At 38.3% G+C, this 218,967-nt stretch overlaps 1 protein-coding gene and 1 long non-coding RNA gene across 7 annotated transcripts; one reads left to right on the top strand and one right to left on the bottom strand.

The window, feature by feature from the left end:
* The first annotated feature begins 21,252 nt into the window (after window positions 1–21,252).
* Window positions 21,253–216,022, top strand: CCDC141 (coiled-coil domain containing 141). 6 transcript variants are annotated; one of them, XM_038584981.1, is made up of 24 exons: window positions 21,253–21,602; window positions 24,013–24,135; window positions 73,720–73,911; window positions 77,655–77,763; window positions 82,523–82,776; window positions 97,003–97,119; window positions 124,799–124,993; window positions 138,194–138,366; window positions 151,459–151,600; window positions 153,333–153,452; window positions 155,116–155,307; window positions 161,680–161,859; window positions 166,926–167,105; window positions 167,701–167,826; window positions 169,880–170,068; window positions 170,960–171,139; window positions 173,237–173,386; window positions 181,892–182,032; window positions 182,800–182,994; window positions 184,397–184,580; window positions 187,301–187,413; window positions 191,237–191,350; window positions 206,880–206,964; window positions 207,672–216,022. In XM_038584981.1, the coding sequence occupies exons 1-24, from the start codon at window positions 21,501–21,503 to the stop codon at window positions 207,713–207,715; spliced, it is 3,600 nt and encodes a 1,199-aa protein (XP_038440909.1). In that variant the 5' UTR covers window positions 21,253–21,500; the 3' UTR covers window positions 207,716–216,022. The 6 variants fall into 6 exon arrangements, with proteins under 6 accessions (XP_038440909.1, XP_038440908.1, XP_038440912.1 ...); XM_038584980.1 differs by having other exon boundaries at window positions 191,234–191,350; XM_038584985.1 differs by lacking the exon at window positions 21,253–21,602 and adding an exon at window positions 64,271–64,363 and having other exon boundaries at window positions 24,036–24,135; window positions 191,234–191,350.
* On the bottom strand, window positions 177,500–189,276 carry LOC119867847. Its single transcript, XR_005384795.1, has 3 exons — window positions 189,157–189,276; window positions 179,180–179,239; window positions 177,500–177,977 (listed from the first exon to the last, which is right to left on the bottom strand). It is a non-coding gene; the product is annotated as an uncharacterized LOC119867847 (long non-coding RNA).
* Window positions 216,023–218,967: the final 2,945 nt, after the last annotated feature.

Raw genomic sequence — 218,967 nt, 5'->3', positions numbered from 1 at the left:
ACTTGGTATATCTACAGAGCTGTTCTACCTAATGTGTAAAATCTACCCAAAAGTAGTCTGATAATCATTCTTATGTGAAAGTCAAAATGGGTGCAAGAAATACCCAGTTTTTGCCGTGTCCAGAAGAGAATTACAGTTAATACAGAAGTCAAAAGTACTTAACAAAAAAATGGAAAAGCTGGAAAAGAAGTGAACAATAAGCATAAAAGCTCATTTGTGACCATGATTAAGTAAAACGTAATGGTTGACAAACCATACTCACTTATTAAATATTAATATTAAATATTAATTATTAAGTAGCCTTGCATTACAACAGACCATAACTTAGCTATCTTTGGAAGCTTACCTTCCACTTTAATTACTTTGATTATTTAACAAAAAGGATCTAGTCTTGAAAAGATTTGGTTATCAATGATTATAAGAACAAAAAGTTGAAAGCAACCCAAATGTTTTAATAAAGGTATCCTGTAAGAATATTATACCATTGAAAATGTTATAAAACTTTATTGAAATTGATAGAAGTCCATTAAAAAGATACTCATGATATATTGTTGAGTGAAAAAAGGCAGTTTCCAAAACTATAGGAATATTAGGATCCATTTTTAAAGATAAAAAATAGCTACTTGCAGAACTTTAGTAAGTTACTTTGAGATGTGGAATTAATAGATCATTATCAATTTCTTTGTTTTATTTTCTAATTGTTTTATTAAAATGGGTTTCTAAAAGCACTTCTAAGTATAAAATGCCTACTACATACATTCTTATATCCCAAAATATCTGTTGCAATAAGAATTCTCAAGAATATATAAGAAAATCTGGGGGGAGCATAGTTTTAAAATGTAAATCACTGTACCTTTTTTATTTTCAAAATGTTATAGAAAGTAAATCTCAATGAAGCCTTTATGTGAAATATGGATAACATAACATCATGTGTTTAAATACCTTGAGAAAACTGTGTGCATTGAAATTTGCTTACATCTCTACAAGTCTATTTCACATTATTTTGTGCAGGACAAAACTGCATTTTAAGAATGGACAAAGAAAGAAAATACTCTTAATGGAGAGTATAACTATAACTTCTAGTAAGCTATAACTTCTAGGTTGATACTAATGAAGCCATGCCTGTTTTGAAAAGGTTAAAATCCCTCAATCCTACAATGAGGGTTCTTTCAAACCCTTGAAGGTAAGTAATCTTGCCAGTGTGTATTCTTAGTAAAAATGGAGACTGGGAAACAAATGAGTCAATATCAACCCTTGGCATTCCTGTCTTTCTATCCATTTTATTCTTTTATCTACAACACACTCAGAATTGGATGATTAGCTCTACCAGTTGTCTACACAGTTGCATCTATGGGGAAGTGCTGTAATGCTGTCAGGACCAGGTTTTCCCAGACTTTTAGGACCGGGAAAAATTTTCCCATCAAAAACTGATTAAAATGCAATTTGGCTCACTTTAGCTAAATTATGGATTAACCAAGCTTCTCTGTATGGTGACCTAGAAATTCAGTTAGTATTAATAATATTACTGTAAGTTGTGAACAATTTACTTACCTACCAATAGATTTTTAGAACATATCCCATTCAGTAGTTGGAAACTACTTTTGTTCTTTTTCAATTTTTTGTTTTTAAGATTTTTTTTTTTTAATTAGAGAAAGGGTCAAGAGGACTCTACACCGATCACAGAGCCCAATGCGGGTCTCAACCTCACGACCCTGAGATCAGGACCTGAGCTTAACTGAGCTACCCAGGCACCCCAAGACTTGGTTTTGTTCTAAGAAAATGTTGAGCTTATAGACCACAGAGATCTCTTTGGTACTTAGGGCATGAACATAGATTTAGTTTCAAGGGAAAAACATAGTTACATCGCAGACATGTAGTTTGGAGTAGAATATTTGTTCTAAATCAGTAATTATCAAACCTGACTATGCCTGTAAATTAACTGGAGATGTTATTAAAATGCAGATTCTGATTCAGTAAGTTGGGTGGAACCTGAGGATCCGCATTTCCAACAAGTTTCCAGCTATTGATGATACCACCAGTCTGCAGACGACTTTGGATTGCAAAATTCTAGAATATCTTTTTTTTTAAATTGTATTTATTTATTAATGATAAGCACAGAGAGGGAGAGAGAGGCAGAGACACAGGCAGAAGGAGAAACAGGCTCCATGAAGGGAGCCCGACGTGGGACTCGATCCTGGGCCTCCAGGATCACGCCCTGGGCTGAAGGCAGCACTAAGCCGCTGAGCCACCCAGGCTGCCCTAGAATATCTTTTATGAAAAAAATTTAGTATATGAATCTTTTGAAGACACTGATCATCTTTCAAATTATCTGATTTCTGTAATTTGAATAAAAGAATGCAGAGGTGCATTTTGGGAAGTATGTTACATACTTCTAGGGACCATAGAAATCAAATATATTTATAATCAATAGGTTCAGGAAAATAAGGTCATCCCATATGTGGTGAATTTTAGCAAACTCAAAACAGTGAAGCCTGAACTGAAATTTCTATTATCTCATGACTGACTGATAATTATAGTCCACTGTGCCTTTTTGCTTTATTTTTTTAAATTCTGTTTTGGGGCACCTGGGAAGCTCAGTCAGTTAAGCATCTGACTCTTGATTTGGACTCAAGTCATGATCTCAGGGTCAGGAGATAAGAGTCCCACATCAGGCTCTGTACTAGACGAGGAGCCTGCTTAAGATTCTCTCTCTTCCCTGCCTGCTCTCTCTCCCCTTCCCTCTCTCCCTCCTTCAAAAGAAAATTCTGTTTAAACTTAAGAAATAAATAAATAAATAGAATAAACTTAAGAAAGTATAGCTATTGTTTTTAAAAAGTACCTTAGGAACTAGAGAAAAATATAAAAAGCAAAAACTGTCCATAATTCATCAATGCAGAAAATACAGTTAATATTTGATGCATTTCATTTGTGCCTTCTCTGATTTTCTCTGGTGCCTAAATCAATACCTGGAACATCAGAAATCCTCAATAAGTATCTGTTGAAAAAAATATTTGAATAGAATCTAATATGCCATCAAGTTTCTGCTCTGTTTTGTTTTTAACCTATTTGATCTGTTTGGGCTTTTCCTTAAGAGTTACTAGTATGATGAGGAGATGAGAGAGTAGACAAGACCTCAAGTTTGTTTTTTGAAGTTCCATTCTCCAAATGTAAAAATGTCTTCTCTTGTCAAGAGCCCTTCTAAATGTAGTGTCATCTAGAATGGGCTACACTTTAAGTCATTATCATCAACTAAAATGTTAGGTAAGAGGCAGCTCCCTGGTAGGGACCGATTAACAACCAGGTAAGGACAAGAGTGGATGGCACTGAGGCAAGAGGCTCATGGCAGATGATGTGCACCCTGGCAGAGGAGACCAGGAGATAACAGAGCATGGGGAGAGCGCAAAAATAGACCTCTACCTTGTAATTCTCCATGAGCTGGTCTATTTGCTTTATTCTGCAAATTTTGCAAATCTAGGTGTAGTTAGAATTCTGTACAGAGATTCTAAATGAAATGGACACTATTCATTATTCTGGAGCGTGCATTCTAAACCAAAGAGCTGCCTTTCAGTTCCTTGGTTCCTTGGTCCTGGGGTTTTGCTTTTAAAGAAATGAATTTGAATTTATTCTTGGATTTGACTGAAATGTACCTTCGCTTCAGCCACAGTACTTACCCCAGCCTCTTGACAGTCATGAAGAAGAAAATAAACAAATATTTTACAACCCAGATGTCCTCAAGCCTAACCAGTCTGTGGAGAGGGAGTATCACATTACAGTGGTAACTCAGATTTTCTGTTTAACCATATTATTTGTTTACATTTTCTACCACCTGTTTGACCTGGAGTGTTTGGACCACTCAACCAAGTCTACCTGTGATCCATTGGTTACTGATGCCAAATCACTCTCCTATTCTGTCCGGGTACCTATCAACCAAGGTAGACAAAAGTGATTTTAAAAGTAAAAACAAGAATCTCCTGAACAACCAATGAGTCAAAGAAGAAATCAAAAGGGAAATGATAAACCCTGAAGCAAAGATAAATGGAAACACAACATACCCAAATCTATAGAATGCTGCAAAAGCAGTTCTAAGAGGGACATTTATAGTGATAAATGCCTAGATTAAGAGAAAAGAAAGATCTTGAACAACCTAGTTTTATACCTTAAGGAACTAAAAAAGAACAAACTAAACCCAAAGTTAAGAGAAGGAAGAAAATAGCAAAGATCAGAACAGAAATAGGAGCTGGAAAACAATAGAAAAGACCAACGAAACTAAGAGCTCTTTTTAAAAAAAGATAAAAACTGGCAAATCTTTGGCTAGACTAAGGAAAAAAGACTCAAATCAAATCAGAAGTGAAAGAAGAGACCTTACTACTGATACCACAATACACAAAAGATCAGAGGCTACTCTGAGGAACTATATACAACAAACTAGATAATCTAGAAGCAATGGATAAATTTCTGGAAATACAGAACATAGCAAGATTAAATCATGAAGACAGAAAATCTGAACAGTCCATAACAAGTAAACAGAATCAGTAATCAAAAACCTCCAAAAAGGAAAAGGCCAGGAGGAAATGGCTTCACTGGTAAATCCTATCAATTTTAAAGAAAAATTAACATCAATCCTCCTTAAACTCTTTTAAAATATCGAGGGTGAAAGAATAGTTTCAAATTCATTCTGCAAGGTTAGCATCACTCTGATACCCCAACCCAGACACATAAGATTATAAAACTATAGGCCAGTATCCTCGATGAATACTGATGCAAAAATTCTCAATATTTGCAAACTGAATACACTAACAATGAGACTGAAGAAAGAGAAATTAAGGAGTCAATCCCATTTACAGTTGCACCCAAAAGCATAAGATACCTGGGAATAAACCTAATCAAAGAAATAAAGGATCTATACCCTAAAAACTATAGAACACTTCTGAAAGAAATTGAGGAAGACATAAAGAGATGGAAAAATATTCCATGCTCATGGATTGGCAGAATTAATATTGTGAAAATGTCAATGTTACCCAGGGCAATTTACACGTTTAATGCAATCCCTATCAAAATACCATGGACTTTCTTCAGAGAGTTGGAACAAATTATTTTAAGATTTGTGTGGAATGAGAAAAGACTCCAAATAGCCAGGGGAATTTTAAAAAAGAAAACCATAGCTGGGGGCATCACAATGCCAGATTTCAGGTTGTACTACAAAGCTGTGGTCATCAAGACAGTGTGGTACTGGCACAAAAACAGACACATAGATCAGTGGAACAGAATAGAGAATCCAGAAGTGGACCCTCAACTTTATGGTCAACTAATATTCAACAAAGGAGGAAAGACTATCCACTGGAAAAAAGAGTCTCTTCAATAAATTGTGCTGGGAAAATTGGACAGCCACGTGCTGAAGAATGAAACTGGACCACTCTCTTGCACCATACACAAAGATAAACTCAAAATGGATGAAAGATCCAAATGTGAGAGAAGAGTCCATCAAAATCCTAGAGGAGAATACAGGCAACACCCTGTTTGAACTCGGCCACAGTAACTTCTTGCAAGATAGATCCACGAAGGCAAAAGAAACAAAAGCAAAAATGAGCTATTGGGATTTCATCGAGATAAGAAGCTTTTGCATAGCAAAAGGTACAGTCAACAAAACTAAAAGACAACCTACAGAATGGGAGAAGATATTTGCAAATGACGTATCAGATAAAGGGCTAGTTTCCAAGATCTAAAAGAACTTATTAAACTCAACAGTAAAGAAACAAACAACCCAATCATGAAATGGGCAAAAGACATGAACAGATATCTCAGAGGAAGACATACACATGGCCAACAATCACATGAGAAAATGCTCCACATCACTGGCCATCAGGGAAATACAAATCAAAACCACAGATACCACCTCACACCAGTGAGAATGGGGAAAATTAACAAGGCAGGAAACCACAAACGTTGGAGAGGATGTGGAGAAAGGGGAACCCTCTTGCACTGTTGGTGGGAATGTGAACTGGTGCAGCCACTCTGGAAAACTGTGTGGAGTTTCCTCAAAGAGTTAAAAATAGACCTACCCTACGACCCAGCAATTGCACTGCTGGGGATTTACCCCAAAGATGCAGATGCAATGAAACGCCAGGACACCTGCACCCCAATGTTTCTAGCAGCAATGTCCACAATAGCCAAACTGTGGAAGGAGCCTCGGTGTCCATCGAAAGATGATGGATAAAGAAGATGTGGTTTACGTATTCAATGGGATATTACTCAGCCATTAGAAACAACAAATACCCACCATTTGCTTCGACGTGGATGGAACTGGTGGGTATTATGCTGAGTGAAATAAGTCAATCGGAGAAGGACAAACATTATATGGTCTCATTCAATTGGGGAATATAAAAAATAGTGAAAGGGAATAAAGGGGAAAGGAGAAAAAATGGGAAATATCAGGGAGGGAGACAGAACATGATAGACTCCTAACTCTGGGAAATGAACTAGGTGTGGTGGAAGGGGAGGTGGGCGGGGGGTGGGGGTGACTGGGTGACAGGCGCTGAGGGGGGCACTTGATGGGATGGGCACTGGGTGTTATTCTATATGTTGGCAAATTGAACACCAATAAAAAATAAATTTATAAAAAATATATATTAGCAAACTGAATTCTATAGCACATTAGAAGGATCATATATTGGGACAAGTGAGATTTATCTCTTGGGAATCGAGGACTGTTCAACATATCAAATCAATACATGTGATACACTGCATTAATAGAATGAAAGAAAAATGATATGATCATTCAGTAGGTGTAGCAAAGGCAATTAGCAAATACAATCCTTTTTATGATAATAACTCTCAACTAATTGGGTATAGAAGGAAAATACCTTAATATAATAAAGGCCATATATGACAAACCCACTGCTAACATCATATTCAATAATGAAAGGTTAAAAGCTTTTCCTTTAGGATCAGGAACAAGACAAGAGTTCCCACTCTCAACTACTCTTACTCAACATAGTACTAGAGCATTCAGGCAAGATAAATAAAAGGTATCCAAATTGGAAAGGAAGATGTAAAATTGTCTATGTAGATGATATGCTCTTGTATAAAGAAAAAACCCTTAAAGACTCTACCAAAAACCTATTATAACTAATCAATGAATTCAGTTGCAATATATAAGTTGCAGTATATAAGCTCAACTACAGAAATCAGTTATATTTCTCAACACTAACACAAACTATCTGAAAAAGAAATTTATATAAATAAATTTATATAAAGAAATTTATATAAATAAATTTATAAATAAATTTATAAAAGTTATTCATAATAACATCAAAAACAATAAAACAGGAATAATTTTAATCAAGAAAGATGAAAGAGCTGTACTCTCAAAACTATAAGATTTTGATGAAAGACATTGAAGAAGACACAAACAAGTGGAGAGAGATCCCATGTTCATGGATTAGAAAACTATTGTTAAAATGTTCATACTATACAAAGTCATCTATAGATTCAATACAATCCCTATCAAAATTCCAATGGCATTTCTCACAAAAATACAAAATCTTAAAATTTATATAACCCCCAAAGACCCCAAATACCCAAAACAATCCTGAGGAAGAAAGGCATTACATTTCCTGATTTCAAACTGTATTACAAAGCTATAGAAATTATTTTGTAAATTTTTATTTAAATTTGATTAACATGTATTCTTGGTTTCAGAGGTAGAAGCCAGTGATTCACCAGTTATATAATACCCAATACTCATTCCATTATGTGCCCTTCGTAATGTCCATCATCCAGGTACCCCATCCTCCCACCCCTCTTCCCTCAGCAACCCTTTGTTTCCTATGATTAAGAGTCTCTTACAGTTTGTCTCCATCTCTGATTTCATCTTGCTTTAATTTTTCTGCCCTTTCCCTATGATCCTCTGCTTTGTTTCTTAAATTCCACATGTGAGTGAGATCATACGATAATTGTCTTTCTCTGATTGACTTACTTCACAAAGCTATAGTAATTAAAACAATATGATGCATAGACCAATGAAACAGATTTAAGATCCAGAAGTAAATCACCATCTACATGGTCAACTAATATTAACAAGGAAGCTAAAAAGTCTCAACAGGGGAAGAATAATCTTTCAATAAATAGTGTTGGGAAAACTGGAAAACCACATGCAGGAAAATGAAATTGGACCCTTATCTTACACCACTCACAAAAATTAACACACAATTGACTGAGACTTAAACATAAGATCTGAAACCATAAAACTCCTAGAAGAAAGCATAATGAAAAAGCTCCTTGACAATGGTCTTTGCAATGATTTTTGGATATGGTAGGAAAGCACAAGCAACAAAAGCAAAAATCATTAAGTGGAACTACATCAAATCTTTTAAAAGCCTCTGCACAGCTAAAGGAAAAACAACCCTCACAAAAAAACAACAAAATGAAAAGACAATATACAGAATAGAAGAAAATATTTGTAAAGCATAAGTCTGAGAAGTGGTTAATATCCAAAGTATATAGCCAAAACAAATGAAAAACAAACAAAAAACAACCCACAATCATACAACTCGATAGCAAAAAATAACCCACTTAAAAATAACCCACTTAAAAAATAGGCAGAGGAACTGAACAGACATTTTTCCAAAGAAGAGATACAGATAGAAAATGGGTACCTGAAGAGATGTTCGATACCACTAATTGTAAGGGAAATGCAAATTAAACCCAATGAAATGTCACCTCACACCTATTAGAAAGAATGGCTGTCATCAAAAAGACAGAAGAGAGCAAGAGTTGGTGAGGATGTTGAGAAAAGGGAATGCTTATTCACTGTTGGTGGGAATGCAAATTGGTGCAGCCACTACAGAAAACAAGATGGATGTTTCTTTAAAAATTAAAAGTAGAGGTACCAATTGATCCAGCAATCCCACTTCTGGGTATATATCCAAAGGAAATGAAAGCAGAATCTTGAAGAGATGTCAGCACTCCCATGTTTATTTGCAGCATTATTCACAATAGCCAAGCTATGAAAACAACCAAAATGTCTGTCAATGGATGAAAGTATAAAGAAATGGATAAAGAAAAATATATATACATCTTATGCGTATATATACATACACACATACATACATTACATATATATATAATATATATACACATTGTGTGTATGTGTGTATATATATATACGCATAAGATGTATATACACACACACACACATACACACACACAATGGAATGTCATTTAGCCAAGGAAAGAAGAAAATCCTACCATTTGTGAGAACATGGTTGGACCTTTAGGACATTCTGCTAAGTGAAAAGTGAAATAAGTCAGAACAAGAAAAATATTGTATGATCTCACATGTGGAATCTAAAAAAAGTTAAACCCATAGGAACAGAATAGAATGGTGGTTACCAGGGACTGGGAGATCAGAGTAATGGAGAGACGTTGGTCCAAGAGTACAAACTTCCGAATAGAAGATTAAATTCTTGGGATTTAATGCACAGCATGGTAATTGTAGTTAACAATACTGTATTATATACTTGAAAGTTGCTAAGAGTACATCTTTAGTCTCACTGCAAGGGTGCCTGGTTGCTCATTTGTTTAAGTGTCCAGCTCTCAATTTTGCCTCAGGTCATAGTCTCACGGTTGTGATATCAGGCCCTGCCTTGGGCTCTGAACGTGGAACCTACTTGGGTCTCTCTCTCCCTCTTCCTCTGCCCCTCACCCACCCCTCCCTCCCTATCTATCTATCTATCTATCTATCTATCTATCTATCTATCCTGTACGTATATATATATTCTCACTGCAAAAAAGGTATGATATATGATGTGATGGAGGAGCTGGCTGATGCTATTGTGTTAATTATTTTGCAATCAACACATTGTACAACCTTAGCTTATACAATGTCATGTCAATTATATCTCAATAAGGCTGAAAAAATAAATAATTAGGATGCTAATATTTCTAAGTCTAAAGTTTCTGATAGCTCAAAGTATCTTTAAATGTCTCCACAAGAATTTAAATATTTTTAAAAACACCTTTATTTTTTAAAAGATTTTATTTATTCATGAGAGACACAGAGAGAGAGGCAGAGACATAGACAGAGGGAGAAGCAGACTCCATGCAGGGAGCCTGATGTAGGACTCTATCCCAGAATTCTGGGATCACGACCTGAGCTGAAGGCAGACACTCAACCACTGAGCAACCCAGGTGCCCCTTTAAAACACCTTTAAAAACCTAATTAATATTAAAACACTGTTTGGTATGTGATATACTATTGGCAAGAAGGAAGAAGTAATGGATTAGTAATTTCACAGATTAACCACAGAGTGTGTATCTTAAAAAAGATTGGAAATATTACATTAAAATATGAATTGAAAAAGTGGAAAAGTGAAGGTTAGTGGATTCAGATATTCAGGGAGTCACTCAATGTTTAAACATGGTCCTATATGCCTTTACATTTTATCTATATTAAATATACCTATGTCGAGATATATCAATATAACTAAATATAAAATATATAAATGAAATAGTTATATGTGACATACAAATTTGTCCATAAATATATATTTATTAAAAATTATATATAAGTAATAGCAATCCAATAAAATGACAAGACAGATATAGATTGAATATTCAACATAGCAAATTTCAAAATTAATACTAAATAAAGTATTTCTACATGGATTTTTTTCTTAAATACCAGTGAAGTACATGGAAAAAATGAAAATCCAAGGAAGTCATGTATCTTGTTTTGATTATTTATATTTAAACATACTTGTGTAAAGTATGGGGAAATTAGGAAAATAGAATTAGGATCCTGAGAAGTTAAAAGTCCATGAAATAGATTGTGAAATAGATTGTATAGCAGATGCTTTTGTTTCAGGTTTGAAGTATAGGAAAAATGAACATCAATGCATAATTTATACAAATACCTATAAAATTAAACAATCCTATAGGGAATGTTACAGAAGAATTGATTTCCATTCTTCTATGTGTAAATTCCTTAATAATGTAATTTCATTTTAACAACCAAAAAAAAAAAAAAAGTAGGAAGAACTATGACACAAACCCAAAACAGTTTTATTATGATGCTGTTAATTTATATCCATGTATAAAACTATTCTGTATTGTGATGGCTCACATTGATTTGGGCTTTTTTTCTTTTTCTTTTTTCTTTTTTTTTTTTAGAGATAGGGGAGAGGGGCAGAGTGAAAGAGAGAGAGAGAGAATCCCAAACAGGCTTACCTGGCTTGATCTCACAATCCTAAGATCATGTTTTGAGCTGAAATAAAGAGTTGGATGCTTAACTGACTGAACCACGTAGGGGCCCCTGATTTGGGAATCCTTTAAGAGAGTTCTTGTCATCTCCAGGACTTTAGGCTTGATATACTTTCTATGCGATAAAAGCCTTCTTGTCGAAGTACCTCATGTGTGTATTTTATCTTTGAGTTTTCTAATGGGGAAAACAGAACAGAGATGGAGTTTTGTACAACAGATTCGTAAGAGGGCTTGATGTAAGGTTCTGACTTGGGGCTCTGTAGAAGAAGTGCTGAACCATGTGAACTAGCCGAGTCAAGGGTGTGTATGGACATCTGAATAATTTTTGACTTCACATAATTAGGATAGAACTTTGTTTCTGTGGTATTGGAGCAAGAGACGAAGAGGGAAGTGTCTGGGCTATAGACTGACTTACTCAGAGACTTGAATAAGCCACTGAATTTCTTTTGCCTTGGTTCTCCAACCCCTATGACAGAAGTACAGGGTTGCTGAGGGTCCCAGCCAGATTCAGCCTTACAAGTTATACAAATCTAAAGGAATTTGATGAAGATGGTGCTAATAAAGGAAATTAGGGCTTATGCACAGCAGGTGCTCAGCAAACTTTTGTGGTGAGGCCATCCACTCACCCTGGATGCAGGGACGAGCCAGAAGCAGAATCTAAACTCCACATAAAGTGAGTTGACTTTGCTTTTGAAGTCCTTCCTTTGTGAGTCTGGAATTTGTGATAGGAAACTGGTTTGCTTAGGGTGGTGTGAGTTTTGTGGGGTGTGGCAGAAATGCCACTTTTGTTTCCATTTTTGATTTCCAGGTTTCTGTGAGTTTCTCTCATCTTGTTTCCTGTTTTTCCTAAAAGCTGGAGTATATGAATATCTTTTTTCCTGCAGGTGTTAGTAACCTCTTTATCCTTCCGGACATTCTCAGCAATCATTGCCTTTCATGTTGGGTTCGATGACTTGGGTGAGTAGTGCATTAACAAAAATGAAGATTCTCATAGCAAGGGACTTCTGCATGAACACTGATGGGAGGCATTCTCACTTTGGAGCGAGGACGCAGATCTTAAAGTCCATACGATAGATTTTTAGAAACTCAGTTAAGTTGTAAAAAATATGACCTGCATGTTGGCAAATCGAATTCCAATAAAAAATATACCAATAGACCTGCCCTACGACCCAGCAATTGCACTGTTGGGGATTTACCCCAAAGATACAGATGCAATGAAACGCCGGGACACCTGCACCCCGATGTTTATAGCAGCAATGGCCACAATAGCCAAACTGTGGAAGGAGCCTCGGTGTCCATCGAAAGATGAGTGGATAAAGAAGATGTGGTTTATGTATACAATGGAATATTACTCAGCTATTAGAAATGACAAATACCCATCATTTGCTTCAACGTGGATGGAACTGGAGGGTATTATGCTGAGTGAAGTAAGTCAGTCGGAGAAGGACAAACATTTTATGTTCTCATTCATGTGGGGAATATAAATAAGAGTGAAAGGGAATATAAGGGAAGGGAGAAGAAATGTGTGGGAAATATCAGAAAGGGAGACAGAACGTGAAGACTGCTAACTCTGGGAAACGAACTAGGGGTGGTAGAAGGGGAGGAGGGCGGGGGGTGGGAGTGATTGGGTGACGGGCACTGGGGGTTATTCTGTATGTGGGAAACGAACTAGGGGTGGTAGAAGGGGAGGAGGGCGGGGGGTGGGAGTGATTGGGTGACGGGCACTGGGGGTTATTCTGTATGTGGGAAACGAACTAGGGGTGGTAGGAGGGGAGGAGGGCGGGGGGTGGGAGTGATTGGGTGACGGGCACTGGGGGTTATTCTGTATGTTGGTAAATTGAACACCAATAAACAATAAAAAAAAATACCAAAAGAATATGATCTACAGTAGAATTTTGTTAAAACTGACTTGGTCATTAAACCAATGCCAACAAACTGTCAATAGATTATGAAATATCACCCCATAAAACTGAGAAAGCCCATAGTAACACTACTTAAGAGGGTCTTATTGTATGTAATGTACATATCTGCATGTTATTATATGTGTAATAGACACATACTTGCATTCATTTCTTTATGTCTTTCTGTTTCTTACTAAAAACCTTGTATTTTAAAAAGAAACTTTTTCTCCTTTTAACTATTTCCATGGATAATACCAGCCTGTGTAAGGTATTTGATTTTTATGTCCTTGGGTTTTACATTCTATTATTTTTCCTTCCTTGGAAAAAATTCTTACTGCTTGGAGAAGAGACAGCTCACCCTCAGTGTCATTGCTTGGCTTCCCAAGCAGCTGGAAGGACTTTTGCTTTTCAAGCCTCCCTGGGGATTATTCTGGGCTGGAAATTCTCAGCCTCAACTGGAGTTTAGCATCAGTTAAGAAAAACAAAAGAAATCTAATTTTCCCAAAATCAAGTTGTCTAAGATTCCTATCTTCTCATATAACCACCCACTGTTCTGAAAGGTAACTCTTAGGACACTTGATTATATGTTAAAAGGAACTATATCAGAGAAAGGACCTCACTACATTGAGAGCTTAAGAGCATAGCTCAACACCGGTAGGGAGTCGTGTGACTTAAAATTTAAAAAATAAATATTGTACATGAAAGATTTTTGGTGATTTTTTTTAACCTTTTCTGGCTTGAAATATCATATACAGCTCTCTTATTCAGAAAGAGTTTTCCCAAATCAATGATAGCTACATGTTGACTGTTCATCAAATATATGTCTACACCTATATTTGACTGTTTTGCAGGTCATACTCTAAATAATTTTCAAGAAAAGATGTATGTAAGTATTGATATTTTGCACGTCATTCTTTATATACTATTGCTTAAAATTATCATAATATAGTCACCTTTGATCTTCTGACCAAGTTAAGTATTCTTTGAACTTACCTGAGTTTTATTTTCCTTATCATTTATAGAAAGGAAATTTGCTGGATTATAGTAGTTGCTTGTTTATAATTATTCTCCCAGGTCTTACAGAAAAGCTAGGGATTTATATGTCATTAAACATATTTAATTTGTAAGGAAATCTATGGAAGTCCATATGCAGATAGAGTAAAACTGTCAGAAGGAGGCATGATATTTTGGATATGCTATTCTTCTTAAGGGAAACTTAAATGACCATACTGAAGCATCCCAAAGACTCACACTGTTGGCATTTGTGGGTTGAGTACTATGAAGTTCATCCTACCTCTTGCTTTCACTTTGACTCCTACGGCCTCTTTTCTACAAAGGGCTTTTTAAAAATAATGTTAAGTCAAACGATGTCTTACCCCGGATGAAACTTGTAATAATGTTCCATCTCACTGAGAATGAAAGAAAGCCAAAGTCCTTACTTTGGCTTGCTAGCAGAGTAGCCACATAATTTATCATCCAAATGGGATTCTTGAGAGTGAAAGGCTCCTTAAGAGAAATTATGCCAGGGCAACAGAAGTAAACCATGACTGCCCCAAGCAAACCAGGAGATAGAGGCACTTACCTACAAAGCCCTGTGTGAATGAGTCACCACTACCTCTCAGGCTCATGTTCCATCAGAGTCCTTTTCTTTCAAGTCTCACTTAGCTCCAGCTATACTGACCTACTTGGTGCTTTCCAAATATAACATGCACATGCCCCAGATGGATGGAATGTTTTTCCCTGAGATATTGTCCTGCTCTTTTCAATTTAATTCTGATCTGTAACCAAATCTCATCTAAGAGACATCTTTTCTGACTCCCTCCTAAAATAGTATCACTCCTCCTGTTCACACTCTCCGCCTTACCTTGCCTTATTTTTTTTTTCATAACGTGTTACATTCTGACATAATTGTATTTGTACTTTTTGTTTTTTATATTTGGTTATGTCCCCTCTACCAGAAGGCAAGCTCGATCAGTGAAAGAGCTTTGTTTTGTGTATTTCTGTGTGCCTGGCATCAGAATAGTGTCTGACATTTAGTAGGTATTTAAACATACTTGATGAATGAACAAGTGAATACATGCTTTGAAAAATGAGCTGATGGCTAGAACGGAGGCTGTTTTAAGAGGAAAGGGCAATTTCTATTTACATATGGATTGCAATTCAGTGAGAATGCTTATAATCCAAAATAAACTAGAAGTACCAGGAGGAGTGTCAAATAATATGAAGATTGACTTAGGAAAAATTTTGGCTAAAGTGAGTGGTAAAAATGGTAATCTCTAGAAATGACGACTCACTGAAATGTTTTGATCATCTGATTATAGTAAAATAATTTCCTCCCTGGCAATGCATATTTTATGTCTTTCTAATATATTGAATCCATTTGGGTTGCTAAGCATGTGTTTTAATTCAACTTAATTTTTAAAATTTGTTTAAAAAATGTTGGTAGTTACTAGAGTTAGGATATCCCTTACCAGATATTGTTGCCATCTTAGAAACAATATGTGACTATCAGAATACCACCCAGGTACCAGACATTGTTCTAAGTGTCTTACAAATATTATCTTATTTAATTCCCCCCAAAACATATATGATGTAGGTATTTCCATTATCCCCAATATGCAATGAGGAAACTGAGGCACAGAGAGATTAAGGTAGTGGGACTTCAGAACTTATGTTCCTGACCCATTGCCTTTCCTATATTGTGTGATTTATTTTGTTGTTGTTTCCTAATCACTATCAGTTTATTCTTCTTCTTAATCTCTGTATTCCAATAGAAATACCCTGAAGGTATCCCCTGATTTCTCTGGCACATTCTAAATATGTGATTCAGTCTATTTAAACTACCAATGGTTATTGTTTGCCTATATCATAGTGTATTTTTAGGTTGGCTGCTTATTTTGTTGCTTATAATATGGCTTTTCTTATTGGAATGTTACCTTTTCAAGGGTAGAGACCTGTTTCACTCACTGCATGAGTGCCTGGTGTATAGCAAATGCTCAATAACTATTGGTTGTATGAATAAATACTGGCTGAATGAACTGTATTAAAAGTATCTTTTTCCTATATATAACGTGATTCAGTTGTGTCAGCCAATATTTATAAGCACCAATTCTGTGCCTAGTGTTGTGTTCTGTCTATAGCACTTGCTAAATACCAGGTCCTCTTCCAAGTACTTTATGTAAGCAACTCTTTCAGTCTTTATCATCTTCCTATGAGGTGGTCTGAAAAGATCCCCTAAAAATGTTAAGACATGGCTCCTTTCGATATGGAGCTTCAAATCTAGTTGAGAAATAATACTAATGGAAATGAAATAGAAAACAAAGCAAGTTTGTAATATAAACATGTAATTATTAAATTTTTAGAACAGTCAAATTTTAGAAAAAAGGAATATAGGCAGGTATTTCAACTTTTATTTTATTTACTTATTTTTAAAGATTTTATTTATTTATTTGACAGAGAAAGAGAGAGGATACAAGCACGGGGAGCAGGAATAGGAGGAAGAGAGGGAGAAGTAGACTCCCTGGTGAGCAAGGAGCCTGATGCGGGTCTCTATTTCAAGTTTTAAAACGACATCCCTATTTCAAGTTTTAAAAGGAGTTGGCGATTCATCTTGGTCTTGAGTGATGGGAGGACTTCAGAGAGATGAAGGGAAGAAGGGGATGATATTCCTACATAGAACAACTAAATTAGGGATCCCTGGGTGGCGCAGCGGTTTGGCGCCTGCCTTTGGCCCAGGGCGCAATCCTGGGGACCCGGGATCAAATCCCATGTTGGGCTCCCAGTGCATGGAGCCTGCTTCTCCCTCTGCCTATGTCTCTGCCTCTCTCTCACTGTGTGCCTATCATAAATTAAAAAAAAAAAAAAAGAACAACTAAATTAAGGTAGAGACCAAGGATGATCCTTGAGGCCTGGTAATAAAGGTATATGTCATTGAGCAGGTAGGAGGGGCCAGGCCATAGATAGCTTTGAAGCCCAAGCAGAAAAGTTTGGATAGGAGGTGGCAGGTATTAGTAAATCACTGTGCCTGTGTGATCTATAAAGTTAGGAAAATATGTCTTCCAGCCTTATGTAGATTAAATGGAATAGAATATAAAGCCCTTGTCCCAGTTCTTGGCATGAAATTAACTATCACTAAATGGTCTACTATTATTACCGCTAGTAATAATAATAGCAGAGAAGATTTTGCCTTGAATTTTTAACCTGGATAAATAGTCTTGTTCTGCTTTATTTATGTCAGGTCTATCCAATTTGTCTTTAAAGAGTTTAGTGATAATATTGACTAAGACAAACACTTGGGATTTTCTATGAAGAAATGAGCAGAGCCCACATGTACTCCAGTAAAGAAAATGTGTTGTTTTAATGTCATACCCATAGACAGAGCTAAAAAATAATCACATGAGGGACACCTGGATGGCTCAGTAGGTTAAGCGTCCGACTCTTGATTTTGGCTCGGGTCATGATCTTGGGATTCTGGGATGGAGCCCTGCATAGGGATCAATGCTCAGTGGAGAGTCCGCTTATCCTTCTGCCTCTCCTTTTCCCCCCTCCTCCTTCCCCTGCTCACGCACTCTCTCTCTCTCTCTCTCCAATAAATAAAATCATAAAAAAAAATCGCATGATGAAGTTTTCAAACTACTAGCTACCTATATTTTATTAAATAGTGTTATTTGCCACTGTGGAAAACAGTGTAGTGTTTCCTTTCCTCAAAAAATTAAAAATGGAATTACCATATGATACAGGGATTCCATTTCTGGGTATATACACAAAAGAATTGAAAGCGGAACCTCAGATAATTTGTACAGCTGTGTTCATAGCAGCATTACTCATAATAGGTAAAATATGGGAGCAGCACGAGTGTCCATAGATGGAGGGATGTGGTGTATATATACACATACACTACGGAATATTAGTCAACCTTGAAAAGGAAAGAAATTCTGACAGATGCTGCATCATGGATGAACCTCAAAGACATTATGCTAAGTGCAATGAGCCAGTCACAAAAAGATAAACACTGTATGATTCCATTTATATGAAGTACTTAGGATAGTCAAAAGCACAGAGACAGAAAGCAGAATGGTGGCTGCCAGGGGTTTGAGGAAGGAGAGAATGGAGAATTATTGTTTAATGGGTAATAGAGTTTCAGTTTTACAAGGTTAAAAGAGTTATGGAGATAGGTGGGTATAATGGTTGCACAACATAATTAATGTTTTTAATATTCCTGAACTGTACACTTAAAAATAGTGAAGATGGTAAATTTCATGTTATGTGTATTTTACCATAATAAAAAAAAATTGGAGGAAAAGAAGTGCTATTTTGCAACTCTACAGAATCCAGTTATAGCTTTTTGATATATCCCCATGAAAGACGCTTCACTAAAATTCAGCTGGTATAAAAACAGGCATTTCCCAGAGGGATAAACAGAGAAGGCATAATAACCTCTGCAAGATCCTCCATAAACTTCAAAGGATATGAGAATGCCTGTAAGGTTTTTTGTTTTGTTTTGTTTTGGTTTGGTTGTTGTTTTTTTTTTGTTTTTTGTTTTTTTTTTTTAGGTTTTTTTTTTTTTGTGATGATAGAAGAGGTAGAGTATAAACAAACTATCTCAAAAAGCTTTTTTTAATCCATCTAATTATAGTGTACCAGTTTCTTTAATATACTATATTTTATACTAACTATCCTCCAAACCATTTCCCAGAGTTAATAGTGCAACTTATAATTAAATATTATGCTAGATGCAGAAACATAGGCCAAAGTTCAAAATGAGCTAGATACGAATAGAGAAGTCTGAACAAAAGAGCTTCTGTAGGGAAAGGACTAAAAAGTTGAAAAGAAAGCAAGGGATGGGGAGAAAAAAGTGAATCAAGCCTTTTTAAGGTTTTTAAAGCCAAGAATTTGAATTCAAAAATATTAGTCAGAAATCACTTAAATTCACGTTTGCCGTTTGCATTATGGTTCATGTCTCCCAATGTAGAAAACAATTTCTTTCTTTTTTTTTTGTAAACAATTTCTTTATGCAACACCAGAGGCCTGCTCCAACTAATTAGCAAAGAAAGGTCATCTACACACAAAAAGGCAATACCTTTGCTGCTGACGAGCTGGATTAATCTTTTAACAAAGTCTTAAATATTTCTAATTCCTTTTGCCCTTAAACCTTGGAATTAATCAGACTTTCAGCCATATTTTCTGTCCTCTTCATCTCTCTTCTCCTTTTTCCTTGGTGTGGACCTGCAGTGCCACACATTCCACCCTGCCCTCCGCACTCTTTTGGACAATCATCCATCCTAAGTGGAGCTTTATGACTATGCAGCCTGCTGACAAAGGTCCCTTTGCCTCTTGAGGGTCTACCTGCAACTATGACATATACCGACATATACCGTCATAGTTTTTTTTTTCTTTCCTTTTCTCTCTCTCTCTCTCTCTCTCTTTTTGGAGTTGAAGGGGACACACTGAGTTTCTACCTGATTAACTTGAAGTAAAAGTGCACTGTGTATTTTGGGTGCAGGTCACTGTTTGCTGTTCCGGTTGGCAATGTACACAATGATTTAAGCAATGCTCCTTTGGGCATTTTAGTGTAGGGTGTGGATATTATGTGACACAGTTGTCGACTCTTGGTTTTTCTTGAGGGCAATTAGCAGAAAACTGGTTTTTCTGTTTGTTTTGGTTTGTTTGGACTAACCACTTGCTGGAGCAGAAGGAGCCTGCCTTCAACACTGAGGCAGACTTGACAAAGAGGTCAGGTTGATTCTCCATCTCTGCCAAGAAATGAAACCACTTACAATATTTTCTATATCCTGGCATCTCTTGGTATCCACTCTCTTGAGCTTGCTCCAGCCTCTCCCTTCATGGTATCAGATAAGGTTTATAGAATCCCAGGAACTGGGATCCAGGCCTGGTTTCCATCTTGCTGGTCAGCAATCAGATGCTGAGACCAGAGACCTGGGTCCTGGCTACATAATTTCAGAGCAGCCATGACATGTTCTGGGAAACTAATTGCTGAACCCTAAAGTGCATGTGAAAGCACTTTTCCCTCTTTGACTCAAGAATATTATCACGAACTTTAGGAAAACAAAGCAATGGTGCTGACTCAGTCTTCTGAACATTAGCCTCGAACCTAAACATGTTTTTGAAATGAGCTAAGGGTTTAAACAGTAAGTGGACTAGTTTAACTCTGTTTATTGCTACATCCTCCATTCTGGCTCTGTCCCAGAGAGATTTCCAATGGCTCTAGCAGCTTTGGAGTTAGTATCTCTGATGTATTCACATCTGACCTCTGACCTAAACTTCAGTGTTCTTTTCAGCTGTTCTTTGACAGGGAATCCAACAGCTGCTGTTTAATACCACAGACAACTTGTGACACACGCTGGGTTTCTAGCAAGAGGATTAATCTGCTGATCTTTGGCTCTGATTTGAAGCTGTCTATAATTTTCCTGCATGCGGGTGGAGGACAATAAAAAAACCAAACCTGAAGTAAAATGTTATCCTTTTTAAAAAAATTGTAGTAAAATATATAGTGTTAACCTTAAATTAAACAAAAATTTTTTTTCTTGCTGCAATGAAAAGGTAATAGCAAGGTATATTACTTCCTGGTCATCGTGATAATTGAATTTGAAAATGCTGGTGAGTGAAATAAAGCGGTCATAAAGACATCCTGAAATGGTAGAGATCTACTGATAATTGCTCACTGAAATATTTTTAAAATGTCCCTAACAAATCCAAGACTCTGAGAAAATGTGGCCATTCCATACAAGCTTCATTTGACAAAAGGCAATAATTTTTAGAAAGCAAATTAACCTAAAATTAGAAGCAATCTGTGGCTTAATCCCAAAATACATATTAGCACTTATTTTTAAGGTACATTTTGGGGGGCTTTCTTTGCATAAGGGTGACTTGAAAATCTTGCAAAGATATCCATCTTTGCAGGTCTAAGACTAGCTGGTTTCAAAGTCCACCCTAACTATATAGATTCAATGGCAAAACTAATTTGGGTTGTCAGGATGTAATTTTTTTCCATTTGCTATTAAACATCAGCTGATAGGCAGAAAGCTTGAAACTGCCCTCCCCGTTTAAGATAATGGCAAAAATATCAGGCACTTAGTGTTACCATACCAGGGGTGTGGCGATTCTTTCCCATTCTCTTCTCTCTCTCCCCTCTCTTGATAAACTCAATGGGGTTGTCTATTTTTAACCTCCTGTTCTTTCCTTTTGGCAGAGTCATCAGTGTGAGCTGAGCGCTTTCCCTGAATGAATCCAAGTAACCCCAGTGATTGCCTTCTGAAATGACCAGCAGACACACATCTGTCCAGAGGCCGTCCAGAGTATAAATTCTGGTTCTGAAGTACCATGTCCAGCCAAGGAAGTCCTGGTGTGGGGTTTTCTACGACAACAGTCAGTTCAGTAGCTGTTCAGGCTGGGGACTCCAAAATTGTGATAGCTGTCATAAAGGTAAGACAACTTTCTTTTTTTTCTCTGCGGCTGTTGGCTTTTTGCAGGGTGTTGATAATCCTAAAGAACATTCCCACACAGTCAGCAGCACTCACCATATAGAAGATAGCGCACGTACATCTTACTGCTTTCTTAAATTGGCAGCTAAGAGAAACCTCTAAGTTTCAGCTACTTACTACAGTTTCTCTTTCAGTTAGTCAGAAAACATCTATAGCAGCTTAATTAAAACAAAAACAAAAAAACGTTACCATGTACTTTCGATTTGATTTTTAAAGGCAAAGTACTCAAGTGCTCATGACCACAAGTTCGTGGGTTACCAGGCTGGATAGTCAATTGGACCTGTGAAATGTTCGTGATTTTTGAGAGTGGATATGATGGAGGAAGGAAGAGGACAGTCGCAGTAGATATGAGGTGGCACTGTTTCCAGCATGATGGAGAACAGACAGGAGACACCTAGTAGGAGGCTCTGATATATGCCCTCTGCGGCCTTACTTTTGATGTGGTAAAGGCACTGGTAAATCGTTATCACATTTTGGGGGGAATGAAGACTCTGCCAGCGAAAGTGCAGAGGCATGCGTCAAATTTGCCCTTAACAGCAGGAAGTTGAAGCCACTTGCAGCTTAAGCTATTGCATATTTTACATCAAGTAATTCGCTGATTTGCAAAGAAAGCCACATACTTTAGGTTGAAGAAGACATCCATGATTTTATTTCCTATGAAAGTGTCTTGCAAAAACCCCTGAAGCATTATGCTCGGATTTAGACAAGTCACCACCTCAGGAATGCAGTGTTTAATGAGGGAACAAGGCAAACAAGCTCGTGCTCACCAGCCAGTTACTTTCAGGACCTCACCAATCTGAGTTGAATGATTTCTCTGGCTTAGAAGCCTAGACTGAGACCTGTTTAATTTAACTTAATTGCTGCAAATTTTATGTTAATATGAAAATTTGTAACAGGAAAGCAGCACTTGATACCGAGCAAAATGATTTACTCTAGAAGCACTGAATGTAAAGTGTTCCTAGCAATGTGATTCCTAGTGCTCCTGAGCCTTAGCCCCATGTAAACAGCACCTCTACTGATTCCCTTACCCTTGAGTCCTTTCAAAGGCAATAGGTAGACGTGGAAAGAAACCTGGCGCAGAAATAGCAAAAATTGATAATTTGCATGTAATTTTATGATGCTTTGAGTCACTAGAAATTTCAGCCATGAGAGAAAAGGGGCAAACTCCTTGTTTTCAAAAAGTTAACTTTTCTTTCCCTCAAATAAGAAATATTTCTGAGAGCAGGAAGAGGAATAATATGTATGGGATAAATTATAGGATAATCAGAGGTCAACGGATAGTGCAGGAAAAAAAAACCCTAAAATTACACTGGAAGTACTTATTTTAACTTGACTGAACGTTCCCTCTGACTACCCTCCATAGCTTCTTTAACTCACTACTGTTCCAAATAAAATAAGCCTCAAGCTTCTAAAAGAATAGAAGTGTCTGTGTCTGATCCGTATGGATTTGTTTCCAAACCATCTTAGGGCACTAATGATCTGGACTAGCCACATGTTTTTGTTTGTTTGTTTGTTTCATTTCTCTTCAACAATTTGCTTATCCATGTGCACGTGCCTCTTAGTGGTTCCTCTTGCTTAATCAGTTGTTGCTTCTTAGAAAAGCAATTCCCCAGGAAATGCAATAGTGAGTTATATCTTGGAGCAGTGAAAGTGTCCTACGTGAGGAAAACAATCTGGCTGCATTCATACGGCTGTTGTCACATGCATCAATTTTATTGACATTCTCATACATACTTTATTGATTACTCAACAACAAAAGTTGGAAAATGTTATGTTTTTACTTTACTACTCTAAGATAAAAATCTGTTGCTTCATCTGCTGTTTATTCTTCCCAGTTGGACCAGCAAGGTCAATGTAAAAACACTAATCAGACTAAATAGCATTTACAAAACCTTTCCTCTTTGGTGAAGTTTGCATCCTATTTATGCAGGTGCAGTTTCACTATTTTTATGGAATTCTGTGAGAGAGAATATACAGTTGTGCAACATGTTCTGTAATTTTGTCATATTCAATAATAATACTCTCTTGTATGTGTTCTTCCTTTGGGAATTTTTAACTTAAATAGAGTATGCCAAAAATAAATAAATAAATACAGTATTCCAAGAGAAAATAATTTACACTAAGAGTGGAAAAAAAAAGCCAATAAGGCATGGATTTATATTAAAACTGTTATATTTCAATTTAAGTAAGCCCTATCTCTATAGAAAAAATAAATTGTTCACAGTATAACTGAAACAAAAAGAAAGGAAGGAAGGAAACGAGGAAAAAGAAACAAAGAAGGAAAAGGAGAAGGGTAAAGAGGAAGAAACAAGAGGAACTGAAAGTGCATTTTATTTCATTTTTATTTATAGTGTGGCAAGTGGGTACAACTTCAATTGGCCGAATCACAACCCAATCTTCTAGAAATTGGTAGCAGTCAAGATGAAACCAAAAAACTTCTTCATGATCATGAACTTCTTTTGGCCAAGCTCAAGGTAAGATATTAAAATGTGAAGCAGATACAAATTAAAAAAAAAAATGAGAAGCTATTTCTTATACTTCCTCTTGATTTCTCTGACATCACTGGCCTATGGCCATTGTAACATAGTGCCATATAGATAATGGAAAACCTCTATCCATAGTTATTTATGAGCAAATCCCAGCATTAGAGAGAAGTAACAAGATTTTTAAAAAACTTTCCCTAATGTGATAGAAAATATGGAGTGATAATATTTTCACTGTGGAAATATAACTAATTTTTTTTCCTGGCTGCCTCAGTGAAAAAAAAAATTCCATCATTTTTCCATTTCATCTATTATACTGTCAAACTCTCTGTTGTTAACGATACCTGCTGGCAAGAATAATACAGAAGCTTATTTTCCCTCTGTTGAGCTGTTGAAAATATCTGATTTTGTATTTAATATTAAGAGTTTTTGAAACCAAATAATAATTTTAGTAAAATCAGAGTTATTATTCCATATATGTGCGGTTCCTTAGTTCAGAATCTAAAAATAATATTAGCTTGAGATTACCAGATAAGGTATCGAGTCAGGACCTGCTACATAATTTGTGGGGCTCAGTGCAAAATAAAAAGGTAGGCCCCCTGTTCAAAAAGCAAGAAAAAGGTTTTTCTTGACCTGTCACATTGCATTTCATCTGCTATTTAATGTCTGTCTCCTTCATGCATGGGGTACGTGCTGGGCCAGTGCGCACCCTCACAAACTCTGAGCCCCCGGCCATAGCTCAGTGCACAGGGTGTGGCCTGGCTCCAACCTTTTCCTAGCTGTGACCTGGCCCCCCCTCCCCGCACTCCAGGGCAGATGGCAGAGGTCACTGAACAAGGGTGGGGACGCAGACAGGATACCAGAGACTCTCCCTGGGAGGCAGGACCCCATGTGAGATAGGGCACCAGTCCCTCAGCACTTCCTCTGTTGTCCCAAGGGACTTTACTTACAAAACACCAATTTCTAAATCAAATTATTAAAAATTTCAAAACAGTGACAGGCAGAGTCACTTTAGACTCCAAGTGGTGTGTCCCCTTCTAAGAAAGGAGCCCAGGGATGCAGCCAGCCCTTATAGGTAGCCTTTTAGGTAAGTGAATGTCTTCACTAAGATCAAAGAGGTTTGATTGGGCAACCGGTAATGACTATTTTTAGTGCTTCAACATTACTGGCTTCTGTGAACATCTAGCTGGATTTTACACTTGCTTCCTGGATTTAGAAGCAGATCTAAACTGCATCTGATATATACAGACCATGTTTTTCTGACTGCACAGTAGTAAAAGCAATTGGGTATATCAGGCTCGAAAGTTGAAGAAAACTTAGTACTGAAAGAGAGAGCCATTAGAATCCAAAATTTAGTCTCCTGTTTAGGCAGCTCCTTGCTCTGGGCTCTGGGCTGTCTTTCAAAGAAGAAATCCTTGGCTACCAGGAAGTCCTTTGTATATAAGAAAAAAACAAATCATGATGTGAAAGAGCATTGAACCAGGAATCAACAGATCTGTGTTGATTATACCACTAACTCATGTAACTCAGCTAAAAATTCAAAGTCTTGCTGCTGCTGCTACACAAATAAACTGAATTCCATGAATTGTGGAAACCCAAGACTTCCTCGAATTTTCTGCTCATCCTCAGAGGTTTACTTTCTCATGGTCTCCTTTGTCCCCAGCATCTTCTTAGATACCTGCCAACTGTTTGTGCTGAAGTTAACTTGGACTTGAAACCACATCCCTTCCCCTGTTGCCACTAATAATTCATGCCCAGCCTGCATTGCAGGTCTATTAATGAAATTCGGGGAAGCTCATGGAAGTCTGGGTCTTACAGACTCCCTCTCTTTTCTCCCAACCCTATTTCTGTCCAGGACCACACAACTCCAGGGAGAATGCTGTCTTAGGCAAAGCAGTACAGCTCCACAGCAACTATCACTAAATTTGCATACCTAAATCCATCCGGGAGCTGAGGGTGGGGTTGGATGGGAAAGGCTTCCCATTTAACAGGATCCATCCTCAGAAGATGCTTGTGGTTCTAGATTCCAAAGTCCTGTTGTCCTTTTATGCCAGTCTTCTGGATGGACTAGCCTTCTGGATTTCAGGCTCTTTAACTCTAAAATGAAGGGAGAGGATAGATCAAACAAAGCTTCATCTCTATTGTGGATCTTTCCATAAGGTGCCATGGGATCATGGGGCCATTCTCTTTCTGTGTGTGTGTGTGTGTGTGTGTGTGTGTGTGTGTGTGTGTATCTAAGAACATAAGGTCCCAGGTAAAAAGGCCTTTTGGCTTCATGTAGGCCCCTAGCCATTACCTCTTTATGTCCCTCTCCCATACCCTCCCTGACCCCCCCATCACTATCTACTAGGCACCCAGCCCCAAAAGAAATTTTAAGTAGTAGCATCATCCTCCAATGCTATTGATTTTAAAGAAGAAATCAAGAAGTCTGAAGTTCTGGATTTGTTGAGAAAAGACTTCTTAAAATAACGAAAAGGTAAATTCCATATTGTAGATATATAAATCAGGAATTTAACCAGTTTATTAGCTATTATGCTGTCAATGTTGGCATAGCTTAACCTGTAGCACAAAATTATTGGATCCAAGTTGGTTTTAATATGAGCTTTTTGAATGGTAAGAACATTAATAGTTCAATAAGCCAATAAATATTTAATATTTAAGTTCATTCCTGTCCTTTTCCAATACACAGAGCCCTGCAATTCATTCTAATTATAAAGAAGAATGCTGTTTAAGGGGTATTTAAAGGGTGTAGGGTTCAGTGCTGAGTCTACTCTAATTTGGGCGCTGCAGTTAGCCTCTCTGGTCTCAGGTTCTTCATTTGAAAAACTATGATAAAAGCAGTTACCTTCCAACACCTAAAAAGGGAAATTTGGGGGGAGAAATGCAATGATATATATATTATACCTGCTGCTTTTAAAAGAAAAAGTGGCATAATTGTTCTTTAATAATTAATATATCAGAGTAATTTGGATTCAATATTTGATAAATTAAATTAATTTAATTAATTTGATAGAAAAGCAACGTTCTGCCTCCATTGAAAATTGTCTAAAATTATAGTAATTTAGATTAAAAGGAACATTTCTGGAAATGCAGAATTTTTATGAGTTTTCTAATATTGTTAAATGTCTATACCCTGAAGATGTTATTTTCCTTTCAACAGTATAGGACTTAATTCCAGTGGAATGTCTAGAAAAAAAATATTTCCCTATTTTCAGTAGTGAAAACATAATTGTGTGGAAAAAACATTAACTCCCAAAAGACATCTAGATTCCCAAACCATACTCAAATTATCTCTAATGAGAAAGAAGAAATTCGAGAAAGGGGAGAGATTTGTCAGGTAAAGATTTGCTTATGGCTGCTCTCGACGTTACATTTCTTCTTTTTTTTTTTTTTTTTGACGTTACATTTCTAAGTGGTCCAGGAAGAAAGAGGAATTGGGAGTACATTAGGGATGTTTCTGAGAATGTTCTCTTCAGCATCTATCTTGCAACTAACAACATTGCTATTGTCCAAAGGAATGATACAAACCAAATAAACTTCCAGCCACTGGCTTCTGTATTTGTACATATACAATATTAGCATTCAGTGAAAAATGACCTTTTAGAGTATAAAATACTAAATTTCACCTCTGATTTGACTCATAAATCTATTAGTTCCGTGATTCTGACTAAATTTCTGACCCAGTGAGTACTTATTTTTGTCCTATTTCCATTTACTTAGCTAGAAATGAATTCATGAGAAATAGTCAAAATATATTAGTAGTAAAGCTAAAAGTCTTATTAAAATTTGCCTTACATAAGGAATAGCATGATTTTCTGCTGTGAACTTGAATACTTACTAAGAATGTAGTATTTAAAAATTTTTTTTATTGTACTAAAATATTTTAACGTAAAATTTGCCACTTCATCCATTTTTAAGTGTACATTTCCATGGCATTAATTACACTCAAAAGTGTACAACCATCAACACCATTTCCCAAACTTTTTCTTCACCTCAAATATAAATTCTGTACCTATTAAGCAACGACTCCTATTCTTGACTTCTCTGGCAACCTCAAATCTACTTTCTGCCTCTACAGATTTGTCAATTTTAGGTGCCTCTTATAAACGGACTAACTCTATAATATTTGTCCTTTGTGGTAGGCTTTATTTCACTTAGCATATAATGTTCTCAAGGTTCATCCACATTATAGCATGTATCAGAACTTCATTCCTTTTTATGAATGAATAATATTTCATTGTACGGATATACCACATTTTATTTATCCATTCATACTTTGATGAACCCTTGAGTTGTTTCCACTTTTTAACTATTATGAGAAATTCTATGGTGAAAGTTGGCGTACAAATATCTGAGGACCTGTTTTCAGTTATTTTGGGTATATTTAACTTTTTAAAGAAACATCAAAATGTCTTCATAGCAGTTGCATTGTACTACATTCCTACTAGCAACAACCATGTGTTCCAGTTTTTCTACATCCTTGCCCAAAGTGCTTTTTTTTGTTTTAGGTTATAGCCATTTTACCATGTGTGAAGTGGTACCTCATGGTGGTTTTGATTTGTATTTCCCTAATGACTAATAATGTTAATCCCCTTTTTATGTGTTTAGACAATCGTGTATCTTCCTTGGAGAAATGTCTAGTCAAGTCTTTTGCCCATTTTAAAATCAGGCTGTTTATTTTTTGTGGTTGAGTTATCAGAGTTCTTTATATATTTTGAATGTTAATCCTTTATATGTTTTAGATATTAATCCCTTATCAGATGTGATTTGCTGACATTTTCTCTCATTCTGTGGGTTGTTTTTTCACTTTCCTGATAAGGTCCTTTAAGATTGAAGAATAAAGTAAATCCATGTGACTTAATTATATATGTTTACACACTAGAGAAAATTTTACAGCATGTATGTTGAGAATGTGATGGAACCCTTTAGGAGGGTATTGGAAGAGGAATAATTTGTGTTATATTATCTGCGTCATAGCAGTGTTTTACTCAAAATGTTTATGTCATATAGGAAATCCACGTTCTCCCTTGCCTGATTTTCCTAGAGACCCAGACCCACAAGTTAGAAAATTCTACTCTCTCAGAAATTCTAGTCTCCCAGATGCTTTCACCCATCTCTCCAGATTCCCTACAGAAGCAAGGGGGGCTATGTTACCTGACTGGTGAGACTAGAGAAAGAAGTGGCTGCCATGGGGAAGCCAACCTCAAGGTCTCTCACTGCAGACCCTGTCTACCCATGGGCTACTTGCTCCTTACTCTGCTGCTGCTGGGCTGGTTGGAAATCCCTGCCTGGCAGAGGCTGGGTCACAATCTCACCCTCTAGGGCAACTAAATGTGTGTCTCTGCCTCAGACTCAACTCTCTTCAGAGGCAGGTCCCAATAACTAGATTTTAGGGAGAATAAATGGAAAACAAAATCAGCCTATCCTCTGGTCCAGTTTTACTGGTAATGAGGGCAGATACTTTGATCCATATCTCGCCTTGATGTCAGTTTTTCAATTGATTTGTAATTTTGAGGGAGAGAGGTAAGATTAATTTGTACCTTCCAAATTCCAGTATTAATTTTTTTTTTTAAAATTTAATCCTAGTGTAGTTAACATCAGTGTTATATTAGTTTCTGGCATACAATATGGTGATTCAACAATTCCATATGTTACCCAGTACCCATCAAAATAAGTGTATTCTCAGTCCCCATCACCTATTTCAACCTATTCCACCATCAGCCTTTCCTCTACCAGCTGTTTGTTTCCTATAGTTGAGTCTGGTTTTGGTCTTTTGGTCTCTCTCTCTCTCTCTCTCTTTTCCCCCATTGTTTGTTTTGTTTCTTAAATTCCACATGTGAGTGAAATCATATGGCATTTGTCTTTCTCTGATTGGCTTATTTCGCTTAGCTTTGTACTCTCTAGCTCCATCTATGTTATTGCAAATGGCAAGACTTCATTCTTTTAATGGCTGATTAATATCCTATTTTATATATACATACCACATCCTCTTTATCCATTCACCAGTTGATGGACATTTGGGCTCTTTCCATAATTCAACTATTTTTAAAAATTTATTAATTTTTTAAAGTAGACTCCATGCCCAGTGTGGAGCCCAGGGTGGGGGCTTGAACTCACAACCCTGAGATCAAGACCTGAGCAGAGGTCAAGAGTTGGACACTGAACTGATTGAACTACCCAGGTGTTCCCATAATTTGGCTATTGTAAATAATGCTGCTATAAACAAAGGGGTGCATATATCCCTTTGAATTAGTGTTTTTGTATTCTTTGGGTAAATACCCAGTTGTACAGATTACTGGATGTAGGGTAGTTCTATTTTTAACTTTATGAGGAAACCCCATATTGCCTTCCACAGTGGCTGCACCAGTTTGCTTTCCCACCATAGTATATGAGAGTTTCTTTTTTTCTATGGTTCAAGGGAGCTGTGTCTTAGAGTTGTATACATATAAAGTACCTGTCATATTTTTCACTGATCATTTTGAAGAAAATCTCTAAAATTAGGTAGGAACTATTCCTGGGAGAATAAGAGCTAGTAGGCAGTTTAGTTTTTCTCTTATACTTTTGAAAATGGAGAACTTTTTCCATTAAAAAACAAACAAACAAAAAGGACCCTTACAGTAAATGAAACAGTAAAACTTCCTAGTGATTTTCTCTACCTCACTTGGCTCTTTTCTAGTCTACAGGGTATTTCTTTTCTGAGATGTTCAGCTCCAGTAAGTACTATGGAGGAATGGAGTGAAATGAAATTCAAATAGCATCCTTTAGATTGGAGAATGCCATGGATAATCTGATAAAATATTGTTTATATAACAGAAGTTGGTTTAAGAGACAGTCTATGAGAGTAAGCTTCTCAGACATGGAGTTAAGGCACATTAATATTGCGAAAATCACAAATAATTTGTTAGTAGTTCAGGCTAAGCAGTTCAGAGTGTGATTATATATAATGAAGTGTTGATGGGAGTTGATTTACTAGAGGGGAAGGAATTCAATAAATGGAACTTTTTTAAAAAAATAAATGGAACATTTTGTGGGCACAGAGACTGTAGAGTAAAAAATTAGGGGAGGGCAATATCTTATCCCTGGTCTTGGTTTAGCAGTTAAGGTTGGACTTGACCCCTTGACAGAAGCTCAAGAACCTGTGGGAAACATGAGGCACTCACCATATTGCTTTGTGGCTGAGACACCAAGTGACAAAGAGTTGGCAAGAAAGAGAGGCATCTTCCATATTTCTGTAGGAAACAGCGCATGGCTTGGTTATAGCAAATACTGATAACTTTTTGACAACTTTAGAAGGACCCAGTACCCAGGAAGATTATGGCAGATTAAAGATGGCCATAAATTCTTTGGCACTCCTCCCATTGAGAAGTGGGGTCTGTGTTCATTTTCTTTACACTGGACTGACTCTTGTACTTCTTTGACCCAAATATTACAGCATAGATAATGCTGTACCAGTTTCCAGACCTAGCATCAAAAGACTGGCTGCATTTACTTTCTGTAATTTCAAATAGTCACTCTTGGAACTGAACCGACTTGTGAGGAAGTCAAGTAGCACTTTTGAGAGGCCCATGTGGAGAACTGAGGCTCCCAGCAACAGCTCTGGCTGAGATCTTGGGTAACAGCCAACCAACTTGCGAGTTATGTGAGTGAGCCATCTGAGCCGTCTTGGAAGTAGATTCTCCAGGCTTGGTAAAGCTGCCCAGCTGAACTGTGTGGAGCAGAGCAAAGCTTCCCCACTGAGCCCTGCCCAAGTTGAGAATTGTGACCAAAGTAAATAATTTTTTTAGGCTACTAAAATTCGCAGCAGTTTGTCACACAGCAAGAGGTAACTAGAACAGAGTGACAGCAAGAGTGGCATTCTCTGGGGATGTTGAAGTCAGCACTCATGAAAAAAAGGTACAGAAAGAAGAAAACAAGAATTTTCATGGAGAGACAGTTGAGAAATGGACCTGAAATTCTCTAAATGAAAGATGATGTGATTGTATTAATGATAAGCAAAGAGAAAATTCTGAAGTTTGTGAATGATTTAGTTTTGGAAAATTGAAAGCGGATTCAGAAATCTATCTATTGTAATGTTAGTCTGTTTAGCCTTCATTTTGGTATAGTTTCTTGAACAGGAGGAAAAGGTTTGTAGTTATAATTTAGCACACAGGGATATGCGCAACACATTATGGGTATAGTGTGGAAAGAATGACTAACTGCCAGAGGATCCAGGGGAAGCTTGACAGAGAAAATGATATTTGGCTGTCCTGGAGATGAATATGAGTTTTCCAGATACCGTAGACCAAATATAGAGGACAAACAATAGACTAGGAGAACTTTATTTGCAGTTTATATGAAAGGCAAAGGGTTACAATCCTTCATATTGATAAGAGAATCAAATAATCCAATAAATCAATAAAAACATCTGATTCACAGCAGAGAGGCAAATCACCAATAAACATTTAAAGGGATGTTCAACATCAGTAAGATGAGAAGCAAAGTGAAATAATAATAAAAAATAAACCATGATTCACCCTTAAAAATTCAAGATATTTATAATACCCAATGACAGTGAGAATACAAGGAAAGGGACATGCTACCATACTGTTGGTAGGAATTTGGACTGACACAATCATTTCAGAAACTAGCAAGCATTCAAATGTAAAATGCTTACATTCTGTGACTCAGCAACCTCGCTTCCCGGAATCTCTCCTTGGAAATGAGGGCACTCGGAAGAATATAGATATGAAAATGCTTTTGCTATGATATCGAGCATCTTTCCACATGTTCTTAATGGAATAATTTAACTGGAAACAAAACAATGACCCAACAATTGGGGAATATGTTTATAAATTAACCATTTATACTGATCATTTATAGTTTCTTTCATACTGTGAAGATTATGCTGAGTCCCAGACTTCTTGTTGTGACGTCGGTAAACTCTTAGATGTTTAACCCAATGTTGGTTGGGCTTTATGTTATTTGTCACCAAATACATTCCTATTTGAAATCTGAGTCAAAAGTCAGGATTACAACTAGTATTTTTTTAAGATCATAGGCCTATAGTCTCCAAGTTGTTTATTTAGAAAACAGTGCTTCTTTAAAATATAAACCTACAAACAACATTTTTCATTGAAAGTAGAACCCATAGTCCTTACTAGTTATCACAAAAAGGGTCTTGGTCTGAGATTTGGACTGACAGGACAAAACTCTGATGGTTTAAGAAATACAAATGAGGGATAGCATAGATAAAATAGTAGTGCTGGACTCATTCACCCCTACTCTCAATCTTCAGTACTGCTGAGTTAGCTTCAATGTTAGGATAAAAATATCCCTTCTGCATTCTATCCAGATGGCAACAGATCCTTCTACTTTAGAAAAGACCGAAGTATTTATTGTACTTAATCAAGAATGCATCTTTTCTAAATATAGATTTTTGTCTTAGATATATTACACCATATAAATGTGTAAAACTCAAGAATTTTTCAAACGGCATAGCTATATCATTCTCATGACAAGTTCATCAAGCTTTTAGTCCTCAGGAGAATAAGGCAAATTTCTGATTCTTTGGTTAGCCCAGTCTTCCAAATTACCTGTATCCTCTGTCTCCCTCCTACCATATATTTGATGTTTAGGGATTTGAGTGAGATTAGAATTTTTGTCTTAAAAAAATGGTATGAAAATGGAATAATGGTTCCAGTTCCAGGCAAAATGGAATAAACACCCTCCACCTTATCTCCCTTAAATGCAGGTATAAACGCTGGCAGATTGTGTGTATACAGAGGATGCTGAAAAGTAAGGACTAGCAGGTAGATTAGGGAAAGAGATGGGAATCCCCAGAACCGCCAAATAGTAGTGTTGTTGTTTTCTCCCTCCAGTGTTGCCCAGCTTCCATTCACAGGCAAGTTGACACCCTGAAGTATGCCCAGAAGTGGATGGCAAGAGCTCCAGAAGAGTCTTCTCTTTCACATCTACGCAGTAGAAAGAGGGCTTCCATGGGTCAGACAGAAAGAGAGGAAATACCAGGCTTTCATTTTTGTTTTTCTTTTCTTTTTTTTTTTTTTAGGTTTTATTTATTGATTTATTTGAGAGAGAAAGAAAGGGAGAAAGCACACCAGCAGGGGGAGAGCGGAAGGAGAGGGGTGGAGGGAGAGAGAGAGAATCCTCTAGCAGACTCCCCGCTGAGTAAGGACCCTGAGGTGGGGCTTGTTCCCAGGACCCTGCGATCAGTTTCTGAGCAGATGCTTAACTGACTGAGCCACCCAGGTGCCCCTGCTTTTTGCTTTTCTATTCTGTCTTCCCCAGCCCAGGCAATCCCCCAGAAGCAGCTGTGATGGAGAAGGTGGAGGCAACCACGCAGGTGCCTAAACTGCTGAGTGGAGGAAGCCCTCTCTGACCAGAGGAATTATGGCTCAGAGTTTGCAGTGAATTTGCATTGCTTTTTTTCCCCCCTCTGTTCTCCCCAATGTTTGGTCTTGCAGATACAGTGATGGGTACTGCATGGCTGGGTGAGTAAACCAAAACTCCAGGTTTCCAGCCAGAGGACTAGTAAGGGGGCTTCCAAGACACAAATTTCAGGCCCTGAGTCAAGCCAGTGAAATTAAAGGAAGCAATCTCATCTTTCAACTCCATAACCCATATTTCCATAGATGGCTCTCTGATTTTCATTTTAAAAAGCTCACTCTGTCAGTAGACAGGGAGCTCTGAAGAACCAAAAACTCTTAAATTCAGTTTCATGGGATACTTTTTTAAACTTTAATTTTCAACTCAAAACATATCCCAAGTTTTTACATTATTGAATTTGGAGAAACCCAAACCACCCAAGGCTGTTGCTCACTACTTTCTGAGAGCCTGAGGTTCTTTGGTTCAGTGATCCCATAGGCAATTAAACTTTTATTAATGTAGTGGGGAAAAAAAACCCATTTTGCTAGTATGTTATACTTAGTAGAGGAGCAATAAATACCAATATATAATGCAAACCACACATGTAGCTTTAAATTTTCTAATTGCCACATATAAATTGTAGAGCATAAAATACTTACAGTAGAAAAGGATAAATATCTCAAATCAACAAAATTCCCACCTTATGAAATTAAAAAAATAAGAGCAAATTAAAATCAAAGCAGTCAGAATGAGGGAAAAAGTAAAGAGCGGAAATCAATGAAATTGTAAACAGGAAAACAATAGAGAAATAAATGGCTCTTTGAAAAGCTCAATGAAATCGATAAGCTTCTAGCCTGGCTACAAAAGGAAAAAAGAGAGAAGATGCCTAAATGTTAGGCGGGAGGGATGAGGCAGCAAGGTAAACCCCACAGACATTAAAAGGATAATATGGGAATACAATTAACAACTCTATGCATATAAATTCAACAACTTAGATGAAATGAACCAATTATTTTAGGACCCCAAATTGCCAAAACTCACCCAATAAGCAAAGTAAAAAGAAACAAGTGAAATTAATTTAATAATATGCTTGGTTCACCCCAATATATCACAAATTTTATCAAATAGCATGTAATCATTATAAAAATTATTTATGAGATATTGTATTTTTTTGTATTAACGTCTTCAAAATCCAGTATATACTTCTTACTTATAACACATAACAATTTGATGTAGCCACACTTCAATTAGCTAGTGGTTATCATATTGTACAAGGCAGATTTAGAGAATACAGAATAAACCCTCTGGGAATCAAATATTTTATTATTATTATTATTATTATTTTATTATTATTTTTTTTTTGCTCAGGAGAAGTCTGCTTATAACGAAGCCAACATATGTAGGGCCTGAAAAGGAAAATTATGAGATGAGATTTCTTTCAGGGACAAGAAGTGATCGAAAACCAGGCCAATTTATTTCCAATAGCAAATATTTGAAAGCAGTTAATAAAGTTATTAGACACTTTCATAGGAGGGACTAGAAATATTTTTCCTCGTGTAACATTTTTAAAACTATATACATGTATAAATGTATTTGTGCATGTATTCAGTCACTATTGCAATTAATTTTACTGGAGAAAGTAATTTTTTCAAACGAATTACATAAGCATATTTAAACAATGAAAAGAAAACCTTGTATTAATACAGTTTGAAAGACTGACCATAGAAGGCAGTAATTAAACTGTGAATTGTTTGGAAGCATTATTGCATTTCAGTAATAATTTTATGTGTAATTAATTTGTTCATTGTTTTTCCATTGCTCAAATATTGCTCAGTGGACTTCTTATGGTTTTGTTGCTTAATGGTGATAATAATGTGGGAGACAAATGCAATCCAAAATCTAAAATTACCCGAAGGGATTCTGTGGTAGGATTAATATTTAAAATACAGCCATTGCCAGATAATATATGGAAAACCTTTACCAAGTGCTGACAAATAGCTCATGCAAGAGTTCTATCAGCCCAATAGGAAAGAAAATTTATTTGGATCTCAAAGGAAGTGATGGGTAAAAATTGAGAGTTAAAATGACAGATCAGTGAAAGGTATTAACAAAGCTGTTGAGACAAGTATAAGAAAGATACGCATGGTATGTGAACAACCCTGCCAGGAAATGTCAACAGATGAGACTAAATTGGCCTAGTGGCTGAAGATTGGGCTAGATGGCAATACATGTTGGGCTACACAGATTTGACTGTGGCCAAACAAGAGTTCTTAAAGCAAGGAAAGATTTGATAAAAATTCAGTTTGAGAAAGGTCATCTTTATAATAGTTTACAGGGTGGGCTTCAATAGAAAATCACAGGAGTTAAAAGATGTATATGGAAGCTTTTAATAGACATTGGAACTTAGAATAGAGTTCTGAGTGTAAGAATAAAGAGAACTAAATTTGAAAATTTGGTTGTAATAGTATCAGATATATATATAGTAGAAATCATCATCATATATAGTAGAAATATACTTTGATGAATTCATAAATTATAAAATATTACTGAATCAAATAATTTATTTTTTACTTAAAGAGCAAGGGAAGAGTCAGTGATAATCCCAAACCTTAAAGCTGGTAGGATAAGAGAAATAGATGTCCCAATGATATTATTACCTAATTGCCAAAGAGGTGCCATTTTGAATGGAAATGTTCTTTATATTTGACAGACTGGAGATTAGTTATATCATTTGCTATAGTAGTTTTATGGAATAGTAATGCTGGATACCAAATTGCAGTTGTTTAGTGAACAAATGTGAAAGGAAGAATCAAAAATAGCAAAAATAGGCCATTTCTCCAATTAATTTGACTGAGGCAAAAAAGGTGATGCTGATTGGGAGAGACCAGTTAGGAGAAATGGGCAACTTTCGCTTGAGTAATGGAGTGTGAGAATTAGTGAAAAGTTTGTTTACTATGAATCTGAATTTCCATGAGATAAAATTGTGATGTTTGGAAGAATAGGGGCACAGTAAGAGAAAGTTTACAAAGAGGATAGATGAAAAGAAGTTCTTATACAAATGACCAAAGATAAGAGGAGTATGAGGCAGTTTTGAGATTCCAAATGGTCATGGTGGATTTGATCGTACAGTATCCTGGATGGAGAAGACTGGGATGGCCCCTTCCTATTCCGGTTGTTCTCAGTCTGATGACTGTTTCCAGACCCAGAACTCTAGACAGTTCAGGAAGCCAATGAAAGAAAATGATGAAAATAAACAATCTCCATATGGAATAGTAAGAGGAAGGAAGGCATCATTAGTTGGTTCTATTCTGGCTAGAATCTCCTAGGATCTTAAAAGGAAAACACAGGACACACATATCTAAGTCCCAAAGCTGAAAAATCAAAGGAAGCCTGGGACACCTGTATGTTTTTGAGTTTTTTTGCAGTAATTCTGATGCACAATGAGGAATAAAAGGCTCTGGCTCAAATCAGAAGAGGCAACTACCATCAAACAACCACATTAAAGTCTTTGAACAGAGGTACTGTCAATGGAATTGGCAAAAGGGGCCATGGAAAGTTAGAGGCAAAAATATTCAGGGTCATATCTCTAAACTTTGGGGAAAATGAAATTTCAAGGCAGAAGTATTGAATAATGCTTAGAAGAAGCATCATGTTCAAGGAATTTGCCATTAGGTTTGACTGTGAGGAGATTATTATTACTCTGAAAGCTTTCTGGAGTGCTCCCCATTTATGCTGTTGACCACATCCTCCTCTGAATCCCTTCTGTAATTTGTAGCCTATCTAACTCTACTTTGGATCCATTTCATGGAAAACCCTTATATGTTTCATTTTTGTTTTCTTCATTAGACTTTGATCATATTTATTTCCCTAGGGCCTAGCACTGTGCTTGGATTATATATCCAATAAATTTTTATAGAATGAACGAATAAACTAGACAAGGAAGGAATGAGTGCATTTATCTATTACGTATCTTCAGGAACCATTGATTTCTTTGTACTAACAAAAGAAACATGCATAAAAGGACTGTAGGTAACAGAAATGAAGTAGTGGTTATTTAAATGGTATTTACATTCCCTGCTCTTCTTGCTCACAATGGTTCTGAAGATTTTAAGGAGACTCAATTATTAATGTACAGAACATTTGGGATCCTTAGAGAACATAGTGGAACTGATAAAATATTAATACTATTAGTTTTTTTTTTTTTTTGATTTGTGTCATTATTCTTCTTCTAACTGAGCTGGAGGATGAGTTTCTGAGTAAATTATTGATATCCTCATTTTGGAATGCTAGGTCCCCCTCCTCTGAGAAGTGTTCCCTAAGCTCCAGTCCCATCTTAGGCCCATCTCTCTCCATGTGTTTCTACTGTGCTTTTCATGCAGCACCTCTGTACTTATAAGTTCAGTTTCATACCCTAATGTGGTATGTGTTCAAGTACAGACTATAAAATGAATGTTTAAAGTGTAGTTTATGAATAATTTATATCAGAGTCATCTTGGATACCTGTTAAAAGGAGCTATGAAGACCTCTATGAGATAAGACTCTGTGGATAGGGCAGCTTGCTATCTGCAGTTCTTCTGGGATCTTCCTATCATTTCGTGTCACTTTTAACTTTGGTTTGCTTAATTTTCTTTGCATATGTATGCAGTTCTCATAAGAGGATAAGCTTCCCTCTGGGCATAGATTGTGTTGGCACATACTAAGTTATTGTATGGATAATTTTTGTCTAAATTCACGTAAGAGTTTTGGAGCCTTGGGGTACCTAGGTGGCTCAGTTGGTTAAATGTCCAACTCTTTGGTTTTGGTTCAGGTCATGATTTCAGGGTCGTGGATCAAACCCCACACTGGGCTTCACACTAGATGTGGAGTGTGCTTAAGATTCTCTCTCCCCTTTTCCCTGTATCCCTCCCCTCTCTTTCTCTCTTGCTCTCCCCATCTCAAAAACAACAACAAAAAAAGAGTTTGGGATCCTAAATTGTAACCTAAATATAAACATAATACAGTGGACTTTTATTTTGTATGTGCTATGTGCCAAACACTTTTTAAAATCAGTATTTAATAAATTAAAAATATTAAATGATTTAGGTATATTAATTGGTTTAATTGTTTACATAACCATATGATATAAATTTAATGAGAGGCAATGCACCTTAGCAGTTGAGTGTGTAAGCTCAACCTACCTGAATATGAATCCCCATGTTCCTGCTTAGTTTTGTAATTCTGGGAAAGTTACTTATTCTCTCTCTGTCAATATCTTCATCTATAAAATGGGGATAATAATAGTGCCTACATGATGGATTAAAACACTGAAAGAATTTAGAACAGGGCCTCACACATTCTGTTGAATGATTGTTAACTATTATTATTTTTACAGATGAGGAAACTAATGCACACACAAGTCATTTGCTATAAAGCTAGAAAGTGATGGAGGGGACTCGAACTCCAGCAGTGTGCTTCTGTGCCATACCTATACTGGGTGTGCTGCATGACCATCAGCCATTAACTGGACTGTAAAATCACACTCATTCAAGAGGGTCATAAGGATGGTATGAGTAGCTTCTCAGCTGAATGAGAAGAACCACTCAATAATCTCTTATCAAGATTATGACCGTGAATTATAGAGAATTTGCAGTAACCAAGTCTCATAGCATCAAGATGGTTCTGCTCCACCAGACTAGATTCCCTATCTACTGTATTCATAAATCTATGCTTAGCTTTGGGGAGTAGAGAGACACAAAAGTAATGTGAGAGACATTCTTGGCCTCCAGCAGTTTATAGTGTGTAACAGCATAGGGAAAATGACCCTGGTAGCCCCATGAAGCAATTAAATAACAGTGAAATCACAACATCAAGGTGCTGGATGATTAATGAGGTCCCTAGATGAAAAGTGTTGATAGTCAAATTCAGGGGAAAAGAGAAATTAATCTAGCTGGAGTGCTTTCTTCGTGAAGGTGGAACTTAAGATCAACCTTGAAATATGGGGCTGTGGGAATAAGCAGTGCGGAGAAGAGTTTCTGGGAGAGGGCAGAGGGCTGACTCTTCATGCCAGAAGTAGCTATGTCTCTCCTCTACTTTGGCTTCATCCTGTGTACAAATGCTAGCTTAATACTAGGATTTATTTATCCTCCTGTTTGGTACAAAAACTTCCCAATGTTCTAGCTTTCATCAAGTTTTAGGGAATGTGTCATTCTCTTTGTTATTGTTTTTGTTTTTTACTGAAGCATGCTGGAGTTCAAGTTCTTCAGGAAAATGCACAATGGCATTCTTGATAAGCCTTCAGAACTCTGTTTTTTTGTTTTTTGTTTTGTTTTGTTTTTCAGTAACATAAAAGGGCACAGAACCCTTAGGGAAAGGTAGCAAATCTAAACAAATCCAAGGGTACAGACAATTTCCTCAAAAAACAGAAGCCACCATTAGTAGTCTAATCCATGCACCTGTGTATTATTTCTAATTACATTATTTACTTCATTTCACAGAACTGGCATGGAAGAGTCATTTATATGCAAAATACCCAAGAAGGAAAAAATTAAGAAAAGGCAGTTATGAAAGATAATGTGATAGAACTGTTTGGGTGCACTTAAACATCTGTTTGAAAATGCCATCTTTTATCAAGTCTGTGAGAAAGAAATATTTTTTTGAACAATTGTTTGGCAGTAAATTAAGGGAAAGAAAATATCTGCTCCCAGGGCATCCGGGTGGCTCGGTTGAGCTTCTGACTTAATTTCGGCTCTGGTCATGATCTCAGGGTTGTGGGATTGAGCCCTGGCACCATGCTGTGTGCTCAGTGTGGAGCCTGCGTAAGCTTCTCTCCCCCCCAGCCCCCTGCCTCTCGACCCATGCTTGCTTGTGCTCTCTCGCTATCTAGAAAAAGAAAGAAATATCTGGTCCCATTTACATTTAATTGTAAAGAGCCTAAGTTGTAACTTTGAAAGGTAAAGTTTGTTCTGGCATTTTTATTGTGAATGGATTTTTATGGTGCCTTAGTAAATGGCTCTGGTTTGAAAAGTGACCCCCTCGCCCCCTGTAAAAGCTTACTTTTTAAAATCCCAATTGGCTGATTCAGTACAATGTCAGAATTTTCCAAGTTGGTTTTCTTAATCTTGCCTCTTTGTCATTGCTTGTGTCACTGACATTTCCTAGTGACAACAGAATCATCCGATATTTTCCTGCCTGGGATTTAGCATAGAAACCCCTGGAAGTTAAGAGTTGTCACAAGAATTCTTCATTAAATGAGGGCTGTGGTCTAGCTTTCAGTTACAGGCTATTTCCACCCAGGACAGCTATGGCCCACAAGGGCTTTCAGCAGCCTGTTAGCTGCCACTTCGATCTCAAACTGGAAGCCAACCAGAAATCTAGTTCTGCCATTTGTGTGTGGATTTGGATTACCAGCCACCCAAACAAATACAGCACGGCGGTCACGCCATCGAACAGGCAAGTGCAGGACGGCTTTTGCAGCCAGAATTAGTTGGTGACATGTTCATTTCTCTTGCATCAGAAAAATATTTTAAGCCAGAAATCCAGTTTGCTTCTATACCGTATGTATAAACTAAAATTTAGAGTATGATTTATAGAAGAGGGTATAACCCATCCTGATAGTGAGACAAAAGCCCTAAAATTTTGGAAAGGAAGTTCGTACTTTCCAAAGTATATATTATCTCACATATTAGTTATCATTAGGAATGATGATGATGATGCTAATAGTTTTTGACTTTTATGGAAGACAGAATAATGGCCAGGCTCTTTAGATACATCGTCTCATTTTGTCCTTATCACACTATTATGAGGAAGGCATTCTTATCATGCCAATTTTCTGGATGTGAAAACTGAGACTCCTCAGAGTAGTCAACTGAGGTCACAAAGTCAGCAAGTGACCCACTCATGGTACAATTTCAGGGGGCACTTAGAGGGTACTTTTGCCCTCACATATCCATGCCCTTCTTCCAACCAGGCAGTTTCTGCTGCCAAAAATTCCACCAACAGAGGATTGTTCTTTCAAATAATCAATAGCCTGTTCTTCACTCAAATGCAAGTAGCGAAGCAAGCACCTTTCCATCCTGGTACATTTTGCGAATTGCTTCCTCTCTCTTTGTACTCTATCTCCTTTGGTTCCTTTGGTTGACACTTAGGATACTCTTTAAAAGTGTAGGGGGGAAAAGATGTAAGGGAGTAGGGGGGGAAATAATAGGAATCTTTTTACAGAAATAAAAGTCTTAAGTTAAAATAAATATTCTCTGCTAATAGATTTGTTGGGATTGGCGAGCATGTGAAAAAAGATTCATCATGAATATCAGGATTTCTTCCTACCTTCAAAATCACATATTTGCTTATTTAGTCCACCAACATTTATGGCTAATCTGTCTGACATCAGGAAACATTGGAGTCCATAGAAATATAACAAGTATTGCATATAACTGGGCTATACTGCTGATGTATTTCCATAAAATACTACTACCACAACTAGGTCAGAATAATTATGTGGCATACATATTTACTTTAGAAACTGCTTTCATATACATTGTCTCATTTTTGGTGACATATTAAGGACCAATGTGGTATGGACTCCCTTTTACAGGCAAGGAAACTGAGTCAGAGATTTGATGACTTGTTCATAGCTGGTAACTGCCGAACATCTAAAATCCAGAGTTTGTCATGATCTTTCCACTATGCTTTATAGTGAGGGCTTGTGGCACTTGCTGAGCATCCAAGACTCATTCTGTCTAGGAGTATATACCTGATTCCACAAAAACTGCTCTCACCTCATAGCCAATGATGGGGATGCCTTGGTCCCAAGTGAGGAACTGTGACCTACATCTAGTCCAGTGACAATGTGGAGTTTTCTAGTGTGGTGATCCTTAAGCGCCCTGGTGATGGTGATGTGCATGAGCCTAGAGGAGCACTGTGGCACCTGGTGGGGGATGTCACATAACTGACGTAAAGGGCTAAGGACAAAATTAAGTAAAATTATGGATTTTATATGAAACTTTTGGATTTTATTTTATTTTATTTTATTTAAGATTTTACTTATTCATGAGAGAGAGAGACGGAGGCACAGGCAGAGGGAGAAGCAGGGTCCTCATGGGGAGCCTGATGCAGGACTTCATCCCAGGGCCCCAGGATCATGACCTGAGCCAAAGGCAGACACTCAACCCCTGAGCCACCCAGGTGCCACATATACTCTTGGATTCTAACTGTAAAACTCCTTATATAATTGAATAGGAGAACTAAAAACACAATTGCTTTGACACATATAAATGTTTTTTATGGAACTCTTTGGATTATAAGTTATAGTAATAACAAGAAAGTCATTATTGCTAATGGATGTAAGGCTATTTTCTCATGTCTTACCTATTTAAATGATCTTCCCATCACTGTGAAATAGATTAAGAGCTATATAGTGATATATCTGAACTATATTGTTTCCACTTTTTAAAATAAATATTGGGATCCCTGGGTGGCACAGCGGTTTGGTGCCTGCCTTTGGCCCAGGGCACGATCCTGGAGACCCAGGATCGAGTCCCACGTCGGGCTCCCGGTGCATAGAGCCTGCTTCTCCCTCTGCCTGTGTCTCTGCCTCTCTCTCTCTCTCTCTCTGTGACTATCATAAATAAATAAAAATTTAAAAAATTAAAATAAGTATTATTATTCTTTAAATACAATAGAACTTTTTATTTTAAAAATTATTTTTGTGCTTTACATTATTGTTATAAATTTCGATTCTAACAAAGCATTTTTTTGCTTACTTAGAACTTATAAAAACAAAGCATTTTTGCTTACTTAGAACTTAGAAAAACAACAGAGTAACTGTATGCCTGCTATTATTTGAGTAAATTAAACACAAAGTCAAATGGAAAGGTTGCAGGTAAAAAAGTGTTTTGGTATGATTATCACAATTCTCATAATCAAGATCTGAGACTATGAGCATCATTTCATCTATCACCATAAGTTATTGCCTATACATGCTAAAGCAATGGATCTACTTGTCTCATTCAACAGGATTTGCCTGAATACATTTCATATGCAAGCACTGATCTAAGCTGGTAGGATTCAACAGTGAGCAAAACAGATAAAAGTCAATGCCCTCCTGAAATTTTATAATCTAGGAAAGGAAGACAAATAATGTGCAACTTACATGAAAAATAAATACGGGTGATGATATAAACCCAGATGCCAAGACAGTCGTCGTCTATGCTTATTGTCATTGAGTTCCATCCAGTCTAACATGTTTGTAAGATTTCATTTTATTTTTTAGATTTTTATGTATTTTTTATTTTTAAACTATTTTAGAAAATAATTTTAGATTCACAGGAGGTTACAAAGTTAGTTCAGAAAGGACTTGAGTACCCCTCCCTTGGTTTCCTCCAATGTTTACAACATATGCCGTTAGAATATAATATCAAAATGAGGAATCTTATACTGGGACAATGTATGTGCATATAAGTCATTTTATTACATGTGGAGAGTAGTGTGAACACCTCTGCAGCCAACACAGAGAGGATTCTCTTACCACAAAGATCTCCCTTTGCTACCCCTTTATATTCTCTTCCACATAGTCCCTGACTCCTGGCAGCCACGAATATGTTTCCCATTACCATTTCATCATTCAAGAATTTTATATAAATGGAGGCATACAATTTTGACTTTTTGAAATCGACTTTTATTTTTCACTCGGCAGCAGAATGCCCTGGAGATCTATCCAAGTTATGTGTATCAATAGTTCATTTCTTTTTTATTGCCAAGTAGCATTCAATGATATGAATCTATGAGTTGGTTTAACTGTTCACCCACTTAGGCTCATCTTACTTATTTCCAGGTTTTGGCTATTACAGATAAAGCTGCTCTGAACATTCGTGTATGGACTTTTCTGTGCGACTAAGTTTTCAATTCTCTGGGATAAATACAATGGCTGAGTCTTATGGTAGTTCCATGTTTATTTTTATAAGGAGGTGCCAGAATGTTTTCCAGAATGGCCATTCCATTTGCATTCCTATCAACATTGCTGACAGATTCAGTTTCTCCACGTCCTCATCAGCATTTAGTCTTGTCATGATTTTTTTTTCTTATTTTAGCACTTCTTTTGGGTGTGTGCTACATTAATTATTAAAGTGTAGTGTCCTACTGTAGAATATCATTTCACTTTTGATTTGAAGCAAGGTGTGAAGTAAAGAGAATAGAGAGTGAAAGAGAAGATATAATAGTTTATGAGTAGCTTTGCCTCCCTGAACAGTGCTAAAAGCTTTTCTATCTGAAATAAGTATGTAGTCAAACCGACATAAGAATTACTGGCACAAGAAAAAGAAATTTGTGGTATTGAGTAATTTAAGTATACAATAGTGAGGCCTTCATGTTGATGGGTCATTAGGATGAATGCATCTCTGTCACGATTAATGTTCTGTGTATATGAAGTCAAGGCTATAGGAAGTATTTATTATTTTTTTAAAATACGAAGGTACTTCACTTATCAATAATACAGCCATAAATAAATTTTATTGGTTCCAGGCAGCCCGGGTGGCTCAGAGGTTTAGCGCTGCCTTCAGCCCAGGCTGTGATCCTGGAGACCCGGCATCGAGTCCCACGTCGGGCTCCCTGCATGGAGCCTGTTTCTCCCTTTGCCTGTGTCTCTGCCTCTCTCTCTCTCTTTCTCGCTCTCTCTGTATCTCTCATGAATAAATAAATAAAATCTTAAAAAAAATTTTTTTTTATTGGTTCCCAGAGTCCCATCAAGATTGATAGGAATATTTGAGACATGTTTTAAGTATTTGGATTTGAATTAAGTATTGGGATCCAAAGAGACCTTTGTTTTATAATAGTAAGTAAACAGAACCACTAACCTATGTAACAAGAGCTCAGTGGACACAATTATATTTTTGAACCACCAAATAATAATTAACACTGACTTGGTGCTGTGTGAAGCCAAAGGAAGAAGGGCATACTCTGGCTTCGGGGACTTTATAATCTACTGGAAACTGGATTTTTGTTTTCTAAAATTTGCTTTTAAGGAATTATTATCCAAAAAAACTGTAATGGCCCATCTTCTCAGAATATGAATTTTAAAGCCCCTATTTCCTTTCTTTGCCATTTACCTTTTGCAGCGACTTCATCTTAAAGAATTTTTTTTAAAGATTTATTTCTTCATGAGACAGAGAGAGAGAGAGAGAGAGAGAGGCAGAGACACAGGCAGAGGGAGAAGCAGGCTCCATGCAGGGAGCCCGACGCGGGACTCGATCCCAGGACTCTGGGATCGTGCCCTGGGCCGAAGGCAGGCGCTAAACCACTGAGCCACCCAGGCGTCCAAGAATTTTTTTTTTTTAAATATATAATCCTGTAGGAGATGCAAGAATGGATAAATAGTTCTTACTCTCACCTAATTTATAATCTACAGAATTTAAGACTTTCCTATTTACAATTGTACTATACAATGAAATGTAACATGAAATCAGAAAGGTAGAAATAAAATGAGGAAGGAGTCCAGAGGAAGGAGGAATGCTTATGGCTGGGACAAATAGAAGGATTTGACACAGGAGGCAGCAATGGAACTAAGACTTGAAGCCTAACAGGTTTTGGATAGGCAGATGTGAAAATGTAGAATATTCTAGTTCAAAAGAACAGCAAACACAGAAACAAATATGTGATGTTACCTACAAGAGAATGACCAGATAATAGAACTCAACTATCTCTTTTTCTCAAAAGTTTCCAAACTTTCCATTCTTTGCTTTCAGGTATCCCAAGCTAATTGTCTCCAGTTTAGTGGTCACAAATATTATTTCTATGCATTAGAGACTCTACCTGTACTCCACGGTCTATTTTACACATAGACTCTGGCGCGTCAGGAAAACATATGCCGGATATGCCACATATATTTGCTCTTTTAGAAAATTGCTATTCAGGGGACCATTTAATGCTCCACTGAAGAGAAAATCCATAATCCTTTTTGTGCTCTGCATGGCAGTTGAGGTGGCATAATGTCCATAAAATATGCTATACTTAAAACCAGTGATTTCAAAGCTACACTTAAAAAGACAGAGTGCATTTTTTCAAGTATCATAGAATAGCCTCAGTTCCCTATTCTTTTGGAACCCAAAGGGAAAGTAGTGTCTTTTAGCATCTCTTTAAATAACCGGTTTTATGACGTTGGCCAGAGTGACTTTTTCTCAGATCCAATTCCAAAATACTTTCCTGAGTTTAATGACTAACCAAGTGGGAGAGGAAAAACTTAAATTAAACTGGCCTTGACCGAATCCTGAGGCAAGCCATTTTTCATGGATTGCTCATCTTAGAAGCTCCATATCTCATTGTCAACAAAGTCTGCTTACACTGTAAACTGGGCATTCCATTTTGTTCTAACAACTAGCTATTTTTTACAGAACAAAACAAAACAGAACAAAACCTAAACATGTTATTACTGTTACTGTTAATTAATCTAAGTGTTTATTTGGTGACTGCCCTGAGGATTCTTCAATTGGAGAATGGATTTTTTTAGTCTGAAAAAAATATATATTTTTTTACTAAGTAAAGAAGAAATTGATTTTTTAGACTCTGAAAATAGACTGAAGTATACATATATATTTTCATACCTCTGACAGTATCTAATTTTTCTTTGTGATTTTTTTTGTGTAGCCCAACTGCTATTTTCTTCAGACTTAAGGATGGCACCAAGGAGAAGGGAGGGTTTTATTTTGGTCTAAAGCAGGTGACAGGGAATGAAGGTCTAAAGAAGAGCATAGGGAAGACTTGAGAGGTAGGAATACAGTGTGTTTTACTTCCAGGAGATAGAAAGGAGGGATAACCACCCACTTCCCAGCCTTATAAAGCACCTTTCTCCCAAATTAAGATATAAGTAGAAAGTAGAAGCTCATTTGTAAAATGGGTTTCTCCAGTTTACAATGGAATGATGTGGCTCTTTAGCACAGCCAACACTGTTAAAAGATAGAAGTAGAGGTTTATATTTTTTTCCCCTCCAAAGGTCAACTATTATTTAGACACAAGTCAAGAAAGTAAGATGTGGTGAAAGTTGGACTAATAGGCCACTGGTAGGCACTTTACTTTCGTTGCAAATAATTGTTAAAAAGTTCAAAATTTCTAGATAACAATGAAAGCTTGATCATTTTAACTTACAGATATTTCTGCTATGTGAAAATTGAAATTCCAAATAAATAAACAGATGCATTTTTATGCATATGCAAAATCTACACTATCCCTCACTTAAAAAAAAAAAAAAAGAGTTCTTGAAGCATGGGGGCTGATATAAATTTTGCCTGGGAGCCAGTTCACTCAAACTTTACCATTTCTATCACCTTTTCCTCTCTAGAAACATTCTCAGCAGCTTGTAAAGTCCAGCCTACTCTAGTCCTGAATCTCCACCACAGTGTCACCCCCCTCACCCTTCCACCTCATCCAGAATGCAACCTATATTCCATTAGGTTTAAGTTAACTCATACATCAAAAGGTAGCAAGATATTAATATGCCTATTCTAAATCTAACCCTAACTCTAACCCTAGATTTGAGAAAGTGGCTTACTGAACACATGATAAGAAAAGCTGAGAAGCAGCCTAGTTATCCTAGAGAAGACCCCAAATATTTAAGAACTGGTAGTATTTCTGAAAATAGGTGTGAAGGTAGAGATTTTACAAAAAGATGCTAATGCGTCACTCCTCTCCTTCACTGATTCATTCAGTAGGTAATGAAAGTGGGTACTGCATTATATGTGGGCAATATAAAGGTGGACACAACACACATCTTGTACTTAGGGAGCATACATGAAGGTAGGCTTTTTTTTTTTTTTTTTTGCAACTTTGCATTTTGGAACATTTCAAACCTATAAAAGTCCTTTACCTAGATTTACTAATTGTTAACATTGCACTACACTTGCTTTCTTTTTCTCACTATATTGTGAGAAATGTATGTATATATATATATACATACATACATACACTTTTTGGAGTAGGGAGAGCAGTATTTATTTTTTACTTTTTAAATTTTTAAAATTTTTATTTACTTATTTTATTTCAATTCAATCTGCCAAAATATAGCTTAACACCCAGGAGAGCACTATTTAAAAGTGAGTTTCAGACATCAAATGTTGGGCATTTAAATAAGCAAGCCCAGTAAGTTTGGAGCAGCTTCAGCAGAAATCCATATAAAATTTAGTTACAGAGAGAAAGGGTAGTATAAGAGGAAATCAGAATTTTCTTCATAAGATTATTTTCCAGATATATAAGAGGTGGGTAGATAGCCTGAACAATGGGAAAAGCATACATATACCAGGGTCCCAGGACCAATCCAGTGTGAAGTGTTAGGATAGCAGTAAATAGTTTTGCATGGCTGGACCATGGGCTAGGGAGAAGGTATTTGGTAAAAGGGTCATGGGAAAGATAGGATGGATGGGTAGACAATGACCAGTTCAAGCAGGGCCAGATATGCCATAGAAAGCAGGTTTCTCTTTTTCTTATGGTTGATGAATAATCTCTGACAAGTGTTAGGCAGGGGGAGACCTGATTTGTGTATTATTACCAGAACTTTATGGAGAAAATATCTTAAGTTAGAAAAACTACTGTAAGGGAGGTCTTTTAAAAGCCATAATACTCACCCATGAATAGATGTCCTATTTTCCATCCCCAGAAGCATGGATGTGCGGAAATGTGCTTCAAAAACATGGTTGTACATCAGAATCAGGTGTGGAGATTTTAAGAAACAGAGATTTCCAGGTTGTTTTGTTTTTGTTTTTATTCTGATGTGTTTCGTTTTTTTTTTTTTTTTTTTTTTTTTTTTTTTTTTTATTGGTGTTCAATTTACTAACATACAGAATAACACCCAGTGCCCGTCACCCATTCACTCCCACCCCCCGCCCTCCTCCCCTTCTACCACCCCTAGTTCGTTTCCCAGAGTTAGCAGTCTTTATGTTCTGTCTCCCTTTCTGATATTTCCCACACATTTCTTCTCCCTTCCCTTATTTTCCCTTTCACTATTATTTATATTCCCCAAATGAATGAGAACATATAATGTTTGTCCTTCTCTGACTGACTTACTTCACTCAGCATAATACCCTCCAGTTCCATCCACGTTGAAGCAAATGGTGGGTATTTGTCATTTCTAATAGCTGAGTAATATTCCATTGTATACATAAACCACATCTTCTTTATCCATTCATCTTTCGTTGGACACCGAGGCTCCTTCCACAGTTTGGCTATCGTGGCCATTGCTGCTAGAAACATCGGGGTGTAGGTGTCCCAGCGTTTCATTGCATTTGTATCTTTGGGGTAAATCCCCAACAGTGCAATTGCTGGGTCGTAGGGCAGGTCTATTTTTAACTGTTTGAGGAACCTCCACACAGTTTTCCACAGTGGCTGCACCAGTTCACATTCCCACCAACAGTGTAGGAGGGTTCCCTTTTCTCCACATCCTCTCCAACATTTGTTGTTTCCTGCCTTGTTAATTTTTCCCATTCTCACTGGTGTGAGGTGGTATCTCATTGTGGTTTTGATTTGTATTTCCCTGATGGCAAGTGATGCAGAGCATTTTCTCATGTGCATGTTGGCCATGTCTATGTCTTCTTCTGTGAGATTTCTGTTCATGTCTTTTGCCCATTTCATGATTGGATTGTTTGTTTCTTTGGTGTTGAGTTTAAAAAGTTCTTTATAGATCTTGGAAACTAGCCCTTTATCTGATATGTCATTTGCAAATATCTTCTCCCATTCTGTAGGTTGTCTTTGAGTTTTGTTGACTGTATCCTTTGCTGTGCAAAAGCTTCTTATCTTGATGAAGTCCCAATAGTTCATTTTTGCTTTTGTTTCTTTTGCCTTCGTGGATGTATCTTGCAAGAAGTTACTATGGCCGAGTTCAAAAAGGGTGTTGCCTGTGTTCTTCTCTAGGATTTTGATGGAATCTTGTCTCACATTTAGATCTTTCATCCATTTTGAGTTTATCTTTGTGTATGGTGAAAGAGAGTGGTCTAGTTTCATTCTTCTGCATGTGGATGTCCAATTTTCCCAGCACCATTTATTGAAGAGACTGTCTTTCTTCCAATGGATAGTCTTTCCTCCTTTATCGAATATTAGTTGCCCATAAAGTTCAGGGTCCACTTCTGGATTCTCTATTCTGTTCCACTGATCTATGCGTCTGTTTTTGTGCCAGTACCACACTGTCTTGATGACCACAGCTTTGTAGTACAACCTGAAATCTGGCATTGTGATGCCCCCAGATATGGTTTTCTTTTTTAAAATTCCCCTGGCTATTCGGGGTCTTTTCTGATTCCACACAAATCTTAAAATAATTTGTTCTAACTCTCTGAAGAAAGTCCATGGTATTTTGATAGGGATTGCATTAAACGTGTATATTGCCCTGGGTAACATTGACATTTTCACAATATTAATTCTGCCAATCCATGAGCATGGAATATTTTTCCATCTCTTTGTGTCTTCCTCAATTTCTTTCAGAAGTGTTCTATAGTTTTGAGGGTATAGATCCTTTACATCTTTGGTGAGGTTTATTCCTAGGTATCTTATGCTTTTGGGTGCAATTGTAAATGGGATTGACTCCTTAATTTCTCTTTCTTCAGTCTCATTGTTAGTGTATAGAAATGCCACTGACTTCTGGGCATTGATTTTGTATCCTGCCACGCTACCGAATTGCTGTATGAGTTCTAGCAATCTTGGGGTGGAGACTTTTGGGTTTTCTATGTAGAGTATCATGTCATCGGCGAAGAGGGAGAGTTTGACTTCTTCTTTGCCAATTTGAATGCCTTTAATGTCTTTTTGTTGTCTGATTGCTGAGGCTAGGACTTCCAGTACTATGTTGAATAGCAGTGGTGAGAGTGGACATCCCTGTCTTGTTCCTGATCTTAGGGGAAAGGCTCCCAGTGCTTCCCCATTGAGAATGATATTTGCTGTGGGCTTTTCATAGATGGCTTTTAAGATGTCGAGGAATGTTCCCTCTATCCCTACACTCTGAAGAGTTTTGATCAGGAATGGATGCTGTATTTTGTCAAATGCTTTCTCTGCATCTATTGAGAGGATCATATGGTTCTTGGTTTTTCTCTTGCTGATATGATGAATCACATTGATTGTTTTACGGGTGTTGAACCAGCCTTGTGTCCCAGGGATAAATCCTACTTGGTCATGGTGAATAATTTTCTTAATGTACTGTTGGATCCTATTGGCCAGTATCTTGTTGAGAATTTTTGCATCCATGTTCATCAGGGATATTGGTCTGTAATTCTCCTTTTTGGCGGGGTCTTTGTCTGGCTTTGGAATTAAGGTGATGCTGGCTTCATAGAACGAATTTGGAAGTACTCCATCTCTTTCTATCTTTCCAAACAGCTTTAGGAGAATAGGTATGATTTCTTCTTTAAACGTTTGATAAAATTCTCCTGGGAAGCCATCTGGCCCTGGACTCTTGTGTCTTGGGAGGTTTTTGATGACTGCTTCAATTTCCTCCCTGGTTATTGGCCTGTTCAGGTTTTCTATTTCTTCCTGTTCCAGTTTTGGTAGTTTGTGGCTTTCCAGGAATGCGTCCATTTCTTCTAGATTGCCTAATTTATTGGCGTAGAGCTGTTCATAATATGTTTTTAAAATCGTTTGTATTTCCTTGGTGTTGGTAGTGATCTCTCCTTTCTCATTCATGATTTTATTAATTTGAGTCTTCTCTCTCTTCTTTTTAATAAGGCTGGCTAATGGTTTATCTATCTTATTAATTCTTTCAAAGAACCAACTCCTGGTTCTGTTGATCTGTTCCACAGTTCTTCTGGTCTCGATTTCGTTGAGTTCTGCTCGAATCTTTATTAGCTCCCTTCTTCTCTTGGGTGTAGGATCTATTTGCTGTTTTTTCTCTAGCTCCTTTATGTGTAAGGTTAGCTTTTGTATTTGAGTTCTTTCCAGTTTTTGAATGGATGCTTGTATTGCGATGTATTTCCCCCTTAGGACTGCTTTTGCTGCATCCCAAAGATTTTGAACGGTTGTATCTTCATTCTCATTAGTTTCCATGAATCTTTTTAATTCTTCCTTAATTTCCTGGTTGACCCTTTTATCTTTTAGCAGGATGGTCCTTAACCTCCATGTGTTTGAGGTCCTTCCAAACTTCTTGTTGTGATTTAGTTCTAATTTCAAGGCATTATGGTCCGAGAATATGCAGGGGACAATCCCAATCTTTTGGTATCGGTTCAGACCCGATTTGTGACCCAATATGTGGTCTATTCTGGAGAAAGTTCCATGTGCGCTTGAGAAGAATGTGTATTCAGTTGAGTTTGGATGTAAAGTTCTGTAGATATCTGTGAAATCCATCTGGTCCAGTGTATCATTTAAAGCTCTCGTTTCTTTGGAGATGTTTTGCTTAGAAGACCTATCAAGTATAGAAAGAGCTAGATTGAAGTCACCAAGTATAAGTGTATTATTATCTAAGTATTTCTTCACTTTGGTTAATAATTGATTTATATATTTGGCAGCTCCCACATTCGGAGCATATATATTGAGGATTGTTAAGTCCTCTTGTTGAATAGATCCTTTAAGTATGATATAGTGTCCCTCTTCATCTCTCACTACAGTCTTTGGGGTAAATTTTAGTTTATCTGATATAAGGATGGCTACCCCTGCTTTCTTTTGAGGACCATTCGAATGGTAAATGGTTCTCCAACCTTTTATTTTCAGGCTGTAGGTGTCCTTCTGTCTAAAATGAGTCTCTTGTAGACAGCAAATAGATGGGTCCTGCTTTTTTATCCAGTCTGAAACCCTGCGCCTTTTGATGGGGTCATTAAGCCCGTTCACATTCAGAGTTACTATTGAGAGATATGAGTTTAGTGTCATCATGATATCTATTCAGTCTTTGTTTTTGTGGACTGTTCCACTGAACTTCTTCTTAAAGGGGAATTTTAAGAGGCCCCCTTAAAATTTCTTGCAGAGCTGGTTTGGAGGTCACATATTCTTTTAGTTGCTGCCTGTCTTGGAAGCTCTTTATCTCTCCTTCCATTTTGAATGAGAGCCTTGCTGGATAAAGTATTCTTGGTTGCATGTTCTTTTCATTTAGGACCCTGAATATATCCTGCCAGCCCTTTCTGGCCTGCCAGGTCTCTGTGGAGAGGTCTGCTGTTACCCTAATACTCCTCCCCATAAAAGTCAGGGATTTCTTGTCTCTTGCTGCTTTAAGGATCTTCTCCTTATCTTTGGAATTTGCAAGCTTCACAATTAAATGTCGAGGTGTTGAACGGTTTTTATTGATTTTAGGGGGGGATCTCTCTATTTCCTGGATCTGAATGCCTGTTTCCCTTCCCAGATTAGGAAAGTTTTCAGCTAGAATTTGTTCAAATACATATTCTGGCCCTCTGTCCCTTTCGGCGCCCTCGGGAACCCCAATTAAACGTAGGTTTTTCTTCCTCAGGCTGTCGTTTATTTCCCTTAATCTATCTTCATGGTCTTTTAATTGTTTGTCTCTTTTTTCCTCAGTTTCCCTCTTTGCTGTCAACTTGTCTTCTAGGTCACTCACTCGTTCTTCCACCTCGTTAACCCTCGTCGTTAGGACTTCTAGTTTGGATTGCATCTCATTCAATTGGTTTTTAATTTCTGCCTGATTAGCTCTAAATTCTGCAGTCATGAAGTCTCTTGAGTCCTTTATACTTTTTTCTAGAGCCACCAGTAGCTGTATAATAGTGCTTCTGAATTGGCTTTCTGACATTGAATTGTAATCCAGATTTTGTAACTCTGTGGGAGAGAGGACTGTTTCTGATTCTTTCTTTTGAGGTGAGGTTTTCCTTCTAGTCATTTTGCTCAGTGCAGAGTGGCCAAAAGCAAGTTGTATTGGGAAAAAGAGAAAAAGAGAGGAGAGAAAGAAGGAAAGAAAAGAGAAAGAGAAAAAAAAAAGGGAAGAAAAAGAAAAAAAAAACGAAAAAAAAAAAAAAAAAAGAAGAAAAAGAGAAAGAAAAAGAAAGGAGAAAAAAAGGGGGTGGGGGAAGGAAACAAATCAAAAAGCAAAACAAAACAAAAACAAAAACAAAAACAAAAACAAAAACAAACAAACAAAAAAAGAACCACCGGGGAGTATCTTCTGATTCTGTGTACTTTAAGTCCCTTGGCTTCTCCTGGAAGTTGTCAGTCAGTCTAGCTGGTGTTCTGGGGGAGGGGCCTGTTGTGCTGATTTTCAGGTGTGAGCAGTTGGGGGAGCTGCTCCGCCCCTGCCTGGTGCAGGGCTCAGTGGGGGTTGTTTACCCCGTGAGGCCGCAGGAGGAACAGCCCCAGTGGCGGGGCAGCTCTGGAAACCTGGATTCAGCTCCGGCAGGAACTCCGTCTGCAGGGCCTGGAGGCTCCGGGGCGGGGCCGCTGATGTGCTCAGCTGGGGCAGGAGCGTCCTTGCTGTCCTGGGCCCTCCCGGCCTCTGCCTGTCCCGGGGGAGGCGGGATCCTGGGCTGTGTCCCGGCGCCCTGTGCTCCGGAGCCTGCGCTGTTGGATTCGCGCTCCCGGGCCGCGCAACCCCCTCCGCGGAGCTGCCGCCCGAGCCCCTCCGAGCTGCTCCTGGAACCGCGCAGCCCCCACCGCACGGAGCCTCTTCTTCTGCCCGAGCCCCTCCGAGCTGCTCCTGGAACCGCGCAGCCCCCTCCGCACGGAGCCTCTTCCTCTGCCCGAGCCCCTCCGAGCTGCTCCCGGGGCCGCGCAGCCCCCTCCGCGGAGCCGCCGCCCGAGCCCCTTCAGCTGCTCCGGGTCCCGCCGGGTCCCGCCGTGCGCGCTGCAGCCCTTAGGGAGCTCGGCGCACTCTCCTGGGCGCGCAGTTGCTGTTACTGTCCCCGGGAGCCCGAGGGCATCCTCGCCCTCCCGGGTCCTGCTCCAACTCCCCGCGAGCCCCTTTCCCCCGGGAAGGTCGGTGCAGCTCCTGCGTCTCCGGGACGGGGCTCTCCTGTCCTGGGGACACTCGCCCCGGCCTCAGCCCGGCTCCTCGCGGGGCCCCTCCCCCTTGGAGGCCTTTGTTTCTTTACTTCTTTTTCCCCGTCTTCCTACCTTGATAGAAGCGCGAACTCTTCTCACTGTAGCATTCCAGCTGGTCTCTCTTTGAATCTCAGGCCGAATTCATAGATTTTCAGGATAATTTGAAGGTTTTCTAGGTAGTTTGGTGGAGACAGGTGATTTGGAGACCCTACTCCTCCGCCATCTTGCTCCTCCCCCCGTGTTTCGTTTTTTTAATTCCAAATCTATTGAATCAGAATCCTCTGAAGTGGGGCCTGGGAATCTGTATTTTAAAAATCTCCCCCAGATGGTGCTGGTGCTACCTGGATTTGGGATCACTGACCTGTAGAGAGAGGACAGAGATAATCAGTAGCAGGGGTCTTTACAAAGGGCTGGTCAGTGCCCAGAACAACTCTACCAAATGGTAGGGGAATACAGTTTTGCATAAAGCCTGCATTGTTCAAGTCACCATGTCATTCATCCTTTTGTGTCCTTGGAAAATATCACAAAGTCAGGTCCAAGGAAGGGCTTCACAGATATCTGACAAACGAATGAGCACTGCTTGGCCTTAATGGTAGTAAAGGAGCTGGCTAGGACTGTGGTTGTATATCTATCAGTTTATTAAAATAAATGATATAGGTAGCCTGAAGCCAAGATATTTAATCAGATTTTTCAGCAATTCTATTTTTTTTTAAAATCAAGACTCAGCCATTAAAAAAAAGGACTCAGTCATCTTGATAAAATATCTGCTTTAAAGAAAATAACAGAATATAGGCTATGACATCAGTCACCTTGTGAACACTGTCACACTAAGATTTTATGGGCTAAACTAAGAAAATGTATTCCCTGGTACTCCTTCTGAATCAATTATCATCACTGTGTGATTGTAACAGATAATCTAAGTGATGACAGGTAGAGATAATAATGGGAGTTAATTCAGACATATATTAAGTAATGGAGGTAGGCAAAATCATTTAAAACTAAACTTGACAGTCATCCCATGTTTATTTCAAATGCTTTGAAATAAGTGTTATGAAACATGTTATCTTACTTGGCAAAAGCAGAGATAGTATTACCATATAATCATTAGCTGACATACAGATGTCAAAACCAAGATTCTTGTTAGATAACAAAAAAAAAATTTTTAAGTCTGTCATTTCTAACCCTCTAGTACTTAAACAGTCTTATTTAGGCATTGTGAATATGGAGAGGGGCTGAATGGGTAGACTGAAATTGGGTGTTGTGGAACAGAACTGATCTTCAGGAATTAATACTTCACTCTGTTCAAAATCCATATTACAGAGTAGCATGCATTTTACTTATTTTTATTTTTAAGATTTTATTTATTTATTCATGAGAGACACAGAGAGAGAGGCAGAGACACAGGCAGAGGGAGAAAGAGGCTCCTCATGGGGTCCCTGATGTGGGACTTGATCCCAGGACCCTTGGGATCACAACCTGAGCTGAAGGCAGAGATGCTCAACCCCTGAGCCACCCAGGTACCCCATTAACATGCATTTTAAAGTATCTAAATAATGATATTGATTAGGTGCAGTTCTTTTGCTAACTCTCAATTCAAGAACGGAAGTGATTTTAAGATTTTGATTTGGTGCATATGCTGATTAAGTAATTTTGGTTTGGAGAAGCCATGAAAAATGTGAACTAAATCTCTAAACATGTTTATTTGTGTAAGGAGGAGAATTAGGCATGGCCAGAATCAGGAACATAGTAATGCTGTAAAGCTGTCTCTCCATCTTTTGGACAAGCTGTCTATATATGGCTGATAGGATGGCCAGACAAGTACATCAGTCTCATGTTCTGTCAACTTAGTAATTCAGGTGAAAAGCCTTTCCAGAACATTCCAGCAGAAACTCTGGAGGAATTGGATATTCTAGCTTGGATCATCTTCCATCCCTGATCAATCACATTTTGATCCTTGAGCCAACCAACCAATCCACAGCTGGGATAGATAACTCCTATGGGCTAGGCTAGCCTTATGTCATTGCCTTTACTTGTTAATGGCTGAGGAGCAGGGTTGGTTCTTGCCAAAGTCATATGTCATGAATTTTCACATGAAAGAAGGGTTCTATTAAGGGAAGAAAAGGGCTATTCACAAAAAGGAAAGAATAAGTTTGTCACAGTGGCTGAACTTTCACATTAGTGTTTGTGTGTCTAGGAAAGGAAGAGAAAGTACCATATTCAATGGCAAAAACAAATTTTGCTCTATCAAGTGAGAAAAAAATGCATTTCTTCAATAGTATAAACAATTGTTTTCTCTATTTTAATAAGGTCTTAAATATTATAAGCCTCTCACCAACCCCAAATTTAATATTAAATCCTTATATGAAATGTGGTAGAAAATAAAGTGAAACATTTTACGTACAAAGTGTCTAGATTTCAGCTACTTCTTATGCGTTGGATGTGGTAGAGACTCAATAAATGTTGAGCAAATTAATGAATTATTGTACTGGAATTCATTGGGACGATAGAAATCATCCAGTTAATCTCTTAGATGGATGTGAACTTCCCCTACAGTATCCTCAGAGTGGTTATTCAACTACTATTTGAACACTTGCTTATGAAAATCCCCACCGTTTTCCTCTCAAGGGACTTTGTTTGCCATATGCTCACATTGTATAAAATGACTAGAAGCTGGTAACATTGAGCAAAGGAGCATTCACATTGTTTAATTTCTTTTCTCTCTCTCTCTCCTCACTCCCCTGAATGTAAGAAGCAAATAACAAGTTACTATTGAATGATGACTCAAGTACTATTACTTGCTAATGATATTCAAATGAACAAGCTGGCCTTTGTTCAGGGAAATTTGGGGGAAATTTTGGCCAAGGAATTGATGGAGGGGAGACAGAGAAAGAAGTCATGGTGCCTTCTTTCAGGTCCAAATCCCTCCAGGGCGCGTTGGAGCTGCTGGAGTGGAAGGCTGTGGTAATGGTGGTACTGGGTGATTGACACCTATGCCAATAGCTATTGTGCCTTCCTTGTGGCTGATAGAGGTGTGTCTTCCACCGGATTACAGAGAAGAAGGACATGAGCTGCTGCCTCATCTGAAAGGTAGAAATATACAGAGTACCTCAGAGAGGTAGTTTATCTTAAAAAACATACACAGTATTGAAGCAGAGGTAGGGATAGTAAGCACATATCCCACACCTATTACATTATGATCTGTTACCTCTAGTAACAAAGATCATTAGAATACAATGTGTTGGTCATTGCAATATGACTTCTGTTGTTATTTTCCCATAGATACATCATATATGAATCTCTTTTTTTTTTATTTATTTATGATAGTCACAGAGAGAGAGAGAGAGAGAGAGGCAGAGACATAGGCAGAGGGAGAAGCAGGCTCCATGCACCGGGAGCCTGATGTGGGATTCGATCCCGGGTCTCCAGGATCGTGCCCTGGGCCAAAGGCAGGCGCCAAACCGCTGCGCCACCCAGGAATCCCAATATATGAATCTCTAAATACATCCCACTTTTGGATTAACCTGCTTTTTGTTCTATTCTTGGCTTGAATAGAACATCCTAAAATCCTCTCTGAATTTTGGTAAGTTTGGTAATTTCAAAACTCTCAAGAAACCAAAGGAAGTTTTGTGGCCCTTAACACTAAATATACTCTGGCTTTGAAACCAATTTGATAGGACAATTATTAGCATTAGAAGAAATAGTAGAACATGACTATAAACACTGATTTAGAATACATTTCGTATCAGCATTAGCAATGTGGTTTGCAATAAAGACAGTACACGTTCGCTTTCATGTATGTTTACTTTGTTTTAGTGAGGGATGCCTCAGAGATGCATAAAAAGGAGTATGTTGACGTCTTCCTAGTCACCAGTACAATTCTTTGCTCAGGGGAACTACAAATCCCAGAATACAACATTTTATTCTTACTTCAACATGGGTTTCAGAAATTAATGGAGTTAATTTGATGAGGTAGTTGGATTCACTATGAAACCCAAAATGTTAAGACTTGAACTTCATGTAACATAGACTTGTCAAGTTTCCTACATTCATTTGAAGTAGTGAATGTTTGTATTATCTATCTCATGTGATACAGCTAATCATTTGCATACATAAAAGGAAGTATTTCGTCATAAGGAATTCATGTAAAATTTAAGGACAAATGAGTGATAGAGAATTTTTCAGAAAAAATATATTTATAAAATATATCCTAACATATATGTGTCTTTGAAGTGCATTACTGTTATTTGGGCTCAGAGTAAAATATTTCATGTTTTGAACTTTTACCAATCCCGAAATTATTATTGCAGGTTGTAGTGTTGTCATGTCCCTCTTCAAATCAGAAATAGCTTTTTGTTTCCTATTTGGGAAATGGAGTCATTTTGTTTATTACTGCTAGGACCTCAGTATGTTCTTTGTCCAATGGTTTTAAGTACATAAAAACAATCCCAGCAAGAAGATACATGTAAACATAATTAAAGTAACATTTATTGAATGATTGCTGTATACCAGATACTGTGCTAAGGGCTTCCATGGATTATTTCCTTTGATCTTCACAAAACCTTATAAGGTAGCTATTACTATTGTGTCCATTTTATAATAGGCTAAGACTTGAGAAAAAGTAATTTGTAAAACGTTCAGAGCTACCAAGTGCAGTCGGAATTTGGGCCTCAGATTTGTGTTTAAATCACTATTATACTGTATATGGTAGATCACAAAGGAAACGTTACTATTTTGTAATGTCGCCATTTGAGGCAAATTCATCTCCACCACTGGAAAAACACCTCCATGTACATGATTTTCATTGGTCTTAAAATATTGTCTTTATACAAGAAAGAGTAGACATAATTTTATTTTTTTTCATGAATAAATTTGTTTCCTCTTTGTGAGAAGACAAATTTTGAATTTCATCAAGAAATGTTAAAATATACAGACAAAAAATATCAGGATGTTTCAATCCAGAAACAAGTACTGAACAAAAAAGATTCCTATGCCACTTTCCAGATTGGCTTACTGCATAAATCAAATTATCTGAGTAATTGCTCAACTGCTCACTCATGTTTATTGGCAACCTGTACTTCATAGACATTGTGATTCCACTAGAAGCATATCAAGTACTCTGTGTGTTTGTAAGATGTATCATTTTGATTAGTCTGTGATGCTTCCTCATCCATTAAACTGTCCTTCCTGGTCTCCGTCTTCCTGCATCAAATTGGGGCAAGACTGGCATCTTCTTGGCTCTGTTAATCTTCCTGTTTCTGCCTCTGTTTCCTGAGGCTTCTGATTTACAGGTATTTTGCAATTCAGCATATCTCTTGTCACCTCCTTCTGCAGCCTTCTCTGTTCAACCCTGTGATTTTTGTCAGCCAAGGCAGAGGGAGAAGCAGACTCCCCACTGGGCAAGGAGCCTGATGTGGGGCTCCCTGGACCCTGGGATCATGACCGGAGCCAAAGGCAGGCACTTAACTGACTGAGCCACCCAGGTGCCCCCGATTTCAAATTTTTGATAAGGATTTTAAAACATTTAATGTAAACTGCCAAATTTCAATGCTTACACTTGTATTTGTGTTTTTCATTTCATTGGTTCCGACAGAGCAGCAGTTTGACTTTTCTGGTGTTTTCTCAAAATTGGGAATCCACGGACTTTTTCACTGAGTTCCTGAATTCTTGAGATTGAAAAACACTGCTCTACTGTGCTGAAATGGGCTTGGACAAATGAGCAGCCGCTCAAGCCTAGCTACTCATTCCTCATGCATCTATTGTGTGTATAATCCCTGTGAGCCTCATGCTCTGAGAATGTAAAAAAGTCCCTGTCTTCAAGGGTTACTGGGGAAGTCAGATACATAAAAAGACAATTTTAGTATATTGTGATAGTGCTAGTCAACTGGTACAAACTTTCAGGAGAACAATTTAGCTGTTGCATCAAGAGCCTTGAAAATGTGGGATAATACTTGACCTAGTCATTCCACTCTTAGGAATTTGTTTTATGGAGAAAACCACAAAGATTTATATGAAAAGATCAGGAAGTCAAATGAAATGAGAATTGTTGGAATTAGCTCAGCCCAATATTATTTATAATAGTTAAAAATGGAGACCAGAATTAATATCTGTAAGAGGGGAATACTTCAATAAATTATAGCCTTATTGATGGGATAATAAACATCCACCGCAAATAACATTTCTACAAAATATTGAAAAAGAAAGTATTCATAATATGATATTAAGCAGAAAAAAATATATATAGCTGCAGTACCAGAGATCAGCAAGCTTTCTGGTAAAGGGTCAGACCGTAAATATTTTAAGCTTTGTGGGTCATATTACTTTGTGAGTTGCAACTATTCAGACTCTGCTATTGTAGTGTGAAAGCAGCCATAGACAATCCATAAACAAATGGATTTTGTTCCAATAAATATGGTTGTGTCCCAATAAAAATTTATGGAAGCTGAAATTTAAAAATTTTGTATAATTTCCATATATCATGACATGGTATTTTTGATATTTTGTTTTGAAACCACTTAACATAGATGTAAAATGTAAAACAATGTAAAAACAATTATTAGCTTGTAGATCATACAAAAATAGATTTCAGCCTGGGTTTGGACTGCGGGCCACAGTTTGCTGATTTATACCATATGATTATAATAATGTGTGTGTGTGTGTGTGTGTGTGTGTGTGTGTGTGTAAAGCCATATGAATATTAATGGTAGTTCTCTCTGGAGTAAGATTATAAGTAATTTATGTTTTTTATTTTTTGTATTTTTCCCATTTTAGTATGAAAAGATTTTCATAATCAGAAATAAAAAATAATTTGCTATAATAATTGTTATAATAGTGGAAAGCACTTTCTTTAAAAACACTTTATTCATTCATTCATTCATTCATTTATTTATTTTAGAGACAGTGAGAGCAGGAGTGGGGGGAAGGGCAGAAGGAGAGAGTTAGAGAGGGAGAAGCAGACTCTGGGTTGAGCACAAGCTCAATTTCACAACCCTGAAATCATGACCAGAACCAAGACCAAGAATCAGATGCTTAACTAACTGAGCCACCCAGGTGTTCCAGTGGGAAGCACTTTAAAGGGGCAAATACAAGGTGCCTGGATGGCTCACTTGGTTGAGCAACCAACTCTTGATTTCAGCTGGGGTCATGGGATCGAACCCAGGATCTGCTTATCCTTCTCCCTCTGCTCCTCCCCCTACTTACTCTCTGTTTCAAATAAATAAATAAAATATTTAAAAATACATACATACATACATTCATACCCATGGAGGTTGGAGGTGAGGGAAAGCTTTCTGAAAAGAGTCAACCCCCAACATCTATCATGTCTTGAAGGATGATGAAGAACTACTCAGGCATAGTTGAATCACAGGAGGGGCGGAAAAAGTGGAGGCAGGAAGGAAGAGCATTCTAGGGTGAAACATGAAGGTTAGTCCATGTGAGAATGGAGAATCCATTGGAGAATCAGGGAGCCACAGAAAGTTTACATTTAAAATTAGACAAAGAAGGTAGACTTTTAAAAGAGAGACAAAGCATGGAGGGAAAATCTGAGTGCAGTAGTAACCAATGGAAGAAAAAAAGATTTAGGAATTGTGTAACAGCATTAATCATAAAAAAGTAAACAAGGATTGTTGACATTGACAAATGTGAGGTCATTGTGGAACTATACAAGAATATTTCAGTAAGGTATTAGGGATGGAAGTCATTCAGAGGGCTGGAGAGCAGTGTGGGAGAATGAGCAGAAACAAGATTAAACAGAGAATCAAGTACTGAAGGTCTTACATACCATGCTTACACTTTGAATTTTATCTTAAAATCAATTGGAAGCCACTGAAAACTTCATGAGTTGCTGAGTGACATGATCATATTTCTGATATAGAAAAATCTGCATGGTCTCGGAACAGAGAATGGATTGGCTAAGAGTGAACCTGGAGACAGAAGGACAAGCTGAGAGGCTATTGTACAAACTCAGGTGAGAAGTGATGAGAGGCCGAGCAGAGGTGAGGGATAGAAGTAGAGGGAGGGGAAGATTGAATGATTTGTAGGAGGTTGACTCAATAGGCCTTTGGAACTGAAGGACATATGGGGGAGAGAAGAGTAAGTAACAGATGTCTTCCTATTTTCTGCTCCTGAAAGCCAGGTGAGTAGGAGATTTGGTGGAGAAAATGACATGATCAGTTTCATATTTTTTTTAAAGTGCCCCTGGCTGACACGATGTGGACAAAATTGATTTGTTACTCATTTTTTTCAATTAAGATATAGTTGACATATAATATTACATTAGTTTCAGGTGTATAATATAGTGATTTGCCAATTATATACATTATGAAATGCTCACCGTGAGAAGTATAGTTACCATGTGTCACCACATAAAGTTATTACAATATTATTGACTATATTCTCTATCCTGTACTTTGCATCCCTGTGGCTTATTCATTTTATGGCCGGAAGTTTGTACCTCTTAATTCTTATCATTTATTTTGCCCATCCCTCCACCTGTTTCCCCTCTGGCAACCACTAATTTGTTCTCTGTATTTATGAGTCTGTTTCTCTTTTGTTTTTAACTCATTTGTTTTGTTTTTCTTTTTAGATTCTACATATAAGTGAAATCATATGGTATTGTCTTTCTCTATCTGACTTACTTCACTTAGCATAATACCGTCTAAGTCCATCCATGTATCCATGTTGCTGTGAATGATGAGATTTCATTCATTTTTTTTCTGAGTAATATTCCATTGTGTATATATACCACATCTTTATCTATTCATCTATCTGTGGACATTTAGGTTGCTTCCATATCTTAGCTATTGTAAATAAGGCTGCAGTAAACATAGGGGTGCATATATCTTTTCAAATTAGTGTTTTAATTTTTCTCAGGTAAATACCAAGAAGTAGAATTACTAGATCATATGGTATTTCCATTTTTAGTTTCTTGAGGAACCTCCATACTGTTTTCCATAGTGGCTACACCAATTTACATTCTCACCAGTAGTGCATGAGAGTTCCCTTTCCTCTGTATCCTCACCAACACGTTGTTTCTTGTCTTCTTGATAGTAGCCATTCTGACTGCTGTGAGGTGATATCTTACTGTGGTGTTGATTCGCATTTCTCTGATGAAAGATGATGTTGAGCATATTTTCACATGTCTGTTGGCCATCTGTATGTCTTCTTTGGAAAAATGTCGAAGAAGGACAAACATTATATGGTCTCATTCATTTGGGGAATATAAATAATAGTGAAAGGGAATAGAGGGGAAGGGAGAAGAAATGGGTAGGAAATATCAGAAAGGGAGACAGAACATGAAGACTCCTAACTCTGGGAAACGAACTAGGGGTGGTGGAAGGGGGTGGGGGTGAATGGGTGACAGGCACTGAGGGGGGCACTTGATGGGATGAGCACTGGGTGTTATTCTGTATGTTGGCAAATTGAACACCAATAAAAAATAAATTTATTATTAAAAAAATGCAAAAAAATAAAAATAAAATAAAATAAATAGATAAGTCATAAAAAAAGAAAAATATCTATTCGAGTCCTCTGCCCATTTTTTAATTGGATTATTTATATTTTTGGTATTGAGTTGTTTGAACCCTTTCTATATTTTGGATATTAACCTCAGATATATCATTTGTAAATATTTTCTCTATTCAGTAGGTTGCCTTTTCACTCATTTTTCAGTTGTAGATGTTTTGAGTCTGAGGTAGTTGTTGGTATTTGGGTGAAGATTTTCAGTACAGTTGAAAAATCAGGGACAATAAATTATATAAACAGTGGTTGTATTTATAAGAGCTTATGCATTCATTTGCTCAAAGGTATTTTTTTTTAAAGATTTTATTTATTCATGACAGGCAGAGAGAGAGAGAGAGAGAGAGAGAGGCAGAGACACAGGCAGAGGGAGAAGCAGGCTCCATGTACCGGGAGCCCGACGTGGGATTCGATCCCGGGTCTCCAGGATCGCGCCCTGGGCCAAAGGCAGGCGCCAAACCGTTGCGCCACCCAGGGATCCCTATTTGCTCAAAGGTATTGAGCAACAATTCTTACTCTTTCTTTTCTACCTTGCACCCAAGGATTATATGGAGACACAATCTAATCAAAGCTTGTGGCTCATTGTGATAGTCCATCCAAACTTTGGGATCACTTTCCTTTTGCCCACAGGATTGCATCTAAATTTCTGGAAGAAGTTAAGTATAATTTGAAAAAGTTACACAAATGATTGATATAATCTCCCCAGCTCAGTCCTGATATCTACTTGTTGACTGAAAAGAAAAGAGTAAAAACCATGGTCTCCTGAAACACCTAGACATTTAAAATTAGACAAAGAAGGTACACTTTTAAAAGAGAGACAAAGCATGGAGGGAAAATCTGAGTGCAGTAGTAACCAATGGAAGAAAAAAAGATTTAGGAATTGTGTAACAGCATTAATCACAAAAAAGTAAACAAGGATTGTTGACATTGACAAATGTGAGGTCATTGTGGAACTATACAAGAATATTTCAGTAAGGTATTAGGGATGGAAGTCATTCAGAGGTGAGTTGAGAAGTGGATGGGTATTAAGAAAAAGCTGGAGTATCAAAGAAAAGAAAACACAATCATAACTAGATGTCCTCTCCCCAATCTTTCATATCTGTTACCACAGTTTGTATGACTTGATTAAGAGATACTTGGAAAATTCTTGCTGAATGGCTGAGAGCATGGGTAAGTGAATACATTCTTGAATAACTTCAGGTTCCATTAGGTATTATCTTCTCTGAACCATAAGAGTCATTGAGAGTATTATTGTATTGTAGTTGAACAAGTGACAGTTTGGTTTTAGCTTTAATGGAGAATAAAGAGCACTCTTTCCAGTCAAGTGAAATACTTTCTACAGCTGTCTGTTGACTAAGGATGTTATAAGTGCTTTAGGGATAATGTATAAATCTTTAAACTATAAAGCACTATATAAATATAATTATTTATATTGCAATACTATTACTGCATTGATAAAAAAAAAAAGGGCATGCCAAAATGAGTTTTCTCCCATTTATTTTAGGTGCATTATCAGATACTGATTTATCTTTTTACCTCACAGTTTTTGATAGTGTTCAACATTTCTCTCTTTAGACAAGAAGTCCATCTATAGCCAGTAGCAACTGAGGGAGGCATTGTGAAGAGATGGTGTGAAGGTGGGAGCAGCACTGGGCTTACTTAGAGTTCAAAATTATATCCTGAAGGTGCTTGGGTTTAACTTCTACAGTATATATAAATCCTATGTAATTTTTGCAGGTCTAAAGAAGAAGTGAGAGATGTAGAAGACCTGCAGGATGTTGACAGGGGTTTTTCCACAGTTGGAAAGCTGGGAGTTGTGCATTCTAGGGAATCAGGAGACAAATCAATTTTGGTCCAGTCTAAGAAGACTTATTAATATAACGATGCAAGGGTTTGCTCCAAAAGTAACAGAGAACTGCTGCCCTAGCATGGTTGCTGTGTTGCAATTTTGCTAGAGGGGCTTCCTAATCTTGGTATTAGATTGGAACAACTGGCCTCTGAACTCTCCTCTAACAGCCTGTGAAATAAGGTGAATCATTTTCAGGAGAAAGTGATCTCTCCTACACATTCCACCACAACATTTATTGGGCTCCCACTATGTGTAGGGCGTTCAGTGTTTCCTGGCATGGTTTCTATTTGGTGGAACAATACTTCATCAAACTGCTCCCCACGATACAAACACATTGTGACAACTAAAGATGCTTCAACATATTTTTAAACACTCCTTTGGGGCATTTTGGTTGGAAACCAATAATAGGTGCTGGAGTTTTATTTTTTTTATTTATAAATTTATTTTTATTGGTGTTCAATTTGCTAGGTGCTGGAGTTTTCAATATGACCACACGTAGTTCTCTTGTATCTCCTTTACAGACTTGAAATCATTCTGATTAGCATGCACAGTTTATTAGTTCTCTCCATTAGCATATTACTTGGATTTGTGTTTCAGGCTACCTAACTGATATGCTGCTTTTCTTATGGAGAAGAGAGATGAAAGAGGTAGTCTCTGTAGAGGCTCAGCAACCCATGTAAAATATAGAACAGTATTTCCTGAGTGCTGGTAGCAAATGAGATAGCACCAGATTCAGAAGGGAGGGCTGGCTAATAGGATGTCATGTACATGGGCAACCGTGGAAAGCTGGAGAACACTAAAAGAATCATGTGGCCTTCCTGGCCTTCCTAACACCTTCAGTGCAGAAGAAGACAGAGACCTAAGTGCTAAACATCAAACACCTAGATAGTGGATTTTTGGCTTTGGATTCAGATCATTCCCCATTTCAGGAATCTCACAGAAATATGCTTCAACCCATCTTTTTCTTGATATTTTAAGTTGGTTGAGAAATATCCCTGTTCCATAAATCCTGCCTATTCCATTCTGTCCGGGTCCCTCTCTCTTCTCCAGTATTTCGGATGGTGTTTGGTTGTCCGTGGGGAGCATTGAACTATACCTGGCCTCTGATCCCAGCACCCTAAAAGCATTCTAAATTCCAAGGGAATTTGGAGCAGATAGTTTTCTGTCAATCCTTAAAGCAGAAAGTCTATGGGCTTTTTTGGAGAAAATCCCAAGTATGACTTGGGACCAAATTAAACCCAGAGGGTTCTGCAGGAATGTTCTGGCCTTGGGATTGCAATGAATAGAACATTTTTGTGGTTCACACTGGAGGTCATGGGAGAGTCTAAAGGAAATATTGGAAGCCAGAATTGTAGTCCTTCAAACTGCTTGTCCCCAAAACCTCTGTATCACTGATTTATGAAGTATCACTTCAGTGGGAAAAGAATGGTATTGAGAAACTATTCTTTATGTGATTAACAAGGCTAATCACAACAAACCACCTCTGAAGACAACCCTTTTAGACATAGAGATAGCCAACTTTCAGATTTAGCTTATCACCTTTCTGTCAAACTTGAGAAATATCCCTGAAAGGTTGTGTTCTCTTGCTTTGCTCTAGAATGAATTCATTGCACATTTCTTATTCTCCCCTAAATCTCTGCCTTGGAATAATCAAGTTTTCCTACTTTCAGTTCTTAGTACAGTCTCTCATCCGATGAAGTATCTTAGAATTTAAAATTCCTAATATATCTTTCTTCTCCTTAGATACTCTTGAGCTAACACCCATTATAAGTAGAAATTAAGACCAAGTCATTCCATTGTAATGACAAAAAGTATAAAATGAAAAAATATGCACAATACAAAACTAACTGGCCTGCAAGATAATCTAAGACTTGTCACACAAGAGGAAAATGCCCAGATACTGTGCTTTCCAATAGCTAGATAAGAATGTATACACAGTTGATCTAATTCTTCTGACAATTTAGAAAAGCCTTTATCTGGTTTAGCCTAAACACCAAAGAGATCAGAGCTGGCACATATTCAGTGCATGCCTCTGAAAAGTTCATTGGCACGTTCATCCCAATCTGCCTGAGACTTTGAGGTAACTATGACATTATCAGGCACTGGGCTAGATTTTTTCCTTTTTTGCATAATGAATTCTATTTTCCTTCTTCATTAAGCATGAGGAAACGTTGGATGTATAATGTAAGATTTTACGTTTGTAAAATACAAAGAGTTTACCTTTGTGACTGTATCTGGCAATACTAGGGTACAAACAACCTCCCAGTAGCAGTGGCTCAGAGTAACACATTTTATTTTTATTCATATTACATTTTGCCTAAGTGGTAATTACAGTTCAGTTTTGCATGTCTTCTTTATTTTAAGGTCCAGGGTGTAGGAACATTCCCATCTATGAAAAGAGAAATGATGGAGTCACTCGGTTCTAAAACTTCTGCTTGGGAGTGGAACACAAAACTCCTGTTCACATTTCATTAGTCTAAGCAAATCACATGAACAAGTCTGATGTTAGGAGGCATGAGAATATAATCCTTACAGGGAGAAACAGCAAGTAACTGGGAACAATAATACAATTAAAGTATATAATGTGTCTTAGGGTATAATTTGAAAGAGTAGAAAAGGGAAGAGCTACTCTAGAATTCTAACTGGAGATAATTCAAGTCCCCTATTCCCAGTAAAACAATGGCATGGCTTTTCTTCTTTTCTTTTTTTTTTCAGAATAGTTCTATTTTATGTAATTGCAAAAATGAACACCTCATTTCTCCAATGACAAAAATAACATTCTCATAAAAATTTAAAAACTCACAAGATGGCATAAATAAGAAAGCAAAATTCATTAGAAAACATCTGGGTAAATACCTAGCAAAATGAAAAAATATATTGAAACAAAAACTTACACATAAATATATATAAATATTCATAATAGAACTATGCATTGTAGCTTAAAATTGGAAACATCTAAATGTCAGCAGGCAACTAGATAAATTATGGTATATTCATTCATTGGGATACTACTCCATACTGAAAAGAATATATGCAAGAGCATGAATGAATCTCAAAAACCTTATAGTGACTGAAAGAAGCCAGATAGGAAAACCACATGCTGTGTGGTTTCATTTATATGAAACTCCAGAAAAGGCAAATCTAATCTAAGGCAGTAAGTCTATCAGTGGCATCCTGAGACATGAAGTCAGCAGGGTTGATTAATAATGTTGAGGTATTTTTCATTAATTGTTAAGTTAGAAGAGTCCTTTATATATTCTGCATAATTGACCCTTTTAGAGAAATTATTTTCAAATGTTTTCTGCCATTCTATAAGTTTTCTTTCCACTTCTTTGATAATGTCCTTGATACTTAAAAGTTCTTAATTTTGAAGCAGTCCAATTTCTCTGTTTTTTTTTTTGTTGTTGTTGTCGCTTTTGCTTCCAGTGTCATAACTAACAAAGCATTGCTAAATTCAAGATGATGAAGATTTACCTGTTTTTTTCTCAGAATTTTAGAGGTTTAGCTTTTACATTTAAATCATTGATCCACTTTTAGATGGTGTAGTTAAGGGTTCAATTTCATTCTTATAATTGTGGATATCTGGTAGTTCTAGTACTATTTTGTATGTGTGTACCAGTACTATTTGTTGAAGAAACTGTTTTTATTTCATTGAATGGTCTTGGCACCACTGTTGAACATCAATTGGCCATAAATGTATGGGTGTATTTCTGAATTCTCAAGTCTAATCCATTTATTTATATGTACATCCTATGACAGTACAACAGTGTTTTGATTACTGTCACTTTGTAGTAAGTTTTGAATTTGAAAATGTGAGTCCTTCAACTTTGTTCTCCTTTTTAAAGATTGTTTTGGTTATTGGGATCCCCTTACAATTCCATATGAATTTGGATTTCTGAAAAAAAAAAAAGGCTGTTGAATTTTTGATAGTGATTACACTGAATCTATAGATAGCTTTGAGTAGTATTGCCATTTTAATAACATTAAGTCTTCTAATCCATGAATGTATCTTAGGTTATTAAACATAATAGCCTCATTATTATTTTTTCTCAAAACAACCTATAATAGTAGGTTTTTAAAAAAATTTTTTTAATTTTATTTTTTGTATATTTTTTATTGGAGTTCGATTTGCCAACATATAGTATAATACCCAGTGCTCATCCCATCAAGTGTGCCCCTCAGTGCCCGTCACCTAGTCACCCCATCCTCCCACACACCTCCCTTCCACTACCCCTTGTTCTTTCCCCAGAGTTAGGAGTCTCTTGTGGTTTGTCACCCTCTCTGATATTTCCCACTCATTTTCTCTCCTTTCCCCTATAGTCCCTTTCACTATTTATTATATTCCCTGAATGAATGAAACCATATAATGTTTGTCCTTCTCTGATTGATTTACTTCACTCAGTATAATGCCCTCCAGTTCTATCCACGTCGAAGTGAATGGCGGTATTTGTTGTTTCTAATGGCTGAGGAATATTCCATTGTATATATAGACCACAGCTTCTTTATCCATTCATAATAGTAGTTTTTATTCTCCATTTGATCTAAGAATTATTCTTTAAAGTGTTATCTTAAGATTTCTAAGAGATTTATTGCTTGGACTTTTTTTTACCTATTCCATTGGGACTAGGTATATCTACTTTAAATATTTTGATGCCATAAATATAAAGATTTGTGAGTACCTTTAGATTGTACTATTTATAAAAATAAAATGCCATTTAAAATCTCCATTTCTTGTTTACACTTCTAATTTATCTGTCATTAATGTTGTCAGTCCTTTTATTTTGTCTGTCTTTGCCTGATATATCTCATCTTTTTATTTTCAAATGTTATATCTTTAGATATGTCTCTAGCAAACATAAATTAATTGACTTTTGGGGATCCCTGGGTGGCGCAGCAGTTTGGCGCCTGCCTTTGGCCCAGGGCATGATCCTGGATCGAATCCCACGTCGGGCTCTCGGTGCATGGGGCCTGCTTCTCCCTCTGCCTATGTCTCTACCTCCCTCTCTCTCTCTGTGTGACTATCATAAATAAATTAAAAAAAAATTAAAAACAATTAATTGACTTTTTTTTTAAACCTAACCTGTTAATGTTTTTTCTTTTAATTAAGAAAGATAATGCATCCACTTTCTTGGTGTTAATTGATATTTAATCATATTCCTATCATTATGTTTTGTTTCTTTTGTTTGTATCCTGAGAAATATTCTTTTTATATCTTTTGTTTTCTTTATTTTTGTTTGCAAAAACAAGAGATTTTACTTCCCTTTTCTGCTGATATTCTAGAATTTATTCATATTATTTTTAGTCTATTATATTTTTAAAACCTTTCCCATTATTTTGGTGCCAACTTTAAGAATGAAACAGAATCTATGAGATTCTCCTCTTATCCCTAAATGAAACAATGATGTAAGCACAATTATCTTCCATATTTCGTTCAATCTGTATTACCAGTTATAGACATTCTAATTTTTACATTATAAACATCCTCTTTCAAGAACCTATTTTTAACATTTACATTAAGCTCCACAAGCATATTAACAATAATAATTATTTAGAATAAACTAAGTTTTACTGGGTTCATTTCTCATATTTTTTTTTCTTTATCACTCTCTTTGGGATGTGTCCCAGTTAGTTTTCTTTTTCTTTATTTTTTTTTTTCAAATGTGAGGTCAACATAATATTCTGGACCTCTGGGAATGTAAATGTGTGCCTTTGATAAGTTTCTACAATGTTTGAACAATGTTTAAATATGAATGCCTTAAGCCTGGCCATGCTTTCTAGCTTATCACAATTTCCATTGCTCCCTTCGGTCTGCTTGATTTATCTGCCTGCATTGCAGTTTTTGTTTATAAATTCTTTCTAAACCTTCTTAGACCACATACAGTTTAAAATATCCAAATGTTTAAAATATGATTCCAGGTTCTTACATTGAGTGACACTCTTTTCTTTCCTGCACTTAGGCTTTGGAAGATCAGGTATGGGAACTCTTGCAGGAAGCAGACAAGACAGCTGAAGAGAACAAGGATCAGAGTCAGGTCTATGATGCCATGGCCAACACTTTGGGTGAAGCATGGGCAGCCCTTGTCTCCATGCTTGAAAGAAGAAGGGAGCTCCTCAGGTTGACCTCTGAATTTTTTGAAAATGCGTTGGAGGTTTGTGTTTTAAAAAACTACCTTCACATCAGAGAAAATAGCACTCCTGAAAATGTTTTATTTCCACAAATTGACATTGCAATCAGTTTTAAAAATGGCAGAGCGACCAAGTTATATACAATACATTTAATTTTTGATTGCCAAAACATAAAACGGTTAATGCTTTAAATGTAGCCCTTCAAAAAAAAAAACAAAAACCCTAAAGGGGCACCTGTGTGGCTCAGTTGGTTAAGCATCTGCCTTTCACTCAAGTCATGATCCTGGGTTCCTGGGATCAAACCTGGCGTTGGTGTCAGGCTCCCAGATCAGTGGGGAGTCTTCTTCTCCCTATGCCCTCTCTTTCCTTGTGCTTTCTCTCAAATAAATAAATAAATAAATAAATAAATAAATAAATAAATAAAATCTTTAAAAAAACCCCTCAGTACAGCTAGTTAAAATTAAGTAAAATATTAAGTAAAAATAGAAACTTATCCCTAAGTCACTATGATTTATTACTTTCTTTAGAAGATGGTAATACAATTACTAAATCAAATAATTACCCCCGATTTTAGTATAATTAGGAAATGTTGGTCTAAAGCGTTCTTGTTGACTAAAAGATGGAGGATAGAATTTCTTCTGCTATTTATGAAAAGGCAATTGCAGAATATTCCATAGAATATTTGACTTATAAGCATAGCACTTTACAGAATACTTTGCTAAGGCATTAACTGGATTCATGGTTTGAACTCATTAAAAATTTAAGGAAAGGAAAGTCCTGGACCTAAGAAGGTCATTTCTTCCTGTGACTTTTCCTGAATTCTGAGATTTTTTTTTTTTTTTTTTTTGCAGTTCCCAATTTCAAAATGCAAGACTCAGAGAACATTATCAAAAGAGCTGTTGTATTTGGTGTAAGACAGTTATTGGAAATTTCACTTTTAACTTCTGTCAAGTGGCAGTACATTCATTTTGATGTCAGAGCACTGCTTCATTATGATAAAGCACTAGCTTTGAAAAATATGACATTTCCAAACTCAAAATTCAGGTCTTAAATCCAAAATAACAAAGGAAGGAAGATTAGTAATAGAACATAAAAATTGGGGTAGACAATCTCATGCATCATGAACTCCTTTAAAAGTAAAAAGAAGTAGCAAAAATCGTGTTGTAGCTTTTAAGTTTTGTTTTCCACAGTTTGAATACAGAAGTTCAGTTACAATTCATTTTACAGATCATCTTGGGAAAAAGCTTCACGCGTAGTTTTCTTTCCTGAACACAAACTAGGTGAAATGTACCTACAGGGTCATATTGTAGATACATCTGATTCATTCCATCTTAGTACGTTGGTTACAGATGTCAACTGCCCTTGAAATTCAACTCATTTGAGCACAGGAAATTATCTTTCTTAAAACATTAGGCCCAACATTTGTTTCCCATGGCATAGTAACATTAATGCTAGCTGATGGGAAGTTATTTCCAGATATTACATGAAGAAAAAGGGAATACTAAGTCTAATAATAATAATAATAATAACAACAATAATAATAGTATTGTATGAATAATAATACTAATAATACTAATTATACATAATACTAATCATACTAATAATCCAGCCTCTGATTTTTAGTGAAAAGATACTGTTTCTTATATTATCCTCCTTCCAATATTGTGGGTCACTTAGTACTAACCTGAAGGCAAACTCCTACATAATCTTTCCTGCCTCTTGTATTGCCAAAACTTGTATTGCTGATTTTAAAAAAATATATGAGAATAGGGTCTTTACAGAGTATCCCACTATTACTACTCCTATCCTGTGCAAGGTGCAAAAAGAAAAGTGAGCAAAAGGATATATCCATAAAGTAAAAGTTAACAGAAGTTTAAGGAAAACTTTTGAGGAAAAGCATTATTTGCTTATTTAATTTCAAATAACATTTGAAATATAGGTATAAGTTACACAGTGACTCTAAAACATTTTGTAATGTTCTACAGAGAAAAACCAAATTACCCTCTAGGGTTGGTTTTATATGTTTGTTTGTCTTGAAACTTCTCTTTAAAAAACATCCTTAAAATAAGCTATTAGAAATGGAATGAATTAGAGATGTAAATGATGTGTGGGAAGGATCCCCTTATTGAACTATGATGCATGCAGTTCCATTAAAATGTGAAATGACTTCTTATTGCATGGTTAATAATTATTACAGGACTGTTTCAGATTCACACACTTAACCATCAGATTATTCAAACACCATGCTGTCAGTAACTGGTATCCACCAGATTGTTCTAACATGATGGTGAAGCCTCCTCCAAGTTTCCAAAGGCGACATGCTCATTAGTCTCTCTTTCACCATTCCATGCCATCTATAACTGGATTTTATGAGGCTATTGAAATAATCAAAGTATAGTAGATCTTATTAATTGAATAGTTACATAAAAATATTAAAGATCATTAAATTCATAGACGGTAGTTTGGAAAAAACTTGAAAAAAAGACAAGCATGTGATAAGCTTTTGTGTCTTTCTCATCAATACTTTACCTTTTTGAGTTTATTAAATACCTGATACAAAGGTAAACATATTGATTAAACTATTCCTATAAACTATAATAATTCCTTTTGAATCTGAATGCTAGAACAAAGCTGCCATTGTCTAGCTACACTACTACTATGCCATTATCATCAATGTACTGTACTGGTAGAACCAAATATTATACCCTTTTCTAAAATTTGTTTCTAAATTTCCCAGAGAATTTTAATATCACTTCAAATGCCTCCCTCCCCTTCATATTTCCTCCAAGGAGAAACAGAGAAATGGGTCATACTCCTCACCACTTAGAATGTTATTGCTTCTTCTGCTTCTTCTTCTTCTTTCTTTTTTTTTTTTTGAAGCAGAGAAATTTTCCATTTTTCATTCTTGCTTTATCTAATCTCACTTTTATTTATATAAAGAATGCATAAGATCATTGATAAAAATGCAAACAAAATTACAAATGGTAGATTCAAAAGGTAAAAGTTCACTGGCCCCTATTCTTAATCTCATTTCTTCTCATAAGGTAATCCTTTGGTGTTATCTCTTCAGATCACTTTCTGTACAAAAATATATTTTTTTGTTTTGTATAAGAAAGGGGATTAAACATTACTTCTTAGCCTTTTTGTTAAGATCAAGTGTAGAAATGGGGTTAGACTTGTGTTATTTTAGAAGTTATATTTTTTGGTTCTAAGTCTAATCACAGAGGAAAATGTTAACTGTATTTCAACTTTCCTTCTAAGTGGGTTCTTAAGTAATATTTACTTATAATTACATAGGTTACTGGTTAACCAAACTTTTATTATTATTATTTTATTATTATTTATTGTTGTTTTTTGTGAACTTTTTGGTTATTCTTTGACAAACTGCTTTACATGTTGGAAGTGGCTGCTTTATTCCATAGACACAATAATTTTAGTTGAAGATTTCAATAGACACTTACCAATAAACAAGTTAAATTATTTCAGCATATATGACATATTTCCAAGTATAAAAAAGAAATACAAAGGAAGGAAAAGAAAGTTCTTTGGCACTTTGTAAATTGACTACATGTGAACACATAACTTCATACAAACACCCTAAATCCACACACATGCACACAAACACATACATCATCATTCAAACACACAAACACAGAAACACATATACAGTCAACTAGGATATGAATTCATGAAAAACATCTACAAATAACCCAAAGTGGCACATTGCTTTTTTTTCAAATGTCTTTCCCTTGTATTTGTGTTGTAGTTTGCTATTAAAATAGACCAAGCTGAAGATTTCCTCCAGAACACCCAGGAGTTTGAGAGTGCTGAGTCCTTAAAGGCACTTCTTCAGCTTCATGAACATCATACCAAAGGCAAGAAATAACGTTTATTCCTTACATAAGCGTTTAGAGGCTTTATAATATGTTCATGTGACAATGCTCATGTGTGATAGTGTATTTTAAATTTATATGTTTATACCTCAAATTGTTCCAAGAAAGTTTAAGTAAAGCTTTATTTTTGGTCATCTACTCCAAAAAAAGACATAGTTGTAAATGGTTTTAAGGGGATGTTAGAGGAACAACCACCAGAGATTCAGTTACTCAGTCTGCTAGATTTTAGCTCCTGAGGTCATGGGTCATGTCCACCTTGTTCTTCCTTGTATACTCAGCACCCAGCATGGTGCCCACACATGGTAGGTTCCTGGGGAAGATTTCTTGGTTAGATAAATGGTTGAATTTGGTTGAATTCAGTGAATTTCCCTTCTCAAGGTCAGGAAATGAAAATTAGCCTTTAAATAACAGCACTAGTTAAGGAAAATCCCTTTCACTATTAAGTTATTTTTTTAAAAAGTGGGTAGTGGGCTTTTTTCTCAGGAAGCCTACAATTTGGTTAGGGCATGTCCACATTTATTGGCAAGTTACCTCTCTGTTTCCTGTAGGTTGCTGTTATACCACCCAGCATACTATGTAGTAACAATTCATTTCCATATTTGTCTTTATCACCAGATTGTGGGACTCTAGAGGGCAGGCATTAGTACATATCTGAATCACCATGATGTAGAATAGTATCCAACCCAAAGTATGTTTATTGAGTGTCATTTGTATTTAATTCCAATGTAAGACACAGTACGATGATACAAACTGGAGCAATGAACAAGGCATTTCAGGGACATTAAGGAGGAAAAAAATGGATTCTAAGCTCTGAAGGTTCACAACTGAACCGTCCAGTTTTCCAATGTCTTCTTAAAATGAACATAATACTGGAGAAGCTTCCCTGCAGGAACAATCATATTGTTACTTCCTTGTTCTTAAATGTTCATAAATATATATATTTAAATGTGGCTGAGATATAGGCTCATTGGAGTCTATTATACTATTTTTTCTACTTTTGTGTATATTTGAAAGTGCCTGTTGAATGAGTTTAGGAAACAACATCCCACTGAGGAACACTTGGAATATTTAAAAATGTTTTAGGAAGAAATATCACCCCTCATCTCATTCCCAAGACTTTGATAGTTTTTAGAAATTAGTCTTTTGGAAATATTGCTTAGTAAGTTATAAATTCACTTAAGTTATGTACATCCCTCATTTATCCATCTTGAATTTGTTATTTGTACTTAATATGGCAATCTGTATAAATGTTAGTATAAAATCTGCCTTAATACAAACTTTCTTAGATATAATCAAAATCAAAACAAATAATAAAAATTTATTAACTATCTACTTGCCTCATATCACAAGGCATTATGTCAGAAAGTAGGGTTTTATGTATGCAAAAATATGATTTTTAAAATAAATACACCACAGAGATTTTGCATTTCTTGAAGTTCACGATATTCTATCTAGACAGTTTACCCTTGAGGAAAAATGCATCATTTTGTACAATCAGCTCGTGGAATAAATAGCTAGGAAAGTATAAACAATAAAAAAAGGTTAAGATATGAGAAACCAACAGAGGAAGAGCCAAAGGACCAACAGAGGAAACTGAGGGAAAAATTTGTCCACTTTAATGGCTATTATGGTAGCAGTACTGGACTGATTTTAGCCTGGTTACAGTTTACAAGTAACTTTGGCCAGAGACTCCATTCCTAATGGTACTTGGTAGTAGTCATACTATTTTGTCAGATATGAAACAGAAAATCACAAAAAGACTGCAAATAGAAATTTGGGCTAATTGTAAGTATCCTGGAAGAATCAGAACAGGCACTGTCAGTCTGCAATGTCCTAATACTTAGAGCTATGCTTTCCTCTCTCTTTTGAAATGTCTAGCGTGTATGAACTAGTTATGGAAAGGTAGGAAAGAAATACTACATAGAAACCCTGCCACTTGCCCACATTTCCTCCGTGTGTGTGTGTGTGTGTGTGTGTGTGTGTAACTTTTCACAATATCATAACAAACTCTTTGATGCAAGGAAATATGTAGCCATAAATATGGAGAATCAATCATACTGATTATCACATAGGTTATACAAATTAAAACTCTTCAGTTTATCACACAAGGCTCTCCATAACCTGTCTTCATCTCATTTTCAAGCTCTTTCTTTCTACATAAGAATTTTCTCTGGAGAGGTAGGTTTTTTTTTTTTTTTTTCCTGTCCTTGCCTCTGCCATCTTGTTCATGTTTGCTTCCATGTCTTTGAGAGATTTATTCTAATGTTCTCCCTGTCTTTTCTTACTGTGTTTGAATGATCTCATTCCCTTTTTGGCTCAGGTTGTTTTTGTCATTTGTTGCTTTGCATCATTAGCTCCCCATCAGATTGCCCAGTGCACATAAGCACGCCTTCCTTACTCTGAGCGGATAACACCATCTAATACTTGGACAGATCTAGGTCATGTGACATAAACTACTTCAAATTCTTTCCTTTTCATGTCAAAGTCTCTCTTCACAATATCTTCACTTATCTCATTCTCTCTTTCAGCTCTTCAAAAAAAAAAAAAAAAAAAGTATTAAAGAGAAACCTGGCCCAACTACCACAGCCTCGTTATTGCTGTGCAGTTAACTGCCGAAGGTTAGAGTGCTAATGTAGAGTGCCATGGGAGATTGGAAAGAACATTGAGCTTCTAATAAGAATAGGTGGCTTTTAGTGAACCCTGGGTGGCGCAGCGGTTTAGTGCCTGCCTTTGGCCCAGGGCGCGTTCCTGGAGACCTGGGATCGAATCCCACGTCGGGCTCCCGGTGCATGGAGCCTGCTTCTCCCTCTGCCTATGTCTCTGCCTCTCTCTCTCTCTCTGTGACTATCATAAATAAATAAATAATTAAAAAAAAAGAATAGGTGGCTTTTAGCACAGCTTAGTCCACTTCTAGTTGTGTTGCTTGTGAGGTACTTAGTCTCTGGGTGTTTTCCATAGTTCTCCCTGTCCTAAAAAATAAAAAGCAGTATATTCAATCTTGCTGAGATTCTCTTCTTTTTTTCTCCCCTCTAACAACAAATGCCTCAAAGATTGCCCTGTCTTGTTGACTTCAGTTCATCACTATGTCCCCACTTCTCAACCTGGTAACTTGGCTTCTGTTTCCATCACTTTCCCATCACAAAACCCCATGCCTTCTCAAAGTCTTTTTTACATCTATAGAGAACTGCTGATCTCTAGCACCTGTAGTTCTCTTAATTCTTCCCCCTATCTTAATACATTTGATCTCATTCAAGCATTCTGCAAAAATTGTTGAACATCTCACCTATGGCAATCACTATGCTAAGTGCTGGGGATAGTGTCATGGCCACTGTCCTCATATTGCCTTGGAGCCTGGTGGCAAAGGGAGATATTAATCAACTAACTCAACACGTAGGTATAAAACTATAGTTGTGATAAGAACTATTAATAAGAACAATTAATAGTATTTGATTTGGTATAGGATTGGATATAGGATTTTTTTTAAAAGATTTTATTTATTTATTCATGAGACACACAGAGAGAGGCAGAAACACAGGCAGAGGGAGAATAAGGCTCCCTGCAGGGAGCCTGATGCAGGACTCGATCCCAGGACCCCGAGATCATGACCTGAGCTAAAAGTAGATGCTCAAGCACTAAGCCACCCAGGTGCCCCTGATATAGGATTTTGATTCAGTCTGGTTTATTTCTTGAGGAATTGGCAGTTGAGTAAGACATGAAGTTTGAGTAGAATAAGGGTGGAGAAGAAAGGGCTTGAGAAGGATAGTGTCCCTGTAGAGGACTGAGAAGTTCTGGGGCAGAAGGGAATGTCAGATTTGTGATGTACTTAAAAGAGAAGGATGAAGAGTAGAGAGATTGAGATAATCTGAAAGGGATGATAGGAACCAGATCTGCCAGACCTAAAATCATGTCAAGGGGTCTGTCCTTAATTCTAAGGTAATGGGAAACCATTGTTGTGTGTGTGTGCACGTGTGTGATATAGTTTGTTCAGAAAAGATCTGTCTGGCTAACATATGGAGAATGGATGAATGGATTGGAGAAGGATACAATAAAGAGGTGGCTGCCCAGGTCACCTCGGTGGCTCAGTTTTTGAGCGTCTGCCTTAAGCTCATGGTATGACCCCAGGGTCCTGGGATCGAGTCCCGCATCGGGCTCCCTGCATGGAGCCTGCTTCTCCCTCTGCCTATGTCTCTGCTTCTCTCTGTGTCTCTCATGAATACATAAATAAATCTTCAAAAAAAAAAAGAGGTGGCTGCCCAAAAAATATTTTCTGTAATAGGGATGGAGAGCAGTAGACACATGCAGAAGATAGAGGGGAGAATTGACAGCTGTTGATAATGAAGGAGAGGAATGTGTCATGGATTGACTCCTGGGTCATAACCTTTAAATCTCAGAATTAGTCCATTCACTTCAGACTGTAGAACATGTCAAGGGGTGCAAGCAGCTTAACCACATCATTAAAAACCAACTGAAACAGTGCCAGAGTCCCTCGATCTTTCCCCTGTACTGATTTACCTTATCACTGAACTGCAGCATCCTATTGTTTGGCAGTTAGTGCTACAGAAATTGTTAAGTCATGGTATCTGACCAGTTGTATTTCTATTTATGCATTTGGATTCCTTACAGTACAATTTATTGTTAACATAAAGGTTACATAAATTTTAAATTATACCAAGAGTTTGAATATTACTATAGAAAAGCTCACTCATATTGCTATTCTTTTTTCCTTCTAATTCTCTTCTAGAACTCTTAGAACGATCTCTAGCCCTATTAAACAAAAGCCAACAGCTCACTGACTTCATAGAAAAATTCAAGTGTGATGGACCTAATGTGAATCCTGAGTTGATTCAGGGAGCTCATAACAGCTGCCTGAAGATTGACAGCCTTCTTGAGCTTCTACAAGATAGGAGACGGCAACTTGACAAGGACTTGAAGCACCAGCAGCAAGAACTGGGTCAGGTTCTGCAGTTATGTCAGTGGGACCAGCAAGAAAATGAGGTAACCCAAAGGGGAGTTGACTATGTCCTGACCTCACCTAATTAAGTTTGATTATTATGTGGACTAGCTGTTTCCTGGGATAGTTCCTCAGTTATTTTGGTCAAATTCTTTGGTCTTTGGCCCAAACTAACATGTTGTTTTCCCACACAAAGATTTTTATTTCCTCTCATCATAATATTGCTTTTATAAACGGGAAAATACCTGTGGGTAGTTTTGGAAATGACTGCGTTATATTTTTGGATTCTCTTTCTCACTTCCCTCCAGGTTACTACTTTTAAACATAATTCTTTGAAATTCTGAACTATAGATTGTAGCTTTCTTGAAAGTTGGGAGGCATGGTGGCGTTGAACTGTACCACATTGCTGCTAATGCCAGTGAAAAAGTCTGTCAGTCCCAAAGAGTGTTCTTAGAATGGTCTGGTGACAAGGAAGAAATATGACGTTGGCCTGTGGCTGGATGCTCAATGGTTAGAGGGCTTTGGGGCAAGAGGTCCAGGCTTGTTAGAGCTCATTACCCCAACTGCAAACACAGCTTTGATCAGTTGTCAACATGCTTGCCACGCACTCCTTTTGTCCCAATTCCTTAATGGTGAGCATGGATAGAACTCTTTGCAAACCTGCAACTTAAATAGGTGGAATGGTTACTGCAGTATTTCTTACTGTCCCAGTCCCACGCTTAAATCTATACAGAGCAAATGGAGGGAATTTTCAGGGAGAAATACGTAGAGGGGGTCTCCTGGTCTGGATGCATGGGGAAAGGGTCTATTCACAGGTTTTATATTGGTACTCTGATGTAGATTGGAGAGACAGACCTGTAGCTGGGAGCATATATGAGGCCAGGAGAAACTGGTTCTTATTTTAAGCTGGAAAAATGAAGACATCAATGATGATCAACCCTTCAGTGTGTATTTATCAAGTACCTACCACATGCCAGGTGCTATTATAGGTACTGGGAATAACAACACACGAGACGAAATCCTTTTCTTCCAGGAATTTTTCTAATTTTTCTAATGCTGGATGATTTTGGGGGGGGGGGGGCTGTCCCGTGCACTCTAGAATGTTGAGCAGCATCTCTGACCTTTACTCACTAGATGCCCAAAGAATATCCTTCAGTTGTGACAACAAAAAATGTCTCCCGGCACTGCCAAATGTCCCTGGGGGCAAAATTACCCCCAGATGAGAACCACTACGCTAGTGTAATTAGAAAGACATACATAAACAAATGAACAATGATAAGTGCTATAAAGAAAACCAAATAGGGCAATGAATTTGTCTTGTGTTGGTCTACTTTTAATCAGAGAAGGCCTCTCTGAGGAGGTGGCATAGAGCAAAGACCCAAATGCAGAGGCCTCCAGTCATACATTCTGCTTAAATTTTATCGCCGCCCCCTCAAGTCACCATATACTTTCCAACCCACCTCCACGCTCAGCCCTTTTGCCTGGTCTACTGCCAACCGCGGTGTTGCCTCTGCTGTGTTTTACCTGCCAACCCTCATCCACTCCTCAGTTTAGATCTTTGCCCATCCCACCTTTACATGTTCATTACCCAGAATCCTATTAACCCAGTGTAATAGTCTTTTAGTGATGATTCTGACAGAACAAAGGAAAATTAATGCTTAGGAGAAGAATCAACTTAAAATTGTTTATCAGACAAGCATTTCCAAAGTTCCCTGTTTTCCCTATCATAAGTGAGTCCATTATAATACTCTTTCTCTCCCCCTGTCCTTCCCTTCTCTCTCCTAATCCTAACCTGACAACGTGTTCTGAGAGCTACTGTGCCCTTCAAGAAATCTTTCTCTTGTCTCTTTGCATTGAGTTCCTAATCCCAAACCCCTACCTCTAGGGCTTCCAAGTTTCAAAATGAATATTTTAACCCAGTCACATACTTAAGGGAAATCCAGGTACTTTGTCATCCCTAGAAATCAGAAAAACATCGTGAAAATAACTAAAGTAAGGTATTGCAGAAGGTTTCTGACTTGCTGAATCCTCTAACTTATGGGGTCTCATCTTTCTTAGAGTATGTGTTTTGGTATGAGTATGTGGAAGAGTATGTGTTTTGACTGAGGAGGTGCTTTTTTAAAGTAGACTTCATTCTTTAGAGCAGCATTAGACTCCTGGTAAAACTGAGTGGAAAGCACAGAGTACCCTCTCTTGCCACACAGACACAGTCTCTCCCACTGGAGAGTCTCTCCCAGGATCACCATCCTGCACCAGAGTTGTACATTTGTTACAATCAGTGAACCTGCACTAATACATCATTATCACCCCAAATCCATAGTATATATTAGGGTTCACTCTTGGTGCAATATGTTCTCTGGGTTTAGTCAAATGTATGACCTGTATCCATCATTGCAGCATACATAATAATTTCACTGCCCTAAGCATCCTTTGTGTTTTGTCTATGCATCCCTCCTTCATCCTCATCCTTGGCAGCCACAGAACTCTTTACTGTCTCCATAGTTTTGCTTTTCCAAAATGTCATATAGTTGGAAGCAGGTTGGATTGGTTGCTTTCACTTAGTAATTCACATTTAGGATACCACCATGTCTTTTCATGGCTTGATACCTCATTTCCTTTTAGTGCTGAATAACATTCTGTTGTCCGTATTTGCCACAGTTTATTTATCTACTCACCTACTGAAGGAGATCTTGGTTGCTTGCAAGTTTTGGCAATTATGACTAATGCTGCTTATGGATTCATGTACAGATCTTAGTGTGGACATAAATTTTAATTTCATTTGAATAAATACCAAGGGATGTACTGCTGGTTCATATATAGTAAGAGTATGTTTATAAGAAACTGCCAAACCATCTTCTAGACTGACTGTATCACTTTGCATGCCCACCAGCAATGAAAATTCCTGTTGCTTCACAGTCAAGCATTATCAGTATTATCAGTCTTGGACTTTGGCCATTCTGATAAGTGTATAGTGGTATCTCAGTGTTTTAATGAGTCTCATCCTTAAATTGGGAATAATAATTCTTAATTCACAGAGTTGTTCTAAGGATTAAATGAAATAACACGTATAAAACACGTAGCAAAATGCCTAGCATTCTAAGAGGTACTTAAAAAATACTAGTTTTCTTGTCCTCCCTTGCTTTGGTTAAGCTTACAACCTATGAATTCTTTCTCATCTGGTCCATAATCTTTCGCCTGGGCTTGGCATTACTGTTGGTAAAATTGTCAACGTCTCTTAATGCCATTTAGTTCTCAGTGGCTGCTCTAGGTAAAGTAAAGCTTTAAAAATGAATATTTGTGGTTAAGAGAATTGGGCTTTCAATTAGACTCCATTACTAAGTGTCCCAAACCAAAATCAATTTTTAAAATAATAATACAGATAAATGTTATTTTTATTAAAATTGTCCAATAAAGAAGATAGTCATTTCTTTAAATATAAAATTAACCTCTTAAAAACACCCCATGTTATGTTTTCTCTTGTTAACACTAGTGATGAAAGCTGGAGTAATTAATAAAGTAACTGTTGCTTCTGTGTGCTAGATTGTAAGAGCAAATATACTGGGTCCAGACTGTTGGCTGAGTTAAAGTCCCAGTGCCACTACTTTACTAGCTTAGTAACGGCAATTATTTAACCTCCCTCAAAATCAGGTTTCTATATATGATTACCTACATCAAAGCATTGTTAGGATTATCAAACAAGTTATTATATGCCAAGTGCTTAGAAGAGTACCTGGTACTTGGTAATTGCTATGGTATGCTATATTGGTATTAGCATTTTTTGTTATCCTGTCTGAAAAGGATAGTGAAGACCCCAACACATTGCCTGCTCCCATACTCCTGCCCCCCTCTACCACCATGCTCAAGGAAAAACTATTCTTGCATTAAAGGCTGATCTCATTGTTTGTCTTGAGTTTAAAAGGTATGATTAAATAAAACTTTGAGGATCTCAATAGCCATACTTGTTTGATGGACATTCAATTGGTAGTTTAAAACAAAGAGAGGGGTCCCTGGGTGGCTCAGTTGGTTAAGTGTCTAACTCTTGATTTCAGCTTAGGTCATGATCTCAGGGTTGTGAGGCTGAGCCCCATATCAGGCTCTGTGCTGGGCATGGAGTTTGCGTAAGATTCTCTCTCTGTCCCTCTCTCCCTCTGCCCACCACCCGCACCTCTCTCTCCCTCCTTCTTTCTCTCTCTCTCCATCTCTTAAAAAAATTCATATTTTTTTCTGCTTGTCACTTAATAATGCTCATTTGTTACAAATGTCGATCAGACCACCATTCATATAGATAATTGCTGTTGGCATTTGGCTTACTGCCGCCTTCTAGACCTTTATATAAGCATGAGCACAGCCACAGGCACACACACATTTGTTAAAGAAACACCTAACCAAACAAATAAACATTAATGGAATTAACTTATACATGCTATATTATTACTTGATTAATTAATTGAACAAATCATAGGTACGTTCTTGGTCAAAAGTACAATAAATAATTTTAATATAATATTTCACTATTTGAACATGCATAGTTTTTTTCATAAAATATGGTCAGTATACAATGTTTTATTAGATTCAGGTGTACTACAATGTTTTGACAGTTCTATATATTATGTGATGCTCATGCTCATTAGGATAAGTGTAGTTACCATCTGTTACGATATAAAACCATTATACAATTTAAACAAAATCTTATTGATGAGAAAGTAGAGTCTCCCCAGTTTCTCAATATTATAAACAATAATTAATGCTTATTGTATTGATTATTGTGTGAACAAGGAAGTATTTTAAAATTCAGGTAGATACAAGCATAATTATCTTTCCTAAGTTTTTAAGACTTTTTGGAATGTTCTATTTTAAAGTTTTTTGATGCAATGGTGAAGGGTGGCAGGAGCAGCAACACTGAGTCAGATGGGAGCCTGTGAAATAGTAATTTGGGCCCCATGACTATCATGTTCCTGAATGATCTACCTGATAATCCTAGAACATTGTGGAACCACGAGTTCATACAAAGGCACATGTTTCATTGGAAGGCAAAGACTTTTTTGTCAGTTCTGTACTTATTTTAAAGGAACGTAAGAGCTGTCAAATCTTACATTGATAAAATGCCAGCTTTGTCGATCATTATAACCACTTAAGAAAAGGGAAAATTAAGTAGAGAATTAGAGCAAAGATTACTGATGAATAATAATGTGGATGTCTGAATATCTGACGCATCTTCTCATACGAGGGCCATTTAAAAGATGCATTTAGTGCTTCTCTGTTTCTAAGTGCTTATGGCCTAATGCTTTGAACTATACAGTTCAGCTAATTTTCCTTTGGAAAAGAAATCAACTGACCAGAATGATGGTGATGTAGGATTTATATCAATCACAGGGGGGAAAAAAGCCCCAAATGAAAAACCACATACTTTTCTATCTTAATAAGGATGAGATAGTCTGATAAACATTATCATAGCATGTTCTCTCGTTATCATTGTTTTTCAGATGTAAAAATGTGCACTTACTTTACACTTAAAGATGAGCGGCTGGCTGACCTTTCTTCTCAACTCCAGCAGCATTTTGTTTTGCAGATAATCTGCTTCATTAATGAAAATCAGAAGCAGCTTGGAATATTTCGTGCATAATTAATTATCTTGGCAAGAAGATTTATGAATGTAATTTTTCTCAATTGCTCCAATCAGGCATAAGTGAGACAAACAAATAAATTAAAACTAAGTTATTCATAGTCTCTTTGTACAAGACAGTGTCAAGGACATCTAAGAGAATGAAGTAAGACATAAGGGCAGATAATTTCTTTTCACTACCCAGATCACAAATAGTTTTAAGATACAAATCTTTGCAGCGGGGGGGAAAGGGGAATAGAATTCACATTTGGAAGGTTTTATAATTTGAGTGCCATGTATATCATAATCGTGTAACTGCACATAATCATATTCCTTATCTATAGGCAACTAAAATGACATCAAAGATGGAATATATAAGCACAGCCTCAGGACACCAGTCTTGTACGTGGTGGGCAGCTATAAAACTGTATGTGTGTGCATGCATGTGCCATATACACATGTGCAAGTGTAGTCTCCTTTCTTTGGTGCTGTTTTCTAAATAGGACTTAGAGCTGAACGGTTGACCAGCTTAAATTAATATGAGATAATATAAAAGTGCCTAGTTGAGTGGTAAGTGCTTTTAAATAATAGTCTCTCTTGGGCGTCTGTGTGGTGCAATCAGTTAGCCTTCCGAATCTTGGTTTTGGCTCAAGTCGTGATCTCAGGGTTGTGAGATTGAGCCCCATGTCATGCTCCGTGCTCAGCATGGAGTCTACTTAAGTTTCTTTCTCCCTCTGCCCTTTCCCCCTCACTTGCTCTCTCTCTCAAAAATAAAGAAATAAATCTTTTTTAAAAAAATCTGTTTGAATGCAGCTTTCTAACATTGACTGGAATAAACTCAAAATAAGGGTTGAATTATCTTGGAGATACTGGTATCCAGTAGCTCAGCCCAGTAACACACACATAACTTTCCAGCCACTTGTAAATTAAAATTTATGGCAAGTTTTATTTTAACACATAGGCTATCTCTAGAATTTACTCTAAGACATGCCAACAGTGAATCCAAAGTATCTGAAAGTACAGGAGAAGCATGTAATTTTGAAAACAGTAGAAACCCCTCTTAAATAGGATGCATGCTAATCGCTATTGCTTTCAAAGATACTGATGTCAAAGGTCCTGATAGAGGGACTCCGGTGCAGATAGTGTGGATATCAATTCTAGCTTTTACATTTACTAGTTACCTCTATGCTTCAGTTTCCTTTTCTGTAAAATGGGAATAGTAATAATATCTAGAGATTTTTATAGATGTCCTATAAAAATAAACAATGTTATATATGTAAAAATGCTTAGAGTACAGCTTGAATACAGTGAGTGCTCAATAAATGTCCAGATGTTCACCATATCACTATATACATTGGTGGGTACTTTCTGAGCTTTACTGGATAATCATTGGCTCATGAAATCCTACATTTTGGCCAGATCCCACACAAGTTCTTTAAATCACTAGGTAATCTTAGCTTTCTAAAATGCTATGATGTTGAGGGGAAATAAATGCCATTTCATGGCTTGGTAGTCAGCCTAGTTTTTTTTCAGAAAGTCAACTTTATTTGTAAGATAAAGTTTAAAGATAATTTTTTTCCTCTTTCTTCACTCTTTAGCTGTTTATTAAAGCTCATTTATACGTCTTATGGTTGATTATGTAATCATGAAGCTTAGTCATTTCTCTATACTGTTCAATTGGCTTACCAACATTTTAATTTGATATAATGATTTAAGCCCTTTAATCAGTTGTGAGAGGACTGGGTGACTCACGCTGTGACTGAATGACTCTCTCTGCAGTAATAGGACTGATGACAAAGCTGTCTGATGTCCCAAAGCCCTGGGAAGGGCTCCACATTGATCCCTGATCCTCAGACCCCTCCATCGTACCGCAGAGTTAGCTGCTGCTACTTGAGCGATCCGCTAAGCCCCAGACTGCCTGTGGATCTCCTTCCACTACTCCAAGCTCTTTTTCTTCCCTGTCCCTGCTGCTGGAGATTGTTGGGTTTTCTTTCCTCCTCAACACTACAAATACCCCAAACTTGCTGGGAAGTGGGACTCATTCTCTCCTCCACCTTAATTCTCATGCTCCCCAAAGACAACCAAAGGGGTATGATTAATTTTAATGCTTTTTTAATAGGGAGATTTATAAGCAAACAAAGTAAATAGCACACTTTCAAAAAATGACAATATCCCTTAAAATTTAACAGTTATTTATCCTGTCGATATAATAGGCCTGACTGATTTTTTCCAACAACCAGGCGTCTAAGCCAAAGCTGCAGCATGAAATCTACTTGGCTGCATGGCTTAGGAACTGGGATGGTAATGTGACAATGTCAAACTTTAGTCCCACTCCTAAGTAGCTCTGTAATGTCTGTTCTCTGTCTCTCTCTGCCTCTGTCTCTCTCTCTCTTTCTTATACACACACACATACACACACACACACAGTAAATATAATTAGCTCCAGATTCCACTTATGGTGGAACCCCAGGTTATATTGGGAAAACCATGCCTTAGATATTTTTGGCAGAAATGCACATTGCTAGGACACTGGGCTAGTCTCTTTCCTTTCTTGAAATAAAGGCTTTCTCCCACTGCTGGGAGGATTTGCCCCAGTGAGTCAGAGGTAATGCTAGAAATAAAATTTAGGCCCAGAGACATCCACTGTACTGATTTTATCCATTGGACTAAACAGCTTTCTTCCATTAAGTGGTTGAAAGTAAAGAGCCTACATAAGCAAGAGTTGAGGCCAGTCTTGGGAAGGGAGGAAGTCCTTAGTGCCATTTTTCTTGCTCTATAAATGTGAAAAGAAAAATGATATGTCAACACAAATCAGAATAATTAAATACATAAAATTGTGATTCTAGACAGGGAGATAGATTATCTGTGAAGCTGTTTATAAAGTAAAAAATTTACTTCATGACAAACAACATATTTTTGCTTTCCTACTACCCATCAACAGAGAATACTGAGATCCTATAATTTGTTGAGGAGATATTAATACCTTCCAATTGTCTTCCATAATATATGGAGAGCTTCCAAATTCCACAAAAGAAATATGGTGAACATTATTCTCTTAGAATCAATGAAATGAAGTCCAAATATTCATGAGCCAATAATTAGTCCCAGAATGCGTCTAAAAAGAATCCCAATCCACGTTTTTGGCAGTAATGCTTCTTTCCTCCTCTGCTCTCAAGTCCTCAGGTACAAAGATTAGTGACATGCTTTAGTGTCTCTTTCCCTAATATACATGATCTCCTGATGGAGCAAATGGATATTTGAAGTTTTGTTATCATCTAATTAAATACAGAGCACATTTGACCGTATTGCCTAATATGAAATAATTTCTCTACTATAAAAAAGAAAAAAAAGTTGTTACAATAGTAACATGCCTTCAAAAACAAAGTAGAAAAAAAAAAAACAAAGTAGATGTTAGAAGTGTCACCTGTGGCCATCTACTGTGATTGAAAACACCTTTGTATATGTGTGCATTTTTGATACGTGGAAGAGAGACTATCAAAAAGTCTTGGGTTAAAGAATATAAATACCTGATGCCTTTTCTTCTGCTTTATCAGTTTTTGTCTCTAGTAGTAACTGGCTATTTGTCAAGAATTGTTCTGCACATGGAAAAGAAAATGAAAGTAATTTGAAGAGATTTTCATCTTCCCTTAAGCATTTCTGTTAAGGTGGTTTGAATAGCTTATTGCTGGCTCACCTCCTGCAGCACACTTTTAAACAAAGATAAAAAAAAAATAAGATCTGTTCTCGGATGGTGGAACAAATTGCACAAAAAGAGACTGGTTGTGTTTGGCAGTCTGATGCGTCACTTTGGGCTGCAGCAGGAGTTCACCTTGTTGCCACGTGAGGTTTTTCTTCCGGACTGTCGGAGAGCATTTTCTATCACTTGTGTTCCCATGTGTCAGTCCTGGAATAGTCTTTGGAATTCTCAGCTTGCCTTAGCTGTCACCTGTGCCCACAGCCAGCCTCTTGCTCTCAGCCCCTGTTCCTGATGGGCCTGCTGCACGCATCTGTTCTCTCAAATGCAGTAGTTCCACTGAACCCCCAACGTGGTACACGGAACCCATTTCCCTGTTAGATTCTCTAACTGGGGTGTTGTGTTTTGTTTTTTTTAATCTTTTTTCTTAAAAAAAAAAAAAGATGGTATTTATTTATTCATAAGGGAGAGAGAGAGGCAAAGACAGGCAGAGGGAGGAGCAGGCTCCCTGCGGGGATTGGATCCCAGGAGGTTTTGATCCTAAGAATGTTTGTAAACCTAGCCTGAGAAGAGCCATTTCTTCCCTCTGGAATCCTTTGGTTCTGCAGATGGTGGTGATGAAAAGAAAAACGTGGGATGAGAAAGTGTGAGTTCTGACCATGACATTTCTGCCTGCGGGACTTGCTCTTGTTGGTTGTATGACCTTAGGCAAGTTGCTCCACTCCTAACACACCTGCTGGGTATGTTTTCCTCATCTGCTGAAAAAGAAAATCTCTCCATAGAGGAGGGATGTAAAGATGGCATGAGGTTACTTGTAACCTGCTTAGAGTTGTCCTTGACCCCTTTCTGCAAAGAGGGGTTTTATTTATTTCTCTTGCTTTCTTAACTCTTACCTCCCAGCAGGGTGTTAAGGGGATGGGTTGTCCAAGAAGTAAGAGCTAGCCCTTCCTTGCCCAGTTAGTGCTCTCCTCCAACCTTTCCCCACTTCCTGGTATGTGCCTGCATCCACTCTCCTTCATGTATCTTCAGACACTGCGCCTGCACATAATGCTGAAGTCTCACCTAATCAAAGAAAAAAAGCTGTGGAGAAACCCCATTGTTACCTCTGCTTCCTGAAAGCTGCCATCAAGATCTCTCCTTTACTGAACCAATAAGCTTCTCTGGAAGTATCATTAGTTCGACTTCTTTATTCTCCACTCAGTGGTCTGTAAATGCTTGCCAACCGAGATCTCATTTCACCATTCTCTTGACCCTGCTATTTTAAATTGCCCTTAATTAAAACCCAGTCCTTAGATCTATATTTAACCAACATGGATAGTCTGAATATCCTAAGATGGTCGAACCATTTCAATAAAGATATAATTCAAGTCATAGGTGATTTTAAATTTTCTAGTAGCCACATTAAAAACGTAAAAAGTTACAAGAAAAGTGAAAAGCGATAATATATTTTGTTTAACCTAATGTATCTAAAATGGTACCACAATATTTAATCAACACTAATATTCTTAACAAGATATTTGTGTTATTTTTTTCTTCTTTTACAAAGTCTATGAAATTTGCTATGTACTTTATACTTGGAGTCCATCTTAGTTTGGACTTGACAGAATCCAAGCACTCAATAGCCATAGAGGATAGTGTGGGTCTACATACAGCATTGGAGGGGATTGTCCTGGAACTCCTCTTTTAAAAAAAAAAAAAAAAAAAGATTTTTTTTTATTATTCATGAGAGACACACACCCACACACACAGAGGCAGAGACACAGGCAGAGGGAGAAGCAGGCTCCATGCAGGAAGCCCGACATGGGACTGATCCCAGTTCTCCAGGATCAGGCCCTGGGCCGAAGGTGGCACTAACCTGCTGAGCCACCCGGGCTGCCCCTAGAACTCCTCTTTAATTTCCATGGCAGCTCTCGGTTTTCATTGAACATTCCCGAAAGCTCCCGCTTTGAATTTTTGCTGACTTCTTTCTCTATCTCCCTTCACTCTAATAGGTGCTCCCCTTCCCCACCCAACCACCCCCCCCCCAACAAAAAAAGATCTTCATTCCTTCTCTTAGTTCTACCTCCCCTGGGCACTGAGTACCTAGAATGTTATGTCAAACTGGTAGGATGATCATGAACACATTGCTTAGTTCAAGCAGAAAGGTGGGAACTAAGAAGAGAGAGGATAAATGTTCTAATTTTCCCCTTACTTCATCATTGCCAGGAACTGATTTCTGGTGTATACTCTGAATGTGTTTTTTTTTTTTTCCCTTCCTCCCTTTCTGCATCCTCTGAACCCTTGGCTCATTTCATCCTTTTGCAAGGACCATATTCTACAGAATGTCCTGATGCCTCATTTACTGTACTTATTACTCAAGCTTTTGGACCGCAGCTGATATAATTTAAGTGCTTAGAAAAAGTGCTTTTGGAACATCTATGCAGCTGTCTGCAGTAGCTACTTGTGGGATGCAAGGACTGATTTATTGGGTGGCCCAATGTTATGGTTGACTAACGCTCAGTAATCTAGGGTGTCCTGCCTTTACCTCAGAAGGATTCTGAGAGCCTGTTCTGTGTGCATCCCACAGCACCACCTAGTAAATCTGATCCAAGAGGCTGCTCACGTGTGTGATGGATGCCTCATGATGAGATCGCCTACTTAGGATCAACTACTTACTTCTGAGTTTTATGCCAACTTGTTTTTTATGTTTCCTCCCAGGGTGCATTTGGTAGTAAAAATGTGTAGACCTAGAGAGTCAGGATGCTTATCAGGAAAGCATATACGGAATAGCAACATAGATCTTTAACACATTCACTTATAGGAAATGGCATTGCCACACAGGAATAGTATCCTCTGGGGGTTAAAATAGTATTTGCCAAATCTAGGGGATGAGGTCAGTAGATACCTTTTAAAAATCAAAACACTCCCTCCTTTCCGGCTTTCATCACTGCTGGCATGTGCTACATGACAAGTCTTTGACTCATAAAGTTGAATAGGATTATCTGAGGGTTCAGGGTCCTCACCTGTTTTTAGAGATTAGCAAACACCTGTTTGTACTCATTTTTTTTATTCACTCAGATCCTATATTAAAGCTTTCCCTATTAAAACATTCTTGAGATTTCTGAGTTCTTCCCATGTTAGCTAATAATAAATGAAACTTACTCCCAGTACTTAATAAATGCTCTCTTAAATTTATATTCATGATCCATTTTTCTTTGATGAAAACTTTAAATTAGCCCTACTTGTGGTTTTATACGGGTTCACTGTATCTTTTGTGAGAAATTGTTTTTGTAAAAATTAAACAAATTAGTGAATAAACTTTATAGCTCTTACTAAAATACTCTCTGTGGGTTCTAATATGCATATTATATATATATATATCATCTAGTTCTAATTGAGATAATAAAGACATCTTCAAATAATGGTAAATACATCAATACAATACTTCAGATATTGGTAATGTGTATATAGCACACAAATTACCAAATATTCTGGAAAAAAATGAGTTGCTTCATATCAAAACTGCTACAGGTTTGCCATTATTTTTTAATTGCTAAATGCTGGTTAGCAAAGATTTACAATTAGCAGGAAGCTGGAGAAACCCTCTTACCCCAAGCTGTGCTGTTTATTTCATCCTGAAAAATGCTAAGTGTTGATATAGACCATTCAATCTCATAATCAGCTTTGTGCTATCAGCCCTATAATAGTAATACCTCTTCTAGGTAACTCCTAACTTGACTTTTGTGTAGTGGCGGGGAGGGGGTGTACATTTATTGTGTGGAGCTTTAAGACTGACCTAGCTTTCTCTTTGACCACCTACTTCACACATATCTCTATGTATTAGGAGTTCAGAGAAATCCTGAGGTTGTTGCAGGCAGGACAACATAGGCGGGGAAAAAAGTATAATATAATGTTTGGGCATTGCCCACCATTTTAAATGGGATGCCAGGATTCATTTTTCAGGCTTGAAGTAATTCCACCCAATGACCAGGGCTGTAAGACTTTAGATTACCTAAGAAGGCAGCAGGGCACAGTGAAAAGAGCATGTACTTTGGAATAATGTAGGTTTGGAGACTATACCTGGCCCACCACTTACTATATGGCCCTGGATATGCTGCTTCACCTCTCTTCATCTCTACAATGATGATGTCATGCTTGTTAGAGAGCTGTTGAGAGAAATAGAGATGATGCCCAAAAAGCAAGTAGCGAACCGTCTATCCTGTTGTGGGCTCTTAAGGACCAGTAGCTGTGATGTGATCATGGAGATAACACTGTATAGGATTTGGGAGTAAAAATCTCTTTGCTTGAGCTGGAATAAGGAATCTGCATCCATGTCATTGGCCCCATGTCCACTTATGTAATCATTTAAAAATGTACAGCTTCTTTCAAGTCGTTTGCTATTTGTTGTTTCAACACTGTGTAAAGCACGTATTGTAAATCAAGTCTAAATGAATGTGAGTCATGCCCTTTAGCTATTTATAATACCAACAGAATTTTAATAACTTGTCTATTTACTTTCTGAAGACAGATTTTCAGCAATTGCAGCAATTGCATGGCTGAAATATTTTTGCATTGTCTTTGTAGAGTGGAAATATAATTCTACATAGCTATTTAATATCTTCATGTAGGTTTATATAACAATATTCACCTTCATCTTTTTATCCAGGGAAGATTTATATTCTAAAAGAATGCATGATTTATAGACTGTGGGAATCTATTCTGGTTCTTCATTTTTAGGAAATTTTGAACTATTTTCTTCATTCCATGTAGCCAACTGAACTGATATATCATTTTCATGCATTTGGGGGATTATTTTTTTCTCTTATATACAGATTGAAATGAAGAAAAATAAACCTGATCGTATTAATTTAATGTGTGAGATAAATTTATGTAGAAAGAAACCGAAGTAGCTTAGGTTTTGAAAATATTTCTGAATTTCGACTTACTTATCCTAATCATTTAAAATTTCATCTCTCTTTGTTGCTTCTTACCTAGGTTACTTGTTGGTTTCAGAAAACAATAAGAGATTTACAGGAACAAAGTCTAGGTTCGTCGCTGTCAGACAATGAGGAACTAATCTGTAAGCATGAGGAATTGATAATAAAAGCAAAGGTAAGAAACATATTAAAAATAATTTTTAAATGCATGGTCTTCTTTTGAATATGCTTCTGTAGGTAATGTAGAGAAGTACTAAAACTCTCTCTCTGAATAATCCACTATTTACAGAGAAAGGATTCTGATAGCCTTAGCTAATACCACTACCTATTGACTGGGCTTTTAGAATAATAGAGAACAAAGCAGCCTCTACAACAATAACTATCATCTTTTGAATAGTTACCATGTATCAGCAGTTATATTAAGTATAAGAGATGTATTGTCTAAATTATCACCAAATCCCTAAGGGGTAGGTATTATTTTACTGATCAAAACAAACTAAACACAAAGGCTTGGAGATGCAAAGTAACTTGACCAATGTAATATATCTTGTCAGCGGCAGAGTTGGAATTCTTTTTTTTTTTTTTAAGATTTTATTTATTCATTTATGATAGACATAGAAAGAGAGAGAGGGGCAGAGACACAGGCGGAAGGAGAAGCAGGCTCCACACCAGGAGCCTGATGTGGGACTCGATCCCGGGGCTGGATCCCGGGGCTCCAGGGTCATGCCCCGGGCCAAAGGCAGGCGCCAAACTGCTGAGCCACCCAGGGATCCCCCAGAGTTGGAATTCAATGCAGATCTTATCTAACTCCAAGGCCCAGGCTCCTAAACTATATTCTGCTAGCTTTCTAAAAAAGTTTTTTTTTTTTTTTTTTTTTCCTGCACTAAGATCTCATTATGATTTCCGGGTGTAGTTTGCTTGCTGTTCCCATTTATATTTCCCTATTTCCTTAACTTGCTTCACCTTTCTTCATTTTGCAAAAAAGTAATAGCCACCAGCCAGTCAACCATTTGTAGGTTTGTGGACTGTGCAAAGTGGAATCATGAAGTATTGAAAGCAAGATGAGCATCTGTGTAAAGGTGCTTCTCTCTTGTTATTTGGAAATTGACTCATTTGTATCTTTGGGGTCTATAAATACTTCCAGAGTTCTTCACTGATGTTCTATTTTGATCTCTAAGGAAACAAAAATCCATTTGTAGTAGATTGAATAGGAATGGTGACAACTTCAATCAGTATCAAGACTTAAGAGAACTTTCTATTATTAATGTCTTGAGTGGTTGATAGTTGTAGGTACAGCCAAATATTGAAGCTCTGGAAAACAATGGGCCAGCACTACTAGATAAGGGTTGAAAATAAGGAAGACAAATAAATATTTACATGTTTGGGAGGAAGGGATTGGTGGCGGGCAGAAAGGAGGATGGGCATGGAAGGAGAAGCAGTAGACTGCATTTATCTGGACTGAAATCTCATAGGAATCATAATGCTTTTGTTTGTTTATGGCTTCTCTCTGAACACTGCAGCATACACAAGTATTCCATATGTTTGGTCTGAATATTTGCTGGATTGATAAAAGATGCAATTACAGAAGACTACTATGACTGATGATTTTTAAAAGTTCTTTAAAATGCTCAGCATTTGGTTGATCTGTTTAGGAAATTAATTTTCTTCATTGAGGTTAAACAGCAGTTTACTCTGTGGGTGTCACAAGTTTTATCAGTGAAAATTCTATCAAATTCCCTAAATGTCAAACACAAGAGAGGACCTGAATTTCACAGGATGGCTGCCTTATTAAAACAAACAAAAATGGCTTATTTACGTTATTTAGTTATACTTGGGGTTATAGTCCCTGTAACTATAGACTAATCATGGTTTCTCACAGTCTGGATAAAAATATTTGTTTGACATACAACCTCAGTTCTAATAGGACTTGGGCAAGTTCTGTTGTATAGATATTAATGTTCTACTTCTATCCTCAAGGTTTTAACTAGCTCCTAGTTCTTTATCCTTAGGAAATGCCTGACCTAGCTCACTAACTCTCCTAAAGCGCTTTTTCTATTATTTGGCCCTCTTGCCAAGTTTCTTGACTTCACTGATTCCATTTTTCATGCCCGATGCCTCACACTGATTCTGCTTCATAATTGTTTTTACTTGCTCCATTTGTCTAATGTTCTTCCGTATATCTTAAGGTATACTTTATTCACACATCAAATGTTTGATCTGTCCAGTGCCTTAATTGTACTTCCTCTGACTCAGGTATTTCAGTGTGTTGCTTGCACTCATCAGATTATTATTTTACCCTGAGCTAGTATTCCTTTGGGATATCAGCAATTTTGACTGGTAAGGCATGGGAAGTGTGAAAGCGGGTGATTTAATCTGTCACCTTCTGGTGCAGGGTTGGGTGGCCCTGAGTACAGGGAGCTTCTGTTGTTACATTAGGGCTCAATCATTCATGGTCTTCCCTTTGACCCCAGATACCTATAAAGGATGGGATTTCTTGGAGGGCTTCCCCCTGATTGGACTCTCAATCCTGCTTTATTCTAAGACTCATGGGGTACTGGACCAAAGAACAAAGACCCCGGACCCTGAGAATGTTCTGTCCCGTTCACTTAGTGAGAGTTGGAGACAGCTCATTAAGAAATAGGTCAGTTTGATTACCTCTCATATGTTAGCTCTCTACCTGGTAGATTCCAATGCTGTCCTGATGTTTCTTCTCTCTGGATGCTACTGGACCGGCACTACTCTTTTTTTCCTGAAAAAGGTACATTGACAACACTGACCAAACAGATGGGGAAAGAAAGCATCATACTCAGCAAGTTCTCCCCTGGCATATCTCCCATCATGATATCTAACTTTATTCTATTCTAAGCCATATGGCCCTGACACCTTTTGGCTCCTCAAGGAGAGTTCTTATACCTGTAAACTTTATTCTCACTTTGTTGACCTTTAGAAGAAGGACCAGCTACATTATATGTAGAATCAGAGCAAAATGAAAACATGGAGGAATTTCTTAATAAATTATTCAAATTTCAATACAGCAACAGCAGAGCATTAAAGTCAGCATGTGGCTCTTCTAAATTCAGGGCTCTGTGTGATGATATGGGTCCTTTGCCCATGAAGCCAGTCCTATCTACAGTATTAGGATTTCTGACAGGACCTACCAATCTTTGCTGGTTAGATGCTTTCCTTAGCTACCTCTACTGACCTCTTCCCACCTAGATAAGCAAGTTTTCTGAAAATAGATTATAATGTTATAATGGGTTGCATCCACATGATAAAAAACAGGTTCAAATCCCTGCTGTCACTCACTATGTAACTTTGGGGACATTTGACCTCTTTGAGCCTTACCTTCCTCACCTATAAGGAGGGAGCATGAAAATTCAATTAGAAAATATCTGTGAAAACACTCACATTTTAGTTGTGGCTCAAAAATGTTTTTCTTTTCCCATGGATGGTGTAAATGTTCAAATAGTTTTCATCTGTGCTTTTTCGCCCATCTCATTCCTTGTTCTTACAGATGGATTCTAATTTTATATGGCTTTAAACAGGAACCAACATATTATGTTTTGAAGTTTTGTTTGGGTGTGAGTATGAGGAGAGGAAGAGGGAATGTGGCTTCCAAAGGAGATTTTATGTATGAATAAGGCCTCAAGCTGGGAATTCATTAGTGAAACTCATATAAATAACCTGGTAACACAGGGAAAGTAGGTGTTTCTGCTCCCCACAGCTAAACTGAAGAGCAGAGAGGTGTTCTGTATTGCTTTTTTTTAAGCAGTAAGGTTTTTAAAAATAAATTTTGAAAATGCCTGTATCATTTCTTACTAGAATATAGTCAAATAAGAAATATGGAAAACTTTCTATCTTAATAAATGTGATGCCTTATTCAGAATGTGTTGAAATAACTGAACCAAATTTTTTATTATAACCTTTGACTATAAATAAATCATGTTAAATCATTGCACTTTTTTTACTAAATGTGAAAAATATTTTTCTTTTACATATGTAGCAGATAAAGAAATAGGAGACATTGATGATTATCAACTACCCTTTTGTTGAGACTTTAAATACTCTTCAATTTTATCATGTATTAATTTGATTCCCCAAAGTTTGAATTCAAACTTTAGAGCTCAGAGTTGGTTTTAGAATGTATTAACATAATATGCAAATAAACACTTTCCTATTATCTCATTTGAGGAGGCATAATCATTCCTTCTCCTGCAGATCAGAAATAATGTTCATATAAGAACTTCCTTCAGGAATGAGCTTGTACTTCTGTTGAGAGGAAAACTTTTTCTCTTCCAATTTGTGTCGAGTGTTTGAGTGCCTGCAAATTAATTGACAACAGACAGATTAACAGGAATAAAGACAGGCTTATTTTCATACATACATTTCATATATGCATGGGACGTCCTAGTAATGGAAATTTGTTTCCAAAGTTGAGGTTTATATATATCAATTTAACAAAAAAAGGGTGGGGAGATTAAGGCCTCGGTGGAAGAGTATGGAAGGTTCTATTGGGCCTTTTGCTTCTAATGAAATGGGCAGTCTGTCTTCTTCCTGGCTGAAAGTTTCCCAGTGGGAGAGTTTGTGGTAGCTAAATTGTACTCCTTGGTAGTAAGGGTCAGTCTTCTTTTAGTTAGGAAATGCCCTGGGAAGAGGGTTAATGGTAGCTGTTTTTTCAGGAGACTCTGCTTAAGTTTAAGTAATATTTCTGTGACTGCTGATTGTTCAGGTGTTTTCAGTTTAAAGTAATTTTCATACCACTCTGATGGACTTTAAATCCTCTCACTAATATTGCTTCAAACCTTGGTTCAGTTCGGACTGTTTATAGTTGGTGCACACTAGAATCACCTGAGCACTTTGAAAATATGCAGAAGTCTGGATCTCATGTCCAGAGATTCTAGGTAGTTTGGAGCATTAGGATTTTTAAAATTAGTTAATTAATTAATTAATTTGAGAGAGGGGCAGAGATAATAACAGAAAGCTTGAGTGAGGAGCAGAGGGAGAAGCAGACTCCCCACTGAGCAGGGAGCTGAAAGGGGGGCTCTATCCCAGGACCACAGGATCATGACCTAAGTCAATGGCAGATGCTTAACTGACATCAACTTTCGGTTTTGGCTCATGTCATGATCTCAGGGTCATGAGATCGAGCCTTGCATCAGGCTCCAAGCTCAGCGAGGAGTCTGTTAAAATTGCACCCTCCCTGCACTCATTCTTTCTAAAATAAATAAATAAACCTTAGAAAGAAATTTATTGTTAATCTTAAAATGATGATGTTTCTATTAAAAAAAAAAAAAAGCAATCCAAATCTTCTTCTCCTTCTAAAAACACTGGAAGATCAGGCAATATCAGGCTCACTTTTCCATGTACACATAACAAACACTTGTCTGGAAAGTTATAATAGCTATTTCCTTTAGAAAAGACACGTGCACTCCAGTTTGCCACAGTCCCTGCCATTCCTCATTACTACGTCCCTTCCCACCTTTGCTTCACCTCATTCACATTATGTGCCTGACCCCTATAAGCATTTGGCTTGGAGAATTGACGAGCAATGAAGTACCATCCAAGTGTAGTAGTGGCTTAAACTGATTTGCATTTTTGAAAATTAAGTTGGAAACTGAAATAGAAGAATAAGAGGTAGTGATATTAAAGACAGAAAAGTCACTTAGAAAGTTATTGCAATTTTGATGAGAGTAACTTTAGGTAAAGTGTGATGTCTTTTGAGATAGAGGCTATTAACCACCATATTAAAAGTTTAAAGGAGACTTATAATTGTGTTGTTCAATGTGTGGCCCCCAGAAAGCAGCAGCAGCATCTGGAAGTCTTAGAAATACAGAATCTCAGACTCTAGCCACCGAACCTATTGTGTCAGAATCTGCATTTTAACAAATTTCCCCAGAGGATTTGAACTGACACTAAAGTGTAAGAGGCACTAACTTAGAGGCTTTTCCCATATATTTCATGTATGTCCATATTATCCTTAATTTTCCAGATGACTATATATTGTTTATAAAGTCCTTGGTTAACAACGATCCTTGGCATTCTGATATATTGAAACATTATCTTCAATGTTTTAATATAGTAGAATTCACATTCCTCAGCTTCAAGATTAAAACCATCTTCCATGATTCATCATCTAATCCGATTTTCCAAGTCATTGAAAATATTTTCCAGTTGTTGCTGAGTGATTTCATAAATTGGATTTGTGACCTTGGCATCAAGTTCCTTTAAATAATATTATTTGGGGATCTTAAAAAAATACCACCGCTTAGATCCCATATAAACTTTATTTAGAGGAAAAGTCAAGTTTAAATTTACAAAATATTTACAAATGTAAGATAAAAAAGTAAAGCAGAACCTCTTGCAAGCTTCTTTGAATATTCTAAATGCATAATTATCATCAATAGAACCACTACAAGCAAGTAGCTCTTTAAAATATGTTTAGGTGTACCTGGGGCTCAGTCGGTTGAGCATTGACTCTTGGTTTCAGTTCAGGTCGTGATCTCAGGGTGGTGGGATTGAGCCCTGAGCCCTGCATGGAGCCTCACCTTGGTCTCCAAGCTGGGGCAGGTCTGCCTCTGTCCCTCCTCCTGCTTGCACTCTCTTATGTGTGCGCTCTCTCTCTCTCAAATCAATAAATAAAACTTAAAAAAAATGTTGTTTTTCTGATTATGTAGTACATTTTCATTTTAGAAAAATTAGAAAATAGATAAAACTAAAGAAAAATTAAAATCACTTATACTGTGTGAGCATGTATGGAAATGGAAAGGAAATATAAAACATAACTCTGGGAAACGAACTAGGTGTGGTGGAAGGGGAGGAGGGCGGAGGGTGGGGGTGAATGGGTGACGGGCACTGAGGGGGGCACTTGATGGGATGAGCACTGGGTGTTATTTTGTATGTTGGTAAATTGAACACCAATAAAAAATAAATTTATTTAAAACAAAGAAATATAGAACATACATAAAATTGAATATCTCCAAACTGTATATGTGTGTATAATACACTATATATGTGTGTTTTCATTTTTTAAATTTTTAAATTTTTTTTTGTGTTTTTATATGCAAAATTGTTATGTATTATTTTGCAGTATGAGTTTTCTTTTTTTTTGAAGTATGAGTTTTCTGATTAGCATTATATCATAAGCATTTCTCCATTTAAATGCATACTTTTATTATTATTATTATTATTATTATTATTTTATTTGAGAGAGAGAGTGCATATGGGAAAGAGCACCAGCCAAGGGAGAAATAGAGGGAGAGGGAGAAGCAGACTCCCTGCCGAGCAGGGAGCCTGACATGGGGCTCTATCCCAGGACCCCAAGGTCAGGACCTGAACCAAAGGCAGACACCTGATTGAGCCACCCTGGTGCCCATAATTGCATATTTTAAATATGTTTAATGACTGCATGTTATTAAACAATGTAAATGTATCATATCTAATTTTTCTTCTCATTGTGGCACATATTAACCTATATAAAGAAGCTGACTATTCTATTTGAACTTTCATTACATCCCCAAATTCTTTCATTGAAGGTATGTGAGAAAATGATAAAATCATTATAAAACATACTGCTTTCGTAAATCAGCTTACATTGTCTCTGATGATTATGAGGAAAATGAGCAGAATGAAGCAGAGTTTGTTTCTTTTTTAATGTCTCATGTAATTTAAAAACTGAAGTGGGGTCTGGATCTGAAATGTCTCCAGGCAGAAATTAAGTGAGTCCCCAAACAGTAAAGTCACCTGCATTAGTGCATTTCAATTCCTCCGTCTTCATTTTAGTGAATAATTTGTTTTACTTGTCTGATTTTTTAATGAACTTCCCAATTAAAAGCAGATGTCACTTTTCACAGAACATAAATTAGAAACAATTCCATTACTAACAGGCAAAATAAGTATAAATAGTACCGCATTTGCCTGCAAGCATTGGGAAAATCTACAATGTGATGGGATTTTCACACTGGTAAACTTACTGTAGCCTTAACTTGTGGGTTAATTTAAAGCTTAGTGAACCATATGTTTTCATTTCCAGGGGAAATTTGATTTAGAAAGTCCCTCAGAAATATTATGCTCATCTATGAAGGGGGTGAGTTAAAGAAGCAAATGAAGAGCATTGTACTCCGCGATCACTAGGTTTAAAGCTACCTGCTGTGGTTTTGTTTACAGAATCTTCACCAGCTCGTTAAGTTTAAATGCTCAGAAAAGTTTCCCCTCTCTCTTTTTTACTTATGACTTTTACAATAATTCTTTAAACATTTTTCTTCCACTCCCCCTTCCCTCCCCCCTCCCCCTCCTCCCTCTCCATCCTCTCTCTCCTCCTCTCTCTACCTTCCTCCTCCTCTTTTCCCCCACCTCTTCATCATTTATCAGCCCTTAAATAAAATTTCAACAAAACATGGCTTTGCACAGTTACTATTATTACAACTCAAGGTAAATGCGATCATGATAATAACAGTAGAAGTGAGTCTATCTGAAGCGGACACCAGAGAAGGCATTTTCATTTTCTTATGGCTTAACATGCTCATGCCTTAAATCCCTACAACCTTTCTGTGCTACAGCAGCATTCACTTGGAGAAGATTCTGGATACTGTGGCCATAGATCTCCTTGACGTTCATCACTCCAAAGGCCTTTACCTCACCTTCCCGGCCTAGTGGACACACTTGGCTCCAGAGCATTGCTGATCCTGCTCTTCCCTCACCCTCCTTCCTTTTGCCTTTTCCTGGCTTCCCTCCTCAAACTCTTCTACATAGGCCACTGGGGCTACTTGCGAGTAAACTCAGTCACCCATTTCTCTCTGTTTCTACTCCAGAAAAAAAGATGCAACACTTGCATAATTTTTCCAATTAGATCATTTTTAAAGGACATGATCTATTAGCAGTGAGCCTTACGAGTTCCTTTATATATCACCTGTTAATTCCCTGCTCCATTCCCCATAATAACCAGTCCCCAACTTTTATCCTCCTTTAAAACTCCCAGCCAGGTTTTACGTAAGTGCACAGTCACTTGGCCCTGAGAGGTGAAATTGCTTGACTCTTTTCTTTCCTGCCCTTATTGGCTCTTCCACCTTCTTCTCCCCAAGTTGCTCTCATTCCCAAATCTAAGCCTCCACCCAGCGCTCCCGGTCCCACCTTTCCCATCTCTTCACTTTGAAGCTCTCTTCATTTTTCAGTCACCCTTTCTCACCTTTCCTCAATTACGTTTTAGTCTCACAAAATTGAAAACAAAAGCATTGCTGCTCACCCTTAAGAAAATGTTATTGCACCTTCTCCTCGGCTACTGACGTGGCTTGAATTGTCCTTTCCACCATTTCTATGTTGATGTCGTTAACACCCAGAATCTCAGAATGTGACCTCTTTTGGAAGCATGGCGATGGCAGATGTAAATGGTGGAGATGAGGTCATTGGGGTGGACCCTGGTTTTATGTGGCTTTTTAAAAGGAGACATTTGAACCCAGAGGCAGACGCATACAGAGGAAGGATGACATGAAGGGTCACAGGGAGAAGATGGCCATGGACAAGGCCAGGAGAGGGGCTGGGAACAGGTGCTTCCCTCATCGCCATCAGGAGGAACCAACCTTACCTACATCTTGACCTCAGACTCCTATCCTCCAGAACTGTGAAAGAGCACATTTCTCTTGGTCAGGCTGCCCAGTTTGTGGTGACCTGTTACGCCAGCCTTATGAAATGCATACAACTACCTCATTTTCTGCCTCCTGCCTCCCTCTCCCCCCACTAATCCTTTCCCTGCATTATGAGAGACTGTTGTTTCTCAAGTAACTGATGACTGGATGCTCTGTGCACTTGGCCTCGGAGACACTGTTTTCTCTAGTTCTCCCATTTCTGGGATGGCTCCTTGTAAATCTTGCTCAATGCCATCTCCTCCTCCAGTCTCCCTTTGCTTATCATGCTTAATCTGTGGCTCTTCTCTTGTTTCCTGCATTCTTCATGTGGCCTTATCTAATCCCACAATGACAACATCACTTTTATCTTGATGATTTCTAGACTTTCAAAAAAACAAAACAAAACAAAACAAAACCCAACCCATATATCTTTTCTCAACTCGTCTTCTTTTTAGAAATTCCTATAGAAGACTTACACGTAGACGTCTTGCTAGCACTTCTAACTAGCTAGTATCATTACTTTCCCCATCAAACCCTCCTGTTTTCTTTCTTGGCTAGAGATTTGCAGTCCTTCAGCCACCGAGTTTGAGACTTCAGGGTCATGTTAGGGCCTCATTCTCTCCCTCTCTCCCTGCAGGTCAGATGACCTCTTGGGGTGAGTCCATTCTGACCTCCAATCTTCTTCTCCTCTTCTCACCCTAAGCCCACCACGTCAGTTTGGATGCCTGGAATCTTTGACAAAGACTATCACAATTACGCTGAGTAGTGGTATGGATCCAAGCCTACAAACTACAATATTTTTTCCTGAAGCATTGCTTGTTTACCTCTACATTTTTTTTTCTTTTTAATCAACATAAGCCTGATTCTGAGCTTCCACCTTCTGACTGGAGGGACAGCCAATCTCTGTGGTTATTGGCATTCCCTTTCCCCAAGGTGCTCCTTTCACCATAGCATTGGGAAGCCCCTCTACTCATCAGTCTACTCTGACTCCCTCTGAAACAGTCATTGTCTCAGCCTGTATGGAGACTGCACTTTCAGTGGCTCTGCTGCCTTCAGGCTCGTTTGGGGCCCTAGGATGGCCCAACTTCCAGTCTCCTGGGAGGGAACTCACAGCCATGCCCAGGGAAGCCTTGTGCTTCACCTGGCACTGCCCTAAGAGGACCATCCATCTTCTCATTGCCTCATCTCTCATCCAGCCTTTTCTCTGGTGCTGGCCAGATCTTCCCATTTTTGATAACCTCCACCTCTGTCTCCTTCTCCTTCAGCACACCTATGATAATGTCTTCAATAGACATGGTTTATTGTTGTTGTTTTGTTTTCTTGACCAAAGACAGGAGGGGAAATATCTTGCCGGTGACTTCTGTTTTGGGTCTTAGTATGAACTTCACTGAGGCAAATGGGACATAGATAATATTGACTGTCTTCTTAAAGCAGAGCAGATGGGATAATACAGGAGGAACATAGTAAATCATCTTGCCACATGCCTCTCTAGCATCTGGGCCTCCAGTCTTTGAATTTTGCAATTAGTCCTTTATGCTGTCATCAGCCACTTTTGAACAAACTGAGATCAGGCCAGTTTTTTCTCAAGCACCTCCTAAAATTCCCTTTGGGTATAGAATAAAGTACAAGCTCACTTTGTGGCCTTAAAGGCCCCTGTGATCTGCCCTTTGCCAACCTGCCCACATTACCTCCCTGAATCCAAGTTTCCTCGGACTGCTTATCACCCCCATGCTTACCATGCGTGTTCTCACCTCTGAGTCGTGATGTAGTCTATGCCCTCAGCATAGAATTCCTTTTCCCTTATTTTCTCTTCTTCTTTTTCAAAATTAATTACAAATTACAGTGTTCAAGTTGACAATGTGAAGAGTGAGGCTAAGAAAACAGGCATAGCCTGAGGTCAGTTTGGTTAGCAAAGAGGAGGAGGAGGAGAATGAAAACAGGCTGTGCCATCAAAATGAAACCAGGGGCAAAGTGTTAATGACTTAGAAAGGCTGAGCAGAGAGAGAAGCTCTAAGCAGAGTTTGGTACGTACTTCTAGATTGAACCCCACAGAAGTTAGCCAAGAAGCAAGACAAAGAGAGTGGCGTTCCCATTTAGGATGTCTAGACCACATTTTGAGGTAAGTACACTGGGGAGGGAGGATCTATTTAAAACTCTGTCTCCACCAAATAAATAAATAAATAAATAAATAAATAAATAAATAAATAAATAAAACTCTGTCTCCACTCCAGAGTTGAAGGATGCACCTATGCAAATCTTAGTCAGGTGACCTCGGGGCACAGTGTCAGTCCAGATTGCTTCTCTGGGAAGTTTTTGATCCCTCCTCCCACCCCCAGCACTTGTCTTTCCCTTCTTTTCTCACAGACCATTGCTTATTGTTTAATTAAAGCATCTTTTCCATCCTTGCTGGCATTTCAGTTGTTCACATGTCTGATTCCACAGATTTTTCTCCACAACTCTGAATTTCCTAAAGACAGGGCCATGGCATATTCATTTCTGGCTTTCCTAAAGCACCCAGCAGAGGAGCCTGGGACACCTCGTGTTTGTTGGGTCAGTAGATGACTCTATTAGAATGGGAACTGGCAGCAACATGTCACCCTATGTTGGCCCTTGCTGGATTTCTAAATTGCTCTGGTTTATAAGTGACTTTAAGCTTGGCTGGGAGGTCATGAGTCATTCTCTCTACTGCAGAATTATCATCAAGACTATGGATTAAACAAAATTTGATAGGAAGACTTGATTCTAAAGCAACAGAGAAATAATGGCTGAAACTTTGTGAAAGACGGATGCAGTGCTACAATTTTCAAGTGTTAAGTAGAAAGCAATCTGATTCACACTCATGTGTGAATGTCTGCCAACTTCTTAACTATCCTTTACTTTTGTTTGTTTGTTTGTTTATTTATGAGAAAGAGAGAGAGCACATGAGCAGGGAGAGGGGCAGAGGAAGAGGGAAAGGAAGATGGAAAGAATATCAATCAGATGCCACCCTGAGCATGAAACCTGATGATGGGCTCAATCTCACAATCCTGAGATCATGTCCTGAGCCAAAACCAAGAATCTGACACTCAACTGACTGAGCCACCCAGGTGTCCCCCTCTTTATTTCTTTTTAAAATTTTCTACCACCTCATTCCACTTCTAATTTTTTTTTTAAGTAAATGTTTATTAACCCAAACACAAGAATGGAATTTCAGGCAGTGTTGAAAATTGAAGTGATTTGCAGAGTGGCCAAATGCAAGGCTGCTTCTAAGTTTTACTTACTATTAAAGATAAAGCACTGCATTGGTTTTTTCTTTTTTCTCCCCCCACCCCTTGGAAGTTTGTACCTCTTACTTCCCTTCACTATTTTGCTCATTCCCCACCCCTCTCTCTTCTGGCAACCACCACTTTGTTTTCTGTATTTTCTGTTTCTGTCTTCTGTTTTTGTAGTTTGTATATTCATTTGTTTTGTTTTTTAGATGCCACAGTTGAGTAAAATCATGTGGTATTTGTCTCTATCTCTGACTTACTTCACTTAGTATAATACCTTTTGGTCCCAAACATTACTTTATCTTCTAAAGCTGAAATCTAGCACATCCTATCATGGCAGTAAGACATTGATGGGGAATGCAGGCATAGAAAGGGTATACAGGGTGAATTCCTTGTTAACCTGGTGTTTGTAACACAGAGATTCACTGCATTGTAAATGTAGAGATTTCAGTTCTTCTTTTTCAGTTTTGTTAGAGTGTAATTGACACATAGTATTGCAAGATATTTAAAGTGTACATCTTGATAATTTGATATATGTATACACTGTGAAAAGATTCCTCCCATTGATTAACACATCCATCACCTCAGATATTTATCTTTGTGTGTGTGTGAGAACAATTAAGCTCCACCTTCTTAGCAAATTTCAATTATATGATGGTGTTATCCACTGTAATCATCATGTTATACATTAGATCTTCAGACCTCATTCATCTTGTAGCTGAAAGTTTGCCCCCTGTTTTGCCGATCTCTCCCTTTTTCCTCTCTCCTCCAGCCCTTGACATCCACTTTTCTATTCTGTCTCTGAATTTGACTTTTTTTTTTAAGGTTCCATATGTAAGTGATAAAAACTCTTAAAGAGGGGTGCTGGGTGGCTCAGTCAGTTAAGCATCTGATTCTTGATTTCGGCTCTGGTCATAGCCTTAGGGTCATGAGATGGAGCCCTGCATTGAGCCCCCATTCACGCTGGGCATGGAGTCTGCTTAAGATTCTCTCTTTCCCTCTCCCTGTGCGCCTCTCCAGCCCCCTGCTTGAGCTCTCTTGCTCTCTCTAAAAACAACAACAACAACACACTTAAAGATTTTCATTCATGTGTACAGTACGTCCCTGGGAACCCAGACCAAAACTACTTTCAGGGGGGCTCTTAAGGAGTATAGAGATAGGGTCAGGCACCTCTCCCTTTGTATGAATTGTCACAAGAAACAGTAAAGGCAAATAATGTTCACGTGCTCTCAGTGTCTGATATCACTGGTATGTATGTATGTTCTACCTAAACCCTCACATCCTGAACAATCCTGTCACATCTTAACTATCACTATGCAGTACTTTTGAACACTGAGTATTCAAGGGCATATGTTAAGGGCTTCAAACCATTTAAGACAGTCCTATAATCTGGGATAGCTGTGCAGTGTTACCTTACACAGTAGTTGGCTTGAGCAGTCATGTTGCTTCTCTGCATTCCAGGCACGAGAAGAAGCACCAGCTGGGAGATTATACACATCCCTGCACATTTTTAAAATGTGTATGAACAAATCCTGAGTTTTTTGGTTTCTTCTTGCTACTTTAGTTTGTGATTTTATTTTTTCTTATAGACAACTTTAAGTCTCTTTCTTCATAGTCCTTTTGGATAGGCTATTCTCACTGAAGAGGCTAGGAGCATATGTGGGAGAAATCCATGAGAGCACTTGCTGGTACAATATGAGTGTGTGTGTGTGTACGTAGATGTGTGAGAGTGCTTGAGTGTGTATGTGAATGTGTGTGTGTGCGTGTGTGTGTGTGCGCGCGTGTGCAGGCAAAGGTGGGTGGTGAGTATTGACTTCAGGATTCTAAGCTCCGCCTTTCTAGAGAGACCTCTAGTCAACAGGGTCTCATGAACAGAATTCCTCATCTTCCCACTCAAAATCTATTCCACCTCATTTCCCATCTCAGTTAAAGGCAACTCAATCCTTGCAGCTACTCAGATCAAGAGTCTTCACTTCCTCTTAGAGGAAATTCACCTGGGCTGTAACTTCCAAACGGCTCCAGAATCCTGTGGTTTCTCACCATCTCCACCACTGTCCTGGGGACTGAGCCACTTGCATGTTTGCCAGGCTGGTTACGGTAGCCTCCTCATGAATCCCTACACTTGCATCGCTGTCTCTGTGTACTCCTCCTCTTCCAATGTATTCTCCATGACAGCCCAGTAGTTTTATTTTTAATTTGTTTTTAGTTTTTCAAGACTACTTGCTATTTACCAACAACTTAAATACTTTTTTTATCATTTAATTTTTTTTCATCATGATAAATATACTCTTTAATCCCCATTCCCTATTTCCCCCTCCCCTTCGCCACCTCCCCTCTGGTAACCATCAGTTTGTTCTCTGTAGTTAAAAGTCTATTTCTTGGTTTGTCTGTCTTTTTTTTTCTCTCTTTACTCACTAGTTTCTTAAATTCTACAAATGAGTGAGATCATATGGTACTTGTTTTTCTCTGACTAACCTTTTAACTTAGCATTATACTCTAGCTCTATCCATGTTGTTGCAAATGGCAAGATTTCAGTCTGTTTTGTGACTGGATAATATCCCGTTGTACCCCACATCTTCTTTATTCATTCATCTCTTGATGGACACTTGGGCTACTTCCACAGTTTGGCTAGTGTAAAAAAGACTGCAATTCCTTTGAATTGGTGTTTTGTATTTTTTGGGTAGTGTGATTCCTGGATCATAAGGTAGTTCTATTTTTAATTTTTTGAAGAGCCTCCATACTGTTTTCCACCAATTTGCATTCCTACCAACAGTGAAAGAGTTTTCCTTTTTCTTCACGTCCTCACCAAAACTTTTTGGTTCTTGTGGTTTTGATTTTAGCCATTCTGACAGATGTGAGGTGATATTTCATTGTAGTCTTGATTTGCATTTCCATGATGAGTGATGTTGAGCATCTTCTCATGTGTCTGTTGGTCATCTGGATATCTTCTTTGGAGACATGTGGCTGTCCAGTTTTCCCAGCACCATTTGTTGAGGAGACTGCCTTTTGTTCATTATATATTCATTCCTCCTTTGTTAAAGATTAATTGACCATATAACTGGGGGATTTATTTCAGGGTTTTCTGTTCTATTCTGTTGATCTGTATGCCTATTTTAAAGCCAGTACCATACTATCTTGATCACTACATATTTGTAATATAACTTGAAGTCCAGAATTGTGATATTTCCAGCTTTGCTTTTCTTTTTCAAAATTGCTTTGGCGGGCAGCCCGGGTGGCTCAGCGGTTTAGCACCTGCCTTTGGCCCACGGTGTGATCCTGGAGTCCCGGGATCAAGTCCCACGTCGGGCTCCCTGCATGGAGCCTGCTTCTCCCTCTGCCTGTGTCTCTGCCTCTCTCTCTCTCTCTGTCTCTCAATAATAAATAAATAAAATCTTTAAAAAAAATTGCTTTGGCTATTTGGAGTCATTGGTGGTTCCATACAAATTTTAGCATTGTTTGTTCTAGTTCTGTGAAAAATGCTGTTGGTATTTTGATAGGGATTGCATTAAATGTGCAGATTGCTTTAGGTAGCGTAGACATTTTAACAATATTTGTTCTTCCAAGCCATGAGCATGGAATGTTTTTCCATTTCTTTGTGTCATCTTCAATTTTTTTCATAAGTGTTCTCTAGTTTTCAGAGTATAGATCTTTTACATCTTTAGTTAGGTTTATTCCTAGGTATCTTATGGAGTTTTGCACAATTTGGTGTAAATGGGATCAATTCCTATTTTTGTTTTTTTAAGTTAAGTCAGATTACGTCAATCCTATGCTCCAGTTCCTTCAAAGCTTCCCACTTCTCTCAGAATGAAGGTCTCCATGATTATAGTTCCCTCTGCCCTGCTCTGCTCCCACCATGCCCCTTTTATGCTTCTCCTCCTGCTTTTTCCATCCACACTCCCCTGCACTGGTTTCCTTGCCCTTCCTCCAGCCAAGCAGGAAAATTCCCACCTGAGAGCTTCCCTCTAGCTATGCCATCTGCCTAGAAAGCTCCTTCTCTAGAGACCCATGTGGCTCACCCACTCCCTTCCTTCCTGTCTTTGCTCAAACCTCACTGATCAAAGAGGCCTATCCTGACCACTATGTTTAATACTGCACAGAACTCTCATTCTGCATGGAAACCTTAGGTTCCTTACCTTGTTCTATTTGTCTTTATTCTACAACTTCATCACCTTATAACATCCTAGATAATGTACTGATTTATCATGTGTATTGGTCAGAAGCAAAATAAAATAATAGCACAGCACCACTATCACTAATATTGGAACTCCCCCATCAGCCCACTACTGACTCCCCTGGCCTAGATGAAGTGTTTAGGGGAATGCCTGGCATAGAATAACCCTGCCAAATAAGTGTTGATTAAATGAATAAAGAACTATAAATGGGATCTTTATTACAAGATCTGTATCTTTTAATTGACTATAATAATTGACTATTGTTGCTATGTGTGAATGTCATTTTCTTATATTGATCCTGTATATAGCAACTTTGATGAACTCTTATTGATTTAAATTATTTTTCTAGATTCTCTTGGTTTTATATGTAGAAAATCGTACATTTACAATGACAATAATGTGTCATCCTTTCTATCTCTAATTAATGAATTAATTTATTTTATCTGATTGCATTGGACAAGACCTCCAGTAAAAATGAAGACTAGCAGCAGTGGTATAGGGCATTTTTGTTGTTCCTGACTTTAAATAGAAAGATTCAAATGCTTTATCATTAAGCATGATATTTACATTTTTAGGGTTTTTTGTTTGTTTGTTTGTTTGTTTTGGTTTGGTTTTTTGCTTCTAATTTTGTTACATTTTGGATTAAAAAATATCATGGATGCACACTGAATTTTATAGATATCTTTTTTTTGCATTTGCTGAGAGTGTCATTTTCTCTTTCATTTTATTTGGTGAGTTGCATTTCTTTGTTTTTCAATGCATTTAATTTACTTTTTGGCCAATAGATTTCCATTGTTAAAAAAATATTAAAGGGAAATAGAAAAACCTTTAATAAAATATTTGTGTTTTTACTTACCTGATCCCCTTTCCTCATGTCAAAACTAACTACTGTTACTAGTTTTTATTATCTGCCTAGTTTTTTTATGTTAGCTAAACAAATACAACTATATATTCTTATTTTGTCCCTTCCTTACCTCATTCATGGCCTACTAAGTTTATCCTTCTGCATCTTGTTTTTATCACTTGGTTATTTTTCTTTATTAGTATATAGGCAATGTTCTGATGTTTTTGCTACTGGGTATTCCATTGTATGGATGTATTTATTTAAACTACCCCCAATGATTGACCTTTCTTATTGCTTTCAAAGATTAAGTTTTTGTAGTTTTTTTAAACTTCTTAAGATTCTTTTTCTTTTTTCCTTAGCTTTTGTTACTAACTGTATTAACTCTTCTTCCTTAACTTTTTTTTTTTAAAGGTTTATTTATTTATTTGAGAGAAAGGAGGAGGGTGAGCAGAGGGAGAGGTGAGAAATCCTCAAACTTTCCACTGAGCATAGAGTAGGGCTCAATCCTAGGACACTGAGATCATGACCTGAGCCTAAATCAAGTGTTGGCCACTTAACTAACGGAGCCACCCAGGTGCCCCTCTTCTTTCTTAACTTTTAATTTAGAAACTTCACACAGCAAATTTGAAAGAATAGCACAATGAATGCCCGAATAGATTTCGTCAATTTTAAAATTTTGTGACATATATAGATATAGATATAGATATAGATATAGATATAGATATAGATATAGATACTTTTTCTTAAATCATTTCAAAATAAGTTGTGAGCATTGTGTATTTTCACCCCAAATATTTCAACAGATGTCCTAATGACAAGGATGGTTTCTTCTATAGTTATAATCCAGTTTTACACCCCATAAATGTAACATTGAAAAAATAGTATTTTTTGTTCTATTGCTCATTTTCAAATGTTTTCAAATTGTCCCAAATCAAGCATGATGCACTGCATTTGATTGTCACGTACACTTCTTAGTACAACCCTCCTGATTTGACTTCTATAATTTCTTCTCTATTTCTGTTTCTCTGGTGTAAACATTTTATTCTCTGGCCATTGCATGAGTCCAAGCTCATCCTTCTATTTTGCCCTTAGCTCTCTTATCATTTCCCACACTGCTCTTTAATGAGTCGTGCTCTGCTTTCAAAAATTCTCTCTAAAGAGTGCTGCTCACAAATCTACCTCTCTGGTTTTGGCTCCTCTCATCTGGTACTGCCCAGCTTTCATTTGGATGTTTGCCCATGGGCTCACTCTTCACTCTCCACTCCACCTCCACTCCTCTTTTGCCTAGGAAACTCCCACCCTTTTGTTTTAGGTCTTAGCTCAAACATCATTTCCTATGAGAAACATTTATTACTTTTCCAATTTTTTTTTTTACTTTTCCAAATTTTTAAAAAAGATTCTATTTATTTATTTGAGAGAGAGGGAGAGAGAACAGCAGGGGAGCAGCAAGGCAGAGGGAAATGGAGAAGCAGGCTCCCATCTGAGCAGGGAGCCCCACGTGAGGTTTAATCTCAGGGCCCTGGGATTATGACTTGAGCCAAAGGCAGACACTTAACTGACTGAGCCACTCAGTCTCCCCAAAATTTTCGGAATGAAATAGTTTTAGCTCTGTATGATCCAGCATCATCCTTCTCTATCTCCTTAGTAATAATCAACACCTTTGCCTACATGCTCTTGCTCAAGCTGTCTCTTCTGCTCAAACCAGCCCTTTGCCTTCTCCCCAGTCCCATATTACACTCATCAGTTGAAGGTCTCACCCATAATTAAGATCCTATAAAAGGTCTCCCCAGATTCACAAATCAGAATTTATTTTTTCTTCCACTTAAAAATGTTTTATTTTCCATTTGTACTTACAATGATCTATTTTGAATTAGTTAGATATTCTTAAGATTTGTTATATATTGCTTTTTAGATTAGACCATCTTCAGCATAGGAGCATTATGCAGTGTCCATCCTAGTATCATTTGCTGCTAAGTCACAGATTATTGAATATGGAAGGTATGGAATGAGACTCTCACGCATGTACATGCTGATTAGCTGAAAAGTGAACCTATGTAAAGATGAGCTGAAGAAATTCTAGCTTTGACTAGACTTTGTTAGAAAATGAGTAATTTCTTCCATACCATAGAGGCGAAGGTTTTTCCTAAAAAAAGAATACACATATTATAAATATGATTATTAAAAGTTTTCAAGTAAAGTTAAAGATAACCATATAAATGTATAGAAAAATTTGGGAAAAAACTGGATGAATTTTGTACTTTCTCTTAGCTTTTTTTCTTTTCTTTTCTTTTTTACTTTTTGCTTCCCTTTTAAATCAGTGGCTCTTTTGCCTGACACAATAATATGAAGAAAGTACAAAGTCAAAAGAAATGTCTCCATTTTCTCTCCATGAATTAGGACTAGTGATACTCAAATTTGCAGCATGACTGTTTTAAATTCAGGATGGGTTGGTGTTAATCATTTAAGCAGTATAAGGATAAAGATTTTATTTGTCATTGTATTTTCTACAGCCTAACACTATACTAATTGAATGAATGGAGTAATTTGTAACACAGAAGTTAAATTTTAGATATGGGAAATCATTAATACAAAATGTAATTTCACAGAGTCAAGTTAACTCAAAGTTGTGAGGTTAAAACCTCTCTTATTAAATAATCATTTTTTCTCATTTATTGGTAAAATTACACAGAAACTATTATAGGTCTATTGCTCCTAGTCATTCAAATATTTTGGAATATTCTAGTCCAGTTCCAAAATTTGTCAGATTATAAGTATTATTTGCTTGTTCCCGATTTAAGTAAAATGCTTCAGATTTTTAAAAATACATCTTCTTCCACTACCAATAATGATTCAGTGGATATAGGATTGGTGTAAGAAAGCATATTTTAAAATTTTTTAAGAGATACTGATAGCCAGATTTAAGAGCTATTGTTTTAGTCTATATCTGATATTCATTGTCAAAGTAATATATATGAATTTTCCCCCTATTTCCCAACTTAACCTATTTCATTTAGGAAAATCATCACAAGAAAATCATCACATCTAAATCCAATAATTCTCCCCATGGTTGAGTTATATGTTGAGATCCTGAAGATATCTCCAACAGATGCTCTAGAATATTAAAAAATAAGTCCTCTGAAAACATTAATAGACTAGGACCACCAAATCAGCTATTGGGACAATCTGATTGTAGGCAAATTGTGTTAGATGCAAATAATCTGGCCAGCTACACTTTATTAATTTTTATTAAAAATGGAAACACCACTACCCCCAAATCTGGCTCTGTTCCTTACTTTTGCAACTCAGAGAAAATATGACTAAGAGGAATAAGAAATCTAAGAAAAACAGCAAGGACATGACAGTAAAGAAAAAATAGTGATTCTTGAAAACAAATCTTCAGAAGATGTCTCCCCAACTTTCCATGTATTTACATTTTCACCCACAAACTATGTTGAACTAAGGAAGAAAAAAATAGATGCATTGTTGCTCTACTCATTATTTTGAAGATTTGCTCATAAATGTAGTTTGTTAAGATTTTATTTGATTTTAAAAATTTATTTTGCTGCACATCATTTTGCTTCAGTATTAATAGCAAAGCACACTGCTCTGAGCAGCTGGACAACAAGCTCCACTTGGTGGCCATGCACTGAACAGGATTAGGGAAACAAGAAAATTCCAAATCATGGCTTTTCCTATGATTTTTGGAATATTTGAATGGACAGAGGAAAACAGCAAACAACCATTACTCAAAAATTATTTTGGTAATATCTATCATTTCTACTATAGACTATCAGTCCCATTCCCATTAGGGTTATTTATGGGAAATACAGCTAAAATTTCAAGTTTTGCTAGGGCCTAAAATCTGGGAATTTGAAGCACAGCCAATTCATCCCTGAATTTATAGATGATTCACTAGAGAAGCAGATGCATATATGTGGTGGTGCATTGCATTGCATTGCAGAGAAGTAAGGCTTGGAAAAGCAAAATGCCCTGCTTGAGATCACTTACTAAATTTGGAATAAAAAGTATGTTTCTAGTTCCAGTTCTCTTCTCTTACCCACAAGCTCTCCCTGGTTCAGTAGCTATGATTCTCTGTCTAACGGCTGGGAAGTTAAACACCACACTTCTTTTATCTTTAGGTGACACAAAATCACAGTTCTTCCTGTTTACCGTGAATGCCTTTGCTGAAATGCATCACAGTGAGGGCCAAGTTCAAATGGCCTGTGGACACTGAACTCTGTGGATACTAAACTCATCCAACGGTGGGATGGGACCTAACTCTTCCAGTAAGATCCTTGCTTTTGTGTAGATCAGTGTAGAAATGCCTGGAAAGGGAGCAAGGGAGGAAACCGTAGCCCAGTTTGCAATCCAACTTGGCATAATCAGAGTTTCAGCGTTTCAGGGGCTCACTGCCACTCTTTAGAAGCATAAAAATTTCCTCTAAAAAGAAATCCCTGCTCAAAACAGACTTTCAAATATTCTCTGATTAAAATTGCCAGGTTTATTTTGTTTGTACCAGCTGTTAATGCAATCATGTACAATTCTATGATTTTGTGTCAATGAGTTAATTCTCTTTGGTGCTGAACCAAATGGGACTGTAGACTTAGAGAATGAACAAGAAATGGTCTGTGTCTAATGAGATGTCCTAGGAAATAGCCATGCTTTTGGGGACTATACATGAGCTCCACACATGCTTCAGCCAGATGTGATTTTGGCCCGTCATCTTCACAGCTGGTATTTTCTTAGTAGTTTATATAAATACGTCCTTTATTCTTTCTTGTCCATCTTCCCCCTTCCACTTAAAAAGTACATTCTGAAGTCAAGTTTATAACGAAAATAATTTTACCACATGGTGTTGGGTCATTAAACCCTCTCATCTACAGCGAAGTTTTCCTATGAATAGAAGCTTATAAACATATTGTGATTATAGTGTTTCTTTTTAAATGGAGGAGCTAATCTTCCTAGTTTTTGAATCTACTTGCTGGATAATTTTTATGCCAGTTCATGACTTCATTCAAAGACCTAACCTGGGAGTATAGAAAAGACAGAAGAAGTCATTTTCACCTTCTTGTCTATCAGCATTAATCCTCTTAAACATACCTTTCAATCAAGAGATACAACAGAAGCTCGATTTCCTCAGCAGATGGAACACTGAAAGGTACAGTTTAAAAGGTTAACACCCGCAAGTGAGAAAGGAAAAAAAATGGAGTGACCTGAGAAGACACCCTGAGCCCAGACACACAGTGCCACATGTCTTTACTAGGTCAGACATATGCATGTATCTGTCAAGACTGAAAAGCCAAGGAAATGGCAGGCTTTGGCTTTCAGCTGGTAGGGATACATACTGGAAATATTTTATTGCTAAGTGACTGAAACACAGTCAGAGGTTTAACACTTAGCAGGCAGCCAGCAATGGCTAGCAAAGACGGACTGCGATTTTCTCCATTGGGTTCCTCCAGCCCTGACAACAGTGACAGCTAAGTTTCTTAAAAATAGTGTGATGGATTCAGATGACTCTGGAACATTCTATGTTAAAAATAAAATAGTGGTGGATGCATCCCCTAAGAAAAATGGCTGGGGAAATACATCATCAGAATGTTATAGAAACGCATCAGAAACTGCCTACGGATTGCCCAAAGAAAACAGAACCAATTTTCTGAGAAGATTGAATAGAAATATTGAATGGACCCAAGTTCATTTAATACCCACAGAGTTCATGTGAAATGCAATTAAGAAGACTGGGGATGGAGAATAAGAAAAGATACGAGCCACAAAATGGTCCTTTATAGCTTCTTTGGAAAGTCATAGCCCACTTTTTATAAACATGATGTGAAGCACAAAGTTGAAGTATATTTTCAAAGAGTTGGCTCTACTCCAGAAGTCTTTCTTTAATGTTGTTTGCAAAATTTATGCTAAAGGCAGATTTATGAACACTGTTAGAGAACAGGTATTTCCTTCTTATTCACAGAGAAGAGTTTTATTATTTTGGTCTATTCGCCAAGCGAAATTAAGCTTGAGTTTGGGCTATAAATTCTCAGTTCTATATGTAACAGCATTGTTTATTTAGAAACAATGAAGCTTCTGATTTTAAATCAGAAAATCTGAGGGTCCTTTAAGACTTTTCTCATTTCCAAGGCCTTATCGGGGTTTCATAGAACCTTCATCTCTGTAATTCTATGCCAATAAATTTAATCTTTCTATGCTGTAAGAAACACTTTCCACCACCTCTCCTCTCTTAAGTGCTGAGGTCAGTGTACTGATTGAGAAACAGGGTCTAGAGTTCAACTACCTGAGTTTGAATTTTGGCTCTTTCACTTACTGGTGTTGAGAATTCAGGCAAGTTCTTAATCCCTTTAAACCTCCATCACCCCGTCTGTAAAATGAGGATAATAACAGTTCCTAACTTGTAGGAATGTGGTGAAGAGTGAATGAGATGATAGATGTAAAGCATTTAGCACAGTGCTTAGCATACAGAAAGAGAAATCACTGCTATCTTGCAGATGGTTAGGACATCTACACCTTAGGGCTTTGTGTTGTCCAGGCTGAACACATAATGGCAGTAACCCACTTCTCCGTGTCCTAACTCTTTTTCCATTTCCTTCTCCCTAGCTTTCTAGGCCTTCCCCTCTAACGAGCAAGTGGTTAAGTGGTCTTCCTCTAAGGAGCAAGAAGATTCTGGTCAATAATAATTTTTTGAAAGAATTACCTGCTTTATTCTGTTTTAACACATGAAGCACTTCTGGAGTCCATTGAGGATTCATACCCCACAAATCTTTTTTTTTTTTTTTAATTTTACTTATTTATTAATGAGAGACACAGAAAGAGAGACAGAGACATAGGCAGAGGGAGAAGGGTTCTAGATGCAGCACTAGAACCCAGGACCCTGGGATCACGCCCTGAGCTGAAGGCAGACTCCCAACCACTGAGCCACCCAGGTGCCCCATACCCCACATATCTTAACAGAAAATGAGAGAATGGATGCAAAAGACAGAAGATGGACTAGTTGGGTCACTGGAGAGATAGAGACAAAAGAGGAAAGACATAGACTTGTGAAAGCAGGTGACCTCCTAGGTGATTCATCTGCTTTTAGCCACAAGCACAGAATTTCCCAACATTGTTCCAACTGGAGGATTCGTCCAGAGATGATCAGTAAACACATGGTTTCATGATCAAAACAGTTTGTCCAGGGGATCCCTGGGTGGCGCAGCGGTTTAGCGCCTGCCTTCGGCCCAGGGCGCGATCCTGGAGACCCGGGATCGAATCCCACATTGGGCTCCCTGCATGGAGCCTGCTTCTCCCTCTGCCTGTGTCTCTGCCTCTCTCTCTCTCTCTCTCTCTGTGACTATCATAAATAAATTTTAAAAATTAAAAAAAAATAAAAAAAATAAAAAAACAAAAAACAAAAACAGTTTGTCCAGGGATACCTGGGTGGCGCAGCGGTTTAGCACCTGCCTTTGGCCCAGGGCGCGATCCTGGAGACCTGGGATGGAATCCCACGTCGGGCTCCCGGTGCATGGAGCCTGCTTCTCCCTTTGCCTATGTCTCTGCCTCTCTTTCTCTCTCTCTCTCTCTCTATCATAAATAAATACAAATTAAAAAAAAAAAAAACAGTTTGTCCAGAATATTTCAAACCACATTTCCAGCTAGGAATCTCAAAGCACATTAACATATTAAGGATTCCAAGAAGGCCTGCAGTAAAAGAAACCTGCTTTATTTTGTTTATCTCATAAACGTCATACACAACACGGATCAATACGTAACATTGGTCAGTAACATTTGGAGAATCCTTCCACTACCATTATTTTTAGAGCTGAGAAACAGAAATTCCCATGAAGAACAAATTTGGGAGTGCTAGTGAACCATGATAAAACTGATGGAATGTAAAGGGGGACTAAGATTTAGTGAATGCCTATTTCCTGTGCCAGAAATTGTGCTAACTGCTTTAAAAACATTTGCTCTTTCCTCATAAGGTTAAGGTAATAGTTTTTAAGTGGGAGGGATATTTACAGTGTTTTACGAAAGAATGTCATGACACATATTAACTGAATTAAGTGGGGGCCAAATTGCTCTTTAAAAAAATGAAGGAGCTTGGGAAATCACAAAGCCCATGTTCATGCCTCAAGATATTGATTTTGCACTCGCTGAGAAATTTGGAGTGTCAAAAGTTCATAAATACCAGAAGTAAAAACAGTGAATCACCAAAGTAGTAATTAGTAAAAGTTTATTGTGCACAGAAGAAAAAGACAGTTTGCAAACCGCAGCACTCACCCCAAAATACAAAACAAGGCTCAAGGGTCTAGTATTACAAAGCAGCTAATATAGTGAGGAGGCTGTGACTGCTTACCCTTCACAATTATTGGTCATAATATGAGAATTTTCTTAAATGACAGGGAATTGGTCAGTGGTTACGTCATATCCACCTTGGGGGAAGGTTCAAGTTTTGCTTATACTTTCCAGAGGTGTAAACAAGAAATGACCCAGGTCAAGACAGTCTCACAAAATAAGCTAAATTAAGCTTTGTTTGTATGACTCAACTGGTCTTGTCTGCCCAGGCAATTTTCAGGGCTGGTCTCCATTTGTTTTTAACAACCCTCCCCCCACTTTTGGTCATTCTCTCAGAAGGCTGAGAGTATGATCAACTACTATCATGCTTTTCCCAGTTACCACCATTGAGGTAGCCAGGCTGAAGAACCCTGCAGTCACTGGTTCCATTAGTTGAGTCATCACGATGTGTTTGGAGGCCCAGCATACATTTCATATGGTTGATGGTATGAATATACTGAACATGATGTAAAATAGCAGTTTATATATTGTTAAAGGAAAGAACTACATTTTATTCTTTCTTTGTACCCCCAAATCATCCATCTGAGTGTGATGCCAAGTGCATAGTATTTAGTATGTCTTCTGAAATGAATGAATGGAAATAGTAGTGGTAAACTGCACTAAAATCATACTTATTTTGCACAGTATAATATAACAAATGTAACTTAACAATAGGATATTTTGCCCTGGGGAACAAGCCAGGATGGAGTCAGACTGTAATTTTTGAAATTTGGCGCTGAATCTCTGATGCTTTAAAAAACAACCTATGCTCAGCGCTCCAGTCTCAGCTAAGAGAGGTACCAGAAAATTCATTTGCAAGACTGCCATGTTAGAGATAAGAATGGTTTTAGGAAGCTGAATCTGGCTTCAGTTCTTTTTGCAAGAAATTTAAATTTCCCTTTAAATAAATTGTTAATATGTTCAGTTTACCCCAACTTTTACTTTCTTTCTTCTCTACTTAACTGTTTTTCTTCTTCATGTAACAGAAAGCAAAAAGATACCTCTTTTCTTTTCCTGAAATGTTTATATAGCATTAAGAATGAAGCATTGAGAGGTGAGACTCAGGTCAGGAAGGAGAGAATACTGCACAATAACCACTATTAATTTCATGAAGAATAACAGATCTTAATTTCGGTTCTAAGTGTAGGCACATACAAAAACACCAGCCATAAAATAGGAGATTTCTCTTCCTTTCTTGTACTCGTTTGCCCACATTGGCAATGAGATTGAATTGTGGGAGAGAGATTTTCTTTTTATTTGAATGAATGAAAACAGGTTGCAAAGAGTTAGAGACTGAAAAACACTGTTGCCTATTTTTGGAGTATATTTTCAGACAGCATTAATGGAAGGGGAAGTGGCCTGTGTGCGGGGCAACCGGACACTCCATCAGTCACACCCCCCCCCCCCCCCCCAGCCCAGCTGCCCTTTCCTCCTATCATCCCTCTCCTTTTCTGGCCTCTTGCCTTTGTTCTCTCTCTCTCTCTCTACTACATCTTGGTACTCAAACCTGGAATGGAGCATTTACCCTATCATGATTTGAAAATATAGGGACACGTTTCTGATACGGTCAACGCACCTAAATGTTCTCTGAGTCTTACCAGAGTTTGCAAAGGGGAGGATGCGTAAAATAAGCTGGAGTGCTCTCTTGTAGGAGTGGAATTCTGCTGTTGAGAAGCTGAAGAGTGATGCACTTGGGATTCTGCTGTCCAAGGGCTACGTGGAGAAAGAGCACCTACAGCTCTCTAACCAGAAACTGAATCAGCTCCAAGGAGAACTTGGTCAGCTCATGGCGGAAAGGAAAACTTGGTTAAGAGAGGCAAACGGTTTTTTTAGCAGCGCTAATCAGGTCAGTGTAAGGTCACGTTGGTAATTTTAGGTAATCAGGGCAGACCGGTGAGAGGCTCGTTACCTCGCTAGGCTGGGGCACATCGCAGAAGTCTGGGTTCTGCACACAGGTTCAAAATTAATAGCAGCAGAAATGAACTTCTAAAATAGATTCTTGTCATGGCCATTACTTGGATCTCAAAATAGGAGACTCTATGCCTTGACATGCAAAAAAAAAAAAAAAAAAAAAGTCCCCATGAGAGTTTCATCTTAGAGCTGTCGTTGATCTGTTTCAGGGGGACGCTTGTACCAACACCACAGTGTTTCTCACCAAGTAACGGAATTATCATAAAGTATGTCTGGATGAAATGGACCCTTTGAAACTTTTACCGAAAATATATTTCCCCTTTAAAAATTCTCTTTCATATATCAAGTAAAGATATATGGATGTTGCAAGCCTTCTGCGTGCAAACCATAAGGCTAGAAGCAGAGCCTCAACCCGACTGCCCTGCCTTGGGTCTGCCTTTTAAAGTCAGCCAAGGGAAAATCTTGCTCTGGACCATCCCCAGGTCTTCTTGAGCTGGAGAAGTGCTCTGCTTCTCATGGCTGACTCACTTGATACTGATGGTAGCAGGTGGCTCTTGGTGACCGGGAATGTCTACATGTTCACCTCACATGTAGATCTGAAGCTGGTGATATTATTATTTGAACACTTTTTTCTACCTTTTCCAATCTAATATACACCTCCAAACTGCCTTATTCGAATTGCTTAATACCTTAAATTTCAGTGATACTTTTGAAACTGGACAATGTGACAGGAAACCAAAGGGTAACCCCCCAGAAGGTAAGTGTATTGTGATTTAAGGTCATGATATCAACAATCTGAATACAATGTTCTGGTACATATATATAAAAATATTTCCTTAATTTTGAACTTCCTTACTAACAGGAAATTTGAAAAGGATGAAGAGTACCATTCCAAAATAGAGGTGCTGGAATTAACAGTAAATGAGGAAGTGTTCAAGAAATATTTGGCAAATTATTTGTTTGGGATTTCTTTGTTCTAAGAGAAGAAACAGAGCATGTTACTGGAGCTATTGAACTGAGTAAATGGTAGGGCTTTAGGAAAGTTCCTCTTAAATAGTCCTGATTTCAAATAAGAGATTTCTAACTTGCATTGCACCCTCATTCTACAAAATGAGGGAGGCATCCATCGGTTAATGCTGCTTCTAAGGAAGATAGTCATAGAACTTGTTGGTATGGTAAGACAAGGCTTCTACAATAAGCCTATAGTTTCAGTCCTGTAAAATATAGTTTTTCTCACTCTCTTTGATTCTTACTCTCTTGCTCTTGCTTCCTCTGCTCTCATTATTTGGTAACTTTCCAGGGAGACTTTGTTCTTACATTATTTCTGGGCCTTGAGGGAAAAAGAATGACATTTCTTGCAATAGTGGAAAAAAAAAAAGAACAGAGTGATTACTTTCTCAAATTCATATAGAAATTCAGGTCAAATCTTAAGAAATTATGTTTCTTAACCCCTAAGACTTGACTTCTAGATTCCCCGTTTCATCATTTGAAATGCCATGACATTCAACTTATAACTAGTTCAGTTGGGATTTATCCATTCTGTATTATCCATGCTATAGCATTCTCTTCAGTCAAGTGGCACTTACAAAGGTATAGGATTTGTTCTCCCTTCTCAAAACATCAGGGAAGTAATTTTTAACTACAAATTTAAGAATCAGGGTGAAAGTTGCTAGATTTTTACCTCAGCAAAAATAGAAGCCGGAGTGTGGACAGTGGATATTTAATCATGACTTTTGAAATGAAAAATTTATCATATTATTAAGATGCAATAGGTGAGGAAATAATGTAGTGGGTAAGCCCATTTAAATGAAAGAAGGAAACTCTTCTTAAGACTTGCAAATGGTATTTTTCTTTTTTTATTTATATTGTGGAATCTCCAAATTTTACAAAATTCTCACCATTTTACCCAACTTTTGGCATAACAATTATACATAATCCTAGTTAAAGAGCTGGATTTAAAACATTAATATAATTTTAAAATCCCTTAATTTTTTTTGTTACCCTGAAAATTCTGTTTACACTAGGTAAGGGGTATTTTCAATTTATATCACCTCTGAAGCACTGAATTTTCCTTTTAAAAATTCACTTTACTGTACCATGAGTGCGCTGGATATTTCTAATTTTGAGCATCCCTGTCCCTAGATGAAATCATGTTGTCCAAGATTATGAGGCACCTGAAATTTTACCCAAATTTCAAGCTAATATGCTAACTTGCCACTGTTTTGTGGATGCTCACAAAAGACACATGACTGCTGTGTCAGTTTTGAAAGACTTTTTTATTCACAAAAACAATAAAAGAAATGTCAGTGTGTCGAATCACTTTCCTAAGTCCAATTCCCTGGGGCCGGGGTGGGGGGTGGGAATGGGGGGCGATGGGCCAGCAGATGGGCCCAGCTGGACGACTGCAGGTGCAGCCTGGTGGAGTTCTAGGAGGGGAACCCTCAGCTTGGGGAATCTGTTTTATAGCAAACAATAATCCAGCCTGCTGTTTGTCTCAGAAGGAGACATTTTCTCAGCCCTGAAGGTTGCTGGCTGCAAACCAAACACTGAGAAATGCCCCAAATAAAGAAGGGTCAGTGTTAGGCATTCTTGGCACACCAATCATGATGGCTAGGAGCGCTAGTGACTCTCCCAACACATGCAGCACTGTGAAAGAAAGAGGAGGTCAGCGCTTTAAAAAACGGTATTTGCTTTGAAAACCAATTCCATTCTTGATAAGTGAATTATTTGTTCAGCAAACAACCTTATTCCAAATTTGTTAAAGCTATGTCAATATTCCCCTTCAATATCTGTGCCAAATACCAGCGTAAGAAATATGCTAGTATCATATAATATATGAATGAATGAACGTGACAGCTCGAGTATTTGCTCAGTAAAAAGTGAAATGTATGATTTTAAAAACACGACTTTCACTTTTTAAAAATTTTGTTAAAATGAAAAAGATGTCCTAATCTCATCTGCAGAATGGACTATTGTTAGTGCTTTCATATCATATATATTTCTCTTTTTAATCTGGATTTTTTTTATCATATATTGCTGGTACTTTTGTTGCAAGCACCTGGAAATTTTCCCTCTTTCTTCCTCTCCCTTCATTGTAATTAATTCCCCTCTTGCTCAACTTCAGATATGGATATTCATATTTACTAGAAGGAAAGTCATAATAATTTCTTTTAGTGACGTCTCTAAGTAGTGTGGTGAATAATTAATTACTTTCCTTCTTTAGGGGCTCATTTCTTTAGCATACTTTTGCTACATAATTACTGTGTGTCAGGTGCTATTCTAAATATTGGGGATACAGCAGAGAACAAAACATACACAAAAATCTAGATTTGTGCAATTCAGTAAAGTAGAATCATCACCTAATTATCCACCTCGACAAGACCTCCCCACGGCCTTTGCCCTGTGGATTCAGGAGTGGCATCGATTGGCATTTAATCCTGCTAGGGGTTGCGATTACCCCAAGGTTCAAGGGTCTGTTTCTTACTCAGAGCGTCTGCAGCCTTTGGCTTGAGGTACGGCAGTTTGTACCTGGAGTGAGCGGCAGGTGGCGATGTTAGCACACAGGACCCCAGAATGTTGCTCCTAATGCTTTTTCATAAACCGGCCACTGGATTCAAGTGGACACCGAGCCAACTGTTACTTAAGAACCTGAGAGACCCCTTTTCCATTTTGGGGCTATCTACCATGTTGGTGAACTTATTGCTAAATCACTTAGCAACGAATACAAGAAGGGTTAACTGTCAGTGTGGGATGGCAGCTGATTGTTTCAGATGAAATCAAAGTAAGGATGGAGCTTGGTACGATTTTTCTCATTTATGTATACACTATTCTCCCATTCTCAAAATAGGTGCATGTTAGCCCAGACATGGGAAACAATCAAGTGAAATGGCCCAGATGTTGTACATATTGAAGAATGAAGAAACCTGTCCAAGTAGCGGACCTAAAAAAATATTTCCAGAAGGAATTGGCTAAGATGATATAAATGAATTCAGGAAATTAAGCTAATTGTCATTGGACGTCAAGGGAAGTGTACTTACATTCAGTTTCATAATTCTTAGGCAGCCTGTCTCAGATTTCTCCTTTCCAGAACAATTTCCCTCTCTCTTACAAAGTACTAATGCATCTTTTTTTTAAACTCCCTCCATTCTTTTACGTTTCCATTCAGCTAATGTATCATATACCTAATGTTTTCATGTATCATATATGTACTTTAGCTAAAGCAATTGAAGATATAATCCTTGCCTTCAGGACCTCTTGGTCCTAGTTTGGAGGAGAGGCAAGGGAACGGAAGTGTTGTGCACTTTGGGAGAAGCCCAAAGCTTCCAGAGTGAGTGTAGAGAATTAGGGAACATAGAGGAGAGGGCCAGGGAAGACGTGTCAAAGAAGGCTTCTCTAGAGACAATGAGCACTGAGCTAAGTATGAAATGCTGGGGCAAGAAGGGGTGGGGGAGGACTGAGTGGTACAGAGTTATGTCTTGTTTGGGGGAGCCTGAGGTAATTCATTTTGCCAAGAATGTAGGATATAAGCCCAGAATGATGAGGGACGTGCAGTAGAAGTAGTCATGGCATCAGGGACATCTTGAATAGTATGCTAAAAAGATTCTGTCTTGGGGTGCCCAGGTGGCTCAGTCAGTTAAGCATCTGTTTCTTAGTTTCAGTTCAGGTCATGATCTCAGGGTTATGAGATCGAGCCCTGCATCAGGCTCCACACACAGCACAGAGTCTGCTTGAGATTTGCTCTCCCTCTCCCTCTGCCCCTCCCTTGCCTGTGCTTGCTCTCTCTCTCTCTTTCTCAAATAAATACATTTTTAAAAAGAAGTTTCTATCTTTAAAAAAAAGTTTCTATCTTATGCTGAATATATCCTTAAATATGAAGAGATATTGAGGACTTTTAAAAACCATGAAGCAAACCTCTTGATACAGAAGCAAATGATGTCTTAATTTACTCTCCTCCTGTATGCCCTCTGAGAGAATGGTTTAGAAACCTTTAGTTTTAGAACTCAAGGACAGGCTATTTAAATCACAGCGAATATTTTATATACATATATATACAAAATACATATAAATAATAACAAAAATATATAAATAATAAATAAATAACACAAAATATTATATATAATAGAAAAGTTATCAAAAACAAGAAATGCCTTTAACATCTTACATGTCTCATGAAAGCCCACAACTCAACCCATATTTAATTAGTCTTAAAATGAAGGCAGTCAGTTTTATTGTCACTTACTCATGAGTATCCTTCACAATAAAGCTGTTGAGTGACTTCTAAGCGAGTCACGAGTGTATTTATTAGTTTCCCTTCCATGTACAATTTTAAACTGTTACATCTCTCCATTGGCATCAGATATAGTCTTCTTTGTATAGTAGACATTCCTGGGTAGAATTTCTTTTCTTTGCTTTGCTGAATTAAAACTCCTTGAGGATAAGAAACATGTCTATTTTATTTTGCATTCACCAGGACAGAAAAACACCTAGGGCAGTGCCTTTCAAGTAGCAGATGCTCAATAATTATTTGAATTATTTGAAGCAGTGAAATATTAGAAGCATTATATTTTCATAAGAGATTACACTGATCCAAGGTCATTGGAATGAGATCCTTTTGAAAGAGGAGAGCTTAATTACTTTAATACATGACTTCAAGCTCAATCTCTATGTCATAGCTGAGAAGGGAATTATGCTGGATGAAGAGATCCACACGTACCACCCTTACCCATACCACCTCCTCCAAGAAGTCTCCAGGGAGCACTAACTGCTTTTTTTTCGTTATTCCCCTAGTATTTCTCTGTGCTCCCTAGAGACAGATTGTGTCTTAGTCATCTGTGCATACCACCTCGTGTTCAACAAATTTTATTGAATGAACGAGCAAATGACTAGCTATGTGATAAGTCAATTTACAGTTTAAGCCTGAGTTTTCTTATTTTCTTTTTTTTAAGATTTTATTTATTTATTCATGAGAGACACAGGGAGAAAGGCAGAGACATAGGCAGAGGGAGAAGCAGGCTCCCTGCAGGGAGCCCGATGCCAGACTGGATCCTGGAACCCCGGGATCACTCCCTGATCCAAAGGCAGATCGCTCAACTGCTGAGCCAGCCAGGTGCTCCGTGAGTTTTCTCTCTTTAAAAAAAAATTCTAACAATCCTTATTTACTTCAGGGAATGCCATTCAGAATACAAGTTCCAGCAACTGGTGATAAATGTACAAAAAAAATATTTTCAGGATAGAGTTGGAGTATAAATAAATAAATGGAGTTGTGGAGTATTTTTTTTTTTTTTGGAGTTGTGGAGTATTAAATGAAAATTTTTAAGTGTTTATTAGGATGACACTTTTCTGTGAAAGTATATAACAGCAATAATTGTATTTTACATGATATGCGATGTAAATGTATCATTACATCTAAATGAATAAATAGCATGAGTACACACACACACACACACAAATAAAATAAAATAAATAAAATAAAATAAAATAAAATAAAATAAAATAAAATAAAATAAAATAAAATAAAATAAACAATATGATAGATTTTGGAGCCAAGCTGCTGAGGTATGAATCTGGCCTTAGACATGAATTAGTTCCATGACCTTAGACAGTTACTTAACTTCCTTTTACATCCACCTTTTTTATCTGAAAAATAGAAATAATAATTATATGCACCTCACAAAGTCACTGAGCTATTTTTTTTATAAATTTATTTTTTATTGGTGTTCAATTTGCCAACATATAGAATAACACCAGTGCTCATCCCACCAAGTGCCCCCCTCAGTGCCTGTCACCCATTCACCCCCACCCCCCGCCCACCTCCCCTTCTACCACCCCTAGTTCGTTTCCCAGAGTTACGAGTCTCTTATGTTCTGTCTCCCTTTCTGATATTCCCCACTCATTTTTTCTCCTTTCCCCTTATTCCCTTTCACTATTTTTTATATTCCCCAAATGAATGAGACCATAAAATGTTTGTCCTTCTCCGATTGACTTATTTCACTCAGCATAATACCCTCCAGTTCCATCCACGTCTAAGCAAATGCTGGGTATTTGTCATTTCTAATGGCTGAGGAATATTCCATTGTATACATAAAGCACATCTTTATCCATTCATCTTTTGATGGACACCGAGGCTCCTTCCACAGTGTGGCTATCGTGGCCATTGCTGCTATAAACATCGGGGTGCAGGTGTCTCAGCGTTTCACTGCATCTGTATCTTTGGGGTAAATCCCCAGCAGTGCAATTGCTGGGTCGTAGGGCAGGTCTATTTTTAACTCTTTGAGGAACCTCCACACAGTTTTCCAGAGTGGCTGCACCAGTTCACATTCCCACCAACAGTGCAGGAGGGTTCCCCTTTCTCCGCATCCTCTCCAACATTTGTGGTTTCCTGCCTTGTTAATTTTCCCCATTCTCACTGGTGTGAGGTGGTATGTCACTGAGCTATCTAAATGAGTTGATACATGACTGGTGCATAGAAGAATTAAGCACTTAGTATGCTCTAGCCATTATTTTGTTATTATATATGCATTTAATACTGCACTGGCCACTCTCATGTGACTTGAATGCTTCTGTTCATTTTCCTGTCCCCAGCGTGCACCACGGTACATGCTCCATAGAGTCAAATAAGCATTTCTTGAATAAATGAAAGAAAACAAATGCTTCACTCATTGTAAAGGGACACTTTCCATGATTCCCAAAATCATCCTAAAACCTAGTCCACTTAGATAAAAGAAACCAGAAAGTATAAACAATGACTAGCTGGGTTCTACTTGTGGGTGGAGTTTATCCATCTCAAAGATAGGCTTACCTCAGAAAAGGTGAGAGTTTGTCAATACATAAACTTCCTTCACTCTTGTTGATACGATGCATCAGCTACATGCCATTTTCAACCCCAAACTCACCTTTCAATGTTTTTTCAGCTTTTCAGATTGTGAGGCCCAAACCAGGTTGAGGACCTCAGGATTTTACACATCTCTCATTAACACCACAAAGCCGCCTTTTAACACTTGGAAGGGGGGTGAGTGCTGGGGCCCAGCGGAGAGAACCTTGGAGACACAAGAGGGACAGGGACACCAGTAGGGAGCAGCAAATACTGGGAGCTGAAAATCACATCACCCTTTGGCTCTCGCCTTTCTGGCATTTGAGAGCTGGGGCAGATTTGGACGGGATCTGAATCAAGTATCAGCTCTCCAAACCAGGAGTCACAAGAAATTATCTCAGGTGGTGTTTAGGAAAGGAAATGGAGGCTCTCCGTCTTGATGAAACGGAACCCCGAAGAAATCTCTGCAGACAGTGGGATTCTCTCATGAGAAGCTGAGTTTTGTGACCTTGGTAATTATAAAAGTTCCAACCAAACTCATTTTTCAGCCTTGGAACTCATGAAAGGAAAATTTCAAGGTTCTACACTGTTCAGATTTGTTTGTTTTTAATGTTGATTCCCTTTAAATAAGTTAGTCTAGCAGCAAACAATACTACATCTTAAGCATCTTTGTGAAATAGTGTGATACAATTATTCTGGGTGACTCATGGTTCTTGCTTAATTTATAAATCTCACTAATTATTTTTAAAAGAGTAGAATGTGCTATGTCCTGCTACTATGTCTATTTGATTTGGTCCAGCCCCACTTTGGATCTTGTACTTAACAATGGAGGAAAAAAAATCCTTTTTTTTCTTTTTTTGCATCAGTTATTCTTTTTTTAAAATAATATATTTATTTTTATTGGTGTTCAATTTGCCAACATACAGAATAACACCCAGTGCTCATCCTGTCAAGTGCCCCCCTCAGTGCCTGTCACTCATTCACCCCCACCCCCTTCCACCACCCCTAGTTCGTTTCCCAGAGTTAGGAGTCTTCATGTTCTGTCTCCCTTTCTGATATTTCCTACCCATTTCTTCTCCCTTCCCCTCTATTCCCTTTCACTATTATTTATATTCCCCAAATGCATGAGACCATATAATGTTTGTCCTTCTCTGATTGACTTATTTCACTCAGCATAATACTCTCCGGTTCCATCCACTTCGAAGCAAATGGTGGGTATTTGTCATTTCTAATGGCTGAGTAATATTCCATTGTATACATAAACCACATCTTCTTTATCCATTCATCTTTCGATGGACACCGAGGCTCCTTCCACACACACAAAAAAATCTTTATTAGCATCGTAAAAAAAACCCAAACAACTCCTTAGTCTTTCCAAACCAAGGCAAAAGAGCCGAGTGGTCTCCTTATCTGCCCAAGAACTGGTTGGTACACTATCAAATAAATCATCAAGAAAAGTTAGAATCCAGAGGGAGAAAATATTATCCTTGCGCTCATATCCTTGTTTTTGCCCCTAGTCATAAAATCTGTATTTGACCAAGTTTGAAGAAAGAGAGGAGTGTGAAGAGAAAACTACAAAGGAAATATTAATTCCACAGGAGTTTATATGGGAGTCATAGTGTCATTGCTAAAAATAACTTGCTCTATACCATGTGTGAGACAAAGAGATTCTTTCCAGACTGGATCCAGTATATCAGGTTCCTTTTGCATATGGTAAATAGAAAAGCATTCGGTTCTATTCCGGGAATAGATTAAGTGAGAGCAATGTTACTTAGATCATTTCTGGAATTGGTACATAGATTCCTCATCAACTTCTACTTGGGGATAAGATAAATGAGTTTTACATGGGATTCTGACAATCACAGACAGTATAATCTTTTTGAAAGGGGACTCCTCTTAAAATCATTAAATTTAACATTTCTGTGTGTTTAGATGATTCCCAGTAGGGTTAGGTTTGGATTATGGATAAAAAAATAAACTCTCTATACTATATGATGGCAAATTAAATTTAAATAAAAATAAATAAGCAAAAAAAAAGGAATAAGTTCTCTTACAGTATGCACCTCACCTTATTTGTAAATATATTTGTTGAGCTAATGAAGGAACACAACCACTCACCTCCTTTCTTCCACCATAATTCTATCAAGTGTGATACATGGGATAATTTGTAAGTAGGTGCTTTCCTAACACTTTGATCTTTTTGAGAAAAAAACTCTAGAAGAGAATTTGGCTATTTTAATTCTAAGTTATGGGTTATCTTGGTCCTTGATGTGCCACCTCCTCCTTCTAGTGACTGTTTTGCCTTCAATGTATTCCCACATTATTGAGATATAATACTTTTATGGTAACATTCAAGAAGGGAGTGGAGTCCCCTTGCACATGCATTTAATGTACATGCAGCTTTAGACTCTAACTCCTATGAAGATGAGACCAGGGCCCGAGGATATGAGAGTAGCAGCTGTGCACTGGGGCGACAGGAGGAAAGGCCCAGGCATGATTAATGACCACAGCAGGTGGTCCCGCTCTTCTCAGTGACTTTTCAAAGATGTGTCCAATCAAGAGTTAGAGTAATCAGGAGAAAATAATTTCTGAATATTTTCTACATGTCCACCTTCTTGCCCTAACTTTCCTACGTTTTTCCCATCTCTCATTCTCAAAACAACAACAAACATGTATTAAGGTTATAGTGGCTTAATGCTAAAACAGAGTGGGATCAAACTTGTAGAGAAGAAAAAGCACTTTGGAATTCTCTATCCTTTCCCCCATTCACACAAAGAATTTTGGGGACTCCTTCTTTTAAGGGAAGAAAGAAGTGAATGCCGTCACGTGTCGTATATACACTTTCTCTTTATTTCTTCCTTTAGTCTAGCTCCATGGCTCCAATCCTCAATGTGAGCATGAGTTACTATAAGCACTTGTGCACATACACTAAATTTTAAGTATGATTTAAGGGGGTTCATGATAATTTTGACAGCGCTAGATTTTTGTTTTAGGCACTAACTTTAAAGCTAAACTTTGATCAACATGAGACTCCACTTCATTAAAAATAAGCAATAAAAATTTAAAATATAAAAACAAAATTCCGGAAATAGTGGTGGTTACTGCCAAGTGGTATTTCAATGTGTCATGGAAAGATTGGGAAAGTGATTCAAATAATCTTTTTCAACATCAGCATCTTGACGCGTTTAGCTCTGTGGCCAACTACAGAAAAAAAAAGTGGGAGGATCAAATAAGGAAGAATCTTAAGGTTCAAAATTTCTGTAATAAAACTATCTTCCTTTCCCAGTCCTGTGCAGCATAAGAGAAATCACTCAACCTTTCTCTGTATCTCTTCTCACCTATAAGAAGGAAAAGTAGACACTTATTTACAAAAAGTTAAGTTTTTAAGATCTTACTTTTTCCACCTAAGATGAGCAGGCTTCTTGGAAATGCCCCTTCTATCTTAAGCCTCCTCTGGTAATCTTTTGCCACATGGCTCCGTGGGCCAGGGTTTAAGAGCAGGGCCTCAGGGCCTGGCAAACTGAGTACAGAGACCAGATCTGCCACTTAGTAGAAGTATCACTTTATGCAATTTATTTAATCTCTCTGAGACTCAGTTTCCCCAGTCAATACAATGGAGATAATTTCTCACTTCCATCCGGGGCTGTTAAGGATAATGTGCCTGAAACTCAGCAGACATCAAAAATGTTTGTTGGCTGAATGAAAGGTAATCATGAAACACAGAGTATAGAAGGAGCACAAGTCAGTTCCCATTAAGCTATAGTTGGTATTATTACTTCCTTTCATCCAAATAAATAGGAACGATTTTTTTTTTTTTAATATTTTAAGCAATCAGAAAGAGCAGATTCAGGAGACAGGAGGAAACTGATGGGACTACAGAATATCGACATATAAATAATGGTACAGTGTTTGAGAAATTTCACTTGTAATTCAAATTCTGTTCGATTCTGATTCTGACATGAAAATTCACTCCCTTAGATGGCAGCCAGGTGCAGGTACAGGGATACTTACTTATACACAGCTCGCCTTAGCCTCTATATTTGGCTTAAACTGTGTTCCCTCAGCATCAACTCAGCCTTGCTCTTCTGGTCTCTCTTCAGGTCACAGTGGGAACTAGACTCATGAGGCCATCCACTTTCATGGCTCAGGAGTCATCTGTGGAGTCTTCCTACTGTACCTGGTAGGACCCTACCAAGCTCACTGGCTTCCAACTCAACAGTCCAGGAAGGCTAGACTTCACGGCCCCTGGTGACTGTGACACCATCAGGCTTACGAAGATAGGAGTATTCTCCAGACTGGTATGGGGCATCCCATTTGGGTGGCTTCTTCCAGTAGTGCCAAAGAGCAACACGCCAAGAACTCCTTTGCCATGCAGGTTTTCCTTAAGTTACCTAATTCATCTTCTGCTCTCCAGACCCAAGGTCAGAAATAGGCTACCAAGACACCTATGGACACCAATGCACTTTGCTCTCTTTCTGTTTCCCTCGTGTTGCCATGGTCCTCTTTTACTGCCTTTATATCATATACTCCTCCATCTTAATATCCACTAGGCCTTAATGGACAAAAGGATAGTGCCTCTCTACTCTCTGTTAACTCCCTAGACTTAATCCCCCACATTTGGTTGTTGATCTGCTAAGTAAAGAAAATAAAGGAATTTGAAAAAACGTCTCTTAAGACGATATCTTGGTTTGCAAGATGTGTTTTTCCTACATGGACCTATTTTGTGTGTCAGAAGTGAAATATTACCTTGGCCTTAGTCTTTGCACAGCTTCAGAATCAAATTATAATCTTTGTAGACAGATGGGTGTCTTGGATGTAACAGGTAGAAGGTCTTATGCTTAGAAAGACAAGGGATGAAAGCATATTAGTCATTTCTTGAATATTTCTCTGTAATGACTCAAGGTGCAATTTACTGGGCAATTTCCTTTTAGGAGCATTATAGGACGTTCAGGTTGTGAAAGTCTGCATACCATTTTTAAAATATGTCCTCCATTATTTGTATACAGTACAGAACGTGCAAAAAGTAAACCTGGCTCTCCGAGTTCTACACAGTTATCGCTGTGTTGTATAGGTGCATTCTCAATGTAAACTATTTTGCTGGCTTTATGGTGTTGACACTTACATATGCCGAGCTAAGTTATGATCAGTTTCCCTACATGGAGCCTTAAAACTACACAGCTGTTTTCTTAGACTAAGATTGTTGTTTTGGTTATGATCAAACTAATAAATTGAATAGGCTGGTTTAATCTCTAGTATTTCATGTACACATTGATGTAGATTTTAAACTAGAAAAGCAGAAAATGAAAGTTATGTTTTCCTTGGCAGGCATTTGATGTACTTGGGAGAGTCGAAGCTTACCTTAAGCTCCTTAAATCAGAAGGTTTAAGTCTGCCTGTCTTGGCATCGAGGCATGAGGAATTACACAGAGAAATTAAAGACTGCACAGCTGATGCTTTGCAAAAGGGACAAGCCTTAATCAGCCAAGTAGACTCCTGTAGGTGAGTAAATCTATTTCTTCCTCAGTGTAACAAGCTTTTTCATGGTTTCCACAACCTGTTAAAGAAGTAAGTTGCTTGATTTTTTTTTCTGCTTCTGATGTTTTGCTGCATTATGACATGGCTTAAAAGGATCTATTGAATTTTGGTCACCAGTGATTCTAAACACAGCACTGCTCATCCAGAAGTGAGTCCCTATTCTGAGCCTGAGGACCTGAAGACGCTAAGGCTTTTTTTTTTTTTTTTTCTTTCTTTCTTTTCTATGAGTTTCTGAAATGGAGAGAAAGAAAGGACAAAACTAAAAACAGAACTTAATTCTCAATGCTTTTCATAGCCTAGCACCCTGGCGGGTTTCCTTCTCCTTTTTAATTCATGAACATCGAGTCTACCCTGTTCCTTTTTTCCTTTCTGGAAAAAAAATAGAGTACCAGAATTCCATTTCATTTATGACCTTGGTGGTTTACCGAGCAAAACCTTAAATAAAAGGTGACATTATTAATAATAACAATAGCTCACTTTTTTAAAAACTGAGAGTCTACCATGTGCCAAGCACTGTGCCAAAAGGCTTAGGAACATTATGTTATTAATCCTCACAAAGACTACAAGACACACAAGAGTAGTCCTCCCTTATCCATGGGAGAGTAAGTCCCCCCAGTGGATGACTGAAACTGCAGATAGTATCAAACCCTGTATATATACCATGTTTTTCCCTATACATACATACCTGTGATAAAAGTTTAATTTATAAATTAGGCACAGTAAGAGATAAACGATGATCACTGATAATTAAATGGAACAATTATAATAGTTTATTGTAATAAAAGTTATGTTAATGTGATTTCTCTTTCTCAAAATGTCTTATTGTAGTGTATTTACCTTTCTTGTGACATGAGATGATAAATGATTACATAGTGAGATGAAATGAGGTGAATGACATAGGCTTGGTGACATAGTATTAGGCTGCTGTTGACCTTTGACAGTATGTCAGGAGAAGGATCATCTTCTGGACCGTGGGTGATCATAGGTAACTGAAATCACAGAGAAAACAAATCTGCAGATAAAGAAGGGACCATTGAACTATTAATATTCTCCTTTTATAAATAACTAAGGCACAGAGAGGCTAAGTAACTTGCAAAAGGTCACATAGCCAGTTATAGCAGAATCAGAATTTGACATCAAGCACACAGGCCCTAGACCCCGCACTCTTATCCAGTGTGCTAGGGCAGGTTTTTATTAGCACATTTGCTGAGTGTATCTGTGTGGATTTAGATCTGGGTAGAAATGAGGAGAGAGAAGGACCTTGAGAAACAGAAAGAAGATGCAGTGGGAACATATGAAAAATAATAGGATTGGAGGACAAAAGAGAGATGCTGGGGCAGATGGTGGAATATATATTATCTAGGAAGACATGAAGGCAGGGCTTACATTTTGACAGAAGGAGACAAAAAGATTTGTGCAAATGAGATAAACCTAGTTGTTTATCTTCTGCATCAATAATCTTCTTGAAACTCAGAGATTAAATTTGAAGAGTGATTAAATAGGTCAAGTGTGGTAAAATTACTTTTATTTCTCTTATTTATTCTACCTCTTTTTAAACTTTATTTCTCTTTAGATCTTCATTCTACTCTGTTTTAGCTGCGTTTAAAAGTGTTCATTTGGTCAGTTTGGGTTTAGAGAATTTCCTTTTCAGAAGACAGTCTGAATCTGGACAGAGAGATTTAGCCAGGACTTGTGATGGTTGCCATGGGACTATGTGAAGCCAAGATCTGAAATAATCCAGGGTCTTCCTACAGGACCCAAACAGCTGAGGCTACGAGAAAGGCAAATGCTTCTTCTCTTTTAAAAATTAATAACTGTAGCTACTAAATTTCTTTACTTTAGCCCAAACCATCTATCAGATAAGGGTGTGTCCGCTCTGCTCCAGGAGCCCCAGCCCACCCTTGTCTAATGCAAAGTGTGGGCACACTCCTTTTTTTCCTCCCCTGCTTAAAGGTCCAGTCTTCCAGAATGTATGTATACGTGTCTTGCATCATGCAGGAGCTATCCTATGGGGTGCCTGGACCCAGGGTACACGCCAGACACCGATCTGAGTCATGGGATGATTGGATGAAGTAGTGAGGTCTCCAGTTGGAATTAGGAAATGGTCCCATGTCAGCTTTGCAAGTGAGTCTCAGAGTACAGATACTCTGTTTAGGCTACTCTTTATTGGTGGTACTTTCCATGGTGGTACTTTCCATGGCTTTGGGCAATTTCTTTTCCTGCGCTGGGTAGATTAGGAGGCAGCCAAAATCTCTTCACTAAATCTTTGGAAGTCTGTCTTTGGTTTACTGCCCCAGAAATTCTACGTGCCTCTGCCTCCCTGAGTGTGAACCCTGTCTTTTCGACTCAGCAAGACCTCTCGGCTTTCTCTGGGTCCCACTGCCCTGAGTTTTGGTCTGGAAGTTGCCTCTCAGGCAGTAAGCTGATGTGATCATTTACTTCCCTTCTCTCAGGGATCACCATCCTGGGCTACCTGTTGCTCAACATCTCAGAACTATTGTCTCATATGCTTTGTCTGTTCTTCTGTCATTTCAGGCATGAGGGTCAATCTAGTCCCTGCTTCTGGCCAGAAAAAGTTGCCTATTCAGTGTTGATACTTAGCTCCTGGAGTTGGAAAGCTGGTCACAATTTATTACTCTTCAAGTTCATCCTATTTGCTCTGATTAGTAATGTTTTATCTTCAATATTTAAATATAAGGAAAAGTGCTTATATTGTATATTACATTCTATTTTCAGGGTTTTAGCAACTGCTTTTGGCCACTCACTTTGTTGTGGTTGACATGTTTATTTACTTAGCTATTCTCATTCTTTTTTGCCTTCTTGGTTCTTTTTAGTCTTAGTCTTTTTAGTCTTTCCTTTAGGTTACAGATAAAATCCTAATAGAAGAAGCAATAGTTAGGGAACATTTCAAGAATCTTGAATTAAAATTGTTAGGTAATTGTATTAAAAAATAATTAGCAGTATGGTTTCTATCAACATCCTAGATATATGAGCTTTCATAGTAGTTCCAAGATATTTGGTTGCCCTGAGATCTCACAATATTTTACAAATCAATACTATTTTCCATTTCGCAGGAGGAACTGAAGGTAAAGTGAAATTGTTACTTGGCAAAGGACATTTTTGATTCAGAAGGTAGATGTAGAATAGAAATCCATTAAAAACTGAATTGAAATGCATGAGAATCTCGGTGGCAAACTAAAGCCACACATAGCTACAGGCCTCAATCCCATGCATCACATTTCAGTCTTGCTTCCTTTCCTCATTCAGTGATTCGGCTGTTCAACAGTGTGGGTCACCATCATAGGAAAGAAGCAGAACCGAAGAAGGAGATTTCAGGCTGCAGCCACTGCTGAAGTGAAGGTGGAATTTAGAACATTGGCAGTGGGAATAAACATACTGCCAATTTCAACATGCAAAGTACATGTCACTGAACATTGCAGTGGCTTCCTAGGCTTCCGAATGTCAGCCGCACCGCGAGGCCATGAACTACTAAGGCCCGCATTATGAGACACTTGAAAACTGGTGTGGAAAAAAAAAAAAAAAAAAACTGGTGTGGACAAGAAACTTAAGATTTAGGATCAAAGCAGCTTTATTCATGCATTCTTAGGGCCAAAACAAAGCCATGACTTTTAAACTTAACTTTTCTGAACCTGTTTTCTCATCTGTAGAATGGAAGGGTATTTTGTTTTGTTTTGTTTTCTTGCTTGTTTGTTTGTTTTACCTTCTTTACAAAGAGCTTTTAAAAGGAAAATATGAAGAGTCACACTGTTATTTCAGATAATCACAGCAGAGTCATCTGCACCACACTATATTCATTTTCACGAACTGGGGAAGGTTAAATTTGAAATAGGGCAGAGAAGCATTTATCTTAAGGTAATAAAAAAAATTTAGTGCTGGGGCAGATAGGAATTTCAAAGACCTTTTAGATCTATTTTTCCCCCCTGTTAGTCAATAAATAGGGCTTCAGAAGTTCACATTTGTGTGAGATGATGCTTCGCAGTGAATCTGAGACCTTTGTCGTTACTTTTCTGTAACCATTACCTTATTAGGAACAGATCCACACTGGATCTGGAATCAAACACCTTTGAAGTTGGAGCAGCCTCACAAAATAAATAATGGCTGTTTACATGTTTCCTTGCTTTTCTATCTTCTCCCTGTAATCGGATGATAATTCGGAATCATTGCTAAACAATTTATTATCTTCCTGAAGTATAATATCTGTCATCTAACCTAGCTGCACTTAACTTTAAAGACATTTTAGTGCATTTATTTTTACTTGGTTATGATGCAAGGTCCTGCATCTAATAATGATCAAACTTAGACCTGCAGTGAAGTCAATGTTCCTGGCTTCCAGCCCCCCTCACCTCCTCCTAAGCTTCACTTGGCATCATCTTTGAGCAGCAAGTCTAAAGACAGGCCAAAGGGGGCCTGCTACCCAGGCAGAATTCTGCATTCATTAAGCCACAGGAAACTGTGGGGATTGGAACTCCTGGGGTGGAGGCTTTGTATGAGGGTGAAGTTTTCCATAATTGGACAAAATCAAGGGACCTCTTCATTTCTCCCTGTGTAGCTCACAATTCAGAAAACTCAAAAACATACAAGGCCGTCTTGTGCAATTCCATTTGCGTTTTCCTGTTTGCTAAAATTAACAAGATCTGCAAGTACACTTGCTTCAGTTTTGACTCAGTCTCTATCTTTTGCATGGGACTACTGTACCAGTTTTCATCCTACCTTGCTATGCTGAATTTAAGCTTATAAGCCTCACCCTCACTATACTTCGCTGTGGTATAACCTTAAGTATTGTCTGTTTTGATCCAAGACATATTATTACTTATTTAATGTTAATCTTCATATTTTTATATTTCATAAAAGCAGGAGTTTGTTGGGATTTTGCATTTTCTTATCACAGTTTTTTTTTTTATCACAGTTTTCATTGGTGTTGGCTCCCACTACTTCTGTTGTTTGATATTGTGAATGGTGATGAACTTTAGGCAGGACAAGCGTTCATCAATTTATTCATTTATGTATTTCAAACATATTATTGAGCATCTTTTTATAAATCGGGTGGTCCCATGCATCCAATGCAGCAGGGGAGTGTTTGCCCTCACGCTGTTTATATTTTAGTGGGAAGAAATAGCCAACCAATGGTTAAATCAATAAATGAGATGCTCTTACAAGCAACAGGTACTATAAATGTGAAGTGGGATAAAGAGTCACTGTGGGGAGGGGACCATTGTGGACATTGTAGTCAGGGAAAGGTTCTTCGAGGAGAAGGGGCTACCCTGCAAATGGCTGGGAGATGAATGGACCTAGCCGAACAACAGCAAAGATGTAACAGAAGGGAGAACAGCATGATGGGAGAAGGTGACAGGAGAGAAAAGCATTAGACAAGATCTGAGGAGGTGAAAGTCAGACAATTCATATGCTCATTAGCAACAATGGCAAACACTTGTGTGCTTTATATACATTAAAAAGTTTCATCCTTAAAATGACCCTGTGATGTGGGTACTACTATGATCATTGCCTGTTTTGCAGGCGAGGAAGCTAGGGCACAGAGAGGTTCAGTAACTTCCCTGAGCACCTGTCACGCGGTGATAAGAGGTGAAGTGAGTACGGGAATGCAGGTCTGAACCACTAGCTAGCTGGCTAGCTCCCTCTCTTCCCCTTTCATTCCACTTTCATCAGTAATAAGGAGCCTGGTCACATGGATTCCTTTTTTTTTTTTAACTTTTAATTTTTTAATTCCGACATGCTTAAAAGGTACTCTATCTATGAGTTTCAACTTAAGTGTCTCCTTCCCTGCAAAGTTTTTCTTTCTTTCAGTTTATTTAAACAGTTATTGAACATATGAATAGGCATCCCACATGACATACCAGCACCAGGCTTCAGGGTTTGTCAAAGATATGTAAACCTGGCCCCGAATCTCCAGAACCTTACCAATGGCTAGTCAGCAAATGGACACAACAAGGAAGTGTGCTCTAGGCATGAGGAAGCCATGGGGACAGCGGGTGTTGGGGCCACCTCTCCAGAGAAGAGAGACATAATCCCTAGCTTCCATGACCAGGATAGGTCAAGGACTTAAGAAGACCATCGTTGACTTTGATAATCTAAGATGGATGAAGGCCCTACATCCAGCCAAGATGAACAGAATCAATATCAACCATACAATACCTTCTGAATTCCTTTGTATTGGTCAGCTCTATCTCATGGCTTCACTTTTCAATCTGAGGTGTTCTGAGTCATCCCTCAATTGTTTGACTTGGAACAGTGTCGCCTCCTCTTCCAGCTCACAACACTGTTTTGAGGTCGGCCCACAGGGTTAACCATGTAGGTTAACCTTTTAATGTTTTTTATGTTCCTTATCTTTATATTTACAAACTAGGTGACTTGATTTGAAATGTCACGGAGCTGATATGATATTAAAAGAAAGCTTTTATCATAGTAAAAAATGTTTTAAAAGATCCTAAGTGGAAAACAAAAGTGGTCCCTGCCCTCCAACAAAACGAAGAAACAAAAACAGAAATTTTCTTTGCCTGATTGAGTTATCTATGGTTGCATTTTAGAGGAGTCCTGCCAAGGATTTAAGGACTTTAAATAAATTAAAGAAGAAAAGGTTTGATGATGCATTTAGATGGCCAATGTCAGGTACTGAAATTTGGGATATTACAAAATTGAGTTCTCACGATAGCTGTTACCTCAGCCACTACCCAAATATTTTCAAATGTATATGAGGTTGTTCTTTTTAGAGAATGAGTAAATATAACTGCAACCTGGGCCTGGTAGCATTGGGCATGCTTTTGTAATTCTGAAACTGTTAGTATGAAAACATGCAAGATTCACACTTTCCCTTAAATCTAGGAATAATCAGATTAAGTTCTTGTAAAATATCTAGGAGTCACTCACTACCATATGAACTTACTCATTTATGATGTGGATGACGGGATGTGAAGCAGCAAGCTTCCCAGAATGAGAAGGTCTGGAGCTGTAGTCTAGAGAGGAAGCCTGATGATGGGGGCAGAAATCTGCGCTGGATAACTGAAGAGAAGTTCTCTCAGGTTAGAGAGGAAAATAAAATAAAACAGAAAAGGGCTAAGGAGAGAAGTGAGTTTACTTATTTATGAATAAAATGCTCATCACGGTGCTGTTTGTAATAGTGCAAACCTGAAAACCCCCTAAGTAGTCCTAGAAAATAGGGAAGTGTTTGAATAGTTTAAGGGCAGGACATTATAGAATATTCTAAGTTAACATGGAAAGTGTATTTTTGAGGATTACTTGAGGACTGACTGTCCTCACCATATAATGTCAGGATCCAGATTGCGTAGAAAGCATCAACCTCACTTTGGAGCAAGGAGAGGACTGCAAAGAGAAAAACCTTTTTGGAAGGAAATACATTAAAATGTTATTTCATATTTTCTAAGTTATCTTAAATGAGAATATCTGTCTGTTAGTTCCTGCTGTGCCCTTTTTATCTGAGGATCTATGTCATCGATCATGGAAAAATTTTAGCAATTATCTCTTTAGGTATTGATTTTCTGTTCTCTCTTTTCTCTTCTCTAACTGGTGGTAGAGAATGTTGGAGCCTCTGGGTCTGCCTTTCAGAACCCCGAACCACCTTCCTGACTTGTCATTCCATCAACTCAGGGAATCCCTCACACTGGTTTGCTCTTTGGTTATATATATTCATAACCATATTGATTTGATTTCATTTCTGAGATTTCTAATTCATTTTTTACATCTACCTTTGTTTTATTTCTGACTTTTTGTTTCAGTTTCACGTTCTTTGATTATGGGTGCTGGGTTTTTCTTTGTCTTTCTAATGATCTCAGGTGTGATTATGTAAAGGTGGTTTTCAGATTGCTCTACGTGGCTTTCGTTTCAGAGAGAGTACATTTATCTCTCGATCAGAGTTGCCTTTTCTTCAGATTTATATTCTTCATGTATTTTGAAATTTTAGATTGTACTCTCATCTGGAGTGGGGAGGTGCTTGCTCTTCCGCTTATTTTCCCTGCTTTGTTCTCTCCTCTTCCCTCCTTAACAGCCTTGCCGTGACGTCAGCATGAACTCGGTGTCCAGTCCAGTTTGTACTACTTAATCAGGGTCACCCATGGAGACACTGTGGCTCCCAGAGATGCAGGAGGTGGGGTGGGGTTCCTGACTGCCCCAATGTGTCTGATTTCTTATCCCCAGTACCAGTGGGCTATAGTGTTTTCCAACCTTTTTTTGCAAGGAGGGAGAGTGCCCTCCCTGTTACTGGTTTCCGTGGACTGCTTGCTGTGGTACCCTTGGTGCAGGACATGCTTTGCTGTCTGCATCCTCCTGGGAGTGGAGCCTCTGGCCATCTCTGCCGTGCATGTGGACCAGAACCCAGGACACCTGCAGCTTCAGTCCCACTTACTACTTTTGGGTGACGAGGGATTCGGGATGTGTGTAGGTTAAATTAGAGAAAAACTTTGTAGAAACATACATTTCACTTCTAAAGTATGAATGGCACCCTTTTGAAAGTAGGGATGAAAACGAGAGAGTAGCCATTATTTCCTCCAAACTGGAGGTCATAACCATGAAGGGATAGTGTTTGGGTCCCTGTCAAAAGAAGCAGTAAGCGAAAGGCAAGGAAAATATTTTCCCCCATTTTTAGAGTATGATTTGTTCATAGACAAAAAGAAAACTATGATCAGCTGATTCTTTCGGATGAGAGAGTAAGCTGTCAAGTGCTTCCCATCTGGTTGAGCTCCTGATCCAGATGGGCTGCCAATAGTAATTTATGAAAGGTTTGAAAGCAACTTGCTGTCCTCGGGAAAGAATCATGAGAACACATTAACATGGGGATGTGCTCCCCTCCCGTAGCCCCAATTTGCAACAGATGCAGAGATGGGGCAACTGCTTCCGCTCTGCAACTAGAACCATCTATTTCTGAGCCAGGAGTCAGTATGTCTCTGCTCTTTAGGAAAAAAAAAAAAAAAAAAAGGCAAGCGTTTACCCCCCTTTCCCTCTCCTCCACTGGCTCAGTGAATGGGGGGGGGTGCTCCCATGACAGGGGTTCCAACAAATGGCCAAAGCAGCCCTCAGAGCCTATCACAGCTGAGAATCTGGGATGCTTGGGAAAGTGAGCGTGGACAGCAGGAATGGGGGGGCGCAGCCCTGTATCTAGTTCCCTCGGGGGGAGCAGGCCAGAGTGGCCAGGACCTGCCATGCAGGACCCTGAGGCCCGGAGCCCCTGGAGCCCTGTCCCCTCGTGGGGCAGAGCCCAAGCAGGGCGGCAGGGTCAAGGGCAGGGCGCCCGAGCTCAGGCCGCCCCTGGGCCTGGGCCTACCACTTGGTGAGGCCCCCTGGAAGGAGCCACCTTCCTGAGTGGCTGCTGGAAAGCAGGCAGGCCGTCTGCAGGGCGCCAAGGAGCTGCTGGCAGACAGAAGCTCCTGTCTCTGCTTTGATCAAACCATCTGCTTCCTAGGCTCTGAGGAAACTGCCAATGTGCATGCCGTACGTGCTTCAAAGTGTTCTGGAATGTTCAAAAGAAAAGTCTGGAATCACTGTTTAATGTTCCTAACTGACACTGATGAAATCAGGGCTGGAAGGAACCTGAACCCCAGGATTTCAGTCAGAAGGAGCTGAGGGAGGGAGGGAGAGGCCTGGGCTCAGAGCTGTGACAGGCATGTGCCCTGGGCTCTGGGGCAGGGAAGACATGAGTCCCCATCCGACAGACCCCCAGCAGAGCCGGCGGGGGGCCAGGGACTCTGGGGCCCCTCAGTGCTGAGGATGGGCCTTGGCCCCAGGTGAGAGCAGGGCGCCGTCCAGGCCTCATCTAGGGGCCACCAAGCATCCAAGAGGAGGTTGCTTGGTCCTAGGGCAGCTTGAAACTCCTGTTATCGGGTGCAGGTAACAGGCCCAAAGTCCTTAGAGCCTAACACCTACTGAAGACTTCACCAGGGACATTGTTTTTAAAAGATTTTATTTATTTACTCATGAGAGACACAGAGAGAGAGAGGCAGAGACCCAGGCAGAGGGAGAAGCAGGCTCCATGCAGGGAGCCCGACCCAGGACTCCCCGGGGTCATGACCTGAGCCAAAGGCAGATGCTCAAACCCTGAGCCTCCCGGGCGCCCCAACAAGGGACATTTTTATACAGTATCTATGCATATGCTGTTGTTCTTAAATCTATGTCTTTTTTCCCCTTACATTTAGACTAAACTATGTATTTTATCTAACCTGAGAATAGGCATTGACCCACAAACAAGGCCATGTGCTCAGGGCTACAGAGGACATATGGGTGAAAAGAATGTTGTCCTTTCCCTTAAAGAACCTGCAACACGGGGTGCCCAGGTGGCTCAATGGGTTAAGGGCCCGCCCTTGGTGTTGGCTCAGGTCACGGTCTCGGCGCTGTGAGACTGAGCCCTGCATCGAGTTCCAGTATATTCTCTTTCTCCTTCTCCCTCTGCCACTCCAAACCCCCCTCCCATTAAAAAGAAAAAAGAAAAAAGAATTTACGGTGCAATAGATATATACCGTAAGGCACAAATCACCACAAAATGAGACCCAATCTCCCGGGTCATTGAAAAATCGAAAATGAATTGTTCTTCCAAAGACACAGATCGCATTTGCTTGGTTGTGAGTCATCGAAATTAAGGTTGTGGGATGCCCTGCTTCTCCCTCGGCCTGTGTCTCTGCCTCTCTTTCTGTGTGTCTCTCAGGAATAAATAAATAAAATCTTTTTAAAAATTAATTAATTAATTAATTAATTAAGATTGCAAGTTGCTAACGAGCTATATTTTCACAGAAGGAATGCTTGCTGTGGTTTCGTTGGCCCATTCTAGTCTCTGTGCTGGAGAATCCTCTAAAAAACGGGAACTGGGACAAGTGTCCCTCTAGTGGCCCCTCCGCAGATTACAGGCCGGTATGTTGGCTCTTGCAGAAGCCGGCCAGTTTCAAAAGAACACGCCAGCCAGGCTAATCCTGTTTCCACTAATAGTCCACTGGAGGGAAGATGGAATTTTAGAGGACGAATGCCGTCCCATGCCATCATATGTCAAGAGTGTGGACCCTGAGATCAGATGGACCGGTTCAAATCCCGGCCCCACCACTTAGTGACAGTGACCCGAGCAAGTTACTCAGCCTTTCCCTCAGTTTGCTCATCTGCAAAATGGAGATGACAGTTATACCCAGGTGATAGGGTAGTTGTGAGCATTAGAAAAGAGACAATGCAAAATGTTAAAAATGCTGCCTTGTCACAGCGAGCGCTCAGTCATCATTTTTGGAAAAGGTGGGCACATTTATTTTCTTTTTAAAAATTTTTATTTAAATTCAATGAATTACCATATAATGTATTATTGGATTCAGAGGTAGAGGTCAGTGATTCATCAGTCTTCTGTGACACCCAGGGCTCATCTCATCACGTGCCCTCCTTAATGCCCATCACCCAGTTACCCCGTCCCCCAGCCCCCCTTCCCCTCCAGCAACCCTCAGTTGAATTCCTAGGATTATGAGTCTCTTTAGGTAGACATTTACTTCCACAAACTGTTCCCTGTGCCTTCTTTCCACATTGCTGCTACTTCGCTTTTCTTTGTTATGGGTCTTTCTCATTCCAGATTTGCATATTTTACAGAGAACTCGGAACTTATACAGGACAAGTGGGCTTTTAAGTGCTTTTTTAGTCTATAATCTCCCAAAGTCTAAAACCTAACCAAAATACGGTTGGTATTACCAATACACTGCTTTATTTACAAAATCTGTAGACATAAGTAGCACTAGAATTATTTCTATATAACTCTCCTGATTTCTTGATTATACTCTTCGCCATTCCTAAGTTATTACAATGCGAAACTGATTGTTTTAAGCGTAGCATCTGTGAAACATTCTGCATCAGGAATAAGATTCCTCCCAGGGGGTTAATTTTTTCTTCCCAGTTAAACTTCTCTGGGGCTCCAGTGGTACCCACAAGACACACAGGCATCCCATGCACATCCAACAAGATTCTCAAGCTGCCTGATGAACTCTCACCACTTTGGCAGCTTTATTGTCATTCCTGTGAAGTTACTTTACCTCTCGATTGTATGGGATCTTGCCCTCATTTCATTACTAATTAAATTTGTTTTTACCGAGTCATAAATTAATTATTTGAGGTAAAATCACGGAAATCTATACCTCCCTCCAAGATCTTTTCTTTAACTCTGGGTAATTAAACTTCAGAGTTATCGTGTTAATCTTTATTAGTATTGGAAGGAAATGACTGACGCAAAATTAAAGGCATCAATTTCTTACATAGTAGGAGAGGCTCTGTCTTAAGGGTGGGTTGACCAATTAAAAGGTGCCCTTTCCACCAGCAGTGTTTCTCCATTGTCTGGCATTGCTGCTAAGCCTCAGTTGGACATGGTTAGAAAACCTGCTCATTTATCTTCCGACTAGAGCAAATGGGATCCGACTTTAAGATCATTCGTTGTTCTAAAGGCATGTGCATTTTACAAGCTTTCGTGTCACTTTTCTCATGAAAGGTGAAAAATGACAATGTGAGGCTTAGTCTCTTTTTTATGAACAAGTACATTAGATTCCTAATTACTGGTGATAACTTGGTTTTCACTAAATGAATATAGCCTTGAGCATTCCTCATCATTGAGAACAAGGAATTTAGTGTTACATAAATATTTTACCCTATTGGATTAGTAAATGGTTTGTTAATTGGCTGATCCACATTTCTATTCAAAGAGCATGTTTAGATAAATGAATCCTTTAAATAACACCCCCAGGAGAACTCTTGGCAAACACACTGTGCTTTTTGCCATAGGGTTGTCAAAATATCTTAGAGGGAAATACGACAAAGTAAACCTTTAGAAAAGAAGATCAGACCTGGTTGCAAAAACCCATAACTCCTCTTTTCCCTCAGGACTGAGTGAATTAAACAAGGGAAGATAATTTGGTTTTACTTAACTTCTGTTATCCTAAAGCCTGAAGCCCGATAACTTTTATCAACTCATCCCTACCACTTAAGAGATTCGCTTTGAAATGTTCCCTACTCCCGGGGCTTCTCTCTCAGGGCAGAGTGAACTAACAGCTGACTCCTTCCATTCAGCTCTCCGGTAACCGGAGTCCATGAGATGATGGGATGCATTCAGAGACGAATGGACCATCTGACCCAACAGTGTTCGGCGCACAAAGAATTTGCTCTTAAGAAACAGCAACTAACTGCCTCAGTGGAGGGCCACCTCAAGAAGGTAGTCTCTTGAATGTGTCCTCCCTTGCCTACTACTTAGATACAACCCTTTCTTTGGTGATACTAGATGGCACAGCACCTGCACATGGGGGCCTGGTGGGAGGATAGCAGTGTGTCTCCTTTGGCTTCTCTTAGGTTCCTAACTTAGGTTCCTAACTTCTCTTAGGTTCCTACATTAGGTCTTGTAATCGAACAGCATGAAGCTGTAGTTCACTATTGCTCAGCAACCATTCCTGTCCCCGGCTGCAGACACTTGCTGTGTCATCCTACCCGCCACGCCAGCCCTGAGTACGGACACACAAGGGCAGTTCTTGCTTTGCACAGAACCGAACTGTCTGCATATTGGGGTTGTGTCCTTGTTTTAACATGGTTCTGTGCAGGTCTCCAGTTTGCACGAAATTCAGTTAACGTGGTATTGTACGACATGAAGACAGCAGGCAAACACCAAAAATGATGTCTTAGGGATTTCCAGGGATAAATTGTCACTATTATACTTTGGCAAACAAGGTCAGTACAAAGGACATGGTCATTCTGAATAAAATAAAACATACACATGAAAGTCCTCTGCAGAGTGGATACAACGGCTTGGTATCTATTTCCTATTTTCAAAGAGGAATAAAACCAGGCAGCTGCTGTTTGACTGAAGAAAAAATTGCTTATCTGTAGCTGGGACATATAGCAAAAACTATTTCAATGACATTAATGCTAATCAATGTCGATGCCCATTTTCAATGGTGTCTTCATCTGATACAGTGGACCCATATGCCTGACTTAAGTAGAATTAGTAGACTTCACAGGAGAGGACCTTAAATACCCATGTCTCTGTCTAAATTGACTTTCCACCTGTTATCGATCCAGAAACTTGGGAATTTGAGCCTTGTTCTGATGCCTGGGTCCAGGGAGATTCCAAATATGGCAGCAGCTGTGGTGCCACATTCCCTAGAGATTGAGACTCAAGCTAATTTGGTGGTGGTGGACAACACAGCAGGAACTCAGACAACTGTCGCTCCTTGTCTTACTGCCAATTCAGAGCCAACTTGACCAAGGGAAGTATGGACTCTGGTTAGAGCCAGGAGATGAAGAATCTAACTCTGATGTTATAGAACCCCTTAAAGATGACTTTTTCACTGAATCACGTGTACTAAAAATCAAATTGCAGTCCCCCACATTCATTAATTAAATGGCCTAAGTGTGTCCCTGTGTTTTATTGTCACATGTACAGGGTTTGGTACTGCCCCAGGGCCTCTAAATATAACAACCCATAGGGTGATTTAATACCTAGGTTTTGGATCTTTACTTCAAGACATACCTGTAAACTGGGCACAGTAGACTTATAGTGATGATTATGAGTTAATCAATCAGATAAGTTCATCTCTGCTGATGTATTTTAGCAAGTACATTATCTATTCTAGGTAATATAGATAAATTCTCAGAAGATGTGGATGATTGTTTATATCTCATTTCTGTTAATAAAATATATGTCTGTTAATAAATATATGTCTTTAAACACATACCCTCTGTTGATGGGTCAGTCGTGTTACCTCCTACAAAAAGCAACATTATTAATTTAAACATGACATTCTAAAATATTTAAAACTTTTTAGATGAAAATTGGCATATCCATTTAAAGTACAATGGGATTGGTGAGAGTGGTATTTATCTTTTCTATACATAAGTCATCATGTATGCACATATGTTTTACTAAGACTGCCATATATTCTTTGTTGCTAAAGGTGGAAATGTCAATTCAGAAAATCAGTCCGGTACTTTCCAATGCAATGGATGTCGGTTCCAGCCTTTCTGAATCACGGAAGATTTTGAGTAAATACTTGGAACTGGATATCCAAGCTAAGGTAAATTAAATAGGAATTTTTATTATGGTAATGACTTTGTAAATATGATTTATTTATATTCAGTGGCTATAAAACTTAATCCGGCTCTCTTGAGGGTTGCAATTCTAAATTGATATTGTGGTAAACAATGACTTAAAACTTCTATTATGTGTATCTAAATTATTTATACTCATATGTGCATTTATTAGTGTGTTTGATCTCACTGAGACTGCAGCTTGGTATTAAATAGTCATTTGGCCCCTTTTCTTTGCCTGGGAGATGTTAGCAACTCCTTTTGGGATGCCACAGGAGGCAGGGCGAGTGCTTCTCTATGACTATCTGTGATTTTCTGCTAGAGTAACTTACAAAATTAAATTCCCAGAAGAAGCATGCATTAATGCAAGATTCTAGGAAGCAAATAAAAACACAATCTTGCTTGCAAGCCCGATATTCAGGGACAGGAAATACCCTCTTCTTCCCGGCACCTCCTCTAGGTTCCCCTTGCCCCTCTCCTATGGGACTGAGGTTCCAGGACTCTTGCTAGTAGCTCCAAAGCTGTACTGAGTCCCAGCCTGCCCCAGCAGGTGTTCAGGAGAGTGAGCCTAGCACTTCCCCTGGCTTACCCATTGGTAGGCAATGGTTATTCCATGGGTTCTCGGCCAGAGGGCCTTCACATTTGGAAACTCACGGACATACTGATTTTTTTTTTTACTCATTATTTAAAATGTTTAAAATAAAACGTATGTCTGAATCCAATTTCTCTTTTCCTATTTTAAGAATTTTAGAAGGAGGGAGGAAATGGCATGGGGAGAAACTGTCCTGCTTCCTCCTACCCAGAGTGCTATCTGGAAGCAACACTTGGAAATGAAAATTAGCTTCATTCACTGGAGGACTTGGGAAGCATATTAAATACAAGCGGGGAAGCAATTCTTTCTCGCTGCAAATGACAGTGAAGCTTTTTTCTTTCATTTTTGCTTGATTCCTCGCACAGTCTCACATAAAATTTTACGTGGCTCTTTCTGGGGGCAATTGTAGATGTAATGCCTACCCTACCTGCTTATCCGTTCTATCTGTTAGATTTTACCTGCTAGAAATTGCACTCAAAACTCAGAAGAGCAACCCTGTGGGCCACTTAGATTTCATATGTAACATTTCCCCTACATTTGCTTCAAAACCCTTCTAGGTAGAGATTCAAATAAGACTGCATAACTGACATGTCATCTTTTATAATTTAAACAAGGAGTAAACAGTCTCTATAACCTTGCCATCTCCTGTTTAACAAAATTAGTTTAAGAATTTGCTAGAGCTTTTGTTAAATTTCATAAAGCAATTCTCACATATACTTGTTAAACAAATTACTTAAAACATTTCCGCCATGTTGTTTTATAACTTTTCACACCAAACAGCCTTTCTTCTATTTGTGACCCAAAAAAAATAGAGTGCTCCAGATGAAAAGTGGAGCTGATAGAGTGAGAGAATAATTGGAGATGGTTTTCATTTTAAGATAATTTTTTTTTTTTTTTTTTTTTTTTTAGTTTTGAAAGTTGTGCCTTTCTTTCATCAAGGAGAGTTCTGGTAGCAGATCAATTAATAATCGCAATAGATGGGTGTACAGAAGGTAATGAAATGTGAATGTTCATGATTCCCCTGTCAGCTTCTGACCCCCTGTGCTTTGCTTTCATAGGAGACAGCACAGGAATTAGAAGCAGCTGCAACACTTGTGACAGAGAAAAATGAATTTGAGCCTGACAAAATGGCATTGCTTTCTTCTAAAGCTAAATGGCTGGAGGAAGAATTAAAAATCCTTGGCCAAAGCATCAGCTCCAGGTCACAAGTCCTGCAAGCTTATGTGGCGTTTCTACAGTCATCAGAAGAGGTACGGTGCCTGTGTGCTGACCTTCCTTCAGGTGGCCTCTTCCCTTCCTCCTGCCTTCCTGGGAAATAGAAGCCCTGGCAGGTGGTCCGTAGCTTCCACTTCCATGGGTGCACTCACTTCGTGGCCCTTCATTCTCCAAGGCACCATGCATGGACTCAAAGAGTAAGTTGTTTAACTAAAAAAAGAATGCAAGTGTGTCGGAGACATACTCACAAATAAGCAAAGTGGTTGTGTTGGAACACGTTTTTTTTTTTTTTAATTGTGACCAACAAGCATTTACAATACCCTGAACGTTGAACAAAATGATTTAAAAAGAAGTCATCTTCTTTGAATACCCAAGCAATTAGTGCGATTCATTTAAAATACATACACAGAATCAGAAATTAGGGGCTTTGGGGTCCAATCTCAGATCGGTCTTGTTTGATGCCTTTTAACGAATCATGTCTGAGGGCGGCTTCCGAGGCACTCTTCTGACAGGCTGTACTGGAGAATCCGTAAATGCCCGCCGTAGACGAGGGTTCCATCTCTCAAAGGGCCCAGCCTCTGGGCGATGACACCAGTAATGGAGGGGTGCTAGGTGCCGCCTCCTTCAACTCTGGGGGCAGCGCGCCCGGGAGCGCCTGGCATGAGGTGGAACCAACATGGTCCACTCAGGGGTAAAGCCAACCAGGAGCGTGCTGGCATTGCGTTGGCTCACTGTCACCTCCCCCTGTCCCCCTGCTACCCCGGTGTCCCGACTAAGCACAGCTCCTGTCAGCAGCTCCCATGCTCGCCCCTCCGGAGGAAGGCCATGCCCAGTCCCTGCAAATCTGCGGTCACCACTGCCGCCTCCTCCACATCTTTACTCCACCTTTTGTCCTTTCTGGCTTTTTTTTAGTGTTTCCTAGTCCCATACCCTCATGGTTTGGCAGGGGGCTGGGAGGCGACGGGATTATCCTGTTGAACGTTTTTATCCAGAACTTGAAACGGTGGAGAAGGTACAAAGACGTGCTGCGTCCTGTGCCTTCGTTGCCCGGAACACACCTGCTTGGCTTCAAGTTCAGCATCCACCCCCATGGCCCCTCTGGCCTTGGGCACCAGAGCCTCTCTGCGCTGGGACCTCAGCTTTGCGAGAAGCACCTCCTCAGAGGACCTCATGTCCCTGTCCTTGTTCTCACTAAACTGTCTTCCTCCCTGGGCGGCCTTCTGTCCTCTCACCCCCTGCCCCTCCAGCCTTTCCTTCTTTCCTCACCAGCTCCCGGTTATTCATTTCCAGCCCCACCCCCGCCCCCCTGACTCCCCACTGGTTCCCAGCACTGGGCCACCCAACGGTCGGTTTACTCAGCTCCCATCTCCAAGCTTTTAGACACTCCCGCGGAAAATCATACAATGGTGCTGATGGGCACCGTTACCATGGGTGGGCTCTGCCTCAGCCAGGATCCCCTGCACCCCTAGTCGGTGCCCACGCGGTAGTAACGCTCAAACATCTTCCCCGGTTTCCTCCCCTGCCCTTTCCTCGGATGTGACTGGAAAAAATGAGGCCATTGAGCCTAGGTGTCTTGACCTCCTTCAACTTCCAAACCTACTGATTCGCTTCATCCCTCCTCCAGCTGCCAACCCAGTGGAGCCTGTCTCTGTGCCCCCCAAGAGCCAGTGGTCAGCCCCCTGGGGACACATGCCTCCACCCTTCAGAATCTAGCCTCAGCCGGACCCACCTCCTGTTGTTCAAGTTGGCTCTTTCCATTGCTTCCTTCTCTTTGGTCTGCAGCCGTGCCTGGTGGTATTGCCCTCAGCACAGCTGGCGCTCTGTGGTTGACCTTCCCGTCCCACGGGCACTCTGGGGACAGGAAGGTGACACGTCTCCTTTCTGCATACCTGTCCTCCCCCAGCCTCGCCCTGGTGCCTCTAGTGTATTCCCTTTGCAGGCCTGCCCGTCGCCACCTCTTCAACCCATTGAGAGGGCTCTGAGAGCCTCCTAACTGGCTGCCAGATGAGATGGTGTATTTTCCATCTTCATCCCCCTTAATCTCTCTGCCACATTTATTTAATTCACTCACTCTCACCTCCTGTGACTCTTTAAAAGATAGATTTGTGTAAGTCCAATTTGCATAGGATAAAATTCACCTATTTTAGAGTGTGATGATTTTTAGTATATTCATAGAGTTGTGCATCACTGCACTCTGGTGTTAGTACATCTCCATCACCCCAAAGAGAGGCCTGCTGCATATTTTGTCACTCCTGGCTTCCATCCTCCAGCCTCTGGCAAGCATGGAAAGGCTTTCTGTCTCAGCAGATTTACTGTATGTGGATATCCACATAAGTGGCATCATGTTGTCTACTTCTTTATCCATTCATTTTCCTTTTTCCTCATTTAGTTTCCTGTTCCTGAAGTGTAGTGGGTCATGGAGCTCTTACCTGTGCTCCCTTTTGGACATTCTATACACTTTCCCTACAAAAATCGCACTCCTACCTGTGGGTTTTTTTTTTAAATTATTATTATTGGAGTTCAATTTGCCAACATTCGGCATAACACCCAGTGCTCATCCCGTCAAGTGCCCCCCTCAGTGCCCATCACCCAGTCACCCCAACCCCACGCCCACCTCCCCTTCCACTATCCCTTGTTCGTTTCCCAGAGTTAGGTATCTCTCATGTTTTGTCACCCTCACTGATATTTTCACTCATTTTCTCTCCTTTCCCTTTATTCCCTTTCACTAATTTTTATATTCCCCAAATGAATGAGACCATAAAATGTTTCCTTTTCCGATTGACTTATTTCACTCAGTGTAATACCCTCCAGGTCCATCCACGTCGAAGCAAATGGTGGGTATTTGTCGTTTCTAATGGCTGAGGAATATTCCATTGTATACATAGACCACATCTTCTTTATCCATCATCTTTCGATGGACACCGAGGCTCCTTCCACAGTTTGGCTATTGTGGACATTGCTGCTATAAACATCGGGGTGCAGGTGTCCCAGCATTTCACTGCATCTGTATCTTTGGGGTAAATCCCCAGCAGTGCAATTGCTGGGTCATAGGGCAGACTATTTTTAACTCTTTGAGGAACCTCCACACAGTTTTCCAGAGTGGCTGCACCAGTTCACATTCCCACCAACAGTGCAGGAGGGTTCCCCTTTCTCCGCATCCTCTCCAACATTTGTTGTTTCCTGCCTTGTTAATTTTCCCCATTCTCACTGGTGTGAGGTGGTATCTCATTGTGGTTTTGATTTGTATTTCCCTGATGGCAAGTGATGCGGAGCATTTTCTCATGTGCTTGTTGGCCATGTCTATGTCTTCCTCTGTGAGATATCTGTTCATGTCTTTTGCCCATTTCATGATTGGCTACCTATGGTTTTAATTCACCAACTCAAAAATGGTTCCTCAAACCCTACTCTTCCAAGTCCCAGACCAATGCTTTCAACTTCCATTTATACTAACTCCCTCTGTAACCTGTAGGCTCCTGAAGCTCAGCAGAACACAGCCAGTTATCTATTTTTCAAACATGTTTTTCCTCTGTATCTTGGCCTTGGAGTAATGATCTCATCCTTTCTCAGAAGTCCTATGTATAAGTTCCGAAGTCTTTTCCAAGGCCTCTCTCTAATTGAACACTTATTTTGTATGAGGTCCCATGGTCTTCATTCCTAATTTACTTTATTTATTTAAAGGTTTTATTCACCTATTTGAAAGAGAGAGAGAGAGAGAGAGAGAGAGAGAATGAATTGGGGGGGGAGGAGCAGAGGGAGAGGGAGAAACAGACTCCCCGCTGAGCAGGGAGCCCTACATGGCTTGATCCCAGGACCCTGGGACCATCATCTGAGCTGAATGCAGATGCTTAACCAACGGAGCCACCCAGGCACCCCCATCCTTGATTTCATTTAATTCTTGTAACACCTCTTTGTTGTTACTATTATCCCTATTTTACAAATGAGGGAAACCGAGACTCTAGGAAGGTAGTTGTCCAAGATCAAAGAACTAGTAAATGTCAATGCTGAAGTTGAATCCCCAGTTGACTTCTTTTTTGTCTTTTCCTTTGTTGAAGGCCATTCTATCCCTTGTTTGTCTATGGGGACAACCTAAAAGATTTCTGAATTCCCCTTCCCCTCCACCTGCACCATCACTTCTTCAGTTCAAACCCTCATCTCTTGTTCACTTGAGGATGTTGTCTTCTGTTTTCTCCACCTCCTATAATTCCCCCCTCCAATCCTTTCTAAAAAATGGTCATTCTAAAGCAAATCTGATTGTGCTACCTCCTGATATTCAGGTAATATGAGAAACATAATTTGTGCAACAAATCACAAATAACTTTCTTCTTCAAATTATAAATAACTTTTTACCAAAAGTGGATGAAGTATTAAAATTTATCATTAATTCTCTTAAAACACAAACTAGTACAGATTCAAGGGAATTCCTATAATGGCATCATTCTCTCTGGTAGTCAAGGCTTCTTTGAGGTGTTGGAAAAAGAGGATGAATTAAAGTCTATATTTTGAGAGTTGCACACAACCGACAGTCCCTCGAACTGACACCCAGCCTGTAGCTACAATCTCAGATACATGCTGATAGTTGTCATGCTGATTCTGAGCCATTGTGATGGCTATCAGTTGTCTCAGACTACTGAGAATTTGTCATGTCTTGTTGGTTACAGTAGGAAACAAGTTGAAACCTGCTGGCCACCTTATCTGGCTCAGGGATCCTTCTAGCTTCTTTTGTAACCGCTCAGCTTGTGCAACCAGAATTTCACTCCCACTACCATCTTTCATCACGCTCTGAACCAGCCAGTGTTTTCACACTTGTGCCTTCATGCGTGTGATCCCTTCCATCCAGGATCCCGTTCTGCTCCCTCTCACCCTGGACAGTTCTGAAAGACACAGATCAAATGTCGCTTGCCTTGGGATGTGCTTCTCTATTTACTCTGTGTAGAGTTCATAGTCCCTCCTCAGTGAGGCCATAGCATTGTGCTGTGTATGTGTGTATATGTGTGTATGCTTGTCTTTGGGTTTCAGTAATTTGCTTACAGTTCTCTTTCTCCCAGAACTATCTTTGGGAACCCAAGGAAATGAATGCTTAATTCTTACCAGGGAATCTGAGGAGACTCCATGAAGGGAGTAGCATTTTCAGTAGTTCAGAAGGAAAAGTAGGAACAGAAAATTAAAGAAAGCTCATTGTGGGTTGAAGAAACAAGCATCAGCTAGAGGCATGAATAAATGGAATATGAGAAATGAGAATAGAACTCCTGTTTCTGAGCACCATTTGGAGGCCCACCTATTAAGTTGATTTAAATGATGCTTGATGTTAATATCTTTAAAATATGATGACCAACCATTGCTTGAAATTTCTCACCCTGATTCGACCACTTTGGGTAGTTATGAGCTCTTTGAGTCTTGTCCTATTGGCCATTAAATATTACTCAAAATGCATAAAAGCTTATGTCAAAATTTTTCTACTATTTCTCCATTTCCCAATTACCTGTTAATCTATAGTTCTACAGGTGCATTTGATTTTATGTAAGCTCTAATCAAAGAGAGTGATTTAAAATAATCTAGCAATCTAGCATTGCTTAGCATATGAGAAAATATGATTTTAGGCAGGTGAAGTAATGTGCCTTAGTAAGGTACAGTTTAATATTAATACTTGCACAGAAAATTAGTAGTTGTACTTTTTTATTCTGGTTTATTACTAATTAGAAGGAAATTGTGATTAGTAATTATAAATAATTTTTCACTGGCTTACATTTCTTTTTTTCTGATTTGTATTCCCTGGTTGTGTGTGTGTGTGTGTGTGTGTGTGTGTGTTTATGTGAGAATCTTCCTTCTGAATTATAAAACACGCTGTAAAGAGAACCACACTGGTCTTTGACGTAAATTGTCCCCAGTTGTAAAACATGTACATATGTAATACAGAAGTAAGGTTTTGGCTCTGGTAGCTAGGTCTTTTTTTTTTTTTTAAGATTTAATTTATTTATTCATGAGAGATGCAGAGAGAGAGAGAGAGAGAGGCAGAGACACAGGCAGAGGGAGAAGCAGGCTCCATGCAGGGAGCCTGATGTGGGACTCAATCCCGGGACTCCAGGATCATGCCCTGGGCCAAAGGCAGGTGCCAAACCACTGAGCTACCCAGGCATCCCCCTAGTAACTAGTAGGTCTTATGGGTAGCAGACTTGTCAACTTAATTTGCTACTGAGGGGCAGTCTTATCTGTCAACAACCTAAATAGATTTTCATGTCTCTTCAGTAAATTGACAATATTTAATAATTACTTAAAGAATTCTGAGATGTAGTTTCTGTTTAATTTTCTACAGGCTTTTATTAGAATCTACTGCTATTTTTCTTTAAAAATGTTTTTAAGTGTTCTTAATTTTCATTTATACTCTTCTTTTCGTTTTGTTTTGTTTTTAGGTACAGGAGCAGTGTCAGGGCCTAAAGCAGTTTTACCAATCTGGAATCCTGCAGAAGGAAGAGGATGCTGCTGAAGCCAAGCATCAATCTGACTCAGCTGAGGAGCAATGGCAGCTATTTTTGAAGAGGAGTTTTTTAACTCAAGACCTAGGGTTTGAGTTCCTTATTTTAATAAATATGGTAAGAACGACATTAAATGTGTCACACCTTCTGCAAAGATTCCTTGTCAAAGTCAAAACCATAAATTCAAAAGTCCATCTGTCTGCTAATCAGCCTTGCTGGTTTAGGAGGTTGTTTTTGGTTTTATTTATTTACTTATTTTTAGATTTATTCAACTTAGAACAGTCCCTAAAGCCAGGCACTTATATGCTTAGTTGGTCTTAGACCTCCTATTCATTTCTAATGAAGGCTATTTTTTTTTTTAGATTTTATTTATTTATTCATGAGAGACACACAGAGAGAGAGAGGCAGAGACATAAGCAGAAGGAGAAGCAGGCTCCTCTCAGGAAGCCCAATTCGGGACTCGATCTCAGCACCCCAGGATCACCACCTTAGCCAAAGGAAGATGCTCAACCACTGAGCCACCCAGGCACCCCAAGGAGGGCTTTCCTTTATTTATATATTTTTTAAAGATTTTTATTCATTTACTCATGAGACGCACACACACACACACACAGAGAGAGGCAGAGACACAGGCAGAGGGAGAAGCAAGCTCCATGCAGGGGGCCCGACATGGGACTTGATCCTGGGTCTCCAGGATCACGCCCTGGGCTGAAGGCAGCACTACACTCCTGAGCCACCAGGGCTGCCCCTAATGAAGGCTATTTTAACTATTAAGGAGAAAGAGTGACTTGACTATCCTTCAAATACAACATTTCCATTATTACATAGAGACCTCAGTAGAAGTCCATCTGAAAGTTCTGTTATTTTGAAAGCATGTAACAAGGTCCTTACAAAATTTCCGGGGGTTAAAGACATCTAGAGTGAATTACCATTTTGAAGAATTTCTTACTATAGCATATCTTTTCATAGGGCAGCTCTATTATATTTAAAAATATACTCTAGGGGATCCCTGGGTGGCTCAGTGGTTTGGCACCTGCCTTTGGCCCAGGGCGCGATCCTGGAGTCTCGGGATCAAGTCCCACATCAGGCTCCCTGCATAGAGCCTGCTTCTCCCTCTGCCTGTGTCTCTGCCTCTGTGTATGTGTGTGTGTGTGTCTATCATAAATAAATAAATAAATAAATAAATAAATAAATAAATAAATAAATAAAATAAATCTTTAAAATATATATATATATACTCTAAATTTTAGTTGTTGAGTTGTTATCTGTAAAATACTCTAGAATCCTTAGATCAACCTCCTAATGAAACTGCTCATTTCATTGTTACAAAATGCTAGATATTAGAAATTTTTTTTAATATTAAGGAAAATCTGTCTATGTAACTGTTTCTAACCCTCTGTGGTTACACAGGGAGAAAAAATTGTTCATATTTCATTCTTCTCACATATGAAAGTCATTCAAACTCTGAACATAGTTGCAGTGTCTGAGTTTTTTCTGTAGGTAGCCACGTAGAAATCCTATCTATCATTTATGAGATAACTTCATTTCTCTTCCCATCGTAATTCTCCCAGAATTTTTCTATGTTTTGTCAAAATAATTCATAAAATGTAACCAAAAAGTGAGGTCCAACTTCAACACAAAGTATAACAAAATGGACATCATTCTTTACTAAGGAGACCTAAGATTATGCTAGCGTTTTTAGCAATAATTTCTCTTTTGCTGGTTCATATTCAGCTGTGATGAAATAAAACTCTCATTGCATTTTCATTATAATTCCTACCAAGCTACTTCTCTCTCATTTTATATTGGTCAGGCATTTATTTTTTACATACAAGTGCAGGCCTTTACATTTATCCCAATTTAATTTCATTTTGTTTGTCTTCACTCATGATTCTATCTTGTTAAACTAATTCTGAACCTGCTATCTACTGCATTAGCCATCTTTTCTGAGTTTAATTGTATACATTTGATAAGTAGGCCTTCTGTGGCTGCAAGTAGATTTTTAATAAGTGTCCAGGGACAAGTCAGCTTCCCAATCCATTAAGCCATCAGTTGATTAACCCGTTTATTGAACAGTCATGGACACTTTCAATAGTACTTCATTTCAACCATTAATTCACAACTTTCCCCCCTTATCTATAGTGAGAGAGACAGCTCAAAAGAAGGTCTACCTACCAAGAATCCTATCAATTACATAAGTATTATTTAGCATAAATCAGGAATTCTTTCCAAAGTGCTCACAAACTACTGGATTGATGATGAACTTACTGCACTGATTTTCATTATAAAGCTTATCAGTCTGTAAATAGTGTAGCCCACCCTCTCCTTGTGTAAATCAGGGCATTTTCCTTTCTCTAACTTTCTGGCTTTTCTCTTATTTTCTGTTGATTTGCAAAGATTACTGACATCTGCAATTTTCCCAATACTCTGAAATGTGATGAATCTCAGTCTGGAGTCTGAATTCATTTGGAAGATTAGGTCCTGTAACTATACTCATCTACTTTGAGTTATAATTTTCTCTTTATCTACTCTAGCTCCACATTTGCTATTCAAAGACTATACTTATTAAGTCTACGTGAAAACAAAATAAGTATTTAATAATGCTGATTTATCTAATGCTATTCTTAAGCATCAGAGAAAACTTGCTAAGCAATTTGCCCATGTTCTTTTATTACATAGGTGCTTTACAGTAAAAACCAAGTTATTTTACATTTGGAGCATTTAGAACACATATTACCTATCTATCATCTTTTACATTTTTACTTTGTTCGTTATATAGTCTTCAATCTCTTGATGTGACTGCTCTAATTTGTACTCATAAGGGAATTAAAGTATTTGCAAACTGCATTTATGTGTCCATCCTTTTAATTACTAACTTCATTTCAGAAATTTTTCAGTTCTGTAATTTCTTTTCTAATTACATTTCAATTGCCAATGAAATTCTCTCTCTTGTCCTCTCTACATCTTTGCTGTACTTTCTTGACCATATTAATCATGGGTATTTTAAAGTGTTTGTCAGCTAATTCCAACATCTGGGCCGGGAGTTGTTTCTGTTGTCTACTTTTCTCTTGGTTTTCAGTAACGTAGTCCTGTGCTGCCAGGACCCATGAATATTTGTCAAGTCTCAGACATTATGTGTTAAATACATGCTTTACCCCAAGGTCCTTACTGCTTCCATGTAATAAATTTCTCCTTGTTGATAAACATTAAGATCCACATAATAGTTAACTTTATTGGTTCAGTGACATTCTGAGATAGGAAATTGTTGGTAGAGCAATTAAAACACATTTTTAATGCTCTTCATATTTTTTGGACCATTAGGTTTTTAAACAAACATTATTGTTGAAATGTGGTAACCAGTTCTGTTGTTAAAAAGAAGGCCAGCTGGCATTTTCCACTGAATGATTGGGTTGCTGTAGTTCATCTTTTCAAGCTTGAAACTGAAAAATTTTCAGTTCATTTAAAAAATCATCAAGATCAGAGAAATTGATTTAGGTGAGAAATCTGGCAGACATATTGATCAAAGTGCCAATTTACTAATTTATAGCAGTGAATATCAAGGATGCGATCCAGGATACTGCCTTCCTGTTATCAGCATATCTAGAAAACAAAACACACCTTTTGTGCCTGAATTCAAATGGAAAATGGGTAATTTAGATTACCCATTAGACAAGAATATGGCAAATTTTTCTTGCCCCTGCACAGAAGTAGAATGTGTATTGTGTTTACCAACTAGACCTTGGACAAATTATTTAATCTTCCTGAGTGGTCAAAATATTTAAGTCTGCCAAGTACATAATCACTATTCTTGAATCCTGCTAGATAGACAGCAACTACTACTACTGTGGTCTCTTTTTTCCAGACCTCACTTGAATCATACCCTGCTGATTGTGGTCGACACTGATATGCTGCAATTTCCAAGTTTACATTAAATTATATGTTACATTTTGATTAATAGTTTCCTAATAATGTATAAAAGATATGCTAATTTTATAGCATAGATCAAAAATATTATTTGGGATGGGTTCTGCTGAAGTCTTATTATCTTTTATGATATATTAGAATCTTCTTAACCATAATTACAGCATATATCATTTTATTTCTGAACCCCAAATTCATGGGGGCAAATCTAATTTAAGACTTGCAATTATATTCTTTTGTAATTAATGAATACTTTATATGTCTAAATTAATATAAAAATATAATTTTTATATTAATGTCATTTAGAATAATTTAAAAATAAAATGGCCTTTTAAAATATTGTTACATATTTTTGACACTGTCTTCGGACTACAATCTAAAAGATGCCTTGACTTTTAGATACCTAGCTGTAATTGCAATTATAGACATCCATGTACATTTGCTCCTTAGAAATTGAAGGATTTATTGAGAAATGCTGGACATCGAAGTGAAAATCATTGTTTTGTCAGCCAAATATTCTCTGTATTTTTTTATGTTTGCACATAAAAAAAGCACATAGTCTTACTTTTCACATCTCTTATCCTTCTGCCTCCAACTGAATTTTCCCTTCTTTAAAAACATTCTTTAAAGACCTTCAAATCAGTCAACCAGAACGTAGAAGCTGGGAAGAGGCCTCTGAATTTAGATATTGTGATTCTGGTGAATAATAGAGATACAAATATACAGATATATAGACAGACGTTTCAGTTCTCACAAAAGGGAATAACTTCAAGAACTGTTCACAAGGAAAATCTAAAGTAACATAATATATACAAATGCGAAAGTTTAAAGAGAAAAACAGACCCCTCGTAATTCCTGATACCAAGACTTTGACATATGCTAATGATGTGTTAAAATAAAAGGTGGACTATACTTTAAAACTTATGCATTAAAATAATCTTGACGTTAACATTTCTGGGGACTGGTTCTCGTTTTATCACCCTGTAAGTCCTAGGAAATAACTAGACCCTGGCCAGGGGTGGGGAGGGTGGTGGCTCAAATAGCACTGGGTTTTGAAGAACTCGGGACCTGGTGTCCAAGCATAGAATATAGGTCCTGAGAGCCCCACTGTGCCTTCACACAGGCATTCCAGACTTGCCTTAATGTCAGAACCATACTCTGCGTTGGCTATGATCAGGTGTTTTCCTCCTAAAATTGTATATGCAAAAAAGTTGTGTCTTTTGGGGGAAAAGAAGCCATTTTATGGATTATTAACTTAACAGGCAAAAAAGGATGAAATATTAAATGTGAAAAGCAGAGTACACTTGACGGAGAACACTATGGAAAGCCACAAGGCAGAAAGAGAAGAACTCAGCCACCTTCGGATGACATGGCAACTTAAAGCCATTGCGAGCAAGCCTTTGAAACAGCAGTGGGGAGCATTCAAAGAACAACTCAGAAAGGTACAAGAACGTGCAGTGGGTATTATTAAGTCTTAAAAAGGAATGAAATTCTGACATGGGCTGCAACACAGAAGAGACTGTAAAACATGATGCTAAGTGAAACAAGTCAGTCTCAGAAGGATAAGTGCTGTATGATCCCGCTTAGGTGAAGTACCGAGAGTCAAGCTTATAAAGAGAAAGAGTAGAATAGATGTTAGCAGGGCTGAGGGAAGGAGGGATGGGGCAGCTACTGGTAAATGGATACAGAGTCTCTGCCCAGGATGAGACAGTTTTGGAGGTAGATGGTGGCGATGGGTGCATGCCATTGTTCATGTCCCAATGCCACCAAACTACACAATTAACAATTAGTTAAAACAGTAAATTTTGTTATGTATATTTTGCCACAGTTAAACAACAACAACAAAAAGTAAGGGAAACCCAGGGCCTGCACTTTTGTTCATTGGTGGTTTAGAACTATGAACTCATTTGAGGTAGTGAATGTTTTCATGGGGATGGAGAAGTTCGATGACGTACCAGTCATCACTGGAATGATTGTTTCATATTTGCTGATGGTGTCAAGGAAAACAAATACATAACTATCTAATGTTTATTTCAGACTACTTACAACTTAAAACGTCTTCAGGAAGCACTTATGCCTGTGTCTGCCCTTGACCTTGGAGGGAGCCTCCAGACCATTTTAGGTCTACAGAAAAAATGGAACGAAATGAAGCCTCAGCTCCAGGTGACAAAACAGACTGATGGATCCGGGCAAATGGGAAAAAAATCAAAAGCTGTTCAGTTGAGGTTTACCTAATTAGTTTTAACAGACTGGTGAATCGCTATTTTTTTTTTTAAACAAAAGCATTGCTTGTCTAAAACTCCACTTTTCAAATACATTTTTCTTCCTGTTGTTCTGCACTAGTCTGTGTTTGATGATTCACAAGCATTCAGGCTGCAAAATGTCCTTAATAGATTCTTATCTTACATTAATTTTACATTGAATTATTTCTTTATTAAAGTATTTATCACATATATTCACCCTATTATTTTCTTAAGAGGTATCTAGACACGTTTTATTTTTTTTATTTTTTTAAAGATTTATTTATTTATTTATGATAGACATAGAGAGAGAGAGAGAGAGAGAGAGAGAGAGAGAGAGAGGCAGAGACACAGGAGGAGGGAGAAGCAGGCTCCATGCCGGGAGCCCAATGCGGGACTCGATCCCAGGACTGCAGGATCTCGCCCTGGGCCAAAGGCAGGCGCTAAACCGCTGAGCCACCCGGGGATCCCTAGACACGTTTTAGAGTTAAGATATCTCAGAGAAAGGATGGACAAGCTCTGATGCAGAGGCTCTGCTGCCCTTTGTCCCTGGAATTACCACTCTGATGTCACTGTCCCCACCCACTGGCACCCCAGCTTCCTCTTACCCTCCCAGGAATCTCGCTGTGCCTCTCTCATTCCCCTTCTCAGAGAACCCTCAGGATATGAGAGAGAAAACCATGAGTCATGTTCCCAGGCCCTGACTGATAATGCATTCCATACCCTTCACCTCCTGCTGCTCCTAAACCTGATACAACTGCCAAAAATGATTGCCAGTCATGCTGTCCTCCTGCCTGGCCTCCTGTTCTTGGCTGCTGCAAAGTTAAGATATCTGTGTCTCTGTTGGTCACTACTTCATAAGTGTTGGCTTTAAAGAATGACGAATCAGAAAACTGAAGGTTCCTTTAGGGAATATCTATTTTAGATTCTTTAAAAATAAAACTGATATAAATATATAACCAACCCCCCCACACCCCACACCCAAAAACACCCCGTCGTAGCCTACCATGAATGATTTCCTATAAATTCTTAGAAAATTCAACTAGCCTACATGTTAGGGACTTTGATATACCCTGTGTTAGATGTTTATTTGCATTTCATGTACGCATGTGTGCATGTGCCCCTAAAAATGCACGAGTGTGTGAAGTCCTCTGTCCAGGGCATTCCCAGGCTATGCACTGTGATGTGCATATATTTGATGGCCCCATGCTTGATTTCAACTTGAAGACTTTTATGTTACTCTTCTGCAAATTATTTTCCTTAGCCTAAATCATTTCCATGACTTTTTTCCTTGATGTAAAATCCATCCCTGACATTCTAGTGGCATCTTCCTCCTTGAGTTGTCCACCCTTTGCAAGTTCTATCCCAGAATCATGGTTTCATCTAAGGGATATCTGAGCAGTGCTGGGTAAAAAGGAAGCTGCTTTATCCCTCCCTACATGTGCTGGCTATTTGTGGATTCTGGGATGACCATTTTTAAAGCAGCATATCTAACGCGTTGCTCAGCTGGTAATTCATTCTGATCATTCTGTTATCATAGAGGACAAGTGATTCCCCCAATATATTTTTAGACTTGTCTTTTCATGATGTTTTTACCATACCGTCTGACTCTAGGCTGTATTAAATATCAGAGATGATTGTGGCTTCACAAAATATCAAAAATACATTCATTTAGCACATAACTGGAGTAGTTGGTGTGCCATAGAAATATGGGCCTTTGTGTTTTACCAGCTGACTCTGAAACACGTTTTTTGCATTGGTAATACTTTTTATTTTTATTTCTGAGAAGATGGGGAGAGAATAATGTATCCTTAGCATCAAGCCCAAAGCCTGGATTTGTAGGGAATGGGGTGAGGCTGACAAAAGTAATTGTTAGCAATGAGAGAATGATTTCTGATTTAGATCTTTGTATAGTCAGGTGTAAAGTAAAAAGCTCTCTAAAAGCTGGATATCTCTTATTGCTTTTAACTTTTTAGCAACTGAATGATGAAGTTCAGTACATTATAAAAGAATCAGAAGAGTTAAGTGGCAAAGGAGCCCCCGTGAAAGAGAAGTCACAACAACTGAAGGAGCTTATTCATCTCCATCAAACACAGAAAGAGAGAACCCGAGATTATGAGGATATCCTGTACAAGGTGGTCCAATTCCACCAAGTCAAGGAAAAGGTAAGATGTGTCACGGATACCTGGAAGACTCTGTTTTAAACCATGAAATTAAGAATAAATTATTGTCTAATAAAGACCAAATTGTTTACTCTGGTATTAGGAGCTTTCCGCAAACTGGCCTTTAACTTTTCTCACTACACCTCGATCCTCCCTTATGTTCCAGCCAAACTGAGCTCTTTGTTTCTCAAAGATGGTGCACACATTCCTAACTCACAGCCTGGGCTCCCAGGCACCATTATCTGACAGGTCCTTTTCTCTCCTCCCTACTCTTTAAACCCTGCCCCTGCTTCCAACAAATCTGCCTCACTTGGAATTTGTCTTCCTTCTAAATTTGCAGAAGTTTCATTATTTATCTCACACGTTTGTCATTCTTAGCATCTTGATTCTTAATTACTCCCCTGCCCCAAGTCAACTGTAAGTTCTTTGAGGGAAGAAAACAAATTTTTTTTTTTTGGGGGGGGGAGGGTATCTCAAGTACCTGACATTATGGAGTGCTCAGTAAAGCTTCATAGTTATTAGCTTCTATTAACAGAAAATGAACATATATTGATATCTATTTATTTATTTATTTATTTATTTATTTATTTATTTGATATCCCTTTAAAATAGCCCCTGAATTTACTCAGATTTTGCAAAGGTTTTGGGCTATGACCAAAAAAGAGTGTTTTCTTCTTTAATAGAACTGGCAATGTTAATTCCTCCATTTTACCATCTCAGTTTGAAGCACTGTAACATTTCTTTGTCTGTGACACTCATAATTACAGATGGGCTTGGCAGCATTTTGACCAGGTAGTAAAATTTGTTATAGGAAATGGGCTTTTTTAAAAAAAAAAAAATCTGTCTTCATGAAAGTTTGCAACCTATGTTAATGGTTAATGTCCTAAATTCCAGCTGGGTCATCTCAACAAATCAAGGGAAATGGAGTTTTTAGAACAGCCAAAGGAACTGGATGATGCCCATGAAGCCCAGGTTCACCTCAGCCGCTTTCAGGATAAGCAGGCACAGATTGATCATCTCCATGACCTGGCCCTTTCCCTGGGAGTGGACATCATCTCATCAGTGCAGCGGCCTGTAAGCAACAACACTGTTATTCATACCTAATTAAAGCTGAAAGTTGGGGTATAATATCAAAGAAACCTGGCAGATTGCCAGTAAATGTTAAATTCAAAAATACATTAAACCACTGGGATAGTTATTTGTGGTTAATTCCTACCACCTATAACAACAATAACAAAAAAAACAATTCTTAAGGAGAGAAATCTGTTTATAAAAGTCTTGCTTAATACATCTATTCTCACACTAATTAAAAAATAGAATTGTAGAGCTGTGTTTTCTAATATAGCAGTCAGTTTTTCACATTCAAAACGTGCCTAATGCAACTGAAAATTTCAATTTTATTCATTTTTAATTAATTTAAATTTTAAAACTGACCTTCAGTGTAATTATGGGGAAACTTGTAAGTACATTGGGAACAGCATGGATATGTGAATCTACATTTTAAACTACGAACTGCAAAATTTGAATACAGATTAAGTATTTCTGATAGAAGTTTAGCAACAGTTAAGACATGCTGTAAGTGTGAAATACATGCTATATTTCAAAGACTTAGTATAAAAAATGTATTAATATTTTTTATATTTGGGTGCATGGTAAAATGATATTTGAACAAACTATATTATGAAAATGAATTGTACCTGTTTCTTTCTTACTTTTTAATATGACTACTAGAAAATTTTTAATTATTCATGTAGTTCTGACTATATCTTGATTGGACCAATTCTGCCTTAGCATTTTGGATTTGGAAGGTATCCTAGAGATAATCCAGCCCAGGACACTCATTTTGTAAAAGAAGAGTCTAAGGCCCAGAGAAACTGCTTTATCCATAAAAGCCCATAATGGTGGAGCCTCCAGGCTTCGTCAAAGGCTTGATACTAGTCACTGGATATGCTTTATGTCACTGAACTGACTTTAACAAAGGAGCCTAAAAAGAAGAAAATCTTTTTCTTTCCTTCTTCCTTTCCTTCTTTTTTTTTTTAAGATTTTATTTATTTACTCATGAGAGACAAAGAAAGAGCAGAAACATAAGCAGAAGGAGACACAGGCTCCTTGTGGGAAGCCTGATGCAGGACTCGATCCCAGGACCCCAGGAACATGATCTGAGCCAAAGGCAGACACTCAACCACTGAGCCACCCAGGCATCCCAGAAGACAATATTTCCAGATCAAATTTTTATAAATAATACATTGGACTCTGATTTAAAAAAATCCTTCTCAAATTCCTAATTTTATTCTATCCAATATGTATAGTATTAATAAAATCATAATGGCCAATTTTACTTTAAAGTTCATTTAAGGGGACGAGATCAGACCCGGGATCGAGTCCCGCATCGGGCTCCCTTCATGGAGCCTGCTTCTCTCTCTGCCTGTGTCTCTGCCTCTCTCTCTCTCTCTGTGTCTCATGAATGAATAAATAAATTAATCTTTTTAAAAAAATAAAGTTAATTTAGGATATCCTTTAAACAATATGGAATGCAGTGAACCTGAAGTTTTTTAAAAAATCTTTTAAAAAGACCTAGAAATACAAAATACCTGCCACTGTTTATAGAATCAGTTTTTACCACAAAGGAGTTTTCTTTTTAAAGAGTTTTATTTTATTACTAAGTTTATTATAAAAGGAAAGAAAAAAGTAAGATGTCTCACTTTGCACAAATAATATTATAAATTGTTCTCCAACCCTCATCTGGCCTTGGACTCAGCAGCCCTCTGTGCTGAGCAGAGATTGGTGCACTTGCATAATGAACCTGAGGTCAAGTTCAAGTTGACAAGAAAATTATAGTGCAGAAGCTGAATGCTTCCAATGTATATTTTATGCCTTTTGAAGTAAAAATTATGTCTTAAAATAAACGGCGTCTCTGAAGGGTTGGGTATGATGAGCAAATCTTCAAAATTGAGATTTCAAGACTAGAAATGCGATGGTTTGCCTTCCCCAACGTGGTGGTGTCTGGCTTCTTTCTGAAATCATTATATTCAAATGTGCTTAAGATAAGGTAAGCCAGGAACCTATTTTTTAATGGCCTTTATGAGTTTAATAATGCGGGTAAATAGCACCTTCGTCTCATTGCTGTTTCGCCCCCTCCCTTTGTCACTTCCACTTCTCCTTCGTGCTCAGAACTGCTCTAACGTTTCTGCAAAGGACCTGCAGCAGCAGCTGGACATCCTTGAGGGGGACAGCGTGAGCGGGCGTGCCAAGGCCGAGGAGTACGAACGGACCCTGGCCTGCAGCCTGGAGTACTGCACCACGAGGGACAGTATAAACGAGGTGGGGTGACAGGGCTGAGAGCCGACATGAGTCGGCCCCAAACCGCTCTGAACCCAATGCATGTGTCTCTGTCTGGACGTGTGCACACAGGAGCAGGAGACATTTTGTTCGACCTTGACCTTTAATCCACTAAGCAATGATCTCAGGGCTCCAAAAGTTTGAGTAAACCTCAAGCACCCAAGCCAGTATGTTGTCAATGCATAGAAAAACCTAGAATGCACTATTATGGTTGTCTGTTTGCTTTCTTTTCCCCAACTCAAGGCTGTACAGCAGTTGCTTGCTCAAGCGGGTATAGCCTATCTGGACAGAAAGGGTGACGCTGTCCCCATGAAGCCAGCTCCAACCTGCTGAGATTCTATTTAAGTACCATTGACTCATGGTGAAGGGGGTGCCAAGGGTCAGGGGAGAAGGCTCATTGCTTCCGAGGCTGCAAAGTATCATCACCAAAGTCAAGTGGCTGGTTTCATATTTACTCAAATGGAGTGGCTTACTGGCAAGACAACTTCTGGAGGAAAAGCAATAACAGATGAAAGTCCTCCTCTGCACCCGTGCACACCCTCACAAATACATGCTCCCACCCCCTCTCCCTCAATTCTACCCAAACACCAACCCCCAAATGTGTCGTGAGCCCCAATAGCCTTCCTCTAAACTTTCCATTTAAATAAACTTCTTTTGGGGTGAGAACACAGATCAGGATGGCAAAACATAGACCCTGGTTTTGAGAATTGACAAGCACAATACAAAGTACTGCAGTTCTGGACTTGTCTCCATTTAGAGCAAAATGTTTCTGAGTCCATCAGTCACAAGTCCGTTACAAAGGCGGGTGGAAGTGATAAACCTTCTCGAATGTTCTGTTTATGCCCAATGTACACAATCTGGGCCCAGCAAGTATCAAATATTCAGACAACATTAGCTCCCAGATTAACATGTGAGTCACTAGACTGGGGTGATGGTCCAGCTGTGCAGTGCTCCTTCCTGCAGGCCGCACGTCCCCAGACTACAGGCAGGTGCAGAGAGTGAGCAGGAGAGAGGCAGAGAGCACGAAAGGCCACACAGGCCCCAGGGCCTACAGCCACGGACTGCAGACTTGCCGCTCAGACTCTGTGTTGCAGGGAGACGTTCTGGGCTAGAGATTCATTCGGGGTTCAACCCAGAGTGTAGCCTACCCTCTGTGGCCTCTTCTGGTTTCAGCTAACACCACACATTCACATCTTGTTAGAGAAAACATCATTCTCCCCAAGTCTGCAACATGTAGATTTGCAGGCTTGCAAATAATTTTTTTTACAACCTTTCCCCCCAAATTTACCTTCTTGCTTCCCTTCCTCCTCGTCCTTCTACCCTTTCCTCAACCCCTCCCCTTCCTCCTTGTCTTCTTCCTTCTTTGTCTTCTTCTTCGGTAAACTTTTGTTTTGCCAAAGATCTCTCCCTCTGCAGGGATGTGCAGCTGTACACTAACCGAAACCACAAGTGGAAGAGGCCCAGGGTTCTTCCCAGCAGTCCCAGGGCTCAGTTTCCCTCTTCCTGAAGTGCTGTGGCATTTATGGAGCTGTTCAGACCCTTCCCACAGTGGTTCTATTTACAGGCTGCCTCGTGAGGAGCCTCTGCTGGGAGCCAGCCAGCTGGGATGACAGATGTCCCCTGTAGTCACAGTAGGGACGCCCCAGGATTGTCTGTACCATAATGAGCAAGCAGATACATGGAGGAATCAGATATCACTTTAACATAATCTTAAACATTAAGAGAACTGGTCTTCCGCATTTCTTTCCACTTCCTATCCAGCTAATCTTCGGTGTGGGTTATAATTTCACATTTAAAGGATCTCTGAGAATCTTTGGTCCTTTTTTCATTTCCTTCTTGTAGAAAAATAGTAGGCATGTCACAGTGTAGCGCCCACACCCTGGACTTTCCAACTACAAGCCTAGTGGAAAAATAATCAGAAGGAATATTTTTAGTGCACTTTAGTAAAATAAATATACATACACTCTAGTTTGTATTGTGAATATCAGACTCCAGATGAGTAGATTCCAAGTGGTGATATAATATTTATACACCTAGACGTTTTTATTATATTATCATTATTAATACTTGGTGTAGGTACTTAAGACATTACAAAACATTAAAACAGCATGTCACACTACTTTTTTGTGTTAAAAAAATAAAGTCACCCTACCAGGGAACGAGAGCAAATATCGCATTTTACTTTTTAAGTTGATTTGAAAACATGTTTCGCTTCTAATATTCTTCAAGTGCTTCTTGAACGTTCACAAACTCTGAGTTAAAATAGATTTGGGGAGATCTCAACGTCAACACATCTTAGTTTTTAACAGGAGAAAACTGAGGTGAGGATTTGCATTTGAGCAGTGTGCCCCCACCCTGCAGAGTTTCTGTTCGTGGTGTGTTGAGGAGTCAGCTTTGGGCCAGAAGCTCATCTCTTGGTCATCATTTCTCAGACAGCAACACATTGTTGCTTGCTAAACTCAGAGTTCCCCACTTACTGCTTTAGCCCACTCAACCACTGCATGATCTGATGTGCCGTGGACGCTTTATATATGCTGTCCTCGTCTAGCCTTGTTTCCTTGCACATCCTTACAAGCTATTTGTTTACAATAGCACAATTCATTTGGTCATTTCAACCAAAATTACTTTTTGATGATGCCCTAACTAATTTATGTGATTACAACTGCACTAAAAGCTAGCGGAGGCCTCGGTACCTCAAAGCAAAATAAAGTGAGGTGCTCTAAATGTGATCTTTTTTCTTTTTTTTTTACATGATGTGATATTTTTTAAACAAAAGAACCATGGTTCTGTGCCTTGATTATCTTTTGGTAAAATATTATTATTTTCTCATTTCGTACACTACACAAAACAGAAGAAATTGGTAAAATCTCATTTTTTCCATGTCTATCTTCACAACCTTCAGACTGCCCAGATTTTGTGGAGTTTTTTTTCCCACTCGTTTCACACAAAAATACATTTGTATGCATGGATGTTGAATTTCACTATATATGTTCTTGCCTGGCAACATAAGTAAGCTGTTAATACACAAAGTGCATTATAGACATTCTCGGTGAGAATACGTGGCAGGCCATCTTTTGTTACTCATTCTGTTACACGTCTTCGTTTAGAAACATAGTAAGTTAATATGAAGCATGTTTCCTGTCTGCAACCTGACCAAAAAAATTACTTTTACATTTACATAATGTTAATGGAAATTTGTAACTGGAGTCTCATTATGGGTCACAATTACTTTGCTGGAAAAAAAATAGCAATGACAGAACTGGGTTGGGATCCATTCTCTCAAAATAAGTCTTGCAAATAAGCTTTCTTATAATTATATTACTTTAGCCTGAAATTTTTACACTGTAGCAACATCTTACCCATCAGGAAGGAAGTGGAAAAGGATGCGGTGTATATATAGGTATATTCCATATGTCAGAGTCTCCTGTTCCAATTACACAAATTTTTTTTTTGTCAATTTGGATAAATTGGTCATCTGAGTTCCAGGGATTAAAAGCAGATTAGAAGCAGTAAATTAGAATAGGGGAAGAGACACAGAGCCAACTAATAAAATAAAACTTCCTGACATCCCATAGCACTTTGCTATTGACAAAATGACCTTGGAGAGTCACCCGCTGGCAGGATAAGAAGCAGCAAAAGAGTGCACGGCCAGATATAGCATGCAGTGGGGCATCACTGTGGTGTAGTGCAGAGAATTATTATTTTCTAGATTGATAACCCTAACTCGTCATTTTAAGAAAAAAAACCAAACTATCATCATTTGACACATATCACCAACGTGGCTATTGTGTACTGGACCATAAGAATACAAAACTCCTGAGGAAACATGGAGTCCAGAGTGAATTAAAGCCCATAGAATTTAAGTCATGGCCAGCGTGACCAGGCCATACCATGGGTCCATTGAAAGGATATATATAAGAGAATAGAAATTTGTTCTGAAAATGTCCATCCCAGAGGCTTAAAATGTGTTAAAAGTTTACTGTTTCACATCTGCAAAGTGACCCTTTTTCTTTTTTTTTTTTTTAATTTTTATTTATTTATGATAGTCACAGAGAGAGAGAGAGAGAGAGAGGCAGAGACACAGGCAGAGGGAGAAGCAAGCTCCATGCACCGGGAGCCCGATGTGGGATTCGATCCCGGGTCTCCAGGATCGCGCCCTGGGCCAAAGGCAGGCGCTAAACCACTGCGCCACCCAGGGATCCCATCGTTACCATGTCCAGAAAATATCACAAACATAATATGAACACACAGAACTTGCAGGATGGAGAAAAGAGCCATTCCTGAGACACACTGCCATCTCCAATGTCAAATGGAGCAATCGTCTTCTCTCTCCAGGCTGTCCCACTTGTGCCACCGCAGGGCTTGCCTGGAGCACAGGAGGACAGAAGCCAAGGGGGCCTTGTCTTGAAATCTCTCCAAGCCTTAAGCTTAATAGTTTGTCCATAATAATCGTAGCAAATCATTCAGGTTGAATTATAAATCTTTGGGTCCTTTCATTTCAAATTCAGGCATCCCTGGGAGTTGGTAACTGCGAAGCCTTCCATTGCTGAAAATGAGCATTGGAAGCTTTTTCCTGGAGTGGGCAAAAGGATGGGCAAGAAATGAAACTCATGAAGGGAACGTTAAGAGAAATGGACTATTTGTTTTGTATTTTGCTTCTGGCCAAACCTGTGCCATAGTTCCAATGAAGGCTTTATTTTTTATTTTTAATTATTTTTTAATTGGCTCCATGCCCAACGTGGAGCCTAACGTGGGGCTTGACCTCACGACCCTGATCAAAACCTTAGCCAAGATCAGGAGTCGGATGCTTAACCAACTGAGCCACCCAGAGGGCCCCAAAAGGCTTTTGTTTTTAATGCATTTCCTTAGTTTTAAAATGTCCCATGTCCCTCACATAAATTGGCCTTGCCAACAACAAACTCACAATAATACATTCTTATGCCAAACCAGCCCCAACCAGCTTAGTCAAGACTAAGAATAACAATCCAGCCTGGTCGTCATCAGCCTCTTTTGCTTTCTGCTTCTTCTCAAAGAAGCTTTGTTTATTCCTAACCCTGAGAGAAGCTTACAGCTCCCTGGGAAATATGGTGAAGATGTTCATTCTGTTAGTTGCAAGAGAACTACAATTGTAAAGGCTTAATTTTATTCCTAATCATGACTCTATTAACTTAATTCCATAACAAATATGGAGGATCTGACCAAGTGGAAAGATAGGAAAATCACACCATTTGTTAGGGAAAAAAAAATTTCTCTTAGTATTTTAAAGATTTTTAGAATTTTTATTAATATGGATTATCACAACATTTAAATTTTTTTAATAGGGTAAAATACCCTGCCCCAGCTTTGGGTGTTTTTTTCTGCCTGAGTGCTCCAATTGAGCAGTTGTCTTGGCCATTTTCACCATTCCCCATTGTTGACAAGCTAACTAAAGTTAGAAACAGCTGCAGGAACAATGATCCCATAGCCAAGCAAACATGGCACTCAGTTCCTTTAAAAATATGATCTCAAGTTATATGGGGATTAGATGGGAAGTTAAGTTTTCATGTTGGAATATGCAGGTAAGAAATGTAAGCACAGTTAGATTTTCCTGAAAATCTAGTTGTTAAACGTACTTCGTTCATGCTGCCTTCCACTTGTGTCTGCAATAGTCTTAAATTTGAGCTGGGATAGGCACAAGATTTAAAATAAATTTTTTTAGGACCAAGAGAGAAAAGTGCCAGCAACTTTGTCAAAGGAGCTCATGTGTCAGAAAGAAGCTGATTCCATTTCACATACCCATAGCGCCATGAATACTCTTTGGTCTTATAAATCATCTTCAGTGGAAGGGCATACATTCTGCAGCAACAGAAATAAAATTGTGCTCATCATTTATCAGTCTTAAATTTTTTGATCCAAAGTAGATTTAAAATTTCATGGTTTAGAATTACAATATTAAGGCTCAAGCCTTTCTCCCTTCATCACACAGTTTTCAAATAGAAGTTGATCTTTCCCATTTAAACTAGCAGACATAACCCAGTGATTATGAGATTGATGATAGAGCCCCTCTTCCTTTCTCTAGACTGAAGTTTATAATATAGATCATGTTCCAGTAAGAGAAAAAAAGAGTATAAAATTTTATTTTCCAATGATAGATATTAGTGAGTAACAGGACATATATTTTCCCTTTTCTTTTTTCTTTTATTCTGCTTATTTTTATTTAAAATAAAAATTATTTTTAATTGCGGTAAAATACACATAAAATTCACCACCTTAACCATCTTAAGGGTAAATGATATTAAGTACTTTCACATTGTTCTATCCATTTCTAGAACTTTTTAATTATCCCAAACAGAAACTCTGTACCAGTTAAGCAGTAACTCTCTACTGGGGACATGTTTTTTAATACAAGAATCTGTGTATACCTATAGTTGCAGGTTATGACTTTGAGGAGAAGAGTTCCTGCCAAAGTTTAATGTGAATAACTCAGGATGTAGTCCCTTTATTTATTTATTTTTAAAGATTTCATTTATTAATAAGATACAGAGAAAGAGGCAGAGATAGAGGCAGAGGGAGAAGCAGGCTCCCTGCAGGGAGTCAGATGGGGGACTCAATCCCAGGACACCAGGATCATGCCCAGAGATGAAGGCAGACTCTCAACCACTGAGCCACCCAGGTGTCCTGGATATAGTCCCTTTATATCTCAATCCCATTTGTCTTTTCTCACTAGAATCGAAGACATGTGTATTAAAACACTGAATTTCAAAGAATTTAAATATTTTAGATTTTATTTAGTATTTTTAAATATTTAAAATTTAAATTTCATATTAATTGGTTATTTCATAAGTATGCCAGTTGAACACGATCTTCTCAAATATTTTTGTGAGTTCTAATAGCGAAATAGTTTCCACCTCTCTAGGATGTTACTGATTTATCAATTTAAATGTTTAATATGATCTCTGTGGTTGGCTTAATTGGTAATTTAAAATTAGTATTCAACAATTTCATTTACCATATAAAATAAACAACACTGATTAAGTATAGGTATGTCAGAGGAAAAAATTGAATCTGCATAATAATTTCCATATATGCAAGTCTGCTTGGGCCTTTATAGATAATTATCTCCAAGAAATGTTACAGATAAGGTCAAGGTTCCGTTATTACAATATGCGGAATTTGAAATAAGCATTTTGAGAAAGCAAATATTTTTAGGGCAGATATGTTTTCTATGCATTACAAGGCTAAAACCTAGCATGTACACAGCCTTTATTTCCTTCCAAATAATTTATTTGCTGTCATTGAAAAGAATTTTAATGTGTCTCTGACTTTTCTTATCATAGCTCAAATTTATCAACCATGACATTGTTCATTTTTTGCTGTTAAATGCTTCCATATAATCTGAGAAGGTTTATGTTTTTCTTTATATTTCTCTTTACTGATAATGTAAAGAGAGAGTTGCCTGTCAATATGTTTATCTCTCTCGAATATGGAAAAGGGCATGGAAGGTGGTGTGTTTAATGGAACTGGACTGCTTAGAACTTTGGTTCACTAGTAAAGTTGAACTGTGTGTTCTTAAGGCGAGCTTAATGCATGCCCTACTCTCAGTTCATTGCCATAGGCTCTGTTTATACACAAGCTAGCGTTGCCATCAGTGGTGATGCTGTCACTTTATTTTCCATCTTGGAAGGACATCTGAAGTTAGTGGCCTATATCTAAGAAGGAAAGATCTTCAGGAAACTTCTAATGAAAAATAATTCTTTGGCTGAATTTGGGCAAATAAAATATTTTTGCTACTAAATCTCATATCGGGTCCCCTCTTTTATCCTACTTATGTTCTCAGTGGTCTGAATGTCAACTCTTTATTGACCTCTGCAACAGGATCAGCTCATTGGAGCCTAATAAATTCATGCCTTGATGCTAGAAGAAAGCCCCAGGAGGCAGAAGGATCTGGGGCAAGTGCTAGCATACGGAGAACAGAATGAATGGGAAACACGATGTCAAATAAATACAAATAAAAAAATTAGAGTTGTTGAGAATCTATGACATGTTAAAAACTTGCTTTTTTGGAGGCCAAAGGATATTTTATATTTATAAATCTAATTGTAAATTACAAATCAAGGTTCACCTGGGTGGCTCAGTTGATTAAGCATCCGACTCCTGATTTTTGGCTCAGGTCATGATCTCAGGGCCGTGAGATGGAGCCCCGCTTCAGACTGCACACTGGGTGTGGAGCTGCTTAAGATTCTCTCTCTCCCTCTCCCTCTGCCCCTCTTTTGCCACTTCTCAAAAAAATTACAAATCAAATAGTACAAAGAACATCTTAGATTTTGGGGATATATTTAAATTCACATTATGTGTTTACTTAGCCGACTTGTTTCCTATTGAAAAATCACTGAATACATTTGGAAGATTATAAATATTTTGAAGTGTTAAGATTTTTTTATTTATTACAAGTCAGTGTCAGTGTCCTCATTTTAAGCAAATCATCTGTTTCTTTTTATCGAACTGCAGCTCAAAGAGTCATTCAAAGATATCAAAAAGAAATTCAACAATTTAAAATTTAATTACACTAAGAAAAATGAAAAAGCTCGGAATCTAAAGGCTCTTAAGAATCAAATTCAACAAGTCGATGCTCATGCTGAAAAGATACAGGTAAAGAGAAAATGTGAGTGGTGTGTTTGTGTGTGCATGTCTGTGTGTATGCGTGTACATGCACTACTACAATTATTGCAAAGTCATTCTGCGTTTCAATTCTAGAAGCCTAACCATTGGGCTTTTTTGCAGCATTGGGACTCAGAAGGTGGTTTTCCACTTTTGTAGCAGTTAAGTTCCTCGCATAAAATGTATACGTTAATTTATCTCGAGGCAGCTCTAGGATGGATCCTACCAAACCTACCCAGCCTCTCTGCTTCCATTCTTCCCCACCACATGCATACACACGCACACGCATGCACGCACATCCATGTACACACCTCTCTATACCCCTTTTCCTCTGCTTGCACCTGCCTCTGTCAGGAACTTCCTCCACTACTCCCGGAACTTCTTGTTCTACCTTGATTACCACATGTACCAGCTAGATTCTTTGAATACCTTTCCCAGGAGACAATGAGCTCCCTGAAGATAGTAAAATATTTTATGATCAATGTCTTTTAAAAAAAAATCATAATATAATTCTTGAAATCTTGAATAGGACCTGGTATACAGTGAATTTTCTATATGATTTTGATGCTGCATCAATAAACTATGTGGAAGAAAACCCATTCTTTCCAAAATGCATTTGTGATCATTATGATTTTAATATATTATCATGGAGAAAGCTGCAAAAACTTCCCCAAGTTTTTCTCTCAATATGTAATCACCAGCTAGCCTCATAAAAAAAAATGGGAAGTTATTTTAAAACTGTTTCTTTTTTCACACAGGCTTTGAAAAGGAAAATGGAAAAAATTGAGAAGAAGACTTCTAATTCTTTCTTAAATTATCCAAATAATAAAGTTAATGTTCTTTTGGAAGCCATGAAGGATTTGCAAAAACATGTGGATGATTTTAACAAAGTTGTGATGGATTATAAGTTGAATTTGGACCTGACTGAACATCTCCAGGAGACAATAGAAGAGGTATCCTCTTCTTGCTGTAATGGTATCCATATGTAATGCTTTTAAAAATTGCTCTGCTACCCTAAAACAATGCTGCAGCAGTTAATTTTGTTATTAAATCTATGCATCATCCTCCTCTTCATGATTATTTCCTTAGGATGATTTCTTAGAATTGTTAGACTGAAGTGGATAAATGTCACAAGGTTTGATTGTATTGTCCAGTTGTTCTTCAGAAAGATTTTACTAATTTACTTTTACCAGCAACGTATAAAGGTTTCTCATTTCTCCATGACTCCATCAAGTCAAGATGTTTCACTATCACAGAATTATGCTTACTGCTGGCTATCTTTTTAAAATATTCAAAATGACTTATTTCACAAAATTTGAAAATATTTAGAAAGAAACCTTAATGCTGGGATTTGTCAGGTACAAAAATTGTTAGTGGTGTTATTTTTGTTTCTGTCAAGAGGATAAATGGCAGAGTATGCATGAACTATATGAAATTGGACAAGTTAAAGTTATTATTTGCACATTTCATATTGAAGAAATTCCACACTTGAAGTTCTTTGTGGCCCATTATCCTGTGATACAAAATGTCTCTCTTTACCACGGATGCAGCAGCTTTTAGATGTAACACCACACTAAGGAAGATGAGGATGATCATTCTTCTATATCTGATACATAGGTTTGCTGTGGCTCCATGGCACTTATTTAAAGCCGGCTCCTAACAGAGTCATGTGTTTCTATTTCTCACTCATCATAACTGCTCTGGCCTTGGTCAGACACATTCCTTCCATCACAGTTACTTAGTACTTTTTGGTGAGAAACTGTCTCAATTCTCTATTGTGCTTTTCAAATATTGAGTACAATATTCGAAAATATTGATTTGAGTACCTTCTATTTTAAAAAAATGGTTAAATACTGTTCTTTAGATAATACTTCCTCAATCCATAGACTACATCTCGTTCTTAAAAGAGAATTTATTTATTTATTAGAGTGTTAATTAGGCAGTGCTTTATCCATATCTTGTTAATAATTTCAGTTAATTTGCTTGATTTTGCACATTTGGGCTTTTTCTCTTTTCTTTTAGCTGATAATTTGAATTCTTCTTAGTGTCATATGCTTTTTTATATTGCCTGTTCTTATAAGTCTGCAATGTTCTTAGGAAGTATATTTCAGGCAAATCTAAGAAGGCGGGGAAAGCAAATGAATTTCCATACCTTTATTTTCTTATCTAACTCTAATACCTTAGTGCAGAAGCATATGATCATATTTTGATATTTTCCTTATTATGACTTAGAAAGTTCAAACTAACATGATTATAAAGTTGGAGGAAATTGAAATGTGATACTTTAGTGGTCAAGATGAAGAACTTTAGAAGGATGGCATCTCTTTAATCTGTGCTTTATCCCATTTAATTTAGTGTCATTTTTGGTATGAAGACGCAAGTGCCACAGTTATAAGAGTTGGAAAATATTCCACAGAGTGCAAGACAAAGGAAGCTGTGGAAATTCTCCACCAGCAGTTCAATAAGTATATCATGCCTTCAGTGCCTCAGCAAGAAGAAAGGATTCAGGAGATCAGTGACCTAGCTCAGCGCTTATACGGTGAGGTCTCTTTTAAAATATCCAGCATTTGCCATTGAACAAATCTGTAGGGAACCTAACCCAGCAGAAAGCAGAGCAAGGCAAGCCCTCAGGGTCCTCACTACAGCAATTATTCAGGCAAGAGACTCAAGATAAGAGCCCGTATCTACAAAAGTAAACAGTAGGGAATAGAGGAAGGAGCTTCTGCCTGCAGGAGAAGAAGCCTTTGGATTTTAACTATCTTGTGTAAACCCTCCTTCTCTATTCTCTTTTCTCCCCTATTCCTGTTGATCATCCCCAGGGTAAGAAAACCACAACAATGCTCTGCTTCTGTAGATAAAAAAAAAAAAAAAATCTCATCTCCACTAGGGTGATTTCTTGAAAAACATGTAAAACTCCTCATAACACTTTAATGAGGTATAAAGCTGAGATTGAAGTCTGCAGCGCTCATATTTCCATAAGGGGTGTAGTTTGTGGATTTAAGAAACAGCTGGTTTGGCTTGTGGATTTAAGAAATGGTTCCCTTGCCTTCCTCTCATTTGTGGGATAAACAGGAGAACTCAAATTATCATGTCACTGGTTCTGCTTTTCTCTTCTCCAGGACCAGGAAAGATAAAACAGTTGTCTGTCTCAGGAGTCTTTCTATCTAAAGGAGGCCCTAATTTAAGAAGCCCTCTGGGCGATGACAGTCCTTGGGGGTGCTGAGGTACAAGTTTCATGAATCCCCTGATGCTGTTCCTGTAGACAGGGGTAGTTCCCAGTGGCCAGGCAAATCTAGCCCAGAAGGCAGATAGCAATGGGGGGAGGGGAGCAAAATGCTTCAGCTGGCTGCCCACATTGCGGCCAGGTGGGTATTTTCTCAAGTGACATAGAACGCTATCCACGGATAACTATAAAAATGCATAGAACCATATGTACTGTAATACAGAGAACAAATTATTTCCAATATCATTATATATTATTTCTGGACATGGTAAATACTCACAAAGACCCGATACTAGTTAAATCCCCCTCCCATCACGCATATCCTGCATCCTGCCTTGCCTGTGTTCCTGGCCCTTGTCACCAACAGACAGATGGATAGTATAGCTATTTGTTTATTGTCTGGCTTTTGCACCAGAGTGTAAGCTCCATGAGAGAAGGGATTTTGCCTCATAGTTTCCTGCTTCATGGTACATACTAGGTGCTTCACAAATATTTGATGAATAAATGAATCATTGAGTGAATACCTTGAACAAATAAGATGAATGGCATGAGTCTTCATCTGCTGAGTATGGAAGCTATGCAATTCTTAACATTTGCAGTAAGTGAGAAGTGTTAGGATTATTGTATTAACTCTTGGAGGCCACCCAAGCATCACTGGACCCGGCATTGTAATGCAAATAAATGTAGCTCAAAAAAATTGTTTTGAGTACCTATTATGTCCAAGATAATATGATTGATATAAAGACAAATAAAACTTAGTTCCTTCATTTAAGAATCCACTGCCTACCTGGAAATGCAGTGAGAAAGGTGATATGAAAAGTGTGTATTGGTTCATGAGGGTTAGCATCACAAAACACCACGGCCTGGAGGGAGCAATTCGTTTCCTCACAGTTCTGGAGGCTGGAAGTCCAGGATCACAAGACCACAGCGCTGCCCGTGTTGGTGTCACCTGCAGCTCCTCTCCTCGGCTGGCAGCTGGCTGCCTTCTCGCTGCCCTTTCACATGGGCTTCCCTCTGCACCCACCCTTCTCTTGGGTCGCTCCCTCATCTTACACAGGTGGGATCCAGTCATCCTGGGTTAGGGTCCCAGCTTGATGGCCTCATTTTAACTTAATCACCTCTTTTGAGATCTTATCTCCAAATGTAGCAGCAATCTGAGATTGGGGCAATCGGGCTTCAACATAGGAGAATTCTGGAGGAGACACAATTCAGGCTATTCCAGTGTGAAAAGGTTTAGTCTAAACCTCAGAGTCTGTAATCCCGGTTTCAAATCCCTACTTCTGCAATTATTGTCTGGGTAACCTGAAGAGGCTCTTTGGGCCTCAGTTTCCTCATTTGTAAAATGCAATAATAGAGCCTTGAGAATCCGAGGGGAATTACATTAATGCTTATCCATAAAGTGCTTATCCATAGTCACATAGTAAGCACTCACTATGTGGTAGCAATTTTTATTATTATTCCAGCAGAGAGAGAGTAAATTTAGGTGGGGGATGATTAAGAACACTTGACTGAAGATATCGGTATTTGGAGTAGACAGCAGGGAGGGGGCCAAGGGCACTCCTGGTGTAGGAACTCCTACACTCCACTCTGGCTGTGGGGAGGAGTTGCTGGTTCACTTTGACCAGAGACTAAATATATGAAGGAACTAGGGTGACATACATTCGGGAGAAGATCCTTGAGACCGTTTTAGGGAGGGCTTCAAATGCCGGATTGAACAATGACAATGTTCTGAGCAGGAAAGAACGGATTAGAGTGGAACTTTAAGAATATTAACACAGCAGTATGATTTAGGTTACATAAAAGTGACAAGGTTCAGCAAATGTAATCATTTTTCCGAGGTACCTGGTTTGATTTTTTTATTTTTGTTTTTGTTTCAAAAAAATGCCTTCATTCATTTATCTATTCAACAAGCATTTATTAAGCACTTACTGTCTACCAGCTTTTACACCAGACACTGGGGAGGTGAATTAATGCCTGGGATTTTTCTTTTTTTCTGCTAAGGATTTCAAAAATAGTTTTTTGTCCCTTCTCCCCAGGTTTTGAAGAGGGACAGAAATATGCTGAGAAAATCATGGCAAAACACAAAGAAGTTCTTGAATCTATCACTGAATTATGTGTCTCTCTCACAGAGCTTGAAGAAAAGCTGAAGGTAATTTCTTCTTTCCAGAATATGTATTTTTTCAAGGGATATAAATAAAAACGTGTTGATAAGTGTCTTCTGGTGCAAAGATGTTCTAATAGAAATTCTCAAGGGACATAATGTGCACATTTGTTTCACAGCTTTCTAACATAATTATCTGGGTGTTTCTGATAATTAATTCTGTTTCTTTTCCATCACTGCAGAGAAAAATATTGCTGGGAAGGAGGGCTAAACACAATTAAGGTGTCTCATTTACATTTTCATGGATCACATCCTAAAGGATAAATGTGTGCCATTAAAATCAAAGTAAAGTCTGTATTAAGTAGCCTTATGTTTTCATTCCCAAATAATAAATGGAAGGTTTTTTTTTTTCCTTCCAAATCATGGCCCCAGAGAAAATAAAACTAAATCTTCAGGTATTGTATTCACTGAACATTTAGCTTCATGGAAGTATTAAACCAATCATTAGCATCTTTCATGAGATAAAAAGTTGATGAAATAAAGGATAGAGAGAAAATATGTTGATGTCTAATGCTTAGGCAAAATGCAGTTAAAAGACAGAAATACATACATTGTTTTGTCTGTATTTTGTGAAAACTAGTTTCATTAGTACTGTTTGAATGACTGGCTGAAAGAACTGGCTACTTAGGATGGAGAGAATGACTAGATAATTAAAACCATAGGCTTTAGAGTAAAACATAGCTGCTTAGGAATACCAGTTCTCCCAATTCCCCCAATTATTGGATTTGTAATTTGGGGTAAACTACTTCATGTCTTTGAGTCTCAGTTTCTTGATCTGTACAATGGAGTGAACAGGGGAAAGTAATCACAGAGTAACCCTGAGGATTAAATGTGAAGAAACCCGTGATTATCATGATCATTGTTGATATTGAGACGTAAGGGTGCTCTTGTAGTTCAGAGCAGAATTGTATTTCTAGCAACCATTTTCTTCTTTGTGAATTTCCATGTCATAAATTTGAGGACCCAGTCCATTCAGAATAGTTTGCTAATTGAGGCAGTGACCAACCAAATTATCTTTTTTTCCTTAAGAAACTAGATTTTCAACTTTTTTACTGTTTTATATAACACTGCAATGAACATCTTCATACATATTTTTTCCCTCTTGTGTTATTCCCTACACATAAACTCTCCAGAGCAGATTTGAGTAAATGAGTATGAAGTTGTTAATGTTTCTAATATATATAAGTTAAATTGCATTCCACAAACATTTTACAGTTTTAATGCCACCAGTGATGTATGAATGTGCCATATGTCCTATTATCTTTTTATTATCTTTTTAAATAATGATCATTTCTTCTCCACTTCCACCCAACTCTCTGAGGGTCTGTTTCTTCTCCTGACTTCCAATACATAGCTTGAAAATAGCTGCTTCCTCTGACTCTTTGCTCTTTATGATCTTTACATCAGCCCTTCCATTTCCTTTGTACATCTTCAAGTGAGATCCACTTAACAAAATTTACTCTTATCCATTTCTGCTTTTCACCTTCATAGCCATTCTTTCTGAAATTTCTTGTCATTCCCTCTGCCCACTTCCTTGTTCCCATTCTTTTCACATCCCTTAGTCAGTATGGTACCCTCTTTTTCTCATTTTTCAACCCATCACTTGGGTTCCCTTTTTCACTAGTCAGGAGCCTCCGATTATATACTCTAGCTGGATTACCCTTTCTAAATACAACTGCTAGTATCATTTTTACACCCAAAGTACTTCACTACAAATTGTTCATTGCTTACCAAATTTAGTTGAAACTTTAGGCTTTCCAATGTTCTGAGGCTGTCTTTCCAAATTAGTGTGCTGCTTTATTCATTGTAGGTCCCTGTCTCACTGGTCTACTACCCCACGTTCCTGAGTTTTCTGCTTTTAAACTTTTATGTACATGACCTTCTCTCTCTGCTTATCTAAATGTTACCATGTCTCAAAGCCAAACCCAAGTGCTGCCTCCTCTGCCAACTCCTTTGCTGGCTGTGTCCCTGCCTTTCTGATCCCCAGAGCACTTGTGTTCTTTCCTACTATAATGGTCACATATAACTACCATTACTACCCCAACCTGTCTACTTGGTTACACCTGAGGAAACCTTTGGCTCTGTTGAGTTTAGGGTCCCACACAACATTTAACACTGTGCTTTGCCTAAAGCAGGTTCTCCAGAAAGAGTTTTGGCATTTGTTGTAAAAACTCAAAGGATTGGTACAGAGAAGAAGAATCATTCAATAGCTCAAAAAGGTTTGATTTGGGTGCATATAAAAATGAGGAAGGGCCTCTCTGGCAAGAGATACATGCATCAGCAAGGCTCTTACAAGTTACAGCCTGAACAAAAGCTTGTCAAAGAATGCTTACTAACACTTTACAGATGTTTGCATGAGAGCATAAATGTCTAGTTTTTATGTTTTTAAGGTTGATGCTTTGTTTTGTAGGGGTTATTAAAAATAGGCCCAGAAATCCCTAGCGAGGCTGAAATAGTGATAATGATCCTTTCCATTTGTATAACAATTTGAGATTTACAAAGGCTTTTCATATATATTACTTCAGTGATTTCTAAATAACCTTGTGATGGTGGTGAGGCAAATGCTGTTTTCCTTACTTTATTTATTTACATTAAAGATTTTATTTATTTATTCTAGAGAGAGACAAGGAGAGAGTGCACATGAGTGGGGCGAGGTGGGGGTGCAGAGGGAGAGAAGCACAGACTCCTCCGTGCTGAGTCCAGAGCCCAACACGGGGCTCTATCTCAAAACCCTGAGATCATGACCTGAGCTGAAACCAAGAATTGGATGCTTAACCAACTGAGTTACCCACATGCCTGATTTTCCTTGTTTTAGAGGTGAAGTTCAAAGATGGTAAAAGTACTTCGCCTGGGGCCTCACCATCAGTAGTGGTGGGATCTAGAATTAAATGCAATTCAAAATCTAGCATTCTTTCCACAACAACTACCATTTTGAAATTAGATATCAAGCGTGTACTAAAGCAGATTAATTTATCCACTAACACCAACCAGATTAAGTTTTAGAGTTAGACTGAAAGCTGAATCTCTCCCTGAAATCTCTGAGTTCATTAGCATGTGGACTTTGAGGAGTGTGCTATTTCTTTAAGGCCCATCTAATGACCATGTCTGGGTGGAATAGAGAATGTTCTGGTGTGGTGTAATCAATCATCCTAAACTTGGTTTACCTGAGGCTCCTTTCACCTTTACCAAGTCTTCTCAGCCCTCACAGGGGCTCCCCAGCAGCTTGCAAACCCTGTACTTCCATGACTAAAACAGCTCCATGAAATAATAATAATAATGAGCAAGATATCATCACCCACATTAAGCGTGGCTTTCATGTTTTGTTCTCATTTTTTTTTCTTTATCACACCCAGTGATATTTTCTTCCTCTCTTCACGAATCTCTCAAACATTTGCTTATGTAAATTCTTGGGATTTCCTCTTTGTTCTCCACCAAAATCTTCAGACATTTCTCCTCATCACTGCTCCCGCAGACTCTCCTAATGGCTTAGACCGCCATGCACAATGATCCTTTCTCTAGAGAGCATTCCTCTAGGTACATCCTACTTCACTAATGACTTTGTTCTGGCTGGGCCTTTGAACAACCAATTTTTATTGGCAATGGACTTTATCAAAAGAGCGAGGTAGATGGGGAACTGTGCACTTGACAAGATAATTTTGTAAATCACATCATGAGAGTAGTCAGTCTCTTGTGGAATACATTTGCTGAAAGGCTCCAAGTGGCCTAGGTTTTCTTTCAAGTAGTTCTTATGTAGCACTGTGCTTCCAACTTCCCTGGCCAAGCTCTCACTAACCATTGCTTTGTACAGCAGGGAGACATTTTAAAGACAAATGTGAATCAGGAAGATTTCCATGATGACTTCATCGACCTGCTGAAAGAACCAGCGAGAAATAAGCAGACACTATTCAATGAAGAAAGGAATAAGGTAAACAAAACTATGATTTCAACTATTCACTTCATTTTGAGGTTAGAGTCCTTGTTCATTGAAAAAAAAAGTGAATTAAAGCCTTCTTGTCTAGCTGAATCAAATCTTTCAATGTAAATGCAATGTGCACTGTACTTCCTTTCTACCCTTTACTTAGTCCTTCTTCTTCCACCTATGCTATTTCCCTTAGAGTGCCTCCTATTTAATAGTGGGACCACAGCATTGCACAGTGGTATTTGGACAGCCATTCAGTCACCATACTGTCACCCCAAACCACTTCTATTTCTCCCACCTTTAGCTGCATTTGCCATTTTCCTTTTATAGTCAACCCCAACTTCAAGTTTGACTTCTCTCTATCATACCATCAAGCTGTGGTTCTGCTATTTTACACTACCCACCAGAAAACCTTAATACATGAAATTATCTTGTGTCTTGTTCCCAGAAAGATGATATTTCCAGATATATATTAAAACATAGAATCCAACTGAAATATAAATGCTAAAGTAGAGAAATATTTAAAATCTGTATATTACAGATAAATTAAACTTGTAGCAAAAACTGCAAATATTCACAAAATGCAAATGTTTCATGACTTCAAAAGTGTTATTATATAGATTTTTGGTGTAAGTTGCTCACTCTCTATTCATAGCTGCCGGACTATAATTAGTTCCTATCTTTTTGCTTTGCCAAGTTTGCTTCCAATGTTTCTCTCCCTCCCAAGGAACTGAAGGAACAAAGAGTCAACGTTATTCTCAACTGCTCCCAAATTAATAAAGTATACTTCCTGTGACATGAGAATTTAAAATAAATATCTCTCCACTTGTAGTTATCTCATGGAGAAAGTTTTATCTTTCTTTGAAGTCAGTACAATTCTTAGATTTTCTATATAACCTTCTAAAACCTTTTCCACAGGCTAAATCTATGTCAAGGTCTACTACATATATACAGTCTCCAAGAAGCAAGTATCATTATGCAAATGGAATTTTTTGCTGCATGGTCTTGAAGCATTTAAACCCTGGTTCTATTCTGAGGCAAAGGAAAGCTGCCAAACTTTGATCACATTGTCTTAAATCAGATGGTCTTTTGTTACTATGATTGGTCTATCAGTGTTACTCAATCTCAGCACTATTGACACTTTGGCCCAGAGAATTCTTTGTTGTGGAGAGCTGTCCTGTTTAGCAACATTCCTGGCCTCTATCAACTAGATGCCAGTGGCAGCCAGCACCACCTCCCCCCCTTCTCCTCCCAGTTGTCACAACCAATGTCCACAGACATTGTCAAATGTTTCCTGGACAGCAAAATCACCCTTGATTGAGACCCACTACTTGAAATAGTAAAGAATAACATTAAATGCATCACATTTTCTTAACTAAGTTTCTAAGAGATACTTAATTCAACTTATTTTTAAAATTCTGCACATTTTCTACATTGTCAACCACACACATGTACTAAGAACTGAAGTGAAAATCATTGCTACCAAAGCAAACCATGATCATTTGTACTTAATAATATGGATTTTCTTGCTTTTATTTATTTCTCTTAAGAAAAAATTAGAGGAACAGATTCCTTTAAATATAAATGCAAGATTTATTTTCATTGAGAAATATGCTTTATTTTAATATAAGTTAAAAGGTCATCTGTCATTTGGTATAAAAGTGAAGGTTCCCTATTATAGCTCCCAAGAACTCTCACTGACATCATTTCACATATACATTCTGGTGTAGTTGGGCACAGAGAGCAAAATGAAAGGATGGCAGTAATTTCCCTTTTAAACAGCTCAACCACATTTACCTTTTTATTGTCTCTATCATTTATATTATGGGTCATATGCAATGATTCTCAAAAAAACCATGTGAACAGATAACAAAAATCACCAAGTTAAAACAAAAAAAAAAGAGCTTAGCGGGGAATCACTGTGTCCAATTCTGATACCCCAAATGGTATTGATCATCCTTGGAAAGTTATTTGGCTCAAAAGAACAATTCTAGAAATGTGTAGTTGGAGGAAGATGGCAGCAGAGTAGGAGGGCCCTAGGCTCCTCTGGTCCCATGAACACAACTAGATAACTATCAAATCGTCCTAAACACCCCAGAAACTGACCTGAAGACTTACTGAATAAACTCCACAGCTAAAGGGAGAGAAGAGGCCGTATCAAAGAAGGTAGGAAGTATGAAGATGTGGTTTAGGGGAGAAGCAGATCACAGGTGCTGTGGAGGGCAAGTGGCTATAGTTGCTGAGACGGGTGAGAGAGAGGAGCACACAGGAGAATGCACAAGGAGAACTTTTCCCCAAAAACCTTGGCTTAGAAAACAAAAGGGACTGTTTTATGGGATTGGAAACAGGCTTGATGTAATGAACAGCAGGCTAGAAGAAGCAGAGGAATGAATTAGTGACCTAAAATACTGGAAAATAATGAAGCTGAACAAAAGAGAGAAAGAGAATTATGCAACACAAGAATAGATTTAGGGAACTCAATGACTCCATCAAACGTAGTAACATTCATATTCTAGGAATCTCAGAAGAAGAAAGAAAAAAAGGGGCAAGAAAACATATTGGAAGAAATAATAGTGGGAGCCTAGATGGCTCAGTTAGTTAAGTGTCTGCCTTCAGCTCAGGTCATGATCCTAGGGTCCTGGGATCGAACCCTGCATCAGGCTCCCTACTCAGGGGGAGCCTGCTTCTCCCTCCCCTTCTGTTCCTCCCCCCACTTGTGCTCTCTCACTTTTGAGTAAATAAATAAAAAATCTTAAAAAAAAAAAAGCTAAAAACTTCCCTAATCTAGGGAAGGAAACAGATATCCAGATCCAGGAAGCACAGAGAACTTCCATCAAAATCAACAAAAGCAGGCATATTGCCAACACCAAGACATATTGCCATTACATTTGCAAAATATAGCAATAAAGAAACAATCTTAAAAGCAGCTAAAGAAGTCCTTAACTTACAAGAGTAAATCCATAAGGCTAGTTAGAGATTTCTCAACAGAAAAATGGTAATTCAGAAGGGAGTGGCATGATATAGTCAACATGCAGAATGGGACAAAATCTGCAGCCAAGAATACTCTATCCAGCAAGGCTATCATTCAGACTAGAAGGAAAGATAGAGTTTCCCAAACAAAAACTAAAGCGATTCATGACCACTAAACCAGCCCTGAAAGAAACATTAAAGGGGACCTTTGAGTGTAAAGGAGAGACCAAAAATGACAAAGACATGAAAGGATCAGAGAAAATATCCAGAAACAATGACAAAACAAATAATAAAATGGCAATAAATACATATCTATCAACAATTACTTTGAATAAATGGGGTAAACCCTCCAGTCAAAACACTTATGATGTCATAATGGATTTTAAAAAAAGACCCATTATATCCTGGCTACAAAAGACTCATTTTAGACCTAAAGACACCTGCAGGTTGAAGTGAAGGGATGGAGAAACATTTAGCATGCAAATGGATGTCAAAAGAAAGCCAGAGTATCAATACTTGTATCAGACAAATTAGACTTTAAAACAAAGACTGTAGCAATAGACAAAGAAGGGCGTGATGTACTCATAAAGGGGACAATCCAACAAGAAGATATAACAATTGTAAATATTTATGCATCCAACATGGGAACACCCAAATATATAAAACAATTACAAATGAATATAAAGAAATTATATTGATAATTTGATAATAATACAACAATAGCAATATAGGACTACTTCAAGAAGCAAGAAAAATCTTGAATAAACAGCCTAACCTTAAAGGAGCTAGAAAAAAAAAAGAACAAATGAGGCCTAAATCCAGCAGAAGGAAGGAAATAATAAAGATTAGAGCAGAAATAGATGAACAGAAACTAAAAAACCAAAACAAAAGAACAGATCAATGAAACCAGGAGCTGATTCTTAAACTAATGAAAAATTAATAACATAACTTGGTAAGTATAGCCAGACTTACCAAAAAGAAGAGAAAGGACTCAAATAAATAAAATCACAAGTGAGACAGGAAAAATAACAACCAACACCATAGAAGTATAAGAGAATATTATGAAAAACTATATGATAACAAACTGGACAACCTAGAGGAGATGGATAAATTCCTAGAAACATATGAATTACCAAGACTGAAACAGGAAGAAGTAGAAAACTTTAACAGACTGATAACCAGCAAAGAAATGGAATCAGTAACCAAAAAAATCCCAAAAAACAAAAGTCCAGGGCCAGATGGCTTCACACGCAAATTCTATCAAACATTTAAAGAAGAGTTAGTACCTATTCTACTCAAACTATTACAAAAAATAGAAAAGGAAGGAAAACTTCTTAATTCTTCTTAATTAAAACTTCTTAATTCGTCCTATGGGGCCAGCATTACCCTGATACCAAAACCAGTTAAAGACTGCACCAAAAAAGAGAACTACAGGCCAATGTCCCTGATGAACATGGATGCAAAAAAATCTCAATAAAATAGAAGAAACACAATCCAACAATGCATTAAAAAAAAAATCATTCACCATGATCAAGTGGGATTTATTCCTGGGTTGCAAGGATGGTTCAGTATTCACAAATCAATGTGATATACCACATTAATAAAAGAAAGATAAGAACTAAATGACCATTTCAATAGTTGCAGTAAAAGCATCTGACAAAGTACAATATCCATTCATGATAAAAATCTTCAACACAGTAAGTTTAGAGGGAATATTACCTTAACAAAGGGCCCTATGTGAAAACTCCCACAGCCAATATTGTCTTCAATGGGAAAAAACTGAGAGCTTTCCCTATATAGTCAGGAATAAGACAGGGATGTCTATTCTCATCACTGTTATTTAACATAATACTGGAAGTTGTAGTCTCAGCAATCACACAACAAGAAGAAATAAAAGCATCCAAATCAGCAAGGAAGGAGTCAAACTTTTACTATTTGCAGATGGCATGATACATTATATAGCAAATCCAAATGACTCTACCAAAAAACTGCTAGAACTCATAAACTAATTCAGTAAAGTTGCAGAATATGAAATCAAATACAGAAATCTGTTGCATTTCTATACACCAATAATGAAGCAGCAGAAAGAGAAATTAAGGAACCAATCCCATTTGCAATTGCACTAAAAACAATAATATACCTAGAAAGAAACCTAACCAAAGAAGTGAAAGACCTATACTCCAAAAACTATAAAATACTGATGAAAGAAATTGAAAATGACAGAAAGAAATAGACATTCCATGCTCATAGATTGGAAGAATAAATATTGTTAAAATGTCTACGCTACCTGGGGCACCTGGGTGGCTCAGTCAGTTAAGCATCTAGCTCTTGATTTCAGTTCAGGTTTTGATCTCAGGGTTGTGAGTTCAAGACCAGTATTGTCTATATTACCCAAAGCAATCTACAGAAATAAAGGAATCCCTATCAAAATACCAAGAGCAGTTTTCATAGAACTAGAACAAAACATCCTAAAATTTGCATAGAAACACAAAAGACCCAAATAGCCAAAGCAACCTTGAAAAAGAAAAGCAAAGCTGGAGACATCACAATTCCAAACTTCAAGTTACACTGCAAAACTGAAGTGATTAAAGCAATATGGTACTGGCACAAAAATAGACACATAGATCAATAGAACAGAATAGAAAACCCAGAGATGATCCCATACCTACATGGTCAATTTTCAACAAAGCAGGCAAGAATATCTAATGGAAAAATAGTCTCTTCAACAAATGGTGCTGGGAAAACTGAACAGCAACATGCAAAAGAGTGAAACTGGGCCACTTTTTGCATCATACACAAAAATAAATTCAAAATGGATGAAAGATCTAAATATGAGACAAAAAGCCATTAAAATCCTAGGGAGAAAAAAAAAATCCTAGGGAGAACACAGCCAGTAATCTCTTTGACGTCGGCCATAGCATCTTTTCTAGATATGTCACCCGAGGCGAGGGGAAAAAAAAAAAAAAGCAAAAGTGAACTATTGGGAGTACATCAAAGTAAAAAGCTTCTGCACAGCAAAGGAAACAATCAGCAAAACTAAAAGGCACCCTACCAAATGGGAGAAGAAAATTGCAAATGACATATCTGATAAAGGGTTAGTATCCAAAATCGACAAAGAATTTATCAAACTCAACACCCAAAAACCAAATGATATAGTTAAAAAATGGGCAGGAGACATGAATAGACATTTTTCCAAAGAAGACATACAAATGGCTCATAGAACCATGAAAAGATGCTCAACATCACTCATCACCAGAGAAATATACAGCAAAACTAGAATCAGATATCACCTCACACAAGTCAGAATGGCTAAAATTAACAACACAGGAAACAACAGGCGTTGGCAAGGATGCAGAGAGAGGGAAACCCCCTTGCACTATTGGTGGGAATGCAAACTGGTGCAGCCACTCTGGAAAACAGAATGCAAGCTCCTCAAAAAGTTAAAAATAGAACTACCACTATGCCCCTATGTTATGGAAACAGCTCAAGTGTCCATCAACTGATGAATGGAGAAAGAAGTTGTGAGGTAGAAAGATAGATTGCTATGTGTGTGTGTGTGTGTGTGTGTGTGTGTGTGTGTTTCATTATGGAATATTATTCAGCCATAAAAAAGAATGAAATCTTGCCACTTGCAAGGACATGGATGGAGCTAGAGAGTGTTATGCTAGGTGAACTAAGTCAGAGAAAGACAAATATCATATGAATTCACTCATATGTGGAACTTAAGAAACACAATAAACCAACATAGGGAGAAAAAAGAGAGAGAGGCAAACCAAGAGATAGACTCTTAACCATAGAGAACAAACTGCTGGTTACCAGAGGGGAGGTGAGTGGGGGGATGGGTGAAGTAGGTGATGGGGGTTCACCATGAACTTGTGAGAGCACCAGGGATTGTATGGAAGTGTTGCATCTCACTAGATTTTTCTACCTGAAACTAATATTACACTGTGTGTTAACTAACTGGAATTTAAACAAAAACTTTTTAAAAAGAGAACAATTCCACCAGACTACTACACGAATACATTCATCACAGAATTTTCTCTTGGAGATAATAAAGTGCTTCTTATTTTTCAAACCCAAAAATGCAGCACGTGGAATTAGGCAGCGCCTATTGCACTGCTAGTAAATGCAGTGCCCATTGCACTGCTCACAGATTAGTGATGATATTTTACCTCCAAGGCGAGGGCTGTAATATCCACAGTAATATCTGAAAACTCCTAAGGTTAAATGGGCACCAAGACCATAAAGAGATTCCCACGAAATCACAGAACTTTATTCAATAGAGGATGCAGGCTTGCAATGCCCACATTTAGCGTCATAGAATTCAAGTGCTAGGAGGAATTTAGCAATCATCTAATCAAATCTTATTTTACAGTTGAGGAAATTGAGACTAAGAGATCAAATATTTTGCCCTCCACAAATCCCAGAAAGTACAGTCAGAACGGGATGGGCAGCCCCATTCTCCTAAATTTCAGACGTGTTCACTTTTTCCACAAGACCTACAGGGAGCTCCAAGGAAGTGCTGCATATAAATGAGCTGCTTTGTAATGATACTGCAGATTCCCATGCTGACCCTTTTCCCTCTTTCCCTTCATCTGTTTACACGATGATTAATAAAGCAATAGCATGGAAGTGCTTTTTTAAAAAATATTAATAGGGATTTTTAATTCTATGAAGTAAATCTGTAATTTAGGAGCTTTCCCGGGCCACAAAGGAAATCATAGCTGGGAAATGATGTTGCCAGTTTAAGACTCAGGTGTACTAGTTAATTCTCATACGTTAAAGATACTGCCCGCAAAAGCGGGGAGCTTGGGAGCCTTCTCTGAACTGAGCTCATTTAAACTACATACTTACATAGAATCTTTCATTTTGGCAAGGAGATATAACAATCCATTCCTGTATGACTCAGAGCCAGGGACACACAGGCAATGAAGGCATCATTCCCCCACTTCATGGTGATAATTTTTTGCACCCCAAGAAGAACAGATAATATAAAACAAATTTATGTTTCAAAGTTACCCTCAATATACATGATCTAAGAGTTCAGTTTGGAGGTACTATAGCATACAGGAGACAATTTAAAAATTTAAGAATCAATTAGTTAACTCTCCCTACAGTCTTAGAACCAGACTGATATGGGGGTCAATTGGAGTAGAATGTAAGACCCATGGGTTAATAAATACTCTCTCACCCCACAGAGAGAATTGTCTGGATCCCCCTGCCTGCATAAAGTACATAACTGCAAAAAAAGAAAAAAATAATGGCTGGCACGTAGTGTTAATGCTTACTTGCAGTTGGCAGCATCAAAAATATCTATCGTAAATCCTTTTCTATCATTTGCCTTGTAATTTATTATTTTTTTAAGTTGAAGTAAAGTTGGCACACAATGTTACTTTAGTTTCAGGTGTACAACATTGTGGTTCAACAACTTTATATGTTATGCTCTGCTCACCACAAGTGTAGCTACCATCTCGTACATACAGCACATTACTAATATAATGCTGTAGGCTAATTATACTTGAATTTTAAAAATTAATTAATTAATTAAAAAGGATGTTTTGTAGAATTCCATAATGACTTAAAAAACTGAAAGCTTATTTATTTGCTTTTGGAAATAAAGGCAGAAGTACCAAGAGCCAACATGGATTGACTCAGGATAAATTGCATTAAATTCACCTTATTTTATTTGGTGAGATGATTATTTAATGGATAATCCTAGGTTAGTGCCATAGGCAAAATGTATTGTGATTTCAAAAAGTCATTTGATAAACCCATTCATGATCTCTCTCTCTTAAAGTAGGTGGAAAGAAATGAACTGAATAAGTTTGGTTGGGTTATAAGTGTTCCAGGAATGTTAGATTGTTCTACTGTGTCAACCTGGAAGACAGTTTGCTTTGCCTTGGGGAGACATCTGACTTTGACCTGAACTCTGCTGTGTTCAACATTTTTGTCAATGGCATTACTAGAAGAGGTAGAGAATTTTAGCTGATTAAAAACTCAGTATGAGTCAATAGCCACACCTAGTTCTTTTTTTTTTTTAATATTTTATTTCTTTATTCTTGAGAGAGAGAGAGAGAGAGAGGCGGAGGGAGAAGCAGGCCCCATGCAGGGAGTCTGACATGGGACTCGATCCCGGGACTCCAGGATCACACTCTGGGCCAAAGGCAGGTGCCAAACCACTGAGCCACCCAGGCTGCCCACCACACCTAGTTCTTATAAAAACAAAAACAAAAAAAGGATGAATATAATCACTAAAAATATATCACATAGATCAAGGAGATGTTGGTCCACTGATTAGTTCCCATCTGAAAGTAAATAAATCTTGGAAATAAACATTTAGGGGGAACATAAATAAGTTGAAATGTTTCTAGAAAAAGATTTGATAATACTCCGTCTCTCTTATTGTCAGTAGAAATTATCTGGTAGTGTTCTTTTCTGTGGACAGTATTTTTCTACATTAGGAATTGTAGGCAGTAAATACAAAAACATAATATTCTTGGATTCCCTTGTGAGTTCAGCACCATCTGAAAGAGAGGAGTCAGGAATCAGTAACTAGTCAAAGCTGGCTCAGAGAAATGGCTTGGACTTTTCTAGGGGGTCTCCTAAAACTTAATCGCTGATTTAGATAGCTTTGCCTACCCAGACACTTGGGTACACAGCTAAACAGCCACAGGCTTTCTGTTCAGGGCTTTTCAAACTTTAGAGCTAGTGTGAATACACACATTTGGTGAAAGGCAGATGCACAAGAGAGGCCTCAAAAAGTCAGAGCTGAACATGCTCAGTCTAAACCTGCAGTTGGCAAAGTCATCTCCTCCCCAAGAGGGAGGGGGGAGTGAGAAGACTAGACTGGATTTTTATTCAGGTTTCTCTCCTAAGCTTGTTGCAAATTTTCAGACAATTCTTCAACATTCTTCTTCTCTGGAGAGACACAGGTTACCCAAAGAAGTCACTAAGAAGTTGCCTGGCCATGGAAGATCCTCAAATCAACAAATGTCCCTGCTGTGAAGGAGCTGATAGCCCAGTAGGAGTGGGACTTCTGTAAAGTTGACCAGGATGATAAAAGTTCTACAACCAAGGCCGAAGAAGACCTGGAGGTTTTGGTACAAAGAAAGAGACTGAGAGGTTGTGGCACCAATTCTCCAAAAAGTCAAAGGGCTGTGGAAATAGGAGAATAGTTAGTCATCTATGTCGCCCCAGGAGGCCAGTTCAGATCCACTGTTGGATACTCAGTGAAGGCATATCCTTGCTAAATACAGGAAGAGATTCTTAACACAAGTAAAGCATAAAATTCTTTGCAAAGAAAGCTCTTTCCCAAAGAGTATTCAAACAGAAGCTACCAGATTGTCATCAAGGAGATTCCTAGACTGAACAGGAAGTTGGACCTAAGTCCCTGTGAGAAGGAAAATAAAGGCAGAGCTAAACCGGAAGAAAACCAGAAGGAAGGGGCATTTCCTACTGGATATGTGTTTATTTAGTAATTTTTTTTTTAAATGGCAAGAACCTTTAAAAACTTTTGGCTTTTAAACCCAGAGTTTAAACTTCTACTAAATGGCTGGAGGAAGCCACTTTCTCTAAAGCTATAAGGCTAAGGATAGTGTGTGTCTCTGGGGTAGTGGAAGGAGCATCGTTTTGTTTTTGCTTCTCATCTTCCACCTGAAAATGCATTTATTTCTCAAAAATTATAAAGTATTTGTCAGGGGTAGGACTATGAGCTAAAATGAAGAACTCAAAGTCAAGGCAGGACATAATGTTCTTATGTGCAAGCAGTAGCAATGGGACAAAACCTGGTAATTGCTAAGCAAAAATGTACCCCCAAACTGAGGAAAGGCAAAAAAAAAAAAAAAGCTAAAACAACAGGTTGAGCTAGATGAGATCCCTTTCAGCTTGAACTCAGTTTGGAGTCTATGCCCAATAGGATATTTGAGCTTCTTCTTAAGCCAGAGATGGACGTGGGTCAGGGGGGAGAAATACTAGGGTAGTGGGGAGATAGAGGGGTTAGTGGGGAGAAATACTAGGTTACTGGGGAGATAGAGGGGTTAGTGGGGAGAAATACTAGGTGGGCGTCAGCAGCAGGAGGTGAGGTCCTGCTGTTCTGGGCTCCTAGCCTGAGGGGCACCCTCCATGGTATGGAGGGATCGTGGCAGGCACTCCCCCTTTTGTATCTTGGGTTCTCTTGTGAAAGACCATACTGTGGGATTGTGCCATCCATGTCTGCCTCCCACGCAGGCTGTTCTGTCTGCGAGGACAGAGGCTGTGTCTTTACTCTCACTCATCCCAACTCACCAATCCCAGCATGGAACCTGGTACAACACAGGTGCTCGCTCCACTGGTGGTTTTCAGCGGAAGAATAAAAATAAGGGGCTTTAAGAAAATAAAACCAGTCATTAAAAATGGCTTTCCCAATAAATAAAAAAATAAATAAAAATGGCTTTCCCAAAAAATAAGTAAAAATAAAAATGGCTTTCCAAGTAAATAAATAAATAAGTAAGTAAGTAAGTAAGTAAATAAATAAATAAATAAATAAATAAATAAATAAATAGCTTTCCCCCTATGAGGTAACTGGAGTTGTCAGATTGCTAAAGACGGGCTGTAGGACTTGCTGGCGGGAGTGGGGAGCGGGACCTCGGTGTTGAAGGGGCACAGGCCCGGGCTGGAAGGACGGCCACGCGCTGGGGCGACCCGGGGGGGGGGGGGGCGGCTGCGCCAGTGTAGGTGCGCTCCGTGCGCTGCAACGGCAAATCTCATGTGTACGTTTAACCACAGTAATAAAAATAATAATGATAATGATAATAATGATGATGATGATGGTGATGGTGATGGTAACGAATGGCTTTCCTAAGGAAGACAGAGGGGTTATTCTCGGCAGGGTCGTAGGGAATGACCTCACACGGGAGCCCTGAGAGTCCGGAACTGTGTGCTCACACGCAGTGTAGACAAAACAGAGCAGAAATTGCTGGTGGAGGGAGAGTCCTCAGCTCACGGCTTGGGGGACCCGGGGGCCTTGCGGGCGGAGAGCAGGCCTGTGTCTCCCGGCCCCCGCGAGGCCTGCCAGCCGGGGTCGGGCGGGGGCGCCCAGGCGCGCGGATAGGTGCTCCCAGGTGCCCCCAGGTGCGTCCAGGCGCGCGGACAGGTGCTCCCAGGTGCGTCCAGGCGCGCGGACAGGTGCTCCCAGGTGCGCCCAGGCGCGCGGACAGGTGCGCCCAGGTGCGTCCAGGCGCGCGGACAGGTGCTCCCAGGTGCGTCCAGGCGCGCGGACAGGTGCGCCCAGGTGCGTCCAGGCGCGCGGACAGGTGCTCCCAGGTGCGTCCAGGCGCGTGGACAGGTGCTCCCAGGTGTGCCCAGGCGCGCGGACAGGTGCTCCCAGGTGCGTCCAGGCGCGCGGACAGGTGCGCCCAGGTGCGTCCAGGTGCGTGGACAGGTGCTCCCAGGTGCGCCCAGGTGCGCCGCCGCAGCCCTGACCCCCCGCGGGCCCGGGCGCCGGTGGAGTTAGAGAGCCCGAGGCGCGCACCTCCGTGACTCACCCGAAGCCTTGGCTTTTCTGTTTTGCAGGCGCGGGCAGCAGGTGCGTGGGCGGCGGAGGCCCCGCGCGCTCGGCGCCCCAGGCCCCCGGCCCCGCCCCCGCCCCCGCCGCCGGGCCGCCCCCCGCCCCCGGGCCCCGCCGCCGCCGCCGCGGAGGAGGAGGAGCGCGCCCGCCCGGGCCCGGGCCTCCGCGGGAGCCGCCGCAGGCCGCCGCCCGCCGCCTCTGCCCCCGCTCCCGAGGCCGCGGGAGGAAGCCTTCGGGGCCCGGTGCAGACGGCGTCCCCGCGGGCCCGAGCGGAGCTCGCGGTGGGGCCCCCGGGACGCCCGGCACACGGGACCGCCTCGGGCCGAGGGGGCGCGGTGCACGCGGCGGCGGCCCGGGGGAGCTGGCGGGGGCCGCGGGACCACGTGCAGGGCCCCGGTACCCCACCCCCGCCCCGAGGCGGGCTGCTCGGGGCCCGGGCGGCGGCCCCGCGGGAGGAGGCGGAGGGCGCAGCAGCCGGCGGCGCTGGGGCCGGCCGTGCGCGCCAGGCACCCGGTTTCTCCAGGCTCCTGTCTAATGTAACTGTCACGGAAGGTTCTCCAGTGACTTTGGAAGTGGAAGTTACAGGATTTCCCGAGCCTACACTGACCTGGTGGGTAGCCTATAATGACAAGTCATACACGCATTGAACCACCGAGCAACCATTCTGGGTGCGCTGACTTAAAGCTTGGGGGCGGGGGGGGGGGGGGCAGCTGATTAACGTTGTGCAGCACTGCAGTCCTCAGGACTCACCCCAGCCCCCGGCCCCCCTGCAGGCGCTCAGGCCTAACACCCGCCAGCAACGAAAGGAACCCGTAAAATCATGACTTAACCAACTCCGAAAGCACTGTAGCTTAGCTGTGCTCTTGTGCGGCTCCTTTTCCTCTTTTTTCTTTCTGGTATTAGTTTAACATTCCACATTTCTGAAGATTGTGGGTTGAAATTCTTTCCTATTGCTTATTTCCACATAAGCATGACATTTTCTTAGTCTAACCTCCCATATTCAATTAAAACGCAAAAGAATCGGGTTCCCCCCCCCATTTCTTTTTGCCTATTTCATCTTTTCCCTCTTCCCAACAGAGTCACCCATCATTTTTGTAATATTTGTGTTTGTTTCACTAAGATTTCTTTCTATAAATGCCTTCAGTGTGAGAGAGGGAATAAAAATATTTCTTTCACAGTTGCTCCCAGTGACAGGTAATAAACCCATTTTTGAAAGGTGGTGTAATAACTGAGCCGTGAACAATAGGATTTCCCTCTGGAGACATCATTATTTTTTAGCATATTTGTTTTAATAGAAAGTAAACTGAAGAATACAGGTTATGAATCACTGTTTTAAAAGTAGTTCTCGCTTTCTCGATTACATGGGTTTTTTCTAAACATTTAGATATTTTTCACCTGTAAGTAGATTTATCTGAGAACAAAGTTATAAATATATGAGACTGAATTCATACTCCTAAACTAAGTAAAATAGCATTTATTTATCACAATATTTCAGTAGACACTAAATTAAGAGTTTCAACTCCTGCGTGTGCCCACTGATGATACTTGAAGTGTGAGTTGGTTAACTAAAGAATCTATGAGAAAACTCGGGTCTCTCAGATTATTATTTAATATTATTAAAATTATATTATTATTAAAAGATTCTGCATTTGTGCTACCGTGCAGCCATTTGTGCTTTTGTTTTATTATATTGTTTTTACAATTGCATGGTTTTTTATAGATCAGAAATTTCATATTTATGAATTTAGAAAATATTTTACTCATTATTAAATACCAGTTCACCCCAAAGAAAAACGTTGTCTGCAGTATTTCTTGGTTTTGTCCACACAACAAATAACTTGGCTAGTATTTATTGTTGAAGAATCATCACCATATTGTGAAAAAATATCTTGCTTTTGGATTTACGATGATTTTGCTCAATTATCACCTAGCAAGCTCTTAGAATCCTACATTCTTTGGACTCCCATGAAAATGCAAAATTATCACATAGGCAATGGGAATAGAAAATTATTCAGGTTTGTTACCACTCCTTAGGTGAAGGAACACGGGTATAAATAAACAAGAATCGAGAATATACAAAATAAATTATTTGCTTTCTAAAAAGAGGCAGCTAAGTACTCATGTTCATAGGAAACTTTTAGAAACATGTCATCAACAGTAATAATCCAATTACATAAATGCCTTTTGTAATTAGAAGTCATTTTTCTTCTAATGAAATTAATTCATAAAAATTAAATGAACTCATTTCACTAGGAAATGTGTAAGTAGCTTCCTCTAAAACAACGTATTGGAATTCTCACATGGATCTTGTGGGGTGAATATGATGGGATGGATGAGCCTAACTCCAATATGGACTCCCAGAAGTCACAGCTGCTGTTCCATAGTGGCTGAAAGAATGACACAAGCCAAACAGAGGGGTGCCATTTCACACTGTAGGTAATTGTTGCCATAAGCAAATGGTGGCCCTCTGTGACCAGGTGATCTGGGTTTGTGTGTGTGTGTGTGTGTGTGTTTTGTTTGTTTGTTTGTTTGTTTAGAGAGGGAGAGAGAGGGGTGAGGGAATACAGAGGGAAACAGAGAATCCTGAGCAGGCTCCAGGCCCTGTGCAGAGTCCCACATCGGGCTCAATCTCATGACCCTGAGATCATGAACTGAGCCAAAATCAGGAGACCAACACTTAACCAACTGACCCAGGCAGGCACCCTGTTCTGGGATTTTTTTTAGGAGTAGGATATCTGAATTTTCACATGCAATATTCCAACTGTTAAATGTTGTCAAAAAAAATTCAATTTTTTTGAAAATACAGTCTGACCCAATCAAGCATTTCTCTGGCCACAAGTCTCCAACCTCTGCTTGAAGATTGAACAGCCCCATTGGAATCTGTGGTAGCTGTAAAGTTCCTGCTAACACTAGAAAGAGAATATCGCAGTGGTAATGGGCTTGTTTGCAATGGTTTTTAGAACTTGGAAATGATGTGAATATACAGTGATCCTGACTTTCAAAACTGACTCTCTGCTTCAGGTACAAGAAGGGCCAGAAATTGTCTGCAGATGGGCACTTACAGGTTTTACACAAGGAGACAAGACATTCGGTGTTCATTCCAAAGGTATGTGAGGCAGACGCAGGCCTCTATGTGGCTCGGGCCCAAAACTCTAGTGGCATTCTCTCTTCCAATGTCATCCTCCACGTGACAGGTAACCACAGGCCGCCAATCACAAGAATAAACTGGATAACACTGTGTGTCATCTATATCAGTGTGTCCCTAATGTACTGGGTACTCACACAGTGACTGCGGGGTTGGCACCCCCAGACATCATTCTCACGAGCCTAAAGAATGACACCGGAGTTGTTTATTTTCCTGCATCTCCCACATCTTCCTGCATCTCTCTTCCAAGTCTACCCCAACTCTGGCCATTTTGTTTGTTTGGCTAGTACGCTGCTCAGTGAAATAATCACATTTTCTTTAGCGTTTCAGTATACTTGAGGAGCCTGGTAAATTATTAGTAGAGGATACGCATACATTTTTGTATTCTAGAAAGAGATGTGTTCAATATAAAGCCCAGCAAAATCACACTATATTTAGTCCCTCCACATGTAAGAGCATGTACATCAAGGCTCACATCGGTGGAGAGATGTGAGTTAAATTTCAAATCCAATTGCTTGATAATGTGTTTTTAATTGTACTCATAAACATCTCTTTGTAGAATAACAGTAGAAATATTGAAGTGAAGCTGCCATTTACCTTATTGCATAAGCTGCCCTTTCTTTGTGTTTCATGTCTTGATCTCATTTGTTGAAATACATTCTATGTAGTTTCAACCTACCCAACCCTCCTAAGTCTGAGGAGGCCACTGTAGATGATCATTCCTCATGCTGGTCTCACGGGGTTTCACAATGGAGAATAGATGTGCTGTCAACTTCAGATGGAGTTTCAAAGTTCTAGCAGCGGTGCACGTCATAGAGCAAAACAGAGCACAAGCTGTAGATGGACCAACATAATTCCTGCTGTGCCACTGTCACGTTTTGAGCAACCTTCGTCCTGCATCTTATCTTGATTCTGCTGCTGACCATTTTTTACAGCGTGTGGTAAAGACAACTCAATGCCTCAGTTTCCCATTTGGAAAAATGGGTTCATCATCTACCTCTCGGGCAATTGAGAGTTTTCATGTCTTATAAAGATTTGGAAAATGGAAAGCATCCTATGAAGGCTGAGAGGGATTACATCGTTTGATGCGATTTATCGTTACACTGCTTTCTGCCCACTATTCTTGTTCAGATGCTGTTTCTTTAGAATATTAAAGGAGTGGTATTTATTAGTCTGTGATTTCCAACCTTTCTCAGGTGGGAAGATGATGTTTTATGAATTGGGGTTTAAATTCCTTTCTAATTTCTTAACACTACGTCTTTTTCAAAGACTTGAAATTGAAACTAGAAGGATGCACTTAGTATTATCTAAGGGGGAAAAGAGTGTAATAAGACAAAATAAGGTGAATTCTATCCTTTTCTTATAATTATCACTGTAATATTGAAGAATGTTCTATGCATTTCTGAAATATATTATTTAGAAAAGCAGACTTTTTTTGGTTCCTTTAAAAAATAAACATAAATGAGAGAAGCATTTGTTTTTAAGTTTTAAACATAGCCTTGTCATGGTAGGGCAAAATCTTTAGTTGAAAGCATAATTTATTATAGATTTTTGATGAAGGGAAGAAATTCATTATGTTGCTGCGAGACTGTCTAGAATATAAAAATATTTAAGTAATATATTCAAGTTAATATTAAAAAGTTACTGAATGTTATCTGAATATATGAAATGTGTGTTTGAGTAAAGTTAACGTATTTTTTCTGTGTACCATTTTAATTAAACAATTAAATCTCTTAATTTCCTTCCAATTTTGACAGAAACCTATTTAAAGTTTATGTACATGATGTCCTAGGAAACTCATAGTCTCTTAAGTTTCCTATCCTTTTTGTCCATTTTCACATATTTAACATATTTGCCTAATTGCTATTTCCATGTAGAAACTAAATAGTAAAATCTATTCATGTCCAAAGAGGGCAGGCAGGCAAAACGAGGTATCAAGTTCTTTTCCCACTCTCTCTTTTTTGTTAATTTAGTAAGACTTCCCTTCCCACTTTGTCAACTTCGTTGAATTTGTGGCTTCAGGTTGTTAGGGCATGGGGGTTGCTTGTTTGCTTTACATGTTGCCAGTTAAAGGCTAATCCTTTGGGATCTATCCATCTAAATAGATGGATAGTTATCTCTATCCATCCATGGCATATGACTAAATAAGGTATAAACCCCTGATATATTTGATGCATATACCAAATATAATATGTATTTGACATATATGTCAAATATATGTATATACACACATGTATGTACACACACCTGGAGCTCAAATATTGGGAAAAAGCATTGTGCTGATATTTAAGATACAGTTCAGCTGTCTATCTATATATCAGTCTATCTGTCCATCCAAACATCCATCCATCTATCTATCTGGTTATCTCTCCATCCATTTTCATACCTACCTACCTATCTAGCTACCAATTCTTTTGGATTATCAGTTGACTATCTAGTGATTTACACAGTAGTGAAGAGTAATTAGCTATTCAGTTATTCTTCTAGTTGTATTTTTATCCCAAAGACTTAAGTGTGATTTTCCTTTTACTAGGATTTCTGCCTTGACCAAAGAATTCTCCTTAAAAAAGTATGAACTAAAATTATTTATTAAAAATAAAAACCTAGGAAATTCAAATGATGTCTTTATATATAGTTTATGCCCATTTCTTCTACAGAAAATTCTGGACAGTTAATAATATTTAAAAAATTCTCAACAAGAAAATGTGAATGACAAAGAAGATTAGAAGGAACATGTACTTGACACCTTGAAGAAACACAACACAAAATGTGTTTTAAGCTTCCTTAAAGGCAAAATCATTGAGCTTTCCAGTTCTGAATATTTTATAAAAAGTATATAAATATTTGGCAGTAAAAATTTTTTTCACGCTCAATTCCAAGAGAAATTTACTGCAGGAACCCTTCCATTCAAATCTCTCTGTATTCTAAAATATCTAAAACCTTCGGAAAAAGAAGCAGTAAATGATTGGTTATTTCATTCAGTAATGCTAACCATCACTTATAATCAAGATGCAGCCTTAAAGCAGATTATTGCAAGAACCTTCTAACCACTTGACTCAGGTTTAAATTTCTTCAAGTGATACACAAAGCCCTTTAGTACCTGGCCTCCCCTTCCCAATCTCTGTTCCATCCCTTCTGATCCCCCCAGAAAGTGAAATTTTACTTCAGGTTTTTAACTTCTCATGTTCTTTCTTCTCTCCAGTCCTTTCTTCCTAGAACTCCCTTACTATAGTCTAACCTATCTTTATGTGGCTTAACTCCTGCATATCCTCCTTGGTCTGTTTGAGACACACCTTCTCCCAGGAAGCCTTCTGATCCATCAAGTCCAGTGTAGATGTTCCTGCCATGTGTGTTGTCAACACCTGAGCTGCCCATGTCATGTCCCTTGATACATAGAATTGAAATTGCATGTTTGAACATCTGTCTCCTCTGGCTAGAATGTGAGATATTTGTCGGCCAGCTCTGTGACAGCCCTGTTCATCATTATACTCCCAGCACCTAAGACATAGTCATACCCAAAAATATTTTTTGAATTGTTGTTAGAGGTAAGCAAAGATAAATCTAGCTTGTTTTTTTCTTTCTTTTTCTGGAGAGAGGGGGTGGGAGAATGTTAAAAAAGAAAAGATGTATTTGTTACCTGATTATTCCTTCTTATTATGGATGTTGGCCAATCAGAATCAGTTTCTAGTCATGAAGTCATTGTAGGCATACTACAACGACTATGTCCAAAATGCCAAGCCAGAATGTATGTACGTCTTCAGAACACTACACAAATTATCAGTATTTTATTATAGTAATCAATAATCTCAGTTATCTGGTTGTGTACAGAGCTTATTTGCAAGGAGCATTTCATTCATATGTGTAAATATTAAAAAAGCCAAATCCAAGAATTTAGATTTTGATTTCCAAATGAACAAAGGAAAAAATATTGCATCTTGTTCCACTTGTTTTGTTTTTATTTATGACGGTTCCCTACTAGAAATCGCCATCTGAAGCTTTTGACATTCCTGTTGTACGTACATTATTTTAAGTGTGTCCATGAAATAAGTTATTTGAAACAAGATAAACTATATCCTCCTAGTATGCTCTGATATTGTGCATGTCAATGCATATGCCAAAGCATGACAGACTGTTTTCCATTAGCAGAATCTTGAACTGTATCAAAGAGCCAAAAGATTTGCATTCACTAAATGAAACAGTGTCCTGCTTAAAGCAACAACAATTCATTTTCTCTACTCTCATTACATGAGATGAGATTTGAATGTTATCAGCTGTGTATGAATTCAGCCTTAAAATGGAAAGCACAAAGCTGCTAATTTGGCTTTTACCCATGAATCCCCACATCACTGCTCCTTATGTTGGTGAGAGTTTATAGAGCATCATCAACCCAAGAAGCAGTGGTGAAGGTTGGATGCATGACATTCCTCCAGATGAACAAATTCTTGATCCTGGAGTTTGAGTGTTTGGCCACATAGCAATTTCTGCTGTTTAATGGCAGTTTCATTTGTATAAGCCAGGACCTGGCAAATCCAATTCTTTGGATTCTCCTTTTTATATCATAAAATTAACACCCCATTTTCCCAAAAGGACAAAGGAATACAAAGAGTTGTATAGACAAGAATGTTGGTGTGCATATATTTCTAATTAGCACAATAAAGACTGGCTGAAATAGAAATATATTTTAACCACAGAAATAGCTGGAAAACATTTATCCAACCTGAGTTTTCTTTAAACCAGAGCAATAATAGTTACATATTTTGACGTTTTCAATCTGTATTCAGATGGCTCCCTGCTATGGCTTTTCCCATTTAGGACCCACTTAAATATCAATACTTGTGAAATAACTGCTCCAGACCTAGCTAATGAAATAAACTTTTCCCTTTGACATTCAACAACTGTTCTTTTCCAAGAACCTTATTGATCCAAACAACTACAAAATGGTATTTTTATCTCCTGTTAGCATTAAAAATAATATAATGAAATCTTTTGAAGATAAAAATTCAAAGGATGAAATAAAAAGAAACATAATTTATTCATGGTGAATAGTCTCCAACCCATATTATTCTCATGACGCCAGAGAGCCTTTCTTTGCAATAAGTATAATTCAAACCCACATGCAAACAAGCTATTGGCAAACAGGGCCACTGGAAATGGAGACAAAAGTAGGAAACCAGTTACCTGGCAGGATCGGAAAGGCTAAAATAAATGCCCATCTGCTCCAAAGTGTCTTCTCTTGCAGCCATTGCCACATCAACTCCCAGAGGCCTACCTTTGATTACAGTTAATGTAGCTCCAGAAGATGCCTCTTGAAATGAATATTTATCATTTCTATTACTCTCAAAGGAGTAATAGAATTTCTCATCATATCCTGATCTCAGTTATCAGATTAAATAAGAAAAAAAATAAATTCTTGTGAGGAAATGGGATATGCACTAATCTGGAAGAGTTGTATGCTATGTTCCACTAAGTGTTGCAGAATGTAGGACAGGAAGGGGAAAATAGCCAAACATCAGGGTGATGTGTCAGCTGTGGGTTTCATCCTCCCTCTCACTGTGAATTTCCCATAGATTCAGGAAATGAATGCATGTGGGGAGCCTCTGGGAGGGAGTGAGAGCCCGCAATAAAATGTGTCTGCATGACATTTTTTGTTACCCAAGTAGAGGACTGGACTGGACTGAATAGCGTCAGGGTGGCCCTAAACCCAGTGACTTGTGTTCTTATAAGAAGACCATAACAGACATGGAGGCAAAGGAGACACACAGGAAAAGGCCATGTGATAAAAGAAACAGAGATTGTTGGCATTGTCAGCTTCTGCAAGCTATGCAACACCAGATATTATAACATAAGGAACAAGAAGAGACACTAAACTATTCTTCCCCCAGAGACTTCAGAGAGTTCATGTTTCTGCTGATGCCTTGATTTTGGGCTTCTAACCCTCAGAACTGAGAAAGAATAAATTTCTGTTGTTTTAAGCAACCCAGTGTATGGTTCTTCGTCATAGTAGCATCAGGAAACCAACACAAGGACCATGTTCTAGAAAAGTCCAGTTAAAAGTCCAGTTTTTTTTTTTGGTAAAAAAAAAAAAAAAAAAAAAAAAAAAAAGGAAAGACAAAGGGAAGCCATGGTTAGAAATGTGAACCAAAGGATGAAGGTGCGGTATGACACAGTGTAAAGAAGAGAGTTCAATAGATGGTACTACTAACACCTAAATATTAGGATATATATGACCCTAAAGAGCACTATCAATCAATTAGATCCAATTTACATACACATTCTTCTTAAGCTCACAGGGAGCATTCACCAAGATAGACCATATTCTTGCCCATAGGACACACCTTACTTAAATTTAAAAGAATAGTAACCATACAAAGCATGTTCTCAGATCAGAACAGGATTAAACATCAGAAAGATAGCTAGAAAATATTCACAAATATTTGGAAACTAAACAGTACACTTCTAAATAGCACATGGGTCAAAAATAAAACTGAAGAGAAATTTTTAAATATTTTGGAATATACAAAAATACCTCAATACTGACGACTGTTAAATATTAAAAGCCTAATGAGGGAATGCTATAAGAAACTCCAAGCCCACAAATTTGATAAGTGAGATGAGATGTATCAATTCCTTGAAAAATATAAACTACCAAAGCTCACAGAAGCAGAAATAGCCTGAATCACCCAATATCTATTTAAGCTATTGAATCAATAATTAGTAAACTTCCAAAAAAGAAAGTTCTATGTGCAGATGGTTTCACTGGTAAACCTACCAAATATTTATGGAAGGAATAATACCAATTCACCACAATCTCTTCAAGAAATAGAAGTAGAATACTTAAAACTCATTCCATGAGATCAGAATTGCTCTTCTACTAAAACCAGGTAAAGATATTAAAAGAAAGGAAAACTATAGTCAATATCTCTCATGAATATAGTCATGAACATTCCCCACACAGTACAAACAAGTCAAGTACGACAATGCAGAAGTCAAATTATATGCACCAGTGGGATTTGTCCCAGGTATGCAAGGCTGGTCCAATATTCAAAAATCAATCAGTGCAATCCACCACATCTACAGGCAAGAGAAATCACATGCTATGTCAACTGATTCAGGAATAACATTCGACAAAATTCAGCACGTGTTCATAATGACTTAAAAAAACTCTCAAAATTAGCAAGAGAAGAAATTTCCTCAACTTGATAAAGATCATCTACAAAAATCCTGTAATTAACATCATACTTAATGGCAAGAGACTGGACATTTTGCCCCTAAGATTGGGAAGAATGTAAGAAGGTCTTCTCACAACTCTTACTCAACATTGTACTGAAAGTCCTAGCTAGTGAATAAGACAGGAAAAGAAAATAAAAGTTTCGCAGTTTGGAAAAGAAGAAATAAAACTATCTTTATTTGCAGACAGCATCATTTTCTATGTAGAAAAATCCCAATGAATCTACCAAAAACTCTTGGAACCAATTAGTGAGCATCGCAAGTTTATCAGAAGCAGGTCTGCAACAACTACATCTGGGAAAAAGGCAGGGAGTTAGCAACAAATGAATCACAGTGAATCAAGCATTTTCAGAGGTAGGGATAAGGGCAGGCAACATAAATTTGTCCCTTTTCCATAAATTTGTTACATCATGGATATTTGTCATCTACTTGCAATATTTCACACTTGATTTTTCCTGCAGCTTTCTATGATATTTTGGGGATTTCAAAAGAGATAAATTATTTGAAGAAGATGATGCTCACCAGAGCAAGGGGATACTTGATGTGGAACATAAATAAAATTTGATCATTTGCTGGCTGTTGTCATTATCAACAAACCAAAGGAGAAAAATTAGAAAGACATTGTAATTATACCATTGTAGAGCTTAGCTTTCTTCAACAACAGCAATTTTAATATTAGAAGAAAAAGAACCCTTTTAGCCTCTGACATCAAATCCCAGAGTGGACGATTTATTAGCTGGTACTCCGCTACACTGCAAGAGTGAAGGTATCTTTCATGGATTAGTACTTTCCTATCAGCAAGGGTGAGCTCATACTGCTAGTATATTTTTAAGACTTTTTGATGGAACCCAGAGCTAAAATATGTCAGACATTGTGTTATACCTTTAAAAGTAATCAGTTCTATAAAATCATATCTTGGTCTACTAATTAATTGAGGGATAGAATACAAATGACTACTTTGGCACCTACATTAATCGGAAACTTCAATGAAACTAATCCTTTTGTATTTTCTAAATGTTAACTGTAAGTGCTTTCTTTATTTCCATGTTCTTGAAGGTGACTTTTGGTCATATAAAACAGAATGGTATTATACTTTATCACTTAAAAGAAAACCAGCTGATGTTCCACAAAGCCAAGTACTGAAATTGTATTTTATCAAAAGCTTTGTAAAGATAACTATATAAACAATGAAGTACTGTTAAGATCCCATCCACAACTTAGAAATGGATATTCAAGCAGAGAACTCATTGTAGTTGTTGTTCAAACCTATGGCAACACATTATATATTTGAACAAATATTAATTTACTATTACAATTAAAAATGTATCATGGAAAGTGTACATGTGCAAGTCAGGACCACAGTCTGAGCTACAGGGCCTAGTTTTCTTGGCATATGAGTCCCATTCTGTGCTCTGACATCTAACCTATCTGGCCCATCCGTCACAGGGAACATATCTCACAGGGAACCTTAGAATTAGGAATATCTATATGGTTTCTTTTGATGTGAGAAATTATCACTGATTGTCTCAAACACAGTTATATAGCACAGCATGTCACATGTCATTGTGAATTAATAAAAACCGTTTCAAGTGTTTTCACCACACAAGTGGGGTGTGTGTGTGTGTGTGTATGTACACCTACTTGTTAGTATGAGTTCTTATCTGTATGAATTAGGTAATATATAAAGTGCCCAGGTGATGTATGATGTAATGAGCTTAAAAAAAAAAAAAAACACTTCATGTTGATGGAACCAGTACTATGACCAACTGATGACCAAGAGTTAATGAAGAAACAGACTTTTCTTTTTTTAGCATGGAATAATACAGACAAGTATTTATATGCATCCTATAAGATAAAATACTCAGCCCAAATCCAGTTTTATAAATGTATAATTAAAAACTTGTGTATTTCAAACAGCATTCCCAGATAGTGGATCAAAACAGGAAAATACTATTCAGATCTGTATATACATCTATCAACTTCAAATATAAATCCACTTACATTCCTCATAGGTAGCAGTCCTAAAAGAGTTATTTCTAAATAGAACTTACAGGTGACTTTTATTTAAATGTACTATCATAAATCATGCTCAAGAAGCTGCTGTTGGGTTTTTTTTTAGTCCATTGGCTACTGTATTTGAATTTTCCATGTGAAGTACTGAATATGGTCTTTAAAGGTGGATTTCTCTAGCTTATTTCTTAAAGTTCTTAAAGCATATGTGATTATTTCAAGAACCAATGTTTTGTGTGTTCATTTCTTTTTTACTGCTAATGGTTTATGCATGTGGATAATGAAATGTGTATTATGTCTAGTAAGTACTTAGAAACAATAGAATTTGCTTACCTGTTTCTTTGCTCTACTGGGAGCTCCTTAAAATATAATGCAACATTAAATTTCTGTAGAAGTAATACATTTAATCTGATTATTTCATTCAGCCTCTTGCAGATAAGGGATGTTTATCCTTGTATAAATATTGTCTCACAAATGTTTTTAATTAATGCAATTGCTCAATTCAAGAGGAAAAATCATCATGGTGTTTAATATTTGATAGGGAATGTATTCCTATTTAACATCCCATTGTAGAATAGTGATCTGCTTTATAACATGACAGTAATCAAAGCAAGTGAAGACAGTTTTCTAAGTCAAATTTACTGATTTCTCACAAGCAAATACTCTGAGAGTGATAGAGTCCTGTTTGAAAATGAATTCGGATTTAGGCATCACATGTTTAATTACACAGTTTTGATGATGTGTGGGATTTAGACAACGCCACCAAGAACTCTGCAAAAGGGGTACCTGAAAGGTAGTGAACTTCTATGTTCCAAACTGAGAATGTTGCCCTACTAAGTCTCTCAGGGCCACAGCAGGCCAGGCATATTATAAAGTGCTTATCTGTTTGAAAATATGCCAGAGGTTTATTCTGAATGGGAAAAAGATATGCTCTTTATTTAAAAGTCCTTTGGGCAAAAAAATCAGAAACCACTTGCAGTTACACCCAGAATTATATGCCCCATCAATGAACATAACCTTTCTCTATGGAAAAGCACTAGCTATTGAATTCATTTCTCCTATACTTTCTTGCCATGTCATTGATTTTAAGGAGAAAATGTTTAGGAGAGATGTAATAATAGCAAGTTTGCTTTGCCAGGCATTAAGTCACTAATTTATGCTGCATAGATAATTTATTCCAATGGTCACATTAAATATTTTACAGGTTCATGAAATTCACTGAAATGGAATTCCATGTCAGACACAAACAGGACATATTATTTAACACAATATACAGGTGATATGGTAAGGACAAGACGACAAACAGTAACTATAACAATATTATGTAATGACAAATGGGATGAAGGATGGGAACCATTGTGGTGCTGAAGGGGAAATGCAAACCCATTTACAATCGTGTGTTAGTGTTCTTCTCTGGGGTGTTGGGTTCTTTATTTTTTTTTTTAAGTATCCTCCTCCTTCTTTCTCTGTTCCCTTTTGAAATAAACATACACATATGCATGCACATCCATATGTACCTAGAAAACTCATATATGAATGCATCTAGTTGTATCTCTGTCCATAATGGTTGTCCTCAGAAAGTCTTACAAAGACTCCCTGCAAAAAAAACAACAAAAACAAACAAAAACAAGCAAACAAAACAACAACAACAACAACAAAAACAAAGACTTGCTGCAGGAAGTCATCCCAGGCCTCCTCAGAGTCTCCATATGACCATTCCACCAGGACCGACCCTGAGAATCCTTGGGCTAGCTTCAGGGAAGTTTCCTCCAGGTTAGTATGCAGACACTGTGATAAAAACCTCTCAGATTTAGCATGTGTGAGCCAATCTGCAAAATTTCAGATTGATAGAAAAAAGGAACATTTCTTCATTGTGTATTTACATTTGGCTGCCACCAACCCTTTTATACCTTATTTTCTTTAAGTAAAGAGTTAATATAAAGTACGAGAAAAGTATCGTTCACAACTGCTATGGAACTACATATCCTAAAACATAAGCTGCTGTAAGTCAACTGCTTGATTTTATCTGCTGTCTTTTAAAGTCTTGCTACAGAGAACCAGCCGCAGCAGCATCACCTGGGAGCTTATTGAAAACGAAGAACCTCAGATTCTGTCCACACCTACTGAAACAGAAACTGCAATTTAGCAAGATTCTCAAGTCATTTTTATGCATATCAATGTTCGAGAAACACTGTTTTAGAAAATACCTTGGGTTTTAAAGAGTTCAAACCTTGAATGCAATAATCTCATACTGGTTACATCTGTGCTCCAAATTTGTAAGATTCAAAATGAAGAATTCAACATTGGTTTCCATAGAAACACTGGGGTAGATTGACAGATTTCTATAGAAGAAATAGTAAAAGAAGTTAAGAGTGATACCGCTCTGAGAGTGGTTGAGTCATGTTTGAAAATGACTTCAGATTATGTATCACATGTTTAATCAGAAAATTTTGATGACGTGTAGGATTTAGGCAATGCCACCATGAACTCTGCAAAACCAGAAGGTACCAGAAGAATAAAAAAAAAAAAAAACAACTATATTCCAAACCCATAGTGCTGCTCAACCAAGTCTGATAGGGCCATAGCAGGTCAGGCATATTATAATGGCTTAGTGCTTGTCTGTTTGAAAATATGCCAAAGGTTTATTCAGAATAGAAAAAATATTCTCTTTATTTAGAACTCCTTGTGCGTGTGTGTGTGGGGGGAGGGGATCAGAAACTACTTGCT

The sequence above is a fragment of the Canis lupus genome, chromosome 36 (genome assembly GCF_011100685.1).
Source record: "Canis lupus familiaris isolate Mischka breed German Shepherd chromosome 36, alternate assembly UU_Cfam_GSD_1.0, whole genome shotgun sequence".
In the NCBI taxonomy this organism is placed as follows: Eukaryota; Metazoa; Chordata; class Mammalia; order Carnivora; family Canidae; genus Canis; species Canis lupus.
The sequence above is the reverse complement of the archived record's forward strand: the minus strand, read 5'-3'. Positions and strand labels throughout refer to the sequence as shown.

What these genes read in the sequence shown, in the direction of transcription:
- CCDC141 (XM_038584980.1), top strand. Translation starts at nt 21,501, where the DNA reads ATGTCCAGCCAAGGAAGTCCTGGTGTGGGGTTTTCTACGACAACAGTC. An exon ending in TCATGAACATCATACCAAAG is followed by an intron (nt 77,764 to 82,522) that starts GCAAGAAATAAC and finishes ATTCTCTTCTAG; the next exon opens with AACTCTTAGAACGATCTCTA. An exon ending in AGCTTGAAGAAAAGCTGAAG is followed by an intron (nt 187,414 to 191,233) that starts GTAATTTCTTCT and finishes TGCTTTGTACAG; the next exon opens with CAGGGAGACATTTTAAAGAC.